The 288,358-nt window shown below is 39.8% G+C and overlaps 2 protein-coding genes across 8 annotated transcripts; both read left to right on the top strand.

The window, feature by feature from the left end:
- Nucleotides 1–70,002: 70,002 nt before the first annotated feature.
- Nucleotides 70,003–222,047, top strand: TP73 (tumor protein p73). Of its 3 annotated transcripts, XM_051988738.1 has the most exons (13): nucleotides 70,003–70,151; nucleotides 71,835–71,958; nucleotides 132,802–133,047; nucleotides 193,850–194,036; nucleotides 196,303–196,418; nucleotides 200,424–200,533; nucleotides 202,516–202,658; nucleotides 205,815–205,903; nucleotides 209,251–209,375; nucleotides 211,099–211,247; nucleotides 213,586–213,724; nucleotides 215,190–215,283; nucleotides 217,965–222,047. In XM_051988738.1, the coding sequence occupies exons 1-13, from the start codon at nucleotides 70,033–70,035 to the stop codon at nucleotides 218,283–218,285; spliced, it is 1,962 nt and encodes a 653-aa protein (XP_051844698.1). In that variant the 5' UTR covers nucleotides 70,003–70,032; the 3' UTR covers nucleotides 218,286–222,047. The 3 variants fall into 3 exon arrangements, with proteins under 3 accessions (XP_051844698.1, XP_051844697.1, XP_051844696.1); XM_051988737.1 differs by lacking the exon at nucleotides 70,003–70,151 and having other exon boundaries at nucleotides 71,732–71,958; XM_051988736.1 differs by lacking the exons at nucleotides 70,003–70,151; nucleotides 215,190–215,283 and having other exon boundaries at nucleotides 71,844–71,958; nucleotides 217,965–218,073.
- Nucleotides 222,048–230,937: 8,890 nt separating this feature from the next.
- CCDC27 (coiled-coil domain containing 27) lies at nucleotides 230,938–273,078 on the top strand. Of its 5 annotated transcripts, none has more exons than XM_051988731.1 (15): nucleotides 230,938–231,081; nucleotides 233,110–233,290; nucleotides 242,418–242,598; nucleotides 249,994–250,192; nucleotides 251,495–251,617; nucleotides 254,550–254,689; nucleotides 255,178–255,351; nucleotides 255,518–255,574; nucleotides 257,938–258,165; nucleotides 260,149–260,265; nucleotides 261,655–262,107; nucleotides 262,281–262,358; nucleotides 263,084–263,296; nucleotides 270,676–270,780; nucleotides 272,860–273,078. In XM_051988731.1, the coding sequence occupies exons 3-15, from the start codon at nucleotides 242,425–242,427 to the stop codon at nucleotides 272,971–272,973; spliced, it is 2,175 nt and encodes a 724-aa protein (XP_051844691.1). In that variant the 5' UTR covers nucleotides 230,938–231,081; nucleotides 233,110–233,290; nucleotides 242,418–242,424; the 3' UTR covers nucleotides 272,974–273,078. The 5 variants fall into 5 exon arrangements, 4 of the variants coding, with proteins under 4 accessions (XP_051844691.1, XP_051844693.1, XP_051844694.1 ...); XM_051988733.1 differs by having other exon boundaries at nucleotides 260,149–260,392; nucleotides 261,977–262,107; XM_051988734.1 differs by lacking the exon at nucleotides 242,418–242,598.
- Nucleotides 273,079–288,358: the final 15,280 nt, after the last annotated feature.

The raw sequence follows: 288,358 nt of genomic DNA, 5'->3' as shown, positions 1-288,358 counted from the left end.
TTATTTTCAAAACATATGCACGGATAATTTGACAACATTGACCCTTGCATAGCCTTGTGTTTCAGATTTTCTCCTCCTTCCCCCCTCCCCTAGATGGCAAGCAATTCAATATAAGTTAAATATGTTAAAATATAAGTTAAATCCAATATGTATAAACATTTATATAATATTCTTGCTGCAGAAAATAAATCAAATTAAAAAAAAGTCAATGAGTAGTAAAACAAAATGCAATCGAACAACTAAAAGTGAGAATTCTATGTTGTGATGCACACTCAGTTCTCACATTCCCATATCTGGATGTAGATGGCTCTCTTCATCACAAGATCATTGGAACTGGCATCAATCATCTCATTATTGGAAAGAGTCACGTTCAACAGAATTGATCTTATAATATTGATGTTGTATGTACAATGATCTCCTGATTCTGCTCATTTCACTCAGCATCAGTTCATGTAAGTCTCTCCAGGACTTTCTAAAATCAAAGGATTCGATTTCTAACAGTATGAGAACTTGTAGATTTCCAAATCTGGGAGCCACCCTGAGTACTAACTTAAAAGAGACTGCCTTACTAGGCAAAGAAGATCTGAGCAAAGTGGAAAGGCTGGCTTAAACCCAGCCAAGTGCTATTTGTAGGTTTCAGACTTCTATGAAAACTATTTCTTAGAAAACCCATCTTCTAGAGAGCCGGTGAAGGTGGTTCCAAGCCCTCCTCCTTACTGAGGCTGGGGGGTTGGATTGCAGGCAAGAGTCGGGGCACAAAGGACCAAAGCTGAGGTTCTGAGAAACGTAGAAAGCTCTGGGTTCGCAGAAAGCTCCAGGCAGGGGAATTCCTTTCCCCGATCGTTTCATAGAGAAGGAAACTCCGTGTGCTTTCTCCAGCCCAGCTGGGTCGCTAAAGCAGGTCTAAAGCGCACCTGTGAGGGTGCCTTGGGCAATCCGGATGTTCTGGGTACTATCCCTGACCCAAACAACTCGGGACCGAGAGAAATAGGCAATGTCCCTCCTCCAAGAATAGCCCTGGGCAGCGTCAGTCCTTTCGTTCCATTCAGGATCCCGGAAGTTTCTATTTCACTTTTTTTTTTTTGGTCTTTGGAAACCCAGTGCAGTAGTCACTATTCAAAAAGGTGCTTAATAAAAGCATATCTTCTACTTAATAGGTGCTTTATAAATGCTTGTTGATTGGTCAATTGATATCGTGTTATAGCTGTAATGGACTGGATTTGGAGAAGATCTGGGTTCAAATAATCGATAAACTCTTGAAGGACTTGTGACGAAAAATGCTATCCTACTTAGAGAGAGAACAGATTGTGTCTTAATACAGATCGAAACGTACTTTTAAAAGTTTTATTTTTAGGGGGAGAAGCTATTTTTTCTTTTTCCAGCAACATACTTTTATACAAATGTGCCTTCTCATGGAGAGGGCAGGAAGGGAGGAAATGTCTGAATACAGATTGAAAAATACTTTTTAAAAATTTATTTTTGGGGGAGAATCTGTATTTTTATTTTTCCAGCAATATACTTTTATACAATTTTTTGCATAATTTCACATGTGCTTTCTCATGAAGGGAGCAGGAAGGGAGGAAATGTCTGAATACAGATTGAAAAAATACTTTTAAAAATGTATTTTTTGGGGGGGGAGAATCTATATTTTTCTTTTTCCAGCAACATACTTTTATACAAATTTTTGCATAATTTCACATGCGCCTTCTCATGGAGGGGGCAGGGAGGAAATGTCTGAATACAGATTGAAACATACTTTTTTATATAGCTTTTTATTTACAAGATATATGCATGGGTAATTTTTCAGCATTGACAAATGCAAAACCTTTTGTTCCAATTTTTTCCCTTCTTCCCCCCCCCATCCCCTCACCCAGATGGCAGGTTGACTAATACATGAAACATACTTTTTAAAAATTTATTTTTAGGGGGAGAATCTATATTTTTCATTTTCCAGTAATATACTTTTGTACAAATTTTTGTATAACTTCACATGTGCCATTTCATGGAGGAGACTGGAAGGGAGGAAGTGTCTGAATCAGATTGAAACATACTTTTTAAAAATTTATTTTTGGGGGAAGAATCTATTATTTTTCTTTTTCCAACAACATACTTTTATACAAATTTTTGCATAATTTCACATGTGCCTTCTCATGGAGGGGGCAGGAAGAGAGGAAATGTCTGAATACAGATTGAAACATACTTTTTTAATATAGCTTTTTATTTACAAGATATATGCATGGGCAATTTTTCAGCACTGACAAATGCAAAACCTTTTGTTCCAATTTTTTCTCTCCTTCCCCTCATCCCCTCCACCAAATGGCAGGTTGACCAACACATGAAACATACTTTTAAAAAATTTATTTTTAGGGGGAAAATCTATATTTTTCTTTTTCCAGCAACATACTTTTGTACAAATTTTTGTATAACTTCACATGTGCCATTTCATGGAGGGAGCTGGAAGGGAGGAAGTGTCTGAATACAGATTGAAAAATACTTTTTAAAAATGTATTTTTTGGGGAAGAATCTATATTTTTCTTTTTCCAGCAACATACTTTTATACAAATGTTTGCATAATTTCACATGTGCCTTCTCATGGAGGGGGCAGGAAGGGAGGAAATGTCTGAATACAGATTGAAAAAAATACTTTTAAAAATGTATTTTTGGGGGAGAATCTATATTTTTCTTTTTCCAGCAATATACTTTTATACACATTTTTGCATAATTTCACATGTGCCTTCTCATGGAGGGGGCAGGAAGGGAGGAAGTGTCTGAATACAGATTGAAACATACTTTTTTATATAGCTTTTTATTTACAAGATATATGCATGGGTAATTTTTCAGCATTGACAAATGCAAAACCTTTTGTTCCAATTTTTTCCCTTCTTCCCCCCCTCCCATCCCCTCACCCAGATGGCAGGTTGACTAATACATGAAACATACTTTTTAAAAATTTATTTTTAGGGGGAGAATCTATATTTTTCTTTTTCCAGCAACAAACTTTTGTATAAATTTTTGTATAACTTCACATGTGCCATTTCATGGAGGGGGCTGGAAGGGAGGAAGTGTCTGAATACAGATTGAAAAATACTTTTTAAAAATGTATTTTTTGGGGAAGAATCTATATTTTTCTTTTTCCAGCAACATACTTTTATACAAATGTTTGCATAATTTCACATGTGCCTTCTCATGGAGGGGGCAGGAAGGGAGGAAATGTCTGAATACAGATTGAAAAAAATACTTTTAAAAATGTATTTTTGGGGGAGAATCTATATTTTTCTTTTTCCAGCAATATACTTTTATACACATTTTTGCATAATTTCACATGTGCCTTCTCATGGAGGGGGCAGGAAGGGAGGAAGTGTCTGAATACAGATTGAAACATACTTTTTTATATAGCTTTTTATTTACAAGATATATGCATGGGTAATTTTTCAGCATTGACAAATGCAAAACCTTTTGTTCCAATTTTTTCCCTTCTTCCCCCCCTCCCATCCCCTCACCCAGATGGCAGGTTGACTAATACATGAAACATACTTTTTAAAAATTTATTTTTAGGGGGAGAATCTATATTTTTCTTTTTCCAGCAACATACTTTTGTATAAATGTTTGTATAACTTCACATGTGCCATTTCATGGAGGGGGCTGGAAGGGAGGAAGAGTCTGAATACAGATTGAAACATACTTTTTAAAAATTTATTTTTCGGGGGAGAATCTGTATTTTTCTTTTTCCAGCAACATACTTTTATACAAATTTCTATATAACTTCACATGTGCCATTTCATGGAGGAGGCTGGAAGGGAGGAAGTGTCTGAATACAGATTGAAAAATACTTTTAAAAGATTTATTTTTGGGGTGGAGAAGCTGCAGTTTTCTTTTTCCAGCAACATACTTTTATACAAATTTTTGTATAACTTCACATGTACCATTTCATGAAGAGGGCTGGAAGGGAGGAAGTGTCTGAATACAGATTGAAACATACTTTTTAAAAATTTATATTTTTTGGGGGGGGAGAAGCTATATTTTTCTTTTTCCAGCAACATACTTTTATACAAATTTCTATATAACTTCACATGTGCCATTTCATGGAGGAGGCTGGAAGGGAGGAAGTGTCTGAATACAGATTGAAAAATACTTTTAAAAGATTTATTTTTGGGGGGAGAGAAGCTGCAGTTTTCTTTTTCCAGCAACATACTTTTATACAAATTTTTGTATAACTTCACATGTGCCATTTCATGAAGAGGGCTGGAAGGAAGGAAGTGTCTGAATACAGATTGAAACATACTTTTTAAAAATTTATATTTTTTTGGGGGGAGAAGCTATATTTTTCTTTTTCCAGCAACATACTTTTATACAAATGTTTACATTACTTCACATGTGCCTTTTCATGGAGGGGGCAAGAAGGGAGAAAATGTCTGAATACAGATTGAAACATACTTTTTTATATAGCTTTTTATTTACAAGATATATGCTTGGGTAATTTTTCATCATTGACAAATGTAAAACCTTTTTTTCCAATTTTTTCCCTCCTTCCCCCCATCCCCTCCCCCAGATGGCAAATCGATCAAAACATGAAACATACTTTTTAAAAACATATTTTTTGGGGGAGAATCTATATTTTTCTTTTTCCAGCAACATACTTTTATACAAATATTTGCATAACTTCACATGTGCCTTCTCATGAAAGGGGCTGGAAGGGAGAAAGTGTCTGAATACAGATTGAAACATACTTTTTAAAAATTTATTTTGGGGGAATCTACATTTTTCTTTTTCCAGCAACATACTTTTATAAAGATTTTTGCATAACTTCACAAGTGCCTTTTCATAGAGAGGGGAGGAAGGGAGGGCGTGGGTGACTACAGATTGAAATATACTTTGTAAAAAAATTATTTGGGGGATCTATATTTTTCTTTTCCCAGTAAATTATAAAAATGTTTGCATAACTTCACATGTATCTTCACATTGGATGAAGGGGACAGGAAGAGAAGAAGTGTTTGAATACAAATTGAAACAAACTTTGAAATTTTTTTTTATTTTAGGGGATCTATAATTTTCTTTTCTCAGTAACATACTTTTATTAAAAAAAAATTTTTTTTTGGTGTAACTTTGAATGAGCTTTCTCATGGAGGGGAGAGGGAGAGAATCTAGAACTCAAAATTTTAAAAATAAATACACAAAAAAGCTACATATAACTGGGAAAATTTATATATAGATATATGTGTATGTATATGTGTCTGTAAAATGAGTTGGGTTCCTTTTCTGAATTTTTGCCATATTATGACCCTCAATCTATAATTGTTTACATGTGTGAGAAATTGAAAGAGAGAGATTGAGGAGAATCAGAGGTTCAGAGAAGAGGGTCTGCATGTAAAATCTTTTACAACCTGACTCCAATGTATATTAAGAAGTTTATTGTACATTATACGACTTCATGCATTCCTAGGCTAGCTAAACTAAACTTTTGCTGATTTTTATACTTGATGTCCGTCTCCTCCCTGCCTCCCCGTGGAATGTGCACTCCACCCTATTTCTGGTTTTGACAGTCTTTAGTTTCTTTTAAGTCTCATCTCAAGTACTATGTTCCACACAAGGCATATCCTAATCTCTGTTGTTCCTCCTCCATCCCCTTGTAACCAACCTCACAAAATCATCTTTTTTGTATATATTTTGTATATACTTATAGTTGTACACAGTATCTTCCCATATGGAATGGATTGAAATGTCTTTGAAGACAGCTTCATTTGTGCCTTTGTTCAACAGTACTGAATCAAATACTTGTTAAGTTCTCCCTCCCTTTCTCTACTTCTCTTCCTCCTTTTTGTCCTTTTTCACTCTCCTTTTTCCTTCTTTTTTACCTTCTTCCTCCCTCTCTTCTTCTCTCCTTTCTCTTTCCTTCTTTATTCCTTCTCTTCTTATCTTTTTTCTGTCTCACACACACCTGAGTATGTGTATGCATAAGTGTGTAACCTATCTGAACTGTCAAAGGGTAGAGTATGAGGCAATAAGGAAGAAGAATATTCAGTGGGGAAAAAAGAAAATCTGAGGACATGGGCTCTAATCACAACCCTGCTATTTGCCACTGTGCAGCCTTTAGAAAGAATTAGTTTTCATCTTTGGGCCTCAGTTTCCCTGTCCATAAAATGAAGGTTGGACTATATGTCATCTGAAATGCTTCCAGCTCCAAACCTAATACAACCTGACATTTATATGGGGTTTTATTGTTTGCAGATCAATTCGCATACATGATAGATTTCATGTGAGCCTCATAACCAATAGGAGGGGGAGGCTTAAGGGTTATTTTTATTTTATTTTGCAGATGAAGAAATTGAGAATTATCAAGATTAGGTGACTTGCCCAGGGTGGAACAGCTAATAAATAAAGGAGCAAAGATTTTAAATCAGGTCTTCCTGGCTCCAGGTCCAGCAGTGGAGACTGGCTAGCCAGTTGGAGGCCTAGAGAAGATATGGACTAATTCTGCATTTTGAATATCAATTTGTAGAACCCTAAGAAATGGACAGGAGTGGAGTGGGGAGAGGGAAGGGAGAGAAAAATCACTCTCCTTAGATAGTTGGGAAAGGTTTCAAATCTAAGCCCCTCAGGAAAATTTGAGATCTGTAATCCTATATGCCCTCACCTCACTCCCCTCTCCTTTCCAGGAAACTGAAATAATAACTCAATTTTATATTTCTTTGCTCACAACCAAGTTAGAAAGTAGTGCAAAAAATAGTTAACTACACAAATGAGCATTTTAGGAAAAAAATATAAAATCAATAACTTCTGCTATTTAGTTGGCTTTGTGTACATAGTAATCATTACTATGTATAATGTAATGTATAATTACATTAACAAAACTGTCTTAACTAGCTGTGTGACCCTGGACAAGTCACCTCACCATTTGCCTCAGTTTCCTCACCTATACAATGTTCTGAAGAAGGAAATGCCACTATTTCAGTATCTTTGAAAAAAAAAAAAAGGCTAAAAAGCTTAATAAAGGTTCAAGAGTCAGATACAATAGAAAAACGGGGCTAGACAACTTTCTCTTTGGCTCCACCTCAGCACTCCAATCCCAACCCAGTTTTCCAAAGCTATATATTTTACTCCAGGCGTCACTCCCCTAAATGTGTGTTCTCTCCCAATTAGAATGTAAATTACTTAAGACTCCAGTCTTTTGGGTTTGGATCTCCAGCATTTAGTTTAGTGCTTGGTACACAGCAAGTGCTTAATAAATACTTTTTCCATTCACTTATTCTTTCTCCCCTCCGTCACCTTCAGTGTAATATCCCAATCCTTCGGAGACAGTTTTATTTCATAGCTGAGAAGGCTGGTATTTTTCAAGTAACTGGACTCAGCCGGTTGTTTTTCAGAGAACAATCGGGCTCAGAGAAATTAAGCAAGATATCCCAAGATTCGAATCCCGTCTAAGAACCAAACTAGTGGTGATCATGAAGTCACCTAACATGTCTCAATTTATTAATGATACTCAATCTCCTTCCCTCTAAAATAAAGAAAATAACAGAACCTTTCTCCTATGATTTCACGAGACTAAAACGAGATAATGATGAATACAAAATGCTTTACAATACCTAACAACTTCAAACAAAAATATTTGCCTTAAAAAAAAAAAGAAAGAAAAACATTTATTTCATAGTTTCGAAGAAATCTTCCCTCAAAGATGCGAACAGCAGCCTTTCTCACAACTTGTGTAGATTGTAAGGGGCATGAGGGTATATTTGTCCAGGGCCTTTACCAAAGGTCTGAGGCAGAACTCGAATCCCGCTCTTTCTTACTCGTTAATGGATTCTATTTGTCTTTCGTCTCGGTTTTGTTATATCGACCGCTGACTTTGCGACCAGAACCGAAACTAGAGCTCAGGGCTCTAGACCGAGGTACAGCGAACTATTGCGAGGTTCGCACTACTTTAAGGACGGCCTGTGTTCCTCCGCCCACTCACTAGCCCGGGGCTGTAAGCTCAGGAACTCTTTTAAGGGCCAATTTGCGGCAGCTTGGACGCGATTTGAGGCCGGAAGGGGCCTCAAATTTGTAGCTAAAAAGTAGCTAGGGGATCCTTCACTCTTTCCTACAGAAGAGAAAACTGAGACATTTCCTTCCCTCCCCCAAAGCGGGATATTTGCTCAAGGCCACACTATAGTTCCAAGCAGCCGGTCGCGTGGGTCTCTTCATTCATTCATTCAATCCTTTACCCTCCTCCACCCACACTTCCCCCATCACTGGGACTACTAGAAGTGGGGTGGGGCACCAATCACCTAGTTCCCCAAGAAAGTAGACTCTGGGGAGGAGGGCGCTCTTCTAGCTAAAACGGAGCCATTTCTAGACACCCGTAGCCGGTAGCCCCAGATCGGGGCTGGGCCCGCTGCGTAGAGAAGTACGGAGGAACGCTGGGTGCGGCGACCGGCAAGTCCTAGATCCTTATTCCCTTCCCAGACCCATAAGAAAACCCACAGAACTAAACTAATCTCTTTCCCCCAAGACTCTCGCCCCATAAAAATATAATAAATAAAGGCAGCCTGATACAATGTCTAGGGAGACATCAGGAAAACCAGTATTCGAGTCCCATCCCTGACATCTACTGGTTACATCAATGTGATCCAGGCCAGTCACTTCTTCCGGTTCTAGTTTGCTCCAGTAAATGCCCATCTCCTGAGGTCAGTAAGTCAGCTAACACTTATTAAATATTTATGTACTTATCCCCAAAACTGGGGTCTTTGGGAAAATAAATAAATAAACAAACAAATAAATATTTACGTACCAGGAACTGAGGTAAGCACTAGGGACACAAAGAAAGGCCTTTAGATATAGATATGTGTAACATTCATATATAATATAACAATACTTATATAAAAAATACCCCCTATCCTGAAGAAGTTTACACTCGCCGTTACAATCGTCTCCAAGCAGTGGCGAATTGGCCCTTAAAAGAGTTCCTAAGCTTACAGCCCCGGGCTACGTGGGAGATCAGAGGAACGCAGGCGATCCTTAAAAAGGGCGTAATCTCGCAAAAGTTTGCAGTACCTCGGTCTAAAGTCCTGACGAAATGTTTTTTATATGACATGATAAAATAATTTTATTATTTAATATAACATGTCATAAATTTATAATTTCATATAATGACAAAATAATTACTTAAATTTGATTTTTAAAAAAGCATAAGGGATCACACATAAGAACCACCAGGACGTGCTTTAGCCCCCACTTCAGACAAGTTACTTAGTTATGTAACCTTGGCTAATTAATTTTTCTGTGCCTTAACGTCCCCGTTTGAACAAGACAGGTTTTTAATACAATGGCCTTTTTTAAGATAGATCCCTTCCGGTTCTAAATCTATATAGTCTTTAAAAAACAAAAAACAAACCGCAATCTGTGTTTCTGCAATCGGGAGTCCCCTCGGTCTACACCGAAGAAGGAACTCCTGGATCCTTGTTAACATAATTGTAATAAAAGCTTCCTGTGTAGAACTCTCTTAAAGCCGAATTGCTGTTGTTTCCCTTTAGAAAGCGCTTTAGTCTAGTTCCGCACCTGTTCCCGCACCAAGGAAACCCTTCCCCCCCCCCCCGGGCATGACTTAGTTTCTATATTATTCCCACATCGTTTCTCCGCCTGTCACACAAAGGGAAACTAGCCATCGAGATACCCAACATTTACAACAAACGTGCAAAATAAGCCACAATCTAAAATTTGAAACAACACTCTCACTCGGCCCCAACACGCGCGCCCCCGGAAGCGTTCTCCAAAGTTGAAGTGATGACTAGATGCGAAAGAACAAAACGAGACCCAAAGAGATTTGGTACTCTCGACCTCCGTAAGAGGGACTCCCATTCGAGCGACGCGCCGAACTCCACGCCCAGCCAACCCCTTCCTCTCCCCCCCCCCACCTCCCCAGTGGGACGTCTAGCCCACTTGGCCACAAATGCCAATTGGAAATTGATTTCAGTTCTTTTGTTAGTCGATCTCTCAACCAATATAGGTACATTTACATACAAAAAGACCCCTCGGGTTAAGAGGCTTACTTTGTCCTTCTCCGGAGCTCCAGCGGAGCGGGAATTCCCCCCAATCATAACTATTTGTTGTGCTGAATGAAAACATTTATTTTCCGAGGTCTGTTCCGGGTTCACCTCCTCCCTGAGGGTCTTATTGTAAATGTTGGGTATATCCTCGATTTACCTCAAAGCTCTTTCCCCCTGTTAGAATGCCAGCTGCGGGAGGACAAGCACTTTTTGATTTTTTTTTTTTCTTTGCATCCCCGTAACGTCGCTAAGCGTCCGGCCTCCGCAGGCCTTCAATCAGTGTTTGCTGACTGAAAGTACAATGGGCTGTCGCGTTAGGTAGTGAGATCCTTGTCAGTAGGTATCCACCAGGAAAGGCTGGACTGCTTATTCTATCCGGGATGTTTTCCAGGGGACGCTGCCCACCAGTTTTTCTCGTGATCTGATTGGGGGTAGGAACCGTTTCGCTTTTGTCTCTGTCTCTAAGGGCCTAGTCCAGATCCGGGCATCTAGTAGGAACAAAATAATTGCCGGTGGAATTAGAATCGAACTGAATGAACCGCCTGCCGTGCCAGGCACGGGCATCGCCGCCTGTTCCCAGGGGCAAGATCCTCAGGGACTGGGAGGGAACTCACCGTAGCCTGAGTTGGGCTGGGCAGGGCTGGGTAAGGTGAGGTCAGGGGAAAGCGGCAGCTCCCGAGCTCCCCGAGGGCACTGGTGGGGGCTTGGGGCCGAGGGCTGGCAACTTCTGGCCACCCTCTGACTCGCGCGCCGCCGCCGCTGCCGCCTCCTCGGGCCGCCCGGGGCGCGCAAAGCGATCCCGCGCTAGCAGCCCGCCAGGCTAGAAAAGGCGGCTAATGCCTGCTGCGGCGGCAGCGGACGCTTCCCTCCCCCTTCCTCCTCCCTTTCCTTCCTCCCCCTTCCCCCTCCTCTTCCCTCTCCAGTACCCCACGCCGGCAGCCCCTTATAACCAGCCTCGCCGCTCCGACCCTCCTGTCTGCCCTTCGACCACTGCCCCCCAGTCCTACCCGGGTCTCCCCAGCCCCACTGCCTAACTAGGACTCTTCCCCCCTCTGCCGCGCCGGCAGCCAAAGGGTTAACCTCCGGCAAATCCCCGGGCCCTCTTGGGGTAAGGGAGGGCACGAGTGGGGTGGGGTCCCGCCAGTGCAGCCAGTCCCGGGGGCGAGTTGAGCGCGTCCGGCTCGGGTCATCTATGCCAGACAGGCAGCTAGGCACCTACCGGCAGCCTATTCGACAGCACCAGGTAGGGCCAAGACCGGGAAGGGAGGGAGGGAAGGAGGGAAGGGAAAGGAAACCCATGCCGGATCAAGGTTCGGATTCTGTATCCGTCCGGGGTCGCCGGTGGACTTAGAAGTCTGGGGATCTGCCCAGGTTGCGCGCTGCATTTGGTACCCGGGTTCCGGCGCTCTGCCACTCACTGTGACCTTGAGCTCTCAATCGCTCAAAGCATTTTTAAAAAGCATACGCTGTCCAAAACGTGCATCGACCTGGGGATCCAAATACAAAAGTGAAACAACTCCTGTCCGCGGAGATCTTTCATTCTACTGAGCAAATCGACTTACGTGAGCCTCAGTTTCCTTTTCTGGAAAATGAAGGGATTGGGCCCTTGGAAGGGACTAAAAGGCCTTTTCCAGCTGGAAATCTAGGCTGAGTGTAACTACTCCCAAAGCTCAGTTCATGTTTGGACCACAAGCAGGGCTCGTGGGGAGCAAAGATGCCACGAGGTAACCAACTGCTCCGTCTCCTTCTGTGGGTCGCGAGGGGGAGGGAGAGGAGGAAATCTGAATAGCGCTGCTTTTCTACGTTTGAATAGGCCATTTTTTGGTGTTTGTGAGTGAGGCCTTTGAACTGGAGGATCGGGTTTGTCCAAGGATGGGGGACTTCGGGGCAAAGGTGGGGGGCGGGTCGCGAGCCCTAAGGGTCCTTCTTGCGGTGGGACAGGAGAGAAAGGTTGAGGGTATTGGGGTGTGAATGGGGAACTACTTTTGTCGGACCTTTGGACGTCGGAATCCGTCCAAACAGCTGGAATGGGGGGTGGGGGATGGGGATGGAGTAAAACCTGAGTCAGGGGAAAAAAAAAAAAAGACTCAACTTTGCTGCTCTCCGTGAGATTACATTCTGCAGGGCCAGCACAAAATGTAGACAGAGAACAAAGAAAACTGACCTCCGAAGGTGCGGGGACAACTCTGGGGAAGAGAATCAGAGAAAGCTTTATGTAGGAGTGGAATGTATGTAACCTTAAAGAAAAAAAATAATATTCTAGGAGTGCATTCTAGGGATTATTCTGACGGCTCTGATCATAATATTAATATTTATATAGCCTTTACCATGACCCTTTACAGAAGGTACTTCTGTTTTTATTTTACAGATTGGGAAACTGAGATCTAGGGAAATTAGGCCTCAGTTTCCCAACCTGTAAAATGAGAATAACAGAAGGAAAGGGAAGTTTAAGTGACTTGCACTGGTGACCAAATTCAGGTTGGCAATCACAATCCCAGGTTGAGCTGGCCTGAGTTACTCCCTTCTCTCCACTACAAACCCCAGGAAGAAAGAAAAAGGAATAGGGGTTTTAAAAACACAGGAGCTGCATGTGGAGATAATAGTTATATATATATATATATATATATCTATGTATATGTATGTATGTATTCATTTGGGAGTGCTTTAACATATTAGATTGAGTGTTAGACAGTATTAGGAAGACCTGGCTTCAAATTCTATCTCATACACTATATGTGTGACCACAGGACAAGTCACTTCCTTACCACCTGTGAGCCTCAGTTTCCTCATCTATGAAATGAAAATAATACACTCTCCTTATAATGCTGTTGTGAGGCTCCAGCAAAATAATATATGCACTCTTTACATATATGTTAGTTATTATTAATTCATTTTTACCTCAAGTCTATGAGGTAGGTAGTTGTGACTCCATTTAAGGTTTTCTTGGCAGAGATACTGGTATGGTTTGCCATTCCTTTCTCCAGCTCATTTTGACAGGTGAGGAAACTGAGGCAAATAGGTTGAAATGACTTGCTTAGAGTCACACAGCTAATAAGTATTTGAGTCAAATAGACCAGGCATTATACTAATCACTTACCTATTTCAGAGGTAGGTCTCGGATACTACAAGTAGAATTAGTACTCTTTTACAAGTGAAGAAACTGAGTCAGCTAAAAGAGTTGAAATGATTAAGTACTAAGTCTGAAATCTCAAAAGCAAGGCTTCTTGATCAAAATCCAAGACTTTCTCTTTGCTCCCTATAATGAAACTTGCAGTGTCTAACGGACTTAGAGAGGAGAGATCCTTTGGGCAAACTTTCAAGTTTAGGGATCCTTGTCTTAAGGAATAAGAATGGCTTTGCAATTGGGACTAGTGGAGATGGTTGCTATGGTAGCAGAGTCCAGTATCCCCCAGGTGAGAGGTTAGGGCTTGTCTGAAGCTGGATTTGAATCTGATCTTCCAGACTAGAGCTCTTGCCACTAAATCGTGAAGTAACCCCTGTCCAGTAACCCTCTTTTCCTGATCGAAAGAAACGCATCAGGTCATTGGGGATTCTTATTCAGATGATCCTCAGTGGGCTGATGTTCTGGAAACGTCATAGTAAGATATTATCCTCTGCCACTGGAGGCAGCATGGAAAAGGGGATAAAGGGGCAAAATGGAGTCAGCTTCAGAGTTAAAATACTTAATCTCCACTTCTCTCTCTGATATCTCCTGGTTGTGTGACATCACTTCTGGTTGGCAGCTCTCTTGGAGATTATATAGGTTGCAGAAAAGTTGATGATCTACATCAGTGGATTTAATGGGAGTCGTCCTGCCACTGGCTTCAAAGATCTACAGATGAGAAGAAAGGGAAAAAAAAAAAAAATCATTGTCTTTCTACCTCCTCCTACTCCACCATTTCCTATTCAGTGGCTACACTTAATTGGAGAGGTTATTGCTTTCCTGCTTAATTTAAATTTCTTATCTCTCTCTCTATAATAATAAATTAAAAATTGACAAAGCACATTTCCTTCCAACAATGAAGTGAGATATCTAGGAAGATGATTGTTCCTCTCCATCCCCAGTTGCCTTTTCTTTATTTTTTTTAAACCAAATGAGAATGACAACTTACATGACTGGTCCTCCTTGGACAGATAGTTACATGATAGCAATTAAGTGCCTGACTGATTCTAATCTCTTTCCCACCTGTCTCCAAGCTCAGTCTTTTTTTTCACTGTTTAAACCTCTGAATATATGCTTAGGATCCATGATTTCATCAGAAGAATTCTGTTTTTTTTGGAGGGGTGCTCCCACCAGTTTTCTAGGACTTAATAAGTCTTGATGGGCAAATTATTTATTTGAGGCATATAAGTCATTGATTCATTGTCATAAACAGAGCTCCAATTTGCCTCCAAAGGTAGTCTAATGCTTAGCCCTGAGCCATGTTATCCCTAGCTCTCTTTTTTTTTGGAGGGGAATTGAATGCTCTTTTATCATTGTGCCCTAGTCTTAAATCTCAGAAGGTAAGCAAAACTGACCAAACAAGAAATATATAAATATATTATGTGTATAGTTATATATAATTGTTCTTTATATCCCTAGCATCTAGCACATAATTGGTGCCTAATAAAGGTCAGAAAGGAAAGATACATAAAATGTGTCCCAAATGCATGCACATATATGCATATAATATGTGATTGTATATACAGATTTTCACACATATAAGTGTGTTTCAAGTAAATGTATACTATATATTGATACATATTCCTGTGTCTCTTTCCCCTCCCCCTAACAGAGACCTAAATGAAACCATTCCTGCCCTCTGTAAGCTTACATACTACTAGATAGTCACAAGATAAAAGAAAAACAAGATACTAAGTAACCACATGTATTTACGTTGATATATACACATATAATCATATATCTTAAGGAACAAGCATTTATTAAGCATCTACTGTGTGCCAGACAGTGTGCTAAGGACTTCACACAAATTTGATCTAGGGTGGAAGTGACCTCAGAGGAGGTCAACTAGTCCAATTTAAAAAAAAAAATAAGGATTTTTTTTTTTTTACTGAATAGGTATATATATTTTTTCTCCATCACTATTGAAAAAAATAAAGTTAAAAAACATTTGTAACATGCATATTCAAGTAAAACATTTTACAGCTGGTACAGTTAGGTCATGTAAGTTAAGCAAATTCACAGATACAGGTTTATATACATATGTAAATAAGTATGTGATTATGGATTTGTGCGTGTCTGTATGTGCACACATACAATTAAGGGATTATGAGCTCCTTATGGAACTTTTTCTTTTCTATTCTCAGTGCTAAGCACAATACATGGCATACAGTAATTATTTAATAAATGTTACCTCCTAACTATGTGTATGACTGTGTTCTTTACACAGAAATTAATCTAATGAGATACACACACACACAAAAAAAATAGGACATTGCTAGCTCTGGACTGTGTGGGTACAATTTATTTCAAATATAATCAGGAAAAGGAATAAACGTTTATATAGCACCCATAATGTGTCAGACAATTGAGTTAAAGGCTTTGCAGTTATCTCATTTGATTCTCACAACAACTTTGCTGTTATTATCCGTATTTTACAATTGGGGAAACTGAGGAAAAGAGAAGTGATAATCAGTATCTGAGATCCAGATTTGAATTCAGGGCTTCCTAACTCCAGATCCAGAGCTCTATGCATTGTGCTACCTAGGTGACTAACCAATATATTCTATGGAACTCTCAACTCCCATTAGAAGTTATTAGAATATTTAAAAAAACCAAACAACTTTAATGGTAAATGTGGGGGTGGGGGAACTATAAGCAAGGTTTGTTACCATTTTTTATGTGCTAAGGGCACCAATTATTCAATTATTTCCATCTTGGATATTTTTTCCTACTGGTGCAACCCTTCTGAACTTTAATAAAAAAGTCTTCTGAATGTTCCTAATGGCTAACCTTCTAGGGAGGCAGCTTTCTTTTAAAACTAATAACTCCCATTCACCAGGCAAACAGGGCAAGTGACTTTTCCAGGGTCATACAGCTAGTGTCTAAGACCAGATTTGAACTCTGGAAAATTAAATCTTCCTTATTCCATGATTAGTGCTGTATATACTATGATACCCACCTAGCATCCTGTCAGAAGAGAATTGTGTAAGATAATTATATTAATGCTTTTAGGATAAAAGCTATAAATAATTAATCCACCATATACTGAGGATTATATTAATTGTATTTCATTAACCAAAATAGATTACTACTCTTAGATCTGTACATAAGAATGTGATTGTTCTACTCTCCCTTCCCCCAGCTTGCCATTCCTAGTATTTCAAATAAGCATCTCTTGTCTCTGCATCCTTATGAATCATAACCACCCACTTTCTAGGGACTTTTCCTTCAAAACCACAATTTCCGCACTCCCTAACAAACAGCTGACCAAATACTTTTAGAAAAAGCATGGGTTCTTTAGCCAGGAGACCTGGATTCAATTTTACTTGTTCAAGCAAGGCATTCAGCCTCTCTAGTCCTCAATTTATTCTTCTGTAAAATCAGCAGGATGGACAAGATAAGGTCTTTTCCAGTTCTAGGTACTGGAAGTACTTGGCATACAGTAAGCACTTAATACTGGTTTGTTAACTGACTGTGGACTATGCAATCTCACAGTTGGGTACATCTTTTTTTATTTCAATAATTTATTTTTCTAATTACATGTAAAGATACTTTGCCACATTTCATTTTTTTCTCCCTGCCTCTTTTACCTCTCCCCTTCCCAAGAAAGCAAGCAGTCTGAAATGGGTTATACAATTAAAATCATTTTAAATATATTTCCATGTAAATCAGTACATACAGTTGAAAGGTCATTAGATCCTATTGAGTCATTCCACTTGAGGAAACTATGCCCCAGAAGAGGGAAGTGACATGCTTAAATTCCCAAGGGTCATTTTTATCATAATTAAAATTGCAATCCAGATCCTCACAATTTTAATTCAATTTTCTTTTTGCAATACCACAATGTAAAAAAAATTAATTTCAATAATCTAGAATCAATAAACACTTATTAAACACCTACTGTGCACTAGGCATTGTGCTAAGCTCTGGGGATACGAAAAAGAGGAAGACAGGCTCCCTGTCCTCAGAAGGCTTACAATCTAATGGGAGACAAGCAAACAAATATATACAGAGAAGCTATATATTTGATGAGAGGGAAGGGACTAGAATTAAGGGGGATGGACAAGGTGAAGTTTAGAATTGGGACTTAAAGTCAGGGATATCAGTGGGCAGAGTTGAGCAGAGAAATTGAGAGCATTCTGGGAATGAAGAATGGCCAGAGCCAAGAGATGGACTGTACTATTCTTGGAGAAGCCAGGGACACTGGATAGAGAGTAATGTAGAAGAATACTGGAAGGAGATAGGGTTGAGTCATGAAGGTTTTGCTCTTGGAGACAATAGGGAGTCCCTAGAATATATTAAATAGGGGAGTGCCATGTTGAGACTTAGATTTTAGGGAAAACATTCCCTTGGTGATTAAGTGGAGTGGTAAAAGACTTGAGGCAAGCAGACCTTCCTCCCCCAGCAGCCATTGCTAAGATCCAGCTGGGAGGCAAGAAGAGTCTGTGTTTTGTGTTACATCAGAGAGCATAGATGTGTAAGTCAGAGCATAGCAGATTTTGTATTTTATTATTGTGAGGCAGTCAGGGTTAAATGACTTGCCCAGGGTCATTCAGCTAAGAAGTATTACGTGTCTGAGGACAGATTTGAACTCAGGTCATCTTACCCTGCAGATTTTTTTAAAAGATAGAATTTTCTGATAATTATAACCATTGAGCAGTGTGATTGTAGTTTCATGAGGGAACAAGTTCTGTATCACTAAAGATGTTTAGTCTCCTTTTTTAAAAATAGTATTTCATTTTTTTCAAAAACATGCAAAAAATAGTTTTCAACATTCACCTTTGCAAAACTTTGTGTTCCATATTTTTCTTCCTCTCTCCCCTAAACAGCAAGCAATCTGACAGAGGCTAAACATGTGCAATTCTTCTAAACATTTCCATTTCATAATGCTGTGCAAGAAAAATCAGATCAAAGGAGGGAAAAAGGAAAAAAAAACAAGCAAGCAAACAACAAAAGGTGAAAATAACATGCTTTGATCCACATTCATTCTCCATGGTTTTCTCTCCGGATGTGATTGGCTCTTTCCATCACAAATCTATTAGAACTGCTAGGCAGTCTTGATGGGGCTCTTTGGTAGGGTTCTTTGAATTGTTGTTTGAGGTTGGACTAGATATTTGGGTCCTGATTGATTCAGATTGAATGTAAATAGCCAACTATTTATGCTAGAAAATCTGAGGGTCTTCTCACAAATTTATTTAGATTTTTTTTTGAATAGGTGAAAGAGGAGATTCTTTGCTTCAATCGTTACCTAACTTTAATTTCTGAATGGACACAGCATCAATCAAACTGAGACCTGTTGAAGATCTTAGCTTAAAAAGGCCCAGGTCTCCCATTGCATACAGGGCCATCTCCATTCAACTTGCTCTATGGCCGCAGATAGCTCTGGAGGGTAAAGTGAGGCAGCTCACCTTGCACAACCCTCTCTCACTTAAATCCAACTCACTCGCATGCTATGTCATCACCTCCTGATGTCATGATCCTCTTGGAGAACAGAAGACAAAAAAACAACCCGATGTCAAGTGAAGATCTCTTCCATCTTTGAGATCATATGAGTTCTTTGTAGCAAAACCATCCTTACTTGAGCCAGCTGTGAGGAGCTGTTTAGCCATTTTCAGTCACGTCAGGCTTTTGGGGATGCTTTTGGGGGATTTTCTTAGCAAAGATATTGGAGCGCTTTATTTTCTTCTCCAGATAATAGGTCAAATGACTTGCCTTGAGTCACACAACCAGTAAGTGCCTGAAGCAAGATTGAAACTCAAGAAGATGAATTTTCCTAAGTCCAGGTCTGACGCTTTATTCACTGTACTATGCAGTTAGCCACCTGGTCCATAGTAGGTGCTTAATAAATGCTTCTTGTTGATTTTTAAGATGTTTAATTAATTCAGAGAGCTTCAGGGTTCTTAGATGATAAGATGATGGTGTAGATGGTTTCTTAGGAAGAGTTCCCTAGTTATCAGGAGCAAGTAAAATGCTATTACTTATTCAGTCAACAAGCATTTAGTGACCATTTACTGTGTGCCAAGGCAATGTGCTAAGTACTGGGGTCACAAGGAAAGACAAAAGTAGATCCTGCTTTCAAAGAGCTCACATTTTAATGGGACAGATGATATATAAATAGGTAGGAACACACAAGATATCTACATCTATTCCTATCTTTTTTTCTCTCTCTCCCTTCCTTCTTCCCTCCCTTCCTTCCTTCTTCTCTCCCTCCCTTCCTCCCTCCCTTCCTTCCTTCCTCCATCCCTCCCTCCTTCCCTCCCTCTCTCCTTTTCTTCCTCCCCCCTTCCTTCCTTCCTTCCTTCCTTCCTTCCTATCTATCTACTCAACTGGGAGTCTGTGTATCTATCTATCTAGTTGGTGGAAGATAACACAAGAGGGGGAATCAGAAGCTGGAGAAACTAGGAAGTTGAGATTTGGGTTGAGTTCTTGAAGGATTTAGAATGCCGAATAGAGATAGGATAGCTTCTAGATATAGAGGCAAGGCAAAATCACAGGGATTAGAGTTTAATGTTGAGGGGGATCAAATGAGAAGACCTGGAAGGTTTGAAAGAAGCTAGATTATGAAGAGATTTACATGCCAGTTTGAGGAAGGGGTGGGATAATAGTCATAATTTCACAGAGAGGCAGGGTGGTATAGTAGATAGAAAGGGAATCTTAGGCTCTCAAATGGTGTATCTGGAACAGTCTATGTTACCCTGGACTAACCATCTATGAATTTTTCAGGCAGCTTCTTCATGCGATAAATTTCAGAAAGCGTACAGAACTCTTGCCAATAAAGGAAGTCCTTCTTTGGGAGCTCCTTATGTTCGTTGAAATCAAGAGTGTGTTTGTTTAAAAAAAAAATATCTCTTTAGGACTTTAAAGTTTTACAAAGTACTTTATCAACAACCCTGTTGAATCAAAGAACAGAACGTATTAGCCCTTTTATGAATCCAGTAGCTGGGATGGAGAAAGGCCATAGAATTTAGATCTGGAAAGAATTGTAGAGCTCACTGGATCCAACTTCCTTGAATTACAGATGAGGAAACTGACTCATAAAGGGAAAATGACTTGCCAGGATAAAATAGCTAATGCCTGAGGCAAACTTTGAATTCAGCTTTGTTTGTTTTTTTTACTCCCAAGACCAGTGTTCTTTCTAGAGCAACATATAGACATTTTTGCTTCTACTAAATGTCTATGGATTTGACCATCTTGTTATCTCTAGCAACTGATTTTAGGTTGAACATCATAAGGGATCTTTGAGGTCAGCTTGTGTAACCCACCTTAATCAGCAGATGAGGAAACTGAGGCAGAGGGGCACTACGTCTGCCTCTTTTGCATCTTTTTAGAGATGAAAAAACTTAGTGATCATTGAGTCCAATTCCACTTGTTTTTACAAATGAGGAAACTGAAGCACAGAGGCAATGTGATTTAAAATTTTTGATTTAGAAGTGGAAGCAAATGGTGATCATTGACAACAGCCTCATTTATTTTACAGATGATGAAGAAAGTGAGGCACAGAGAGATGGTATGAGAGTTCTAGAATTAGAGGTGGAAGGAAATTTAGTGACTATTGAGTCCAGCCTCACTTATTTTAAGGATGAGGAAACTGAGGCACAGAGATATGATGTGATTTAAAATTCTAGATCTAGAGACGGAAAAAAAATTAATGATCATTAAGTCCAGCCCCACTTACTTATTTTACAGATGAAGAAACTGGTAAAAATGACTTAGCTAGAAAGAACCCTAGAAGCCATCAATCAAGTTAGCAAGCATTTATTATTCATCATTCACTGTACCAAGTGTTGGGAATAGAAATAAGCAGATTCCTGCACTCAAGAAGCTTACATTTTAATGGGAAAAGACAATACATAAAATGGAGCTGAACATCAGTAGGGGTTGGGGGGAAAGTAGTCAAACAGAGGGGTATGGTTGAGAAAATCTAGAGAGTCTTAAAGGGAAATAAAGACATGGCTGGTCTGGGTACTTTGCTTAAAATGGTGGTTCTGAGGGAACCATCCAATCAGAGAAAGAGATTGTGGGGAGGAGTATTAAGAAGTCCAAGAGTGGACTCCCAGACTTAAGTGACTTGATAAAGAAAGTCAGTTAAATCAGGAAGGAGACTGAGAATGGTATTGTGGTGGCTGGTATCTCCTTAGGGTTCTCTGATTACACTTGGCTTAGAGCTCCAAGTTCCTGACTTCTGCTGGAGTCTATTTATAAATGAGGAAACTGAGGCACAAAGGAAATCTAAGCGATTTGTCCAGTTTCACACAGCTGGCTGGTAAGGATGAGAGACAGGATTGGAACTTGGGCTCTCTGTCCCCAAATCCAAGATGCTTCCTACACCAAAGATGTCGGTGCCTTAAAATAGACAGGTTTTTAGGGTAAGCTGGTCACCTGTACAGCATCTGGAAACAACAGGTCTACAGTTCTGTACCAGCTGGAGAATCAATTCATTTTCTTGCTCTGAGGGGTGGAGTTGAGACTTTAATTGTTCACAAACTACTTCTCCCTGGTAGGTGCCTTCTCTGGGGAGCCCTGACTTGGGAAACTCCTAGGTTAATTGGGCACATGTGTTCCTTCATGGAGCATTTCTACCTGTGTGGGGATGGAGACTGGGGGCAGGGTGGAGAGAACAGTTAGATCTCCAAGGGGATAACAACAACTGACATTTACACATCAAAGCCACAAAAAGTCTTGCCTCACAGCAACCCGGGAGACTCCCGAAGAGCATATATTTGTCCCCATTTCAGAGATGAGAAAACCAAGACTAAATGACTTTTAGTGAAAATATCTAGGGAATTGAAATGAAGATAAAAGAAGTGATTCTGACTGTGAGAAACCATTTGTCAAATTTTCATGTTCACTGCATCCTAGAAGCCAACATTATCTTCTACACTGACATCATTCTCATTAACCACCACTCAATTCAAGCTTCTCTCTCTTTTCCTCCGTCCCTCCTTCTTTCCTTCTTTCTCTCTCCCTCCCTGTCTCTCAGCCGCAGTCTCTCTTTTAGATACACACACACACACACACACACACAGTTTTCATTTGTTAGTAAAAGTATAAATTATTGGTTGTAAGGTTGTAGGATTTGTAAAGTTGTAAGATTCTGAGAATCTTTCCTGCCTAAGCCTATGACCTCTGTCCCTTATTTTTTTCTGGACCAAATTTCCTTCTTTGATCCAGAAGTGGCCAGATCTTACCCTTCTCTAGCCCCTTACTTTACTCTGAACCCTAAACCTATAAGCCTGCCTGTGGCTTTCTTCCCTAGAGAAAGGACTCTTCTCTCCTTGAACAACTCACAGAATCTCACCTCAGAATGGATTTTGGGATGAAAAGCTGGACTCAAGCTTAAAATCCTAATTCTGTCTTCTGTTGCCTATGTGATGTCAGCCAAGTCATTTCACAGTTCCAGACCTGTTTCCTAGTGCATTGGGTGGCCCTTCTATCCCTTTATATATGATCCCTCCAGCCCAACCTATGCCAGAACATAAAAGCAGGATTGAGTCACTTGGTGTCCATTCTATCTGTGTGTCCATGTTGGGACTTCTTTGTGTGTGGGGCTGGGGGGAGGGGGAGGAAAGAAGGGGGGATAATATCATATATTGGTTCAAGTGAAAAGAAGAAAATTAGCCTAGGTAAAATTGTTCATGAGGACCTTGAATTGGAAGAATGTTCTGAAACATTTGGAAAATTTTGGAAGAATGGTCACAATAGGTAAATAGAGGACAGTATGGTATAAAGGAAAGAGCTTTGCCTCCCAGTCCAAAGAATTGGACTCAAATCCTAGCTCTGCCACTTACCATCTATGTGATTTTAGTAAAGTCATTTTAGTCTCCAGCTTCAGTTTCTTCATCTGTAAAATGAAAGAGTAGGATAGAAGACTTCTAAATTACCTTCTGGTTATAAATCTTGAAGCCTTTGTTATCACTTTAGAGTATTGCTGCAAAGTAGAGCCTTCCAAAACCTTCAAGAATTGATTAAGCACCTACTTAATATGAAAAGCCAACTGATGAATGAAATGGATAGAATATTTGCTTACTCTTTGGCTCAGTTTCCTCTACTGTAAAATGGAGATAACAGCCTCTACCTCCTAGGGTTGTTTTGAGGATCAAATGAGATCAAACTCTTAGCATAGTGGCTGGCACACAGTGGACCCTCTGTAAATACTATGTAAATACATCATTGTCCCTTCCCATGTTTCTTTTGAAAAAGATGGAGAGAAGGGGACTAGATAACCTTACCATTAGTAGTCCTTAATAGCTGCATGTTGACTTGGAAGGAAGTCTCTAGTGGAGTGCTCCAGGGATCTATGTTAGTCTCTCTGCTTGTCAGTGGCTTAGATAAAGCTCATTCAATTTGGAAATGACAGAGTTAGTGGTTAGCTTCTTTTATATAAAATACATGATTTGGTAGAAACAGGCTTCAAAAATTTCTTGTCAAGAATCCATCTCTTATCTAAAGCTCTGAGAAGGTAGATAATCTGATTCTCTGCTTAATTTTTTTCTTTTGTTATGATTTGATCTTTAATCTTAAGGTCCTTAGAATTACTTTGAATTTATTGAGAAATATGGTATAAAATATTCATCTGTGCTGAACTTTTGCATACTGCTTTCCAGATTTCTCAACAGTTCTTATAAAATAGGGAGTTCTTTCCTAAGTAATTTTGTTTTCAGATTTATTGAGTCCTGGGTTATTAAATTCCATTATTTCCAATTCTCTCACATCTATTCCATTCCATTGATCTACTTTTTGTTTTTGTTTTTGTTTTTTTATTAACCAGGACCAAATGCTGCTCTATACTATAGTTTGTAGTCTGGGAGTACTATTTTCCCTTTATTCCTATCCTTTTTTTTTCTCAATGTAGCTTCTGCTCTTCCAAAACAATTTTGTTATATTTTATCTAACTGTAAAGTGTCTTTTTGATAGATTGTTCTGACATTAAATCTGAAAATTGACTCTGATAACATTTTCAAGACCAGTCAGCAGTACTGAATATTCTGCTAGCTCTTTGGTTGTGTTTTATTTTTGTTAGGGAAATTTTGTATTTGAATCTATTCAAGGGTTTAATATGTTTTGATAGGTTAATTCCTACATAATTTATGCATTTTATGATTATTTTCAGATTTCCCTTTCTAATGTTGCCTCTTAAATTTTGTTGTCATAAATAAATTTCATTTATTTTTGTGGGTTTATATGTAACTTGTGACTTTGCTATTGATATTTCTCAGTTTGTTTCATTGCTTTTCCAAGCAAACCATCATATCATCAATAAATACAACAAATTCCTCTTTGTCTGACTTTGTGCCTTTAATTTCTTTCTCTTTTTTTCCTAGCATTGCTAGAACTATAGAAAATAATATTGAAAGAAGAGACATCCTTGCTTTACTCCTGTTATTGAGAAGTTTCTAGTGTATCGTCACTGACTGTGATACTTGCTCTTGAATTTGATAAGATACTTTTTAGCATATTAAAATGTACTTTGTCTTTTCTGATTTTAGATATCAGAAATACATTTTTTGTCACAAAAGGAGTTTGGTAGAATGTTTTCTTTTTCAATTTTTTAAAGAATAATTTCTGTAATGTTAAAAATTAATAGAATTTTCCCATAAATCTTTTAGAACCAGAAGTTTTTTCTTTGATAATTTTTGGTTTGATAATGTTTAAAACAGTGTAAATGAAAAGACTAAGCACAAAACAGTGGAAAATGAATGTTTTGACATTGCAAAGAAACAAGCTTGGCCCTAAGAAGAGTCAAGAGAACATTATTTTCTTTGTAGAAAACAACTTTTGCTCCTTTGCAGAATCGCAGGGTTCACAGACAAGAAACATCACACTCTCTTTCTCTCTCTCTTTCTCTCTCTTTCTCTCTCTGGCTTTTTCTATATAAATCAATTTTTTTAGTTTTTCTTATCTTCTTTCTCTTTTCTTTTTCAAAAAACTGTTATAAAGGATGAGTCTTACTTTAACATTTTTAACATGTACAAGACTACCTGCCATCTAGGGGAAGGCAGTGGAGGGAAGGAAGGGAAAAGTTGAAACAAGTTTTTGCAAGGTGCAATGGTGAAAAATTACCCATGCATATGTTTTGTATATAAAAAGCTATAATAAAAAAATAAAGGATGACTCTTTGGGAGAAGGTGGAAAATGGATAGAAGGGGATAAAAAGGTAATACAAAGAGATAATAGCAAAAAAAAATCTATTTAAATATATATCTTGAAAGACTAGGACATTGGACTGAAACTAATAAGATAAAAGTGTAAAGGGTAAGTAAACTTTTAAATACAGGATTAAAAAAGCAGCTTTGTAAATGTAAAGTAGGAAATTTACGGTTAGACATCAGTTTGTTTCTGGGTGTGAGAAAGAGCTAAGGTGTTATTTCAAATTTTAAAAATTGAATCAACACAATGATATGGGGATCAAGAAAACATATGGTATCTTGGTCTACATTAAGGGAAAAGGTGACTTTCAATTCCACGTAAGTGCTATAGCTTTATCTCCTTCTGCCCTGGTCTGGTCACATGTGGAATATTTATGTTTAGTTTTGAGAAGCTGTTGACAATCTGGAGGGTATTAGAAGAGAATGGTTGGCTTGAGTTCATGAGGTAGGAGAACCAATTGAAGGAACTGAAGATTCTTTGCATGGAGAAGAAAAAACCTCAGGGAGAACATAAAAAGAGAAATCTGTAAGTATTTGAAAGGCTGATGAGTGGAAGAATTAGCTCTGTTCTGGTTGGGTCTTAGAAGACAGAACCAAGTAATTGGGTTGAAGTTTCAAAGCTATGAATTCAGGCTTCACACTGGAGAAAGTTGACAAAATAAGAATTTTCCAAAAGTGGAAATGAATGCATTGGGAGATAATGGGTTTCACTCAGTGGGGGACTTTGGAAGAGGGGATCCCTTTTGGGGGATTTATTGACCACTGAGGTCTCTTCCATCACTGAGATACTGAAAAATCAGAGAGAAAAGTTCTCATTTTCATCCCCAAACTCATTTGAGGTTCATCACCATCAATCTGGGCTCCATTAGCCAAATTGTTCATAATTTACACTCCACAAAATGTCTTATCTGAAAGCTACTCATCATTAAGGTTGGCCGGAGGAATTCTGCTCTTCCCCAAGCCCCCAATTATAAAAGAAAATCCAATCCATCTAATCATTATTATGTAAATGAGAGACGCCAACACCTTGGCATTTAATAATAAAATGTGATAAGCCACACAACTGTAGTGTGTGTGTCTCTGTCTTTTCTTACTTTCTTTTTCTTTGCTTCCTCTGGTCCCAGGAGTCCCCTGGGCTGTCAACAAAGCTCCCTCATAATTAGAAGAGTCTCCTGTCACTTCTTTTTGGAGAGGAGAGAGCAAGCTTCAACTTGCTCCCGGCTTCTTAATTCCCCATCATGGGCAGCTTCTCCACTAATTATTTGGTAGTAATGAGGGAGGAGAAAATCAACTCGTGAAAGTTTCCCTGAGATTTTAGAACAAGGCTGCAAATTAAATGTGAGATATTGGTAAACAAGGAGCTAATTGGATTGATAGGGAAATAATGAATTTGGATCAAAACGCAAGAATGGGCCATGGAAGTTCATAGCTCTGCTAGCAAGATTGCCTAATACATTAATGTATTAAAAAATCAAAACGATGGTGTACTGAGATGCTAAGAGAATCTAATCTCACCCTTCTGCGTCAGGAAGTAGCTAAAATGATTTGTGTGTGTCATAGTTTCTGAAAATGCAAAGTCACTGAAGTGATATTTTTCATGATATCGTCCTCCTTCCTTTCTTCGTGGTAAACGGCTTTTTTATATCACCCAAGGCAGCTTGCATCAGTAGAGAGAATGCCATATAGAAGTCAGGAAGACCTGCGTTCAAGCACATTGACACTAACTGGACAGATCCTTTTCCCTCTTTATGCCTCTGTGTCCCCATCTGGCAAATGGGGTGATAATGCTCTAAAGTACAGAGAGAACAGGCTCTAGTGTTGTGCTTAGAATTAGAAAGGCCAGATTTCGGATGCTTCCCTTGAAACTTAGCTGTGATCCATAGGAAAAGCTACTCCCTAGAAATCATATTCTGTCATCCATGCATTGGGATCTGGGTTCTACAACCTCCTCCACTGTGTCCCTTAGAATCCTTAGCTTTCTTCAAGGCTCAATTCGGTAACACCTTGTCTGTGACAACTTTATTCTTCCCTTCACCCCATCCCCACAAAATGGACTCATCTGTGTGTGACTTAACTCTCCTATGGATATAGAATATAAGTTCCCTGAGGAATAATTCCTTTTTTTTTTTTTTTTTGTGCTTGTGTTCCCAGGACCCAGGCTGGGACCTGTGGCTGGAACGTGAAAAAGTGCTTATTTAATGCTTATTGGTAGAGGAAAATATCATGCCAGAGATATATAAAGAGAGGGTGTGAGAGACACACAGTAAGGGGAAAAGATAGAAAGTGAGAAAGAGACAGATGAGATTCTGAAATAACAAGAAGTGAGAGACAGAGAGACAAAAACACAGAGAGATGCTCACTGGGTAATATTTTAATACCTCAAGTGCCAACTACAAAGGTTTGTTGTGAGCATAAAGGGGAGATAATGAACCAGAAGCGCTCTCTAAATAGAAAAGTAAGATATCATTTTTGGGAGCGGGGGATGAGTTGAGCTTCAAATGGAGTCCCGATGGCACCATGTTTTTCAAAGCCTGTATTGAAACCATTTGGGAGCCATTGATTTGCATATCTTTTTGAAACCTTGGTGAAGAAAATTTCCTGACCTCACTTGGGGACTGGTGTTATTATTTACCTAACTGCCACTATAAAGGGGAAATTCTTCTGGCTTGGAAACTTGAGAGAAGTTATTGGAGGAGGGGGGAGAGAGAGGATGGAGGAAGAAGGCAGATAGAAAGAGAGAGATGAGAAGGGAGAAACTGAGAGAAAGAAAGAGAGATGGAGAGAGAATGTGAGAGAGACAGAAGGGAAGAGATAGAAAGTGAAAAAGAAACAGGAGGGAGGGAGGAAAAGGAGAGGAGAGAAATAAACAGATAAAGAGACAGGGAGACAAGCAGAGAGGGGGGAGAGATAGATGAGGAGGGAGAAACTGAAAGAGTGATAGATTGGAGTAGAAAGGGAGGGAGGGAAGGAGGAAGAAAGAGGAAAGGAGGAAGGGGAGGGAAGAAGAGGGGGGAGAGCTAGACAGAGGCAGATGGGGAGAGACAGACAGTGAGAGATAAAGACCGTGAATGAGGGAAAGGGATAGACAGAGAAGAGGGCTAGAGATAGAGCTGAGGGAGAAAAAGAGTGAGAGACTTGAGACAGAGATATAGAGAGAGGATGTGAAAGACAGCGAGGGGAAGAGATAGAAAGTGAGAGACCGATGACATTCAGAGATACAGCAAAAGGAAGTGAAAGAAACAGGGGGGGAAGAGGAGAATAAAAAAAGAAGAGGGAAAGAGGAAGAGGAAAAGAAGTAGAGGAACAGGGAATTGGAGAAAGATAGGAGAAGGAAGAGGAGAGGAGACAGGAGGGGGAATGGAGGAGGGAGGGAAAGAGACAAGAGGCTGGAGGAAAGGAAGGGAGGGGGAGAGAAAAAAAGAGGGAGAAGGAGAAGGCTAACTTTGCTTTAAATCTGCTCCTAAATTGCCTTGCTATTACTTAACCTCCCTCTCCCTTGTCTTCTCCCACCCTTTGCTTCCCCTCCCACTCATTCTTCCCCAATTATTTTGATACAGATTTTGGAGGGTGTTATACCCTTTATGGTTTATATGTAACAATATTGCCTATTGAACCCATTTCCGATGTGAATAAGTTTTCAAAACCACGGGACTTCCTCCCCCTGCTTTCCCCATGCCTGTGTGTCTATTCTAATTCTGCACTGCATTTGTATAACATATTTATTTTGAGCTTAACACTACTCCAGTCTTTCTTTTGAGCTATCCTATTGCCAATGTCAGTCTTAAACATATGGTATACATTTCCATGTTAAAAAAAAAAAAAAAAAAAAAACCACAAACACTTTGTCCACGTTAAGTTCCTTGAAACTGATCTTTGACATTGGCTCTCTTATATGTTCAATTTTCTATTAATTTTGGGTTTGATAGAAAGTCCTAAAAATCTGCAAGTTCATTGAGTGACCATTTTTTTTCTTATTTGATATTATGGATAATTTTTTTGGATATATTTTTGGCCACAGGCCTAGCTCTGCAAGTTCATTGAGTGACCATTTTTTTTCCTATCCAATATAATGGATGATTTTGTTAGATATGATATTTTTGGCCACAGACCTAGCTCTTTTGATTGTCAGTAGATATGATTCTAGGACCTGCCATCTTTTATTGTGGCTGCTAAGTCCTTATAGCTCCCCTTGTAACTCTGGCATATTTGACTTGTTTTTCTCTTGTTTTCCTGCGAAATTTTCTCTTTGATCTGGGGATTTCAAAATTTGCCAATAACATTCCTATATGTTTTTCACAAAGGATCTCTTTGCAGTGGTGATCAGTGGATTTTTCTATTTCTGGTTTCCAATCAGATTTTTTCACTTCAGGAAAATTTTCTTGAATTATTCCTTGCATTATTGTGTCAAGGTTCTTTTTTAGTCACGGTTTCAGCTAATCCAATCATTGTTATTTTTTCTCCTCTTGATCTATTCTTTAGATCTGTTGTTTTTCTTATAAGATGTTTCACTTTCTGTTCTATTTTTCATTTTTTATATTTTGTTTTGTTATCTCTTGGTCTCTTATAGCATCACTGGCTTTCCCTTGCCTAATTCTAATTTTCAGAGAGTTATTTTCATCTTTGAGATTCTATCTCTTTTTTTAATTGGTTAATTCTTTTGATGATCTTTTTCTTGGATGGCTTTTTATTCATTCATTTATTTATTTTAGTTTTTCCTCATTGTCTCTCATTTGATTTTTAAATTCTTTTTTGACTTCTTCTATAAATTCTATCTGGGCAGGGAATCATTTCTCATTACTCTTTGGGATAGAAGTTTGCTTTTTGGTTTTGTGTGTGGGGGTGGGTTTTTTTTTTTTTTTTTTTTGCTAAAGTGTCCTCTGAAGATGAATCCTGGCCTTCCTTGTTCCCATAGTAAGTTTCTGTGAGTGGATTCTTTCTTCATTTTTTCTTAAAAATGAGAAGTATTAATGTAAGCTCTTCTAATTGTGGGGTGGAGTGGATGATGCCTCTAAATTCACTTTAGCTCTCCCCTCTGACCCCAAACCAAGAGCTTCCTTCCTTCTGTAAATGCCCACAGCCAGGAACATCCCTGCCCAGCTGCTTCTGCATTCCCAGTGTGCTGGTTCCTTCTCTCCCAGGATCAGTAGCAAGCTGGACCTCGCATTCCCTCAGTCTTCTGGGATTCAGACCCCCTTGCTGTTTAGGAGATGAAAGTTCCTGTACTTTCTGCTGAGGCTCCAGCCAGACAAGCCAACCTGCTAACCCACCCCACTTGAAGTTTCTACAGAGCTATCCCAGAGGTGCTTGTATTTCACACAGGTCAATCCCCTCTGTTCTGCCCCAAGTCTTCTGGATTTTTCACCAATCTATGTTTTTCCTGAGGTACAAATTTATTCTATTTGTGGGGGAAATCTGGAGTGCTTGAAATTTACCAACTTTCTCTGCCATTTCCCCAGCATCCTGCCCAGGATAATGTTTTTAAAGGCATACAATAAAATACAGAGAAGTATCCAGGGGAAACAAATATATGGAAATGAGGATTTAGTTTTTTTCCCTTTCAAGTTCATAGATTCCCTTAAAATCTATGTTCCTGGACATCTTGGACTAGATGACTTGTGAAATTTCTTCCAGCATAAATCACAAGCTTTAAATTATTATGTGATACAAAGACGTCAGGATTTGGAGTAAATGATCTGAGTCACAAGCTGGAAGGGATCTTATTGGCCATCTTGTCCAACTCATTGCTGAATAAGCATTCCTACTATAACACATTTGGCAAAGGGTCATTAAGCTTTTCAGCTTGAATATCTGAGGGAATGGGGAGTTCACTGCCCCACAAAGTTCACCCCGGGATTCTACTCTGGGCAGCTTTCTCCTTACAGTTAGATAAGCTGTTAGATAAGAACAAAGCTTCTTCCTTTGTTCCTAGTACTGCCTTCTGGGGCCAGGCAGAGAAAACATTAACACTCAAGAAGTCACCCTACAGGAAGAAGTTAGATTAAATGACTCTTGACATCTCTTCCAACTTCCCAAGATTCCCTGCGTTTACATTCCAGCTGGACAATGATAGTCCTCAGGAGCCATGGCAAGTCACTTGACTACTCTGGGCATCAGTTTCCTCATCTGTTAAATGCAAGGGATTGAAGGAATCTAGATGATCTGTGATATCACGTGCAGCTTCATTTCAATGACTTTATTTACATTTTTGAAGGTATATATTAACAAGGTAATAGTAAAGACATCTGCTTGTGTTTCTGTGTCATCCTTTTCTCTCTATTTTTTGAGTATTAAAAAAAATTATGTTAATCAGATGGTTCAATACGTAGAGCACCTCCCTCTTTCCCAAGTCAGGAAGACTTGGATTCTAAACTCACCTTACCACTTACTAGCTGTGTGACCCTGAACAAGTCACTTGATTTCTTCTTTTGGGGGAGAGGGGACAGTGCACTTGGGGTTAAATGGCTTGCCCAGGGTCACACAACTAATAAGTGTTAGTTGTCTGAGGAAAAATTTGAACTAGGTTGCCCTGACTTCAGAGCTGAAGCCCTAACCATTATATCATCTAGCTGCCTCTACTTCATCTCCTTTTGCCTGTGTTTCCTGAACTATCAAATGGGGATAATCATAGCACCCCCTTCCCAGGGTGGTTGTGAAGCTCAAGTGAGATTTTTTGTTAAATGTTTGGCACATTTGTTAAATGTTTTGCCATATGGTAAACTATATAAATGCTAGTTATTATAATTGTTCACATTGAACAGGTCACCAGAGTCTCAGCACCCCAAACAACTCCCTTTAAGTCTATAAATTGCAGAGCAGTTACAATGATTTCAGTGGAGGGGGGTTTCCCAATCAACTGACTCACTCAAATGTTACTCCCCAAATTACAAGGTTTATATCTAGTTCCGATTCCGCTTTCTTTACCTTCCCCTCCAAGATGATCTTGTTTTATTTCATTTGTCTATATCTGTTTTTCTGTCGGTGTATCTATCCGTCTTGTATCTCTTTCTAGCTATATCTGTGTTTGTCTTATCTCTGGATTTATCTGTCTATCATCTCTTTCCTGTCTTTCTGGATCTACCTATCATCTATTTCTCCTTCTATTATCTCTCTATCCTGTCTATCTTTCCATCATCTCTATCTGTCCTATTCTATCTTGTCTGTATCTGTCATGTGTCTTTCCTATCTTTCTATCATCAATCTCTTTCTGTCATCTATGTCTATCCTGTTTGTCTCTCCTGTATACGTGCCTATATTTATCTGCTTATCATCTTTTTTTGTATATATGTCCATACATATCTATCTAAATTGTTCTAAAAGTCCTAATACAGCTTAAAAATTTTGCATTAAGACTTTTGAGATTAATAAAAAAAAAAAAGACTTGAGATCCCTCCTATAGGCACATGTCTTTTCCCTTTACTATGTAAGCTCTTTGTGGACAGGGACTATTTCAATTCTGTCCTTGTACCCTAGAAGGAAATATAGTGCATGGTACTATCTATTTATCATCTATCTATATCATTTATCTATCCATCTATCATTTATATCTATCTATCCATCTATATCATCTGTTTGTCATATATGTGCTTAATAAATTCATGATGATTAAGAGGCAGTAAAAGCAACTCTCATCTCATCAGCAATCAATTTTTTTAATTCTTTAACAGCAAATACAACTGAAAAAAATATTTTAAAAAAATCTTATAAAATGATCCAGGAACTCATCTTTTTGGCAGGTAGTTTTGGCAAAACTCCCAGTTCTTCCTCTGCCATCTGGGGGAGAGCAGGTTCTGTTAGCTCATCGCTGGGATTGGGCCTCTCCTCCCACCTCCCCCTCCCAGGTGGTCATTTTGCCATTGTTTCCACTGCTGGAGAAGCTTCTATGAAGTAAAGAAGTTAATTATCAGAACTCCTATCTCTCACCCCATGGGAGCCCCAGAAAAAATGAAAGCTGTCTGGGATTGGGCAGCTGGTTCTCCAGGAAAGCAGCCTCTCTCAGGAACCCCAGGGGATCGGGGTGACATTAAGCCCTATCTTAGCAGGAAGGTGGATTTATCGGAGTCACTTGCCAGATGGAGCTGGGAGGAAGCAGCTTGAGACTCCAGGGCTTTGAGGTTTGGGTGTTTCATTTCCTGGGCCCATTCAATGAGAGGTAGAAGAGAAGCCTTGAGCCCTTGTCAGAAATAGACTGGAGGTCCCCACGTGCCCTGCCCTCCTCCCCTTAGAACCTCTCTTGTCCAGCAGTTTCTGTCTGTCAAATGCTCTGGCTGTCTTGGGGATGAGCCCAGGCATCTGAACTAGTCAGAGCCTCTCCTTTCAGAGCTCTAGTGATATTTGAAATCAATTTAACAAGTGATTATTTATTAATATCTTTGGTTTATACATCATATACATTTTTTACTTACCTCTTCCCCTTTCCTAGGAGACTCCCCTTATGATAATAATACAAAATAATAGGAAGGAGAAATTTTAAAAAGTTAAACAAAATAAGTGACATACGTGAAGAGTCTGACAATCTATGTGATATTCTAAACCTGTGGTCTCTCACCTCTGCAATTTGCTTATATTTCATCAGGTCATGAACAAGAGCTTATGGAGTACCTACTGTGTGCCATATGCTTTATAAGATACTAGATACAAAGGGAGAAGGAGATGAATACAGAGGCTTCATTATCCTCTCAGAAATAATGTGTTATTTTGGGTATATTTGGTATCTATTTCTACATGTAGATACATTATTTCTCTCAATAGATAGAATGTAAGTGCCTTGAGGGTAAGGACTGGTTCATTTGTGTCTTTGTATCTCCAAGGCTTTTAACAGTGCTTGGCACATAGTAGGTACTTTAAAATTTTCATATATATTATATAAAATTATATATAGAACAATATATTATATGATATAATATATACTATATAAATTATATAATATAATATGTACTATATAAAATAATACAATGTACAATACAATATATACTATATAAATTATATATTATACAACATACCACGTACTATGTAAAATAATACATTGTACAATATATGTACTATATAAAATAATACATTGTAAAATTAATATATAAAATAATACATTGTATAATATATACACTGCATAAAATGATACATAGTACAATAATATATACTATGTAAAATAATACATTGTACAATGTAACACACCTTATGTAAAATAATACATTGTACAATGTAACACACCTTATGTAAAATAATACATTGTACAATGTAACACACCTTATGTAAAATAATACATTGTACATTGTAACACACCTTATGTAAAATAATACATTGTACAATGTAACACATCTTATGTAAAATAATACATTGTACATAACACACCTTATGTAAAATAATACATTGTACAATGTAACATACCTTATGTAAAATAATACACTGTACAATGTAATATACACTATACACTATATAAAATAATACACTGTACAATATATGTACCATATAGAATAATACATTGTAAAATTAATATATAAAATAATACATTGTATAATATATACACTGCATAAAATGATACATAGTACAATAATATATACTATGTAAAATAATACATTGTACAATGTAACACACCTTATGTAAAATAATACATTGTACAATGTAACACACCTTATGTAAAATAATACATTGTACAATGTAACACACCTTATGTAAAATAATACATTGTACATTGTAACACACCTTATGTAAAATAATACATTGTACAATGTAACACATCTTATGTAAAATAATACATTGTACATTGTAACACACCTTATGTAAAATAATACATTGTACAATGTAACATACCTTATGTAAAATAATACACTGTACAATGTAATATACACTATATAAAATAATACATTGTACAATGTAATATACACTATATAAAATAATACACTGTATAATATATGTACCATATAGAATAATACACTGTACAATGTAATATATACTATATAAAGTAATATATTATGCCATATAATATATGAAGTAATTTATTGTACATTATAATGTATTTTAAAACAAATGCAAAATAAGAAAAAAGAAAAAGAAAAAATAACATTATTATGTGACCAATAGAACATCAGGGAAGATTCAAAATATATAACAATAAGTTTCCATTTCAAAAAAGCATGTATAACAACAGAGGACATTGTATTCTTTACTATAGTAGGTGCTTTATAAATGCTTGTGGAGTGATTGGTTGGTTTCATTTCCACCAATAAGAACCCTGCCTACTGTTTTCAAATCCCGGCTATGATCTCACCTTCTTCAAGAAGTCTTTACTGATTCCTCTTAATGCTAGGGCTTTCCATAAGTAATTGTTTTTCTAATTCATCCCATATAAAACTTGTTAGTATAGAACCATGCTGTCTCTCCCATTGGATTGTGGGCTCTTTGAGAGCAGGGATCAGCTTTTATCTTTTGGTAGCCAAAGCTTAGTATGGTGATCGGTACAAGGTAGGTGTTTAATAAATGTTCATTATTGGCTGACTGACTTTAGTCCAGGTATGTGGTAGAAAATAGCATTTGTGGGGGCTTGGAGTAGGACAGTGCCAAGGGTGGGGTCAGTGGGATGCGCTAAAGAGAGAATATGGCTCAGCTTGGGCTTAGAAGCTTTTAAAACATGGCACTTAGTTCTCCTAAGCCCCCAGCTGCTCAATCAGAAGTATTTTAAGATGTCCTCAGCTCCTGGAATGGGATGGGGCTAATTCATAGAATCTTGGAGCTGGTAGGGACCATCCTGTCCAACGCCCTCTTTTGACAGATGAGGAAGCAATCGGCCTCATGCCTACATTGCTGGATTCTAAATTTGAACCAGACATTCTTAGCTAAAAGTAACATTGCCTAGCGTGCTGGATGGAGCTCAGGAATCTGCTCAGGGTGCTGACCCAGGAATTCCTCCTGGAAAATGGTGTCGGAACCCGTGGAAAAGACCTGCTTTACTTCAGTTTTTATCCTGGATTCTCCTGGCCGCTCCAAGGATCTGGTGGACGAGATGCCAATTCAGCTTAATCGAAAGAGTATTGATTAAGTGACTCCAAGGCACACAAGAAATTGATGGCACTGTGTCAAGTTCTGGGATGACAAAGACAAAAAGTGAACATTTTCCGACTTCGAGGAGTTTATAAGAAAATCTAGGTATGTACACAGAGGGGCGAAAGCAGAATTTGAGGAGGAAGGGATTAGTAGCCACTGAGGGAATCAGAGGAAAAAACTTCACTTGAGTTGAATTAAGTTATAAAAGAAGCTACAAAATAAGCTATAAAAGATTCTAAGAATCTGTGGTAAAGAGAAGGGACATACTAGACCTGAGGACAGTCATGCAAATGAATGGAGAAGAGAAATGGAATGTGGAATTCTGGGAAGAGGAATGGAACACTGTGGAATTTGTGCTCAATTTGGAATCTGAGGACTAGGAAATAAATCCTAGCTCTTCCACTTAGTCCTGGTGTGACCTTGGGTAAAACATTTGACCCCTCTTTTACCTCCAGTTTTTTCCCTCAGATTATCTCAGTTGACTCAGAACATATCTTGTATGTGAATTGTTTACATATCGGATCTTCTATTAGGAGGTGAACTCCTTGAAGGAAGGAATTGTTTACTCCCACTTCCTAGAATATGGCATGGGGTAAGCACTTTATAAAGTCATGTTGACTAATTGAGTAAGTGACCTCAGTTTGCTTCTTTGCAGAAAGAGAGGTTTGGTTGTAATGATCTCTTTGGTCACTTCTAGCTTTATTTTTTTGTTTGTTTCTTTTTGGAGGTAATTGGAGTTAAATGATTTGCCAGGGGTCACACAGCTAGAAAGTGTTAAATATCAAACTGTATTTGAATTCATATCTTCCTGACTCAAGGACCTGTGCTCTATCCTCCACTTCTAGCTTTAAATCTTGATTTGAGCATTTATGAAAAACCCAGATCTCCTCCCCAGCCTGACACACCAATATTGGATTTGGTGCTATTCCTCTCTCCCTTAGGTATTACTTCTCTTTTAGTCTTAGGTATAACCACCAGCAAAGGATAACCCTCCTTCAAAGCAGGGGAAGGTGGGAAAAGGCTTCCTTATTCAGAAATTTTTGTGGAAGCAAGTCTGCTGTTCATACTCTCTCCTCATTCCTATATTTCCTCCCTTCCAGAGCAGTACCTAGGTGTCTGCCTACCCCATCCCTTCCTAAGCCCAGTCCTGGCTTTTGGCTTTGAGATCATGTGTTCTTGGGCTGTACCTAGGTATCTGCCTACCTCACCCCTTCTTAGGCCCAATCCTGGCTTCTGGCTTTGAGATCATGTGTTTTGGGGCTGTACCTAGGCGTCTGCCCACCCCATCCAGTACTGGCTTCTAGCTTCTGGCTTTGATATCATACATTCTTGAGCATGCTGTAAAAGAAAACTCTAGAGATTTATTAGAGTCAGGGAACCTGGGTCCCAGAAGCCAGCTTTGCCATTTCCAACTTTATGTGAAAGCCAAATACTGAAGCTGAAGGCTAATACTTTGGCCACATAATGGGAAGATGGGATTCACTGGGAAAGACCCTGATGTTGAGAAAGACTGAAGGTGAAAGGAGAAGGGAACAGCAGAAGATGAGATAGTGTTGTGGAAGCAATGAATGTAAGTTTGAAAGAAAACAGCCTTTAGGCATAAGGACTTGGGTGCGAATCCTGCCTTTGCGGTTCATTTCCTGTATGCCAAGTTATTAATCCTAAACCTCTCTGGGCCATGGTTTTCATATCTACAAGTGAGAATTAAAGTGTAGATGATCTTCTAAGGCCATCTTCAGCTCTAAAACTGTGATACTTCCTTTTGTTCCAGTGTTAGATGTTATAGTTTGTAGAGTGCTAAAACTGTTCTCAGGAAGACCTGAGTTCAAATCTAATTTTACTAACTGTGTGACTCTGGGAAAATCACTTCATCTTTGTCTGCCTCAGTTTCCTCTTTTCTAAAAGAAGCATGATAGTAACACCTGCTTTCCAGCATTGCTATGTTAATAAAATGAGATTTTGCAAATTTTAAAGATACATATATATGTGTGTGTATATGTCTATCTATAGATTTATATGTATCTATCTAGTTGTTATTAAGCTTCAGTCGTGTCTGACTCTTCATGACCCCTTTGGATATTTTGTTGGCAAACATCCTGGATTACTATGGTCTTAGAATGTTGCATATCTTATTGTTTGGGACAAAAAGACCTACCCAAATTGACTATCACAGAGATCACTCATAGAAAGCAGAATTATTTATTAGAATCTCGAGAAGGGCACCCCATCCTGGTCTGCTAGCAAAATTTCACAGCAATATAGGGCCAGAGCCTTGAAAATGCTTACAGCTTTTATACATTTCAGACAAAGAACCTCCAAAATCCCACCCTCTATATATTGTGATTGGTCACATAAATCTACTGTTCCCCTAGTTGGTCAGTGGAATGTGATATACAAGGTGATATACAGCTTCTTCGGCCACATAGTCCAGGCCTTATCTAAAATCGTGTGACTCCGGAGAAGCCGAAACTGAAGCCTAAAAGACTTGATCTACTTTAGAATCTGTAAGTTCTTCACCTTTTCCCACACATTATCAAATATGGTGACCGAGTTGGTTATTTTTGACTTAACTGCTGTTCTTTGAACAATCCCAGGAGGCAATATTTATAAATAATAGTAATTAAAACAGAGAAGGCTGTCGGGAACACAATATGTAACTTTGCTTTACCTCTGGTAGACCTTTTCTTCTCTTCTTGTGAGAGGATGATGGTGATTCAAGGAGACCTAGAGACAGTTGCTGTTCTCTGACCTCCCCACTGAGAGGCCATTGCTTTGTCTGACCTCCCTCCTCTTCCCTCTGCCTCCAATTTATTTCATTCCCAGTCCACAAGCAACACTTGTGTCAGTAAAGGCTCCTTTGCAACTTCTTCAGATGTTCACAGCTGTGGAGGCTCACGGAGAATTGACCTACACCTTATAGTCCACTTAGGCATAGTCCTTAATAGAAGGCATAGATAAAACTTTTTAAAAAATTATCAGGTCATACTAGAGTCTAGTTTTTACTGGATTTCTTAAGGTCTTACTCAGTTCTAGCTCTCATGCTCTTTCCCTCTTTTTAAGGTTCTTATTGATAACTTTTGTTTTTTACATCATCATTATTTTGTCCAGTATTCCACCCTTGCTTCTCAGAAAACCACTCTATAGGAAAAATAGTATTTTTTAGAGACAAAAAAAGGAGGGGAAAATATCAGCACAGTCAATCAATCAGTACATTGAAAAACTCTGAAAACATGTTCAATGTACTACAATTGTGGATCTCTCACTTCCGCAAAGTGTCGGATGGGAATGTCCTCTCATCTTTTAATTTGTATTCTGCTTAATCTTTACACTTTTAAATTCCCTTTTGATATTGTGTAGGAATAGTTTTTTCCACTCACACTGTTGTCGTTATTGTATATATTGTTTTCTTAGCTTTGCTTAGTCCGCTCTGTATCTTTCAGGAAGTCTTTTTATATTTCTTTGAATTTGCCATTTCTTAGTGGAGAGTAATATCCTTTTTATTCATGTACCACACTTTGCTTAGTCATTCTCCTACTCATTGGGCATTTACTTTGTTTTTCAATTCTTTGTTTTGTTCAGAAAGTCTTTGATGTGTATGAGGAGTTTGTATTAAGAGCTTCCTTGGATGTATAAGGCTAGTAAGGGAGATGCTTGATAGTCCCATAATGGATAGGATGCCCAGCCTGGAGTCAGAACGGCTCAGCTTCCCGAGTTCAAATCTGGATTAAGAGTCTTACTAGCAGTGTGACCTTGGCAACATCAACAAAGTGAGGACTTTTTAGACACTTTATTTGCATGATTCTTTCATGTGTTTGTGAATACTCTGCAGATCTTCTGAGGGACTGTTTGTTCATATTGTTTGACCACTTGCCATGATCCCTTTCTTAGGACTTTGTGTGTGAATAGGTGATGTCCTGACTGCTTAGTTTAAGGCTTAATTTGTAAGTAAGATTTGTGAGTTAAGTCTGATATTACGCAATGTGAAGTTGGAACTGGGCAGCTTTCTGGTAGCCACTTCTATCTCAGACTTACGCAGAGTGAAGCAATAAAGGTAAATATTGGACGTCAGTTGAGAATTACAGTGCAGTTTCTAACTGTATGACTTCTTTTTTCCTCCTGAAACAATTGGGGTTAAGTGACTTGCCCAGAGTCACACAGCCAGAAAGGCTGACCTCCCCACTGAGAGACCGTTGTGTTGTCTGACCTTCCTCCTCTTCCCTCTGCCTTCAATTTATTTCATTCCCAGATTTGAACTCAAGTCCTTCAGGGCTGGTGCTCTATTCACTACACCAATTAGCTGCCCCTCCTATGGCATTTTAAAAATAATAGCTCTGCTGTTCTTTTGGCAGATGTAGTTTTGAATAAACTTGGAGATGTAGGCTTAGTTAACTTCTCCAAGTAAAAGTGTCCCTCTTCCCTTTCCAACCCAACAGATGTTCACACATTCAATTTTTATCTTATATCACAGAAAAGTCTTCTAACCCAGTTTTTTTCCCTCAGTATTTTATTTTTCCAAATACAAGTAAAGGTAATTTTCAACATTCATTTTGTAAGACTTTGCATTCTAAAGTTTTCTCCCTTCTCTCTCCCCTCTTCAATATCAATCTGATATAGGTTAAATACATATAATCCTTTTAGACATAATTTCACATTTGCCATTTTGTACAAGAAAAATCAGACCAAAGGGGGGAAAACACAAGAAAGAAAAAAAACAGAAACAAAAATGTGAAAATGCCATGCTTCAATCCACATTCAGTCTCCATATTTCTCTCTCTGGATGAGGATGACATTTTCCATCCTGAATTTATTGGAACTACCATTGCTGAGAAGAATCAAGTTCATCACAATTAATCATCACATGATTTTGTTGTTACTGTATACAATTTTCTGCTAACCCAGGTTTTAAAGCAGAGAAAATGACATTGGTGTGATCAGATAGCTGCCTACTTTTTTTGTAAACAATATTTTATTTTTTCCAATTACACATAAAGACAGTTTTCAACATTCATTTTTAAAAAGATTTTTGACTCCAGAGTTTTTTCCCTTCCTCTTTTTTCACCTTCCCAAGACAGAAAGCAATCCAATATAAGTTATACATGTGCAATCATATTAATCATACTTCCATACTAATACAAGTACTTTTAAATTACATTTTATTTTTTGCTTTTACTTTTATTTTATTTTTTAACGATCAAACATTTATTTCTTCTTTCTCCCAAGTCCTTTCCCTCTCCATAAATAAAAAGACCCTTGTAACAAGTAAGCATAGGTGATAGCTATATGGTGTGATGGATAAAGCCTGAGTTCAAATCTGGTTTTTGATATTTACTTTCTGTGTGAAGCTGAGCAAGTCTTTTTACCTCAAATTTCTCATTTTATAAAATGGAGTATAAATAATACCTCCCAGGATCAAGGGAAATGGTATCTGCAAAATATCTGACATATAGCAGGCATTTCATAAATGCTCCCCCCCCAAAAAAACCCAATGTTTTCCCTTTATTATTAAATATAAGTATATATGCACAACCTATCTTATAGTCACTCCTCTGTCCTTGGAGATGTAGGTGGGATTGTGTTTTTAATAAGAGGGAGAAGAGAAGACAAGAAGAGGAAGGGAGAGGAAGAGAAATAGAAGGAAAAAGGGAAAGAAAAGAGAATAGGGAAATGGGAGAGGGAGGGAAGGAGGAAGGGAGGGAGAAGAAAAGAGGTAGGGAAAGGAAGAAAGATAGAAGGAAAAAAGAAAAGAAAAGAGAACACGGGAATGGAAGAGAGGGGCAACATGGGGGAAACAAAGGGAAAAGAAAGAAGAGGAAGGAGGTGATAATAGAGGAAGGGAGATGAAAGTGATAGGAACAGGGAAGAAGGGAGAGATAGGGGAAGGAGGGAAAAAAGGAGAAAGAGAGGACAGGGAATGGGAGAGAGGAGGAAAGAAGAGGAAGGGATAAAGGAGAGAAAGAGGAACAGAGAGACAGAAGGGGATGAAGAGAGGAATGGAGGAGGGAGGGGAAGAGAAACAGGGTGGAAGAAAGGAAAGGGGAGAGAAAAGAGGGAGGAGGAAAGAATAAAGGAAGAGGAGGAAAGAAGCAGAAAGGAAGGGGGAGACTAGAGAAGGAGAAAGAAGATGAAGAATGGGGAGAGAGGAAGAGAAAGAGGGAGAAGGAGAGAGGGAGGAAGAGAGAATAAAAGAGGGGGAGGAAGAAGGGTAGAGGAGCAGGGAGGAAAGAGATAGGAAGAAGGAGAGGAATTTAATACTCATCTATAAACAGAAACAGTTCTGTATACGAAAAACAAGAAAAAGAATTGTACGTGAAACTATCAGTGCTTTTTTTTTTTTTTAAAGTTATGCATATTTAAATTAACCAACGGGGGAAAAGTTGCACATAAAATGTAACAAGATACTAGGAGAATTGCTCGTGTCTACTTTAATATTATTTTTGTTTTAGTCAATGTAATTTTAAAAGTATTTCATAAAAGAACCTGTGTCAGTGATTTTAGCTTGTATTTTATTCAGGTAAAATTAAAAATGGATTATAGACTTTATAACCACAGAAACTCTTTTAAAACATTGTAGAGTAGAGAATATCGTTTTTTTAAAAAAAAATCTCTGTACTGCCTTTAGCGCCCTAGAATTCTGGCTTTCAAGCTGGAAGCAATTTTCTAGGTCATCTGGTCCTCTCCTCTCGTTTTTATTGTCAGGGAAATGAGTCTGGAGGTGACAGTGGGGGATTGTGGGCATGGGGTGGAAAGGGACCTTACCAGGGTAAAGTAAGGCTGGCCTTTCCCTTGGATTTTCCGTCTGGGATTTATTTATCCTCAGAAACATACTAGGTAAAGAGATAACAACGGTGGTGGACTTCTTGCTTGCCCTCCACTTTTAAAGGTCTTTGGAGCATTAAGTATCTAGGACTAGGGGTGAACCAGGCAGCTAATGGGAATTCTGACTCCACACCTTTAGGATCTTCGGCTCCCTAACAGGTGGGCAGGTTGATGGAGGGGCAAACGGGAGAGATGGAAAAGCTAGATTAGGGGCCTCCTAGAGGGTGGCAATCTGGCAACTTTACCGTGGAGAGTACTTGCATCTTCAAGGGACAACACGGACCTCTGGCTCCACCTAAGGCAGGGCAAAAAGGTTTTGGGCCCCAGCTCTGTATCAGAGTGGGGCATCTTACGAATACGTGGCCCTTTTCTTTAAGACCATTACCCAATTCCGTTGAAGTGGGGAAACGGAAATGGGTACCTAAGTGATAGAGCCTCCTCCGGACCAATCGCCCCTATTAAGAACATCTGCCTATTTTATGACTTTATATCCTCGCACATAGTAGGCACTTAATAAATTATTTATCTGTAGCTTTGCAACTCGAGCGGGTCAGATAGTGCCTGACAATTCCCGGGAGCACGCGTGTATTTATTAATCGCCTACTGCGCGCCCCTATTCTTTGGCTAGAAGTAGTCCCTTCCCATAGGCTTTGCTTATTGATCGAGGAAGGATCAGCACCCCGCTGGTTACCAACAACAGCATTCTCTGCTCCCCCCCTTCAGTCCTGCCCTTGCACCCCACCTCCTCCTCTCGGCCCACCCCAGTTGAAGTTAATTTCCTCGGCAGTTTCATTTTCGTTGATTGATTCAAATTTTTTTCTTGGGGGAAAAAAAAAAAACCGGCCGTACTTCACGCTAGAATTGTTGCCCAAAATAAAAATAACCACGGCCCGGACTTTTCTGTCTCCCCTTCCCCACCCCCCTCCGGGCGATATGGCAAAGTAATACTGAAAATCTGCCGCAGTTTTAAATTTAATTTCAGGTGCTTCAGGCTCTAAATGGCCGTTTATTGGGGACATTTCGTATTACGAAGTAGGGACCTCAGGGACCCGCTATTGCGCTGGGCAGGAAACGGAGTAGGTGGTTAAGCGATGCTAGTAAACCCCAGGGGCAGGATTTGAACTCTCCTTCTCCCACACCTCTTCCTTCTGAGCCGGGAGGATGGTCAGAGGTCAAGCCTCTCTTTTTTAGGCGGGAACCGGAGCCTCTCCCCTTCCCCACCTCCCCTATCCCCTCCCAGGGCTAGCGGCCCCTCCCTGCCTCCAGGCCGGGCTGTTCCGGGAAACCCAGCGGCCACAGTTGCCAGTCATTCACATATCTTTGAGCAGCTACAATGTCATCTCCTAGGCAACACAGACGCTGCCCGCTGGGGGAGCAGTAAATGTCTCTCGTTCTCCGGCCTCCAGTTTCAGCCAACGGGCCTCTGGGGACTGCGCTGGCCACTGAGGCACACCGAAGGTAGGAAAAGCTGATGGGGATTCTGTTCTTGGCTTTCCCCTCCCACCCTTCAACCAAAGCGACGTGCAAAACTCTGGGCACTTCCCCCCCCCCCCCTCTGGCCCCGTGGGAGAATGCCTTTAGAGTTGCTCTGCCCCAGTTCCAGAAGGGACAGAAATGGGGATCACAGCTACCTGCCCCTCTCTGCTCTGGACTTTTGGGGCAGAGAGTGGGCACCAGAATCTGCCACAGCTTTGGCTGGGACCTGGCTAAACTGGCGCTTGATGCCCAGCAGAGATTGGCAGGGCACTGGCTGGGGGCTTTCCCCCCCAGAGCATACAGCCCGGTTCAATGGATTCAAAACAGTGCACATTTATTAAGTGCTTACTGTATGCTGCTGTCAGGCACTTCAACCTAGTGCACACTTATTAAATGCTCACTGCATGCTACTGTCAGGCACTTCAACACGGTGCAAGTTTATTAAATGCCTACTGCATGCTGCTGTCAGGCACTTCGAATACAAACAGGGAAATAGTTCCAGCCCTCAAAGAGCTTGGATTCCATTGGGGGAAGCAAAGTTCACTGTTCTACCGGCTTTTAAATCTTTGCTTTATTGACCAGCAAGGCAATTTAATTGATATCTCCTCTTCCCCTGCAGTCTCTCTCCTCCCTAGAATTTCTAGTGACAGGGCACTCACTACCTCTTGGGGTGGTCCATTTTGGATCTATCAGTCAAGCAAAACATCTTCTATAGACTAGGCACTGTGTTAAGTTGCTGGTTGATATAAAATTAAAAATGTAAATCTGTGCCCTCAAGGAGATTATAATAAATCGAGGAAATAAGAAGGAAACAATTTAAATCCCAGGGGATAAATGCAAAATATCTTCAAAATAATTGGGGGGGAGGATCACTAGTGAGAGGGGGAATCAAGAAGGCTTTCCATTTTTATGTATTCATTTATCTCCAGTCATGTCCCACTCTTCAGGACTTCTTCTTCTTCTTCTTTTTTTTTTTTTTTTTTTGGAAGGATTTTCTTGGCAAAGATACTGGAATGGTTTGCCATTTCTTTCATCAACTTATTTTACAGAAGGGGAAACTGAGGCAAACAAGGTGAAGTGACTTGCTCAGGATCACAGGGCAAATAAATATCTGAGGTCAGATTTGAATTCAGTAAGGTGAGCCTTCCTCACTTCGGGACTGGCATTTTATCCCACGTCACCTAGCTGATCTATCAAGTAAAGAATGACATTTATAAAATACTTTAATATTGGAAGGACTTCATGCTATCAAATTTGATCCTTAGGACAGTCTTTGAGATAAACATTATTATCATTCCCATTTTACAATTAAGGAAAGTGAAGGGAAGTGACTTGCCCACAGTCACAGCACTGATAATGTAGGGTTAGAATTTAGATGTTCCTGAGTTCTGTCCCAATGTTCTATCTACTTTATCAGCTCAATAAAAGTGTGGGAAATCAAAGAGCCTTAATAAAAGAAGTATTCCAAAACATAGAAGGCAGACAGCCTGTGTATAAGCAGAACTGGAATACAGATTGCATGAGAGGACAGTAATATGAAACTGGGCTAGAGGCAGATTGTGAATGGTTTTTAATTAGCCAATAAAAGGTTTCTTATTTTATCCTGGAGGCAAAGGGAGCTACTGAAGCTTCTTGAGGGAAAGAGTGAGGAAGTCAGAACTTTGCCTTAGGATGGTTCTTTTGGTTCCTGTGGAAGGAATGGATTAGGTAGTCAGAAGTAAACATCATCCCGCCCATGATATCAGCCTCCTTGGTCCTGGGCTAAAATCCTGTCCTGTCCTCTCTTCCGTCTGTTCAGAAGTTGCCAGTTTGGGTAGCCTACCCATTTTCAGACTATTTGGTTTTTAGACTCTTTTATACTCTTAAAATAAAGAATTTGAATGGAAAATGTTTGTTTCTTTAGATTTCTATCTACCAGTATTTACTATATTTGAAATTAAAGAAGGCAGAGTATTATCAGGAGAATCCTTTTGGCTTTTAAAAGGGTCTTGAGATCAAAGCAACAGCTGATCATTACATAGCTATGTAAAGTTTACAGGACTTTATCAACAGGATAAAATCCTTAGATTTTCTCAAGAACCACCACTACCTGATGAAGTCAGAAAATGAGGAAACAGCTTCAGCTAAGTTAAATAACATGTCCATATTTGGTCCTAAAACCAGGATGTGACATTCAAAGTCAGATCCTCTTTTCCTATTCAATAGCTAGCCTCTTTCTTTTAAAAAAAAAAAAATCCCATTTTATTGATTTTTCAATTCATATCTTTTATTTCTTATTTTTATTGATCTAATTCACTGTTCTCTTTATGGATAAATGTTTTGCATGTGTTTAAGTGCTTACTAAATTGTATTCATTCACTAGTTCCTAACATCTTATTAACATCTTATTTTTACATATGCTTTACATATAAGATTTTACTCTTTTTAGTTATTTATTCATGTCTTTTATATCTTGTTCTCATTGATATCCTTTTTATTTTTCACTTCAGAATCTATTTTGAATATAATAAGTGCTCGATAATTTCATTCATATCTGTTATTTTTTATTAATATCTTGGGTTTTTAACCTTCGTTTTTGAAACTCTCTCTCTCTTCCCCCTTTTCCTCTGGCCAGTAGGTTTTCCCTTTTTGAAAAGATTAAAAAAAGAAAAAGAAATCAAGTATATTTGTCTTTGAGCAAAACCAACTAAGACAGTATCCACTTCTGACAGTATTGGCAATATTCTGTATGCCCATGATCTCTACCTCTGCAGAGTCGGGGCGAAAGATGTATTTTCTCAACTCTTCTCTGGGATCAAACTGACTTTTTAAATAACATCAATGAGTCAGTTAAAATATATTAAGCAGCTATTTTGTTTTAGATACTCTGCTATGCACTGTACTACGCCCTAGAAATAGAAAAGGAAGCAAAAGTCCTCAGGGAGATCACTATCTAATGGAAAGAAAGTATGTGCAAACAAATATGTTACAAACAAGCTGTATACCTCATAAATAGGAAGGAATTAAGAGAAGGAAGATCCTGGAATAAAGAGGTAGTAGGAATAACTTCCTGTACTCATGGGATTTTACTTGAAGCTTAAAAGAAGCCAGGGAAAGCATGGGCAGAATTGAGGGCAGTGAGCCTTCTAGGTATAGGAGATAGCCAGAGAAAATGGCGGGAGCCAAGAAACATTTAAACTGCTCCTTGTGATTTTTTTTTTTTTTTTTGGAGATTTTTCTCAGATTTTCTTGGGGTCTTTTAAGGTCTCCTGTTGGCTTTTCAATTCCCCAGCTTCAACCTAGCTTCAGAAACTAGAGTCCCAGGAAAATCAACCTAGCTTTTAAAATTTGTGGACTTTGTTTGGGCTTCAGAAAATGATCTAATTTAAGGGCTGGACCAAAGCAAGCCTGCCCATGCCCTACTGCATCACCATTTTGGCTTTCTAGGTCATCTGAGCAGGAGCTTTTCTAAGCCCTGTGGGTAATAGATTAATCACTACAGAGTACATGAGGCAGATTTATTCTCTCCCCGGGTGATGTGTCCAGGGTGGAGCTAACAGTGAGATATGACCCAAAGTTTGGAGTTGGATCGTGGCCAAAGGTACAGAGAGCATCTGCTTTGGACGCAGTCATGGTTGGAGAAGCAAGGTTCTAAGGAGGGTATCAAATACATCAAAGACATCAAATAAGGGGACTGGAGATGAGGAGAAAAGGGGGGGGGTAATGGCGTGTAGTCTGAACATGCCTTTTTTGGTAGGCAGCATACGGGAGGTGGCAAATTCCTTTGCACTAAAGGCCTTGAAACAAAAACTAGATGTCCACTTGCGAGGACTGCTGCAGAGGGCACTTATGGTTAACTTAGACTCAGTGATCCTTGAAGATCTTCCCTGCTCTGATAGGCTGTGACCACTCTTAGGCAACTCTGACATGACCTAGGAGGAAAGAAAAGACTAGACCTTGGGTTCACTGGTCTATGATTTCCTTGATGGGGAAATCCCTCCCAACCAGTGCAGGTGTACTGTAGCACTTAGAATGTTAAGAGACTGGCCCAGGATCACACAGCAATTATGAGTCAGAGGCAGTACTTAGCCTGTCATAAATCCCCTGGAAAAGAGATAGAAACAGAGACAGACGCACACACACACACACACACACACACACACACACACACACACACACAGAGGGAGAGAGAGAGAGAGAGAGAGAGAGAGAGAGAGAGATCATTCCAAAATTGTTGGTCTCAATTTTCCTTAAAAATCATTGGGTACCCCCTTTCAAAAAACTTGTTTTTGTGAATTGCAACTATTGTTAGTTACTATATTAGAAACTTGTGTTTAATATATGTCCTTCTTAGACTCACTGAGCAAACTAATTAATGGAGGTGTTGGGGGCAGGGATGGGCAGGGAGGAAGGAGAAATTAAGCAATCACGTATCTATAAAGGAAGACGCTATCTGTATCCGGAGGAGGAACTGAAAAATAGAAGTATATAGAGTTTGATTTTACATCCATTCATACATATATGTATAAAATATATATACACATACATATTTGTATCTAATTGTAAACATCTTTATGGTGGGTAAGGAAGGGAAAAAGTTACATGCTAATTTTATTATGTATTTAATATAATAGAGCATATAATAGAGCTATAGTTTCATGTCCAGGTCTATTTTTTATATTTTGTTATGGAAGTGTTTGTTTTATTCAGAATTCTTTTTAAAAATTCTGAATAAAACAAACTGCAGTTTCTGGTTAAGGCTTGAAATCCTATATGGGCTCCTTGAAAACAGAGATTGTTTTATTCTTTATATTTGTATTCCCAGGGCCAACAGAATGCAATGCTAGTCTCTCTCCCTGTCTGTCTGTCTCTCTGTGTCTTTCTCTGTGTCTGTGTCTGTCTCTTTCTGTGTGTCTGTCTCTCTGTGTCTGTCTTTCTCATCTCTGTCTTTCTCTGTCTCTGTGTCTCTGTCTTTGTCTCTGTGTTTCTCTGTCTCATTTCTCTATCTCATCTTTCTGTCTTTCTATTTCTCTTTGTCTCTCTATCTGTGTGTGTGTGTGTGTGTGTGTGTGTCTGCCTGTCTGTCTGTCTGTCTCTCTCTCTAAGTGAGTTCATCCTTTATGACAGGACACCAACATGGATAACCCTCTAGTTTGGGGGGAAAGAAAGGGAAAATAGACTGTGGTCAAAGGAGAAACAAGCTCCATTGTACTTCTACTTTAACTCCTAGACGTCTATCATCTTCTGTCTTCCATAGTGGTTTTGGCACAATGCTTTCAGTGTTATAATTGCTTAATAAATGTTGCTATCACTAATAAAAAAGAAATATGAGCATTTCAGTATTATTATGAAAATCTTTTTGATCTCACAGCCTTCTTGAAAGGATCTCAGGGATTCTCTGAAACATTTTGCAAACTGGTGCTCTAGATACATTTATATAGACATATCTGGACATGTACATATGTATTTGTGCATGTTTATATTATCATATATGTATAATTATGTGTGTACATATTTCTATAATTCAATTAGCAAGCATTTATTAAGCACCTGCTATACACAGACATAAAGCTACACATTGGAGATGTAAAAATATTGAAAAATACTCCCTCAAAGAACTTACATTCTATTGGTAATGAGACAACACATATGCCAGAAATTTTAGTGGTTGTTCAGTCCCTTTTGGGAGTATTGGCAGAGGTGCTAGAGTGATTGCTTATTTCTTTCTCCAGCTCCTTTTACAAATAAGAAAACTGAGGCAAAGAGGGTTAGGTCATATGCCCAGGGTCACACAATTAGGAAGTATCTCAGGTTCAATTTGAATTTAGGTATTTCTGTCTTCAGGCCTGGTTCTCTATCCCCTGGGTTGACCAGCTCTCCTCTCGCCAAAAAGTAAATACAAAATATATGTGAAATTAATGTACATTAACTTACTGTGTCCAATTCTGGGTGCCCCATTGGGTATTCCCCAAGAAGAGAACAATCGGGAAGGTCAAAGGTTTGAGAGCTTATATTGTATGAAAATTGGTTGAAGGGAAGAAGGATGGTTAACCATCAGAAGAAAAGACTCAGGGGGACAAGCATCTTGTCTTTTAAGTATTTAAAGGGAAGTTAATTAGAAGAAGTATTAACCTTGTTATGCTTGGCCTTGGGGAGCAGGACCAGGAGCAGGGAGAGTAAGTTGCAGACAGATGAATTCAGTATAGATATCAGGAAAAGCGTCCCAACAATTTGAGCTATTGAAAAGTGCTCTTGCTGGAGATCATTAAGAAGAGATGGAAGCATTGGCTGTTGAATGTCTTCAGGTATCTGGTCCACATGGTCTCCCAAGATTCTTCTGACACTGAGATTCTGCAATTCAGTGAATATTGGGAACAAAAAGAGATACTTCCAAGTTGCAGGCCCTTGGGATCTGGAGGCTAGGGGTTTCACCAAGTGGAAAGGGAAACTAATATCCCCATGGAGATTGGGGAAGGGAGATCAGAAATGATGGGAAATGCACACACAAATGGAGATGCAATAGGCACAACAGATAGGATATGTAGATAGAGAACTAGATAGGATGGTTGTAATTTTGTTCATCCAACCTGTATGCTGCTAGGATATCCTGCCCATTTCAGTTAACCCACTTGGAAAGGCAGGCCGGTGCAATGGAACGTGCCCATTAGGAGTCAGTCACTAAATAACTTTTCGGGCCACTGTTTCTTCTTCGGTAAAATTAAGTAAGAATGAGGTAATTCAGATATATTCCAATAGACTTGTGATGGAGAGAGCCATCTGCACTCAGAGAAAATGCTGGGGATTGAATGAGCATCACAACATAGTCTTTTTTTGTTGTTTGCTCATTTTTTGTTCTTTCTCATTTTTTCCCTTTTTGATCTGAATTTTCTTGTACTTCATGATAAATGTGAAAATATGTATAGAAGAATTGCACATGTTTAACATATATTGGATTATATATCCTCTAACCTCTGGGGAAGGGATGGGAGAAAAATTTGGAACACAAAGTTGTGCAAGAGTGGTTGTTGAAAACTATTTTTGTGAGTATTTTAAAAATAGACTGCCTCTAAGGTCTTCTTTTTAAAAAATTCATTGATCCCACTTGTGACTCATTTTACCTGACTAAAGTTATCTTCACCAAAGACATCTTTGATGTCTGGAAATACCTGGTATCAATTCAGGTGTCAGTGTCAATGAATACCTTCTATATAAAGTGAGTGAATGGCATTCCATATTACTGGACCCCTGATTCCTTGCACCCTCACTTATAATCATTATGATGACTTTTTCAGGACATTGTGCTGTTCATGATATTGTCACAGCTTTTTTAGATCCCATGTTATACTGATGATTCATTGACCTTCTGGAGCTTTTTTACACCAGTCTTTTTATCTTGATCTTTTATATTCCAGACAAAGAAGAAATGAGGAAAGGAAAAAGAGAGGAAGTTAGAAAGTGACATGGAACAGAGAGAAAAGCTTGAAATAGGAAAGAGAGAGGAAAGAAACAGCAAATGAAGAAAGACAGAAAGAATGAGAGAGAGAGAGAGAAAACCCTGACAAACAATGTATTTGATGCCCTAGTGTCCCTTATTCTGAGCGCCGGACAAGTCTCTTCATTAGACTTCAACCTACTTTATTTGTAAAATAGCTAGTTAGATGGATGGATACTTCTCTAGACAGAAAAATTGGAGAAAGTGGGTAGATAGATTCAATAAATTGGATGAATAGATAAAAATAGATGGATGGACATGTCATACTAGAGAAACTGAGGCAAGACAGAGATTGGTTTTTAATCTTTAATGTGGAGAGTTTTAGGCTAATTCATAGACAAAGTGAAATATATTACATACAGAGTAACAGCAATGTTCTGTGGTGACCAGCTGTAAATGATTTTGCTATTCTCAGTAGTTTAATCATCCACAACTACTCTGAAGGACTTATGATGAACAGATGGATGTATGGATGGATAGGATGGAATGATTAAATAGAAAACTGGATAGATAGATGAATAAATTAGATCAATTGGATGGCTAGGGAGCATAGATCAATGGATTGACACAATCTAATAACAAGTAGGATATGTAGATAGTGAGATGAATAAATAGATTAGTCTTTTTAATAATTAGATGGATAGATGTACAACAGATGGGGATAGATGAGGTAGAACAGACACATGGCAAGATACAAATCTATAGATGAACACTTAGGAAATTCTTACTATGTACCAAATAATCACTGGGGACTCAAACAGAAGAAAGCAGGACAGTGAAAGGAAAATGGAGGGGGAAGACCAGGGTGGGAAAAGGGTTCACGTGGCATTATACTTCCACATGGAGGTAACTGGGAAATGGTGCAATGTCTCAATTCCAGGAAATAGGGCAAAATTTCATCATCAGAACCTGGAGGTCATGTGGAAAATCTGGTCAACTTTGTCCCAGCAGTCAGAATTATAGTAGGAGCAAAGGAGAAATTGAAGAGAGGCAGGTTTTGACTTGAAGTGAGAAAACATTTCCTAACAATTACAGCTGTCCTGAGATGAAATGGGTTTCCCTCAAGAGAGTGTCTATCTTACTAGATTTCAAAGGCTTGACATTCCATCATCAGGGACATTGTGGACAAGATGTCATATATATAAGACTAGAGCGTCTCTATAATTCTGTGACATGGATTTCTGGGACATTTTCCCTCATGCTGGGATGGACAACTTTTAAAATCAAGTCATATATGGCCTTTGTAGGTCACTGGCTGGCATGGTAGAAAGAATCCTTCATGTGGACTCAGTATAATCTAAATTCAAGCACTTTTTAGCAGTGTGACCCTGGACATCTATCTGAACCCAGGCTTATTGAGAACCAAAAAACAAAAAAAATCTTATAAATTGCTTTACCAATCTTCAAGAACTCTATAAATGCTGGCTATATTGTAGTTTTATTTTGGTTGTTGGTGGTATAGAACAGTAGTGTTCATGTGGATAGGTGGACAGTTGCATCTTCCCTTTGTTTCCTTTCACTGTATCATATGGTATTAGAATCACAGCTAAAATATCTTCCTAGGTTGCACGTCTGGGAGGCTTGTGCTTAAAATTCAGAGTACAGAATTTTCTTTCCGTGTCTTCTTTGTTGTATGTCTGGTTAGGTGGATTTATGGATTATATTTAAGGCAACAAATACTTACAAAGTCCCTAAGCTCAGGGGGTTGCAATAAAAGGAAAAACCAGTTCCTACCCTCAATGAGCTTACTGCCTAGCAGAGAGACTATCGCAATGGCTATATGCACACAAGATTATAGAAAAGATAAAGTGGAGAAATTTGACTGAAGAATTAAGGGCCAAGAAGAGAACTGGGACAGGTTTCCTGTAAAAGGTAGAATTTTAGCTGAGATTTGAAGGAAGCCAGAGGAGGAAGATATAGAGAGAGGGGAACATTTTGGGGATGAGTAATAGGCAATGGAACTCCAGAGTATTTTTGTTTAAGGAATAATACATATTGTATAATCTAATTTTAAAGTAACCCTTGGAAGGAGGCAAAATGCTTTGAAAAGATTCTGGTAAGGAGACAATGAAATGAAAATAATTCTAATAAGTACCAGCAAACAATAGAGAAAATGGCCGAATTGATGCTCGAGATCTTTCTTGGCCATCTTCCAGATAAACAACAGTCATCAGAGAATCATGGGAGCCATGTTTTGGAGGCTAATTCTCCAAAACATAATCTAAAGGAATTCCCCCTACAATTTAACTAAAAAGCAGGGAGATGCATCATGAAACCAGAATTCTGAAGGAAACAATTAGAAAAGGAGAAGCAGCTATGAGAGAATGATAGACTAATGATTCTGACATAGGAAGAAAGATGAGAACAAAACTCCTAATAATGAAAGATGATGTAAGATATCTGTGTAACCGTTTACTTTAATTGTATGGAATTCTTACATCTGACAGCAAAACCAACTGACTAACCAGGAAGCAGCTCATGGAGAGAGAATTTAACAGTCATCGTACTCCCTCTCTGAAAACCATGATTCAAAACAAAATAAACAACAACTACAACTACAACAAAAAAACAGGGTCGCTCTATTTCAAAGCATCATAAACGAAGAATTTCTCATTTATTAGTACTAAAGATAGAGAAGATAGCCACTAATTATTTACTGAAAGGAGCATCCTCCAAAGGAAAAAACCCAGGCTTTTAAAAATTATTATTATTCCTTTTGGTTTTTAGGGGGTGAAGAGATGGTGTGTATGGAAGGAGAGGGGAAGGTTGGCAAGTAAAATACAGAATAGGGTGGGGAAAGGGTGGTTTGCACAGAAAAAAAAAAACTAGAAGAAAATTCAGACGGAAGCACAAACTAGCAAGATCATTTAGAAACTAATGTATAATTTTTATTATGTACTTTTTTAAAAAAGGAAACAGATTGGTGGTTTCATATAGAATTTGTGTTTTATGTTCTGGTGTGTATGTAAAAATGTTCTTTTTATGTTTAAGTTCAGATTTATAAAAATTACTACCCCCCAAAAAAAATAGGTTTATGTTGGCAAAAGTATTTAAATATATCACCAATAAAAATGTTCCTATCTTCACATTTAAAATGGACTGAAAGTTTTTTCATCTGTTAAAAAATCTAAATTGAGAGTTTTGGTGAGTCTTGAACCCAATAAAATATAAAAATGTGACATTATTTGATTACTGTGAGGTTCCCCTGTAGCTCTGCATCAGTATTCTTAGGTGCCTGTGAACTTTGGTGGTTTCTGGGGTCTCTTCTGGCTCGGGGTGGGGGGGTCTGATCCTCTGACCTTTGCTAGACATCAAACTCCAGCCCTGACATCTGTAACAAAAAAGGCCCTGCCCAGGAAAGGGTGCTACCAGCAGGAGCTGGGTCACGTTTCATAGCTCATCTTCCTTCTGAAAACGGAGAAGAGGGGCACTACTGGGAGCTGGGGAGTTCCTACCTGCCCACTAGAGTGGGTGCTCAGTCCGCTGGCAGTGACCTGGCCACCTTGAACATCCGGCCCGGGGTTCCATGGAGATGAGGTGATCCACTTCCTGTTGGGGGATTTCTCTCTGTGCCCTTGCCCTAGACAGGGTCGAAGGCCTTTTAAGGATGGGGCTGGGCTGGGCTGGGCTCTGGGGAATTCCACAGGGACTCTCTCGAAATTCTGACAGCTATTCCTTCTCTTCTTTGCACCCCGATCCCTCCCCATCTCTTCTACGACTTGAGATTTTGTTCAGGGAGAACCAGAGAACAGTTCACATGGGCAACCCCGGCTAGTTTTAGTTTTCCTATCGTTTTCAATGCAGAGGCGGGAGGAAGAGAAGGTGGTTAATTTTACTTTTTACTCCTCTGCCTTCTGCTTTCCTCAGTAGAGTCTAGGGACAGTTGGTGAGGGCAATTTGAATAATGTCTTATCTGGTGGTTTGGTTTTCGGACATATGGACTCTTGCTCTTTGCCTATCGGCTTCAGTGGTGATTTTCTAGCAGGAAGTCTGTAGTTATTATGGCCTTTTCATCTTAAACTATGTGAAAATTATATAGGAAAGTCAAGGGGTAGGGAGGAGATAAATCCCTCTCCCCAACTCTACCCCACCCCGTCTCCATCCCTGGATCCCATCAAGCCTCAGGAGGCAGCAGAGCTCCCAAATTTTGCCCCATGTCCGCAAAATATAAGTAGCAGCAGAAGTGAAGATGACTGCTTCCTGAAGCTCTGGAAGCGAGTCCTCTCATCACCGGCCTGCTTGCTCTCCCCACACAAAGCTGAATCTCTTTTATTTTCAACAGGAGGCAGAGGCTGAGAAATGTTTTGGGGGTAGATTTAAGGGCAGTTTGTGGGGATGTGGGTGGAGGGCTCCTGTTCCCTTGAAGGGAAGGCTGTGACTGGAACATAACCAAGACCCACCAAATTAGGGAGGGGCCCGCCATTTTAAGGAGTGGCTCTGATCTCTCTGCTGACCCAAGTCTGCTGTCCTTCGGACATCATGAACCCAGGGACGGGGGTCTTCAGGGCATCCCACAGGTAGGAATTTAAGTTTTAAAGGGTTAAATTTATCATTGCCTGTTACCTCTGACCTCAAGACCAAGAGGTAGGGACATTTAATATGTTCTAAGAGGATACTCGTGGTTTGGCCCGTGAGCTGTTCCTATTTTCTCATCACAAAAAAATTGACTAATTTTACCAGTTTCTTTGTTATGCAGGGTTTGGTATTAAACATAAAAATTATAGTTATAATAATTATTTAGCTAGGAAAAAAGCATTGTGAGATTTGTGAATGAATTTGTAAGAAAGGAATGGAAGAGTTGGGCATAGGAAGGGTACTAGTTTTTTATTGCCCCTACCCCTCCCCAAAAGGGTTTCTGAAAAAGTTAAAACTGTTTTGGTTAAAAGTGGAGGAAGAGGCTTGAAGAGTAAAAGATGGGAAAGGGGTTTCAGATATTGATGAATCTTTTGTATCTGGTCCCATTCATACTTAAAAGTTCAGACTTAACAGCCTTTGGTTTCCTAGAATTTAGAACTCAAAAGAGATTTCGGGAGTCATATCTCTTATTTTATTATTACACAATAGTTCAACAGTTCCCACTTTTTTCACGCCATGAGTTAGAAACAAGTCTGATGAGTAGCCTGGTGGATGATGCGTATAAGTCATAAAATAATAGCATTGAGAGCCAGAAAAAACCTTCAGGATTTAGTCCAATGAAACAACTGAGACCTAGCAAGGGTCAATTGGTTTGTTCAGGATCACATAAATAGATTCAGTCCTCTGTCTTATGATTAATCCATCCAGTAAAAAAATCATTTTCCCCTAACCTTCCCATTTTATACAAATCTATTTAAATTTTCTAGTAATGATGAGGTCCTGAGTAATTAGGTTTTTTAATTATCTTTTTTTTCCCCTGTAGCAATTGGAGTTAAGTGACTCGTCCATGGAAACCAGTTAGGAAGTATTAAGTGTCTGAGGCCATATTTGAATTCAGGTCCTCCTGACTTCAGGGCTGATACTCTATCCACTGCACTACCTAGCTTCCCCCTGAATAATTGGTAAGGTTGTCAGAGAAAGACTAAAATTACTCAGGCAAGCAGATCCGGTCAATCTTGCTGTGTCCATTCAGAAATCCAAGTCATGTCAAATCCCTGAAGTTCCCTATAAATCTGTTAGAGCCTACGCCATCTTTGCTGAATTCCTTTTGAGTTAGTCTGCCATGGCTGTGTTCTGCCTCGTGGTATTTCCTCACCCTTCATCCCCTTTTTCCTTCCTCAATTTCATATTTACTATTTCTAGTGCCTATTTTTCCTCTTTGTTTTGTCTGTACCCTCATCCCTTAAATAAATCCAACCCTTTTACCAAAGACAGTGGCCATTGTGAATTCTTCACATGATCAAATGCCACTATTATTTCATACAATAGTTCACCGGTTCCCAAGCCCACTTTTCACACCATTTGGTACTGAACTCCAAACACATCAGTGAGTAATAAATCCTTTAAAAATCTGCTTTAGGAGGAGTAGGATGAGAGTGGGGATTATCATCATTTAATTTCTACAAGTAGGTGACTAGTGGGAATCATTTGGAGATGAAATAAAATTAGGAGCTCAGAGATCTCGTTTAACTGGCTTATTTTATCTTCAAAATTTTATTGATGACTTGATTTTTATACCACAATTATTTGCAACTATGGTGCTCCTACTCCCAGGTACAAACTAAAAAAAAAAAAAAAAGCCAGCTCAGAAAAACCAACCGAGTCAGTTTTTCCAACATACTCTATCCCATAGACCTCCTCATCCTTATCAAGAAGAAGCAAGTTTGTTGAAGTTCTATTTTCTGGGGCTAAGATTGGTCATGACACTTAAATGTGGAGCTACCTTCTACCTTCGCTGATTCACTTAATTCTAATGCCTTCCCTCCATTGTTTTATCTTTAATTTATCCTGTATGTATCTTGTTTATACAGGCTATATTGATATTAAACTTTAAAAATTATAATTATAATAATTATTTTTAAAATTATAGTTATACTATAAAATTATAGTATGTAATAATATATAATATAGTTACAATAATTTTGTTATTATAACTATATAATAAGTCTTATTATAGGTTTTTTTTTTCATGTTTTCTCTTTAGACAGTGAGCTCCTTGGGAGTAGGGGTTGATTTTACCCTTCTTTGCATTTCTACTGCTTAGGATAATGCCAGTAGCAGAGAGGCTTTTAATAAATGCATATCTCTTGTCATCCCATGCAAACCTGAGTTAATCATAAATGAAAAAAGATGAACAATCAAAAAAAAATTCGCTGCCTTCTAATGAGTTTTTCTTCCCATTTACATTGTAATTTTCATGTTGAGCATTCTCCTGATTCTGCTTCCTTTTTCTTCCTTAATTCACATGTCTGAATTTTCGATTTTTCTCTGAATTCCTCCTATGTGTTGATCCTTTCTGTGTAATAAATACATTCAAGTCCATGAATGTAATAAAATGCACTAGGTCCTATAGATATTATCCTCAACCCCATTTCACAAATGAACAAACTGAGTCCTAGCAAGGCTCCCATTTTCCTACAGTTCCTTTGTGAACTGTACCAAAATTCTGGGAGTTTGTTGTGGTTTTCCTTCTCCCCATTTAAACACTGTCATGCAGCAAGTTCTGAGTGATAGTCTTTCTTTAAATTAGGAATAAGAACTGGATCTGTGATTTTACTAGTTTAAGGACCTAGAGATGAGCAAACTCCCTCTACCAAACAAACACAGGTTGGTGGTGTTTGGTTCCGTAGATAGTTACCTAGAACCTCGAGAACTTAAGCAACAGGTACAAATAGGGTCACACAGCCAGCGCCCTTCAGAAATGGGATCTCAAACTCAGAGCTTCCTGGCTCAGAAAACAACTCACTTGCCTCTGCCAAGGGCCATTTGGATATTGATAACTTCCTTCATAGGCCATAGAAAATTAGCAATTTCTAGAACTCAAACAGTGGGAAGTGGTTGTGCTTAACTTTCAGTTCATCATTTCTTGTGGTCATCTTAGCAAATGATTTTGCGCGCCTTTTACAGCCCATGTTGGACATTCCCCACCTCTGCTACTACCCAGAGTCGCAATCTCATTTAGAATGGCACAACTATATCTATATTTCCATGTGTATCTCTCTATATCATCTAGATCTGTCTCTAGATCTAATTATATATAAACACATAAGTAATGTATATAATTATATATGTAAAATTACATATATAATACTGTAATTTTGTAAATAATTTATATGTAATTGTGTATACATAATTATATATGTAAAATTACATAAATAGTCTGTGATTATGCATATAATTTCTATATAATACATACACATGCAATTTTATATCTAAGTAGGTATTATATATGTAATTATGTATAAATATATACACATGTATGTAATTATATATAAATGTTTAAAGTTGTAAATATATGTCTTTATTTTAAAAGATATGGAAAATTACTTTCCTTCTACAACTTTCCAGAGATGTCAATTTTCTTTTTAAAAGGGAGTTAATTGGAAAATAATTTCTAATTATGTGAGAAAGACAATGAAACTGTCCTTATCCTTTGACACAGCAATCTTACATCTTGGCATATATACCCTAAGGAGGGCAAAGGCAGATTAAATGCCTACTATGTGCCAGACCTAGGACTAAATTTAGGCTGAGTAGACAAAGCGAAAGCAGAAGTAGGTTATGCCTTTAAGGAGCCTGTGTTCTCATTGGAAGCAAAATGGATCCCCATTCATTGGGAAATGGCTGAACTTATTATGACATAGATATGTATATACATAGATAAATGTATGTATACATACAAACATACATTGTTGTGGCTGGATGTAAGGAATTTAAAGAAAAATGGAAAGATTTGTAAGAGCTCATGCTGGTTAAAGTAGATAGGCTAAGGAGAAAAAGAAATATGATCGTGTTTATATGAATGGAAATGACACCAGAAAGAATATGAACTCTGAGTAATTGTAAAAGCCATTCTTGGTTTTCGAGAAGAGGAAATGACAAAGTTCTCTCCCTTCTCTTGGAGGAGCGGTTGTGATCTGTTGCTCTGAGGCACAGTCACTAACTTACTTGATTTTGCTTAGTTAACTGTTAATCTCCCTTACAAAAAAGGGTTCAGGAATAGGAGTACAGGAAAATAAGAGTGACCTACTTCTATTTCCTTGTTTTTTGAGGCAGTTGGGCGTAAGTGACTTTTCCAGAGTCACAAAGCAAGTAACTATTAAGAACTCAGGACTGGTGCTCTATTGATTGTGTTATCTAGCTGTCCCCTGGGTGACCTATTTCTAGAAAAGACTGGTATGTCAAAATTAAAAAGTATCAACAAAAAGCAAGAAAACAAAACTGAAAAAGGAAATGAGGTAAAAGGAACTTATATATTTGAAATATCTTTGTTGAGGGATGGGGAGGTATTAATTATTTTTATTGCATTTAAAATAGATTTTTTATTGATTTATTTTTATATCATCTAATTTTTCTCCTGTTTTCTTCTCATTCCCCTTCTCAGAATCCCTTGTAACAAATTTTTTTTAAATCCCAAAAAGTGATCCACATATACAAAAACTTTGTTATATTAGATGATCTTTATATAGGGGGTAACTTATTATCATTATTAGTGATTATTATTGTTCTAAAGCTGGAAAGGTTTTTGGAGTCCTTGAGTCCCCAGTTCTGTCATTTTACAGAAAAGGAGAGAACAAGGTCACACACATTGAGACCCTGCTGGTCCCGTTGGAGAGGGTTTGAAGATTGTACAAGCTGTCTGCTGAGATTCATCTCTTCCAGATTTAAGGAGTCAGTGCCTTGCCCCGGATTTCTCAGGGAATCGGGATGAGATTTGGGATCTGCAGTGCTAGGATCACAGCACCGACTAGCTCAGAATTGGGCTCCTCAGGTGTGAGGGAGAAGCTCCTGCTGGTGGCAGCAAAGGATTGCAGATGTTACATTCGGGACCATGTAGGAGTGGGGACTCAGTTTGGATTCCCTCTGCCTCTCTCCCGGCCTCCAGCAGGAGTCTGCTGGAGAGCTGCTCTTGGGAGCCAGAGCTAGGGAAGGCTGCCCATTGGCTCCCCCCACCAAGCTCCGTGGTCTTCTTAACCCTCCTCCTGGGCCTTCGGGAGAAATGTATCTTTGAGCGCTTTTACAGGAAAAGGAGAGATTTGAAAAGTTCTATGGGAAAAGTTTTCTTTTATAGCAACTGAGAATTATAGGATTCTTAAGATGGAGACAGATGATGAACAGAGACTGTCAGAGCCGGGAGAGATTTAGAACAGAGAATAACAGCCTTAGAAAATGGACTGTTAGACCCAGGACAGAGCTTCGAACAGAGAACAAAAGATGCTAGATTATAGAATACAGAATTCTAGGTCTTGGGTTTTTAGAGTCACTTGGTCTGACCTTTACCATTTTGCTGATTTGTAAAGTTAGGCACAGGAAAGAGGAATGAGCTTATTATTATTGACAAAATGAAGAATTCTCTCTGTTTCTATCTCCTCCCCTTTCTTTCTCCCTTCTCTTTCCATCTGTTTTTCTTTCTTTTTCTTTCTCTCTGTCTCTGTCTCCCTCCTTTCTCCCCTCTTTCTCTCCTTATCCATTCATATCTCTTTCTATGTCTATTTCTGTATTCCTGTCTCTATCTCTCTGTCCCTGACTTCTCTTTCCCTCCCTCTATTTCTCCTCCTTCCCATCCATCTATCCTCTGTCTCTCCATTTGTCTCTTTCTCTACTTCCATCCCTTCCAATCTATCTATCTATCTCTGTCTCTGTCTCTCCATTCCTATCTTCCTATTTTCCTGTCTCTCTCTTTCTCACTTCTTTTATTTCCATCCCTTCCCATCTATCTCCCTGTCTCTCCATTCCTGTCTTCCTATCTTTCTGCCTCCCTCTTTCTCTCTTCTTTTATTTCCATCCTTTCCTATTTATCTCTGTCTGCCCATTCCTATCTTTTTCTATCTCCTTTTCTCTCTTCTTCTACTTCCATTCCTTCCCATCTATCTCTGTTTCAGTCTCTCTATTTCTATCTTTGTCTCCCTGTTCCTCTCTTCCATCCCTCCACTTATCTATCCATCTATCTCTCTGTCTCTCCATTCCTATCTGTCTATCTCCCTCTTTCTCATTTCTTGTACTTCCATCCCTTCTCATCTATCTCTGTTTTTGTCTCTCCATTCCTATCTTTGTCTCCCTCTTTCTCTCTTCTCCACCTTCCCATCTCTCCACCCATCAATTCATTCATCTCTGTCTCTGTCTCTCCATCTCAATCTTTCTTTTCTCTGTCTCTGTTTCTCTCTCTCCCTACCTTCACCCACATAACCACACCATCATCTCTTTTTGTCATGTATTTTCTTGGTGACATCCTTTTCCCCTGTTCTCCACATTCCTACTTGGTTATATGTTGCCGCCTACAAGCAAGGATGTGCTTGAAGCTGACTTGTTATTTAATTAGGATCACTTATACCTTGGAAATCAGAACATGCTACAGATCAGGGCTTGATTTACAATTCTATTGATTGTTCTTAAGAAAGTGATGGAGAAAATTTTCAGAGTCAGCCTAAGTGTGTCACACGTGGCAATCCCAGAACTGACTGTTAACCATTTCCCAGCACACTCCTTCCTGTGGCATCCTTTGATTGTATAGCAGTCGGCCTTCGCAGCCGATATGGGGGTTTGTGCACCGGTTCGCCCCGCCGCCTGCTTCTTAGAACTTGGCAGGCTGCCCCAGGATCTGGAAGCTGAGAAGCGGGTGTGTGTGGGGACGTTGCCTTGCTGAGGGGGCTGTCTGAAGCTTTGGCATGTACGCATGCTGAGACAGTTAAGTCTTGTATTGTGCAAACACTACCGGCAGCTAGAAGTCCTCTAATTAATTGTTCACTGTAAAAGAAAAAAAAAAGAAAGAAAGAAAGAAGGAATGAATGTGCGATTGTGTGAAGGCAGCTGTCAGAAGTGTTCAGCCTCAGTGCCCCAGAGTACCCACCCGAGATACTCTTGCCCAATTCTATTCTCTCCAGTTCATTCATGTCTCCTTTATTTGGAGGCTTTCCAGCGGAGGCTGCCGGACGGCCGAATGGCGGGGATGCTGTAGAGGGGCATTTTCACCGGGTTTGGGTTAAGCTCCACGGCCTCTGATGTCCTGCCAGCTCGGGGATTCTGAAAGCCGGCCTGCATTGGAGCTCCTTCTGGACTTCGCATGCCCTGTTGGTGACATTCTGTCTTTCCTGAGCCCCCAAACCTGGGATGGTCTACCTCATTCCCTCTGCTTCTTTGGATCCCTTGTTCCCTTTCCTCTGAGATCATTTCCACTGTAGCTTTTATAGAGCTTGTTTTTTTGTGTAGTTATTTCTGTGGGGTCTCTCCTCCCCATTCATATTGGAATATAAACTTCTCTAGGCAGCTAAGTGGTGCAATGGATAGAGCACTAGTCCTCAAATCAGGAGGACCTGAGTTCAAATCTGGCCTCAAGATACTTTATGCTTCCTAGCTGTATGAAGGCAAGTCACTTAACCCCAATTCCCTCAAGGGGAAAAAAGAATATAAACTTCTCAAAGATAGTGATGATTTTGTCTTTTTTTTTTAAATGTAAATAGTAATTTATTCTTCCAATTACATGTATAGACAGATTTTTTTTTAATTTTCAGTATAGTGCCTCGCATACAGTAGGCATTTAATAAACTCTCTTTGACTTCAAGACTTTGCACAAATGCAACCCATTATAACCGGTCTTTCCCAGCTTTCCCAGTTGGTAATATGCACTCCTTTATTTTGTATTTATCGGTAGACATATTATTTCTCCCTCTTTAGAACATAAGCTTCTTGAGGGCAGGAACTTTCATTTCTATCTTTGCATTCTCCCTGCCCAACACGTTGGTTGAATGTTCTTTGAGTACAGGGGCTGTTTTTGCCTTTTCTTTTTTCTAGTACTTAGTATAGTGACTGGCACATAGTAGATACTTAGTTCGTGAGTGTTTACTGACTATTTGTTGGACTGGATTGAATTGAACTACCTTATATTATTTCCAGACTTTTCCCTTGCTTATTTCCTAGTACCTTTGTGAAAGTTCGGGCTGATTTTGGGGGATGGTGGAAAGACAACTGGTTCAGAAAGTAAAAGGACATGAGTTCAAAAAACCCCTGGTGCTTACTGTATGACCATAGGTAAGTCATTATCTTCCCTAGGTTTCAGTTTTTCCATCTGTAGAAGAAAAGGGTTGGATTGAATGGTTGAGGCCCCTTCTAGTTCTAGTTCTATGAATGCAGTAGGTTATTATTGAACAATAAGTGCTATAGATAGTACCTTCCTTATTCTCTACCTCCCTCCCTTTTTTCTTCCTTTCTTTCTCCTTCCCTCCCTTCTTTTCTTCTTCCCTCCTTCTCCCCTTTCTCCCTCCTTCCTTCCTCCTTTTCTTCCTCCCTCGCTTTCTTCCTCTCTTCCTTTCTTCCTTTCTCCCTCCTTCCTTTCTTCCTCCCTTTTCCCCCTCCCTCCCTCCTTCCTTCCTTCTCTCTCACCTTTTCTCCCTCTTTTCCTCCTTCTCTCCCTCTCTCCTTTGCTATCTCTCTCTCTTTTTTTGTATATGGAACTCCCAGGTAGAAAAAGTTTCCTTTTCTATCAATCCATCAATAAACATTTATTAATCATGAATCATGTGTCAGGGACCGTGCTAAAGCTCGGCAAATACAAAAAAGAGACAACAGATTGTCCCTGTCCTCAAGAAGCTTACCATCTAGATGCCTGTCAGCGCCATCTGTCAATTATAGTCTTAGAAGTTGGCTTAAATTGTTGAGAGATTAGGTTTGGCAAAAGCCACACAATATAAGTCAGAGGAAGGACTGGAACTCAAGTTTTCTTGGTTGTGAGCCATAGTATATCTCATGATGTTTGTTGTTAAGCCAGTTTTCAATTGTGTCCGATTCTTTGCCCCCTTTTGGGATTTTCTTGGCAAAGATACTGGAGTGGTTTTGCCATTTCCTTCTCCAGCTCATTTTACAAATAAGGAAACTGAGGCAAACAGAATAAAGTGACTTGTTCAGGGTCACAGATGACCAAAAATGAGAAGAACAGCAAGGAAAGATTTATATGAGCTGATGCAGAATGGAGCAAACCGGGCTAGAAGAACTGCCTTCCATTGTACAGATGATTGGACACTAAGAGGGGGCCACCACTCCCTCTGGGTCTCAGATCTCCTATGGGTAAAATGGGGGTTTGGCCCCAGACAGTAGAGTTGAGAGTAATAGCTAAAGGTTGTTGAGGGGCAGGTTTAGACTTGAGGTAATGAAAAACTTCCTAACAATTAGAACTATCTTCCAGTGGAATGTGATGTCTGGAGAGGCAGTGACTGGAATCCCCCTCAAAGGAGTTCTTTAAGTAAAGGCTGGATGTCTCAGAGGTTGGCTGGAGAGCTGACTCAAGTGCGACTTGGATCGGGTGACCTTGGAGGTCTCTCCCAATTCCAAGATGCCGGGAAATCATATTCAGAGTAATGGCAATAACCTATCTTGTCCTGGAGGCAGAGAGTGAACAACATCTTCCTTCTGGCCTTTGAACCCAAGGGCTTGAGTTCTGTACTTGGGTGACTATTGGGCAAAGTTTTTTACCCTTCTGAGTTACCTGAAAAATGAGCAGTTTAAATCATTTATATAGTCCCAGCCCTCCCAACTCTGACATCCTTTGTTCTAAATTCTCTCCCCAGTTCTGATATCCCCTGTTCTAAGGGCCCTCCCAGATCTAACATCATCTGTTCTAAGAGTCCTCCCAAGCTCTGACATTCATTAGGACCCTCCCAGCTCTGGCATCCTGGGTTCTAAGGGCCCTCCCAGCTCTGACCTCCTGGGTTCTAAGGGCCCTCCAGCTCTGGCATCCTGGGCACTACGGGCCCTCCCAGCTCTGACATTCTGTGTTCTAAGGGCCCTCCCAGCTCTGACATCCTGGGTTCTAAGGGCCCTCCCAGCTCTGACCTCCTGGGTTCTAAGAGAATTCCCAGCTTTGTTAGTCCGTATTCTAAGCATCCTTCTGGATAAGTCCTTACTAGTGCTTTGTTGGAAGCTCTGTCTCAAGTCTTACATCCTGTGAACTCTCCTGGAGGGGCTTCTCCTCATTCCCTTTTTTTTAAAAACCAAAATTCTACCCATCCTTTGAAGTATTACTATTTTAGTAGAAAAGAAACTAGACGTTGTGGAGGACCCAGTCTAGAGTCAGGAAGACCCCTCTTTGTGAGTTCAAACACAACCTCAGACACTTCCTAGTTGTGTAATCCTGGGCAGGTTCCTTCTCCCTGTCTGCCTCGGTTTCTTCATTTGTAAAATGAACTGGAGAAGGAAATGGTCAACCACTCCAGTATCTCTGCCAAGAAAACCTCAAATGGGGCCAAAAAGTCAGAAACAACTAAGGCAAAATGAAGAACCAGAACATCTCAGGAAAACTTATTCTAAATTCTCCACTCTTCTCTGAATTCACATCCAATGCACTTGATGCTGTAAAATTCAGTCCACAATTACCCCAGAGAAACAGGATGGAAGAAACAGTGGGTAGGGCAGTGGGCTCCTAAAGTCCAAGAGTGGAATTCAAATCCTGCCTTGAATACTTAGTAATTTCACTTGGAATACTTTGAGGAACAAGGTGATGATAATGACTATTATGTCTGACTCTTCGTGACCTCCTTTGGAGTTTTCTTGGCAAAGATACTGGAACGGTTTGCCATTTCATTCTCTATTCATTTTACCAAAGGGGAAACTGAGGCAGAAAGGGTCAAGTGGCTTGCCCAGGATCACCAAATAGTGGAATGTATTTTAAATAACAAAGGTTTCGGACCCCTGACCTAATGCAACGTCATTTTACAGAGAAGTATCAGAGAAGTTCGGTGGTTTACCCATCTTGCCACGGTATCAGAGCCAGAATTTGATTCCAGGAACTAATGTTCTTTGCACTCTACTACCTTAACTGTCTTATCTCGGTCCAACTATATTCTAATATCTTGGAAAGCAAGGACTACAACGAATTCTGTTCTATATTTTATCAGTAAATAGAATCCTGTGTGGATAGTTATAGGAATTAGACCAATGATTTCACTGGTGTAGAGAACTCTCAGATGGGAAAATTCTCTCCATCAATACTGGTTAGCACCTTCTGGAGGGCTCCTAAAGAGCGACCTGCCGAGGGCCACACAGTCGGTGTATGTCAGGAACACCGTGGAATCCAAGTTGAATTCAGGCTTCAAGGCTTGCCTTGTAAACAATTGCTGAACGGATGAGTGAGAATACACGAAGAAAGAAACACATGCTTCCAGAAGGGTTTCTCAACACCAAGATTGTCTCCCTGCCCTGCTGCCCAGCCCCGGGTCTCTTTCTGTTTAAACCTAGCTCTCGCCTCGTGTGCCACGTTCTCCAGGGTGAGCCTGGTCCACGGGGGAGTGCAGCCCTTCGGGGCTCCATTCTCATAGAAAGTCAGAACGGGGCAGATTGTATGTTCCTGCTGTGACCCACACTGGGCAGGCTCGGGCTTGCCCGGCTTGGCAGGGCCATGTGGCGTGGTGGGTGGGGCAGGGCCCGGGCGCAGCGCCTTCTGACTCTCACACACTGAGGACCTCTAGGGGCTCTGGTGGCCAGATCAGTTTGTGATTTGATTACAGTCTTGCTAAGCACAGGAAGTGGCGGGAGCTCATCTCTGTGAGTAAGCTCAGCAATGACCGGTTCCAGGAAGAAGGTGGGTGGGCCTTTGGGCAGTGTCAGCTTGACCTCCATGCTCACCACGCTCCTTCCGCCTCAGTTTCCTCATCTGGGAAATGACAAGATTGGCTGTTTTCTCCAGAGGGATAATTCCTTCAAATTCGCGTTCTAGACCTATGAGCTTATTCTAGGTATAGACTGGTTAAGAATGAGGAGAAATCTGTAACGTTGCGCTGGGATGATACAAAAAGAAGAGCTTTGCGCCAGTAATGGAAGCTTCCTTGCCCCTTTCTGTGCCCACATTTCACAATCTGACTCTAACGTACCTGCCCCTCCCCATCATGTACCCTACATCCTAGCCAAACAAACCTTATTGTTATTTCTGGGACAAGATTTTTCCTGCCTTTGTTCAGACTGTCCCCCATGCTTGGAATGTGCTCTCTCCTTCACCTCTGCCTCTTGGAATAGCTAATTTATTTCAAAGTTGCGCTCAAACACCGGCTCCTCAGGGACGATCCTTCTTAAGGCCCTGGTAGTTTTTCTCTTTGGGCTTCTCCCCCTGTTAATTCACATTTGATATCTTATTTATTTCCGTCCCCCTCTTTCTGGCGTTACTTTCTCAACTCACGCTTGAATTGATTTCCAGGGTTCCAAGGGCTGAGTTTCTGGGACTCGTACTCATAAGCAATCACTGGTGTGCGTCTATTAATAACAATCAGCTAGACTTCAGTTAACTTTTTTATGGGGGAAAGGATTCAAGAGACCTCATTTCCAGGCAAGTTCCTCATTTATATTAATGATGTCAGCATGTTTACTACTTGAAAAGATGGTCATTTTAGCCCTCCCTATCTTAGACCAAAGACATTCATAGGGGCTGACTCATGGCTCATATGTCCTTGGAAGAGAGGCGATCCTGAAGGTAGCAATCAACTCTGATTGGCTCGCAGCTAATGAGAGGTGGACTTTACAAAGAAAAGTGTGTTTGCCATAATGAGGAGCTGAGAATTACATCACGTTACTCTTGGTCAGAGAGATTATCGCTACACTCAGATCACCCCAACTTTGGGCACTTTAGACAAAGACCCTGCTTCTCCCAGCCAAGCCTGAGCTAGTTGGATAATAATGGCAATCCTATTTTCCATCAGCCCTGTCCTGGAGAGATTAGATAAGGAAACAGGAAGGGGTGGGGAGAGAAAGCTAAAGATTCCACAATTAGAATCATTAATATGAGAGAGAAATAATCATTTCTCTCAACACATAGAAATAAATAATAGTATTGGGGCAGCTCGGTGGAGCAGTGGATAGAGCACCAGCACTGAAGTCAGGAGGACCTGATACTTACCACTTCCTAGCTGTGTGATCCTGGGCAAGTCACTTAACCCCAATTGCCTCAGCAAAAATAATAATTATTATAATAAAGAATAATTAGTATCAAGTTCAGCACTGGGGTGGAGGGGAAGCACATGTTTTATTTGCACATAGTGTATCCTGGACCGAGTGATGTTGAGGTAAAATGGTATGGTGGAAGAGAAAATAAGGCTTCAGGATTGAGACAATCTCAGTCTTCTCATCTGTAATATGAGGAGGTGGGACTCCATTGTCCCTGCATTTCTTTCTAGTCCCAAATCTGTGATCCTCTTATTCTAGCCTTGTCAGCCTTGGAGGGTGGTATCTAGAAGCAGATGCAAGAGTGAATTTGAAAAGAAAAGAAATGATGATGTTGGAAAGATAATTCTTGTTTACATGGGTATGTTCTTTCTTCCCAGAGTGCTTTGTCCTTGGTTCGATTCCTCCTCCATGAAGATGTCCCAGTCTTCCTCTACAGATGAAGGAACCACGTTTGAACACCTCTGGAGTACTCTGTGAGTTTCCTTCAGAGTCTGTATCCTGGGGAGATGAAGTAGAAGTCTAGGGACATGTTTCCTCAGCTCAGACTAGGCTCAGCATCTCATGAGGTTTGGTGTCCAGTTCTAGGCAGATAGGCACATGGGCAGGAACTGCAGCCAAATGGGTCACCAACGCCATGAGCTTTCCTTAGGATGCATCATATAAAATGAGGTACTTCCTAGTAGTTTGCAGAGCAGACTGATTCCTCTCCTGAGGGTCTTTGGTGTTGTAGGAAAGAACCTGAGACCAGGGAACAGGTGAGGTGGAAAGGTGGAGTTCCACGAGGTTATTTGGAACATTGTTAGGAGGGGTGACTTGGAGTAAAGGGCAGGGGTCATCTTGTTCTGCTTGGCTCTAGAGGGCAGGACTGGGAATAATGAGGGGAATTACAGAGGGACCAAATTTGTCTTCAGAGGAGGAAAAACCTACCAATGAGAACTGCCCGCAAAGAGAATGGCTTGGAGAGGTGGTTAACTGCCCATACGAGAGGTCTTCAAGGGCAAAAGGGATGCTCTCTTGTCTGGGGAGGGATTCCTATTCGGGTAAGGGTTGGATCAGATGATCTCTATCACTAACTTAGATTCTTCAGTTTGAGGAGAGAAGAAGCCATGCTAAGAGAAGAAGGGAGAGAGGATAAAAGAGAGGAGAAGGAAGGTAGAAGGCTAGAGAGAAAAAGAATGAAGAGGAGAAGGGAAAAAGGAGATTCGAGGAGATGACCAGAAAGGATGGAGAATAAAGGAGGAGAGGAGATGATAGGAGAAGAAAGGAAGAGGAAAGAGAAAAAAAGAGAAGAGAAGAAAGGAAAAGGAAAGAGAGCAGAGAGGAAAGGAGGGGATAGGACTGAAGAGAGGAATACTGAAGAGGAGAAGGAAGAAAGGAAACTTGAGGAGAGGACCAGAAGGGATGGAGAGAAAAAGAGAGGACAGGAGATGATAGGAAAAAAGAGAGTTATAAAGAGAAAGGATAAAAAAGAGAAGAGGGGAAAGGAAAGAGACAAGAAGAGAGGGACAGAAAGGAAAAGGAAAGAGACAAGAAGAGAAAGAAAGAGGGAAGAAAGGAGAGGAAAGGAAAGCGATAACAAGAGAGGGAAGCAAAGAAAGGATAGGAGAGGAGAGAGCAAAGGAAAAAAGAGGAGAAAGGGAGAGTAAGGAAAGAAAAAAGAAGAGAGGAGAGAGAAGGAAAGAAAAAGGAAAGGAGAGAATAAAGGGAATTAAAGGAAAGAGAAAAAGAGAGAAGAAAAGAAAGAATAGGAAAGAGGAGAGAAAAGAGGAAAGGAAAGAAAGAGGAGAAAAGAAAAGAGGAAAGGAAAGTGAAGAAAAGAAGGGAAAGAAAAAAGAAAGGAAAGAAAGAGGAAAAAGGAAGAGGAAAGAAGAAAAGAGAAGAAGGAAAGAAACTGAGAAGAGGACTAGAAGGAGAGGAGATGAAAAGTTGGTAGGGGTAGTCTAGAAGAACATAGGAGGAAACGTAAACGGATAAAAGTATGAAGCCAGGATTCTCTCAAGTCCTTCCCAGTGACAAAGTAAATTTCTTTTCCCCTGCCCCTCATAACCCCTAACAAAAAAGCACCCTGCCTCCTTTCCTCTTCAAATTAACACTACCCTTGGGCAGGTCAGTGAGGGTGTTCAAGTAGGACTAAAGGCTTTCTCATCTTTTCTCAGGGAGCCAGACAGCACATATTTTGATCTCCCCCAGTCCAGTCAAGGGGGCAGTGAAGTAGTGGCTGGCGGGACTGTGGTCAGCATGGACGACTTCCATATGCAGAGCATGAATGAGTCTGTCATGGTAAGTGAGGTTTCTTGACTCCTGCAGGGGAGAAACCATACTGATAACAGAGTTGATTTTCCCTTGGAAGGGAGTGACACAACTGAGCTAATAAAAGGGGATGGGGTCCCCTTTGCCTCTAATTCCCTACTCTAAAAAAGTGTCAAGATGTGGGATGTCTCAACTCACACTCTCATTATTCCCTTTCCTCCTGACCACTCTTGTGTCTGAGCCATAAATTGATTGGTTTTCTATTGGCAAGCGTGATTCTAGTTTTGGGCTTGCAGGACAAAAGGGTATGTAGGCTCATAAATTGATCAAGTCAGGAAAACTAGTATCTTTCTTCCTTCCATGGAGTCACACTTCCCCGCTTCTGCCTCTTGTTCCTCCCATCCAAAACATTAGTTTCATTCTGAGCTCCTAGATAGAGTGTTAAATTACGGTTAATAATGTTATTCCTCCCATGAGATATTTGCATTTCAATAGAGCCATGGAAAAGCTTTCCAAATGGAAAAAGCTTCTTAATGGCGGACTATCTGCCACCATCTAAACCATTCCAATAAACACTTATTAAGTTTTTATGATTTATAACACAAAGCCCTCGGGCTACAAAAACAAAACCAAATAAATCATTCCTGCCCTTAAAGGATCTTATTTTTTACTGATTGGATGGTTAGTATACGCTATGGATAGAGTTAAGTAAATCTGAGATAATTGGGGGAGAGAAAGTGGGCATATTTAGCGAGAATCAGATACATCTTCCTATGGGAGATAATCCCTTTGCTGAACTTGAAAGGATCTAGGAGCCAGATGTGGTGGCTTGTACCTCTCATCCCTGCTACCAGGAAGGCTGAGGCTGTTGCCTCTATTGAGCCTAGAAATTCTGTGCTTTAGTGGGTTAAGATAATGAGGTATCCATGCTAAGATCAGAATCAATATGGTGATGGGTGGAGGGATGAACAGGTTGCCTAAGGAAGAGCAAACTGTCCCAGGCTGGAAATGTAAGAGGTTCAAGTTCTCATGCTGATCAGTAGTGAGATCCTGACCACGAGTGTTCACTGTACTTTCAGCCTGGGTAGGATAGGGCGACCTGGCTTTTGAAAGGAAGAGGAAGAACATAGAAGCTAGAGATTCTCAAAAGTGTACGAGAAATGCTGGTGGCAGCCTGTGCATCCGTGGAGACGTGAGATGGGATTGTGACTGTGATAGGATTTTATTAAAAATATCTCTGAAAAGGTAGGGCTGTCAATATCGGGCTGAGGCATTCAAAGGCTGTATTTTATCCTAAAGAAAATAGGGAGCCTATGAAGATTTTTGAACTTAGGGAATGGCACGATCTTAGGTGTGTCGCAGGAACGTAAATTTGATATCCATGTGAAGGATGTGCTAGAGAGAAGAGAACGTAGAAGGAAGACACCCAATTAGGAAACTAATAAAATAGACTAGGTGAGAGGAAAGGTGATGAAATTGTGAAGGACGGTCCCAAGAGGTCTTAAGAAGCTGTAATTGAAAAAGCTCAACACCCAATTGGGGCGGGGTAGAAGGAGAAGGAAGTGTCAAAGATGGTTTCAAGGTTGTGAGCCCACTGGGCAATTGGAAATAGAAAAACTGGAGATGAGATATATTTAGGGAGAAAGATGGTGAATCTTATTTTGAACACGTTGAATCCAAGTTATACCAAGAGGTAATTTTATTTCATTTTCAGTATTGTTTTATTTTCCAAATACACGTAAAGATAGTTTTCAATATTCATTTTTGTAAGATTTTGGGTTCTAGATTTTTCTCCCTTTCTCTTTTACCTCCTCCGTTCCCAAGACAGTAAGCAATCTGATACAGGTTAAATATGTGCAGACCTTGTAAACATCTTTTCATATTTGTCATATTATGTAAGAAAAGTCAGACAAAAAGAAGAAAAAAACACAAGAAAGAAAGAAAGAAACAGACCAAAAATGGTGAAAATATTAGGCTTTGATCTACATTCAGTTTCCATAGTTCTCTGGATGTGAATGACATTTTCTATCCTGAGGTTATTGTAATTGCCCAAGAAATAATTGTAGAAAAAGAGGGCTTGCCATATGACCTTAGTTTCCTCCTTTGTAAAATGAGGATATATTGGATTAGATGGATTTTGGGGCCTCTTTCAGTTTTTTATCTGTGATCCATATTCTTGTCTTCTTTAAGGACTGAAGACCTTACATTAGCGCAACTCATCACTCATAGAATCATGGGGTTGGAGCAACCCTAGAGTTTATGTAGCACTTCCTCTCACTCCAGATAATACAATACAAAACAATATTTATTCCCATTTACGCACTATAAAAATCTGTTCTGTAGAGCTGCTGGACAGATGATCAAATGCTTCTGTTTTTGGATACTCAGTAGTTGGGATCATTATCTGTGCCATTGCTGGACAGTTCAGATTTGTTAGTAAGTCTTTTGTTACCCTGAGCTTCAATCTGCCTCCTTTTGACTCATTAGAAATCTTAGGAGGAAAAAGTAGGAAGGGCATGGAACCATGGAAAACCATTTCTGGTTCTATCACAGAACCATGGAACACCATCTCTGGGTCTGTCACAGAACCATAGAACACCATTGCTGGGTCTATCATGGCACCATAGAATATCATCTCTGGTCTGTCATGGAACCATAGAACACCATTTCTGGGTCTATCACAGAACCATAGAACACCATCTCTGGGTCTATCACAGAACCATAGAACACCATCTCTGGGTCTATCACAGAACCATAGAACACCATCTCTGGTCTATCACGGAACCATAGAATACCATCTCTAGTCTATCACGGAACCATAGAACACCATTTCTGGGTCTATCACAGAACCATAGAACACCATCTCTGGTCTGTCACGGAACCATAGAATACCATCTCTGGGTCTATCACAGAACCATAGAACACCATCTCTGGTCTGTCACGGAACCATAGAACACCATCTCTGGTCTATCACGGAACCATAGAATACCATCTCTAGTCTATCACGGAACCATAGAACACCATTTCTGGGTCTATCACAGAACCATAAAACCATCTCTGGGTCTATCATGGAACCATAGAACACCATCTCTGGACCTATCACGGAACCATGGAATACCATCTCTGCGTCTGTCATGGAGCCATAGAATACCATCTCAGAGTCTATCACAGACCCATAGAACACCTATCGGGGGCACAGTCACTGTTCAGCTACTTGACTGGAGCCTTGGAAGCAATGAAGGTCTCGTTGGGTGCCAGGAGAATTCAAACCTTGCCGTGGGGATGGGGGGGAATGAAGACTCTTATTTCCGTCCGGGGCGGTGTGTGCTCTCCCCCCCCCCCCCCCATCCCGACCCCAGCTGGAGTGGAAGGAATCCGAAAGCCGCATCTCTGTTCTTAGCCTGGTGAGTCAGGTTCAGGCCAGGATACGAAGAGCACTCTCTTGCCTGCTCGGGCATGTAGCTTGCTGGGCCCCACGCTGTAATGAAGGTGGAGTCCTACACCTTTCCAAACAAAAATAGAGTATAATTTGTTCAGGTATAAACATGCCTCATAGTAAAAAGCCATTTATGAGATATTTACATGCATAGCACACTTAATGGCAGTGGGAATTCCCGGCATAAATTGCTGGCTCAAACTTGGGGGTTTGGGAGGGGGTGAGGGAAGGAAGGCCGAGCCAAGCTGGGTCTGGGGAACATCCTGATCCCGGGCTTGGGGAAAGGGTTAGCTTGGGGATAACGGGCCAGAGCAAAGGGCAAAGTCAAGGGGGGAGGGCAGAAAGGGAGGTGAGAAGGAGGGAATGGCCATGAGACCCCCAAAGGGGCTCCCACTGGAGATTTCCACAAGGAATCAGAAAGGAAGAGAAAGGAGTTTGGGATGGGGAGATGAAGGAAAAGGAGGGGATGGTGGATGATAAATGTCGGACCCTTGGAAAGTGTGGCTGGTCTGTTATAGTCACGGCATGGAGTAATACACATAGAGACTGTGATTCCAAGTCACTCAGCCTCCCCTGAGTCTCAGTTGCTCATCTGTGAAATGAGAGGGTTGGGTCAGATGGCTTCTAAGCTCTGTGCTATTCTCGAGCTGAGCTCTTGTGATAATCCCTCACATTGTGAAGAAGGACTTCCATTAGTTACATGTCCATAGAATCATCCCCCAAGAGCCAGGGGGACCTCCTCCCTTCTCATTTTACAGACACTGAAATCCAGAGGGGCTAAATGATGTCACACAGACAGTAGATGGTAGAGCTGGGATTTGAATCCAGGCTACCACACTACAGAGACAATGCTGGGGTATGGAGGTGACTTGAGGCTCTCAAAAACTAGGCCTGATTTTGGGAAGGCCTCCTCAGTTGGAAAGGATTTGACTAGGGATACTGCAGTCGATCGTGCCCCTAGCAAGGGTATGTCGGAAACTCCTGAAACCTAACTGATTGTCAAATTTTCGCCGTGGACACTTACTCAGAAATCATCAGTCTGATTTGTTGTTTTGTGATTGTCTAGATTTAAGAATCTGATGGAGACAAATAATAATAAAGAGTAAATTTTAAAGTGTGGACATATTCAGAGTTGATAGTTAAGCATCTGCCAGCACATCCCTGACTCTGGCGAAGAGTAAAAAATCTTTACCCAGAATTAAGTATATGGAAGCCACCAGTGATCAAAAGCCTGACGTTCCTACCATATGAGGATCAGGTGAAGAAACAGAGGATATTTAGTCACTAAGAGAAGTCTCCGCTAGGTCTGATTGGAAGCTGCCTCCAAGTAGTGGAAAGAAAGGGATCCTTGAATTAAAGGCTCACATCCCCCTCTGATACTCCCTAGCCTGGGTGGTCCTGAGCAAGTCTTTGACACACATTTCAGGGCAGTATTCGGAACTTAACAAATACCCAGTAAAATGAGCATTTCCATATATGTTGTGCAACAGAAAGAGAGATTGTAATTGAAACTGTAGATCTCTGTTAGGGACAGCTGGCTTGTCTTTTAAAAATATAAGATTCTACACAGAATTTTCAAAGCTGTCCTAATTGTCTACAATTCTTTCTGGTCTTCCTTCTGTTTTCTTCTGCTCAGTTCCTTCTTCTCTCTTTTCTTCCCTCTTTCCTTCTCTCCCTTCCTCTCTCCTTCCTTCTCTCCCTCCCTTCCTTCCTTCTTCCCTCCCTTTCTTCCTCTCTTCTTTCCTTCCTCTCATCTTTCTTCCCTTTCTCCCTCCCTCCTTCCCAAATCCTTCCTTCTTCCTTCCCTCAATTCCTCTCTTCCTCCCTTTTTCCTTCTTTCCTTCCTCCTTCCCTCTATCCTTTTATTTCTTCCTTCCTTTCTCCCATATTTTATTTCTTCTCTCCTTTAACTTAACCTGACCACATATGCGTGTGTGTATATCTGTCTTTTTCTCTGTCTCTGTCTCTCTCTGTTTGTCTGATTCTCACCCTCTTTTCTACCCCACCTCCCTCTCCCTAACCACTTCGCTGTCCCATGGCCCTCTGGTAGGGAGCACATCATTAGGTCTCCTATGATCTCTCCTTGTCTTGTCACAGTTAGGCTCTTCATGATGGTGACTTTGGATATATTCATTGTCACTGGATTTGGTGGGAAGTGGCTTTGAAGGGAGTTAAATCTGTATATTTATGATTGATTAAAAAGCACTTCATTTTCTAAAAGATCCCTTCCCCAGCAAGACTTGTTAAAGATCTTGGAAACTAGAGATAAAAAAATAGCCCACTATGGAAAGAGAATGATCTTAGGGCTTGTTATTAATCATTATTGATTACATAAAATCTTCTTTATTCGAAATGAGATCCTCTATCTATTAGAGCTAGAATACTAAGCTATATGACCTATCCCCAAGATAAAATTAGTCTCCCCTTTTGGAAGGAATACTCTTTGGAAGTTTGAAAAGTAAGGAAGGGAATAAGCATTTATAAAGCACCTACTGTGTGCCAGATACTATGCTGAGATCATCTCAGCACCCATGTGACATAGGTGCTCTTATTATCTCCATTTTACAGATGAGGAAACTGAGGCAGACAGAAGCAAAGTGAGTGTCCGAGAGCAGATTGGAGCTCCCTGCCTCAAGGTCCAGCACTCTGCTCACTGCACTTCTTAACTTCATCTTCTGAGCTAGCAATCTAGCACTAGGTGAGGGCATTTCAGATGAGATTTTAGGAGTTCGGATAACTCTCCCTCAGTTACAGGTCTCAGAACTGCCGTATCCCCGCCTTAAATCTTACTCACCCAGAGGCCCAACCTTTGGCCATCATGTCTGGTGGAGGATTTGAACTGATGACTTTCCCAACTTATCTCCAGCAAAGAAGGAAGCATTATGCTGGATTCATTCATTTTACTCTCAATAGACAATTATAATGTTCACCATTGACTTTTAGGTAGCACTTGAGAACTTGTAAAATACTTTTCACATATTGTTTCATTATGAGAATAGGGACTGTCTTTTGCTTCCTTTTGTTATCACTCAGCGGTATTTAGAACCCATGTTTAATAGCAGTAGCGCTTAATAAATATTGGTTGATTTCAGACTCATAAAGCTTGGTGAGAAGTATCATCTCCATTTTGCAGTGCGATTGAGGGATCTGTCTGGGATCACACGGCTAGTTTGTGTCCGGTAGGAGATTTGAACCGATGGCTTTCCCATCTCATCTCCACTTCCTATTTAAGAGGCCCTGGGATCCAAGTCCTTTGCAGATAAGGACACTGAAACAGCTACCCAAGGACACCCAAGCACCAGGTGCTAGAGAGGATTTGAATCTGATCTGTCTCAGTCTCTCACCACTGCTCTATCATACTCCCTCTATTGTCTTCAGGCTAAGAAGTGTGAGTTCTTAAAGTCTCAATTTAAGCGACTTTTGCAAAAATTATTTCCCAGGCTTCCTTAGTCTTAGTGTCTTCCCTCCAGTGATTTTTTCCAATTTATCCTATCTGTGTTTTATTTATTCATAGATATTTCACAGGCTTCCCTATTGTACTTTAAGCTTCCCTCTATTGTTTGCCTTTGTATCCTCAGTGCTTTGCACGATGCCTGACGTGGAGGAGATGCTTAATAAATGCTTGTTGACTGACTCTCTTGAGGAGTTTCCAGTCTCCTGGCTAGGGAAAGTGGTTACAACATATACATGTATATTAGTAAATACAAATACAAAATATACACACAGGAGATTTTTTTTTTTTGTCTATACCTATGATTTGAGTCAGCTTGGGTACTTCCTAGTTAGGAGATTGCCCCTTCTGTACCTGAGTACGTTTTCTGGGTTTCTTGGCAAAGATACTGGAATGGTTTGCCACTTCTTTCTTCAGCTCATTTTACATTGGAGAAGGAAGCTCCAATCTGGTCTCAGGAAACCGAGACCGACAAGGTAAAGTAATGTGCCTGGGATCGCACGGCTAGTGAGTGTTCGAGGCCAGATTTGAACTCAGGAAGGATGGTTCTTCCTGACTCCAGGTCGGGTATTCTGGGTACTACCTCATCTTTTAGGTCACTACCTGGAACTTAGAGACCTGCTCGCCTGTGCTACTGAGAGTTAAGTTACTGGGTGAGCATTTCATAGTCTGATTGTGTCCAGTCATCTCAGCTCGAAAGGCAACTCTACCCACTAAGTAACACTGCCTCTCCAACAAATCAGAGCTCAGTAAATGTTGAATGAGCAAATGAAAGAACTTATACAGTTCTTAGCCTGAAGACAATAGAGGGAGTATGGTACAAAGAGCTGTGGTGGTGGACTGAGACAGACCAGATTCTAGTACTCTCTAACACTCGGTGCTTGGGTGTCCTTGGGTAGCTGCTTCAGTGTCCTTATCTGCAAAGAACTTGGATTCCATATTATTGTTCTGTAAGGAATGACCAGCAGGATGATTTCAGAGAGGTTTGGAGAGACTTACGTGAACTGATGCTAAGTGAAATGAGCAGAACCAGGACATCATTATATACCTCAACAACGATACTGTATGAGGATGTATTCTGATGGAAGTGGATTTCTTTGACAAAGAGACCTAACTCAGTTTCAATTGATCAATGATGGACAGAAGCAGCTAAATCCAAAGAAAGAACACTAAGAAATGAATGTGAACCATTTGCATTTATGTTTTTCTTCCCGGGTTATTTATACTTTCTGAATGCAATTCTCCCTGTGCAACAAGAGAACTGTTCGGTTCTGCATACATATATTGTATTTAGGATATACTGCAACATATTTAACATATAAAGGGTTATAATTATTTAAAAAAAAAAAAACTTGGATTCCAGAGCCACTGAAATCCCCTCCAGGTCTCTATGTGTATTGTGATTACAGGTTGAAGAAAAAGTGCTAATCTGTATAGGTAAGAGGTTCCTTCTAGGAGTCCCTTACTCTACTGGTATGGCCCTTTCCCTCATAATGGTCATAGTGACAGTGCAGTCAGGGATGATGGAGAGAGCCCTCAGTTGGAATCCAAAGCCTTGGGGTCCATGCCTGACCTCCTCCACTAATTCTCTAAGTGATTGATAAAATCCTTCTCTCTCTCAGCCTTGGTTCTCCTGAGAGCTTTGGATCTAGCTCTAAGATTGTGAACGATGGAAGAAAAGGCCACGGGGAGAGAGACTCAGAGAGGGATAAAGGAATGGGGGTCACAGTGAAGTCAATTAGATGTTATGGGGAAGGAGTGGGGGGAGAGAGGAGAGAAATCGAGACAGATTCAGACAAAGAGATAGAAAGACAGGGGGGAGAAAGAGGGGAAGGAGAGACAGAGATGGGGAGAAAGAGAGAGGGAGAGACAGGGGGAGAAAAAAGAGGGAGAGGAAGGGAGGGATAGGAGGTATAGAGAGAAAGGAGAAAGACAGAAAAACAAGGACAGAGTTAGAGACAGACAGATAGAAGAATGGGAGGGAGAGACACAGGGAGAAGTAGAGAGGGGTGGAGAAATAGATTCAAGAGAGACAAATGAGAGATATAGAAAGACAGAAAGACAAAGAATGACAGAGTTAGAGATGAGAAGGATGGATGGAGACAGAAGTAGAGAGAGGAGAAATAGAAAGACAAAGGAGGACAGACAGAGATACACAGAGATGGAGACACACAGAGAAGGAGAGATAAGCAGACACAGACAGACAGCTGCTATTGGGTTGGGCCATTTTCAGAATTCAACATGAGCTAGATCTTTTAGACTTTGAAGCTTTCTGCCTTCCTTGAGGGGAGGTCCACCTCCTCTAAATCATTTTATCTGATTCTTCTGTGTCCTGGGTCTGTCTACTTTTCTGTCAGTGTCCTCTCTTGAAGTCCACTATGGTACTTTCATTTCTATGTTCAGTCTGGTGGAGATTTCCTCTCTCTAAAGTATAAACACATTGAAGTCCCGTGCTTGAGTCATCTGCCCGCAGTAGTTCCTTTGCTGTTCCGTTTTTTCCCTTCCTTGACCTCCCCTTCCTCTGCTTTCCCTTCCCTTCCCTTCCTCTTCCTTGTCTTCTTTTGCTTTCCCACCCCTTCTCTTCCTTTGCCATCCCTTCTTTTCTCTCTCCTTCACTCCCCTTGTCTCCCCTATGTAATTCCCTCCCCTCGCTCTTTCTTCCCTCCTCCCTAGCCTCCTTTTCCCGCCTCTCCTCCCGCTTTGTCTGATAAACAGCTGTGGCTGAAAACCAGCAGAAGGCCCAGGTCAGGGCTCCCCCTCACCAAGCCAGCCCCTGATGGCAGCTGCTGCTCCTCGGCACATTGTCTCTGCTGAAACAGAAGCCCCTGCCAGCTGGGCATCCTGGAGCTTCCAGGGCCCTCTGGCCTCCGGTCTCTCCAGCAAGAATAGCTGGTGGGTAGGAGCAGGGAGATGGAGACTGTGCACCGAGCTGGCAGCCTCTCTTGTCAGAGCCTGGCAAGGGTATGGGAGAATCCCAGCCAAAGATCCCCCTTCGGATGGTTAGTCACACAGGTCAGCCTTGCCTCTTGTGACTGGTCACACACAGCAGGTTATCTCAGCTAGAGGAAGCACTGCTTTTAGGTGTGAGATTCTAACCATGATGTTATCCAGTGTACACACACACACACACACACACACATTATATAAATTATCACCCTCAAATTAAGGTGATATGTGGGCTTTCCCTATAAAGGAACAGATTCACTACCAGCAAGGGAAGGATTTTATTCAATTCAAGACCAACAGCCAAGCAGGAAATAAAGTTGATTCATAGGATTATGGATCCAGAGATACCTCAGGGATCATCAAGTTCAGGTCTCTCCTTTCAAAAGTGAGACTGAAGTGTGATGTGGGGAAAAGGGTTTGGGGGAGCAGGAAGGGTTGGGCGGGAAGCACTTCGTCCAAGGTCACCCCAGTAGGAAAGGGTAGAGCCAGAGTAAAACTAGGTCTCACGACTCCATACATTAGCTGTGTAGTTCTGGATGGTGTTCCCTGGCAAATTTTTTACAATTCCAAATTGCAGGGAAGGAAGGAGTTCCATAGACTAATGAAATCCCAGACCCAGATCCTATCCTTGTTTCTTCTTAACTCCAAACTTTCTCCAGAGTTGCATGGTGGGTAGTATTACAGTTTGTGACTTTTGAGGTCTTCCTTTAATCCTGTTCTGATTAGTCCTATGTCCTCAGACCAGTATTTTCACTACTACTATCATCATTCATTCATTCATTCTCTTGTTCTGAGTTGTCAACAAGCATTTATTGAGCACCTACTGTGTTTCAGGCACCATACTAAACATGGATACAAAGAAACAGCAGCAGCCCTCCCCATCATGGAACTCACCGTTTAATGCAGTGGTTTTCAAAGGGCGGTCGAGGCAATCCTAGGGGTCTCTGAAACCCTTTCCAAGGGTCTACAAATTAAAATTTGGTTTTTAGGGCAAGTAGGTGGCTCAGTGGATAGAGCACCAGCTTTGAAGTCAGGAGGACCTGAGTTCAAATCTAACCTCAGACACTTAGCACTTCCTAGCTGTGTGACCCTAAGCAAATCACTTAACTTCAATTGCCTCAGCAATAATAATAATAATAAATTAGTTTTTATTGCTAATATAATAAATATCTATAAATAGAACCCACATAGACAAAAACTGGACAGATCTTCTGTAATTTCAATCATCTAGAGATACTAAGAACAAAAGTTGTAGATACACCATTCTAATGGTGGTTCTCTAATGGTCTGTTCAATCTAAGGGAGATACAACATGCAAAGAATTGTGTACAAAGAAACTACAGGCAGAATAGATCGGAGGGGGAAGAAACAAGGAGAAATTCCTCTTGTGGTGAATTTATCCTTTCCTCTCTCCCTTGAGGCAATTAGGGTTAAGTGACTTGTCCAGGGTCACAGAGATAGAAAGGGTTAAGTGTCTGAGGCCAGATTTGTACTTAGATTCCCCTGACTCCAGGGTTGATGTTCTATCCACTGCGCTACCTAGCTGCCCTATTTTATTTTTTTTTAAGACGTTATTCTTGAAAGCATAAAACAGTACAGTGTTCAATAGGGTATAAACACCATCAAAAGATGTTGATAAGAAAATATATTTGCTATCTGTTATCTATGCCAGACAACCCATCCTAAGGTATATATCTATTTCTTACTCTAAGATTCATCTTTCAACATCCTGAAAACTTCATCAAAATTTCCTTCTCTTTCAGTATTAAATGTCCTCCACTAACATTTCTTTACCAAAATTTCTCTTTTATGCCATATATATGCATATCATTTATATATACACATGATTTTTATTTAAATTTTAGTTTATGGAGTAAAACAAGCACTCATAACAGTGTAATTTTAAAAAGACAATTAATTGTATGTGACTGCAAATCCATTATGTACAATTTACTATTTCTCTTAAACAAATAACAAAGATTTATAATATAGATATTTCTTAACCTTTACATATGTATATATTTCTCATTATTCATTTTCCTTTTATGTGTGTATTTGTCTCCATGCTATTCTCTTGTTCATTTTCTTCTTTTTGCTCTTCCCCCACCCTTTATACTTCCACTTATTGAGCTGTATATCTACACATCCATCCACTTACCCATTTATCTATCTATCCATCCATCATCTATCTGGTCATCCATCTCTCTAGCTATCTGTTTATGTATCTATCTGTTTGCTTTTAGCCTTTCTGCATTATGTCCTTTCCAGACATAAGGTCTCTTTTGTTTATGTCTAATTCTTCCTGGACTTTTCTCTATTTCTTATGCTCCCCCTTTTTTCTCTTCCCATTTTTTTCCTGTATCTTTGTTGATTTGAATGTCATCATCACACACGTACACCCTTTTTCATGAGCACCTATGTGTGCAAGGAACTGGAAACAATTATTCCTTCTTCATTCATCCATCCATCCATCCATCCTCCCATCCATTCATTTACCCAATAAGCATTTATCAAAGGCAGTAATGTGTGCAAAGCATATGTTGGGCATTATGGGGCATAACTGCTACCTCAAAAAATTTGCATAAAACTAAGTAAAACATTCATTCCAAAATTGTGTTCCATGCCTTCTCTAAAAAGAGCCAGGAGGCTTGTTTCACCTTTATTTGTCTAAAGCACCAACTGGTCATAGCATCAATCATAATTTCAAAGTCTTTTAAATAATTCTTTTTAAATTCCATGTGTATTTTATTTTCAGATCCACATTTCTTCCCTCCCACGTGCCCCCTATATCCTTTGAGAAAGCAAGAAAAATAAAATTGGTTATGGATATATTTATTCAAGCAAACAAATTTCTTGATTGGCCAAATCCAAAGAGAGAGAAACAGACAGATAGACAGAGACAGACACACGGAGAGGAAGAAAGAGAGAGCAATTCTTTATCATGAGTCTTCTGCAGTTTGATGGGGCATTGGTTTGATAAGAATACCCAAGTCTCATTGAGCTGTCTTTTTTTTTTACACCATTGTTATATTGTATAAATTGCTTCTTAATTTTGTTCATTTAACTCACTATCAGTTCAAACAAATATTCCTGGATTTCTCTGAAACTATCTCTTTTAATCATTTCTCCCAGTACAATATAATCTCATAGTCCTCTACCATAATTTATTCAATAGTTGCCTACTTGAGGGATATCCCCTTTTTTCCATTTTTGTTTTATCATAAAAATAAGTTCTAAATATTTTTGTATGAGGGGTTTCCCCTCTTATTCTTTGATCTTTTTTGAATAAGAATCTGGTAGCAGTATGACTAGGTCAAAGTTTCATTCGGTTTACTAGCTCTCCATAATGGCTCCACAGAGTCACAATTCTCAAGTTATTTCAAATATTGTTTCCTATTACATTCTTGGTCATTGTAGAAATTGTTCTAATTCTGCTTGACTTGCTTTACATCGCTCCGTTCATACATGCCTTCCCCAGTGTTTTTGAATTCTTCATTCCCACTATTTTTATGCAATTGTAATAATAATAATAATAATCCACTTCATGGTTTTGCCACAATTTGTCCAACCACTCTCTAATAATAAGCACTCATTTTGTTTCAGGTTTTTGCTGTAGTAAAAAGTACTATAAATATTTTTATATAAATGGGATCTCTTTCTCTGATTTAATTCCTTTGGCAAATATACCTAGTAATATTATTAGGTCAAAGGGTATGTAGAGTTAGTGACTTTTCTGTAGTGATTTTTCTCAATGATTGAAGTAATTCTCACCTCCATTGACAGTGCATTAGCATGCCTGTCTTGCTACAGTCCCTCGGACATTTTTAATTTTTGTCTTTAGTCATCTTTACTGTGGATGTGAGGTGAAACTCAGTACTAGGTTTTTTCCATTCAAGAAGCATTTTGTGAAGCAGTTATTATGGGTAAAGCATAATGATATGAAGTATCTTTATATAGTCCCAATAATCTCCTCATTCATTCAGTTATTTATCCATTCTTCTACCCACCTGTCTATATGTAGCATTTATACATATACACATATACTGATCATGCATATATTCTTTGCCTTTTTTTCCCCTTCCTCTCTCTTGCTTTCTTTTCTTTTCCTTTCCCTTCCCTTGCTTTTCCTTAGCCTTTTTCCTTACCTTCACTTATCCATCCCTCCATCCATTCTTATATCTATTCATTTGTCCATGTCTTCATCCATTCATTTATTCCTTTCTCTATCCATCTATTCTTCCCTCCATCCACAAATGCATATAACATGTTTATGCACGGAGATTTTTGCAAATCAGCCTACATAGTTTTCTATCATTTATTATTCTGTCACCTCTGACTGATAGATAATGAGTAGAACGACTTTTGATGAGCTCCTAATGGGGGCTTAATTTTACTTTTTACTTTTTATTCGGTCCAACTCAGGGCATTTCACAGAATTACAAAACCTCATGAGTTAGAAGGAATCTCTGGTGCCATCTAATCTAATGTGTATTTGAAGCAAAATTTCTTTTATGGCATCTCTTACAAGGGATCATCTGATCTCAGCTTAAATCCCTCTTCCTCCTGAGGCAGCCCAGCCTGCTTGGGGATAGCTTTAATTGTGAAGAATTTTTTTCCATATCCTGAAATCTTTTCTCTAACTTTTCTGCCACCGTTCTTCTCTCAGCTTTTTGGGACCTTTCTATCCACTGTGCCATCTAACTGCCCTTACAATACTTATTCAGCATTCAGCATAAATAAGGCACTATACTTGATGCTAGGTATACAAAAACAAAGGACATTTAGGCCATGCCCTTTGTCTTGTATAGGAGATGAGGAGCTCACAGCATAAGGGAGGAGGATCTGGCCAGCTACACAAATAAGGAGGTTATAGGGGAGAGAGTAGGAAATACAGATAAGTAATTTTGAGAAATGGTAGGAGGAAGAGATTACTGTCGTTTGGGACAGTCAAGAAAGGCGTACTCTGTTGAAACTTTTAGAAAGAAAAAGTAATAATAGCTAGAATCATATATATAATACTTTAATATTTTCTTTTTTTATTTAATGATTACTTTATAATGATAACATTATTCCTTGCACTTGTTTCTTTTAATATTTTCAAAACACTTTCATTTCTATCAATCTATTTCTCTATCCATTCATTCAACCATCTTTCTCTGTCCATTCATCTGTATTCATCTATCTATTTATTCATCCATCCACTTATTCATCTATCTATCCATCCATTTATGTATCCATTCATTCAATCATCTAGATCTGTCCATTCATCTATCTATCCATCCATCCATTCACTTATTCATCTGTATATCTATACTTCCATCCACTTATCCATTCATCTATCCATCCATCATCTATCTAGTCACCCATCTATCTAGCTGTGTGTTTATGTATCTATTTCTCTGTCTGTCCATCCATCCATCTACTTCTCCATCTTTCTATTCATCATTCATCTCTCTTTTCTCCTCTCCCTTCCTGCTTCCTCACTCTTTTTCTTTCCCCTTCTCCCTCCTTTCCCCCCTTCTCCATTTCTAAATTTCTTTGCCAACCAGATTACTTGGAGTTGCCCAAATCTAAGGTCTTGAGGGCATAGTTTATAATCATCTAAGGTCAATCCCATATCATAATGATGTATTGGTATAAGACTCTAATAGACTAATGTTTAGAAAGGGAAGAAAATGCCCCATGGGATCAGGTTAGGTGGGGCTCTTTTACACCATGTATCCAATTACCTTACAGAAGAAGTAGCCATTTTACCTTTCGTCAAGAGGCCTGGCATTGTAACTAAAGAAAACCTCAGGCCCACAGAGGAGGGACATGGACTCTCTGAATGCCTGCCTCTGCTCATTCATTTCTAGGCAACCTTGAAGTGTGAAGGGGCTGGAAAATCAACCAAGGAATTATCTTCTTTGGACAAACCCTCTGGTAACAACTTCCCAAAGCTCCAGGCAGTCACTGTTCCAAGCCACAGCTGTTTGAGGCTCTCAGGGGATCCAGTGATGAGAAGGCAGTAATGGGCAGTGATCTGGAAAGAAAAGAAAAAGAATCCAGAGAGACTTTTGTGACCTTTCTCTGCCATCTCCTGGAGTTTTCAACCTTGCAACCTTCCTATTAGAGAAAACTTAATGTTAGGAGTGTGTTGGAGTTAGGAGTGTCCATATAACATTCTAGAGCAGGGATCCTCAAACTTTTTAAATAGGGGGCAGTTCACTGTCCCTCAGACTGTTGGAGGGCTGGACTATAGTAAAAACAAACACTTTGTTTTGTGGGCCTTTAAATCAAGAACCTTCATAGCGCTGGGTGAGAGGGTTAATTGTCATCAGTTGCCACATCTGGCCCATGGGCGAGTCATAGAATGTGAGAGCTGGGGAGGGGTCTTAGAGCAGAGAATTACATAGGATATTGAGATGGAAGGGAACTTAGAATGTAGGATATTTAAAATAAAAAGGGCATCAGAGCTTGACATGTTAGAGGTGGAAGGGACCTTAGAACATAGGATGTTGGAGATGGAGGTATCTTAGAGCTTGGGATGTTGGAGACAGAAGGATTGTTCAAGGTAGAAGAAGCTCTGGCATAGCGTTAAAGCTGTAAGTCACTTTAGAAAATAGTGTTTGCCCGGGAGAGGACCTTTGAGCAGAGATTGATAGTTGTGGAAGAGACTTTAGAACATAGAATGTCAGTTCCAGAGGGAAATTTAGAACAGAAAATCTCAAAAGCAGAAGGAGTTTTAGGACATTGAATTCTATAAATATAAGAGATTCTTAGAACATAGAATACTACAACTGAAAGAACCTTAGGCCATAGAACACATAGTATAAAATATGGAAGGACTCCCACTGCATAGAGTATCAAAACATAGAAAAACAGAGAAACCACCTAGTTGGACTCCTTAGTTTTTCTTCACAAACAGGGCCTGAACAAGTTAAATAAACTGCCCACAGTCATTCAACCAATCCATAGCAGAGATTGGTCTCTAGATTTCCAACTATCAGCACTGTCCATTCTCCCCAGTGACAGATGCTGTTTAGATTATTGTATATGTGTTGTGTGTGTGTATACATAATACATGTACATATATACATTCACCTATACATACACAATGCACATATGTACAATACATATATACATGTACACGCATGCATATATACTTAGATAAATATTATACATGTATCTATATACACATACATATACAAATGTATATATTCACATAAATATATACACATATATAATACACTTATATGTATATATACACATACATATTTCACAATCACACAATGCATATATACATGCTACATATAGGTGTGTATATTCGTGTACATACATGTACATGTGTGTGTATTTTAGATGGAGATTTGGTTTCTAATACTTCTTGGTTCTCTAAGTATTGTATGTCAGTAATTCTTGAAGTTCTGGTGTCAGTATCTTTATACTATTAAAATCATTGAGCATCTTTCCAAAGCTTTTGTTTATGTAGATTATATTTATTGATATTTACTGTGCAAAAAATAAAAGCTAATTCTGAACTTGTAGATCCTCTGAAAGGGTTTCAGAGACCTACCCACCCCTCCATAGGATTCTCTGTAACACACTTAGAGAACCATTGTTTTACAGCTCAGAACAGTGGTTCTCCAAGTTCCGTTCCTAGCCTAGGCAGTTTTAACTCTGTCTCTTCTGGATCTGCTTCCTCTTTGCTGGAAGAGTGAGCCAGAGAAGGGAAGACTGTCCCAGGAGACCTAAACTTTGAACTTCCCTTCATTAGGAGCTTTGGGATCCTGGTCTCTGGGGCTCTCGATCTCACACACCATTTTACAGTAGCCATTGAAAAAGCGGCTACTCCCTTGGAGTGCTCATTTCCCCTTCATCAAATTTCCTCGTGGGGTCTAGTGATTTCCAGAGGCGTGGGATGGTCTTTGTTTTTTCTTTGCTGCAGATGGTGCCCATGGTGGGCTTTGGGAAAGCCCTGCTTTCATTGGGCGTCTCTTAGCTTTGATCCTTAGCGTTGATTCAACAGGGTCATCACTGCTCTTCGTCAAGATGGGATCGGCGGGCTCGTAACGATGTTCTCCGTGCAGGTGGCCAGTTTGAAGGTGCTCCCCCCATTGCTCATGAGGGCCCTCTAGGGTTGGTATCGGAACAGTGATCAGACTGTCCACTTTTGGCTTGTTAGAATTAGCCAGGTTATGGTTTGTTATACCGTCCCTCTCCCTTACCTTAGCCACTCCCCATCCCCCCCTCCACAGCCTGCTTGGTGCAGTCCAGTACATCATCGGGCAAGTTGAAACCTGCCCTGTGCTTTAATGAACAGTCATGAGGAATAAAGGGGGTGGGCCGTGGGGTTTGTTGCTAGATGCAGCCAGTTGACAGAACTAAGGAAGATGAAAAAAGGGAAAATGCCAACAAACCCAACCTATGTACCGAGCATCCTCCGCACCTGCTTCCCTAGCCACGGGCTAGGTGATCTCTAGGCGGCATCCACACTTTGCCTTCATCCTCAATCACTGACCATCCTCCCTGACCCCATGCCTCCTCTTGGAGCTGGAAAGCTCTCAGTTGTGTTTAGTTTCCGGGAAGGCTAAAATGCTGTACATTAGTGACCCAATGCAGCATTTCACCACAGTAAGTATTCTTTATTTTAATCCTGTTTTTTAATAGGAAAAAAATGTGGGCTTTCCTTCCTTCCGATTGAGCTTTCCGCAGGTTCTTTGAAAGGTGCTAGGTTCAGCTAGATTATTCTTCCTTGGGGGGCAGATACGTGTTCTTTGGTGGGATACTTTGATCTTAACTAGGACTTGGGATCCAGATTGGGTCTTTGGATTGGGATGGTCAGCTACGAAGAGGACTGGAGCCAGTGTGAAGAGAGTGGATTCTGAGGTACAGACGGAGAGCAAAGTGTAGGGATACCAGGTCTTTTCTTTGAGTAGTTCAGGGGGATGGAGGAAAGCTGAACGAGAGGTGGAACAATTTGGATGGCTGCTAACAGGTTATTCCCTTCAGATTTACAGTTTGCCCTATAACTTTCATGGTGACCTCTGCAGTTCTGTGAGCTCAGTGGTCTACATACTGCCCCTTGATACCCTTATCTTGAGGCTGCTCCTATTCCCAACCCTCAGACAGAGGACACCTCCAAGCCAGGGGACCCCCGAAGATCACCCTTGCTCGGTTGACTTGTGCTGTTGAGCAGCAGCCGCTCCCAAGCCGAGAAGCATCCTCAGTGGGGAATTTGCTCATTTAGTACCAGCGGCAGGAGACATTTGCTTGTCTCTCCTTGAATTTCCGTCACAATACTCTTTCATGGAGAATTTTTCAGTTTGCAATGACTTTATTGGTCACAGGATCATAGATTTGGCGTTAGAAAGACATTCAGAGGCTATCTAGTCCAACCCTCATTTTCTAGATGAGAAAAGAATCTCAGGGAAGTTAAATGACTCATTTTTGGTTAAATAGCAGAAGAACTGGGATTTGAACTTGGTTCCTGACTTTTTACCGTCCATCTACTACACCACCATCCATGTTATCCAGACCCCTCTGAGACTAAATTTTTTCCTTCAATATTATTTCATTTTATTTATCTTTTAAATATTATATTTTTCCAAATATGTGTAAGAATAGTTTTTGACATTTTTTGTAAGACTTTATATTCCTTTTTTTCCAAAATCTTCCATTTTTTTTCCTCTTTCCCTCCCTTGGCTTTCCTTTTTGAAGACAGCAAGCCATCTAATATAGATTATACATGTACCATCCTTTAAAACATATTTCCATTTTTGTGAGACTCAAATTTAAATGAAGAGCTTGAAAATATATCTGGATGGTTTTCCTAATATTTTTCATTGTTAATAATGATAACAGCTATGATGTATAACAATTTAAGACTTATAAAATACTTTACACAAGTTATCTCATTTGTTCTTCACAAATACTCTGTCAAGGAAGTGTTATTATTGTACCCTTTTTTTCAGTTGAGGAAAATAAAACTGGTAGAGGTGAAGGTACATATTCAGTGTCACACATCTAGTTAGTATCTGAGGAAGCATTTGAAATCAAGTCCCCAGGACATCCTCATTTTGGGGTCTTCATGAATTCTTCTGGTAGTATGTGGAAACCTATGAACCCCTTCTGAGAATAAGATTTTTAAATGCATGAAATAAGATACAAAGGACTAAATACCTGAAATACTGTATCAAAATATATTTTTATAAAAGTTCTTGGACCCCAGGTTAAGAATTCCTCTGACAGTACCATTTTTCAGAGGAATTGAATGGAGATAGTCTTTTCAAAAGTGATTTTTGATATAAAAACATAAAGAAAACAATTTTTAAAACTCAAAAAGTGACGTCACCTTCCTAGCTAGTGTCTTCCCCTCCCCTCTTAGCCAGCACATAAGGAAGTTTTCTGGGCATTTGGAATAATCGGGCTAGAGGATGCTGTCTTTTCTTTCTGCTTGTTTCCCCAGCCCCAGAGGCAGCTGGGGTTCCACTCCCAAGGCTTGCCAGGAGCCCCGCAATGGGGCCTGTGGTGGCTGTGCCTATTTGTGGAACAGGCTGTGGTGGTGGCAGCTAGTTCCCCATGGAATTCTTTGTTTCTGCAGGTGTTTAGTTCGAATGAGAGCTGCCAGGAGGGTGGGAGATGGGGTGGTGGGTGACGCCCATGGACAAACAGTTGAGTTCCCAGCTACCTCAGGGTTGCATTTTGGGGCTGTGTGACCTTTGGTGTGGCTTTGGATGATTCCCCATCCATTTGAATGCAGTTCTCTCATTCTGATAAAACAGAAGTTTCCTTGTGGGGAAAAAAGAAAATTATCTCAGTGAAGTAGCCGAGAGATAGAGATCCGTTCTTGACATCCAGAGACTGGCGTTTCCAAATGACAGCTGAGTTCGGCCCTATATGTTCCCGGAACGGTGGGCTTTTCCCCTGTATAATGAAAGGGTGAATATCAAATAACTCACATCTCTGCATCACAGGCTTCTAAAACAACAGCTGTGCTGGGGAGATTCCTTTTGGTCTGGACCTGGGATTTCTTCCATATAGGGAACTTCCAGTGTTGAAACTCCCTCCATTAAATCCGATTAGCAGCTTACCTAGAATTTATAATGCTAAATATTTTGCTCAGGTTACTGAAAAATTAAGTGACTGGTCCATAATGAACTGTTAGTGTCAGGGACTGATCCCTAACCCAGATCTTTTTTCCCCCAGCACTCTGGATATAACTGAAAAGGTATCTGATAGGGAAAAAGCAATAACCCCCAAGCCTTATTTTAGCCAATGTAAAGGATCTGCATAGAGGCTGTATGATCATACTGCCCAGGACGGTGCGTTAGTTCTGGGTGTAGACTTGGAGGCAGCAGACCTGGGTAGATTGTGTAATATGAATGCTTGTTTCCATCTTGCCCATGTAGTCTCATGAGAGTGAATTATTACTATCTCCATTTTACAGATGAGGTAACTGAAGTATTAGTAGAATATTGGACTTGTTCCTAATTAAGACAGCCTGGAATCGAACCCAGGTGTTCTGACCAAGGGCGGCATTCTAGCCATTACCCCGGGTTGCCATTCAATGGGTATAACTGTTGGAGTGTTGTGGAAAGGCTCTATTTAGGTTATTTTTTTAGGCTAACCAAATGCCTGATTTTGCTTCAGAGACAAAAGGGATATAGTAAAAATATTTAAAGTTTGTTTAAAAACTAAGATGGATAAAACCTTTGACATTCCTTATCCTATTTGACTCCTACCTGGTGAAGAAGGCCTTGCTGTTCCCCATTTTATGGATGAGAAAACAGATTCTGTCTTATGGACTGACTTATAGTCACATAGCTAGTAAGTGTCTGAAGTAGGTATCTGAAGTTCTACCTGTGTTTCTGGCACCAAGTACAATTCATCACTCTATCCTCTACCAGGGGTCCTCAAACTTTTTAAACAGGGGGCCAGTTCACTGTCCCTCAGACTGTTGGAGGGCCGGACTATAGTAAAAACAAAAACTTTGTTTTGTGGGCCTTTAAATAAAGAAACTTCATAGCCCTGGGTGAGGGGGATAATAGTCCTCAGCTGCCGCATCTGGCCCGCAGGCCATAGTTTGAGGACCCTTGCTCTAGACCATGGAGCCTTGGAATTGGAGTCAGGATGTCCTGAGTTCACATTTTGCTTCATATACTGTGGGACCCTGGACTAGCCATGTAACTTCTCTTAGCTTCTGTTTTCTCAGCTGTAAAAAGAGGATAATAATAATAGGACGTACTTTCCCAAACTGTTGGGGATATCAAGTGTGAGATAATATTTAGAAATGTCTTAACATAATGCCTGGCACAGAACAAGTGTTTTAAATGCTTTTGTCTTTCTCTTCTTTTCTTATATCTAGAAGAAGGAAGGAAGGCAGGGAGAAAGGGAAAGAAGGAAGAAAAAAGAAAGAAAAGTTTGGAGGAAGAAAGACTGGGAAGAAAAAAGAAAGAAAGGAAGCAAGAAAGAGAAAGGAAGGAAGGTGAGGAGGAAGAAAAAAAGAAAGGGTAGAAGGAATGAAGGCAGGGAGGAAGGAAGGTTTGGAGAAAGGAAGAAAGAAAGAGAAAAAAGGAAGGAAGAAAAAGAAAGCAAGGACAGAAGAGAGAAAAAAAGTGAAAGAAAAAAGAGAAAAGGTCTCAAGTAGGTGTGCTTTACACCTTATTGGCTGGTCCATCTATTGTTTCTGTCGCATCCCAAGATATAGCCGAGGTGTCACAGCATGGCCCCCAGGGAGTTGAGTTCCTGGAGTTTAAATCCAGGGAGCTGGACTTAATCAGGAGGCCTGAATCTAAGGCTTGCCTGGGACACATCTGAGCTGAGTGATGGTAGATAAGTTACTTAAACTCTCAGTAGTCTGGGCAGCTCTCTAAGACTATCCGCTGATAGGAAGGTGCCAGTTAGTACAGTTGATCGAAGGAGTTACAGAAAGAGTACAGCCTGTATTGGTGGAGAGAGTTTCCTTAGCGAGGAGCTTCCTTTTCATGTGAAATCACCGCTCTGTCTCTTGTCAAGGTATATGAAGCGGTGTGCTAGGTTTTTGCAGAAAATGGGTGTTTTTTTTTTAATGGGGCACTCATCCTTGGCAGGTTTCAAAGCACCCCAGAATAGGAGTTGAGAATCAGTAAGGTTCTTTTATTTGATTAGATTCTCTATGGGTACTTTCTAAACATGCATTCTTCTTGGAGAGATGAAAGGGCTTCTCTCCTCTGTAAACCCCAGAGTAGTCCCCGTGAAGTGATCCCCAGGGAGGGAGAGCCCTCATAACACCCTCAATATTCATTCCTATTTCAGGGACAGCACCTTTTCTCCCACTCATTCTTGCTATAGCACTGACTGAAACCACTAACAGAATAGTGGTTGCCATATTTTCCTCTACACCTTTTGAATTTGAATTATAAATTTGCTTACTGGTAAAATTCTTCCCCTCTATGGTTGAAGAAGCGTTCTGGAAAGGTAACATTTTACAGATGGTTGGGTGAAGTTTATTTATACCCACTTACTTATTCTTCTCTTGAGAACATGGCTAGAAAGAGAAAAGGGGCCTGAGAGAAACCCCAACTCTTCTTCCATTTTATAGATCAGACTGGAGAGCCAACCAAGCCCTTCTCTGTTACAGAAAAGTGCCTTTGGCCACTTTAGGTGGCAAAAGTTGAAATATCCAGGGCCCCACGCTCCAGGTTTTTTTTTTTTTTTTTTGAGTGTGGTTGACTTATAATTGCAGCTAGCACTTAAATAGCTAGCAGCAATAAGCAACTCATACTCAAAAGATTTGCAAAACACTTTGCAAAAGTTGATTCTCACAACAGACCTCTGCTTTTTATTACCCCTGTTTTATTATCCTTGTTTATGATCTGGGCAGCTTTTATTATCCCCATTTTGCAGGTGAGGAAACTGAGTCAGAGATGAAGTGATTTGCCCAAAGTGGTAAAACCAAGGAGTTGCTGAGGCTGGATTTAAATTCTCTCTAAAGGCAGCACCTTTCTTTGTAGCTGAAGCAATCAGCAAAGTGCTGACTATGCGCCAGGAACCACGGGGCACTGGACTGGACACTGGGGAAGCAAAGGAAAAAGTGAAACAGCTTAGACACATAAAAGTCCGGGGCAAGCAGATAACAAGGGAAAGACAACTACATTTCAGGGGGAGAGCAGGAAGGAGCCGGTCTACAAGGTTGGCGATTTAAACGATTACTCTGACCTTTCCTATGCCCTCTATTGTAGGGAGGAAACGAGTTAGGTAGAGACTGCTGACATAATGCTTTTATTTTATAGTGAATGTTTGTGCTTGTTCTCTGTGTATGTGTGTTTCTGTCTCTGTCTTTCTCTTACTCTCTATGTCTGTGTTTCTCTCTCTTTCTCTCTCTCTCTCTCTCTCTCTCTCTCTCTCCTTTGCTGTCTTTCTATGTGTCTCTCTTCCACCCTTCCCCTTCCTTCTCTCCCTTCTTCTTCCCTTTCTTACTTTCTTCTTCCATTTCTCTCTGGCTCTGGCTATTTCTCTCTTTTACTCTATCTTCCCTCTCTGTCTCTCTCTCTATATTTCTCTCTCTCCCCTTTCTCTCTCTCTCTCTGTCTGTCTCTCTTATTTCTCTCTGTCTGTTTCTCTCTCTCCCCCTCTTCCTCCCTCCTCCCTCTCTTTCCGTCTCTTTGTCTTTCTCTTATGTCTGTAGGTGTGTGTCTCGGTTTTTGTCTATCTCTCTCATCATTCTCTCTGTCTCTGTATATCTCACTTCCTCCTTTCCTCCCCCTGCATCCCTATCTTTTTTCCTTCCTACTATTCTCCCTTTCTTCAGCCACTTCTTTCTATCTCTGGCTCTTTCTTTGTCTCTTTCTCTATCTCACTGTCTCTCTGTCTCTGCTCTCTTGGTCTCTTTCTCTGTCTTTTCTGTCTTTCTTCTCTCTCTTTCCTTCCCTCCCTCATTTCCTCCCTTCTTTCCCTTCTCTCTTGCTCCTTTCCTCCTTTCCTCCTTTCTTCCTTCCTTCCTCTCTTCCTTCCTTCCTTCCTCTCTTCCTTCCTTACTTCTTCCTTCCTTCCTCCCTTCTTTCCTTTCTCTTTGCCTCTCTTCCTCCATCCTTTTCTCCCTCCCTCCATCCCCTCCTTTCCTTTCCCTCTCTCCCTTCCTTCCTTCCTTCTTCTTTCCCTCCCTTTCTTCCTTCCTTTCTCTCTCCATCCCTTCCTCCCTCCTTTCCTTTTTTCTCCTTCCTTGCTTCCTTTCTTCCTTCCTTCCAAATATAAGAAAAGGAGGAAAGCAACAAGCATTTATTAAACACTTGCTCTGTGCCAGGCACTGTGCTAAGTGCCTTACAAATATTATCTCATTTGATAGCTCAACAAACCTGGGAGGCAAGTCTACTTTTATCACCCCCCTTTTACAGTTGACAAAACTGAGCCCGAGAGAGATTAGATGACTTGCCCAGTTCCCCATAGTATCTGGGGCAGTATTTGAACTCAGATCATCCTGAGTTCCATGTCCAATGCTCCATTTACCACCTTACCTAGCTTTCTCTCCTCATTGGAGGTTCTTGAGAGGATGATAAATGGCCATTAGTTCAAGGCCTCACCTCCTACCTAGACTATTGCAGTAACCTCCTAATTGTTCACCAGCCTTAAGTCTTTCTCCTCTCCAATTTGTTTCTTACCCAGCTTCCAGGGATTTTTTTCAAAAATTAGTATTTTTTTCATCTTCATTTCCTAATATATTCCTTTCCTGTTACTTGAAGATCCACCCCTTCTAACAAATAATTAAAAAAAAAAGAGCAAAAATTAAATTCAACAAAATTACCCAACACATCATCTATCTGATAGTATATGCAGCATCTCACACCCAGAGTCCCCTCTCTCGAAAAGAAGTGAAGGAGGTTCCATCTCATATCTTCTCTTTGGAGCAGTCATTCTAATTGTACCGCATTCAATTTTGATGTATTGTTACTCTTTCCATTTACATTGTTGCGCAGTCATTGTACATATTGTTTTCCTGGTTCTGCTATGTTCACTTTGGATCAGTTCACAAACATCTTCCCCTAATTCTCTATTCCTCTTACTCATTGTATCTCGTAGGGCAGTAACATTTTGTTACATTTGTATACCTCAACTTAATTTGACTTTTACCCAGACATTGATCTCCTACTGTGTTTCCAGGTCTTTGCTATCACAAACAGTAATCCTAGGAATATTTTGGTCTTATAGGACCTTTCTTTCCCTCTTTGATCACCTTGAGGTAAATGCCTTGCCCTGAAATCTCTCAGGCAAAGGCTGTGGAAATTTTTTGTTTCTTTCTTAGCATATATCTGAGAATACTTAAAAACAAAAGTAATTTGATTAAATGATTTCTAGTTATTTGAAACAAGCTTATAGAGTCATCTAACAGAGGTCAACTGACAGAGTGCTCATTCTGCTTTAATAAACATCTTTGTTTCAAGTTGTTTGGGGAAAGAAAGTGTTTTTTCTTCTCTTTTGTGATTCAAATATAATATACTCTTGCTTAGAAATATTTCATTTTCAGATAAAGTAAAAACTATCTTCCAACTCAGACTGAATTAGCAGACTCAAATTTAGTAATATTACAATACAATACAAAATGGTTAATATGGGGTGACATGGGTGGAGTTCTAGCCTCATCTTCGTGAGTTCAAGTAAACACTAGCTGTGTGACCTTGGGCGAGTCACTTAACACTATTTGCCTCAGTTTCTTCATCTGTCAGACGAGTTGGAGAAAAAAATGGCAAACTATTCCAGTATCTTTGCCAAGAAAACCTCCAAAGGGGTTACAAAAACTCAAACACAGCTGAAATGACTGAACTAAAAATTATTAATCATAATAATAACAGAATTTATAAATGCTTATTCACTCTTCTTCCTTCTTTTCCTAAAACTTAGATGCCAGTAGCCTGGCACAGAGCAGGTGTTTCCTAAAACTTAGATTATTAATCCCATTTTATATATAAGGAAACTGAGGCTGAAAGGTTAAATGACTTACTTAGGATCACACAATTAAGGTGTGAGTCAGGATTTAAACTCAAGTTTTTCTGACTTCAAGGCCAATGTCCACTGGATCATCTAACCACCTGTAAGAAGTGATTTGATTACATCATGACTAATGGATAGGTGTTCTGGGAGTTTACCATGGTAGTTGGAATCAACTGAACCCATTTATAGAGAAGTCCATCTTGAATCTTGGAGTAAAGGGCTACTAGCTTGGATCAGAGGACATCTAATCTAATCCTAATCTAATCTCTACTTGAATAAGAGTCTTCCTTCACTATTTCCAGTGAAGATTCAATCTAGTCTTTGCTAGAAAACTTCCAAAGGAGGATAACCTATCACCTCCTGGGATAACCTGTTCCACTCTGGTATAGCTCTAATTATTAAGAATTTTTTCTCATATCAAGGTTAAATTTGCCTGTTTGCAACTTCCACCCATCATTCCTTAGTGTTTCTCCCCTTCTCTCGCCAAGAAGAACAATGTTAATCAGTCTTTTATATGAGAACTATCATGTTTCCCCTCTACCCTGACCTTTTTTCTTCTCTAAGTTAAGCATTTCCATGTTCCTTCAATGGATATTCATATAGAGTGAATTAGACGGCTCTTCATCATCCTGGTTCTCTTTTTAAGCTTCCCTACCCAGTGTCCTCCTTAAACTGTAATGCTTCATTGTGTTCTGGGACAATTTTGATTTGATTACAGACATTTCAAATGTGGGTCGCTTGTTTTTCAGGATGGTTGGAGAACAATGCATTCTGGTTAACTAAACCTTTCGGTTAATATCTAGCTAGCCCATGGATTGACACTTCTCAGAGTCTTAGAATGGACTTCTTCCTTCCCTTCCTCTTTTCTCTTCCCTTCCTTTGCCTTCATTTTGCTCTCCCTCTCATTATACTTGACATGCAGAAAATATCTTTTGCCAATATCAAAGCACCCCACCCTTCCTTTAGATCGACAGCACCGTGTCCATTGCTGTACGCCTTTATTCAAGACAAGACAAGTTAAAAAAAAAAAATAGATGGGATAGGGGCAGAAGGTAAGATGTTAGATGTCATGTAGAAGAACCCAAATTTTTGTACTTTTTGCCAGGACAACCAAGCTAGGATTCGGAAGCCGGCCAGCTCCCCACCCTTGGTCCCGTTGCAGATGCTGCAGCTGTAGCCTAATCTATACCCCTCTCTCATCACCTAAACACAGGCGCTTTGTGCAAGCTGAGGGGGAATGAGCTGGCGGCAGAGTTTGCCTGCCCGGGGTCCTGCAGACACACGTCTCGTCTCTGTCTTTCCGAACAGAGTATTGCTGCTCCTGCCGCCGCTGCTGCTGGGGGCACCTTTCTTCAGCTTCCAGTGTCGAATGATGGTGGAAAGTTCCACTCGCTCTTGGTGTCTATTGGGCAAACTCTTAACTCAGTCATGGGACCGGAGGAAAGGTTTCACATGCATATTTTCAGGAGAAGAGTGATACATTTCTTCCCCCCCTTTCAACACAAGTCCAATCTTGTTCAGATTTCCATGAGTTTAATCACAGAATACTGGTGATATTGTGGGAAACAAGCAAGAGGAGATGGAGGTCTCTCTTTGAGTGGGATGGGTTATCTTAAAAATAAAACCATGACTACTTGTTAGTAACTTACCTCTGGGTGAGGTTAGAGCCCCAAGTTTGAACATGCCCAAGAGTTTGAAACATTTCATAATCTTTCTTTAAAAAAGGAAAATAAGGGCCATATCTTCATAGGTCTTGCAAGCACAAGACTTTCTCTCAGACTCTTTCTCAGACTGTTTGGGTACTAGCCAATTCTTGGCCAGAGAAGTGGAGATTATAGAGCCGCAGAAGGGTTATTCCATAAAGGGAGGGCCGAAGACAATGAATAGAAAGATTGAAGTAGGATCATTTCCACCAGAAAATGTACGGCTAATTCTCATGCGATCAGACCCAATTGCCCCTTTCAAAGTTAAATCTATGGACTGACCTGTGTTGTTTTGTCTACTCTTGGAAAAAAAAAGTCAAAATTTAATGACTCCTTGAGTAAATATTTAGCGAATGATAATGATAGGTCTAGTATTGTACTAAGTACTATCTAAGATATAGACATATTCAGCAATGTGCCCTCATGAAACAATTGGCCAGATTGAGTTCTTGCCTTTGTCTAGGAGAAGGGAAGCAAGAGCCCTGCTATTATTACTGAGCAATTTTTAAGATATAGACACATAGAGTAATGTGCCCTCAAGTCAAGTGCTTGAATACTTGTCTGTGTCCCAGGAAAAGACAGGTAAGGATTGTGTTCTTATCTGCCATATCTAGGATATACTGTAACCTATTTAACATGTAAGGGACAGCTTGCCATCTCAGAGAGGGGGTGGAGGGAGGGAGGGGAAAAATCGGAACAGAAGCGAGTGCAAGGGATAATGCTGTAAAAAATTACCCTGGAATGGGTTCTGTCAATAAAAAGTTATTTAAGATCATTTGAAGGAAGTGAGGGTGAAGAGACTCCTGGGATGCGGAGAGTAGAGAAGAAGTTAATAGTTTCTTCAGATATCTGAAGGATTGTTATATGGAGAAAAGTGGATGAAAGTTACTAAAGGCCACGTTTGGGTTTAGTATCAGGAATTTTTTTTTTTAGTAATTAGTCGTTCAAAGAAATCATGATGATTATTAAGCTTCCCCGAGAGGTAGTGAGTTCCCTTCATTGGTGGAAGTCTTGCAAGTTAAGGCTAAGGATTTTTCATCTGTGGTTTGACCTAGATTGCTCCTGAGGTCCCTTCCAATTCTTGACATTCTATGATTCTGCCCTTATAGGTAGTAACTTTTTTTTCCACCCTGAAAGTCTCCGTAAAAAGCTTGGGAAGTACTAAAGAAGATTTCTTTTCAATTGTGAATTAGACTAGAAGGCCACTAAAGTTCCTTCCAATCCTGACATTCTGTGATTTTTGTGGGTGGCAATGACTAAGGGGATAATAGCAATGGGGAGATGAGAGAGTTCTGTGTAGGGTGGAGCAGACAAAGCAGGGTTGGTTCATGGATGAGGTGGGATATGAAATGAGCAAAGAAGGTTGTAAAAGTCCTGGATGGCCTGAAGTGAAATGTGTTGTTTTGTGAGCTAACAGGCTTCTCCTCAATCAAAAATCTTCAGGAAGAGCTTGAATGGCCACTTACTGGATATTTGGTAAAAGATTTTTTGTTCAGGTTGGCAACAAACTTGTATTCTACTGGTTCCTTCCAGTGCTCATATTCTGTGATGGAAATAATAAGAGAAAAGAATGAACATTTATTAACACTTTCTACAAATATTATTTCATTTGATCCTTCCAATAATCTCTGGGTGCAGGTGTTTATTTCCCATTTTAGAACCGAAGAGAATGAGAGATTACGTGATTTACCCAGGATTACCCAGCTAGTAAATATCTGAGGCTGAATTTGAATTAAGGTCTTTCTTTTTTAAGAGTCAGCACTTTTCCCACTGTTTCACCTAGCTGTCTCTATAGATATGGAAGATGCGGAATAACAAAGTGTTGTGGAAGGCAATTTTAAGAAGGAGTGAATGGACAACAATGTCAGATTCTACAGAGAGGTCAAGCAAGAGCAGATTGGAGAAAAGGCCTTTGGAAGCACCCAACAGTGGTATTATCATTCCATAGGGAAATGAGGAAAAAGCATGATATCCCTTTGAAGGAGTCCCCACCTCCCTTTGGTGTCTAGACACTGTCCACATAATCTTCTCAGCATCCAGGTCAAGTGAGCAATGTTCCTAACTCATCTCTATTCGGGGTCTGTTAGGAATTAGACCCTGATTGGCATGGAAGTTGTGTTCCCGAGCTTAGTATTGAACTAGCTGAATATACTGTAGAATATTGAAAGCTATCTGGGCTCTGAGTCAGATTCGAATCCTGAATCTTTTCATTGCTAGGTAGAGTCTTGAACAAGTCTTGTCTCTTCACCACCCTGAGGCCTCATGTTTATTATCATTGTTCTTATTATTATTGAGGCAACTAGGCATAAGTGACTTGCCTGGGAAAGGGTTAAGCGTCTGAGACCAGATTTGATGTCAGGACCTTCTGACTTCAGGACCAGTGCTCTATCCACTGCACCATCAAGCTGCCCCCTTAGGCTCAGTTTTTATGCAAAATAACGGCATGGGCTCAGAAAAGCCTTCAGATGCTTTCTCATATAATTTGAGTCTCTCCACCTTCAGTAGAAGTCAGTTTTAAATGTCAGGCTCCTGGTGGCCCTGGATGGTCCTGTCTGGGTGGCAGCTATCCAGCCACCAACATTATCTTGAGGGAGAAATCACCCTTCCACTCTGTGGACCACATCTTCTATCTTCTTAAGCAATGGCACAAAGCTTCAGGTCTCATGGAATTCACTAACCTGTGACTGAACAGATCCATGTGGCCAAGTTGACTGGCTTGGGTGCTAGAAGCTGTCACAGGAATCTTGGGAGCAGATACTGGCATTGCCATTTGCTCATAGTCTTCAAACTTAGAAGGGACAGCAGGGAAAGAATAGGGAATTATTCATAATTATATTATAGTCACATCATATTTTTTTTAGTTATATCTTTTCTCTTTCTATATAATAGTTTTTTTGTTCAAATACATGCAAAGATGGTTTTCCACATTCGCCCTTGCAAAATCTTGTGTTGGATTTTTCTTTCTCCCTCCCTCTTTTTCCCCCTCCCACTTCCTTCCCCTAGACTCCCCTAGAAAGCAAGCAAACCAATATAGATTAAACATGTGTGAGTCTTCTAAACACATTTCTATATTCATCATGTTGCACATGGAAAAATTAGATCAAAAGGGGAAAAATGAGAAAGAAAAAAATAAGTAAACAACAACCACCAAGGTGAAAATTCTGTGCTGTCATCCACCTTCAGGATTCATAGTCCGTTCTCTAGATTCAAATGGCTCTTTCCATCACAATCTATTGGAATTGTATCGAGTCACTTCATTGTTGAAAAGAGCTAAGTCCATTACAGTTGCATATCATATTTTAATGTTTACAAAATACTTTAACATCCATCCCTTTTCTGTCCTTAAAGTAACTTGGAAAAAGGGGAAGTGTGGATTATTTTTCTCAGTTATAGGAAAACTCATATTCAGATATGTTAAATGTATACAGTACATGATTGCTTACCATTAAGGTAATTATACTGAAAGACTGAGGGGTCACATTAATTGCATGAACTTCAGCAAGTTATCTTCTACTTTCTGTACCTCAGTTTCTTCCTTTGCCAAATGGAGCAGTTTTAGCATTGATCTTGAAGATTCTTTCTCTTTATACATCAAAGCCTCACATCCCGCTCCATTGTGGTGTCTTCAGGTAGGATTCTAGGTTCATAGATTGAGCATTTGTAGCTAAGTGACACACTGAGTCTGGAAGTAGGAAAATCTTTGCTCAGACCTGATCTCAGATAACTTCCTGGCTTTGTGAATCTGGGCCAGTCATTTAACTTCTGTCTGTCTCAATTATCTCATCTGTAAAATGAGGATAATAACAGCACCTGCTTCACAGAGTTGTTATGAGAACCAAATGAAATAATAATTGAAAGGCAAAAGGCTGAGGGAAGACAACATGTAAACAACTATGTCCAAATGATACCTATTTAACTGTCTTTGTCTCTTTCTCTATTTTTATCTGTATCTATCTCTATCTTTCTAACTCTATCGCTATATTTCTCTCTATTACTATGTTATCTATGGCTCTAGCTCTAGATGTCTATATTGATTTCTCATATCTCCAACCGTCTTTTGTCTACCTATATTCTCTCTCTGTGTGTGTATGTATATGTATATATGTAATATAACCATCTATTCCTATCTCTTATTATCTATTTAGCTCTAATTCTAGCTAGCTATCTCTATATTTCTATCTCTAGCTATCTAGTTCTCTCTAGCCATTCCTATCTCTCTAGCTAGCTAGCTAGCTTTATCCACCTCTTTCTTTAGCTAGCAATCTATATTTATCACTATTTTTAGATAATCTATTTATATGTATCTATATGTCTACATCCATCCATCCATTTCTTTATGTATAGTTATATCTATGTCTGGCTACTTATTCTATCTGTGTCTATCCCTAGCCATCCATCTTGATCTATAATTATATCTATTCCCATTCATCCATTTATTTCTCTTATCTATAGTTACATTTATCCTTCTCTATCTCCAGCTACCTATACTGTCATCTATATTTATATCCATTTTCATCTATCTCTAGCTATGTACACATATTATCTGTTTTTTTTCTGTCTGTCTCTCTATCCCAGATGAATTGGAGATAATTCAATAGATTATTATGATTAGAGCTAAAATAGACCTTGAAGATTATCAAATCCTTCTCATTTTATAAAACTGAAACCCAGAGCTGATTGTTTAAATTCCGGCTGGTTGTGTGTTCATTTTGTAGCACAATTATTAGAAGCAGATTTGTGAATTCATAATGCTTAGTGCTGTGCTCATGTGAGAAGACATAGGCTTAAAATAAAGCAAGAGTGAGTGAGCTAGTAGGAAGGGATTAAGAAGTACTCCTCTCAAGGGGATGGGGTATAAGATACTTAAAAGCCTTAGAGGGCAACAAATATGGAAACACTTTTCCAAGAGAATATTATGGAAAGGGCAATATTTCAGAATTATTAAACCTAATCATATCACCTTTCTATTCATTAATTTTTAGTTGACTAATGTTTTGAAAATAAATATAATATCCTCTTCTGACACTTCAAAATCCTTTATAATCTGGCTCTGCCTGCTTTTCAGGCCTTATTTCACATTATTCCCCTTCTTCTCCTTTCCACTTCATCAGTCATTTTCTGTAATTATCCCTGTCACATCACAACTTTTCCCATCAATATATCACTCTTTGGCATAAGAAATTAAATGAGAATTTTAGAGAAGCCGCAGACCAAATGAGAAGGACCAAATTGTATTCCCAGACAATACAAAAAAAAAAAAAAGCTTAGACACTCAGAAATGCACCAAAAATATGTATCTTATGAACACATTTTATCTTTTAGTACCATAATAATTCAGACTTCTCTGATACAAGGAGAGGGCCAAAAACTTTTGCATAGATTTTCCAGATTGTAGGATTCAGGCTTAATCCCTGAAATGTGGAATAGCTAGTTGTATATGACATTCACTGCCGCCTCTGGCCCTGTGTCTGGATTGCACTCCTTCCTGGATGGTCTTCTCCAAAGCTCAACTCAGGTACCACTCCCTCCTTGTGGACTGTTCTGATCTCCATAGTTATCAGGGTTCTCTTTAATCTGAAATCAACTTGTATTTGTTTGTTCCTGGCTTTGTGTTCATTTATCTGGGTACCTATTGTATCTTCCCTGGAGAATAGAAACTCCCTTAGTTCAGAAAGTTTTGGTTTTGCCTTTGGCTTTGTTGGCAACTAGATTAGTGCCTTGCCTTTTTCTGTGTGGTAAGAAGTGGGGTGGGGGGGGGAGGGGAGAAGGGAGTAAAGTGAAAGGTCTGGATTTTCAGTTTCCCTGTGCTTAGCCCAGAGTCTGGTGCATAGTAGGCCCTTTTTGAATGCTGCTTGAGTAAGTGGAAATTCCCTCTCCAAATATATATCAGCAAGTCATTTATTAAATACACTCTTAGATCATTTGCTGAGCTCTGAAAAGTTAAAGTGTTTTCATAAGGTCAGAGAGCTTATTAGTGTCGAGAAAGGACTTGAATCCAACCAACCTTCAAGCCACTGTTCTATGTTGCCTTCTCCCACTATCCATATTAGGTACTCAATAAATGTTGGTTTTATTTAATTGAATTCCTCCAATGGCTTTGAAGAGATGCTTTCTAGACTCAAGGAGATGGGCAACAATGACCTTTTGAGGTTTCCAAAGCCAAAGACTATTGGGATTTCAGATTTTATATATTTCCTACGTGGACTTTTGTTTCTTAGAAATCCTAATAGTTTGACTACACCCCTCCGGGTCCCAGACAACACACACCCATAAACATCTACCAGGGCAGGATACAGCCAGCCAGAGCGAAGAAGGCAAACCTTGGGAGGGAGCTTCTTGCTTTTCAGGAATCAGGTGATTAAGTACCTTCCCAGACCACATGGGGTTTGAGCTGGCAGTAGACACTGTCATTCTGCTCCTGGCAATGAATGACAAGTTCTAAATTAACATTGGCCCATTCCATTTTCCATGAAGTGGTCTGCCTAGAACAGGAGATTGAGAAGAGCTGAGCTTGGTACTGAACACATTTCATGAAGTTCATAGACTTAAAGATGGAGGAAACCTTTGAGATCTTCTGCTTCAGTCCTTTGATTTTATACTGAAGTCTAGAGAAATTAGGTTGGCAATATATGGAAACTTCTATGGATAATAAAGGTAAAAGTGGGATTTGAACCCATGTCCTCTGAATCTCAATCCTATACCATACCAATTCCTCATTAGTCACAGGAATCCTAAGAAAGCAAGGAGGGACACTTTCTGTCCCTTAGCTATACTTAAGTAAGTTGTTAGACCCTTCATCCAATGCCCAGGGAAAGAATTTCCATTCCTAATTCTCAGGAAGACAACTCAGAAAACCTAGATATTTGAGTCTCCAAGGAGTCAGGGTGGGACTTGCCCCATAGATACCATCACTCTACAACCGTAGTCTTTAAAAATACCCAGATATTTCAAGGATGCTACACATTTGATGCATATATTTTATACATATCATTGTTCCTTCCAAAGATACAGATCATAAACTGTATTATCTGTGGCCTGCCCATTCATTGCTACTCTTGTCATTGTCCTCCCAGAATTTCATAGGCTGTTACTAACTCTGAAGCTCCCGCTGATCTAGGCAAGAGAGAAGCTGGGAGAATATTAGCTTTGTAGAATCTAAGAACTGGAAGAATTTAATGGATTCCTTTAATTCTTCCCTGAAGCATGAGTACTAGAATATTATGCTTTTTCTGCTTGGCTCTAGAGGATAAAACTAACCATAATAGAAAATAATTGTAAATTGGCAGATGTAGGTTTGATTTCAAGAAAAAAATAATTCCCAATAATGAGAGCTATCCCCTCCACCTTTTTGAGACAGTCAGAAATAAGCAACTTACCCAGAGTCACATAGCTAGTCAATGTTGGAAACCAGATTTAAACTCAAGTTCTGCTGGCTCCAGGACCAGTGCTGTTCCTAGCTGCCTTGATGTCCACCTTTCTCAAACCTGATTCCATACGGAGAACAAATCGTTCAGGGTCAATAGCCACAGTTCAGCTGATCTCTCCAGTTGAAGATGGAATTCTAGATTACTTGGAAAATCTGAAAAACTGGACTAAAACACCCTTTCTTTAGTTCGTAAAGGCACTAATTCTATTAGAACTATGGAAGATGGCTAAAATGCTTGACCTCTTGGCAGAGCTGCTCTGATTTTCAAGTGGGAAAAGCACATATCCGGTACTTTTATCATTTCATCAATTACTTCTCAGGATGTATTTTCCCAAATTCATGTTTTTGGCAAAGGAATCAGCCATCCGTGCTGATTGCAACCTTCTCCTTGTCTTCATGGAATCACAGTATCTTATAATTGGAAAGGACATTAGTGGCCACTTGGTTCAATCCATGCTTGATGAAATATCATATAATATTTTTTATCATCAGCAGAGATGATATTATATAATATTAAAATATAGATAGATATTATGTAACTAAAGAGTGGTTATCCAGCCTTTGCTGAAAGGCCACCAGTCAGGGGGAATCCATTTCCCCCTGAGGCTGACCATTTTATCCTCGAACAGCCCAAATTCTTGGGAAATTATTCTTAATATCACATCTGAATCTACCTTCTATCCATTGCTTATTTTTCTGCTCTGTGGCCAATCAGGGACAAGTCTAATACTTCAGCATTCATGTTTCTAGGAGCAGTTGGATGAGATGATCTCTGAGGTCTTCTGATGGAGAGTTCTCACACTAAAGCTCCCTTTTATGCACATCATGAAGAGCTTCAAGATACTATATTGGTGTTAATAGCACAGGCTTTTTTGGCTGTGAAGTCAACCTTAGGCAAGTCACTTAACCTTAATTGCCTCAGCCAAAAAAAAAAGTTAGAGGGATTCTGTGATATCTCCCTCAAAAGTAGTCGTGAAGATAGGCAAACATAGTCAGAGATCTATTAATATTCAGCTAGCAGTAGTCAACCTGTCCCTTATGGGAACTGGGCAGTGGGGCAAGGAAGAGTTCAAGCTACCCTCAGTAGAAGTAGAATGTTGCTGACCTCTCTTCCTTTACCCTATTAGTGGTTGGGGTGACCAACTAGAAGAAACTTGGAGACTAGGATAAGTTTAGAATTAGGATCTTTAGGATAGACTAGGTTAGTTTTAGAACTAGAAGTTATTTAGTTCAATCCTCTCATTTTACAGAGAAGGAAACTGAACCCCAGATAGATAAAGTCATTTAGGATTTTAGTTCTGTAAATGGAAGAGACCTCAATGGCCATATAATCCAGCCCAACTTTTGGAGGAAGAGATTACAGAGGCATCAATAGAAAGAGGTAAAAAAGAATGAAAAGAAAGATCAAAAAAAAGGAAGAAAGAGAGAAAAAGAAGGAGGAGGTGAAGAAAGGCCAAAAGGGTAGGGAGAGAGAGAGAAAGAAGGAGGGAAGGAGGGGAAGAGAGAAAAAGAGAGAGGGAGAAACAGACACAGAGAAAAAGACATACAGAGAGATGGAGACTCAGACAATGCTTAGCAAAACAAAACACAGTAACTCTTGTCTTAACAATGTGTGCAATTTTTTACACCCATATTCTGCAACTTCTGTAAAGAAGGGAGAGGAAGGTGCTTTTTCTCAACTCTCCTCTGAGACCAAGCTTGGTTATTATAGTATATAATAACTATACTAGAGTTATTCTAGTATTCAGTTTCATTATTATTGTTATTTCCATTTGTGTTGTGGCTATCTGGTTCTGATTCATGTCAATAAGCACTTAGCACTTACTATGTGTCAGGCATTGTGCCACAGGACAGGGTTACAAAGAAAGGCTAACACTGTCCCATCCACTGACAAGTTCACATTTTATTGAAGAAGAGAACATCTAAATAACTAGGTACTTTCAAGATCTATAGATTTATGCAGAGGTAATCTGAGGGAAAGCATTAGCCATGATGAGGGGGAAAAGATACAAAGACTGAAGGGGAAAAAAAACAGTCCCATCCTTGCAGGGTTCATTCTATTAACAGAGACAACATGTTCATGAATAAGGTGATTCAAATAAATATTAAAAAGTGAAATAATTTGGGATGTGGGCATAAAAGGAGCACCAAGCACCCTTGTATTTTGTAATAGAAAAACAAGCTTATTTTACAATTTGTAACCTTGAGATTGTCAAATATGTGGCTGTGAATAATAGGAAATAAGCCTAGAAAGACAAATTGGAATTACTGTAAAAAAGCTTTCATGCCAGGCAGGGAAATCTGTAGTTTATCTTAGAGGCAGCTTCTTAGAAGAAAGTATCCTAGTCAGTCTTGGGATTTAGGAATATCTCCTTTGTAACTCTGTGGAATATGGATTGGTGAGAAGAGATGTTGGAGGGGAAAGGAGAGTAAAATAGTGTTTCAATAGCCATGAACTTGAACTAGGGCAATGGGTATAAGTAGAGATTGGTTTCCAGGAATCAAATTTTCCAGCCATGATCATATACTATGTCCTAAATGAACTTAGATCTGGGTCACTGGAGAATTTTCACATAGCAGTGCCATTATTGATCTTTGCAACATTGAAGAAATGTTGATGTCTTAGCCATACTCTTGAATTTCATGATGTTGGAGATCATGTCTTAGCTAAATCTTATACTATCCCCTCTGCCATACACAATGTTAGTCATAGCGGGCAATTAATAATAATCAATTAATCAACAAGCATTCATTAAGTGCCTATTATGTTCCAGACGTAGTACCAAGTGCTAGGGATGCAAAAAAGACAGATAGTCTGCTCTCAAGGAGCTCACAGTCCAAAAGGGAGAAAATATGCAAACAACTATAAACAAGATAGAGAAATGATGAATTGAAGACAGTCCACAGAGGAAAGACACTTTATGAATATTATTTGTATTCGCCTGACCTTAGACAAATCATTTCTCTATAAATAATGATTTTCCCAAGTTTGCTGAAATGTAACATATTTGGCATCTCCACCCAGATACTAGTGTCCTTCCCTCCAAGGGTATATTCATTTGCTTTGTATGTGTTTTTCAATACAAGTATTAATCATTAATTATTTAGCTATTAATAATTAATCCAAATAAATACATTTATTTACATATTGTTTCTCTCATTTGAATGACAGCTCCCTGGGGGCAGGAAGATTTCTTTGTATCCCTGGCACAACACAAAACTCTAGGGATTCAAAGAAAAAGCAAATACTTGGTATACAGCAAGCACTTAATAAATGCTTGTTGGTTAATGATTGAGAGATAGTCCCTGAAGTCTCTTCCAGTTCTGAGATTCTGTGATTCCAGATCTAATTTTTTCTTTCCCACGAGGAGGCAACGCTAGATTATTGCCAAGGGCCCTTCCAGTCCTGATGTCAAGATTACCCCAAAGCTCCCACTTCCCAGGGATCCTTCTCTTGCTGTGAGTATTCCCTAGTTTGATCCTTCAGCCTGGGGGTTAGTGCCTGGTAGGGAAGATGGACAGTTCCCTGCTGACCTGACAGTCCCAGGCTTTACAGACAGAGGGTGCTCCAGGGACTCAAATGAGCAGCTGGTCTTAGTCCCATCATCAGCTGCCCAGCATCTGGGTTTTGCATGAGAAGACACCTACCCTGCTCTCCTTGGCCAGTACAGCCAGGAAGCACTGTGGGTGTATGGCCATGCACTTCCTGTCTGGACACTTATAATTATTGCCCATCCAGCGGTTTGCACTCATTTTTTTCTCTGTGTTTCTTCCCATTTTATTTTTTAAAAGGTGTTTCTAGGGGTTCACTTTGTTCTATGAGACCCCAGAAGGCAGAACTGAAAGCATTGTGGGAAAGGATGTAAGAAGGCAATTTTCCAACTTAAGAATCTCAAATGAGGATAAGATATGTAAACTGCTTTATAAACTTTAACACTATTTAATACTCTCAATTATTTTTATTACTATTATTAGGAATGAAAGTTATCTGACAATGGAATTAGAAATGTAGCTGGAGTTAGGAAAGGCTCGGTTCAAATCCTCCTCCCATCACTTTCTACTTGTGAGACCACAGGCCAGATGCTTTAATCTCTCTGAACCTCAGTTTCTTCATCTGTAAAGTGAACCTAGTAAGTCCTAGAGTCCCCATCTCTCATTGAATTATTGTGAAGATCAAATGAGATGATGTTTGTAAACTTGGAAGTGTAAACAAAAGTATTAGCCATGATGACAGTGAGTTCCCCATGGTGGGAAGAGTTCAAGCAGAAGCTGAGTGACCCATCTGCCATGAATATTGTAGAAGGGATCCGTGCACAAGTGAAGGCTGCTGTATGAACGAGGGCTCCTTATGACAAGACTGTGCTGGGGCACTCACTGACTTCTCCCTGTAGGGTTCTATTAGGGGACAGACAGGGTGAAGGTGCCAGATCTCACTGGGCAGACAGACTGGCCTTTTGTCTGCGTGGCTGTCAGTCCTACTGCACTTTGAGTGTATCTGTGTGATTGGATGTAGTTTTGCATGTGTGTTTGTATGTGCATGTGTCTATGAGCATTAATATATAGGGTTCTGAGTGTCTGTAGATCTGTGTGGGTCTATGTCTGTATATTTCTATTCAGCTCTATTCATACTTTTGTCTGTGCATTATGTTTGTGCGTGTCTATCTGTGTCTATTTCTGCCTGAATATTGATATATGTTTTTGTACTTCTATGTGTGTCTGTCTACACACACACACCCCCCCACACACACACACAGAGAAATGTAGAGGTATATGCAAATGTGCATGCATGTATATATGTATATATGACGAGTAGAAGCACATTCAGATGTATTTATAAATACATATTTCTATTTCTATACATATATAAAATATATTTATACAACTAAATGTGCTGTTGTTTAACATATACATATGTGTAAATATATTTTATATATAAATACATATATTTCCACATAAATATATATATTTCTACATCTGAGTGTGCCTCTACGTGTCTAATATATATACACATATAAATATATATATGTTTATACATAAATATATATATTTCTATATCTGAGTGTGCTTCTACATGGTAAATACATATACATGAATATAATTATATTTACACATGAATACATATATATTTCTACAATTTAATTGCCTCTATATTTCTAATACATATAAATACATAAAATATTGATTTATATATAAATATACATATATTTATGTATTAATATACATAATTAGATATAGTAATTAGATATGTAAAGGCATACTCAGGGGTAGAAATATACATGTTCTACTCCTGAGTATGCCTTTACATATCTAATTATATACACATATAAATATATTGATGCATAAATACATATTCTATATTTCTACATTAGAGTATACCTCGACATATCTGAATATTTCTGCTTCAAATATTTTGGTAAGTCTGTGGATATATCTGGTTGTTGGTGTGTATATTGCTGTCTGTGTTCGTTCGTATCTTCACATATGGATGTGTGTACCTCTGTCTCGGTGTGCAGCAATTTGTCTGTGAATGTATGTGTCTGTGCCACGTTTCTTTGTATTTCTTCCCATATAAGTGTTAATGCCTTTGACTGTGTGTCTGTATGTGTGAATGCTGTATATTTCTGCCTCGATGGAGGGCATGTTTTTGTATGTATCCAAGGCTGTATATTTCTGTGTACATACGGATTTCTGCCTATGTTCATCCATATATTTATATAGCTTTCTACATCTGTCTGGTATGCTGTATCTATCTCTACATGTCTGTGCACGTCAGTCTGTGTCTATAGGTATTTCTATGTGCATTATTTTCTTTCTAGGTCTGCATGTCTTTGTGTAATTGTCTCTGTATGTGGTTCTACCTGTCTGGGTCTGTGTCTGTATGTCTGTTTCTGTCTTTCTGTGTGGCTGTACATGTGTGCCTGAGTTCGGGCTGTGTATACATGCATGTAGGTTGTTATATCTGTACGTCATTGAATGTATAAGAAGAACAGCTTACAAATACATAAATAGCTCCTCGTGGAGTCTCTTCTACCCGAAGTGAGAATGGGCAGAGGTCAAAGAATATGTCAACCTATAGGAAGAGCTGAGTCCCTGCTCTTGCACATGACCTAGAGAACAACTCTGTCCAAACAAGCTGTGTCCTTGGTCCTGATAACCTCCAGTGATAGGATGGACAGTAGGTTCCCATCAAGTTAATGAATAAGGAACGTGCTGTCCTTGGCTTGAAGGCTCAAAAACAAGATAGAGGAATCGATCCTCCACACACCTTTCCCAATCTTCCTTTCTCTTTACAAACCCAACAAGCCAAACAGTGGATTTCTCCTTTATTTCTTTCAAGAGAAGTGTCCCCTGACTGTGTAATGCAAAAATCAGTGGTTCTAAAGTTAGAGGCTTTGGGTACAAATTCTATGACTTTAAACAATAAATATCCTCTCTGTAAGCCTTGGTTTCCCTATATAAGGTGATTAATTTGCTACTGGTCAAATTCTTTTTTCTCCCCTGTAATTTGATTAATTTGTTAATAAGATTAGCACATTATTAATAAAAAGATGGTCATTTGAGCATCTCTCTTAATCCAAAAACAATCATGGTAGCCATGCTCATAGTTTATATACCCTTCAAAGAGTAGGTTTTCCTAAGGGGCTAAGGATGACATTATGTCATCCTTGGACAATGAAGCTATCTCTCTACTCAAACCATCCCCAGTCTTAAATGACAAAAGGATCTTTTATCACTGAGCTTGAGTAAAACCCAATGGGCTTTCTCATCTTAGTTCAAATTCCTTGTAAGGTTGAATGGATCTACTGGTCAAATTCTTAATTAGTACAGATCCAGGGATGGAAATTAGGCCAATTCCATTACACTTTCTATTCTATGACATGATATGACCTCGAAGGTCCCTTTCAGCTCTTTAGAAAGGAAATGAGTATTTATTACTCACCTACTATGTACTAAGTCTTTTACAAATATTATTTCATTTGAACTTTCCAACATTCCTGGATGTAGGACTATTGTTATCTCTGTTTTACAGTTGAGGAAACTAAGGCAGGCAGAGGTGAAGTGGATTCCACACGATCATACACCTACGAAGCATTTGAGCTCAAATTTGAACTCAGATATTCTCTCTCCAAATGATGTCTGGGATAATGCATCCGGGATGCATGAGGGCATGGGTAAATCAAGTTATGAAGACTTGAGAGAATTTTCTTTAGCTTGAACAGACAGCTAGGTAGTGCAGTAGGTAGAATGCCAGATCTGGAGTCAGAAGGACCTGAATTCAAATTTGACCTTAGGCACTGTGAGACTCTGTGGAATTAATCACTTCACTTGTTTGCCTCAGTGCCCCCATCTGTAAAATGAGCTGGGAAAGGAAGTGGCGATCACTTTAGTATTTTTACCCAGAAAATCCCAAATGGGATCATGAAGAGTTGGAAATGATTGAACAAGGACTTCCTGACTCCAGACCCAGAACTCGATCCTCTGTACCCCCTAGCTATCTTTTCAAGCAAAGAAGACTCAATAATTTTCCAATCCCCAGTTCCCCCTAGTCATAATTTGTTGGCCAACTCTCAGGGTTTGGAGATCAACTTCTCCATGCCTAAAAGATAGACAAACCCTCGGGTAAAGACACAAGTTATTGATTGAACCTGTGTATCCAGCCTTTTCAGGTTGGTAGAAATTGCCTGAGCTTCTGATCTGTGGACTACTACGTAGCTTTTAGTAATAGTTTAATGGATTTGTGGCTGGAAGGGATCTTATAGGGCTCTGAATCAAAACTTTCCATTTGATAGATAAGGAAACTGAAGTCCAGAGAAAGGATATGATTTATTTAAGGTCATACAGTTCATATGTGTCCCAAGTAGGATTTGAATTCAAATCTTCTACTTCCAAATCCAGCATCCTTTCTATTACATGATTGCACAAATCTTAGACATTTCTCGGGATATTAATGTTTATCTTCCTAGAAGTTCTAGCTTCTTTCAAGACTAAGTTTAGAAGCCGTCATTGGCAGGAGCTCGTTCCTGATCTTTGATGGGGAGGAACTGAGTAGTTCTCCAGTTGAAGTCCATCCTGCTCCTCTCTTTCTATGAAATTGTGGACTAATTGTCTGTTTTCATGGCTATTGGTATAGAGCAACAGTTCTCAAATTCTCTCCTACCCCTTCATACTCTTAAAATTATTGAAGACACCCCTCTCCCCAAAAGAATTTTTGTTTATGTGGGCCACAGCTACCAAAATTAATTATATCAGGAATCAAAACATCTTAGGATTAATTTTTTATTTAAGATTTTTTTCTCTTTTTAATAGCATTTATTTTTCCAAATACTACATGCAAAGATAGTTTTCCAAAAATTTTTTTAAACTTTGTGTTTCAAATTTTTTCTTTCTCTCTCCTTTAAGACAGGTATGCCTTAGAATTATTATGAAAATAGTCTTGGCCCTGGGGGCAGTGAGGTAGTGCTATGGATAGAGCATCAGCCCTGAAGTCAGGAAGACCTGAGTTCTAATCTGGTTTCAGACATTTAACACTTCCTAGCTGTGTGACCTTGGGCAAGTCACTTAACCCCAATTGCCTCAGCCCCCCCCCAAAAAAGGAAGAAAATAATTTGACACCCCCCCTCCAGATCCTCCTGAAATAGGCTCTGGGACCCCCAAAGGACCACACTTTGAGAATAACTCCCATACAGAACTACTTATAAGAAAAGTCTCTCCATCAGTGAGATTGGCAGCTGTCCAGAATACTAGTGGGTTGATTTATGTATGGCCACATAATCCCTATGTGTGAGGCAGAAACTTGACCCCAAGTCCTTATGACTTCAAGACTGGCTCTCTTTTCACCATACCACTTAGACTTTCCAGAATCATCATTACTTGCCAGGAGAAGCTAAGGGTTATTGAAAATGCAATGTAATCCTCCAGTTACAAACCATCCTGTTCTTATCTTACTATATGTCCTGAGCCTGACTTGCTGTCCTTCCTCATTTCAATTCATGATATACGTAGTGTATGTATTTTGATGGTCAAGCTCTATGGATTTTCTATCCAATTATACATGGTGACATGAACAATAACTCCATAGGGTTTCCGCCATTCATCCGCCTGGTTTTTCCTGTGTGGATTGTTAGATTTACTCAAAAGAAAGCAGTCTAGCAATTGACAAATGAGGAAATTTTAATTGAATACAGTGTCATCCCCAAACAGGAACTTATAGGGGACCTCGCTACCAATGAGTAGTACCTCTTAGATTTAGAATCTGTGATGAGACTCTTCCATGAACTTGCTAGACATGTTCCCAGTTTTGTGCCTTGCTTGATATTAATTGTCAGACTCTCGCCAATGATGTTTTGTATCTTTCAAAGAATTCTCCATACTAATTAACTTATATAGCAGACACCTTGGAGGAAAGCATTGAAGGTACAATTTCTTCTCCACCACATCTATCACTGTTTCTAAACCAGTTATTTCTTCCATCAATCCCAGTAGAGTTTCCGCATTTAGTCCTAATTTGCTCCGGTGGCATAAGGAAGTTAGAATGATGATGATGATGATGATGATGATGATGATGATGATGATGACGACGACGACGACGACGACGACGACGACGACGACCACCACCACCACCACCACAACGACTAGGATCTATATAATATCTCTACTTTGGACTGGGGCACTATGCCGAGCACTTTGCAAATAGTGCTAACAGACACAAGATGAGAAACAACAGTTGGACCAGATCATATATTCTCAGAGAAATTCTGTGCTGGGGAAGGAAAGGACAATTTTGAGGATATTGGGGTAGGCGATTTTCAAGATATCTCAAAAAGGGAAGGGCATCTAAGACTTGGAAAAAAAAATCTCAAACTGTCAATAACTACCAAGCTATGACCCTTTTTCCCCTGTAAAAAAAATCTTTGTAAGAATAATTTACACCTGAGGGCATCTTTGATGAAAATTCAAGAAGGCAATAGGCAGGTTTGCACAAATGATTTTCTACAGCAGACATCAATTTTTACAGTCACACAATTGAGTGAAAGGTGCAGAGACCACAAGATCCCCTAGTGTTTATTTTGGGTCGAATACTTTTTAAAAAATTGTTTTTATTAACTTCAAGGTGTTTTTCAAGCACCGTCTTCTATGTGAACCTTTTCCTGATTCCCCTTAATTCCTAGTGCCTTTCTCTGCTGTTCTTTTTCCCTCATGGTTTTATTTTTATTTTCTTTATGTTTATTCAGTGATTTCCTTATGTATACATGTTTTCTTCCTTATTGTTGTGCAAGTTCCTTGAGAGCAAGATTCTTTTGTACTTCTTTCTCTAGTTTACCACAGGATATGAAACATAGTTGGTGATTTGTTGTTGGGTTGATTAACTTGATTCTTATCAAAAAAATATGAATTTAACAAAAAGGGGTTAGAATGGCCAAGATATTTGGACCAGGTAGAAGATGGTTCCTTTAATGTTGTTTCTAGTATATAAGGCCCTCTCCCCTGTACTATTTTCCTGAATGATGTGTACCATTCCCTGGTCTAGATTTGAACTCATATTAACCAAGGCAAGTTGCCCCATCATTGTCTTTTGATTTCAAAGTGGAATAGGGAGAGGATTCTGGGAAGATGACAGAGTAGGTTGATTTAGGGATGGAATGAAAATCTCAACTTTGAATGTAGCATAGCAGGTCACTGCGTTAAAACTATCCTGATGAAGTTCAGGTATTTGTTTGGGTTTTTAAAAGGAGACAGATGAATAGTATTGAGAAGCTTCCAGTATTGATCTTAGAACAGTCATATTATTCCCAAGCTCCTTTTCTGTGGGCCATGGAGTATCATTTGAGGTATTGCCTAGGCTTTTACTCTGCACCTGGGAGGGGGAGTTTGTATTAGTAGTATCTAAATTTAGACCCACAAAAGAGAGGTATCCTGATCTGAACCACCATCTTTCTTAGACTGCAGGAGAAAAATAAAAGAGGATGCCTAGGGAAAAGGTGGGGAAAAATAATCTTCAGAATTACCAGCATTCATTCCCAGAGCCCAAGATCTAGCTCAAAGTCTCAGGAAGGATTGCAAAGTTCGAAAAGGAGAACAAGGGACAGCACTAAGCCCAAACTGGGCCCCTGTGGGTATCCATACCTGGTCTACCCCAGTTGTTCAGGAACACAGGAGGGAGAGTAAGAGACAGGAGTGATGGGGGTCAGTCTGGACCCATCCTGGAGAAATGCCCCCGTCAGAAGGTATGATGGCTCCTTCTTTCAGGAGACTGGCCAAGTTTTGAGAATTCCCATAGAAAGGGAGCAGAAGGAATAACCTCCATTTCTACTGCTCGAGTTCTTACAATTAAAACTTGGATTTGGGGTTCAAATTTGGGGTAATGTTTTATGATCCAAGAGACAAGATTTGGCTTTACAGCCTGAATGGGAACTTTATTGTCTTTGTATCATTAATGCCTAACACATAGTAGGCATTTTATCTGTGCTGAATGAATGAATAACTGTCTAGTTTTTAGAAGGCAAAGAACACAAATAAGTACAAACAGTCAGCAAAGACTATTGACTTTTGGGGCATGTGTGCCTTATGTTGCAAGAACCTCACACATTGCTCTGGATTCTTTAGAAGAGTTCTGGAAAATATATTTGGGAAGAACAAAGCATCTGCTATACTAGGTCAAAAGCTACCTTTCTAACCCCCTCAGATCCCCAGAGAGAATTGGAGCCACAGGCCAGGGCAGCAGTAAGCACATTGGTGCAATTGCAGGAACTGAAAATTTTTTTCACTTGGGGGAGATAGTGTGCTGCCCCAGCATTCCTCATGTTACCAAGTAAGCCCCTGCCTCCTCCTTCAGGAGACTCTTAAATTCCTTGGACAAGTAAGAATCTCATTCTGGCCCATTTGGGCCAGAACCTGAAACAAGGTACTAAGTAGGACTAATTGATACAATGCTTGGTTCCAAGAGCTTCTGGCCCATAACATCTCCTTGTAGAATCAGATCAATCATACTGAACCATGCTAAATTAGATAATTATTATCTCTATCAATTCTAATGACTTAACAGTTTGTAAAGATTCCAACAGTACCATAGACAAGGATGGGGTCCCTTGCAGTGCTGAGCCTTTTTCCGTTTCTGAGGGCCTCTCTCTTCCTTCTCTCCTCTCTTACTTTCTTTCCAGGAGGTTAAATTCACTATTTGGGTTGAATTTTTCCTTTCTCATCTGTCACCTAGATATATGTGGTCCTTTTCCTTGGGTCCAAGTGCACCCAGAAATGGGTCTGTGCTTCCTCCTTCAGACAGATCTCAGTGCTAATGTTGCAGTTCAACTCTTAGTTATTCACTTCCTAGTTCTAGGAAGCTTCTTTCTTTCTCTCTTAGGGTTTTCTTTCACTGAGTTCATCACATTCTGAGCTTTAAAAGTCAGCCTTTGGCCTTATCTTGCATTATCTCCAGGTTTCCAATTTACTTCCTGGCTTATCTCTTTCCCTTTATCCCTCTTACCTCACCCTGACTCCACTTTCTACCTCTCTTTTAAATGTAATCTTCCTATATTAGAATCTAAGCTCCATAAGGGACTGTCTTTTTTGTTTGATTTCTGTTTTTAGTGTTTAACAAAATGTTTAATAAATGCTCTCTGTATCATCTATCTCTTTTTAATCTATTTCTTTTTTTGCGTTTATCTATATCTTATGTGTAACCTATGTCTACATATCTGTTTTATATATATATTGCAACGCACATAACTTATCTCTGCATCATCTAATTGTTGATTTATCTATTTATCTACCTGTCATCTATCTATCCATCCATGCATCTATCATCTATCTATCTATCCATCGATCTATCTTTTGTTCTAGCTAGCTAACTACCTATCTGTATATCTATCCATTCATCATTTATCTCTGTCTCTATATATATATATGCATTTCTGCCCACACATCTATTCACTTATCTAATTATAGACCTGTATGTTGTATGTGCTTTATCTACCCATCCATCATCTATCTAGCTCTTAATCTATCTGTATATACATATCTCTCCATATATCTATTTATCTGTCTATATGCAGATCTCTTCATCTATCTATTCATCCATATGCCTGAATGTTGTATGTCTCTCCATTATCTCTCTATTTGTATGTATGCATATATCTTCATATCTTTATCGCCTACCTACCTCTTTGTCCGTATGTTATGTCTATATATCATCTGCTATGTATCTCTATCTGTATTTATGTTGATCTCTCCATTTCTCCACACATTTATCTATTTATCTGTCTGTCTGTCTACCTATCCACCCACCCATCCATCCATCTATCTATTTATCTATCTATTTGTCTGACTTTCTATCTATCTATCCGTCTGTTTCTATCTATTGAAGGACTTGTCTATGGCTTCCTCTTCCCCAAAATGACCTCTCCTTCCCTCTGCATCAAAACACTCTGCTCCCTTACTTCACACTCACCATGTTTTCCACCTGAATCTGTGGTCCTTGAAGCCTCATATTGCCAAGGTTTTCACTTCCTGAAATTCATGAGAAGGGATTAAATTTGAAGGCAGGAAGTGAAAGTTGTAGGGGAATTACTGGAAATTGATCCACTGGCTGCCCTCCCCAGGTAACAGACCCCCTGGTATCTAGTCCAGTCTTTACCTGCATAAGAATCCCCATTCTGATATAGTAGTTAACCTGTCTCTATCTGAAGACCAGTGGAATGGAAGCCCCCACTTCCCATAATACCGCATTCCCCTTTTGGACTGCTTTTGTTGTTAGGAAGTTTTTTCTATAGCTAAATTCCTCCTTTCTACACATTTCCACATTAGTTCTCCCCTCTGCAGCCTTTTCTACTATACTACCCATCAAATAATTAATGACAGATATCTCATCCTCCTTATTCAATTCAACAAGTATTTATTAAGCACCAATTGTATGCAGGATTCTATCCCAGCTAGGCAAGATACTGAGTTTAGATAATACAGTCCTTATCTCATGAAGCTCACAGTTCAAAGGCAAGGCAAAAACACAGGTAACCATTATATCTAATCAGTCAGTCAATAAGCATTTATTAAAATGCTTTCTATTTGCCAGATCTTGTGTTAGGCAAAGGGGAAATGATTTTACCTAAATGGAAGGAATACTAGATATAGTGTTAAAAAGATATGAACTCTATTCCTGGTTTTGATACTACTTCTATGACATTGGGCAGGTCACTTTATTCCATCGGACCTCATTTTCCTCCATTTGTAAAAATGAATGGATTGGACTAGAGCACCTGGCTCTCGAGTGAGAGTCACGGATTTCAGACTTTCCCTCTCATGTTTGCTCCCAGTGTGATCTTGAACAATTTTGTTCAAAACTTCAGTTTACTCATTTGCAATCCTAAGGAGCTAACCTTTGCAGACCTTTCCAGCTTTGAATCCCCAGAATGTCCATGGAAAAAAAAAAAGGCAAACCTTGTTTTAATTTTCATTTTTGTATTTAGCCCCAGTGTTGAGAATAGCATCTTAAATATAGCCAGGGCTTAATTCATGCTTTTGATTAATGAGAACATTAGAGAGATACCTTCCAAAAGTGCTTTGTGTGAGATCTGAGGAGGAACAGTTATCTACAGTGGGGACAGCTCCATGTTAATTATGGTAAAACATAGTTGTTTGCCTATTGTCTTCCCCATTAGAGTGTGAATTTGTGGAAGGCAAGGGCTGTGTTTTTGCCTAATGATGAACACTTACTTTATAGGAAGCATTTACTGAATACATGTTGACTGACTGACTATCCAGAAAAATCTGGAAGGCTTCATGGGAAAGTTGATAATTTGCATGATACGTGACAGCTTTTAGACAGAAAAGGGTCCTTTCTGATAGCAAAAGAAGCCCACTGCACTTTTTTTCTCAGTATGCCCTATTCAAATTCAAAGGCAAAAGGCTAGTTCTGGGCCTGAGGAGAAGGACCTTGACTCAGAGCACTTCAAAGCCCAGTGACCTTCAGCTAGGAGGCTAGACCTTTCTGTGTAATGGGATGAGGCCGCTAAACAGTGTTTGCTTGGGCTGAGCCCAGGAAATGTATTTTTCTGCATGTAGGCACATGTGCACTGCCTGCTGCAGGGCATGTCCTAATTAGCCCACTATCTTTAGGCTAAAGAAAATACTGTTTTCTCTGGAATTATTCTCGGCTGCTAAGCGATCTCCCCCATTGCTTTGGGGGAACCTGTTGCACATTCGGGAGTCCCTTTCCCCGTTATCGCCCGGGATGGCCCAAGCATTCACAGTGTCCTCTCTGCCTGCATCTCTTGGCTCCATCATCTGAACGGTTTTTCCTCTCTGGATTCTGGCCTTTTCATTTTGTCAGCTTTCTCTGTGATGGGAGCCTGAGTCCGGGGTGAGCTCCAGGAGTCTGGACAATGTATTACGTGAAGAAAAAGGTGAGAGAGAGAGAGAGAGAGACTTGGAGGTAATGGGAGGAAATTACAGTCTAACCCACAGAGTGCTAGGAAAAATCAAGGCCAGGAAAATGAGAAGGATGAGAAAGGAAGGGGTTGGAATGAATGGGAAAAAATGGAAGATGAAGCAAGAGAAGGGAAATAAAAAGAAAGTGGGGGAAGGGAAAGAAAGAGAAGGCAAGAAGAGAGAAACAGAGAATTGAAAGAAGTGTAATTCTTAGAAGCCAACTGGGGCTTTGTAATTCAAAACTTTCAAGTTTACTAATCAATGAAATTTGCAATTACAACTGAAGTATGTGTGTATAAACTAAAGTGGTGGATCCTTGTATATATTTATGGCTATATCTGTATGTGTAGATATGTAAAACCTTAGAGAAAATAAACAAAGCGAAGAGAAACTTGGGATGTCTTAAAGAGTTGTCACATTAGTCAGGGGTGAAAAAAACACTGGTGAGGTAGAATGCAATGTGTGGAATCTCCTTTCATTCTCTTATGAAAATTGGGCCGGCAGCACAGAGTTAGGGAGATGCTAGCGTGTCCTCAGTCACCTAAGAAGGAAGTGTCAGAGGAATGTTTTGCCCGACACCCTCCAGTGATTTGTCCCCAAAGAACTCTGAACACTCAGAGACATAGCCAGATAGGGTTGCAGTCCTGGGGGAGGGAGGCAGACAATGTATTCCGTGAAGAAAGAGGAGAGAGACAGAGGGGGAGACAGACAGACAGATAGACAGAGGGAGACTTGGAGGCAGTGAAAGAGAACTGTATTCTTATCCACAGAGTGCTAGAGAAAATTAAGACCCTGTCAAATCCAGGAAGGGAGAAGACCTGGTTTTAAGTGCTGCCTTTGCCACCAAACTGCCTGAATCATCTTGAGGAAGTCACTTTCTTAATTTTATATTTTTTTAAATGTAGGGAACTATAATGGTAGGAGAAATTCTGTTGCCTTCCTGAAGTTTCCAATTTGCATCATTGCAGAGGATTCTGGGTGTTTTTCCATGTCCAAATGCTATGACTTCCCTTTTCTGGACCTGTTTTCCTCCTCTTTTAATTGAAATAAATTGGACTAATTGACTTGAATGTCCCTTATTTTTATGATTTTCTCCATTGTGTCTCAGTTTCTTCTTCTATAAATAGACTGGACAATTCCTAAAGTTTCCACTTGGCTCTAACCAGTTTGCGTTCTAGAATTCTAAAATCAGAAATTAGGAAGAAATTTTGCTATTTAAGATACTCCTCAGATCCTAAAGACCATATTCCTGAGCTCCACTACAGTCCGGGCTGTTAGAGGCAGAGTCAGGGTTTCCTTGAAAGGCTTTCTGCAAAAGTTCCATTTCTTCCAGTTTCATGAAAACACCACAGAGATGTCTCTTTCTGACATTTCTGTCTTGTTTTGTTTCAGCATTTGGGCGCTCAGATTCCTATCACTCTTTCTCCCTTGGGTTCTAATGACTAATCGTCTGAACACTCGCCAAGGAGTTTGAAAATGTAGACAAGTTAAAATGTGAATGCCTTCTCCTGGAGCTGCAGGCCCCCCCCCCCCACTTTCTAAACTGAGGGTACTCAGGTCAGGTTATTGCTGCATGATTGGGCTGCGATATCTGTCAGGAAATGAGGCTCATCTGGAGCTTCCCCTAATCTGACTTTCTGACAACAGAGTAAAGGATAAGAAGAACAAAGTGCTGAGAACTGACCATGGGAAGCTTATAGGCATTCAGATACTTACCCCAGTGGAGTCAGAAAGATCTCTGGATTCTAAATAGCACTTTTCAGTGGAACATTAGATCAGAATTCCCATAACTCGGTGTGACTTAGACCAAGGGGATATTTTAACTCAGTTTTCTTCTTCCATCCTTCCTTCGTTCCTTCCTTCCTTCCTTTTTTCCTTCCTTCCTTCCTTCCTTTCTTGCTTTCTTTCTTCCTACTTCTTCCTTCCTTCCTTTCTTCCTTTCTGTCTTCTCACTTCTTCCTTCCTTGCTTCCTTGCTTCCTTCCTGAATTATTACACATCTTAAACTGGGATATAATGACAAAAATACAACAGATCATCCCCTCAGATTGCTTACAGTTTAGGGGGCAATGAGAACTACCTAATATATACAAAGCAAGGATGGATAAGAAGGTCATATGTAGAAAACAACACAAGTTGAACCTCAGAGGAACCCCGGGACCCTAAGAGACCAAGATTAAGGAATATATTCCAGAAATGGGGGACAGCCTGTACAAATACATGGAGATGAAAGAAAGAATATGAGATCTGGGGCCTGCCAGAAGGAAAAGCTGTCTTAGCTGTCAGGTATTGAACTGTATCCATTTCTGGGTGTCATATATTAGGAAGGATGTTGACAAGCTGCAGAACATCCACAGGAAGGACGTCAGCATGCTAGGACCGTTGAGCCTGTGCCATGGGACATTGGGTGGTTGAAGGAACTCGAGATATTTAACCTGGAGAAGAAAAGACTTAGTGGGAGCTGTGATATCTGTCTTTGAGTGTTTGAAGAGCTGTCATGTGTAAGAGAGATTACTCTGCTTGGCCCCAGGGAGCAGAACCAGAAGCTGTGGGTGGAAGTTGCAAAAAGGCAGATTTAGACTTGATGGAAGAGGGGAAAAACAAATAACATCCTGCCAGTGGAAGCTGCCTTCAAGTGGGATGAGTTGCCTTGGAAGGGAGGCGATCTCCCCTTATTGGGGATCTCTAAGAAATGACTTGGAGATGACCATTTGATGGGTATGTTTTGGAGAAGATTCCTATTCAGAAGTGGATTGCACTGGATGGCCTCTAACATCTTTTCCAATTCTAAAGTTCTGTGACTGTGGATCGAATTTGGGCATCAGAAATGTCTTCTTAGACAAGAAGGGCTCCTTTTAAAAAGGTCTAATTTTGACTCTAAAGACATGGAGTGATATCATGTGGGAAATAAAAATGTTTTTTTTTCCCAGTCACTGATTGGACATGGGAAGAAAGAGGGCTGTTGAAGTGTAGAGACAGAGATAGTAAATGTCCCAAAAGGGCTGATGTTTCTGCAAGATTGGCTTGGAAACAAAATGATATAGGGACCCCTAAATTTAAGAATACACTCTTGGCCTTGCTACTTATTTCTCATATGATCTGGGTAAGTCACTTAATTTCTTAGGGCCATAGTTCTTTAGGATCTTAAATACAGGACTGGAAGAAACTTCACAGATCATTAAATTCAAATCTTCATTTTAGTCAAGGGGAAACTAAATCTCAAAGAGATTAAGAGACTTTCAAGGCATACAGTTAAGTATCTTAGACAGGATTTGAACTCAGTTCTTCCTGGCAGCAATTCCTATGGTCTTTTTATGATAAGATGCTGCCAATCAAATGAAGATGTTGGACTAGCTCTCTAAAGTCCTTCCTATTTCTAGGCTCCTAAAACTTCAAAAGTGGTTCCCCTTTTCTCAGAGCTTCTCTATTTTGTTCCAATTTTGGCTTGGAGATTGGAGAATCATAAAATGTTAGAACTGCAAGGGATTTTGCATGTGCCATCTAGTTCAATGCCCCCATTTTCCAGATGAAAAAAAGAAGCAAAGACAAGGGGAAATGAACTCCCAGGAGTTCCATAGAAAGATTGTTCCAGATCCTGGTTTCCAAACCTATCCTTTTCAAGACTCTTTTTAGTCTGGTTGAAAACTGAGGATTTGGGGAAGTGGCAAAGGTCACAGAAGTCCCCAGCTTGTTCTGAAAAGGGATTGCACAAAGGGAAAGATAAGGAGAAGAAGAATGAAGGGAAAGACAGAGCACATGCTCTCCACTTCGGCTTTAGGACTGTGACTCCTGACCCTCTTGTACTTAGACTAACCCGTGTGAAATGTAAAAGGCTGCCGAGTTGGGGGGGCAGTGGGAGGGTGAGGCCGATGAAGAGACCAACACAGCCTGAGGAATGTGTGAATGTTTGTGTGTGCAGGAGGGAAAGGGCTGGTGGGGAGGGGTCTGTGTGTGTTTGGGAAGGGGGTGCTTCTTCCTGAGCACGGCCAGCTCTGTAACAGGAAAGGAATCATTGGCAAAATTGCCTGACCAGTGATCTGTTCCTTCGGCTTAGGCAGCTCTTCCCTCCCATTTACATGAAACGGGAGCAAGGACCAGGCTGACAGGGTAGAAATGTGGGGTTCTGCCCTTCTCCTTGGAGCTTCTAGTTCAGATCATTCTCGATAGAAATCACATTACTAGCTAGAGAAATCACATGAAACCCCAGATAGTTTCAATACTGGGTGGATATGATATGTGTTCATCTTGGAAGGTCTGTTGTATGGAAGAAGAATTAGATGTGTTCTTGTTTCCAAAGGGTAAAACCAAAAACCATGGGTCCCTGTTGAGAGAAAATCTTCGGAATGGTCTGAGCTGACCAGAATCTGAGCACTCTGACTAAGCAGGACATCGGATGGAGAGCCATCTCATAGTGAGGCTCAGAGAGGGAGTCTCCTCTCAATGTTCGTCTTCAAGCAAAGGGCTTGACTTGAGCAGATTTCTTTCATGGATAATCGAGGTCATTTCAACTTTCAAATTTTGTGACTGAATTAGTTAATAAAGTCTTCTAGTTTGATGAAGCTTTAGGTGGGAGCAGCTTAGTTGCAAAATAATTCATAGGAAAGAGATTTCATCTTGGAATTAAGAAAACTGAGAGAGTCCCAGCTCTGATATTAGCATGTGATCCTAAGCAAGCTTCTGTCCCCAGTTCACTCATCTGTAAAATGTGTCTTCCATCTTGACTGGTGATTGTGAGTACATTGGCGTGCTCCAGGAGAAGAAAAAAGATGAAGGAAAACATTTAAATGCCTACTGTGTGCCAAGCACTTTACAAATATTATCTTATTTGATCTTCACAGCAATCCTGGGAGGGAAGGTCTCATTTTACAGATGAGGAAACGGAGGCAGGCAGATGAAGGGATTCATCGAGGGTCACACAACTAGGAAGTGTCTGATTCTGGACCACTAGGGTCTTCTGTAGGGAGCTTTTGTTCTGTTTGCAAATTCAGAGTTCTATTCAGTTGATCTTCCTGCCCTAACTCAGAAAGTAAATATTTGAGTCAATACCAGAAGGCAGGCCCATACAAATGATCGACCAGAAGCCTGGACTAAGTAAATTTCACATGGCTTAGTTTAAATTCAAACTTTAAAGCTGAGATTTGGAGAAAAGATTTCAGCAGATAACGATATCTGGATTGGGTTTAGAGCAGATCAGGTACTGGGGCCTTTGGGGAATTCAGCCCTGCCAAGCATTTGGTGGTCAAGCAAAGAGATGAACATGGTTCAGAAATGCACCAGTCAACTCAGGCTTCCCTGGAAAGATCACCAGTGAGATTTCCAGCAAAGGAATATATCTTCCAGCAAAGGAGTATAGCTTTATCTCAAGATTTAGTGAGTATATTCCAAGCATGGGCAAAAGTCAGGGCGAGCAGTGACCTGGGAAGCATATCCTGGCTACACCTGGGTGCGCTGGAAAGCTTGAAGAGAGAATGGCAACTGTATTGTCTTGAATAAGGAAATCTTGCAGATCATTGGATGTCAAAGCTGGAAAGGTCTTTAGAACACAAAATGTCAGTGCTAAAAGAGAGCCTAGAACATAAAATCTCAGCACTAGAGAGAGATAGGAGGACCTGAATTCAAATGTTTGTTTTACTGCTTATTTGGGGCAGCTAGGTGACCCCATAGTGGATAGAATGCCAGGATTGGAGTTAGGAAGATTTCTCTTCCTGAATTCAAATCCAGCTTCATTACTTACTAGCTGTGGGAGCCTGGGCCAGTCATTCGATCTCACTTGCCTCAGTTTCCTCATCTGTAAAATGAGCTGGAGAAGGAAATGGCCAACTGTTCTTGAGTCTGGAGAGTTGGACGTGACTGAAACAACGGAATCGCAGCAACAAACTGATTACTGGTCCCTTAACCAATCTAGGTATCTCTAAAATGAGGGAGGAAGAGTTGGACTTAGTGGTCAATTAGGTCCTTTCCAGTTCCAAATTCCTGTTTTATATCTATTTTTAATACAAGTACCTGCTGATCTCAAGGGCAAAGGCAAGATTTGGGAAGTCTTAATTTATAAACACATATATGTATGTATGTATGTATGTATGTCTATAGAATGTATATACGTGTGTATGTAAAATAAAATAGGCAATATAGAAAATTTATTATAATCTATAACATAATAATGTGTATATACACAAGTATATGTCTCACTTTTTCCTCCTACTCCAGAAATTTGTCCATTGACAGATTCATTTCTCTGGTTATAGTGATATAGGGCCAATGCTCCAGTTGCTGGATTATTCATGAATCTCTCTCCAGAAACTAAGCTTTCCAGGTGTAGGAAGGAAGGAAATAAGCTATTATGAAGCACCTACTGTGTGCCAAACATTTTACAAACGTTATCTCATTTGCTCCTCACAACAGTCCCAGGAGGTAGATGCTATTATTATTCCCATTTTACAGATGAGGAAGCTGAGGCAAACCAAGATGAAGAGACTTACCTAAGTTACGCAGCTACTTAGTGTCTGAAGCTAGATTTGAACTCAAGTTTTCCTGGCTCTAGGCCTAGTGCTCTATCCAGTGCATCATCTAGTTGTCTATTCTGGTGGAGTATGGATCCATAGCTCTCCAGGAGTCATCTTCCTCACTGTGTGTCACTCAGATACATCTCTAGGTACAGCTTCCAGTTGTAGCCAGCTAGACTCAGATCTCCAGCTACAAAATTCTCCAGGTATCCCTCTCCAGATGTCGAGAGCTCAGCTCTTGAGGTCTCGTTCTCATGGTCTAGCTCTCTGGGTGCTAAGCCCCCCAAGTGTCACCTTTCAGTTTCTAGGCTATCCATGTATCACTCTACAGATAGAGATTGTAGTGAAGCTTTATAGGGACTGTGTTCTCCAGGTGCAAGATTCCAGGTATGGCTCTCCAGGTATCACTCAGGTACATCTCTTTAGTTATACTCTCTAGGCTTCGGGTGCTGAGTCCAGACAGGAGTTCTAGGTGAAGCTTTCAAGGTTCTAAGATCCCTTCCCAGATGCTAATCTTATTAGGAGCCACTTTCCAGATCCTACGTTCTCCAGCTGTCACTCTCCAGAGAAAACTTTCTAGGCGAATTTCCCCGGGTGCTAGGTTCTCTCCAGGCCCAGTTCTCCAAGTGTAGCTGTTAGATTTAATGGACTTTTCTCTTCCTTGTTGAGATTCTTGTTGTTAATGATCTGAGCGTGAACTTCTCTTTTACAGTCATGGGTTTATATTGGTGGGGCTGAGAGCATTATTTATCCTTGCCCCTCAGGCCTCTCTGACTAAGGACCTGAAATCCCCGAGTCCATATGGCTTGGTCAGCCCTTCTGGGCCTAAGGCATGGGAATGAGGAAGAGGATTAAAGGTAGCCCCTAAGGTTGGCCAGCACAGGATGGCCAATTTGGCAGAGGCTCAGAGAAACATTGGATTGGATGCGTGCTGGTGGACAGGGTATATGTGATCTGGTGGGGACTGAGTGGGCGACCTGGAGAGGTTTGGGAAGAGGTCCCTTTCTCTCATCTCCACTGAAAACTCAGTCAGTGAATGTTTGGCTTAGATTATGGCACTTGTCCATTGAATCCCTTAACCCATCGCATCCAAGTCTTGCCAATTCTTCCCCCAATCAATCAGTCTACAAGCACTCATCACATGCCAGCCATGTTCAAAGCCCTGTGTTGGATTCTGGGAAATGGAAAGACAATAGAAAAATTAGTTCCTCCACTCAGGGAACTTGCATTCTCCAGAAATAAGTACAAGAAAAATAAGTAGAAAGTTAATTGTCAACGACATTATCAGCCTGGGGGAGTTGGGGAAGGCAGTGGGTAGAAGGGGGCACTTGAACTGAGCCTTAGGGATTCTCTGAGGGGTGGAAGGATGGATCGGAGAGGGGAGACAAAGTGATGATCTCTGCTCCATCTCTCTCCCTTGTCCCCTTCTCTCAACCTGTACAGTCACTACAGAAGTAATTGTACTGCAGGTTTCTCTATGAGCTGGAACCAATAACCATATTTTTCTATTATTATGACTTTCACGAGTACTAGTTTAACTCTCTGTGACCACAGGATTTATTATTGAAACTACTGGAGCTCTGAGTGTATTCTAAATGCTCTCACCACCTTTCATCTGGATTCTTGCAAGAGCATCCCACCTTCTAGTCTCTCTCTTTCCTCTCCATTCCATCCCTCATTCAGCTGCCAAGATAATCTTCTTAAAATACTTTTCTGACCTCGCCACTCCTTAGCTCAAGAAGCTTCAGTGGCTCCCTACTGTCTCTAGAATAAGTATGAAGTCTCTCATCTGGAATTTAAACCCTTTACCATCTGGCTTCTCCTTTTCTAGACATTTCACATGAGACTTTTCTGGAGGCAACTAGGTGGCTGAACTTAGAGTCAGGAACACTCAAATCCAGATGAAATCTCAGACGCTTTCTAGTTGTGTGGGCAAGTTCCTTTACTCTGCCTGTTTCATTAAAATGGGAATAGGAGTGATACCTACCCCCACAAATTGTTAAGTGTCGGATGAGGCAATATTTGTAAAAAGCTTTTAGCACAATGATTGGTATACAGTAGACACTAGATAAATGCTTATTCACTCCTTTTCCCTTAGATGCATGAGCATTCAGTTCCTGATGCTTTTGAGAATTTGGGGCACCTTAAAGGAAAAAAATAAGGGAGTTTGAAGAATGATGTTCCAATTCTCCTTTGAGGTATCCTTCCTGTGTGATATTGTGCAATGTCATCATTGCACATTTTTCATATATCTATATATAATTATTTATTTTTATTTTTTAAATGAGGGGGTTGAACCAGATGGCTTCTGAGGTCCCTGGTTAGTGCTTCTCATGGGTCTTGGTCAAAATACCTGGGGTCTGATCCACAGGTTCTGCCATTGGCTAGCTGGACAGCCTCAGGCAAGCTTCTCTGAACACTTTTTCCTCACAATCTGTCAAATGGGTATGATAATGTATCCTACTCGGTACCCACCCCCCAGCTGACCAGGGTCCACCCAGACAGCGCTTTCCTAGAGCTTTAGGTTTCTTGGAGAGAGGGACAGTGTCAGGAGGGGGAGGAAGCGGAAGCTCCAGGCCTCTGATACCTAGCCTCTGGCAGGTCTGGAGAAGAGCGGAGATAACGGAGAAGAGGACGGGATGTTTTGCTTACCAGACAATTCCCCTCAAAGCCAGCGAAGGATTTGCCCTTTTTTTGTTTTTTTTTTTTCTTTTTGTCTCCTCTCTTCCACCCCGTTAAACGCTTGGTTAGATTTCCCGAAAACTTGGCACCTGGGAAGGCTGATAGAGTGGGTGAGGTGAACATGTCAGTTTATCCCTCCGTGCAAGTAGTGACCTGTCGGATGGGGAGGGGGGAGGGTTCGGGAGGTGGGGAGAGACCCAAGGAAATATTTGGGATGACTTGAGGTTGGCTGGCCCTTTAAGAAGTCTGTAACAGGACACCCCTGGTGCCGAAGAAGGGTAGCTGATGTTTCCATTTCTCCTAAACTGACTGTGTGTGTTTTTTTCACCCCCCCTTCCCTCCTCCCCCTTTTTCCTTCTCCAGTCCCAGTTTAATCTGCTCACCAACACCATGGATCAGAACAGCAGCAGCCGAGCGGCCTCTACCAGTCCCTACAACCCAGAGCACTCTGCCAGCGTCCCGACACACTCTCCCTACTCCCAGCCCAGCTCGACGTTTGACACCATGTCCCCCGCGCCTGTCATTCCTTCCAACACGGACTACCCCGGCCCCCATCACTTTGAGGTCACTTTCCAGCAGTCCAGCACCGCCAAATCGGCCACTTGGACAGTGAGTTGATTCCTCCCTCCCCTGCGTCTCCCGCTTTTTGATCCCTCCCTCTGCATCCCCTCCCTTCCACCGGTGCTTCTCTGGGGCATCCCTGGACAAGGAGGAGGGGTCAGGATGGAGTCGGGAGCTTTAGCATCGTCTGAGTGAGTGAGACGGCATCAGATCTCAGCCGCGAACCTGTCTGCCGGACGGCTGAGCTTCGAGTCAGTCCTGATGCCTCAGCAGCTCTTGGGGCAGGGGGGTGGGGGAGAGAGGGGGAAGGTCCTGTCCCGGTCCTGTCCCGGTCCCCCGGCTGAGAAGACTGCCGCGGGGAGTTTACGATGAGAATGGTTCGCAGGGACAGCCGTTCCCTCTCCCTCAAAGTTGCCAACCCCAAAGGAATTCATTGAGAGGTGGGAAGAATTAAGAGGAACAGATTCCTAATTAGTAGAACTGTTTGACGGCCACTGGGCAAGTCACTGAACTCCTGTCTGCCTCAGTTTCCTCACCTGTAAAACAGGGATAATAATAATAATACCTATCTCCCAGGCTTGTCATAATGATTGAATGAGATAAAATGTGTAGGAAGTGTTCTTATTAATAGGCTGCCTGAGGAACTGAAGGATTTCTTTTTCACTGAAGGGCTTCAAGAAACGGCTCGATGCCCACCTGTCAGATCTATTGCAGTAAAGATATCTTTGGGGGGGGGGTCTAGATTGATGAGATGACCTTTCAACTCTGACCTTCTGAGATTCTGTTTGATTTTCTAAGCTTTCACTGGAGGTCTTCCAGAAGAGGCTGAGGGACCACTCAGTGAGGAGGATGTGAAAAGGAATCTTGTTAAATTACCTAGTTCACTAAGGTTTCTGAGGTTCCCATAGTCTGCAGTCTCTTGGTGCTTGTTAGTACAGGGAGGTGGAATGAGTGATGGCTTTGGAGTTCAGATCTTGCTTCTGTCACATATTTAGTGATATATTTGCCTATATGGACAACTCACTTTTCCTCTGTGTGCCTCAGTTTCCTTATCTGGAAAGTGGGTGAGAGGCCCCTTCAGCTCTAAAATATGAAGTCCTCTGATTCTAATTTGCTTTGTCTTGCGGAGCCTCAGTTGTCCCATGTGTCTGAGGGCATTGGATTCTAGCTCTGTGATTCCATAAAGGTTTTAGTCCCTCTTGATAAATGAAGGAAGGACGTTTCCTGTGATGTTGGGGCTCTGGAGAGAGCTCTAGATTAGAACCTGATAAAGACAGCTTGATGATCTCATGGGATCCAGAGTCGGGAAAGTGTTTGGGGAGAAACCAGCAGCCCCCATCCCCTTTGCGGGATCCCAGATCTTGCTTTTTGCCTACTTTCCTGTGCAAATGACGGACAGAGGCTGCTCGGCGCCGAGGAACGGGTCCCTCCTCTGCCCCTCTAGCCCTTTATCTTGTTTTATAATTCCGTCCACTGGGGTTCTGGGCAGACGATGAGTTCTCAGAGGGGACGGGATCGGGAGCAGGGGCAGAGGTAAGCGGGGAAGGGAGGGAGGGAGGGAGACGGCAGGGAAGGCTGCCAGAGGAATTCAGCGCCGGGTAGCTTTTTCTTCCAAGGAGCCCGCAGAGTGTCATGTTGCTCCCAGCGCTCTGCTCGGCAGTGTCTCGGGGCTGTCTGGGTCGGGAGAGCCAGGTCCTGAGAGCTGTGTTTTCCCCCGCTGCTGCCAGAGGAGGCGGCCAGTCAAATGCAGACATATCAGAGAGCTCTGAACTCAATTACTCGCCTTGTCATTATTGATGGGTCCCTCAGGACGGCCTTGGCAGCGGTCTGGGATTTGCCCACAAGTGTTCCAACTGAAAAGGGCTGGCGACGTTCTGAGTTGCGTGGTGTGTGTGTTTGTGTGCGTGCGTGTGTGCTTATATCTGGGGGGATCAGACTTTGCTCAAGGGCCCTTTTCCCTCAGGAACAGAATCAACCAGCAGCCATTCAGTACCTACTATGTGCCTGGGCTAGGACTGGGGCATTCAGAAATAAGAGCAAAAACTGTTGGGGAAAGACAATCTGCATGTACAGAAATCTATACAAAATAAACACAATTAACAAGTCTTTATTTAGTGTCTGCTGTGGGCCAGAGACACTGCACTGAGGGCAGGGACAAAAAACAAAAATCCCTGGGCTCAAGAAGCTTACCTTCTGGAATAAGCATCAATTCCGGAGCCGTCTCCCATTGTTCTGATCCACAGCTTGCTGCTAGACCCAGGAAGGATGGTGACTTTGCACAGCCCTGTTTCCCCCAAGTCCAGTTCTTTTGCATGTAGCTCCTCCGGATAGGCACGGAGTCATGAAGGACAACCAAACAACACAAGGGCATGAATGGAGCAAGACCAGTACGGAGCTCCTTGGGGGAGACCCAACAAATGCTGGAAAAATAGACCAAATATGATCATCTGAGCTATAAAGAGAAAGCTTGGCGAAGGACTTAGGAAGATCTGGTTTCAAATCCTGCCTCAGGCTTGGCTATAGGACCCAGTTCAAGTGATTTCAGCTTCACCAGGGAATCTCTAGCTAGGGTTAGAGCAGGTAGGTGCTCATTAGCACTGGTGGAGGGAATTTCCATCCTGGGAATTCTCTATGATGAAATCACAGTTCTGGCAACCTCTTTCCCGCCCAGTACCAATAATTAATAATTAGAGGTGAAATGTGTATCGTATTTCTATGTCTATGTATAATTTAAAGCAGCTGGATAGCTCAACAGTTGGAGCACTGGACCTTGAGTCTGGAATATCTGGCTTCAAATTCAGGCTAAGACTTTTATAGGATGTGTGATCCTGTGCAAGTTGCTTTACCTCTGTTGTCTCAGTTTCCTCAACTGTAAAATGGGAATAATATAACTGATCCACCTAGCTACCAAGGCTGTGGTAAGAATCAAATCAGAAAATATTCTAAAGCATTTAGCACAGTGTCTGGCTCATTTTCAATCCTGTCGTACTCTTTATGGGCCCATTTAGAGCTTTCTTGGCAAAGATATTGGAGGGATTTGCCATTTCCTTATATCGCTAATTTTTTTTTCTGTTTTCTTTTTTTCTTTTTAATTAAATCTGTTTATTATGAGAACATATGCAGGGATAATTTTTCAACATCTACCCTTGCAAAACCTTGTGTTCCAAATTTCTCCCCTTTCCCCCATCCTTTCCATTAGATGGTAAATAATTTAATATATATTAAATATATATATGTCCAATCCAATATATGCAAACATATTTATACAATTCTCTTGCTGCACAAGAAAATTCAGATCAAAAATGGAAAAAAGTGAGGACAAAAACAAAATGTAACCAAACAACAACAAAAAGAGTGAAAATGCTATGGTGTGATCCACACTCAGTTCCCACAGTCCTCTCTCTGGGTGTAGATGGCAGTTTTTATCACCAAATCATTGGAATTAGTCTCAATCATCCCACTCCTGAAAGATCCACATCCATCAGAATTGATCATCATATAATCTTGCTGTTACCATATACAGTGACCTCTTGGTTCTGCTCATTTCACTGAGCATCAGATCCTGTAAGTCTCTCCAGATCTCTCTGAAATCATCCTCCTGATCATTTCTTACAGAATGATAATTTCCATAACATTCATATACCATAACTTATTCACCATTCTCCAAATGATGGATATCCACCCAATTTCTAGTTTCTTGCCACTACCAAAAGCGCTGCCACAAACCTTTTTTGCACATGCAGGTTCCTTTCCCTCCTTTAGCTCTCTTTGGGATACAAGCCCAGTAGAAACACAGTCTCCAGTTAATTTTTATAGATGAAGAAACTGAGACAAACCAGGTTAAATGACTTGCTCAGGATCACACAGCTGGTAAATGCCTGACACACAGTAGGTGCTTTATAAATGCTTAATCCCTCCCCTTTTCCTCCTTAAGGCTTATGAAATATATTGAGTCCATTATTTTGTCTGAGACTCAATAAAATCTGTGAGGTAGGTCCTATTTTCCCCATTATATAAATTAGGAAATTGAGGCAAGCAAAAGTTAAGTGGCTTACAGTTAGTAAATGTCAAGGGCACAGTGGCTCCCTTATTCCCAAACCAATGTGGCTCCCACTGCACCATTCCTCACTTGATCATTCTTTTTCATCAAGCATTTGAGTATGTGTCATGTACCCTGCACTGTACTAATAGACAAAAGGGCGTCTCTGTACATTAGGTACAGAGAGAAATAGAGAATACACACATATATTTAAGGAAGGGGGAAGAAAGGAAGGAAGAAAATGAAAGAAAGAGAGAAAAAGAGACAAAAAAGGGAAGAAAGACAATTGGAGGGTGAGGTGGACCCTAGCAATTGGGGTTACCTTTCTTGGGGGCAGCTGTGCTTAAGCTGAGCTTTGAAAGAAGCTTGAGATTCTAAGGGGAAAGTAAAAAGGGGAGTCTTCTATTCCATCCTGTGCAAGGGAATAGATCCTCATAACTAATTAGTCATTAGATCTTACCATTTCTGCCCCCTCCAACATTGCTCATAACCATCTCCTTCTTCTCTTTCTTCATTTCCCTCATTCACCACCTCTTCTTCGATTATTCTGAAAGTTTCCTCACTATTAGCTTTTGCTCATATCTGTCCCAATCCATCATCCACTCAGGGATCGAAGTGATCACTTTTAATTCCCTACTCAAGAAACTTCAATGGCTCCCATCACCTCTTGAATCAAATATTATCACACTTCTTAAAATCCCTAGTCTCCTTTAACTCTCAGATGTCATCTTTCCCATGACTCCTTATTTTCCCCATTGCTAGTCCTGATGGCCATCATCTTACATTTATGTTGAATATTTAAACCATTTTGTTCAAGGATAGGAATTGGGGGAGGAAGAAGACTTTTCCACTACTGTTCAGAACCCAGCCCTTTATTCACCCACTTGTTTGCCAAGTAAGTGAGGAAAATTCCCCATCTGCTTTAGGGATGATTTCTCTGTTTATATTTTTATGCCCCATCTGGGTGTGCGACTCTACTGGTCATGTGCTCAAAGCTGGTGATATAGCTCTCTCCCAAAGGAGCCATGAAATCTCCCTCTGCCATCTCTTTCCCCAGTTCCTTGTTTCTGCCATTATAGGAAGGTATTATAGTTCAATGGTTATCAGCTGGTGTGGCTCCAATTCAACTGAAAGAAGGCTGAAAGAAGGTTTTCAGCATCCCCCCTCCCCATCGTGGGGGAAAAAACTCTTCCTCTTTATGTCTAACATCCTTTCTGCCCTGGAACTTTCTCTCAAATGCTTTCAGTAAACCTATAAAAAAACTCTATAAAAAATACAAAAATCAGTCAACAATCTAATATTTTTATTGCAAATAAGAAGCAGTTAATTTATTTACTACTGATTTTATGAATTTATATTCATAATGTGAATAAAATTATCACTGAATTTATATCATCACTGAGAGGTAGAATGTGATCAAAAATGGCAGGAGAGCTACTTGTCCCTGGATCTTTGGCATCTCAATAGTATTGAAAAGATGAAAACATGGGCAGCTAGTTGGTATAAGTGGATAGAGCACCAGCCCCGAAGTCAGGAGGACCTGAGTTCAAATCTGGTCAGAGACATTTAACACTTTCTAGCTGTGTGACCCTGGGCAAATCATTTAACCCCAGTTGCCTCAGCAAAAATGAATAAATAAATAAAAATAAGAAAAGATGAAAACTTTCATTTTATCACATTCATGGGAATCATCATAGCACATATTTACATTCCATTCTAAGGTTTTTAGGTAACTTATCTAGACTACCTTATTTTATTCTCAAGGGAACCCTGTGAGATAAGAGCTACATCATTCCCATTTTATTGACAAGAAAACTGGGGCTCACTCAGGGAGTGTGTGATATGCCTGTGATCAAACTACTAGTTTTGATGAAAAGTAATATTTAGATCATCTTTCTCGATGGAAAAAGCCTAGACTAAGCAGGGAACTGGATTCTAAGTCTTTTCTCTGGTGAGAATTAGTAATGTGGCTACATGAAGGTCATTTACTTCTTTTCTTTAGACCTCAGTTTCCTGATCCCTAAAATGGTACAAGATGATCTTTAAGCTCTGATATTCTATAAGAAAGCATGGCAGAACATAAAGATAAATGAATTTGGAGTTTAAATGGTTGGATTCAAATCCAAGCTATGTCAATTAGCATGTCTGTTACTTGCAGACATCCACTTTCTGGGTCTCACATTGTCCATAGGTATGGTAAGCAAATTGGACAATTGACCTCCCGTCCAACTGTTTTCGCTGAGTCCCATGATCTATTCAGCCAATCAATAAACATTCAGTAAATGCCTAGGATACCGGGTACTATTCTAGACACTGGGGATACACAGAAAGATAAAGGACAGTCCCTATCCTCATAGAGCTTACAATCTAATGGGAAGATAATATTCAAAAAAACTCTATAGAAATAAGATGTAGAAAATAATCTAGAGAGAGAAAGCAGGCTTTTTAAAAATCCAAATTCTATTAGGTTCAGCCTAGCCAGTGTGGACTGTGAGAATTTGGATTTGAGTCCAGACTTTAGCCAAATATGTTAGGCACAAAAACTTGAAAAAAATCACTTAATAGCTTTGTGCCTCAGTTTCTTCACCTGTAAAATGAAGGAATCACAAAGGTTTATTTATTCCAATAAATTTTTTCCAATAGACTTGTGATGGGAAGAGCCATTCACATTGAGAGAGAGAAATATGGAGACTGAATGTTGATCAAAGCATAGCATTTTCATGTTTTTGAGTTGTTGTTTGCTTGTTTTTTTCTTTCTCGTATTTTATTTTTTCCTTTTTGAACTGATTTTTCTTGTGCCGCGTGATGAATATTGAAATATGTTTAGAAGAATCGCACATATTTAACCTATATCGGATTGTTTTGTACCTTGGGGAGAAAGGAGGAAAAGGGGGAGAGGGAAAATTTTGGAACCCAAGGTTTTGCAGAAGTGAATGTTGAAAAACTATCTTTGTATGCATTTGGAAAAACAAGAAGCTATTATAAAATGTTTTGTAAAAAAAAAAATTAGAGAATCAATCAACCACCATTGATTAACTTCCTATTATGTACTTGGTGACACAGACAGGAAAGCAGTAATTCCTAAGATTAAGGAAAATTATGGGAGTTGTTCTCCAATATCAGGCACCAACCTTGTGGTGAGGTTTTTTAAATCTTTTTTTTAACCAAGTTTGTAATTATTGGAAAATTAATTTGAACCCAGATTCTCTAGTGTCTAGTCCAACCCTCCCTCTCTCTCTCTCTTTCTCTCTCTCTCTCTCTCTCTCTCTCTCTCTCTCTCTCTCTCTCTGTGTGTGTGTGTATATATATATATCATATAACATGATACAATATATATCATACAATATATGTGTGTGTATATATAAATGTATATATGGCATACTATATGTGTGTTTACATAGCATACTATATATGTGTCTATATATAGCATACTAGATGTGCGTATATATAAAGGTTTATATAGCATACTATATATATGTGTTTGTATATATAAATGTATATATGGCATAGTATATGTGTGTATATATAAATTTATATATAGCATACTATATATGTGTCTGTATACATAGCATACTATATGTGTGTGTATATATGTATACTTAGCATACTATATGTGTGTGTTTGTGTATATATGTATATGTGTGTATACACACACACACACACACACACTATGCCTTTCTCTTTCGAAGACTTCAGTACCAGAGGACACAAGCATGTCAATGAGAATTATCCTCCGGCATAGGGATAATGTTGCCCCACTCCTGGGCTGTGCCAGGAGCTGGCCTTCTCGTGCCTCTGGCAAGTTTCAGAAAAATTCTTGGCCACAAACCAAGTAGGGTGATTCTGTTGGAAGGCAGAGAATCAATCCCTCAAGGACCTCTGGACAGTGTCCCAGCCCTTTCTCATGCTAGTTGGACTTATTGCTCACGACATAAGAGAAGCATCTGTGCCAGACCTTCAGAAGGGAAGTCTCCCTTCCTGCAAAGGAGAGCGTGACATTAATGATATCCATTTCTCTACACCCCCCACCCCCAGCTCATTGCCAAACTACTTGTTAGATTAGTGACTTTCTTTCTCAATGTTCACAATCTAACAGAGCTCTTAAGTCTACTCCCTCTGCATGCATGCGCACACATACACACACACACAGAGAGAGAGAGAGAGAGATACAAAGAGAGAAGGTTTGGGGGTTATTGGGAAATGTTCCTGATATGGAAAAAAACAGTAAATCAGAGAGAGAGAAACCCAAGTCAAGCTTGTCTCCCATTGCTTTTTCCAGACAAAGTTTCTTAAACTGAGCTAGGTAATAAGAATATTCCAGTCCATGATCTCCACCATAGGCTTCTTTAGCCTCTTATAGATACAGGGGGTGGAGGTGGGACAAACATTGGAAATGAGATTTTTTGCACCTAGGTTGGCTGTGAGAAGACCCCCTGCCAAGCTTTTTTTCTTTAAGGGGGAGGCGAGGGGGACGTGGAAACATCACGACCGTGCAAGATGGGGCATGCAGGGAGCTTGCCTGCTTGTTTGAAGCTATCAGGGCCCTCAGTTAGCCGGAGCTGCCCGTACATGCTGGGGATGGCAGGCGGCCTCCGCTCCTTCCCTGCATTCAGCTCCTCACCACGCCAGCCAGCTGGTAACTGATAGATAATTAGTATTTTTCTCAAGTACAATTCCAAATTGAGTGCAGTTTTTTCATGTCTCTCTCAGGAAAGAGGAAAACATCCCCCTTCCAACCTGAGCTTCCCCCTCTGTGGTTGGTAGAAGTGTTGGGAGCTGTTAATAGGGTCTTTGGCCCCAAGCTAGCTGCAGGCTCGCCTCCTGCAAAGTGTCCTGAAGTATCCAGGTGGTCTCTTCCCTCTCTGGGCTGGAGGAAACCTTGCGCCGGGAACCACATCTTCCCTTGGAAGTGTCCAGGCTTCTATGACCTCCTGCAGCCTGTCATTGTGAAGACGGCTCTGGGCCTTCCCATAATATATATATATATATATACACATATACACAAGTGGACAGATGCATCTACATAGGGACATATATTACCAAGACTTGCATCCCACCCAGCTGTGAGGAACACTGTGCAATGCCTGAGAGCTGTCCAAGGTCCTGATGGCGAGTTCTCTCTTCAGAACTTCAACATGGATGATTGGTTTGCTGGAGCCCACAAAGCACAGTTCCGTTTCTGTTGGTTCAGGGCCAGGGGAAGACTTAAAATATCAGCCAGATCCTAGGGACCAGGAAGGACTTTTTCCCAGTCAGCCATTTTTAGACCCTGGATTAGGTGGATAATCAGGACAAGGGGAAAATACCCCATTTCCCTGGTGTTTTCTGCAGGGAATTTGTGGGAAGAAGAGAGGGAGAAATATTTTGAAGGGGAAAAATTTTGAAGAAGACATAAAAGAAATGTAATTATTAAAGGGATTGAAAGTGAAGAGTGATAGGAGATAGAAAGATATTGAAAGGGAGAGACAGAGCAATTGAAAAAGAGGAAAAGAAGAGGAAGACTGATATAGAGATAGTGATCCAAGGGCATATTGAGGGGCAGAGGGGCATGGATACAGAGGGAAATATTGATATAGAAATGTTAACATGGGGAGATGTTGAGGGAGAGAAGGGGGAGAGAGAGAGACACAGAGAGAGAATATGAGAATAACTTGATACTGTGCCCTAGTTATACAAAGAATGAAATAGTCTTTCCCTCAGTGAGCTGGGAGAAACTCTTTCTCCCAACTTCTGCAAAGTTGCAAAAGTGTCCACAGATAAACAAATAGAAAATAATTTCAGGTATGGTCACAGTTTGCCCAAGGGGATGCAAGGGAGGGATAGGGAAAAAACCTTTTATAAGGACTTGGGCTGAGCCCCAGATGAACTAGGGGTTCTGAGAGAGAAAAGTAAGGAGATAGAAAATGCCTGACATTGAGACCACCTCCCCTGCAAAGACATGGATATACTCAATCAAATGCCGTAGAAAGGGAACATAAAGATAGGCTTAGATACAGTGCTGAATGAGGAATGAGAAGCTTCATAGAAACTGAGCCTGCGATTCCAATTTGATCCAAACTCTTTTTCAGAACTACATAGGGAGCATCACCCTAGACCATCTTATCCACTTCCCTTGTCCCTTCCCTATCCCCTACTGTAAAAGTTATGGGGTAAGTATTAAGGCTGAAATATACACAATATACATGTGTATACATACATTACATCTGTTTGTTTAGAAGGTTTGCAAGTGTCAGGGTAACGATAAACTGGACTGGCCACTATAGGGATGGGAATGGATATAGAAACTAAGAATAGTGGGGGAAAAGGATTCTAACTAGATTCAAGTTTGTCCTATGTCAAGATGGGCTTTCTATTTGGGGGAAAATCTATAACCCCTGGAAGCTAATAGATCCAGTTTGGAGAAATGTGTTATAGAGAGATCTTGGAAACTGAGTGTACCCTCGGCAATAAGGTGTAACTGAGCATTGATTTGAAAAGTTAGAAAACTTGGATTGGAATCCTGCTACATATTAACTGTACAGTCTTGAGTAAATCACTCCCTTTCTTAGAGTTCCAGTTTAAGAAAAACAACAACAATAATAATGAGGCAATGCGCTGGCTGGTCAGGAAGTTTTATCTTCCTGAGTTCAAATCTAGCCTCAGACACCTTCTAGCTGTGTGACCTTGGCTGAATCACTTTACAATGTTTGCCTCAGTTCCCCCTATGTAAAATGATCATGAGAGGGAAAAGATCAACCACTCCAATGTCGCTGCCAGGAAAACCCTATGATGGGTTCACTAAGAATTCTTGTTGTTTGTCCTTTTTTTCCCTTTTTTCTTTTGTCTTTCATTCCTGAAGAGGATCAAGATACCAGGGAGGTAATTCTATGACATGTAAGTGAACTGAATTTAAATGAGGAAGGACTGTGCAAAGTCACCTGCCAACCTTTCTGCTCCAGAGCCATCTGGGTCCAGTGGTCAGCTATAGATCAAGATGAATAGATATGGTCCCAGATGTAGTAGTAGACCTTGGCTTTTTTAAGTTAAGGTCTTTTTCAGGTCTCACTTTGACAGAAATAATGCCTAACCAGTGATTATGGAAAGGTAAGAAATGAGAGAGAGAATGGCTTCTTTTACCTAATCAAAAAAAATTCTATCAGTTTTTCGGGATTTCTGGCCAAAATAGGGACAATTGCTATTTACAGTCACTCTGAGTCAATCAGGGCCCAAATAAAGACTAATTGAGCTTGGCCTGTTGTCAATTAAGAAAGCCAGAGTGATTTAGATTTAAGGCATGGTCCAAGCCTATAAAACCCAAGATCTCTTACAAGATTTCAGAGATCAAATTTTGTATGCCTTTGGGCACAGCATCCACAGTAAAGGTGTGATATCCTATGTGGACAAAGGGTAGGGAAAGAAAAAAAAGAAAGAAAAGAGAGAGGAATAAGGGGAAGGGAAGATATGGAACAGGAAACAAGGATGGAACAGGAAACAAGGGAATGTAAGGAGGAGGGGAAGAAGGATGAAGAAAAAAATAAAGAAGAGGAAAAGAAGGAGGGAAAGAAGTAAAGGAATGGAGGGGAAGAGGATGAGGAGAGAGAGAGAGGTGAAAGGTGGCAAATAAGAGGAAAAGAAGGAAGAATACAAGGGGAAAAAGAGGGATGGGTGAGTACCATCCCACTTCCTCTTGATTGCCATCCTCAGCAAGAGTAGAATATGACTGAAAATTGACTAAACAACAATCACCTTTATTTTGTGCTTTTAGCTTTGCAAAGCACTTCACAATTGTCTCATTTGGTCCTCATAATAACCCTAGGAGGTAGATGCCTATTATAACCTCCAGTTAACAGATGGGAAAACAAGTTAAGAGATGTTAAGTCACAGTTATTAACTGTCTGAGGTAGGATTTGAATCCAGGTTTTCCCAACTCCAGGGCTAGCACTCTTTCTATTGGGCCACCTAGTGGCCATATGTAAAGTAAACTGGATAATGATGTCAAACTCGTGGCCTACGGTCCACATTGGCTCCTGGGACTTCTGCTGAACCAGATTAAAATGCAAGTCGGATATATTTGACAAAATAAGGAAAATATGCTAGAACATAAGTAAGGTTAATATATGGTTTTCTATTCACTATGTAGCCACGGGAATCCCTATAAGTTGTTTCATTATGTTGTTAGTGAACAGATGTTCCCTAAAGTCTTTCTGGCATAGGCAAACAGTTTTCTAAAATAATGTTCTGTGTTCTAAGCTCCCCTCTAGTTCTTATCATCTATGATTAAAGGAATCATCAAACTATGTAATTCTGTTTCAAGTTCTCTCAGAATTGTGTGTTCTAAGTTCCTGTCCCTGTCCTAAGAACTCTTCCAGTACATGATCCCAAATCCCTCCCAGCTCTAACATTTTACATACTAAAGTCCCTCCCACCTCTGACATTCTCTGTTCTAAGGAACTTTCCATTTTGGATATTCTGGATTCTAAGAATCCAAATGCTATTTTCAGTGAGGAATCTGAGTTTTATTTCATTCATCTTCCCAGGAAACTTCCCCTATATTCCTTACCATCTGGAGTCACTCTGTTGAATCAACCTTTTAATTGTAACAGAGATGCTGAGAAAAATGACTGACTTCCTCAGAATTGAAGGAGTGACTTCAATGAGTCACTCAATGAACATTTATTAAGTACCTACTGTGTGCTAAGAATACAAAGACAGGTAAAAGGGAGCTCACAGTGTAGTGGAGCAAAGTTATAGATGGAGTAAATTGGAGATAATAGTCAGGAAAGGCGTCTTGCAGAAGATAAGGTATTGACTGAGACTTGAAGGAAGCCAGAGGAATTAAGTGATGGAAATGAGGTGGGAGGAATTCTAGGCAAAGGAAAATGTCCAGAATCAGGAGATGGGAGATCTAGTCTGAGGGTTGGGTCTTACAATGGAGAGCAGAAACTTTCCTTATGACAGTATTAAGTCTTCTTAGAGGAGTTCTTTCCCCCTCCCTGTGGTCACTCTGCGATAAGCCTTCCTCTTCTCTGCCTTGAAAGAAGTTGCGAAGTTTTAGCAAAGAACAGGAAGTGTCTGGGATTCTTTTCATCACCAAAGGATTCTGAAGGGAGCAGCACGGCTTGGTAGCATGCACATAACTCAGTCTTTTGGCCCAATGGCCACTTCCTCGTGGGAAATGAGAGATTTACTAAGGATTAGTCTATGTTCTCTACTCTTCTTGGGGGGGAAGGTAGTTCTGCTCTGTTAAAGGCCCAGCTTTGCCACAGATCAATAGTATGACTACAGACACATCCTCTTTCCTTTTCAAGTTTCATTTTCACAAAAGCTCAAAGTTGAAGTGGGTCTCAGTGGCCAACCAAGGGAATTTGGTATCTGCCCATGAACCCCTTCTATAATATCTCAGACCTTTGTCTAAAGAATTCCAGAGAGGAATTAAAAAATTCTTTTTTTAAGGAAACCCACACTTTTGGAGGGTTCTCATAATCGGGCATTTTCCCTTTTCCTCAAATTCAAATTTGCCTCTGAAATCTTCCCTCATGCTTTTAGTAGTTTGGCCTTTGGAGACCAAGCAGGACAATTTTCTTCTCTCTTACATGTAACAGACCTTCAAGTTCTTGGAGACTGCTCTTGTGTCTCTCCAGTCTCTCACCCTGCAAGATAAACATTTCTTGGGCCTTTGACCTGTCACTATCATGATTCAAATAGCTCTTTTTGTCATCTGCCTTAGAACTACATCCTCTTCTTAAATATTCCGGCAACTGAATATGATCCTCCACATGTAGTTTGACTGAGGTAGAATATAGTGGAATTATCATTTCTCTAATCCTAATTCCTGTGGCTTTATTACCATAGTTCAGTATTACACTAGCTTTCTTAATTGCTATTGTCTACTGATCACTTATATTCATCTTGCTATCCTCTGACAACTGAGATTTTTTTCGGATAAATTACTATTTCTTTTTATTGCTAATAATTACATCATATTAACATGGACTTTTTTTGCTTATAAAACATTTATATTCTTTTTTTAATTATAGCTTTTTATTTACAAGATATATACATGGGTAATTTTTCAGCATTGACAATTGTAAAACCTTTTGTTCCAACTTTTCCCCTTCTTCCCCCCACCCCTTCCCCCAGATGGCAGGTTGACCAATACATTAACATGAACTTCTAATAGCCATATATTGATAACTAAAGTTATTAACAACTAATATGTTATTATCTATTTATAGTTGTATATTAACATTATGATTGTTAATAAGCAGAATTATTCATATATCATTAGCTATATATTAATATTGATAATATATTGTGTGTAATATATAATATATAATGGAATAATGTAATAACTATATATTAACATTAATAAATAGAATTAGCATTAATAATTCTAAAGTTGTATATTACTGAACCATTCTGATTGCTACTAAACCGAATTATTCATAACAATTATATGATTAGTTACATATAGCTATTATAATAACTATTAATAGTTAGCATGAGTAATTATAAAGTTGGATATTAATAACCATTATGCCTGTTAATAAGCAAAATTATTCAAAATAATTATAGTTAGCTATATATTAACTGTTGTGATGACCATTAATAGAGTTAGCATGAGTAATTATAAAGTTATATATTAATAACCATTATTACTGTTAATATATAGAATTGAGTTTCATAACAATTATATAGTTAACTATGTATTATTATAACAACTATTAATAACTAGAGTTGGTATTAATTGTAGTTATAAATTAACAGCTATTATGATCATTAATAAGTAGACTTATTAATAAATAGTAAGTCATTTATATCAAATATAATTTACATAGTAATGTTGTTATTAATAATAATCCTGGTAGCTCCCATTCATGTAAATATCATAATAATGTGGAGTAGATACTGTTTTAATGTCCATTTGTACAGAAGGGAAGACTGTAAACAAGTGACTTAAATGTATGAAGCAGACTTCAAACTTGGCTTTTCTAACCACAAGTCTAAGACAAGACACTTGTGCACTGTTGCCTCCCTATTTATTCCTGCCTCTTCCTCGTGTCTTGTACTTATGAAGTTGATTTTTTTAGACCCAAGTGGAAGAGTCTCCATTTATTCCTCTTCTATTTTGTCTTACTCGATTCCCCTAATTGCTCTAGCTTGCCAAGATGTTTTGAATTCTGACTGCTGCCGTCTAGTGTGCTAGTGATCCATCTGAGTTCTTAGCATGCCATGGAGAGTCAGCATGGTGTCACTGACGGAACTCTCCCCATGGACACAGCAGGGTCAGGGGCTATATCTTGCCTTTGATGCTAACTTGCTAAATGACTGTGGGTAAATCATTTACTCTTTCTGAGCCTCAGTTTCCTTCTTGGTGTAATATGGCTAATGATGCTGCCATTTCCTATCTCAAATAAGAGATTGTATGCAAAAGGGCATTGACAATTTTAAAGCACTATCTATATAAATGCAATGTAAATTTATCTGAATAAATAAATGGGGTGGCCTGAAATCAGGAAGACCTGAGTTCAAATTCAGCCTTGGATACTTAGTACCTATGTGACTCTGGGCAAATCACTTCATCTTGTTTGTCTCAGTTTCCTCATTTGTAAAATACAGGCTAGAAAAACTGCCTCTGTGCAAGGAGATAACTAGATCATATATCTTCAAAGATCTTCCAAACCAATGTATAGTTTTGTAAAGTAAACAGTCCTTTGGGACACTGGATGCTAAGATGTTTCCTTTTGGTCATTAATTTTTTTTAAATCCCCTCCTGATGCCTTGTTAACATGGGGTTAACATATAGAAGGCTTTGAATATGGGCCAAATCCCAGATCCCCAGGATAGTAGACTTAAAGCTGGGAGAAATCTTAGAAATTATCTACTGTAACCCTCTCATTTTATGAATAAGGAAACTAAGTCACAGAGGAATGAAGAGATGGCCCACTTTCACTGAGATCATAGATGAATACATTCAAATACAGGACCTCTAATCATAGAATACTACTTAACCATGAGTTGAGGGAATGGGTTTCTCCCCTTGGACCAGTCTAAGTATTAACTGAGGGCTGATCACCACACACTGATTATTTTTTTTGAGAACCAGACGTTTGTGATCGTAACTGTTTTTGCTTAATAAGTACTTAATAAGTGTTTCTTGAGTTTGAGAGAGAGAAAGAGAGACAGACACACAAAGAGAGAGAGAGAGATTTAAAAAAAGATGAGAACTATTGAAGGGATAGGAAAATTAAGGAAGGTATAGATAAAAGGAAGAGTAATAATGTAGAAATATTGATTCAGGGAAAAGTTGGTTGGGGGAGTGGGTGGGAGAAGTTGCTGCACCAGTGGAGGGACAATCCATACCTGTGAGCTCACAAATAACCAAAGTATTTATTAAGTCAGAAGAATGATCCGACAGAGCCCAGTGGGGTGCTCCCCAATGAATCAGGAAGCATTCAAAACCATATTGAGATTATAAGACTCTTATCTAGGTCTAAAGAAACAAGGATGAAACACATTGTTCAGTGATCAGTGACTGCAATATCATCGAGTTGAGAGAGGAAGGGATAGTATGCTCCAACTGGCTTCAAATGTCATCATGTGTCTGTGAATGGGCGAGACCCTGCATCCCATGACTGAACTTCCAAATTCTTCAGGGCAGACTGAATGGCTGTCCTTTCTAGTTTGCAGAATGATTACACAGCCAATTGAAAGTTCAAGGAAATCCAGAGAGAATTCCTTAAAAACAAGTTTTATTACTGCTAAAAAAAAAAAAAAAATCCTCGATTTTCTAATTACTCAGTTTTAATCCCAGCCCTATCTCAGGCCCAACTAGAAAAGGACCTCATAAGAAAGTAGATCCAAGCAAAATAAATCAGCACCGTGCCTCACTCAGAACCCAGAATCCTCCACCTCTTCATATTGCGTCGTCAGTCTGAAGTCAGAATTGGTCGTGGTCGTGATCTGAATCTTGATACCTTTTAATATTGTTTTCCTTTGCTTTATTGTGGTAACCCTGTAAATTGTTGTCCTGGATCAAGATCTCTGCATCAGATCAGACAAGTTGTACCAAGTTTCCCTGAATTCTTCATATTCATCATTCCTTATGGTGCAATAATATTCCATCCCCATCATGCACGCGGAACGTTGGTTTACCCATTTCTCCAGTCAGCGGGAACTCCCTCTTTGCTACAACAAAAAAAGATGCTTCTATGAATGTTTTTGTTTATACGGGACGTTTCCCGGAGAGAATTCCTCCAGCTAAGGAGGCCGGGACCAGTACTCAATCGCTCTATGAGCATTTAAAAGTGACTACCAGGTCAGACTTCAGTTCTGGTCTTCATTTAAAGATATGTGTTCAAATGTCACTTAGGATACTCTGAAGTGTTTAGAGGCAACAGGAAAAGGCACTGGTATAAGAAAAGTTCAGATTTCACTTAAGCAAGTACCTCAGTTTTCTCATCTGCAAAATGGCATTTCAGGTTGCTTCCAATCTTAAATCTAAGATCTTTGTGCCAGGTATTATACTAAGCATTGGAAATACAAAGAAATCTCCCTCACCCTCAGTGAGATCCTAGAAAGCAGAGACTGAATTTTTGCTTTTCTTTGTATCCCTAGTGCTTGCTTAGCATAGTACATAGCACACAGTAGATACTCAATAAGTGCTTATTGAGTGACATTCTATCTGGGGAGACAATATGTACCAATATGAATATATACAAAGTAAAGTTATAAATACAAAATATTTTTGTGGGAAGAGACATTAGCTCTTGGAAGGGGAGTGAGGTCAAACAGAAAGCTGATGATTAAGAGACATTTGAACTGAACTTCAAAGAAAAGTAAGGATTCTTAGAGGTAGAGATGCAGAGAGAGGGCATTCTGGGCATGGGAGAGAGCCAGGGTGAGATAGGAGGCAAATTTCCATTCACTGCTCTTCCTTGCAGAGATGGTGTAAATAATGGGCACTCACATAGGGATACCTGTTTATGTTTGGTTCTGGGTGGAAGGCAGATAGTGTTCTCTTCAAAAGAGCCCCATCTGGGAAGAACAACACAAGTGGGAGGCCTTGGAATGCCAGTCCTGGAATCCCAGCGCCTTCTCACATGAATCCAACATCTAATGGAATTGAGTCAGGGTTAATGAATTTGGGAAAGAGTCTTCCAGCAGCCATGGAGGTATTCGAGCAGGAGTGTAATAGCTTCGATGTTCCAACATGACTCCGGTATCAATTGCGTTATCCTAAAAGTTTATGGAATGCCCAAGTGGAATTAATACTTTTTACTGAAACCAGAAGTAATTATGTGCACTTAGCATTAAGGGAAGAGGTCTAACGATGCTTATTGTGAAGATGAAATGGGGATAATTAAGGGGAAACAAGAACACTTACGGGGAAATTTGGAACAATTGTTCTTCTCACTGGGTAGCACGTGGACTTGGAAACACCCAGAGGAAGGGTGGTGGAGAAAGATGGCCCTACTGGGGCATCCAGCCAGGGAAGGGGCTCCATGCACTGGAATTCAGCCCAGGAACTCTCCATGCCAGCCCCCAGAGACATACGCAGGGTTCTGAGGGATAGATGTGGAGGATGCAGTTGTCATGAGTTCTTGAGTGTTAGTTCATACCCTGATGTCTTACTATGCTATAGTTGGTCAAGGAAGGTTGTCTCACCCTCAGGAAACCTGATGGACCTTGGAAGTCAGTCTACACCAAAGCTCTGTGTAAGAATATGGGTTTTCTCTCCATGATTCAGATGTAGTTTGTCCATGTCTTGGAATTTCTTAACAGAGCTTTGGTTTGTTTTTCAAAATACATTTTGATAATTATATCTCATTATAGTTGCCATCCTACGTATTTTATTCTATATTTAAAAAAAAAAACTATTCTGAGAAGGGCTCCATGGACACTCCCCCACAAATGTCAAAGGGTCCAGGACATTAAAATATGTGAAGAACCTTTGCCTTAGAAGTTAGCTTTCTGAGAATAAAAGATTTAAAGATGGAAGAAATTTTAGAGATCATTTAAGAGCAGTGTTGGCTAGTGGGCAGTGCTCTTACTCCAGAATTACCTTGGTTCGAATACTGCCTTGCTGTATTCTCTCTCTTATTCTCTCTGAGCCTCAGTGCCTTCATCCATAAAATAAACCTAATTATGGAGGCTCAAATGAGATAACTGATGGAGAGTGAGTGGCAAAGTGCTATAGTAACATGGGTTGCAATTTTTATTAATGTCCTTAATTTAAAGATAAGAAAACTAAGTTCTGGGCAGCTAAGTGATGCAGTGGATAGAGCGCCAGCCCTGAAATTGGAAGGACCCAAGTTCAAATGTGGTCTCAGACACTTAACACTTCCTGGCTGTGTGACCCTGGGCAAGTCACTTAATCCCAATTACCTCAGCAAAAAAGAAAGGAAGAAGGAAAGAAAGAAAGAAAACAAGAAATCTAAGTTCCAGAGAGGTTGATCATTTGATCCAGGATCACATAAATAGTATCTAGTTCCTCTCGCTGGAGACCCAAAACTCCTTCTTGTTGATTTCTGCTGAAATAACCTTTTATAAATTTGGGATTATCTTGATTGTATAATGAGTCATTGGTATAAGACTTTGATGGAGATCTGGTTAATAAAAATGATCATATTAATCCATATTTTACTAGTCCTTGAAGGGTTTATTCACAGATTATTTTGCAACAACCTTCTGAAGAAGGGTAGTGTATGTTTATATAAATTTATATATTCCTATCTCAGTCCTTATTTTTCTAAAGAAGTGGGGGACCTGCAGTGTAGAAACTCTCCTCCACTTGTGTAGATTGGAGACGGCTTTATGATCATAAATCACTTAGATATCACTGAGACTGAGATAAATTCAATGATCATTGTTATCATCCTCCTCATCCTCATCCTCAGGTATACTTTTCTCCTCAGAATAGTGATGTTACTGGCCTGAGGAGCTCTTACTCAGACTCCTTCCAGTGCACATTATCAGCTGCTCTTAAACATGGCCATAGAGATTTGTCTTGGATATTGAGAGATTTAGAATTACCCAGATTCTAGTGCAAGGATGGACGTCATCCCCATGTCGTTTCTATTATTCTTAGAAAAGGATTTTAATCTAGTTCTTTTCATTTCAGGCCTCATGTTGGGACTGAAAGGCTAGACAAGACTTATTGATCCCCCAGCCTCTTCAACTGCTACATATAGGAGCCCATGAGGTCTCATCCAGCTCTGATATCCTTGACTCCATGATTGGACCCCTCCCTTAGCAGTTTATGGGGTTCTCCTCCTAATGAGAGGGGGAAAATGCTAGCTTCTGCCTTCTCCATGCTTCCGCCAAAACTCCTGGCCCTGTGGACTTTTATCACACATGAAGGTTCTTGAAGAATCCTCTTTAATTATAGGGAAGAGAGAAGATCCCTTAGGGCTACATTTGCCATTGTTAGGATTAATGAGATTTTAAAACCAAGGGAAGTTCTTGGCTGGCACTTAGCACAGTGTCTAGCACATAGTAGGTGCTTAATAAATGTATATTGAATTGAACTGGTTTAAGTTCTGTGTTGACCCAGAGTAAGACATATCCTGGAGGCTTTCACTTTTCCTTTTTTCCACACAAAGGCATGGCTTAATTGGCCCTCCTAGTTCTGCTACTAAATGGCATCAGCCCCATTTAAGAAACAGAGGCAGGAAAGTGCACTTATTTGTCCCAAATCCTAGTCTAGGCTCAGTGTCAGGACAGCTGAGACCCCCAAGATTCTGGGTGCTCATGGGAGTCCTTGGATTTCCAGAGTGTGCTGACACCCATCAGCTGAGCAGGGAGCTCTAGACAAAAACCATCTTCAGACTTGGGGTTTCCCTGTTTCCTTTGCCACATGGGAGGTCTCTTGTGAAATAACTCAGGAGTTTCCCCAGTCCTATATCACACATGAATCCTTGAGCTCCCAGAATGTGCTTTTACCAAGAATTTCTCCTGGGTCCCAGACAATTACAATGGGGGAGAACTTAGGTCATTAAATCCTAACATCCCATCTTCACGGAACTAGGACCCTCACTCTGATGTATTCCACAATCATTGAATCCTTGGTTTGTAAGGGACCTCAGAAGCTACCCAGTCCAACCCATCCCAGAACTAAAATCGTCCCTATAACAAGTGAGGCACTCCAGTGTCAAATTGGAGACATCCAAGGACAGGGAATCCCCTAATTTCTGAGGCTCCCATTCCCCTTTGGGAAATTTTGGACTGTTATGTTTTATCTGACATCAAACCTAGGTTTTCCTTTCTAAACATTCCACCTATTGTTCCCATTTCTGCCCTCTGGGGTCAGGGAGAATACGCCTTTTTTTTCCTGACTCATGTGCCTTCCCTGTAAATATTTAAAAAGATCCTTCTCATGCATCCCTGGAATCTTCTTTTGTCCAGGCCATATACCTTTATATCCTTCAGCCAAATGTCACATGGATCACACCATTGGGGCTGATGGCATGACTTCAAAGGTGCCCATCATTGTGGCTGATAGTGTGATCTCAAGCACACCTACCATTGGGGCTGATGGTGTGACCTCAAGGGCGCCCACCTTTGTGGCTCACAGTGTGACCTTATGGATGCCCACCATTGTGGCTGATGGCGTAATCTTATAGATGTTCATCGTTGTGGCTGATGGCGTGATCTCAAAGGTGCCCATCAATTGTGACTGTCTTCAGCAAAATCTTCAGCTTACCTGTGTCCTTCTTAGGCTTTGGCCCCTGGAGTTGAATACAACCATCCAGATATGAGTAGACCAGGGTACGGCTTCAACGAGTAATCAGAATAGTCTCTCTTTTGTTAAAACTCATGTTCTCACAACAAAGAGATTCTAAAGATAAGAGAATGTCAGAACTAGAAGGGAGTTTGACATAGCCAGTCACACAACTAGTAAGAGTCAGTATGGGTTTGAACTCAGATGTTGCTCCCCCTAAACTCAGTGCTATTTCTGCTACATCACCTAGTTGCCTCTAGGTCAAGAGCTTAAGGGAAAAAATTAAGAGCCCCCAATCTAGTCTAGCCCCATCATTTTATATATAGAGAAAATGAAGTCCAAAAAGAGAAGCTCTTTTTGTTTAATCCTATCAGACTCTTCATGACAGAATTTGAGTTTTCTTGACAGAGATATCGGAGTGGTCTGCCATTTCCTTCTCCAGTTCAATTGACAAATGAGGAAACTGAGGCAAACAGGGTGAAGTGATTTCCCTCTGGTCACACAGCTACTTAGTGTTTGAGGCCAGATTTGAATTCAGTTCTTCTTGACTCCAGACACAATACTCTAATCACCTAGCTGCTCCTGCTTTGAAGGTTTGCATCTTGCCTTGTTTCTTGAACACATTTTAAAAATATAGATTTCCTGTTTGTTCAGATAAATTAAATTATTTAATGAATCATATGTGATGGCTTCCTCAGGAATAAAACATAGTTCATTTAGAGCAGATTTTTTAAAAGTATATTTCATTTGTGTCTCATAAAATGATAGATTTGGGGCTAGGATGAGTCCTTCATTTTGTAGAGGATGAAGCTATAGAGGGTGGTAGAATGTGAGTCATGGGAATTCAGCCTGCAAAGAGAGGTGGAAATCAGATTGTGAAGGACTTTGAATGTTAAATCGAGGTGATTTTATTTTATCTGAGAAGCAATAGGAAGACACAGAAATTTCTTAAGCAGGGGAAATGACCTGTATTATAGGAACATCAAAGCCTGATGTTGTACCGGATAGAAAATGGAAAGAAGAAAACTTATAAGGAAAGATATCTAAGGTGTATAAAGTAAAAGAAAGAAACAGAGGCACCATTTTATTTATATATATATATATATATATATATATATATGTGTGTGTGTGTGTGTATATAATATGTAAAAAATATTATATATAATAATATATGATAATATATAAAATACATTATATATATATAATTTTGTGAAATATTTCCCATTTATGTCTTAATCTGCTTGAGAGCAGTGGATGTAGAGGGTTGATTTGGTTGCCTTATTGTCAAGCAAAAGTCAAATCAAATGTGATATTTAGAGACAAAAACATAAAAGTCAGCCGCAAATGCCCTTCAGGAGATCCTCCTGTTCTCAGAGAGGCAGATTTGACTGGAAAGAAGGAAGGTGGTAAGATGGAGATCCAGGATAATTCATCTTAGTACAAGCTGTAGGGTCTATTTCCCTTCCCTCTCTTCTCACTACATCCCCAGGGGAATGGGGTTGCAAGATGGGGAATCCTGAACTTCCAGAGAAAAGATCCTTAAGCTACAGTTTCATTCTGAGAAGCCAGAACTTTGGGACCTTGAGAAACAGTCCCTGACTACAACAATCAGTCGTGAACTTGTGAGGTGTGTTCTGGCTGTAGAATCGAAATTCAGGTTGTGTGTAGGAAAGCCATCTTTCTGCCCAGTGCTGTCCAATCATCCGGCCTTGAGGGAAGGTGTGAAGGCTGCTTCAGACTGAGATTTAGTAGGTAAGACAGTGGGTTTTAACAAAGCCTGAATTTCCCTTTAAGATCACAGTGTTTGGGGCTAGAAGATTCCTTCTTGTTGGGGTTATTGAATGGTTACTGTTCATAATTACATTTGAAGTTTTCCTATCAAAGATACTGGAGTGGTTTGCCATTTTCTTCTGCAACTCATTTTACAGATGCGGAAACTGAGGCAAACTGTTCAGGGTCACAGAGCTAGAAAGTGTCAAAGGCTGAGTCTTCCTGATTACAGGTCTAGCTCTCTATCCACTATACCACCTAGAAATCATTCAAATGAAAGGCTCTTAGATCTAAAGCTGAAAGAGATCTTAGCGGCTAGCTAATCCAACCTCCTTTATTTTATTTTATTTTTTTAATTATAGCTTTTTATTTACAAGTTATATGCATGGTTAATTTTATAGCATTGACAATTGCCAAACCTTTTGTTCCAATTTTCCCCTCTCCTTTATTTTAGATAAGGAAATTGAAGCCCAGAAACTTGGTCCAGATCACAAAGACCCAGCAGTATCAGTATTATATCATAATGCTTTTAATTACTAATTAGTAATTACTACCATACAAAAGAGCGTCTTTGGGGAAGTAAGGGAGGGAAAAGTGTCTGATAGAACAATAAAGACAGGAGAAGTGGGAGCTACTGTTGATACTAGTATCAAGGCAGTGTATAGTGTAGAATATTGCTCAGAATTAGGAGCTTGGGCTAAATACTGGTTCTGTTATTACTATGATGCTAAGAAATTACTTCTTCTCTGTGACTCTCAGGTTTTCCTATTTTATTTGATAGCTGTGTGGTGCGATGGATAATCAGCAAGATTTGGAGTAAGGAAGATCTAAGTTGAAATCTAGTCTCAGTCACTCACTAGCTTTGTGACTCTAGGCAATTCACTTAACCCCAATTGCCTCACAGACAAAAAGAAGAAAAAAAATAAAGTTAGATTCTACAAATCTATACATTCTAAGATTCTTGTTCTTTATTCTAAGAGTTTTATCTCTGATGTAGACTTCCTGGGCTATCCCTCAGGGATATATTTGGGGGAAATAGCAATAGTTAAATGGTTTGCAGAGAGCCAACATAGATTATTTCATTTGGTCCTGTGAGATAAATGCTGTAATTATCTTCATTTTAAACATAAACAAACTCAGACTTAGAGTGGATAATTGACTTGTTCAGGGTCACCTGGATAGTAAGTATCTGAGTCATGATTCAGATAATGATGATGATGATGATGAGACTCCTAATAATAATATAGCTAACATTTGTTCCACACTCTGAGGTTTACCAAAGGCTTTTCACAAATTACGACTATTATTAACCTCATTTTACAGATAGAGAAAGTAAAGGTCAGGGAGGGAGGTTGGTGATTTAGAGCTGATGAGTGTCAGAGGTGAGATTCCTGCCACTCTTGAGGGATTTCCTGCTGTGCAGAGTGTATGATCGTGATGGTAGGTCAAATAGCTTGACTTGAAATAGAATACAGGAAATCTCATCTCTGAACGTAATGGCTTTATGGCCCTAGAAAAGTCATATAATGGCCTCAGTTTATTTATCTAGAAAACAGGAGAGTGAGAAATAGATGTATTATGTTTGATTGGCTTACTTTGGGATTATTCAAGCCAGGGCTGGTACAAGCTTCCCTTCCCTTTCTAGCATACTTACCTTGCCCTTATCAGTCATGTCTAACTCTTTGTGACCCCATTTTAGGGTTTTCTTGACAAAGATACTGAAGTGTTTTGCTATTTCCTTCTCCAGTTCATTTTATAGATTAGGAAAGCGAGGCAAATAGGGTGAATTGCCATACCCAGAGTCACACAGCTAGAAGATGTCTGAGATCAGCTCCTCAGCTCCATCCCCCTGAGAAAGTGTTCCTAAACAAGCTGCTGAAAGGAGGAATTCATTAATCAGTTTGTTAGTCATGAATCCATCCAAAATTTATCTTGTATTTCCCATGAGAGAATGTGGTAGAATGGGAAGAGCATTGACTTGGAAGTCAGTAAAATGGATGCAAAGCTTGAAAGCTCTTCAAAACTGTTCGCTATAATTATGACAGCTTCAGTCTGGCCCCTGTCTGGGGGATACAGATAGATGAGAGACTGGGATGTTGAGGACCAAGGAGGGGGGGTGGCGTAGTAAGCAAGGATCCCAAGATTGGCTGGGATCTTCCTCATACCAACCATAAGTAAAGGAATCATTCTACGCTCCTGATCTTCAGATCTTCTTCTGTTAAAGATAAGGAGATGACACTAGATATTCCAGAAAGTTTCTTCCCATCTTAAAATTCTAAGATTCTCCTGGCTTGGCAATAGACCATCAATAACATGGACCATACATAGATAACCAACTTGACTCAATTTAGAGGGCATCAGTGACAATGCCTGTTACAAGAGGTGTTTTAATTCAGTAATTTAGTAATAAGGAACCACATCAAAATCAGGAAGACCTGAATTAGTCCCACTTATTCTAGGCAATTGATCCTGTCGAGTTGCTTAACCTCTCACCGCCCCAGGGAGCTCTCTAAGCCTAAAAGTGGGGAACAGATACTGATGAACATTAGCACATAGAATTTCCTCCCTTGGGTGTTCTCAAGACTAAAAAAAAAAATCACATCAAGTTCCTATTCTACTAGATTATTTATAGTTACTTCCTTTCCTTGGGCCTCAGTTTCATTACCTGTTAGATGAAAGATAGCAATCTGGGGCTCTCAGATGATAAAGGGAGGTAAATTACAGGATGTCCTAAAAGTCTTTGTATACTTTTAAGTCATTAAAGCTTAAGATTGGGGAATGCTTTCTATATACCATATATATGTTAGCCATTAGTAGTTTGGGGTTTGTTGTTTTTATTATCTCCAAGGACCCTTAGAAGGATTATTTCCTTTGTGACCATCAGCAAATCACTATTATCATTTGCCTTCAGTTTCATTCCCTGTAAAATGGGGAAAATAATGCTTGTATAACACCTTTATGAAGCTTATATAAGACACTTTGAAAACATTACATATATATATTTATGTATATATAAGCCCCACACATTTTATATGTATATATATATAATATATTTGTATATGTAATGACTAACACGGTAATGTATTTTGCATGATTGAGAATGCATAACCTATATCAAAATGTTTACTCTCTCAGAGTGAAAGGTTAGAAAGAACGAGAAAATTTAGCACTAAAAAAAATCTAAATGAATATTAAAAATTATCTTTACATGTAACTGGGGAAAATAAAATATTATTTTAAAATAATGAATATATATATAAAATAAACATATATGAGCCATATGTATATGTGTATATGAGAACTTATAAGAAACAGTTCACACACATATAGATATATACACATATAGATGTGACTATATACATACATATGTATAATATAAAAAATATACATATAAAGAGTGGTTCTTAGAAGAACGGTTCTCTTGGTCATAGGTTTGGAATGCCTTGAGTTTGTTGTGCATTTCAGGGAGCGGCAGATGGGTGAATCACACATGGTTGGCGTACTTTGTGTCTGTCCCAGCCACTGCTAGGACCAACTTCCCTTCACCTTCCTACCATATTTAGCTTGCCTCACATTGGGTTGACATTTTATCTATCCAGACACCTTTTTGAGCTCTATCCTCCTGAGGAAATTTTCCTGAGCAGGCAGGAAAGACTGCTGGAAGGAGGAATCCATTAATCAATTTGTTATTCATTCATCAATCTAAATTTTGTATGTTTTCTCATAATAGCAGTGTGGTAAAATGGATAGAACATTGATTTTGAAGTCAGGAAGACTTGGATTGGAATCATCCTTTAGCTACTTCGTAGCTCTGTCACTCTGGACAAGGTATTACCTTTGTTTGCCTTGGTTTCCTCACCTGTAAAATGGGGATATTTATAGTACCTACTTGCACATAATTGCTGTGAGGAATAAATGAGCTAACTGAATGCAAAGTGTTTTACAAACCTCAATGTGCTTAATAAAGCAAAGAATAGCTCTTTTCCTGTCCTCCAACTTCTAGTAGCACTATTTCTATGCTTTTCATTTTTAGTATTAATGAGTCAGTCTGTTAGTATGTACTTATTAAGCTTTCATTATGTGCCGGTCAATGTGCTGAACCATGGAAAGACAAAAAACAACTCCTTAGTATAGTGACAATCCCTTGTCCCTTGCCAAGGTCAGAGCACAGCAAGAGTATTAAGTTTATTTCACGTATTTGGAAATCAAACTCTTTCCTCCCGATGCACAGGGGAACAAGGTAACTGACTTATAACTGACTTAATCCTGCATCTTGCAAAGGCAGAGCCAGAAATCTTTTTGAAAAGAAAGCTGCCCGAGATAATTATATAAATATGTATGCATATATTGGATTTAACAGAGGTTTTAATATAGATTTGATATAAATATGTATGCATATATTGGATTTAACATATTTTAATATGTTAAACATAAATTAAATATAAATATGTATACATTTATTGGATTTAATATATATTTCATGTGTTAATATGTTAAACATAGATTAGTTATAAAGATGTGTGCATATATTGGATTTAACATATTTTAACACATTTAACATATATTGGACTATTTGCCATCTAGGGGAGGGGATAGGGGAAAGGGAGAGAGAATTTGGAACAGAGGGTTTTATAAAGGTCAATGTTGAAAAATTATCCATGCATATGTTTTGAAAAATAAAAAGTTTTAATAACAAAATAGACTTAATTGACCAAAAAAAGGCTGCCCTGATGCTGCATATAGCCAGTATTTTAGGAAGGATATTGATTAGCTGGAGAGCAGTTAAAGGAGGGTTACTGGCATGGAAGGGAAGTCTTGTGAGGAACAATTAAGGGAATAGGAGTTTATCTTGAAGAAAAGAGACCACTTATGAGCTGTGTGATCATGGGTAAGTCACTTAACCCTGATTGCTTCACAGAGAGGGAGACAGATAGGCACGAGACAGAAAGAGACATTTGTGGGGAATAGACGAGTAATATAACAGTTGTCTTCAAGTGTGTGAGGGGCTCCCATTTGTTCAGCATGGCCCCACAGGGCAGAACAGAGAGTTGGGTTGGGGGAGGAGGGAGGTTATAATTGGGCACCATGAGCTGTCCAACATGAAATGCATTGTGCCGCAGGCTGGGGAGTGGGGAGCTACTCTCCCTGGGCTAATCACCAGGGATGCAGAAAGGGGGATTCCTGTTCAGGTATGGGTTGAACTTGATGTCATTAGACAGCCCTTTCCATCCCCAAGCTTCTTGGTCAAGTGCTTTATGGACCTATCAGTAGGTGCTTTATGTAACCACTTGTGATATCTCACTTGGCTCTCAGGGCAACCCCAGGGAATGGGTAGCAAGTTCCCATCATTGCCCCATTTTACAGATCAGGAAATTGAGATATATAGAGTTGAAATAATGATAGGGATAATAACAGCCAGTATGTTCAAAGTGTTTTCTATGTGCCCGGCACTGTGCTAAGAACTTCTCAAACTTACCCGAGGTCAATCGGCTAATCTCTGTCAGCCGGGAGTCTAACCCAGGCTTTCTGATACCAGATTAAGTGTTCTCTCCTTTCCCCCTTTTTGGTGAAGTCTTCATGTGAGAGCTGGCATTTCTACTGAGCCTTGAAGAATGAAGAGGTCGTGAACATTCCAGACAGGAGGTCACCAGAACCAGGGTGTGAGAGCAGGGAAATAGGTGTGTTTGTGGACCATGAGCTGTCCAGGACGTGGGAAGGTGAGGGGTGGGGGTGGGAAAGAGGCAGAAAGGCAGGCTGGGGCAGAATCAGAGGGATGCCATGGATGCCAGGGGACAGACGGGAAGAGCCAGGAAGAGAGAGGGATCACTGATTCTAGAATCCTCTCGGCTTTCCTAGTCTTCATTGACTGACTATGTTCACATCCACACCAGATAAACCTAAGAGTTAAAAATGGAGCTGACCATATGGGATTGCTTGAGGAGGAGGGGGCAGTGGGAGAAAAATTTAGAACACAGGGTTTTGTGAAAGCAAATGTTGAAAACTGTCTTTGCATGGATTTGGAAAAATAAAATAGTATTTTTTTTAAATGAAGTTGAAGTGAGTAGAGTGGAGAGAGGATTAGAGGGGCTAGGTAGCATCATCTGTTCAGTGAGGGGGTTGGATTACACCAAGGGTTTTTGATCTTTTTTTCTTTCATGGGTGCCCCCTTTGACGATCTGATTTTAAATGCATAAAATAAAATGCATAGGATTGCAAAGAAACCAAACTGAAATTGTTCTCCAAATATTTTTATTTTAATTTTTAAATCTAATTGGATTTAAATACAAACTGATAAAAGGAGGAAAAATTTAGTAGCCACGTTCACCCCTGGACTAGAGAGTGTCTAGTATTCCTCCGACCTCTTATTTCTTATGGTCCAAGGCCTTTCCTTGCTCTGATACTTTCTGTTTTCTAAGTTCTTTTTTAGCTCAGACAGTCTTGGTACTAATGCCCTTCTCAGCCCCTATGTCCCTGTCAGCTCTGACTGTGTTCTGTGTCCCACATTTCTTCGAGTTCTAACACTTTTGTGATTTCACATATATGGTTTCTTTAGTATATTGATTCACACACACACACATACACTCTCAGAGTCTCCTCATTCATCCAATTTGACCCACAGTGTTGCTGGTTTGCATTGATTTCACAGTCTGGGGCATAATCTCCTTAAAGGCTGGGCCCTCCCTGCCTGACATTGATTTTGCTTCCTGTGAGTAATTCCTGTCCCCAGTGCTTCCCGGCTTCTGGGTCCACATCCAGGTGACACAGGGTGGACGTTGCTGAACAGTTTTTAAGGGATGGAGAGAAGGGAGTTAAGAGAAGTAAGCAGCTTTCCTGGCTTTGGGGGCCAGGATCAGGACCCTCCCTTACCTTGAAGAAAAAAAGGAGCTTTCACAGCTCATGTTCCATATGAACACATGTACAATCACACACACATGCATACACACTCATACACATACATGTGCATGCAATCCACCCTGAAAATGGTCCTTAAAAATCATTTTTAAAAAACCCCAACAACAACAACAACAACAGAACCCTCTCCCAATACAGCCCACATGTCTTGCAGAATTTGTTGCAACAGATTCACCCAAGCTGGTTAACGGTATTTGCGGTTTGCAAGATGCTACATGTCCAAGAAAAATGACAGACAAGTTATTATCACCTCTCCACTGCTTGCCTGTCCCAACCTGCGCTGCGACAGGGCACCGCAGCTGCCTCTTAGGGAGTATAAGAAAATTAACAGCCCGGGGCCCCCCATCCTCCTTCCCTCCTCCCTCCTCTCTCCCCCATTCCTTCTCCCTTCCCCCCTCCCCACGTACCCTCTGGGTCTCTTTCCGCCTCTCGGAATCTGTCTCTTTCCCCCTTGATCTCTTACCAGGCTGGTGGCTGTATTGAGTCGTGTTGGTTGCTGCAGAGAACACATCTTGGGAAAGATGGTGGAAGGGGCCGAGGGGATAGCACTGGTGGGGAAAGAGGGAGAGGAGGGGGCGGAGGAACAAAAGTAATTGTTTGGGCAAATCATTTCCTTCAAGTTCGAATAAAAACTTGGAGATACACGATCCTGTAGCAGACAAGTCTAGACGATTCTGTGTCAACAGTTGAAGATAAATCAGATTTTATCAGCTGGGAATCTGTTGAAACACATCCATGTAGCGGTTCTAGTAGAGGAAGGGAGAGAGAGATTATGAGGAAGGGGAGAGACAGACAAAGAGAGACAAGAAGAGACAGAGAAAGCTCGGGAGAGAGGAGACAAATTATGGGTGAGACAGGAAGGGGGAAAGAAACAGAAAAAATAGAGGGAATGGGAGAGGAGGAAGAGACAGAGGGAGAGGTTGTGAGAGTGTGATTATGAGGGAAACAGAACTAGAGATAAAGAGAATATTTGAAAGAAGGAGACATGAGAGAAAGAAACAGCTGTTATGTGAGAGAATGAGAGTAAGAAATTCAGATTATTATAGGGTGATGGAAAAGAAGGGAAAAAGATACTGGATTGGGGGAAGATTATGAGAGAGGCAGTGAGAAACAGAGAGAAAGAGATCAATTAGTTAACCAATAAGCATTTATTGTGTGCCTACTGCATACTGGGAACTATACCAGATGTTGGAGATACAAATTCAGTGAATGAAATGCTTGCCGTCAAACAGGAGAGTTAAAAGGAATATATATGAAAATAAAGAAAAGAAGAAATAGGAGAGTAGAATGAGAGAATAAAAAGGAGGAAGGGGAAAAAGGGAAAAGAGAGAGAGAGAGATATAAACCAGAAATTAAGAAGGGGAGAGAGAGAAGCAGAATCAGAAAGGAGGAGTAGAGAAAGAAAAAGAAAAATATCACTAGAAAGAGAGAAGAGGGACAGAAGAAGACACAGAAAGGCAGAAATGAGCTTTTCTTGGCTTTTCCCACTAAAGCTCGAGACAGATTTTCATTCCTAAAATCTCTGACTAATGTACAATAACCTAATCCCTCACCATCCTCTTCATGGTCCTTCCTTTAGGGGGCTTATAAAGGGGCTGGCTCCAGAAAGCCCACTCACTGTAGCTTTCCCTGGTGGCTTCTCAAGGATTAGTCTGGCAGATACAGAACCTGGGATCCTGCTTTTGCTGAGCAGAGCTTGCTGGAAGGAATCTGGCCGGGGGTGCCTGAATCAGCCTGCCACTGGTATTTGGAATTTCCATGCTTTGCAGAAAGAGCTCATCTTTATTTTCCTTGGGCCTGGGTTCAAAGAGGAACTGCCAAAGCTCTCTCCAGAAACAGCTGCAGCACAGTTCCTACGTGGCTCCTGAATAGCATCTCTCTTGAGTGATGGGCCCCCTGCCCCACCTTCTGCCACCCACCCAGCAAAACTCGAAACCTGGCTGCTGCATGACCATTTAGAGCAAGAGATCGGATTCACTGAGCTCCTATGATGAGCCAGCACTACTCGTGCTAGATGGTGGTGTCACAAATGCAAAAACCAAACAACACTGGCCCTTTCAGGGTCCCATTATATTCTAATGGAGAATCTTTGATCTAAAAGTCTCCCTAGTCTTTGGGACTTTGTTGTAGGAGTTGGGAGTGAGCTGCTGTGTGTCTCTTGTAGTTTTCCATTTTCCTGAATGAGGGTAGGAGTGCTCCAGGGGGGCGGGAATTGGATTTTAAGGTGGTGACTCAAGTCATAGTTGAAAATCAAGGTCTCTATTACATCCAGTCTCTTTCACATAGTTGCCAAACTGAATTTGAGTTCTTTGGAATTGTCTTGGATCATTGTATTGCTGAGAAGAGGTAACTCATTCATAGATGGTTGTTGTGCAATGTTGCCGTTACTGTATATGTTTTCCTGGTTCTGCTCAGTTTGCTTTGAATCAGTTTGTGTAAGTCTTCCCGGGTTTTTCTGAAATCAAAGGAGCTTACATTGTAATGAAGACAACACAGAAAGAAGTGGCAGGAAACCAGGGGTTTATGGGTACCCACAAGGCAGCCCAGGGTGGAGGTAAAGTAGAATGAAGATGGGGAAATGAACAGTGTGCCCGAGACTTCTGGTGATAATGGTGGCTCTCAGCTGATTTTTCTTTCAAATGCAGAGACTTGTGTAGACCAAACCAAAGCTAGAAATGTAAATTATGGAATTAATTGATCATAACCATTTGGCTTAGAAACTTGCAGAATAATCAGTGCTGTTTAACCTCATGCTTTCTTGACTCTGGAAGGTTTAGGATTGTAGAAATTGGAACTGGAAGAGAGATAACAGAGTTTCTAATTCAACCCCTCTATTTTACAGAAGAGGAAACCAAGGCTCAGAAGGGAAGGTGGAAAGTGATTCAAATTCAGGCCTTCTCCCCAAATTCAGTACTCTTTTCACAGTATCTTGCTTGCCTTTGCTTAGCATGTGGTGGGGCAGTGGCTAACAAATAGAACTCTTTAAGTATCCACCAGATGCTTTTGTAGATCTTGGGGATTTGGGACCCATCTGCAGACAAGGGAATATTTAGGGATTGGACTGGAGCCAACTACAAGATGATAAAATAACTCTACTCTTGGCCAGGTCAAGTGGGACTCATGCTTTTTGCATTCTATAACCGAAGAGATGTGACTCTTGCCTAAGGAAATCTTTGTTAGACTTCTTGGAACCAGGGGAGGTGAGATAACTCATGAACTGAGTGATCCATGAGGCAACAATCAGCATTCTGATTCTTATTCTACCACAAGGCCAAGTTAACTTGTTCTGTCAGAAGCCAGAAGGAAGGAAGCTCCTTGAGGGAAGAGGCAATATCTCTTTTGTGTTTGTATTTCTAATTCCTTGCACAGTGCCTAGTATGTGTTAGACAATAAATGCTTATTGAGTGATTCATCAGTGTCCCCAATCCACCTTACGTAGGGTTCTCCTACCTCCTGCAAGTACCAAGGACAGCTCCCTTGGACAGTGGCCAAGAGTTTGGGTTTTTTTGTTTTTTTTTTTTTTTTAATCATTGTAGCTGTTTAGTACTTCCTTTGGACTGAGCTCCAGAATTACAAAATGTCATTATAGAAAGGGACTTTCGAGATCAAGCAGTTCAGAGCCTCTTGTCACGGGTGTTGTTCCAGAGCCATGATGTGAAGGAAAAGAAAATACGGGAAAGCAGTCTTTCTACTGAGACAACATATCTTAATGAATATAAACACTTCGCAAACCTTAGAGAACTATGTAAATACTATTATTATGAAGCCAATATGGACACACATAAACACAGATTCTGGCTCATAATAATAGCTAATTAATGCAGTAGCACTTTATGGTTTCATGCCCTTTTATTACGGTATTTTATTTGCAACTCACATCCAGCCTGTGAGGGAAATGGTGCGATCATTTTTCGCCCTATTTTAAGAGGTGAGGAAACTGAGGTGGAGTATAGGGAAAGACTGTGCCGCAAATTCATATTATTAATAAGTTTCCATCAGAATGTGAACCCCAGTGTCTTACCTCTAGGTCAAGTCTCTTATTTCCAGGCTCTTTTTATGATGCCATATAGCCAATTTCTATATGCACATTTATTTTTCTCTCCTTCCCTCATCTTTTCTCTTCTCTTTTTCCATTGTTCCTCTCCTTTCTGCTCCTCTTCCCTTTTCCCTTTATTCCTTGCCTCTTCCCCTCCTCTTCTTTCCTTTCCTCCTTTCCTTTCCCCTGATTTTTCCTTTCTTCCTCTCCTTTCCTCTTCTTTCTTTTCCATTCCCTCCCCTTTTCTTCTCTTCCCTTCTAAGCTAAACAAGTCCAATTTAAACTAAACAATGACTTTTCCCCCATCTAGATTCTTAGAAATCCTTCTCCATTTGGCAGCCACTTAAATAGAACAATAGCCAAAAAAGAAACAGGAGAAAGATTACACCTATCGTCCAGCCCAGTACTGAGGCTCTGCTTTCAATGAAATTCATTTTTCTTTGTTGTTATTGTTGTCCAGTTATTTCAGGACAACAAGTTTATGAAATGGGTATGTTGGCTGGGGATGAGTCTTCAGTGAAGATCTACAGATTTTACTTTATTGATGCTTGGAAACCCTTATGCCAATATGGGCATAGACCCTCTTGAAGGCAGTGAAAGATATTATGGTATCACACAGAGAGATTTGAAATCAAGAGAAGGATCCTGAGTTCAAATCTCAATTCTGTATGGTGTTGGGGAAACTCTTACTTTCTTCTTCTATGAAACAGAATTGTTAGAGGAGACAGTTCTTAATTCTATGCTCCTGCAAACCCCTTTTTTAGATGACTAAATCAGTATTCAGGGAAAGGAAATTACTCAGGGTCATGCAGTTTGTAAATGATTGATTTGGATAAAAACAATTTTTTTAATGACCTTACTTTTTCAATTTAAAGAAGTATATTTTCTCTCTCTCTTACTTCCTGTCCCCAATTTTCTTTCCATTGCAAAATGATTTTTAGAGCCATGGAACTATGGGAAGAGAGCTGGTTTGGGGCCAAAACAAATCTGATTGCAGCCTTGCCTTTCCTGCATTCCGGCTGTGTGATCCTGGACAAGCCCTTTAACCTCTCAGGTTCTCGGTCACTAGTGTCAAACTCAAGTAGAAATAGGCCCCACTGCAAAACTCATCCATAAGGCTATCACTTAGCTGCATAATGCTTAGGAAATTATCTGCATTCTATTGTATGCTTATTTTATTAAATATTTCCCAATTACATTTTCATCTGATTTGGGCTGTTCTGGGAGTATTACAGCCCATGGGCTGGGTGGTGGATATTTCTTCCCTAAGCAACTCTATAAAACAATATGTATGCAGATATGTGTCTGTGTGTATACATGTGCATGTGTTATATGTATATATGTGTATATAATGGACATGTGTATCCATGCACATAGCATGACTTTGTGAGCCTTAATATGAGTGCATATGTACATACGTAATATATTCATATATACACACCTATGTGCATACATAATGAAGCAGCTAAGGGTGCCATAGTGCACGGAACACCAAGCCTGCAGTCAGAAAAACTCATCTTCCTGAGTTCGAATCCATCCTCAGACACTCACTAGCTGTGTGACTCTGGGCAGGTCACTTCATTTTTTTGCCTCAGTTTCCTCATCTGTAGATGGAGAAGGAGATGACAGACCACTTCAGTGTCTTTGCCGAGAAAACCCCAAATGGGATCATGAAGAGTCAAACATGATTGAAATGACTGGATAACAATAACAACGACTATTTGTGTGTTTTCATGCATATGTGTGTATAAATATGCATTAAAAAGTGTTGTTCATCTTTTTTCAGTTGTTTCTCACTTTCTCTGATCTCATTTGGGGTTTTCTTGGCAGATATTGAGTAGTTTTCCATTTCCTTCTCCAGCTCATTTTACAGATGAAGAAACTGAGGCAGACAGAGGAAGTGACTTACCCAGGGTCACACAGCCAATACATGTCTGAGGCTGGATTTGAACTCAAGTCCTCCTGACTCCAGGGCCTAGCACTCTATCTACTATACCACAGCTGCTGGATATATAGTTACACAACTCTGTAAATGATATTTGCATATATAGTCAACTATATAAAATTTTAAGTTGCAGAGAGGATGGTGACCTGTATTGATAGATGGAGCTTCCTTGTCTGGAGCCTTCCTGTCTTGGTGAAATCATAGTATTACTTGACTATTCTGACAGAAATGACCAGCTCTTGTGTCAGAAAACAGAAGAAAGGGTGATAAAGTCAAGACCTTCTTGTCTCCATTGGAGACCGTCTAGAAGCTAGGGAGAGGTAGGGAGAGAGAAGACGAATGTCCAGCTACGGAGGAGAGACCAGGCCAGGGGGGCACGTGGGAGTAATGACTGTAGTTGGGGTCATGACAGTCGAGGAAGAAGAACGTGACTTGGCTCGTGCCCCCTGGCCCTGGGAGCCCCCCACCCCACCCTCAGGTTGCCCGGGCACCCCAGCAGAATGGATGCTCTCGATAGGGGATCTTTGAAGATGATCCCGGCATTGTTGAGACATGATAAGGTGATGGAGAGAGGCAAGTCTGTGCGGGACGGCGGCGTTTCTCCCTGCAGGGCAATCCTGCTGCTATTTAACAGAGACTTAGCCATGTCATAACACGGCATAATGAGGGAATTTGTTACCAAAGGACTCACCACAATGGCCTCCTCTTCCAGGGCCGTTTTATTTCCCAGGCATGTTGGGGGCTGCCCGGGAATGTGGACATGAAAGGCTCCTCAGACAGGAGCTGTCAGCATGTTAACACCTGGCCCAAACATCACCCCCCTCCCATCCCCTGAATAACCGATAATGGGCTTTGCCCTGATGCCCCATAGGAGGGGAGCCATTACGACAGCGAGCCAGGCTGAGATCACTGGTCCCTGAAGTCCACAGCCTGGACCACTTACTGTCCTCTCAGGGCTTCCTCAATCCCCGAGTGACTCTTTAGGCAAGACCCTCTTCCCGCTCTGGACCTCGATTTCCTCATCTGTTTAAAATGAGGAAGATGGACTAGATTGTCTCTGTAAGCCCTATTCCTAGGGTTCTAGAGTCAGATGAAGAGGATTTCAGAGGAAATCTAGCTGAAATCCCTTCATTTTACAAACCATAGTTTAGATTTAGATGTAGAACAGAAAAAGTCCTCAGAAGACACTTTACCCAGCCTCCTCCTTTCACTGAGGTCTAGAAAAGGAAATGATTTGTTCAAAGTCACTCCATTCATCAGAAGGCAAGCACAGTTAGGACTGGATATCCTGACTCCCAGCCTGGTGCTGATTCCAACACAACATATTACTGAGTTTTTGTTTTATTTGATTATTTTTTAATCAGATCTATTATTTCTTTAATATAAGAAACTTCCTCTGCCAACCCAGATAGAGGACAAATGCTCTACATTTATCTTGTTTCTTCCTTTCTTTTTTCTTTCCTTTCTTTCCTTCCTCCTTCCCTTCCTTCCTTCCTTCTTTCTTCCCTTCCTCCTTTTCTTCCTTCTTTCCTTCTTTCCTTATCCTCTTCCTTCCTTCTTTCCTTCCTTTCTTTTGTCCTTCTTATTTCTTTGTTCTTCCTCTTTCTCTTTCTTTTTTCTTGCTTCCTTTCTTCTTTCTTAAATCTTTTTTCTTCCTTCTTTCCTTCTTTCTTTTTTGTTTCTTTTTTCCTTCTTTCTTAATTTTTTTCTTCTCCTTTCTTTCTCTTTCTTTTTTCTTCTTTCCTTCCTTCCTTCCTTCCTTTCTTCTTTTTTAATTCTTTTTCTTCTTTCTTTTTTCCTTCTTTCCTTCCTTTTTTCTTTTCTCTCTCTCCCTCCCTTCTTTCCTTTTTTTCTTCCTTCTTTCCTTCATTCCTTATTTTCTCCTTCAGGTAATGAGGGTTAAGTAACTCACCCAGAGACATACAGTCAGTAAGAGTCAACTGTCTGAAGCTGATTTGAACTTGAGGCCCCTGACTTCAGTACCAGTGCTCTATCCTTGGAACACCAAGAATTTAAATGACTTGCTCAGCATCACCCTGCAGAGATAGATCAAAGGTTGGATCATAGAATCTAGACTCAGAGCTAAAAAACAAACAACAACAACAAAAAAACACCCAAGGATCATTGAGTCAAATTTAATTCAAAAGTAAAGAGACTGCGGTTGACATTACATAGCATTTCCAATCCCTCTATTTTTGTCCACCTGCATTTTTGATTTCTTTCACAGGTTAATTATACACTATTTCAAAGTCCGATTCTTCTTGTGCAGCAAAATAACTGTATGGACATGTATACATGTATTGTATTTAACTTATACTTTAACATATTTACCATATATGGGACTACCTGCCTTCTGGGCGGGGGGGTAGGGAGGGGAGGGGAAGGAGGGGAAAAGTTGGACAAAAGATTTTGCAATTGTCAATGCTGAAAAATTATCCCTGCATATATCTTGTAAATAAAAAACTATAATAATGAAAAAAAGAAAAAAACTGTGGTTGAGATAGATTTAGTGATTTTTTTCCAGATCACACAGCTAAGAAGTGACAGAGGTAGGATTTGTGTGATATCCCATACTGTGCTCTCATTATGCACTATTGCCTTTCCTTTGTTATTAGAAACCTGCCTTTTCCCCCCATCTTTTTGTTGTTATTGTTCAGTTTCAGTAATATCCAACTCTCCATGACGCCATTTGGGGTTTTTGCCAAGAAATGAAGTGGTTTAGCCTTTGTTTCTCCTGCTCATTTTACAGATAAGGAAACTGAGGCAGACAGGATGAAGTGACTTACTCAGCATTACACAGCTAGAAAGTGTCTGAGACTGGATTTGAATTGAGAAGATGAGACTCCCAAAGATCAGCTCCAGCACTCTATCTGCTACACATTTGCCATGTCTCTTTCCCCATATTAGACTTAAAACTCCTGGAGGGTCGATGGTTTTATTAATCCTTCCTTCCCCTTCTAGGGGAGATGACCCTCTGCATGCCTTCTCCCCACCACCACCACCTTCTGCCCACAGTAGATATCTCCTGAAGGCCCTTTACCAGCTTCCTTTTTAAGCCAGAGACAGGCTTTGGAACAGGAGGGGCTGTTGCTGTTGACTTTGCAGTGGAGGTGACCCAGAGGCGGGTTTACTTCCTGTGGAGCCCCTCCCTGGTTTAACCCCCATTCCCTCTTGAAACTTATTCCCATAAATCATCACCCTTTGTTATCATTTATCCCATATCTCCTGAGCATGGATTGTGTGAGGTCCTGGATTCTAAGCTGGGAGATATAAGGTAGGTTTTGAAATGAGGAGATTTCCTAGCTCTGCTGCTAACTCTCTGTATGATTTTTATTTCACGTTATCTTTGCTATGATATTTATTTGTTATAATATTTATTGTTATGTTTATTTCTTCTTATCATTGATGCATGCTAACTCCCTATATGACTTTTATTTCATGTTATCTTTGCTATAGTATTTACTTACTATATTAATTGTTATGTTTATTTCTTGTTATTGCTGATTCTTATGTTCATTTTGGGGAGGCAAGGGTTAAGTGACTTGCCCAGGATCACGCAGCTAAAATTGTCAGGCTAGATTTGAACTCACTGTCTCCTATCTTCACAGTTGGTGCTCTATCCACTGCACTACCTCCCTGCTCATCACTAGGGAGTTAATTTCTTTTTTTGAGGGGGTGGGAGGGGAAGAATCTCTTCTTCAATTCAGAATTTATTTTATCTTTCTTTTACTTTCTCCCCCCACACCATTGTCAAGAAAACAACAACAACAAACCCTTGTGACAAATGTCATGCAATACTACCCTTTTCCCTTCCTTCACCACTGACCCAAAGGTGTCTTTCCCTCCCCTACCTAGAGAATCAAGTTGGAGGAATGGACAGAGGGCTGGACCAGGAGACAGGAAGATTTCAGAGGTCAAATCCTGCCCCTGATATTTACTAATTCTGTGACCTTTAACTTCATCATACCTCATTTTCCTCACTGGAAAACAAAGTATTAACATTAGTACCTGTTTCAGAGAGTTGTTAGAAAATAAGGTGAGATAATATGTATAAGATTTTGTAAATCTTAAGTACATTTTAGTCATGTTGTTACTCAGAGAGGCAAAAAAGCAACTTCATAGAACCAACCAACATTTTAAAGTGTCTGACAGTATACCCAGTATCCTGGGTCCTCCCACTTCTGTAAGTGTACCCAGAGTCCTCCACTTCTGTAAAGAAGGAAAGGGAGGTGCCTTTTCCCAGTTCCTTTCCGGTGCCAAATGTGGTCATTATAATTACTGGGTGACCTCTAGCAGATCGCTCTTCCCTCCCCGCTCTGACACTCAGCTAGAAAAACTTCTAAGATCAGATTCATCTGTGAAATTTCACAATTCCAACATTTCATGAGGATGAAAACTCCTTACAAACAGGAACTATTTCATTTGTCCTTATATTCCCTTTGCTAAGCACAACACCTGGAATATAGTAAGTGCCTAATAAATGCTTTCTGATTGATTGGCTTGTTGAGTGAGGGTTTTTTTTTTTTTTACGGTTGAAAAATAACTTTCTTTATCATGAGGTAGTTAGTGCAAGGATTGTACCTTTTATTTCCATTTTACAGATGGGAAAACTGAGGCACAGATGAAATGATTTTGCTGGATCACACAGTTGATTGATGTTGATGTAAAATAATCCTTTGACAAGAGCTTTTAACACCTGTTTCCAAATCCTGAAATAACGCAGTCACATATTTAACATGTATATGACTGCTTGCCATCTGGGGGTGGGGGTGGAGGGAGGGAGGGGAAAAGTCGGAACAGAAGTGAGTGCAAGGGATAATGTTGTAAAAAATTACCCAGGTATCTGTTTTGTCAATAGAAAGTTATAATTATTAAAAATAATTATAATAACTCAAATCACTTTTTTGGTCTTAGCTTCCTGATTTTATTTCCAGTACTTACGTAGCCCCCGTTTCCTTCTCTGTAAAATTAGGGAGGGGAATTAGACCCCTTCCAGCTATTAGCACAGCCCTAAAGACCACAGTTTGAGTGATGAATTCTTATCTGTTCTTATCCACATTTCTAGATATGCTTTTTTATTTTTTGTGACCTTGTCACTGGTCATTTCCTCCAGCCTCAGGAAAAGCGCTTAATTGTCCTGGGCCTCAGTCCCTGCATTTACAGAATGGGAGAGACGATCGGGCCAAAAGGCCTCTTAGGATGAAACATACAGCATCTCCTCAAAATACAAATTCTCCGTTCGATTGAATTCAGCCAACATTTATGAGGTGTGGTGGAATATAAGCTTTTTGATGATAGGGGCTAATTTAGATTTCTGTAATCTAGTACAGTGGATGGCCCTCATTATTTTCCACTTCTGAGCTAAGTCCTGGGAGGGCATTGACAGATGGGAAACTCTCCCTGCCTTTATGGAGTTTACATTGGAGGGGAGGAGTCTGGAGGGAAGGGGGAGGGAGACAGGGATCAGTTATGTACAGAGCTCTACAAAGATGAGGCTGTTTGTCATAAACAGAGCTGTCCCTGAGAAGATTTCCCAGCTAGAATAAGCCTCTGAAGAGAATTTTAATGGTTCTAATAGGAGAAGGAGTGAGTCAATCCCAGATTGGGGGCAGTGAGAGTGGAGATAGACAATACAAAATCTTGGAGGCATTATTATCAAATAATTATATTATCCGTCTTATTAAATTCAGTGAGCAAGAAATAAATCCTTTAGACGAGAATCTAGAGGGTATGGAGGGGAATCATGTAAAAAACAGATTCAGATTGGGAACGGTCCTATGGTTTCCTTGCTGACAAAATCAACACGTGGGAGGGAGGGCAATGATGGTGAAAGTGGAACATCTTCTTCAGGCTCTGGAAGAGTTAGGACAAAGATCTCACTGTCTGTGGATGGGAATGCCCTAGAGGGACTTTGCCTAATTAGTCATTCAATCAATCCAGAAGCATTTACTAAGCATTTAGGAAACAGCTGGCTGGTGTGCTAGCAAATAAAATTATAGATCTTCCTTCCTCACAGGGAACTTCCATTCTAATAGGAAGGTAGCAGATGCATGTAAGACATATAGGGAGTTTTGATCTGATTTTTCTTGAGCAGCATGATGAATATAGAAATAGATTTAGAAGAATTGCACATGTTTAATTTTAATAATTGCTGCTTGGGGAGAGGGGAGAGAAGGAGAAAAATTTGGAACACGTTTTGTAAAGATGAATGTTGAAAACTATCTTTACATGTATTTGGAAAAATAAACCGCTATTTTATTTTATTTTTTAATGTAGCTTTTTATTTACAAGTTATATGCATGGGTAATTTTTCAGCATTGACAGTTACCAAACCTTTTGTTCCAATTTTTCCCCTCCTTCCCCCCCACCCTTTCCCTCAGATGGCAGGTTGACCAATACATGTTAAGTATGTTAAAAGTATAAATTAAATACAATATTAGTATACCTGTCCAAACCGTTATTTTGCTGTACAAAAAGAACCGGACTCTGAAATAGTGTACTATTAGCCTGTGAAGGAAATCAAAAATGCAGGCGGGCAAAAATAGAGGGATTGGGCATTCTATGCTCATGGTCATCTCCCAGAGTTCTTTCCCTGGGTGTAGCTGGTTCAGTTCATTCCTGCTCTATTGGAATTGATTTGGTTCATCTCATTGCTGGAGAGAGCCACATCCATCAGAGTTGATCAGCATATAATCTTGCTGTTGCCATGTATAATGTTCTCCTAGTTCTGCTCACTTCATTCAGCTTCAGTTCACGTAAGTCTCTCCAGGCCTCTCTGAGATCATCCTGCTGGTCATTTCTTACTGAACAATAATATTCCATAACATTCATATACCACAATTTATTCAACTGGTTCTCCAACTGATAGGCAGCCCCTCAGTTTCCAGTTCCTTGTCACAAACATTCTTGCACATACTGATCCCTCTCTCTCCTTTAAGATCTCTTTGGGGTATAAGCCCAGTAGAAACACTGCTGGATCAAAGGGTATGCACAGTTTGATAACTTTTTGAGCATAATAAACTACTATTTTAAAAACAAAATATGAGTGTTATAAAGGCAGTCTTTGAGGGAAAGCGATGGATTGGCAGGGAGGATACTGAGACTCCTTTAAGAGGTGACATTTGAGCAGAATCTTGAAGGATTCAAAAAAGGTTCAAAATAAGTCCACAGGTTTAGGAGGCTAGGGAGAGGAAAGGATGTTCCAGGCATGGAGATGGAAGATGTATGAAAATCAAGTGAAGGTTGGCCAGATCATGGAGTGAGTATATACAGGGGAATACGGTAAAATAAGCCAGAAAAGCAGAAATGGGAGCAAGTCATAAAAGACTTTAAATGCTCAAGAGATTCATTTGTACTGATCCTAGAAGCAGTGGAAACCTTTGGAGTTTACTATGCAGGGAGAAACCCTATGAGACAAGCTGTGCTTAAGGAAGTCACATTGTTTTATCTTTTTTTTTTCCCCTGAAGCAAATGGGGTTTAGTGACTTCCCCAGGATCACCCAGCTAGGAACTGTTAAGTGTCCCAGTTAAGATTGGAACTCAGGTGTTCTTGACTTCAGGACCGTTGCCCTATCCTTTGCATCACCTCGCTGCCCAAGGAAATCATTAGTTGGGAGTAGAGAGAGCTTTGGGATGGTGTAGAATTAATTACATGGGATGAACTCTTCTCCCAGATTCACAGACTCTTTTTTTTTTTTTGAATAGCTTTTTATTGATAGAACATATGCATGGGTAATTTTTCAACACTGACCCTTGCAAACACTTCTGTTGCAACTTTTCCCTTCCTTCCCTCCACCCCCTCTCCTAGATGGCAGGCAGTCCCATACATGTTAAAGTATATCTTAAATACAATATATGTGTACATATTTATACAGTTCTCTTATTGCACAAGAAAAATCGGATTTAGAAAGATAAAAATATCCTGGAAAGAAAAGCAAAAATGCAAGCAATCCACACTCGTTTTCCAGTGTTCCTTCACTGGATGTAGCTGGTTCTGTTCATCACTAATCAATTGGAACCGAATTGGATCCTCTCATTGCTGCAGAGAGCCACTTCCATCAGTGGAATGTCACTGAGGGACATTCTTCCCAACTCCCATTTGGGCAGCAATCCCCACTTCACCAATACTGGACAAGGAGTCATCCAACCTTTGAAGGCCTTTCATGATTCAAAACCCCTTCCCTCTGGGGAGGGCCTTGGCGGGGAAGGTTACCCCTTCCACATGTGGAAGTTTTTCTTTATTCATATACTCCATTTCATGGACTTGGCCACTCCCATCAGCAATGCTCTTGTCCATGTCTTCTCCTAAGTAATCCTAGGGACTCCATCTAAGGTTCTGGGAGCCTTCATCGATCTCTGACACCAGAATTACTCCCCAAGCTCATCACTATCTTTTCCTCTCACCATTAGACAAACCTACAGTGACTTCTTTGTTCCTTCCAACAACTAGCTCCCAGCTTCGCTTCATGAGCATCAAGCAGAATTATTCAAAATCCTTCCTACAATGTTAGGCCATGTTTTACTCTCAGAGATCCTGAATTCAAATCCTGCCTCTTTCATTTACTCCCTCTGGTTCTTACTTTCTACCTCCTCTCTAAAATTAGGGAAATTAGACTAACTTACCACTGAAGTCTCTTTTTTCACTGGATCTGTGAAATACATGAAGATAGCCTAGAATAGAGGAAGCAGTTCTGGCATCAGGAGGACCTGAGTTCAAATCCAGCCTCAGAATTAATGCTTACCAGCTGTGTGATTTTCAGCAAGTCATTGAATCCTATTGCTTTGCCCCTTCCCTCCAAAAAAAGACAGCTAGAATCCCACCCTCTCTCCTCTCTTACCCCATTACTTCCACCAGTTATCCCATCTGCAGTTCTCAAATCTATAGTTTCTGCCCCTAGTCCTTGTATGGTAGGAGCTTGAGGCCTGATTGCCATCCTGTGCACACTCTGGCTTAATACTGACCTTAAGTTAAACCTGTAGTCAGGAAAACCTGAGTTCAAATCCTTCCTCAATCACTTAGTAGCTGTGTGATCCCAATAGCATCGACCTCCAGAGTTGTTATAAAGCTCTAATAGGATAATATTAGACAATGCTTTGCAAACCTTAAAGCTCCATCTAAATTCAAGTCATTATTATTCCTTAAAACTGAACCAAATCTAGAGTAGTGTACCCAAGGTCTAAATTATTACCATAGAGAGGGCCACAGGCCTTTGTGTTTGTTGTGGCTTCTGCACAAAGATTTGGATAGAGCGAAAAGGAAAATTAGAGATAATCTAGTCCAATTTCCTCACTTTACAGATAAGTAAACTGAGGCCCAGAGAGATCCAGTAATTTCTCGGGATCAGAAAGGAAGCTAAAAAGCAGAGCTGAGATTTGAATTTTTCCCCCATACAGAATTCTTTCCATTCTGCTCCTCGGTGCTAACAATGAACTTGTCCTTTCTTCCATTTTTGAATCTCTAAAAACTTGGAGAAAGGGGCACCGGCAGTAGTGCATCCAGGGACTTGGAAAAGCCTGAAAAGAATAAGATGATGCAGGAAGTACAGAAGCTACTCAAAGAGCGTGTGGGGGTGGAAGGGAGAAAGAGCAGACAGGCCGAGATCAGTGCTGACAGAGTGTTGACAGAGGCACCGAGGAGCCAAGCTCACCTGTGGCCTCCTCAGCTGCCAAACTGAAAAACTCAGGCCTCTTTTTTTTTCTTGGAACTCTCCAGGATTTTCAGAATCTTGCCAAGTGACTCACAGTAGGCTATGCCTTTGGCCAAAGAGTTGGCCAAGTCAAGCTCCTTGTACTGCCCACCACTCGTCTTGGGGTATGGCCCAAATGGAAGTCCTCTATGGAACCCAAGCCAGGGACTGAAAGTTCTATTCAATTCACCAAAGCTCCAACTCGTCCTCTACACAACTGCCAAACTGATATCATAAAAGCATGGGCCCAATCGGATCACTCCCTGCTCCAAAAGCTGCACTGGCTCCAGAATAAAACATAAAATATTGTTTTGGACATTTAAAGCTTTCCGTGGTCTAAATCCATCCTACTCTTTAAGGTTTATTGCATATGATTCGATTTAACCCCACTATTTTACCCCATTAGATTGTAGGGTCCTTGTAGGCAGGAACTGACTTTTGCCTATTCCTTTTCTTTCTTTTTTCTTTCTTTTTTCTTTCTTTTTTTCTGTCTCTCTCTCTCTCTTCCCCCTCCCTTTCTTTTTTCTGTCTGTCTCTGTGTCTTTCCTTTCTTAGTACACAATATAGCTGGCACATAGTGGGCACTTAATGAATGTTTGATTGGTGTATTTTCCCTTATATTCAACCCACCATCTCTCACTTCCACAGCTGTTTCCCAAAGCTAAAATTCATTTTTTAGAATTTTGAAATTTCTCATGTTGATTAGATATCTACTATGTTCAAAGCACTGAGATTATAGAGTTACAACCCAGACCTTGATCTCAAGGAGCTAGAATCTAAGCAAGGGTCCTCAAACTACTGCCACGGGCCAGATGCAGCAGCTGAGGATGTTTATCCTCCTCACCCAGGGCTATGAAGTTTCTTTATTTAAAGGCCCACAAAGCAGAGTTTTTGTTTTTACTATAGTCTGGCCCTCCAACAGTCTGAGGGATAGTAAACTGGCCCCCGATTTAAAAAGTTTGAGGACCCCTGATAATGGATGATGGCGGTTTTCCTACCTTGGAGAGGAGAGCACAGGATAACTTGTCTCACATAACCATGATTCAATGGAGAGAGGGTAGTATAGAATGAGAGAAGAGCAAAAGAAGGCACTTTTAAAGACCATCTAATCCATTCCCAGACTCTGCTTTCAAGGAGCCTAGGATCTCTTAATGGATGGTGGGGGTTGCCTACCCTTCAAGAGGAGAGCACATGGTAATGTATCAAATAATCAGAGCACCTAGTATAGAATGAGAGAGGAGCAAAGGAAAGAACCTTAAAGGCCATCGTCTCCATTCCCATAATTTCTAATTTAGAAATATTTCCATTGATGCTTTTTACAGTTTATACTAGTCACTTCCTAAAGACATCTCCCTGCCTTATGAGAGAGAAAATGAATTAAATGAAACCAAGCCAGATAGACTAATGGTGTACACAGCACTCTGCACCCATAGCTACCCAGCTCTACTGAGAGGACAGTGTGCTTCATCATCCATAATCTGCAACTTAAATTAGTTATTATGTTTAATGTAAACACAAATCCATTGAGTACGTGCTATGAGCCAAGAACTCTGCTGGTGCTGAGAACACCGAGACAAAAATCAAAACAGCCCCTAGCCTCAAGAAGCTTATATTTTATTAAAGGAAACAATACAAACATATGTAAAGTAAATACAAAAAAAAAACATATCTACCTTCTGAAAGACACTAGTAGTTAGATGGGTGGCTCAAGTTCAGTTGAGCTTCGATAGAAGGTACTTCAAAAAGGAGGTTATTCCTAGCATGGGTCACAGCCTATATAAAGACATGGAGACCAGAAATGAAATTTATTTATAAGGAATAGTAAGAAGGCCATTTAGGCTGGACTGTAGAGTGCATGGAAGGGCTTTAAAAGCCAAATACAGGGACAGCTAGATGGAACCCTGGGGACCTGAGTTCAAATCTGGCCTCCTACACTTACTAGGTGTGTGACCCTAGGAAGTCATCTCATGCATCCAAACCTCCCATCAAAAAAAAGGCCAAACACAAATTTGTGTTTTGTTCTAAAGATAAAGAGGAGCAATGGAATCTTTTAAAGCAGATGGTCAGATCCACAGCTTAGCAGTATCACTTGGTGGCTGTGTGGATTGGAGAAGAGGTAGAATGGAGGCAGGAACAATAGTTAGGAGGCTACTTTTCTACATAGTTCATAGTTCAGGTGAGAAGTGATGAGAGAGGCAGCCATGTCATTGTAAATATCAGTAAATAAAAAATGGTTTTCCTTTCTTTCTCTGCATCATTTAATAGAGATTTTCCCACATGACTCTGAATTCCTCATTTTCTTTGCTTCTTATAATGCTTTTACATATGTGTGTGTGTATATATATATTTTATATATATATATATATTTCTTATAATATGATTCCATTGTATCCCTATGCATAATCTCTTCAGTCATTTCATAATAGGGTAACAGGTCATAAGTGGGAAAGTAGCTTTCCCATGGTCACAGAGGAAGTTTACTGGCAGAGTTGAGACTACAAGTAATGTGTCTTGACTTGTTGAATTGTTTCAATCGTGTCTGACTCCTCATGACCCCATTTGAGGTTTTCTTGGCGAAAGTACCAGAGTGACTTGTCATTTCCTTCTCCAGCTCATTTTACAGATGAGGAAACTGAGGCAAACAGGGTAAAGTGACTTGCCCAGAGTCACATAGGTAGTAAGTGTCTGAGGCCAGAGGAACTCCAGATCCAATGCTCTATCCACGGAGCCAAAAACACCCTACGCCTTTGCCCATGATTGGCATTTTTTATGACTTATGGCAAAAGTCTTCACATTGGTTATACTTTAGGGAAAGGAGAATGTAGAGGGCCGGACATTACAGGAGCGGTAAGTGTTACTGGAAGGAGAGAGGAGCTATTTGTTTGACGACTTAGCTCCTCCAACATGAATTTTGGGACCAGGAAATTGCTGCTGCTGCTTCTTTTTTTAAATTAAAGCCAGGTCAGTTCAGTCCTATTCACTATTTATAAAGCACTTGCTCTGTAGGGTCCCGTGCTTGCTTATGACGGCTGTGTAGGCAGAAGGAGAGGACAACCATCCTGTCCTCAGAAGCTTAGTAGAGTAATGGGCATTCACACTCCAAAAAACAATCATTCTAATTTGATTCAATGCATGGGACTGATCAAACACAGTGACCTGAGAGTGGGAAAGTCATAACTGTTCCAGAGCCAGACGGGCCTGAGAGAGGGCTTAATCCAAATACACAAATTAAAGTTGAAGAAATGAAACCCCAAGGTCCTTTGGCTTGTCAGTGGCAGATCCAGGATTTGGAGCCAGAAGCTCAGATGTCAGAGACCTTTTTAGCACACTTTCACCTAGAGGGCAATTAACACACTTTTTGTTAAATGTCTACTGTGTGTTAAGTACTGGGGGCTCTGGGAAGTCTACTCAAAGGGGTTGGGGTTTGATAGGCCTTGAGGGAAGAAAAGGATTTCAAAAGGCAGGATTTATTTTTTATTTTATAATTTATAATTATAATATAATCATTATATACGTAATTATTAAGCACTTACTCTGTGCCAAGAGGGCCATCTCCTGATCTAGGTCTGCTCACTGAACCCAGATGCCTCCGGGAGAGAAAGTGAGACTTTGGAGACTTTGCACAACACTCCCTCATTTCAATTCACTTGCATGTCATGGCATCACGGTCATCTTTGAGTACAGAAGAAAAATAACAACAAAGGGGTGTCTGTTTCACAATATGTTGGATTTGGTATTCCCAGTACCTAGGACAGTGCCAGATATATTTTATGATTTTGAGGGGGTTGAGCCATTTCAGTTATATCTGTGACCCTGAAGTTTTCTTTGAAGTTCTCTTGGGAAAGTTACTAGAATGGTCTGCCATTTCCTGCTCCAGCTCATTTTACAAATTAGGAAACTGAAGCAAACAAGGTTAAGTGATTTGCCCAAAGTTACACAGCTACTAAGTATCTGAGATCAGATTTGAACTCTGAAAGATGAATTCTCTGATGAGACGTGAGCCCTAGTGGTCTGGTCTTGCCCATAGTGTGCCTTAGAGCAGGGGTCTATGACCCATTTTCTCCTGAGAGATTTTTACATGATCCTGGGTATATAGGTATATTAACACCTGTAATAAATCATCATTTTGTAACCACCATGTTCAGTTAGGAAATCGTGTTTGGAGTTGCAAATCGCAGTTTAAGAAACTGGGTCTTAAATGAATTTAGGACTGAAAGATGTTAGTTTTCATCTCTCCCCAGCTCCAACAATTAGAGAATAAGGAAATTGAGACCTATTGTGTTTAAGTGGCTTAGGATCCTAGGCATTATTTAGTCCAAACTCCACCATCCATTTTACAATGAATAAACTGAGGTCTAATAGGATTGAATGACAAAATGATGATGTGACATATTTGAACTCGGGATCATTAACTCCAAAACTAGATGCTCTCTGTATATCTCTCTGTGTCTGTCTCTGTCTCTCTATCTCTCTTTCTCCCTCCTTCTCTCCCTTCCTCTATCTGGCTCTGTCTCTTCTCTGTCTCTCTGGACTGTCTGTCTGTCTCTCTTGTCTTTTTCTTTCTCTGTCTGTCTTTCTCTTTCACACTGTGTGTGTGTGTGTGTGTGTGTGTGTGTGTGTGTGTGTGTGTGTGTCTGTTTCTCTTTCTCTCTCTCTCTCTCTCTCTCTCTCTGTCTTCTCTCTCTCTCTCTGTCTTTTCTCTCCCTTTCTCTCTCTCCCTCCCTTCCTCTTTTCCTGTTTGTCTGTCTGTCTCTCTCTCTTCCTCTCTCTCTCTCTCTCTCTCTCCCCTCCACCCCCCCCTTGTCAATTTCTCTGTCTCTCTCTATTTCTCGTCTCTGTCTCTGGGTCTCTCTCCCCCTCTCCCTCCCCACTGTACCATCTCCAAAGCCAGGGTCTTGTATTATCTTTTGTTCTCCTGCCTCCTCTCGAACCCCATCCAGGGAAATTCTCCCTGGGCAGTTTTATGGTCATTAACTGTCCTTTCCTCCTGCCTACTGATCACCAAAGAGCAGCCTCCAATAGGAAAGTTCTCCTGGGTTTTCCAGCCTCCCCTCGGTGCCTCCCTCTTACCTTCCCCTTTCACACACTCTCCTGGGCTGTGTTTCTGGAGCATTCCTGTGTTTACCCTAAGTGTAAATCATGTTTCCGGTTCTTTCTTCAGCAAACGGCTCTCTGAGACATCATGAAATGGAAGCTCTTCGGAGAGATAGCAGCCACTCCTGTTTGATTACAAACAAAACTCCAGGCTAGTTTCAGAATCTTCCAGAAAAGGATTAGATGCTGTCGCAAGGGTTCCATGGTCTGGGATCATGCTCCCCTGAGAGAGTTCCCTTAGGAAGTCTTCCCGGATTAGCTGAGATCCGGATCATTACTGGGCATTCACTAAAAGTTTGACTCCTGTCAAAAGGGCCAAGCTTTGAGACAACTCAGTATGTAGAGCTAGGAAGATATAACGATTATAATAAAAACAATACCTTAAAAATAAGAAACTCTTTGTATATGTAGGGGTGGGGGGAGGAGGGAGGGATGGGACCCTACCTGCATCTCCACAAAGGTGTCAGACATCAATCCTGAGGCTATGTGTTCCAGCCAAACCATATTCAAGTGTAATTGGGAAATATTCAGTGAAATAAAAACGCAATGTTGCATTTTAAAATTAAGCCAGTCTGTAGCCTCCGGGGATATTTATAGTGGCCTCTGTGGCTACTTGAGTTGGACCTCACTGGTATCTGTGCAACTTTGGTCTCTCAGGGCCTCAGTTTCCCTGTCTCTCAAATGAGGGGAAGGGGTGGACTTGCTATTCTCTGTGATGTCTTCTACTTCTAAATCTCCAACCCTGTGGTATTATTTTGTGACACTGAGTGGATCATGTCTCTGCTCGTACCTCAGTTTCCCCATCTGCAAAATGAGATGAGGTAAAGCCTGTATTTTCCAGGTTTAATTTCTCTGCTCCTCTGCCTTTTTCCAGTGGGCGGAAGGGCTTCTTTCCGTAATTTAGGCCTCTCTTAAAAACAGCACTCTAGTCATGCATCCTTCATGTTCATGCAGCTTTTTCTGGATGTGGCTATGGCCAGGGCCACCACACCTTTCCCCAGGGCTTTGTGGGTACTCTGCTGAGGGTCTGAGAGGAAGGGAGGCTGCAAACCACAGCCTTGTGCTGGGACCCCAGCAGTCCATTCAGTGCCCTTCCTGAGGACAATGGCTGTCTGGTGCAATGAGGATGGTTCTAGACTCAAGTCAGGAATACCTGCCACAGGATAGTCGTGTCAACCTGAGCAAGTCACTCACCCCCCCTCCCATGTTTCACAGAGGCCTTGGAGATTTCTTCTAGATCTAGGGAGCTCTGATCTCTCACCAGTTTGCGTCTCTGACCAATCACATCCATGTGCTGGCACGGACATAGCAGTGCAGGGAGGAAACAAAATGGGGACAATGGCTTTTCTTGGCAGATGTGCTCACTCTGTGGCCAGGAGATACCCAGTGCTGTCTTGGGAGTCCTCAGTGATCTGCTGGAGAGAAAGGAGGAAAGAAACAGAGACTGGGAGGAAGAGGAGAGGAGAGTGGGTAGGGAAGGAGGAGGGAGAGAGATACAGAGACAGAGACAGAGATAGAGAAATGGGGGTGGAAAGAGAGGGGGAGGAAGAAGAAAGGACAGAGAGAGGGAGAGAAAGAAACAAAAAGAGTGCAACAGAGAGAGAGAGAGAAACAGAGAGTGCAATAGAGAAAGAGAGACAGAGAAACACAGAGACAGAGAGAGAGAGAGAGAGAGAAACAGAGTGCAGTAGAGAGAGAGAAAGAGAGAGACAGCAACAGAGAGAGAGAGAAAGAGAAACAGTGCAAGAGAGAGAGAGAGAGAGCAACAGAGAGAGAGACACAGAGAGAGAAACAGTGCAGTAGACAGACAGAGAGAGAGAGAAACAGAGTGCAGTAGAGAGAGAGAGAGAGAGAGAGAGAGAGAGAGAGAGAGAGAGAGAGAAACACAGAGAAACAGAGAGAAAGAGAGACAGCAACAGAGAGAGAAACAGTGCAGTAGAGAGACAGAGAGAGAGAGAAACAGTGCAGTAGAGAGAGAGAGAGAGAAACACAGAGAAACAGAGAGAAAGAGGGACAGCAACAGAGAGAGAGAGAAACAGTGCAGTAGAGAGACAGAGAGAGAGAAACACACAGAGAGAGACAGCAACAGAGAGAGAGAGAGAGAGCAACAGAGAGAGAGAAACAGAGAGAAAAGCAGACAGAGAAAGAAATACAGAGAAACAGAGAGAAATTGGTTCTCACATCTATCCACTAGAGCAGCTGCCCTGGAGAGAGGCTGATGAGCATTGTTCTCCCCATAGAGAGCAATTATAGAATTTTTTTAACTGGATACAGGGCACAGTGTTTGTACATGGGAAGTTCAGGATACACCAAGCAACAAAATACTAGTTTTATTCATGTCATGTTCATAAAAACAGGTGAATCTTAAGTATTTTGCTGCTAATTTCAAGGATGGCTTTCTGCTTCTTTCTCCTTTGTTTTTGCTACTCCCTTGCTTATAGACCTTGTCTAAGTCACTTCTTTCCTCAGAAAACAGGTTCTCTAGAATTTAGAGCTACTAATTCATGAGATGATCACAATCTTCACTAGTACAAGGACGTTCCAATGCCAGGAGTTATGTATACTGATCTTTTGCAAAATCACTCTTCTTTTTCCATTTTCCTTCCTTCCTTTTCTCCCCCCCTCTTTCTTTCCTTCTTCCTTCCTCTCTCCCTCACTCCTGTCCTCCCTTCTTTCTTTACTCCCTTCCTTCTTTTTTTCCATCTTCTTTCTTTTCTTTCCTCTCTTTTCCTTTTTGTCTTTTTTATTTCCTTCTTTTTGCTTTTCTTTCACTTTTTCTTTTTTATTTGCCTTTCTTTCCCTTTCCTTCTCTCCATCTTTGTTTTTTCTCTCTTCTCCTTTTTTCCTTTCTGCATTCTTTTTTTACCTTTACCTTCCTTCCAATTTCCTTTCTTTCTCTTTTTCCTTCCTTCCTTCCTTCCTTCCTTCCTTCCTTCTCAAAAGATTGACTTCTATTTTCTTTTTTGTTTTTACAGATTAATACAAATTAATTGTAACTTTAAACTCCCTCCCTTTTTTTTAGTAAATTTATTTATTTCCATTGCACATTATTTTATGAATCATGTTGAGAGAGAAAAATCAGAGCAAAAGGGAAGAACCGTGCGAGAGATTAAAAAAAAAAAAACAGAAAAAAGAAGTGAACATAGCATTCAGTCTCCTTAGATCTTTTTCTGGATGCAGATGGCATTTTCTGTCCAAGGTTTATTGGGATTGCCTTGGATTACTGAATCTCTGAGAAGAACCAAGTCTGTCATAGTTGATCACTGCACATTGTGTACAAAATATTCTTGGTTCTGCTCATTGTGCTCAGCATCAGTTCATGTAAATCATTCATATCTTTCTCTAATCAGCTTGTTCATCATGTTTTATAGACCAAGAATATTCCATTACTTTCATATACCATAGTTTGTTCAGCCATTTCCCAATTGATGGACATCTACTCATTTTCCAATTCTTTGCTACCATAAAAAGAGCTGCTGCAAACATTTTAGCACATGTGGGTTCTACTTTCCAATAGAAAGAGTATTACAGATGTAGTCAGCGGATGGGTTTCATGATCATCTCTACTCCTTCCTCCGGCTCATGAAGTTCACTGAGCTTCAATCTCCTTAGTTTATAAAATGAAGGGCCCAGATTAGAACAATGTTCTTAGTTTTTTTCACGTATACCATGAACATCATTGGCACTCTGGTGAGCCTTTGGATGCCTTTCCCACAATAAGGTTTTATTAACTGTATTCATAATTATTAAGGGGAAAGCAAAATTTCAGTTAGAAATGAGTGGAAATGATGATGTAATTTTCCCCATCTAAAATTATGATCCTCTTGAAATCTATTAAGAATCAGGGAAAAAAAAAAACTTTTGGACTCAATGATCTCCATTTTCCTTCCTGATCTAACCTTTTTGCACTTCTGGACACAATTTAATTTTTATTTTAAATTCTTGATTTATTATTCTATTTAATATAATGTTTAATTAATTTAATAAAACATTTAATATTATATTATTATTCTATGACCACATCCAAGGTCCTGCACTTGTTTTGGTTTGACTGTGCTCAAGTGTAACTTATGGTTTTCAAATAAACTAGACCACAGTAGTACTCAAACAGATTTGAACTCTGCTCCATTCACAAAAATAACCAATCTCTATAGTGTTTTTATAATCATTTCATGTTGGAATTATTCCCTGTGCCATCACTAATAACATCAAAGTGTTCTAAGAAGTCCAAATGTGCAGCCAAGAAATAAATGACATCCTATAACTTTGTAAGCTTGGATAGGATGACTGACAATTTCTTGATACTTTTCTGCTTTGGACACAATTTTCCCAAAAGGTTTTGATCACTCCAAAAAATAAAAAGAGGATTTCAATGAAGTTCCTTCCAATGTATTCAGCTTGTCTTCAAAATGTTCATCTCTCATCATTTCTTTATTTGAGAGACACAAATAGCTCCTACATTGATTTTAGCTATATTAACTGATGGACGTTTCTTTTTTGAATAAAGATAACGTGTATCATCTATCACCTTGAAAATGTTCTTGTTATGAATTTTTAAGAGTTTGAAAGAGGATCTTAGAATCTATTGGGTCCATCCTCCTTATTTAATAGAGAAGGAAAATCTCAGAGGGATAAAGTCACTTGCCAGTAGTCTCATAGCTAGAAGGATCAGATGCAGAATTTGAACTCAGATCTTCTAGATTACAGTTCAGTCTCGTATCTATTGTCTTTCTAGCTAAGATGAAGGAGCGGGTATCTTTTTTCAAGACTAACCAGTAGTTAGCTTACCATATTTTTCTTTCCTCTGATGCCAGCTTTTTTTTTAACCCCATAAAATGGTTTTTCCCCCCATCCATGCTAATTCATTTTTAAATAAAACACTAGTATTTAATACACAGATTGTAATATGAATGACCATTTTTGGATTCTCACAAATAATCCAAAAATATTTTTCACTCACTGCTCTTCTCAAGAAAAGTTTCAAGTTTTTAATATTTTGTTCCTCTTTTACAGAAGAGTCTGTCCTTTCAGTCCAGAAGCTAAAAGATTTCTTTGGTTTTAGGGATAAGCTAATTTCACAGACAATGTCATTTGAGTCTGTTCAGCTTAAGTAAGGCTCTGTTTTTGTTTTAACTTAATTTTCCAGGCTCCTGACACAGTACATACTTAATAAGAGCTGATTGGTTGATTGAACTGAATGTGGAGAAATGGCTCTTCCTAAATATCTCCTCCCTTCTCTTACTGACTTTCTCATTACAAGATGAAAAATTCCACCTTACTCCCCTATGGTGTTCTCTTCATTCCAGTAATACTGACTTCGTTGCTCTCTTCTCACAAAACACTCCACCTCTTAACCTTTGGCATTTTCTCTAGCTGTTTCCTAAGCCTGGAATGCTCTCCCTCTTCCTTTATCTTTGCCTCCCAGCTTCCTTCAAGTCTCAAAAGGTTTTTACATGTTGCTTTTCCTAATCCTCCTTAATCTTACTGCCTTTCCTGTGAGTTTTATCTCCAGTTTATCCATTCTTTATCTTGTTTACACATTATTGTTATTGTTCTATAATGTCCAACTCTCCATGATCCTATTTGGCGTTTTCTTGACAAAGGTATTGGAAAGGTTGGCCATTTCCTTCTCCAGTTCATTTTATAGATGGGGAAACCGAGGGAAATAGGGTTAAGTGCCCTTGCCCAAGTGTCTGAAGTCAGATTTGAAGTCATGAAGATTCAAATTCCTGATTCCAAGCCCAATATTCTGTACATTATGGTACTCCCGGTTGACCTATTTGTGTACTAATTTAAATATTGCGTATTAGAATTTGAGCTTCTTGAGAGCAGGGACTATTTTTTCCTTCTCTATATCCCCAGTGCTAACACAGTACTTGGCACATTGTAGGTACTTAATAAAGCTTGGTGCTTGTTGATTAATCCATCTTCATCCATATCGCATGTCTCTGGTGCTTTGCATGTAGGTGGTTGTCTCTGTGGAACAGATCTTCTAGCTCATGGTAAATCTGACATTTCACCAGTATGTTAAGACTAATCGGTACATCCCTGATGTATATGTTGAGTAAAAATTGGCCCCTACTGAATGGTCTTTTTGTTCTTTCCAAGTCATAGGAGCCACAAATGCCACATGATGAATAATAAGTAAAGCCAAATACCTCAGAGAAGGCTCCTGATCACTTTTTTCATAACCAAAATACTCTTTTTTAATCATAGAAGTGAACTTCCATTTCTGAGGTTTAAAAGTTAGCTTATCACGTATAATAACATAGACTCTTTGGATGATGGACACAACTTGGAAGAATTTAAGTAACACACACCAGTGCCTGCAAAGTAGAAAATAGGATTAAAAATGAGAGGAATGTTTACCAGATGACACCTGGCATACGATTGGGAGACCAGACTTCTCCACAAGGAAAGTTCTATTGCATGATTGAACACAAATGAGCGTGTCTCAGCCTGCTCTCCCATAAGGTACCTAAGCCGGGATGTCACAGAGCATTCGGGTACAAGTCGTGGAATATTTCCCCTTTGTCCCCCTCTAACTAAACCGCATTTCATTACCTCATAAGTTGTATCAAAATGTATGTTAATAATATGAAGTGATGATAAAATTCTGAATATTAAATTTAGAAGTATTCCGAAAACCAAAAAGTATGTATAAAAACTGAGAAATTTTCACATGATAAAAATGGGATAGAAAAAGTAACCTTAGAGTGACATTGGAATAACTCCTACTAACTGCCTCCCCAAGACTGGATTTGATGTTTACTGACTCCAAAACTTCTTAGGTACTTACTGATATTCATTTTCTCAGTTGTGACAAAAGCTTTTGGCCCTTTTTTATGCCAGCCTCCATAATTTCATTTATTATAACAAAATTTCCAGCCTCACTCTACATGGTTTTACATAAACTGTCGATGCTGACCTCCAACACACCATTTAACATGGTGGGAATGATAAAAAAAACTTTGCCATTTGATATTTTTGTAGTCTTGCACAAGTCCCTTACCATCTCTGAAATTTCATTTCTCTCCACTCCCTGTAAAAATTAGAGATTAAATGTTCCAGCGTTATAGATTGGACAGTCTGTGTTTCTATGAATCTGTGAGTCAGCCCTCTGCTTTGGGCCCAGGCGATTCCACTGAGCTGGGATAAAGGGTAGGGACTGAATCCAGGTGGCGGAGTATAAGTTAATAGTACCTGCACCCTATGCATACCACACCCCTCTGAAGGCTCCCTAGTGTTGTGCTGGGATAGCGGGACAACTTCCAAAGCCTTTAGGAAATGTTACCAGTCACCACAGGTTCTCCTGGCAATGTTTGTTGGGTGGGTGGGATGGATAGAGAGATAGATGGATAGATGAATTATTTTTCAGAGTTAATGGGAAGAAAAGGGCAAAAGGGAAGGATAACTTTTAAGAGAAAAATCTCTTTGCACTCTATGTTGCTGGGTCTTTTTAAAGTGGGGTTCATCTGAGCCCTGGAAAAAAGGTCTTCTCACTGTTCATTCTTAGGCACTTCAGCCCGACTTGTCTCAGCAAATCCATTGGAGGGGCCAACTGGAACGGAACAGCTCCCGGCATTCCGGGTGAATATTTGGGATCCCTCAGAAAAGGCTGCCTGTTTGAGCATGTTGGGGACAACCCTTCTTCCCCCCCAAAAAGCACCCAGTCCCTTGACTCAGAAGAGCTTGAAAGGCTTAGTGGGCAGAGCTTTAAAGTATCTCATCACAAATGATACAGATGAGATATTCCAACTGCTTCAGGAAGCTAGAGGAGTAAGCGGAGAGGAATTGGGGAACAAAAGTCCGAGAAGAAGAACTTTAGAGATGATGTATGTTCCCCCAAGTTAGATTATGTGTCTTGGATTCTATTCCTGGAAAGCAAAGACTGAACTGGGTTTGTGCAGTTGGCATTATGACTGTTTTTAAGTATCTAAAGGTTTATCATGTGAAAAAGGGATTAGAGGTAATTGAGCCCTAGAAGAAAGGACCAGGAGCAGTATGGGAAGTTATAAGAGACATTTTGACTTCTGGTAAAGAAAAATTCCCTATTCTCGGAGCTGTCCACAAGCCCAGCCGGCTGCCTTAGAAGTTGGGTTCGCCATCACCGAAGGTCTTTAGGCCCTGGCAGGGATGGCTACTTGCTACTGTTGAGCTACTGTTGAGGGGATTTTTATTTCTGTGAAGACTGGGCTAGACATCTATGAGGTTCCTCCCATCTCTGAGGCTCTATGACTCATTTTTGATTCACTTTAGATCATCAGGTCATGAAACAGGGAGAGAGAGAGAGAGAGATGAACCCTTTTAGCAAAGCCAATGGACCTTTTTTCAGAATAATATCTTTATGCATACAAAGGAAAATACATAGGATTACAAATTATATTGAGATCCAATTATCTCTATATACACATATATCACATATATAATTTCCTGGCTTCTCTCTAATCAAATTTGCCTATTAGCTATTCCGGGATATAATATTCTCCCTCCCCCCTCCAAACCTTTGCAAAGGCTGTTCTCCATGTCTGCGATCCACCCCTAACCTTTGGATTTCCTAGATTTCCTCAGAGCACAGCTATATCTTCTCTAAGATTAAGGTACCCTTCTCCTTCTCTGTGTCTATGGATTGACATGCAAAACTAAGCCAAGTAACTTCCAGTCATGGGTAAGAGAATCACACAAGAGAGGCAGGTCTGGATGGATTAAGTGCTATATCATTACGATTCAGTGAATCGAGTGTGGGGATTCAGGTCTAGAAGACTTGAGTTCAAGACCAGCCTCAGATACTTACTATCTGTATGACTTGAGTCAATCACTTAAGCTCTTAAGTTTCCTCATCTGTAAAACGGGGATAATAACAACATCTTCTTAGAGTTGTTGTGAAGATCAAATGAAATAATAATTGGAAAGTGCTTATCATCGTGCCTGACATATAGTAGTTGCCATGTAAATGTATATTGTTGTTATTAGGTAATTAGATAATCATTGCTGAGATCATATATCCATTGGATTATTTCGAGTAACTTTGTTTCTACTTGTCTATGGAGATAGTATTTCTATCCTGTGCCATCCCCAGTAGAATACAGCCTCTTTGAGGGCAGACGCCATTGTGTTTTTGTATTTGTAGTGCTGGGCACTTAGTAGGCTTTTAATAAAAACTTGTGAGATTAATCATGAAAGATTTCCTGGAGAAATGGATCTTGAAGGAAGTGGTTTTTTTTCTTCTTAGACTTGTTGCCTCCCAATTAATCAATAAACAAGCATTTATTAATGTATCCTGCACTGGAATACAAAGATGAAATAGTCTCTGCCCTCAAAGAGCTTACATTTTACTAGGGGTGACCACACAAATATGGCATTGGATGACCTTTGCGAGTTTATTATTTGATACCTCTCCAACACAATTCCGCTAACTTGGTGATGATTTCTTGTCTATAGTACTGAAAGCCTGTGAGCAACCTAAGTCCCCTCTAAGTCCTGTGTCTGGGACAAAGCCCTAGCTCCAGCTCTGCCTCCCCTTCTCCTCCCTCTCCTTCCAAGACCCTTCACCTCAGCTCCCTAGCTCCAGCCCTGACTCCCCTTCTCCTTCCAAGGCCTTCTATCTCTAGCTCCCTTCTGCTTCCAAGACCCTCCACCTCAGCTCTAACTTCCTTCTCTCCAACAGTACTCGCCACTGCTGAAGAAACTCTACTGCCAGATCGCCAAGACGTGCCCCATCCAGATCAAGGTGTCGACGCCCCCTCCACCTGGCACCGTCATCCGGGCAATGCCCGTCTACAAGAAAGCAGAGCACGTGACCGAAGTGGTGAAGCGCTGTCCCAACCACGAGCTGGGCAGAGACTTCAATGAAGGTGGGAGGTGGTGGGAAGAGGAGCCCCTGCTCACAGCCAGGGAGAACCCAAAGATGGACACCCATTTGGCTGCCTGTTTACTAAAACTTCATGCTTACTGTTGGGATGCAGATAGCCACATATCTGGCTTGTCCTTAAGGGGATTTAAGTCAAGGAATATCACAGCTCAGTTGATAGAGGGCTGGACCTGGAGACAGGAAAAACTTGAATTCTAACTTGTTGTGTCAACCCAAGCAAGTCACCTCACTTCTGTCTGCCTGAATTTCTTCATCTATAAAATAGGGGTGATCATAGCACATCCCTCCCAGAATTGTGGGGCTCAAAAGGGCAGCATTTAAGTAGTGTGTTTCTGACCAAGAAGGACCAGTCAGTAATGCTAAGATATCATTAATAATAATAACAATAGTTAACATTTAAATAGCACTCATTTGGTGCATACTTTTTCATCTTGTTTGATCCTCGTAACAATCCTGGGAGATAGGTGCTCCTATTTTCCCCATTTTATAGATAAGGAAACTGAGGCAAACATTAAGAGACATACGGCTAGTAAGTTTCAGAAGCCATGTTTGAAATCGGGTTTTCCTGACTCCAAGCCCAGTGCGCTGTCCACTGCGCCAGCTAGAAATCTATAAATTCAAATCAGCAAATATTCCCTGAGTCTTTGACTCCATCTAAAAAGATTGTTGTTGTTATGTCATTTTTCAGTCATGTCCTACTCTTCATGAATCCATTTGGGGTTTCTTAGCAGAAATGTTGGAGTGGTTGGCCATTTCCTTCTCCAGCTCATCTTACAGATAGGGAAACTGAGGCAAACAGGGTTGTGTTCCTTGCTCAGGGTCACACAGCTAGTGTCTAAGGCCAAGTTTGAACTTAGGAAGCTGAGTCTTTCTGACATCGGGCACAGCACTCTATCCATTATAGCATCAAAGGAATATAAGGATGTATAATTCAATTCATCAGACAGTTCTCTGGTTCATATCAGTCAACCAACAAGCATTTATTAAAGTTTACAGTGTGCTAGACATGGTCCCAAATTCTGGAATACAAAGAAAAAGGGAGGAAAAAACTGACTTCCCTCAAGGAGCTTACATTCTAATGGGGCCGACCACATATGCATACAAGGTACATGCAGAGTTTCTAGGGTAGTGATCTTCAAAGGGAATACACTAGCACTTGAGAGGACTCCTATGGAAGGTGACTTGGGAGCAAAATCTTGAAGGACGCCAATGATTCTAAAAGGCAGAGATGGGTAGGAGACTCTCTGCTCCATGTCGAGACTGGAGACAAAGGCATGGGTCCTGTTCTCCTGGAGCTTACAGTCTCACAGGAAAAAAAGACACAGAAATCAGCCTCCATAGCACAAGATATTGTAATAAGTGCTACAGGTCCAAAGGCAAATAAGGAAACTGGAGCTGTACGGCAAGCAGAGGCTTCCTAAGTTATACACTTAGTTAATATTAATAGCAGGACTAATAATAATACTTGATAATAACTTGAACTAATAATAATACTTAACTTCACCTTGAAAATATCTGGAGTAGTATTTTCTCAAGATCTGAACAGTTAACGAGGGGAAATACCATTTCTAGTAGACGTGACCCTAGAAGGGATCATGGAGAAGGTAGCATTTGATCTGGGCCTTGAAGGACAAGTATAATTTTCCTGGAGGTGGAGATGACACTGGGGGGATTCATTGGGCATTGTAGGTATACAGGATAGTTGAAGCCCATTCTGGGAATGACAAGACGATCAGATTGGTTGGAAATGTGTCCTGTGGCACACTCCATTGCCCATCCCTGCATTGCCACTCACTTATCTTGGCAGCTCACTAGATTTCTCTGGACTTTCGCTTTGTCATCTGTCAAATGAGGGACATGGTCCTGCTTCTAAACCTATGATTTTATAACCCGACGGGTAAACAGACAAATTCTAGAAAGAAAAGTTTGGTTCACATTGTGAAGGGCCTTGGGACTCTAGGCTAAAAAGGCTGAAGTTTCTTCAGTGGACACTTAAAAACTTGCAAAATTTTCAACAGGAAGAATGACTTGATCAGAGCTAGGAATGAAAGAAATTAATTCGTCCGAGGATTAGACAGATGAGCTGTTTCTGTTGTGATGGCCCAGCACAGAATAATACCTCTCGGGGTTCATTGTAACCTGGTCTCTCTGAGCCCAGCTTTGGAAAGAGAATAGGGCCGGGAGACAGAATGCATGCTGGTGGGTCCAGGTTTGGATGCTTCTGCTGACTCTGAGCTCTGTCCCGGCAGGACAGTCAGCCCCGGCGAGCCACCTCATCCGGGTGGAAGGCAGCAACCTCTCTCAGTATGTGGACGATCCCGTCACCGGGCGACAGAGTGTGATGGTGCCATATGAGCCACCTCAGGTAAACCTTCACTTCCCTGAAGCCCTCAAAAGTTAGAGAGTTTACCTTAGCCACCCAATCTTTCATGGCCATCTATCTTGATGAGAAAGAAGGTCTTGCTTGCTTAAACCTCATTGCAGCATCTCTGGGCCCAGCCAAGTCAGCCCTTATGGCCTTCCCTTCCAAGACAAACTCTGCTTCCTCTAGCTTGCTGTCCTCCTGGACCCGTTTTCTCATCCTTCCTTATTTCTCCCTTCTGGAGACACTGCATTCAGTTCTGGGGACCAAATTTTAGGAAAACATCCACAGGAAAACTAATTGTGATGTTCATGGACCTGGAATTGATAATACTGGGGAAAGCGGGCAAGAGAAGAGACATTATATGGTTCCTACCCTATGCCAGGCACTGTGCTGAGTGCTTTCACAAATATCCTCTCATTTGATCCTCACAACAACTCTGAGAAATGAGTGTGATCCCCATTTACAGCTGAGCAAAGTAAGACAAACCGAGGTAACGTGTCTGAGGCTTTTGTAAATGAATGTGTATTTTCTGTTCACCTTTGTCCAGCTTCAGTTCCACATCTCCTTTTGTAGAATATTGGTTCTTTTGGTTGATCCAGGGCCCTGTTCCTCAAGGTTACTCCCCTCAGGGACAAAATGCATCTCCCAGTTTCTATCCCAGTAAAAGGATCAGTGGGTATGGAACCGGGGGTAGAGAAGATGGGAATGAAGGGGAAATCGTGGACAAGACCTGGGTTCAAGTATCAACTCCTAATTAGCTCTGCAAGCACGGACGGGTCTTTTTTCCACATTTTTGACTTCAGTTTTCTGCTCTGAATCAAGGGCACTGGATTAAAAGGGCCCTTTACTACTACAAGCTTGTAAATTTTACAAGTTTACAAGTAAGACTTAGCTCTCCCTCTAGTGGCATCGAGTGGCGTAGCACACTTAGGACTGTGCTGCTTTCCAACCAACTGCCCAGTGTGGGGGAGCAAGGATAGTTGTTATTGTTTGTCTTTCATTGTCGAGGAGGACCATGACATGAGGAAGGGGATGCTGGGACATGCAAGTGAATTGCATTTAAATGAGGGAAGGATGTGCAAAGTCACCTTGCCTCAGTTTCTCCTCCAAAGCCGTGGCCAGATGTAGATCAGGATAACTGGAGATGGCTCTGGATGCAATGGGAGACCTTGGGCTTTTAAAGTTAAGGTCTTCAAAAGCTCTGGAACCCAATAATCAACTTACCAGGCGACTTTACAAAGCACTTTACGATTCGTATTTTATGTGGATCCTCACATGTGGGATATCACAATATCCCCATTATATATAATGAGGAAACTGAGATTAAGTGATTTTTCCCTTGGTGATACAGCTAGGAATAGGTGCTAGGTCAGAACCCAGTTCTTCCTGGTCTCAGAAATGTTCCCCCAAAGTCCAAATGTCTGACCCAGAGAACCCAGAGTCCTAGAGCTTAGTCTTGGTTCTGACTAACTCATTATTTGGTTAAATTTCCTTTTGCTTTCTCCATCTTTGAAGTTCCTGGGAAGCAGGGTTCGTTGTGGCTGATGATAAAAGTAAAGGTTCTGTCTGGTAATCAGTGCCCTTATATCCTCTCTCTCATTCTCCCTGTAACCCATATTTGTTGCCAAGTCTGTCAAACTGACCCTCCCAGCATCTCTTGTCCTTGTCCCCCCCCCATCTCACCACCCAAACAGCTATCCCACCCCCAGTTCTCCTCACCCTTTGCCTAGATTATTGCAACACCTTCTAATTGGTCCTCCTCTCACCCCAGCCATCTCCCCCTCCTCCTGCTAAGTGTTCTTCCTGAGGGACAGCTCTGACCACATCATATCTCTTCCTGACTCGGTCTGCTCTCGGCTCTCCCCATTACCTCCATTCTTTAAAAAAAAAAAAAAGTCCTTTTCCTAACCTGCTCCCTTCCTTCTCTCTTTATTTTCTCAAATTCTATGATCCAGCAGCATTAGCTTATTAGATATTGTTCGCACAAGATACTCCATCCCTCATCTCCTATGCCCAGGCTATGCCATAAGTCTGGAATTTTTTTAACCTCACATCACCTAGAATCCCTTCCTTTCTTCAAGACTTAAATTCAGATCTTCCCTTCTTCTGGAAGTTTTTCCTGGTTCCCCTGGCCACTTGAACCTTTTCCTTCAACTTCCTTTTTTTCTTCTCTTCTGCTTCCCATTTATTTACATGTTCCTATTTATTTATTTATATATTCATTCATTCATTTTTGTTTGCTTATTTATTTGATTTAATTAGTGGCTTCCACTAAAAAGTGATCTTGAGAGTAGAGACTGTTTTTTTTTCTTCCATTTTTGTATCCCCAATGCTTAGCAATGAGGAAGAACTTGATAAATCCTTGTCGCTCAATTTGTTGACGTCCTGTTTCCTAACATAGGTCCCTTATCACTCTGACAATCTCTGTTCTAAGGGACCTCCTGTTTTGACTTTCTTTATTCCACTTTCCCTTCCCTTCTCTGCCATCTTATGGATCCATGATTTGGCTAACTCATTATTTGGTTAAATCAGGCATCTTGTGGCCAGGATTTGGGTTTCTAATACTATATAAGTTTCTGCAGAGACAGAGTGAGATTTGGGACCTGGTCTCATACATGTATTTTAATATACACACTTATATAGCAATTTAAGACCTCAAAGCATTTCACAAATATTGTCTCATTTTATGCCTTGAAGTTATACTGAGCCCTTTTTACAGCCAAGAAAATTGAGGCAGACAAAGATTAAGTGACTTCCTCACTAGTAAGTGGTATAAACTTGCAGTAAAATATTCCTGAAATCACGATTGACTGTTCTATCCACTGTCTTGTCTTCTCAGATGTACAAAGACACCCATGTAACCCAGTAGATCCATATATTTATATATGGACCATGTAAATGATGGAACAAAATAAACTAAGTCACTCCTTTCCCCCCTACATTTTCCTCTTTTTTCTTAATTACTGAGTTACTCTTTCTTGTGTTCTAGGAAATCTAGGAGTTTTTTACTATTAGAAACACAAGCGTGTTAATTTTTCAAGTAATGACTCATACTGATTCTTCTTCACAGTCCACAAGATGGTTGATTGACTTCATATGAATTCCCACTTTCAGGGGCAGTCTAGTGGTTTATATGCCTTTCAAAGGAGCTAATAGAGAATTCTAACCAGTTAGCCACATTATAGTTAAGACTCCAGAACAGTCTTTTACCTAACAGACAAGCAGGCAACCAGTATTTATTAAGCACCTACTAAGTGCCAGGAATTTTGCCAAGAAAATAAAATCTTGTCCCTGTCCTATGGGGACAGGACTGCAGCAAGGAGGAAGAGTGAAGGGGGAAAACAAGTAAAAAATACAGTTGTCTCATTAAATCCTGACAAATCAGTAGCACAGGGCTTCAAGGACTTGAGGATGCAAACCCCCAAGAGCCAAAGAACTAGAATAAGTATTAGAAAAGTTCCATTTCTGTAATACTAATGGAATATTTTCATATATTGTCATCATATGGCATGTGGCCAATTAATTTTGATGCTATAACTAGCAGTTATTCTTTCATCTTCCTCTTCCTCCTTCCCACCTGTCATTCTTTTATACATTTACAAATATTCCCAATTTCTCTTTAAAAAACCCCAAAACACTTTTCATTAGATCCCACTATGTATGTGTATGCAGAGAGAGACAGATGGATGAATGGTCCAGTTATTTCATCTCTACCATCAAAGTTTTTTTTAGCACAAACACAAAAACCTTTCCCAATAAAAAGATATGATACTTGCAAATGAGTTTATTGGAAACTTTTTAGTGGTAACTGAGTCCCTCCCTCCAAATTTATCCAAAGCCAGAGCTGAGTTTGTCTGGGGATGAATGGGATTGTCTTAGGCATCCCTTACACCTGCATCTAGGCCCTCAGTCTCCTAAATTACTCAGTAGGTACTTTATGTTTTGTTTTTTTTAATTACTCCATTTGTATTCTATCCCTTCTTTTCTCACTTCTCTTGAGATCAGGTGGGGACGGAATTTACCACCATCCTGTACAACTTCATGTGCAACAGCAGCTGTGTGGGAGGCATGAACCGGAGGCCCATTCTCATCATCATCACCTTGGAGACTAGAGAGTGAGTCAGATGGGAAACTTGAATGGGTTGAAGTCAGATGGGATGGGATGGGATGAGGTGGGATGGGATAAAATGAGGTGAATTAAGAAGAAATGGAATAAAGGGGGATAAAAGATAACATGGGATGAGCTAAAGTAAAGTAAGACATAAGGTGGGGTGAGAAGAGATGGGATGGGAGGGGATGAGGCGGGATAAGAATAGATGAAAGGGATAAGATGAGATTAGATGGGATGGGACTGCTAAGGATTTATCTTGGAACCTGAAGCCATTCAGTTGAGATATGACTCCATGACCCAAGGAGGTTTCAAATCAAGGTTCTCTAGTGAATTTGGGAAAAGGACTCCTTCCAACCTATTGTCCCTCTACATATAATTTGCCATACTCCATGGGAAGGGAAGCACCCAGGAGCTACTTTGACAATGATAATAGTAATAATAAAAATTCATATTTATATAGTAGCTAACCTTGAAACTAAGAAAATCTCTGATACATTTCAAATCTCTGAACTCTGGAGTCACTTAATTCTTCTTAGAAAGTGAAACAAGCACAAGATTATAAATTGCAAAGAGAGTGCAGGCAGGGATTGGAAGAGGACAGGGGAGTTCCCTGCAGAGATGTCAAACCCAGAGCCAGAGAAGCCCTCCCCACAAAATTCCTCTGGCTTACTGGTCCCTTCCCCACTTGAAAATCCCATAGTTTTTTGCTTTATTAGGTGAAGCTCATTTTTCTTTAAAAAAAATTTTAACAATAGCTTTTTATTTTCAAAATATATGCAAAGATAGCTTTTATCATTCATCCCTGCAAAATCTTGTGTTCCAAATTTTTCTTCCTCTCTTACTCCCAACCCCTCCCCTAGATATCAAATAATCCAATATAAGTTAAACATATGCAATTCTTCTAAACATTTCCATATTCATTGGGCTGCATAAGAAAAATCAGATCAAAATGAGGGGAGGAGAAGGGAGAGGGAGAAAAACAAGCAAACAACAACCACAAAGGTGAAAATACAATATTGTGATCCCCATTCAGTCCCTATAGTCCTCTCTCTGGATGCAGCTGGCTCTCTCTATCACAAGTTTATTGGAATTGTCCTGAATCACAGTAAAAAGAGCCAATGTCCATTAGAATTGATCATCACATAATCTTGTTGCTGTGACCAGTGTTCTCTGAGTTCTGTTCACTTAACTTAGCATCAGTTCATGGAAGTCTCTCCAGGCCTCTCTGAAATCACCCCGCTGGTTGTTTCTTATAGAACAATAATATTATATATGATAACTTATTCAGCCATTCCCCAACTGTTGGGCGGATGCTCATTTTTCAATTCCTCAAAGCCCATTTTTCTTATCTCCAAAATGAAGAATTTGGATTAATTTTCCAGAATGTCCCTTCCAGCTCTTATAAACTAATAACTTTATTTACTTGATTTCTCTTTTTCCCAGAATGGAAAACAATTTTGTAATTGCAGACCTGTTTTAATGCCTTCCAAGTATTTGCAGCCACTAGGGTGATAGCCTTCCCAGGGACAGCTCCTAAGCACTGGAACATATTGGAGAGAGGAAGGGAGGACAGATGACAACCAGAGTTCAATTTTCTGCTCAGCTCCCTATTATTTGTGTTACTTTTGCTCAGTCTGTTCACCTTTCTTGGTCTCAGTTTCTTCTTCAGTAAAAATGAGGAATTGGAGGTCTTGGGCCTCTGAGGTCTTGTCCTGGGGTCCTAGTAGATTCATTAGATGAGGGTTTGAATCAGTTATTTCACTATTTCAAAGCCGAATGCCCTTATGTCCATTTCTACTCCTTCCCTGTCTCTGTCTCTCTAAAAAAATCAGGAGGGAAAGGACGAAAAAAGTGATGTTGCCATGGCTGCTTCTGACGCGTGATCTGCCAGGGGGTGGGGGGAGTGGGTAGGATGTGGAGACTCTTGGTATTGTTCATGCCCCAGAGATGCTCAGGAATGAGTCCCTGCTTCTCTTTGCCTGACAGTGGGCAGGTTCTGGGCCGGAGATCCTTCGAGGGGCGGATCTGTGCCTGTCCTGGCAGAGACCGAAAAGCAGACGAAGATCATTACCGGGAACAGCAGGCTCTGAACGAGAACGCAGCCAAGAATGGTAACGCTACCAAGCGCAGTAAGTCTCGCCTCTTGGTGGGAAGTTTTAATTCAATGATTCGATCCAATGAGCCTTTATTAAGTGTCTGCCTCATGGTGGGCACTGGGGATACAAAGCCAAAATTAATCAGAACATGGAGACAAGCTCAAGAAAACGGAGGGTTGTCCAAGATGACTTGGGGTGTCATCTGCAGAGAATTAATGTTGAATCCTTAGGAGTGGATGAATTGAAATAATTTGAATAGAAACTTCTGGTGGTAAATAAATTTCTGCTTTTCAGGCTCTTTGAAAGCCATAGTTGAATTAGACTGAGAATAAATTGGCCAAGAAAGAGTAGTAGGAGTGGGGCACAGGACCACCAGCCTTGAAGTACAACCATACTAACAGAATTGGATATGGTGGTGATCCAATAACAGAGGGTGAAGAGATGCCAGACAAATTAGAGGGAAAGACAAGAGAAAGAGATTCCGAAGAGGAAAGAATATCAAAAATATAGGGATAGTCAGCAATGGCATATTTATAGAGAAGTCAAGAGGTCTGAGAAAAGTCCTTGAGAGCTTGATCCAAAGATCACTTGTGAGAAGACAGTTTCATTTGACTGTTGGAGTGGAAAGCCAAAATGTAAAGGGATTGAGAAGTGAATAGGAAGGAAATGGAGGCAGAGTATAAGCAGTTTTCTCAAGGAGTTCGACTGTGACAGAGAAGGGAGCAAGAGAATGATACTCACAGGAATAGTGGAATCTAAAGTTTGTGGGTGTTTTTTAAAAGAGGAGAAGTTCAGAATATTTATAACTTTATAGAAGAAGGAAAGATGGGAGGGAGGAAGAGGAGAATGAAAGAAAAAAGGGAGGAAGAGGAAGAGAGGGGGAAGAAAGGAAGAACATTCTCTATGTATATAGTACATATTTGTGGAGGTGAGTATGTGTATGCAGAGAAAAAGAGACAGATGGATGAATGGACGTTCTGCATAGGTAGAAGGTGTTTCTTCCCTTGAGAATTCCTTATCATAGTTTGAAACCAAATATAATTTATGTAATAATACTGACCCCTCATTAGATTACCTATGAAGAAAAACCACTTGTTACATAATATATGATATTCAGAGATATATATTTTATACCACATCACTCTCTCACACACACACACACACACACACCCCTGGAGCTTACTGTGGCAGCTCTGTGGAAGAATAGTGGATGGGGGAAGATCTAAGGCATGAGACCCTGTTAGAAGCCCCTTCTAGCTGATGGTGGTGGCTACACCCATCGTTCCTGCTCCTGGGGAAGCTGAAATGGGTAGATTGCTTGAAAATGGGATCTCTAAGCAGTAGGAGACTAAGTCCTTGGTGCATCACACTGCATCTGACACCAGTATATTGAGCCTCGGGCATCGAGGGGGCCCCCAGGGGACAGGACAAGTCACAGCTCCCATGATGGTCAGTAATGGGATCTGCCACCAGAACGGCTACTGCATTTGCAGCCCCAGCAATCACTCTCAAAAAGAGAAGCTGATTACACTAGTCTAGGTGAGAGCCTGTGTGGGAAAGTTAAGTACGTGAATGGAGAGGGGACTAGGTAAACAGTGCTGAAGATGAATAGGATTGGGAAGACTTGGCAACTGCAAGTTGCATAGATAGTTGTATATATTATAATATATATAGTTGCACACATTATACAGTTGCATATATATAGTTGCATATATTATAAATATAGCTGTGTATATTATATATGGTTGTGTATATTATGTAGCTGCACATATATAATATGTGCACACATTGTCTATAGTTGCATATACATAGTTGCACATATATAACATGTACACACACATATACATGCATATATTATATATAGCTGTGTATATTAGTTGCGTATATTATATGTATATGTTGTTGCACGTATAATATGTGCCCATATATAGTTGTGTATATTATGTTGTTGCACATATATATATGGGCACATATTATATGTTTATAGTTGCATGTATTATATAGTTTCATATACATAGTTGCACACATATAACATGTACATATTATATTTATATAGTAGCACATATTATATATATAGCTACATATATTACATATATAATTGTATATATTATAGATATGGGGAATAAGGGAGAGAGGAGTTGGGATGATTCTGAGGCTGCAAAACTGGGCAACTGGAAGGATAGTGGTAGCCTTGACAGAAGGGAAGTGCCACAGTCCTAACAAAGACAGCTGGGGGCCTAGTGGGTAGAGTATTGGCCCTGGAGTCAGGAAGAAATGCTTCCTTTGATATTTATTACTTATGTGGCTTCAGACTTCGCTTACTTCTCTGAGCCTCAGACAGCGTTCTGAACCTAGAATTTGGGAGAAGTGATACATTAGGGGCTTGATATTAATTAACTTATTAGTTAACTGAGTTTCCACATAATGGGTTTTCTTTATGATTGATGTATTTTATTTGATGCATTTAAACATATGATGATGATGATAAAGAGGAGGAGGAGAGGGGCCCACAGCCTTCCCCAGACTGCCCCCCAAGAGGTCCATGATGCAGAAAAGGCTCAGAACCTCCAGTCCTCGGCCTTGTCTGCTGAGTCACAGCCGACTTGTGCTCTTTGTCAGTGGAGGGAGTCCCCACAGCAGGAGGCCCCGAGTTAATGCAATAATAGATCCTTTGTCTCTTGGAGAATTAGTTTGATAGGACTGTCCAGTGCTGCAGCTGGGTTTTGTGAATGCCCCCAAACTTGGGGCAAGCCCCTTACCCAGTTCCTGAAGAGGCTCTAGGCTGGCTCATTGAAAGTTGTTTACATGACCGTCAGACACGTGGATGGTTGGATGCGTGGGTGCACTTTCTTTCCTGGGTGCATTTGTCTCTGTATAAGCTCAAGCATCTGGCCATCCGTGCATGGGCCAAAGCTTTCATATTTATCCTTGCCTTGCCTCTGAAATAACTTAATGAGCTTAACATTTTTTGGAGGATTAAAATCATGACTCGGCCTTACCCCCAGTGAGGATGTTTGCAGAAATGTCCACATTTTTGAGAATTGAATGGCGAGCCCCTTTCCCACCAGGATGTTACCAGATTTCTGTCCTGCAGTGCCTGAGATCCCCTTCCCCTTCTCTTTTTCCCCTTCCCCTCCCAAACCCCTCTGCTGTCCATGCTAATGAATGATCTTTCCTGTCTCACTTCAGCATTCAAGCAAAGCCCACCTGCCATCCCTGCCCTGGTGGCCAATGTGAAAAAGAGGAGACATGGGGATGAGGAGATTTACTACATGCCCGTGAGTAACCCCCTGATAGCACCAGTGTACCAGTAACTATAATAATAACTTTTATATAGAACCTACTATGTCCCAGGTTGGGAATGATGAAAGATTCCTGGTCAAGAAGAATTATGGGTTTGAGATTAAGACCAGAGATAATCTGGAAAGGCAATTTAATAAATTCAACGAACATATATTGTATACCTACTATGTACCAGGCACTTTAATAATAACTAACTTTGATATAGCACTCACTCGACACAAACAATTATAATAATAACTTATATAACTTATTATATCCTAGGAGCTATAGTAATAACTATTACATAATATCTACTGTGTTCTAGGAACTAGTATAATAACTTTTATATAGTGTCTGCTAAATGCTAGTAACTATAATAACTTTGATATAGCACCTGCTATGTGCCAGGTATTATAATAATAACTGTTATATAATATCTGCTATGTGCCAATAACTACAGTAATAATTATTTATAATTATAAAAATAAACAGTAATAATATAGTACCTACTTTGTCCCAGGCACTATAATAACTATTATATAGCACCTTCTATGAACCAGTGACTATAATAACTTTTCTATAATACCTACTATATCCCAGGAATTATAACTATTATATAGTACCTACTATGTGCCAGGAACTATCATAATAATTATTAGATAACATCTACTATGTGCAAGAAACTATAATAACTTTTAGGTAGCACCTACTATGTCCCAGGAACTATAATAACTATTACATAGCATCTACTATGTGCCAGGAACTATAATAATAACTTTTATATAGTACCTACTACGTTCCAGGAACTATAATAACTATTTGATAATATCTACTATGTGCCAGGAACTTAACCATAACTTTCATGTAGCACCTATTCTGCAGGTGTACTCAGGAATTATAATACTATTATATATTATTATACTATATAATATATTATAATTACCCAGGAATTATAATACTAATATATAACATCTACTATATACCAGTAACTGTAATAATAACTTTTATATAGTACTTACTATATCCCAGGAACTATAATTATAGCTAACTTTTATGTAGCACCTCCTATGTGCCAGGAACTGGGTTAACCATTTTACAATTTCACTCTTACAACAACCCTAGGGTATAGGATGCTGTTTTTATACCCATTTTATAGATAAAGAGACTAAGGGAAACAGGGTCACACAGATAGTATCTGAATCTAGATTTGAACTCAGGTCTTCCTGGCTCTGGGCCCAGTGCTTTGTATACTATGGTACCCCGTAACTGCTCCAGCTATGCTAGATCCTGGGGGGTCTGAAGATAGAAATAATTGGCTTTAAGGAGCTTATATTCTGTTCCAAGAGAATTGATTGACTGAACCAACTTTTAGTCAAAGAGGAATTTTAGGCAATATAAAAACAAAAGGTATCAATAAAATAAATAAAATAAAAATGATTTTTTAAAAAGCAAAGCAAAGCATATAGTTAAATACTTTCCATGTGCTATGTACTGTACTAGATGCTTCAGAGGCAAAACTGGACAGTCCTTGCCCTCATAGAACTTACACTCTATTGGGGGAGACAATTCCTGCAAGATAAGAAGATACAAAATGTGTATCGAGTAAACAGAGAGCAGGAGCAGGAGGAAGGCTTCAGGAGAAGGTGGTAGAGCTCAGTTTGGAAGAAAGCTAGGAATTCCTGTTGGTTGATATGAAGAGGAAATATATTCTAGGTGTGGGGTATAGCTTGGCCAAAGACATGGTGATGGGAGATACAGGTGAAGAACATAAAATCTTGGGGTAATTAAGGAAAAATGAAAGATACAGAAAAAGTAGGAATATTTGAGGAAGGCAAGACCTCCAGTTATGGAGTCTTTGGAATTGATGGCATCTGAGTTGAGTAGAGTCTTGAATTCGAAAGATCCAGATGAGAAGAGGGTGTATCTCGGGCCTAGGAGAAGGCCTCTGTGGGCACTAAGGCAGGAGGGAACATGGCTGGATTGGAGAAAGTGTGAAAGGCAATAACTGATATAAGTTAAAGTAGGAATGGTAGGTTGGCACCATATTGAAAAAGACCTTAGACCCCAGGCTAAAAAGTTTATCTTATAAACAACAGGGAGCCACTGGAGACTTTTGAGTCTCCATTGTCCTAGTAAGACCTCCACCTTAGGAAGATGGGGAGGATGACTGTGCAGGATGAATGGGATTAGGGAAAGCAGCTAGGATGCTAACATGTAAGCAAGATGGATGAGGTCTACACAAGTGAACAAATAATAATTAAGCATCTCGATGTGTTGATTGCATATGTATAATCTCTATCAGATTGCTTGCTTTTTTAGCAAAGGGGAAAGGAAGAGGAGATGCAGAAAAATTTGCAACTCATAAAAAGAAAATTAAAAACTATCTTCGCATGTAATTGGGAAAAAATTAATGTTAAGTGGAAAAAAGAAAAGGGGAAAAAATAAGCATTTCTGTGTGTCTAGCACTGAACTATCTGTTATAGGGGATAGGAAAAAACACATGGACTCTACTTTAAAGGCATCTACAATCTAACTGAGGAAATAAAATCCACGTGCCCCAAACATACTGGAGAACAGTATCCCACAAGGTGGGATAAAAATATATAATTTAGTGATTCAGCTAATAGAAGTTCTGAGGTGACACAGCAGAAAGGAGAAATTGTTTTGGGGTCAGGGAGTCAGGATTCATTGAGTAGATCTTGGGAAGATGAGTAGGTCTTGGAAGTGAGGAACAGAGGAGATAGAATGCTGGGTAGTGGAAAGTGTCATCCAAGAACATGACATGTCCAAAAGCCATGGAAGATAACAAACTAGAGGGAGGGATAATCAATAGATCCCCCTCCCTAGAGAGCAGGAAGGAAGAAGGACTAAAGTTGACCTTTTTCCAACAGAGCAGGAATGTTTAGGGCAACAGACCAGGGGTTGAAGTCAGGGGGCACTGAGGGAATTTGTCATTGTTCAGTGGCTTCAGCTGTGTCTTGACTCTTCATGATTCCATTAGGAATTTTCTTAGCAGAGATACTGGAAAGGTTCACCATTTCCTTCTCCAGCTCATTTTACAGATAAGGAAACTGAGGCAAACAGGGTAAAGTGATTAACTGTGTCTAGTGAGTGTCTGAGACCATACTTGAACTCAGGTCTTCCTGCTTTTTGGACCTGCCTTTCCTTCCCAACTCAACCATCGTGGAAACCCATCTACAGGTTCAAGTCATCCCAGCCCTCTCTTTTTTTGAGAGGTATCCTAAGTCTTAGACCTTAGATTGAATCTAGTCCCATGCATGAGAACAAAGGATAGCCCATTCACATATAAGGGTGCTTATATCCTGATTTGCTTCCAATTCAGGTGCGTGGCCGAGAGAACTTTGAAATACTGATGAAAATCAAGGAGAGCCTGGAACTCATGGAGCTGGTACCTCAGCAACTGGTCGATTCCTATCGGCAGCAGCAGCAGCAGCTCCTCCAAAGGCCGTGAGTACTAGTTATTCCTCCTCTTTCACCTCTGATCCTTTTCTCATTCACTTCTCCATCCACAGGTCCACATGACTATCCACCAATGCATCCATCTATCCACCATTCTGTATATCCATCCATCCATCCATTCATTCATCTTCTTGTTTCTTCATCCATCCATTCACTCACTCATCCTACCTCTCCAACTATCTCTCCATTCATCTTCCTTTCTATCCATCTTTCCATCCATTCATTTATCCCTCCTATTTCTTCATCCATCTGTTCAGTCATCCCATCTTTCCATCCATCTCTCCATCTGCATATCCATTCATTGTCCTATCTCTCCATCTAATTCATCCTCTTCTCTCTTCATCCATTCTCCCCTCTGTACATCTATTTATCTATTCTCTCATACGCATATCCATCCTCCACTCCACCCATCCATTCTCTTGAAGGCTCTAGTTCTTTAACTAGTAAAAGGTAACATTATGAATATACTTTTTCAGTCACTTAACCATTCTGAACTCTATTTCTTCATCTGTAAAATGGGTACCATAATAATTATACTGACTATCTCATAAAGTTGTGAAGGAAGCACTTGCAAACCTGTTTCCAAAAACCTAAAGACAATATCATCAGCAGCAATCACAATCACCACATCATTATAACCACCATATTTGTATAGGAAGACTCTAAGAACAGATCTAGTGATGGGCAGTGTGTTACCATCTATAGGCAATGTAGCTCAGGCTAATCACAAGCAGGTCAGCCATTAGATTATGAGTTTTCTCAGCCAGAGCAACTCACAAAAGAGTGTTACCACTTGAAATCTGTATCTAGGGAGATTATGTCCCCTGAATACTATGGAGCCTTGAATTGTTGACAGAAAATTAAAAGAAAATCAAAGACATGCAAAGAGTTTTGTAAGGTCAGAGGAATGAAAGATCATTTTATTTATTTGATCAATTCACTCAACAATTTATTTGGGAGGCGATCAGGATTAAGTGACTTGCCCAAAGTCAGGCAGCTAATTAAGGATCTGAGGCTGGATTTGAAGTGAGGTCCTCCTGACTCTAGGGCTGGTACTCTATCCTCCCTATCACAACAAGCATTTATTAAGATCTCTTGTATGTCAAATGCTGGGGTGAATACTGGAAAAATAAGGACAAAAACAAGAAAGATCCTGTCTTGCCTTCATTTTACTGGGATGATGAATGTATGTACATAGACTCTCTGTGTATATTTTTAAATGAATGAATAGATGTATGTGTGTGTATGTATGTGTATATATATATATATGTGTACATATATATACATATACATATAATTATATATTATTATGTATGTGTGTACACATATATATACATATATATACACACACACACATATACATAACAATATTGACCACAATGTCTACATCTGTTTATGTAGATATACCTATATATCCATGGTTATTGGAGATTTTGCAGAAAGAATCAAAAGAGGCTCCTTTAGGACATTACTAAAACTGACCCTTGGAGGGAACCAAAGATTAGGAAAAACAGAAGTCAGGAGGAGAGTGTTCCAAGCAAGAGACAAAGGCTCCGAGATGGGAGAAGTCGGCCAGTTTGGTAGAACGTGGAAGTGTGTGAGGGAGAGCAGGAGGAAACCTATCTAAAAAATGAGATTGAGGGTTCAAAGAAAGGTTTCCTGGGTTCACAAGTATGACAGCTTATCATTTTTCTTCCCATTTCCTTGTTAGGAGTCACTTCCAGTCTCCTTCTTATGGTCCGGTCCTCTCGCCAATGAACAAAGTCCACGGGGGGATCAACAAACTGCCTTCGGTCAACCAGCTTGTGGGGCAGCCTCAGCAACATAGCTCTGCTGGAGGGCCCAACCTGGGGCCCATGGGTAAGTCTACTTTAATGGTGATACTGTGAGGCAGGGAACTCTAACACAGGAGCAGAGGAAGAGTGGCCCTCCAAGATGGTAGGATATCCAGTCAAGAGTCAGATAAAGAATCAGGCTAATGAATGCGAATGGACGGGCTGGTGGAGACGGTCCAGAAATATAAGCATTCAAAAAATCCCTGCCCTCTTGGAGCTCACAATCTGAAGATATCCGTAGAAATAAGTATAATTCAAAGTAGAAAAGGCCAGGAGGGGGATAGGAGAGATACACTGGCACATCACCTATGAGATATTGGGACATCTTTGTTCCCTGCACTCAGGGCCCTCAACTACACCCAGTAGGGGAAAAAGAAAATGTGAGTTTGTAGTATTAGTCAAGAAAACTTCCTCTGGCTGTCTCCTTGGTGAATGAAGTCCTGTTGATTTTTTTTATTGTACTCTTATTAATACTACCTTACAAGGAGGGGTCAGATTTTTTGTCACTTCATTTCAATAAGTCTTGTCAGTTGCATGAATATTTACTATTGAAATATGAATTTCAACAATTAGGAACCAGCTGTTGTGTGTAAGATATTAGAGATGCAAAGATGAAAAATATCAGTTTTTATCTTTAAGGAATTTATTTGCCTTTTTAGGGGTGGGGGAGGTGAGAATGTGACTTGTACTTAGGTAAACTATGGGGTAGAGTAAGAAGAGGAGAAGGAAAAGTCAAGTCACTTCATTTCTTGAGGATCTGTTTTTTACTGCAGAAATTTGTTTATATCCACAATACAAATAAATTTTTTTAAGAAACTACTTTATTGAGGCAGCTAGGTAGCGCAGTGGATAGAGCACCAGCCCTGAAGTCAGGAGGACCTGAGTTCAAATGTGACCTCAGACATTTAACACTCTCCTAACTGTGTGATCCCGGGCAAGTCACTTAACCTCAGTTGCCTCGGCAACAAAAAAAAGAAGAAGAAACTATTCTAGGTCAAGCCCTGTGGGAGGCACAGGGGCCAAAAATGAGACTGGATAATAGATAATCCTCAAGAAGATAATAATCTGCACTGTTCAGATAAAATACCTAACAAATATTGCAGAAAGAAGAGGAATCTTCTTAAATCATGGCAGATTGAAGGAGCCAGTTCCTACAGATGGAATGAGAAAGAACTGAGCTCAGGCTTGGGAGGTGATCCATATGGATAAACCAAGATAGGAGAGTACAGAACAATATCAGAAATGGCCAGTAATCTTGTATATATTTTCAAGGGAGACACCATCAGTTCAGTGGAACTCAGTCTAATTAATGTAAAAGACAGAATGGCATTATGAATAGAGAATAGGTGTTAAAGTCCAAAAGATCTGATTTTAATTCTTGCCTCAGATGCTTATTAATTGTATAAATGAATAAGTCATCTTCAGCTCTTAGCAATCCAGGGAAATCTCCAAGACTTAAGTTATAGAACCATTGCTTATTGGTGGGGGGAATTTTCATACTGGGATTTCTATGAAATCAAAGATCCAGACCAAAAATAATCCTTGCTCTTTTGTAGCTCACAATCTAGGACATCCATAGAAATAACTATAATTCGAAGTAGAAAAGGCTGGGTGGGTAGGAGAAATAGAAGCAAATGGTCTTTTTAGAAACTATATACATGACTTCTTGGCCCCAAGAGGGCCCGTGTACCTAGATTAAGAGGTGAAAGGCAACTTTCTTCTGGTTTTTTGTTGGTTGTTTTGTTTTGATACTCCAGAAGGATTGGGATGAGGAAATAGTCAGTTCACTATAACTCAAAGTAGAGAAGGCTAGTGGGTAGGAGAAATAGAAGCAAATGGACTTTTTAGAAGGTTATATACATGCCTTCTGGGCCCTAAGGGAGCCTATGTACCTAGAAGAAGAAGTGAAAGGCAACTTTCTTCTGTTTTTTTTGTTTTGTTTTGTTTCAATTCTCCAGAAGGATTGGGGATAAGGAAATATTCAATCCACTTTCCATTTTGATTTGAGGATCCACCATTTCCATAAACATTTATTAAGAGCTAAACTCTAAAAATAGAGTGAAATTTCTTGACTTAGAGAAGTTTGCAGTCTGAAAAGGGAACCAATCTATACACATACAAGTAGATGGAGAACACTAATAAAATGAATATAAGGTCCTTTGGGAAGAGTGTGTTGGAGAGACTAGGATCCTGGAAGAGATCAGCATGCTTTGAAAGAAAGGAGGGACACAAAGGAGCTAGTAGATGATCTATAATGAACATCAGGAGGATCTCCTCTCCCTATTTCCCCAGTCTCTCCCAGTAAAGCAAGGAGGTTTCCTCCCCTCTTTGCCAATAAATAGGTTTTGCTTTTCTATCCACAGGTCCTGGAATGCTGAACAGCCACAATCACCCCATGCAGTCCAATGGTGAAATGAATGGTGGCCACACCTCTCAGTCCATGGTCTCAGGGTCACACTGCACCCCTCCTCCCCCGTACAATGCTGACCCCAGCCTCGTCAGGTACACCTTTCTCTGGGCCCCTCCCGTGTGGCATGTGGACTGTGTGATAGCTTTTCTTTCTGGCTCTATCCCCCTCCACCCCAGCTTGGCTCATCTGCTAACCTTAGAACCTGTCTGCCACTACATCTCCACTAACTGGTCACCAGGTCCAACTGAGAAATCACTGCACATCCATCGCTGCCCAAGTCATTCTTTCCCTGGGTCTGAGGAGAATTCTAACTGTTGCCTGGCTATGCCGGCTTCAGTTCACTTTGAACATTAAGAAACTTCCCTTTTCCCGTTATTAAAAATGCATCCTCCTGTTGAAATTGGGAGAACGGGACAGCAGCTGCTTCCTTTTGCCTTAGTTCTCAACAGCCAAGCTCACTCCCTTCCTCCCAAGCAAACCAAGGGGACTGTGGAGATTTCAGGCCAATTTTTTTGAAAGACTTGTAAAAGTGAGACCCAACCCACAAACTTTTCTCTGGATGACAGGGATCAAAACTGTGACTCAAGGGAGGATGTGTTGAGCACATTAACAGACCATTTCAAGAGTGTTGAGTAGTTCAACTTGCCCAAAGACTTTTGGGATACATAGTACAGAGCAGTCAATAAATAGTTTCACTGATTCACAAGTGTTTGCTGTGGATGGAGTCCTTTATTCAGCAGGAGTAGGGAACTGAAGAGTAGGATGGGAAGTATAAGAAAGAGAAGACATTATACTCATATTCCAAGAGATTCCTGTCTAGTTGGGCTCCAAGGAAGTCTTGCATGTCAGATTTTTAATTGATCTGGAGGAGGATAAAACCTGGAAAAAAGATAAAAGACTCTGGACCCCAGGCAGTGACCATTGTATAGAAAAGTGCCCTGGATATTCAGAATTCTTCAGAATTTCTGTCTTTGTACCAAAAATGTGGGGCTGGTCTGTGGGCTGGGTTAGCTACAGCAGCAGTCCCAATAGGGAATTTAAGTGGGTAGATAGCTAGTGATGAAACTTAGCTTAGGCAAAACAGCCCATATGGTAGGGGCTGTTTTTTCCCTATATCATCCACAGACTAATAGTGGAATCTGAAAAGAGAAGATAATTCCAAATGTTGGAAGAGACTGACAAAGAGCTTGAATTTAGCTTATTCTTATTTATCTTTGTGAAAGAGAGAGAGTCTAAGTTCAAATCGTCATTCTTCCATTCACTACTTATGTGACCTTTATGGCTGAGGAAGAGGGAGGGTATAAAGAGCTGAGCATGGACTTAATGCCATTGCTATTTCTCCATATTTAAATTTATCCAAAGTTTGATGTGTCACTAGTCCTGAGCCTTGGAGATTGTGCTAAATGAGGAAGCCCAAGGAGAAATCCCAATGCCTATCACTGATAAGAGCCAGCCCGTTCCCTAAGGGTTTGCAGGTCCCATCCTGGTGATGTATGAAGTCAGGGCTTTGTACCTAAAAAGTTAACATCACTTTATTTTCCCAACCTCTTTCTTCAGTTTTTTAACAGGACTGGGGTGTCCAAACTGCATCGAGTATTTCACATCCCAAGGGCTGCAGAACATTTACCACCTGCAGAATCTAACTATAGAGGTAAATGCCTTGGGCATCTCTTCTTTCCATTGGATTTATCGGGTCTAAATTCCCAATACCTAGGAAAGAAAAGCAAAAACAAAGATGGGAAGAGACAGTCATGAAAAGGAAAAGAGCATCTTCCTTCCTTCCCATCTAATGATGAGGGAAAGATCTTCCTTTTTCCATAATCCTGATTCCTATTTGAGCTTCCAATTCCTTTCTTTTAAAAAAAAAAAAAAAAGACTTGGGTCTTCCATTCCCCTAAACTTGGCTATGATTTAGACTTCAAACACCAACAAATTTTGGTCCAAATAGATTGATTTGAATAAGAAAACTATGTGTAGTGAAGGAAAACTGATTACATTTTGAGGTGCAACATGGCACTTCTCAATGTTTTGGGACGCCATAGGATTTATCCGCTGAGTTGCTGATGACATCACTGACCCTTCCCATCTTCGTGGTGTAGCCTTGAGACCACATCTGGTGCAAGCTTGCAAAAAACTAGAATTTCTACTTTATTATTTTATATTCATCTCAAGAGGGCAATTCTTGGAACATATGTGATCTAATAGAAAGAACACTGAGAAATTAGCCTCTGGACACAGGTTGGATCCTGGCCTGGGCTACTCACTTACCTGTGTGACCTCAGGCCAACTGTTGACATCAGTTTTCTCATCTGTCAAATGGAAATGCCACTATCAGCTCTGTCCATTTCACAGTGGTGCTGGGATGCTTAGGTGAGAGAGTGTCTACAGATTGCTGTGGAAATCTAAAGAATTAAATAAGTCAATAGTACTAACTGTTATTGTGGTTAATGATATCATAGAGAATCTGAACAAGTCAGAACTGGGAGGAACCTTAGAACACAGAAACAGAAAGTCAGAACTAGGGAAAACTTAGAACATAGAACATCCAAGATGAGCAGAAACTTAAAATATGAATGGCAATAGCTGAAAAGGACCCTAGAGCTGGGAAAGATGACAGAGATCATGTAATTCAATGTTCTCATCATCCAGAGCACTTTTATAAGTCTTAAACCATTATATAATGTGAGTTCTTAGAATGATGCATAAATTGGGACCCAAGGGTTAGGTTTTCCTTCAAGTTACATCACTATTAGAATGCCACCAATTTACTATCATAGAACTGAGGGAGCTCTGGGATTGTGATTAAAACAAAGTGACACTACTCTTAATCTAAATGATTAAAGACCATTTGAAGGCTAATTAATTGGAATATAATTCTGTTGAGTTTTCAGTGCACACACACACACACACACACACACATTGTTATTAAAGCTTTATCATCATTCCCTTGTTATAGCTAGGAAAATTTAGCCCATATAGCCCAGATAGGTATAGGGCTTTAAGACTGACAAAGCACATTCCTATTAGTGGCCTATTATATGTTATTATCCCCATTTTAAAGATGAGAAAGTGAAAGGCAGATTAAGTGGCTTGTCTTAGGTCACATTCAATCATTAGACCTCTATTTGAACTCATGTTTTCAAATTTCTGCAAATTCACATCACAACCTTGGGACTCCATAAGCGTCTGCCAACTTAGTTATTTGGACACCCTCCCCATTCCTTTGGGCTTACTTTCCCCCAGGTTCTCCTAGAGCCATTGGCAAAGGAGAGACAGTGGTTTGTCATTGGTAGCCGGGGCCAGTTACATAGGCTCAGCCTTCAGATAACTATCATCACTAACCCCATCAGGAAGGTAATCTGTGTGTCCAGTAACAAACTACTGCCTCCCGGCCTCCATTCTGGTGGCCCAATTCAGAAGCCTTCCAGTTGCCAAATTGTGTCTGAATGAAAGTTTTAACTCCCATCTCACCAAGTGTGATGCCTGTATTTCTAACATCAGTGTTGGGAATGGATTTGTAATTATATTCACTTCCCAAAGTTGGCCTTGAATCTATGGATTCAGTCTGTCTCCTCCTCCCCTCTATCTTTTCTTTTTTAAGGGAGTAGTTTTGTGATGTCTGTAAATTACTGATTTATCACCCTTCTTGTTTTCTCTCCTCCAGTAACATCCCAGGCCAGTGATGTCCACTGGGCCGCTAGTCCTAGTCAACTTTTTCTTATGTCTCTATTCAATTAGCTCTTCCTATTGGCAGCTGCTACCTGAAATTTCATTTCTATACCTGAGTTCTATTTCAATTGACGGTCCCAAATCAGATGGTATGTGGTGGTCTCTGTAAATTAGGAAAAAAAAAAAAGTCTTTGCCTTCTCATGCAAATGCCCTTCCTGGCTTCCTAGGGCATCTTTAGAGACACACACATTTGGTTTGTTCAAGAGAGCAGATGTCTATACTTAGAGCAGAGTTTTATTGTGAAGACTTTGTGCATGGAATCAGTCAGTTAATGTTGATTGCTTGATTGATTGATGTCTGTACCAGGAGTTCTGGCATAGCTATTTGCTCTCTTGAATAATTCACATTAGTGGCGAACTCATAGGACTTTCCCACTTAACTCCTGGCATTTCTGTGCCAACATGAAGTACTTTGTAAGCTTTCCATGGTCCAGCATGACTACATAACTACCCATGTCTGGCTTTGCTCAAGAGTGGAGATTTCACTTCCTATCACTAAAGACAGAAAGATACTACTCCTCTGTCCCCAGTAGAATGAGAGGGGATGGTCTCCCTATTCCATCTCCTTCTAACCTTGATGTATTTGCTCTGTGGATCTTGCAGGATCTTGGGGCCCTGAAGATTCCTGATCAATACAGAATGACCATCTGGAGGGGTCTTCAGGAGCTGAAGCAGAGCCATGACTATGGGGCCCAGCAGCTTATCCGCTCTAGTAGTAATGCTTCGACCATCTCCATTGGGAGCTCAGGAGAACTTCAGCGCCAGCGCGTGATGGAGGCTGTGCATTTCCGAGTCCGCCATACAATCACCATCCCCAACCGCAGTGGGGCGGACGAATGGGCAGACTTTGGCTTCGACCTCCCAGATTGCAAATCCCGCAAACAGTCCATTAAGGAGGAGTTTACAGATGGCGAGATCAATTGAGAATGAGGAAGGGAAGGCTGGGAGAAATCCAGGAGGGGATTGTGAGGTTCCCCCCAAACCAGACTGTCTTCCAAAGGAAAAACTCAAAAAAAAAAAAAGGAAAAAAAAACTCCAGGTATGGGAGATGGTGAAGAGTTTACAGCCTTAAAACCCCTGGCGAAGGTTTGGCTTTTTTTCCTTGCATTTTATGTACCCAAGACTGGAGTTTTGAGCTCTAAGCAGTTCAGGGCCAGTGAGGGTGGTCTGTCTATCTGTTGGGCCCCTCTTCCAGGAAAACATTTCTGATGTCCTTCACTTTGGGAGAGGTGCGAGGGAAAGTATGGAAGTTCCTCTAAGTAGCCCCATTCAGGATAGGCAGCCTGAATATTGTAGATATTTTGTAGTCCTTCCCGGACTTATTTTGTGCATCCGAGTAATTATACAGTCCACATGACGTTTCATGGCAAGATTGATCATTTTAAAATGAGGGACAGCATCTTTCCTTGTCCTCCCCCCTCCTTCCTTCCACTCAGAAATATCTGAATGGAGAAGACCAGTGTCATCATGAAAACCTTTTTCCCTGTCAGCTTCTGTAGGGATTCTGCCAGGTTTCTGACCCTAGGTAACAAAGGGAATCTGCCTTCCTGATGGACTGCCAAAAAAAAAAAAGAAAAAAAAAGTATTTTTCAACTTCCTTGAGTTATCCACAAAGAAACTTGATTATGTCATTGTATTTCAAATGCTGTCTGTGTACATGTGAGCTCACCCCTGCATCTGCTCTAAAAAGGAAATAATTGCTCTTTTCAAGCCCATTTTCAAAGTGGCTGATTCATGCCATCCTAATGAGACGTAATGAAAGTTACTTTCTAAGCTAGTTTGAGGGTAAACAAGATCCATCCAGAAGCTGTCAGTTTGATCAAGAATCATTTAATCTTTTTAGAATTTGCTCCTTTCCTCTTATATTCTGGCTTCCTTCTTTTCTATTCTCCCTCCCCCCAAGATATTGTTTCTATTTGGAATCTGAATTCAGTGGGGAAAGATGGATTGCTGAAGTACTCGGTCTTTTCTGGGAAACTGACCACCATTTTGGAAATGCTGTGGCCCCAAACTTTGACACTCAGGTGACCCCTGCTCAGCACAAAGGCGGACAGTGTATTTCTCACACTATTGGTATTTGATAAAGTGAAACATTTTTCTACATTAAAGTTCAGGATTTGTTTGTTTCTTCAATGTTTCATTCTCAACATGTGGAGACGGCCTCGTGCCCAGCTTTTCAGCACATTTTCAGCCAACAAAATGAGCTGAAGAAAGATTGAGAGCAAAATCTTTTTACTAGCTTTTTATTTTCAAAATACATGCAAAGATAGTTTTCAACATTTGACCTTGCAAAACCTTGTATTCCAAATTTTTCTCCCTCCATTCCCCCCACCCTTCCTCTAGACAGCAAATAATTCAATATATACATATTTCCACATTTATCATGCTGCACAAGAAAAATTAGATCAAAAAAGGAAAAAAAATGAGAAAGAAAAAAAAGCAAACAACAAAAAAGTTGAAAATCCTATGTTGTGCTCCACATTCAGTCCCCACAATGTTTTTTCTGGGTGCAGTTGGCTCTTTCCATCACAAGTCTATTGGAAATGGCCTGAATCACCTCACTGTTGAAAAGAGCCATGTCCTTGATGATAAAATCCATTTAAACATACCACCAATTTATAGGGTCTTTCGGAAGATCTGAACATACAGTCTTGATTCCAAGTATCACAAGTCATTTGTAGGAAACGCAATTACATGTTTGCAACTTAGGGGTCCAGTTTGAGCTTTCTTTTCCATATATGACCCTGAATAAATAACTTAACTTCTCAATGCTCTTGGCAATTCTCTAAAATTATAAATTGGAAAAAAAAAAGTTGCCAATCTGCATTGCGGGAGGAAATATCCTCATCTGGGAGTTCTCCTTACCAACGAACTCACTGGCCTGTTTTCTATCCCTATTTTCTTCTGTGGGAATAGCTTTACTGTATCATCTGTTGCCATTTGACTTGGTATGTGGAAGAAAAGTTGGGATGGGACGTGTGTGGAAAGATGGCATCCAAAATCAGAGAAGAAACAAAAGTTAGATGTGATATTCCAAGGGATATTTTACACTCACCAAGGTACTGATCCAAATATTCAGACCCAAGAAGTCTTCCCAGGACAATTCATTCTGTCTGTAGTAAACACTTATTAGAGCTCTAAGTTGTGTGAATAACAAACTGTTCCTTCGAAGTGCAACATTCTATCCGGGAGGAAAAACAACCTGTTTGCAGAAAAGTAACGATTCCGATAGTCTAATTCCTAGCTTAACCAGTTTTTTGCTAAGCAGTTTTAAAAAAAATTCTTGTCCTTTTTCTGATCATGCAGTCCTTGGGCAGTGTAGTGAAACTATGGACCCCTTCCTCAGATTTGTGTTTTTAATTGCATATAATAAAATCCATAAGATTACAAAGAAAATATGTGAAATAAAAGTTATTGAAAGATTTTTAAAAGCACAAATCCACAGAGGCCAAGTTAAGAATTTTGGGACAAAGTTTAGCTGACTAAATGGATCATCTGAATTTCAGAAAATTCGTCAGACTGATTTCTTAAAACAGATTTTTCTCCCAGTGGCTCCATATGTATGGGAAAGGCAGAAGCAGGGTTTAATTAGAGCTCCTGATAGTGTATTTGGGCTTGATCAAATTATTAGAGGCTAGGGTGAGAGGAAAAAGTCCCATAAGAAAGGCCAAGTTCAAGCAAAACACACAGTTCCATCCAATGAAAAGTCTTAGCAAATTTGCTTTCCTGGCCCTTGAATTCAGATAATTCAAAAAATCAAAACGAGGCTGCTCCTTCATCACCAGAGGCAGCCCTTGTGTCCGAGTGTCAAACCACAGTACAAAACAAACTCTTCCATGAGCTCAAACCAACATTTTCCTCAAAATCTACATTTTGGCTCTGTAATTCCAAAGGCTATCTATCACGTTTAGATACTTGTTAAATAAAACAATGAACGAAGAGGGGGGAAAAATCTTGGGGACCCAGAAAAAAGGGAGAAATAAACACCCTGTTCTGGACATAAGGCAGAAAGAATGAGGTTAGTTTGCTTTAGAAAAGGAGATAGTAAAAGCTGAAATTCTCCATAGTTCACCACGGCTCCTCAAATAGAAGAGGTAAGGAGCATTTATTAATTGTTTACTACGTACCAGGCACTGTCTTGGTCTAGGCACTAGCTCCAAGTCCATTCCTTAAGAGTCTCAGTAGGTACTATAGTTCACTGATCTCTGATTATAAAAGCTTCCCCTAAAGCCACTGAGTCATCTTTACTTTCAGTAAGAAACAGTCCTGAATTGGGCATATGTGGTGGTCTTAACATAGATCACATGATCTTCCTCTCCTGAGAAAAAGGTCATTTCGATGCGATTTTCCTATCAGGTACCCAGTGATGTCACCTTTAGGAACTGAACCAGAACCAGCCATGGGTACTTCTGTAGTCTGGGGGATTAGAACTCTCCAGTGTTTTGGATACACAGACACACGCTTCTATGTTAGTAGCAAATTAAAGCACTTTAAATGCTTTAAGATTAAAAAAAAAAAAAGTTCATGTTTTCAATGTTATATAATGCTTCTTCAAACAGTATTACTGGGATTTATTCCAACAATATTGTTAACTTTTTTTGGGTAATGTTATCTTGGGAAAATGTGTTATTTTTTTAGCTGTGTTTTTGTGGGTTTGTAACAATAAAGCACATGTTGAAATGGAAAGGCCTCTTGTGGTTAAATGGTTATAATCTTCAAATAAGGCCACTAAATGGGCCTGAAGAAGTGTAAATAATAATAATGATGATAATCACAGCTGGCATTTATATAATACTTTATGGATTTCAAGATGCATTACAATTTATTCTCATAACCATCCTAGAAAAGAGGTAAAAGCTATTATTCCCATTTTATAGGTGAGGAAACTGAGGCAGAAAACAGGTTGGTTTAATATTATCAACATTTATTCTGACTTGTTTGCTCTTCAGGATTTACAGAAAATAAGGCTACTTTCAATAATGGGGGGGGGGGGGGAGGGTGAGGGACCGTGTTTGCAGGCAAGCTAATAGCTCTGGACACTGACAAGGGTTGTGTTTGCTAATCCAAGATTTTGAGGATAATTCACTCCAAAATTTGACTGCATACAAAACTTTTGGATCCAATTTAAGAAGTGAAGAGAGAGCCCGTCTTGGAGTCAAGAAGACCTGAATTCAAATCTTGCCTCTGCTACAGACTGGTTGCATTGCTGTAGGCAACTCTAAGACTGAGGTCCCTGATCTCTATCAGGTCATGGGATTCCTTTGGCAATCTGGTGAAATCTATGGACCCTTTCTCAGAATTATTGTGATAAATAAAATGCATAACTTTACAAAGGAAATTAATTATATTGAAATGTAGCTATCAAAATATTAGAAGAAAAAGTTTAACATCCCAAATGAAGAACCCCTGTCCTAAGACTATGAAGTTACAGATAGATTGCAGCTCTGCATCAGTGAAAGGAACTTCTATGATGAAAGTTCCCCAGACTGATGAAATCACTGATCTATATCTATAAAAATTAATAATAATAAAATAATATTAATTTTGAAGGTCCTCTTACACAGGACTTAACAATGATCTCTACATGACTCAAAACAGAAATACTCCAATCATTGACTTGACTGTGATTGGCTTTGGAGAAAGCCTTAGGTCTTCCCTGAGCATTTTGGGTTGGAAGAGTGAGCCATCCTTGACCTCCAGAAGTTACCTGATGGCTTGTTTCACATGGGACTGGGCCTAGGATTTTCTTAGTGGAGAGAGCTTCCTGGTGGGGAAAATCCCTCTATCAATGTGCCTCCAGGGTTGCCCAGACCAATGCTTCTCATTGTTCCAGGGTCTCACAGCTGGGATAAGCTAGAACTCTAACCCAGAATTTTCTGACTTTGAAGGTGAATTGTTCTCCACTACTCTATCCTGCCTCTTCCCCCACTTGGGGGGTGGGAGGATGGAGGGGAGAAAAGAGAAAGCAATAGAGTGAATTGTGATTCTGATAGATGCCTGTCTTGCCACGAGTTATAAGCGCTGGTGTTCAGTTTGAAACCTGGGTGTATGCTATAGACCAGTCATGTGTAGGAGGGACACTATAGATGATTGATCAGGTGAGCAAGATCATTGGGATCAGAGCTTTAGACCTCAGTTTAGCTCAAACAATACCTGTTACATCAGGAAGAGACTGAATCAGACTCCACACCCACGTGTCTGTGCTGAAGAGAAAGCCTCCAGCCCTGCAGGACTTTAGATGAGAGTTGCCTTTGGGCTCCTGGAAGCTACTTTTTGTTCATTAACCAACTTTATCTAGAAGTCACCAGGAAATGACCTATGGAGATGACTGTCACTCTGGAGGCTGTGTGACACGTTCTAAAAACATGGCTTTCTAAGGCCTTGGTGATTTGAGTGAAAAATGAGACCCACAAGCCACTCTGTATGGATTTAGTAATACTTTTGTCAAATAGATATTTTTAAAAGTACTTTAAAATAGTCTTCCAAGGAGAAAAAAATGGCTGGACATTCAACAGAAGAATGATATTTTAATTTCTTTGTTAAGAAATTTGCTTTTACTTGAAAAATAGAACAAGAGAAATTACAGAGAAGAAGTTTCAAATATATAAAAACATCTGCAGGAAGTCTGCTAAGAAAATTTTTTAAATATCCCCAAATGTGACATAGAGCAGAATGGCCCATTTGGAAAGTGACTCTTTTCTATAACATTTACACAGGATCTCATCTAGACTTGATTGTTTGAGAGGGAAAAGAGCCTTGTCTTAAATCACTGTCCTACCCTTTCTCAAAGGAAAAAGGGTTATCTGCTCCCTCACCAATTTCCCCAGAACAGACCATATATCCAAGCCGAGGCAACAAAACTACTTTCACATAATAGTGTTTTGTTGCCATGAGGTGGAAAGTAAATGGCTGGGATGTTTCTCAGGATGAATAATACATGTGTAATGACAGATTCTTTAAAAACAAAATGTCAAACTTTCTCACCTAAATGCCTCCTTCAGACACAAAAGAAAAATACACACTGACAGAATGTTGCCCTCAAAACTTCATTTCTGGCCTAACATAATACCCTAAGAAAATTGCTACGCCATTACTGAATACACATGTTTTCCCAAAGTTCTCAGTTCATGGTTTCCAGGGAAAATGAAGTCCCAAAAGATTCTGCAATTATTATTATTTTTAATTAGTGGGAATAGAAATATGTAAAAGGCCACCTTCAATAAAACTTGAATAAGTCTCCCTTCTTGCAGTATTTTTGTCGTGATACCCAACACTATCTTTGCATCTCTCCCTTCATTGCTGAGATTTACAGCTGACCCATTCCATCAGAACTGCTCAGCTGCTGCAGTCACCTAAATGGTCCTGGCTGTGTGACCCTGGGCAAGTCACTTAACCCCAATTGCCTCAGCAAAAAAAAAAAAAAAAAGAAGAAGAAGAAGAAGAGATGAGACAGATATTTTTGCCCACAAAAATTTAGGACGCCATCTATAACGGCATGTAGCCAGTGAAACCAAAGATTTCCTGGGGAAAAACAAAGGTTGTGTTGTCAGTATTCCTTGGTTACAAAAGGACAATGTTTCCAATAAGGGATTCAGAAGGAACCCTCAAAGTCCAAGAGAAGTACGTGACCATTTTCTGATACAGTCACCTCCCATTTTAGTTCCAAGCCAAGCCCAGAATCTCTCCCCTTTCTTCTACCCATTCCAATGCAGCATCTAATGCACTCTGTGGATGTGTGCCCACTATCAAAAATACCATCCACATGTAAGAAGACTAGCAAAATCTGATCCATCTATTTAGGAACATATTGACTCACCCTTTAAACTGCTATTTCATTTAAGGGAATTAATTTAATTCTTGCAGCATGAGAAAATAGGATCTTCGTTCAAGGAAGATCTTTAGTTTTAGCCAACAGGAAAGTGTCATCCTCTCTTAAAAGCCATTTTCAATGAGCCCCACAGCTGATGGGGCACTCACATCAATACCGGAAGATTGCTCACAGTGCTGTGTCCAAGAGCCTAAAATGCTGGAGAGGGCAGAGACAGTGTTGGTTCAGACTGAACACCTGGTCTAAATTCTAGGTCTGTCATTGCCCTACTGTGTGACTGGAATAAGTTATTTCTCTGAGATTCAGCTTCCTCAGAGTTGTTATGAGCCTGAAATGAGATGATGATGATGGGTACTTTTGAAAGCTCTGTATAAACACCAGCTATTAGTATTATCAGCCCTCAAAACAAATCCCAACTAAGGAAAAAGCTACAATGAGCAAAAATTCTGAAGGTGGCTGGCAAAGAGCTCTGAATTCACGAATAAAGGCTCTATATTGGGAATGGATTGAAAGGGATGATTTTGGTTGAAAGCAAAGTATTTTCAAATGCCTTGCTATTAATCATGAAGTTCTCCACTTTAAAGGGTTCTGAAAAAATGCTGGAAGAATCCACTATGTGCTTCTTGGTACCAGTCAACATGTGTGCAAATAAGTAGACACAGAGATTTCATGCTAGGTAATCCCTAAGAGACTCTGATTATCAATCATAATGTTCCTTGAGAACAATGTTATCTACGGGAAATATGTTTAAGAAACAAAATGTTAGAATTCATCACGACTGAATAGGGCAGGGGATTGTTTTGCTGTAGATGATATTTAGTGAGATTGAGTCCTGTTAAAGAGGACTCAAAGAGATAAAAAACAAAAAACAAAAAAATGAAAAAAACTAGGTTATTTTTGCTAGTTTTTTAAAAACTGGTTTAGAGTGGATACAAAAAAATGTAATTATTTCAGTGGGATACAATGAGTACAGGAACATAGTGACTCCGGTTTGATTGCAACAAGTGTTCATGAGTGGATACTGCTGCCCCTTGCCTCAAGGCTGCTACCCAATGGGATTTTCCTTCCATCCTCCCTCTCTTTTCTCCTTTCACTCAAAATCATCTCTTTCTGTAGGCCACCTTTTCACTGCCTTTCCTGTTCTCACCTCGCCCCAGTACTGTTAATGGAAAACCTTAGACAGCCAGACTGTTGATTTTGAAATGTTGACAAGCTAGATTTCAGTCCTTCTTGTATAAAGGTCCATTAGTATTTGTGTATAATCTGAGATTTGTATGTGGAAGTGGAAGTGACAGAAGTGAAAAAACAAAAGAGACAATGTAAGTTTTAATTTCCTGTCTATATTGTCTCTTTCCCTCCTTTCTCATTCTCTATCCTTCTTCATCTATCTTCTTATTCCTTCTTCATCTAGCTTTCTTTCTATATCCATCTCTCTCTCTTCCCGTCCCTCTGCTCTCTTCCTTCTCATTCTATCCCTCTCTTTCTTTTTCCATCCATCTTTCTTCTTCCTGTCTATCTTTTCTCTCTCTTCCTCCTTTTCTCTCTCTTCTCATTCCCTCCATCCATCTCTTTATCTCTCTTATTGAAGATGAAGAGAGCTCCCAATACAGAGACTCTCCATCCAAGGCAGTTAACCCTTTTAGAGAGCTGTCCAGGGGAATAAGGGATGCAGTGCGTTGCCCAAGGTTATCCAACCAGCATGGGTCAGGGATTGGGGTGGAAGGCCAGCTCTTGATCCATAAAATCATGCTGCTTTACTCCTCTCTGTCATTCAAAGCAACAACCTTATGAAACCTTAAAAGGACCATCCTATTCTACAATGGGCCAGCTTGGTCAGAAACAACATGGAGTAGCAACAGAAACTAAGCTCTGGGATCTGGATGCTTTGCTGCAGTAGTTATTAAGCACCAAAAATGAAATGAAAAGACAGGGGTGGGAGTGAGGGGGCGAACAGGAAGTCAAAAGGTCTAGGACTGTGCAGAGGCTCACGCCAGGTCTTGGGTCCTGGACCCCTGAACCTTGGGCCCTATTGCTCACACTCACTTTCTTCCCCCCATTCTCTCAACCAGAGGTAGGGGAAGGGGGAAAGATGAAGTTTTCAATGATTTCCTGATCCTAGGGGAACGACAAAAGACATGATCCTTCTCAATGTGATGTCCTCAGAATGCCTGCTCCGGGTCTCAGAGAAGAGGGAGACATGTCTCTTACCTGCACTGCAAAAGGAGCACAGGTGGGGAACACAGACCACGTGGGGTAGACCAACAAGAGGGCTGTTCAGCTTCCTCCCCACCTTGGTCAGCTTTCAACCTTTGTCACAAGGGATGGCGATGGCACCCTGGGTGGGGGATCAGGGAGGAATATTCAGAATGAGTGGAAGCTTAAATGGCATTAATAAAAATAACATGAAAATTAAGAATAGAAGCATTTCTGGTCAAATCCCCTGGCAGTTGCCCTCTGACCTGGCACTGCCCCCCATGTGTTGTCCTCCTTATTAGAATGTGAGTGCTTGACGACAGAGACCGTCTCATGTTTCCATCTGTGTCCCAAGTGCTTAGTGCAGAGTATACTTAATAAATGCCTTATTGTCCCCATGTTTGGGAATCACAGAAATAGCAGAATGGGACACTATCCCTGCCCTCAGCAAGCCTTGAGCCTGGTTCAAAAGGGCAAGACCACCGTGAATGAAATAATCGTATATTCTTTTGGTGGTAATGGTCCAAGATTCAATTAACAACTGAAATCCTGAGGCTATCAAAAGCTTGGGATCTAGACTCCCAGGTCTAGAGTACCTACTGTGGAGGCCATTGGCAGATAATGGGCAGTGGAAAGTGGGAAAGGAACTGAAGTTTAGTTCAAGCATTTATCCCTGCGTTAGCTAGAGGCCAGAATTTTCCTTCTGATTAAGCAATCTGTAAATCCACGGGGATGGAACAGAATGGAAGCCATTCAGGGTATTTATTAATAATCACCTTGTCCTTACAATTCCTTAGCTGGATAGGGAATCCCTGGGATAGATGGTTCTCCTGGGTACCTTCAGGACTGATTAGCCTTGAATGAAGAGTCCAACTGGGCTGAGATAATAGAGCTGGGAGGCTGAGAGGCCAAAGGCAGCATGGCTTTAGGAAGTGGTTTGGGGAGCACCCACTGTGGGAGCAGCCCAGCTGCAAAGCACTAGGCTCCATGAGTTCTCCACCTGGAGTCAGAAGTAGAAGAAGGACTCAAGACCAGGCTTTGACTCTTGCAACTTGGGCAGCTCTGGACAAGGCTCATCTCTTCAGACCTGTGTGTCCTCCCTGTGAAAGGCGGAGCTGGACGGGGTGACTTCCAAAGGTCAACTTTGTGCAAAAAGATTTCCTCATGGCTTCTCTGGTTCCAACGACTCTAACCTTGATCACCTGGTTAGAACAGAAACTCCCTGGGGCAGGGATTGTCTAGATCTTGTACCCAAGCTTGGCTCAATAAATACTTTTCCATTCATTTGCTGGGACCCCCACTTTTCAGTAACTCCAGTTAGGTCAGGCCAAACTATGGCTCTTACCTGAGCAGAACACATGCCCCAAGGAAAGATGGGGTCACTTTCTCCCAACAGGAGACAGGTAATGTCCACATCATGTAGAGCAGTGTTGTAAAAGATGCTACCTTGAAACAAGCAAAGTCACTGCTGAGAGTTTTGTTTTTTATTTCATGTGTTTATTTTTTTTTTTAACACACATTGTTTTATGAATCATGTTGGGAAAGAAAAATCAGAGCAAAAGGGAAAAATCATGGGAGGAATTAAAAAAAAAAAAAAAAAAAAAGAAGTAAACATAGATGTCTTGATTTACAGTCAGTCTCCTTACTTCTTTTTCTGGATGCAGATGGCATTTTGTGTCCAAAGTCTAGTGGGATTGCTTTGAATCACTGAACCACTGAGAAGAACCAAATCTTTTGCCATTGATTATTACACGTTCTTTCTGTTACTGGTACAATGTATTCCTCGTTTTGCTTGTCACTCATCTGATGTTACTCTCCCTTTTTTTTTTCCTTTTCTGGATGCAGATGGCGCTTTCCATCAAAATTTATGGAGATTGCCTTGGATCACTGAACCACTGAGAAGAATAAGTCTTTCATACTTGATCATCGCACCTTCTTGCTGTTATTATGTACAATGTATTCCTGGTTCTTCTTGTTTCATTCATCATCAGTTCATATAAATCTTTTCAGGCCTTTCTAAAATCAGCTTATTCATCATTAATGTTATTATTATGTATAATAATATAAATATTAACAATATTAATTCTACTATCTTCATGTACCACAACTTGTTCAATCATTCCCCAATTGATGGGCATTTACTCATTTTCCAATTCTTTGCTACCACAAAAGAGCTGCTGCAAACATTTTTACTGCTGATAGTTTCAATCCAGGCAGAAGCCCCCCACAAAGCCACAAGAGTCTAACAGGCCTTGTAGCCCTGAGGAAAGCCTCAAGGTATGCCCCTTTTACCTGACCTAGACATAACAGAACTGACTTCCATAGAAGTGAGTCTTTCACACCTGATTTCCTTAGTGACCTGAGGGAAGCTGCCAGATAGAGGCTGCTAACAACAGCTATTGGATTTATCCACCCTAGCTGGGGACTCCCATAAAATTTCTGGTACAAGAATTGCAAAGCTGGATCAAAATGCTTGGAGAAGGACGCACGAACCAGGAAGTGGGAACTCAGGTCATCCACAACCTGATAGGTAGAGAAGGAACAACCCATGAGCTACCCAGAAATCTCTGTGTGACTTTTAGCAAAAATGTCTAGTCAGGGAAAATAAAAGGTAAGAAAATCTCGCTCCTTAGGAGAACCATTTAATTAGCTAATAGAAAAGTTCCAGGGGTCGGGGAAGAAGGGGGCAGCTAAGTGGTACAGTGGATAGACCCCCAGCCCTGAAGTCAGGAGGACCTGAGCTGAAATCTGACCTCAGACACAACACTTCCTAGCTGTGTGACTCTGAGTAAGTCACTTAATCCCAATTGTCTCAGCCAAAAACAAAAAAGAAAGAGAAAGTTTCCGGAAAGTTGATTTTTAGACACAAATGTGAATAAAGATCCACACCCAAAAATTTTGGTCTTACTTGTAGAATCCACAGATTAATGATCTCCCACATCTGTTCACTTCATCAAAACACATCTCAGCAATCAGTCTATTTCAAACACAGAGTTTCTTACAAAAAACACCTTTGCCTAAAAGTAGGCAAAAATGAGATCAAAAATGAGATCAAAATGTAGTCAAAATCATAATCTATTGTGGGACATAATTAAAGCATAATGTGGAAAAGACTCTGGACACTTGTGTTTTTGTGGGGTGCTTCTGCCTGGATTGAAACTCTGGCCCTCTGAGCCTGGCCTTTTGACCAGACTCAGCTTCATCAGGACCACAGGACCCTCCTTCCCATGTGTCTCCTTCTTACAGAGCAAGAACTGTCCCATTTTTCCACTTGTATACCTAGAATTTGGTAAAGTTATTGGCTCATGGTAAGCACTTAATACCCTCTCATCTATTCATCATTTTAAAAATGGGGGAAATATTGCTCAAACTGCCTGCCTTGTGGAGTGAGGTGAGGAAAGCATTGCTGACCTTACAGTTACATCCATGAACTATTAAGTCTCTCCGCTCTCTCACAAATGCATGTCCTTCGTCACAAAGAGAATCAGATGGGGAAAGATCTACTTCCTTGTTAATCTTCTCTTGGCAACAGCAGTTGCCCATTCTACCCAAGAATTCTTCAGAAGGAAAGGCCTCCCTTCTGCTGTGGCCATGAAGTCTCCTCCCCTTCTCAAACATCACCTGCTTTAAGATGCCACAGGTTCCCCTAGAATTCAGGAGCAAGTTCAAACAGAAATGGTTATTGCTCCCCCCGGAAAGGTAAGTGAAGATGTCTGGCTGACCCATTATTGCCAGAATCACTGGACCGTTGACTGGACATCAACTGTAAGAAGGGAAAGAGGGAGGATAAAAGCAATTGGGAAAGTCACTACAGATCCATCATTGTTAGCTAGAAAATTGGAACCTGTGGAAGATGGGCCAATAATTTTAAAGATTTGTAGATTTAGAGCTGAAAGAACCTATGGGTCATCTAACTGAACCCCCTCGTTTTATAAACGAATGAAAAAGGATCAGTTAAATGATTACCAGGTGATGAACGATAAAATAAATTCTAAGGACGTCAATACAAAAGTGAAGTCCGTTCCTGCTCTCAGAGCTTCCAGAAGACCGCATGCACATGGGGCAGGAGCCAGAGAAGTGATTCAGGTTGGAAAGGTTGCGGTGATGGGGGGCAGAGACTGCCAGGGGAATAGCTTTGATGATGGCTCCAGAAGTGGAAAGGGGGAAAGTGGGTTAGCGGATTGAAGGCCCAAGGCCACAGGGTTCAGAGGTTCCTTCAGTCTCCAGCGTGACCTTTTTAGACTTTAGTTTCCTCATTTGTCAAGTGACACATGAATTGGAGCCTAGGAAGTCTCATTTGCTCTAACTCTATGATGCTGTCTCACTTGACTGGAGGTCAAATTCTCATTTTCAGTGGCACAGTAGGTCAAGTGTTGGCTCAGAGTTAGAGATCTGAATTCAAATTTCGCGTCAGACACTAGCAGTATGATGCTGGAGTCTTTAAACTTTCCTCTGCTCAATTTTCTCATCTGAAAATTAGGGATAACAATAAGGGCTTTCCAGGGTTGCTGTAAGGATCAAATGAGATGATATTTGTAAAGTTCTCTGAAACCTTACAATGCTATATAAATGCCAGCTTCTATTTATAACCACTTTTCTTCTATCATCCTGGACCAGTCTGAGGCATGAAGCCTTAGTTTCCATAATTATAAAAATGGGAGAGGATAGGACCAGATTCTCTCAAAGGTCTTTCTGACTCTATGTCCTACGAGTCCATGAAAGTCCAATTCTACAATGCAGTCTTGCCACGTGCCATCCATGTAGCCATCTGGAAGGTCTCCAACTTTATGAGTGGGTTCAAGAAAATTTTTTTTTTTTTGCTAAGGCAATTGGGGTTAAGTGACTTGCCCAAGGTCACACAGCTAGGAAGGGTTAAGTATCTGAGGCTAGATTTGAACTCAAGTCCTCCTGGCTTCAGGGCTGGCGCTCAATCCACTGGACCACCTAGCTGCCCCTGGTTCAAAAATTTTTAATCTGCAAAAAAAAATCACTGACGCAGAGCTCCAAACCAATAATCATTTAATAAAGGGACCTGATCACTTGGATCCGAGATGTCCTCTTCCCCAGTGTCTTACTCAGAAGAGGCAAAGTAAAATACAGTTTTGTTGGACAATAGACCCTTCAAAAGGACTCAAAATGACACATCAGCATAGGTGGTCAGAGAATGGGCAAGGCAAGGGTTTTTTCAACTAAGTGGTCATGAGATGGTGCCCCTCTCTTATTGGGCAAGGACCATGAGGTACCAAAATAAATTGGGAGTCTTTCTATATCATGTCAAGACATCCCACTCATGTTGGGTTTGGTCATCAATATTCTTGTGATTAGGCGAGTGAACTTGCTAACTAATAGCCTGGGACTTAAGACTAATCTTTTTGAATGATTTTTATATGTAATATATATAAGATATATATTAACACTTGTATTTCCTATACTCAGGTTAATTGACTAGACTGACTTAATATATGTTACTAAATGTATGTCACTCATAACTGCTAAAAATCATTCCCCTGTGTAAATGATTAATTCCAACTAGAGGAAAATAGGGGTCTAATTAAAATCATCTTTGTCAATTTTCAGTTGTATTTTAACGTTTTTCTGTGGACTGCCCAACACGAGGCAGACGGAATTTCTCAAACAAGAGATACATGATCCCACTGGAAAATACAAGCAAGGTTCTTTTTAGGTAGTTTGCCTTACCTGCTCTCAATGTATCCATCTCTATTTCAGAAGCTGATTCAGGGGATGAACAGATACCACCAGAGATACCACCACAAGGAAGAGAGAGCACATCAGAGAAGTCATTCAACTTACATAGACTCACTGTGGTCATATTTCAAAGAAGAAAGCTAATACTCAACTGATAACTCCTTTGGAAAAAGAAAACTTAGGGAGGAGACTTCTAAGGGAGGTAGGAAAATAGGAAATATTTCAATAGATAAAAGTTGGGATTTATTTCTAAACTAGAATTTGTTTTTCATTCAGATTGAGGTTGATATTTGGTATATATTGCAGAATTATGTATTGTTTTGGGGTTGGAGATTTTTATTGGGGATAAAGACATAGTTTATATCCTTTTTTCTGTTAAGTGGCCTTATTCAAGACTCTTAAAAAACACAATAAAGTCAGGTCTCAAATAAAGTGAAAAAGAAAATGAGTGACATTTCTCAACGACATTTCTGATAAAAATGAAGAACAGAAAATAATCCTCTCTCTAAATTTAAAATAAGATTTAAAATTTTGATGGAAATTGCCTAATCAAGTCATATAGAAGCTTCTGAATTCTATTATTCAAATTATGAGTATTAAGATTTGTCAGAATATTATCTAATGCGAGAGAAAAACTTTCCTAGTGTTTGTCCCTTTTGGTCCTGTACTGCTAAGCATATATCACAAGAAGATGGATGATAGAGAGCTATCATATATCATAGCAACATTGTCTGAGATTTCCAGAAACTGGAAGTCAAATGGGTATCACTGGAAAATGACTGAACAAGATATGGTGTAGCACTATTATAGAACATTAGGTATTATTTCAGGAAGATTGGATCTAATTGGTTTAGGGAACTTCCAATGAGGAAAATTCCTCTAGCAATGCCTATCGAGGGGCTATCTGGTACCAAGGATAGAACATCTCCCAGCCTGGATTCAGAAAGACTCATCTTCCTGAGTTCAAATCTGGCTGGATGACCCTGGAAAAGTCATGTGAGTCTGTTTACCTCAGTTTTCTCATTTGTAAAATGAGCAGAAAGAAATAGCAAACCATTCCACCAGTATCTTTACTAAGAAAATCCCAAATGGAATCATTGACTCAGACATGGCAGAAAACAAATGAACAACAATGTCCATGAGCAATAGCTCTGCAAGTGATATTATTAGGAAGTTCCCTAGGACACCAAAAGGCTTAGTAACATTCCCAGATCAAGGCAGTCCTTGAACCTAACTTGGAGGCCTCCTATCTATGCACTACAACATGGCTCTGTGCCAATGAAACACCAAATAGGAAGAATTCAAAGAAACATGGAAAGCTTGATAGGAAAAGAGAAAAGAGTTTACCCAATGACTCTAGAAGGACTCCAGAGAGCTTTCATCACTGAACAATTGGAACTAGTTTGAATCATCTCATTGTTGATGAGAGACATGTCCATCAGAAGTAATCCTTGTATAGTCTTGTTGTTGCCATGTCTAATGATCTGGTTTTGCTCATTTCACTCAGCTTCATTTCATGTAGGTCTCTCCAGGACTCTCAAAACCATTCTGCTGGTCGTTTCTTACAGAACAATAATATTCCATAACATTCATATACAACAATTTACCCAGCCATTCTCCAATTGATGGGCATCCTTTCATTTTCCAGCTTCTAGCCACTACAAACAAAGCTGCCACAAACATTTTGGCACATACAGGTCCCTTTCCCTTCTTTAGTATCTCTTTGGGGTATAAGCCCAGTAGAAACACTGCTGGATCAAAGGGTATGCACAGTTTGATAACTTTTTTAGCTTAGTTCCAAATTGTTCTCCAGAATGGCTGGATCCATTCACAACTCTCACTCTCCCCCGCACTCCTCCCCTCTCTTTCCCACTCTCCTGCTCTCTCCTCTTTCTTTCCCACTCTCTCACACTCTCTTCCTCACTCTCCCGCGCTCACCTCCCTTCTCTTTATCCCACTCTCCCGTTCTCCTCCTCTCTTCCTCACCCTCCCACTCTCCTCCCTTCTTTCTCACTCTCCCGCACTCTCCTCCCCTCTCTCTTTCACTCTCCCGCGCACTTCTCCCTTCTCTCTATCCCACTCTCCCCCACGCTCCTCCCCTCTCTTCCCACTCTTCTGCTCTCTCCTCTCTTTTCTTTTCCACTCTCCCGGGCTCACCTTCTTTCTCTCTATCCCACTCTCCCGTTCTCCTCCCCTCTCTTCCTCACTCTCCCGCTCTCCTCCCTTCTTTCTCACTCTCCCGCGCTCTCCTCCCTTTTCTCTTTCACTCTCCCGCGCACTTCTCCCTTCTCTCTATCCCACTCTCCCGCGCTCACCTCCCTTCTCTTTATCCCACTCTCCCGCGCTCTCCTCCCCTTTCTTTCCCACTCTCTCGCACATTCTTCCTCACTCTCCCGCGCTCACCTTCTTTCTCTCTATCCCACTCCCCCGTTCTCCTCCCCTCTCTTCCTCACTCTCCCGCTCTCCTCCCTTCTTTCTCACTCTCCCGCGCTCTCCTCCCCTTTCTCTTTCACTCTCCCGCGCACTTCTCCCTTCTCTCTATCCCACTCTCCCCCGCGCTCCTCCCCTCTCTTTCCCACTGTCCTGCTCTCTCCTCCCCTTTCTTTCCCACTCTCTCGCACATTCTTCCTCACTCTCCCGCGCTCACCTTCTTTCTCTCTATCCCACTCCCCCGTTCTCCTCCCCTCTCTTCCTCACTCTCCCGCTCTCCTCCCTTCTTTCTCACTCTCCCGCGCTCTCCTCCCCTTTCTCTTTCACTCTCCCGCGCACTTCTCCCTTCTCTCTATCCCACTCTCCCCCGCGCTCCTCCCCTCTCTTTCCCACTCTCCTGCTCTCTCCTCCCCTTTCTTTCCCACTCTCTCGCACATTCTTCCTCACTCTCCCGCGCTCACCTCCCTTCTCTCTATCCCACTCTCCCGTTCTCCTCCCCTCTCTTCCTCACCCTCCCGCTCTCCTCCCTTCTTTCTCACTCTCCCGCGCTCTCCTCCCTTTTCTCTTTCACTCTCCCGCGCACTTCTCCCTTTTCTCTTTCCCACTCTCCCGCGCCCTGGTTCGCACTCCCTTCCCCGGGGCTCTGCTCTCCCATTCCCTAGATCTCCTACACTTCACACACTCTCCCTCCCCTTATTGAAGCCCTGTGTGCGTTGAAGTGCGCCTCTCCTCTCTCCTCTGAGAGTAACCAGGCTTCCAGACTATTTACAGTAATTCTGGCTCTTTGCTTCAAAGGGTTGAGAGAATCACGGGAGACCCAGAACTGGAATCCACACCAGAGTTAGGCACAGCCCTTGACTTACCTGGCCAAGCGGTGACCTGGAAAGTGCCATCCTTGGTCAGAAAAGAAACAACCCTCACCCACTAGCCAGACCACATTCAGAAGTGACCCTTAAATTTGAGCCCACTCTCCCCAAGAACCCAAGTGGTACTGAGGAAAAGTGCATCCTTGTTCTGAAAACTGTATTTAGAATTCTTGTTCCCATCTTCCACAAACATTTTCCTCTGTTGGCTATCATGACATGATCTGATCACACCAGGCTCCTCGGTTTTATCATTAACATTTTCAAGTTTAACTGACCAATTATCAAAACAAACAAAAGTCACATATATTAACAAGGAATAAAGTTGTCCTATGTATTCAATGAACATTTTGTTCTGTTTAATGTTTTCTCTGCTAATGTTGCTGTTGTGTGTCTATGGGACTTCTTAGTTACTCTTCTCATCCATTCCACATTTTTTGGACTTCTCGTATTCATTCTTTCTTATAGCATAATGATATTCCATTACATTCACAGAACACAATTTATCCAACTATTCTTCAATTGCGGGGCACAGTTTGTTTCCGGTTTGTGTGGGAATTTGTGTGTTTAACTGGGACAAACAGACTATACTGTATAACATTGGTTATACATATACATATTACACATATACAATATAACATATTATTGGTATAATTGGGAGTTCCAGTAAGGAAATGGTCTTTCATATGCTCTCCAATTCTATTTCATATTTAGAATTCCTGGGGTCTATTGTATCTCTTCATTAGTCTGTAACCTCTTCTCCTAAATAAACCTACCTTTGCCGAAGAGAATGACCATTATGAGTTATTACCAAACCCCAACATTTGGTGCTTCTCCTAAAGTACAACACCTGGTGCCACGTCATTTTCTCGATTAGCTGCATCAACTATATTAGTTTCGAGTTTCGGGATGTCTGTGGTTGATCAAACTAATATGAGCTTGAAAGGCTCTATCATAGGTCATATGAGCTTGAAAGGCTCTATCATAGGTCAGACACAAATAGTCCCTATGAACATTTGGGATAGTTTCTCTAGTTTTGCACATCTCACATTTCTTTTGGGCTAATTCAATTCTCCTTTGCTTATAGAGCACATCACCTTTGCTGGGCGGTCCCGTGCTAGTGTCTCCATGTCATACAATCAGTTCTAAAGTTAAGGGAGATCTTGAATGTGTCCTTGTATCGCTTTTTCTGACCACCTTGTGAGCACTTGCCCTGTTCTCCATAAAATAGCCTTTTTGGCAAGCAAAACTCCAGCTTTCAGATAATGTGGCCAGCCCAACAGAGTGCTCTCTCTTCAGTAGCATTAGAATGCTTGGCAGTTCAGCTCGAGAAAAATCCTTATCTGTTAGGCGATTTTCAGAATCTTCCTAAGACAATGGAAGTGATTCAGTTTTCTGGCATGGGACTGGTGTACTGGCCAGATTTCATTATGTATGCTATTATATAATAATAATATATATTTTATCCACCAAAGTCTTTTTTCCCCAATAAACAATTTCCATCAGGTACAAACAGAGGCGTAGGACCTCTAGCTTAAAGGGTATAAGGATTTTTTTATGTCATGTTGCCCCATATTGCTTTCCAAAAAAAGTGACTCAACTTACAGCTACAACTACATTAGATTAGTGTCTCTTTTGTCACAGTCATGTCAGCGTTGAATTTCATCTCTTATTATCTTTATTATTGTTGAGTTATTTTAGTCATTTCTGATTCGTCATGACCCCATTTAGGTGTTTTCTTGGCAAAGCCACTAGAGTGATTTGCCATTTTCTTCTCCAACTTGTTTTACAGATGAGGAATTGAGCAAACAAGGTAAAGTGACTTCATCCAGGGTCACACAATTAATAAGTGCTTGAGACAGGATTTAAACACAGGAAAATGAGTCTTCCTGACTCTAGGCCTGGTACTCTGTTCACTCCATCATCTAGCTGTTCCTTTTTATCTTTCCTTTCTTGTCCTCAAAGCAACTATGACTAAAAAGGATGGACTGACCATGCAGAGAGAATGAAGGGATAACTGAACCATGAGGAGAGAGTGAGGAGATAATTGAACCATGTAGAGAGAGTAAGGGGATAATTGATGGCCAGCTGGCTAGCCTATGCGCCCCATTGGTATACTTATAGTTTCCAGAGAATCTCAGCATTCTGAGTAAACTTTCTGTGATAAAATTATAGGAGGATAGAATGGGCTAGGATGGATGGGCTATAGTCTACCTCACTGAGGGCAATACCAACACTGATATGTATCATCACAGATCCATTGTAATATTATAGATATACCCAGCTTTGCCAATTTTATGGGTATAAGAAAATTATCTTAGAGCTTTAATTTACATTGCCTCGATTATTAGTGATTTTCAACACTTATAATTGATTGCTGGTGTTTGTATTTCTTCCTAAGATCACCAGATTAGAAATCGGGAGAACCGGAAGTTCTATCCTGCTTTGGATAGCTGCCTATTCCCTCATCTGGGAAATGAGCATAAAAATACCTGAATTGTTAAGTAGATCAAACAAGATGATTATTGCCAACCTAAAAGTACAATAAAATAGTCCAATTATTACTATCATAAAAACTATTTTATTACATCCTCTTAAATCTCACCCTATCATTCTCATATCAGAGAATGGTGTGTTTAATAATTGCAAACAAACTGTGTGCCCAGCAAACACAGAATAGCTAAATGTGATAAGATATTACTAAACCATAGAGAAAAATCAAAGGAAGAATTCAAAGAAATACGGAGAAAATTTTAAAGTGCTTCAGGGAGAACAAAGTAGGACCAGAGGCATAGACAATCGCTGCAATTAGGTATGTGCAGACTGTTTTTAAATGGTAATAAAATTAACATCAAAAACATCAACCATGGGGCAGCTGGGTGGTGCAGTGGACAGAGCACCAACCCTGAAGTCAGGAGAACCTGAGTTCAAATCTACCTTCAGACACTTAACACTTTCTAGCTTTGTGACCCTGGGCAAGTTACTTTGCCTCAGCAAAACAACAACAATAGGAAAAAAACCCCACCAACTATATTCAATTATTCTGTGACTGTTTCTGGTCTACATTTGAATACTAGGTCCACATGACTATCACCCTTGATGTTTTAAAACTTTGTGCAGGGTTGGAGATTATTCTGTTAGATCCCATTTGTCATGTTCCCTTTTGTTTACTACCAGATAATTAGATTTTAGAAAGTTATTTAAAAACATTAACCCAAATGTCTGGGACATGTTATGCCACAAGTATACACAGATTCCAAAAAAAAAAATGGACTCCAGCTTAGAAAATAAAGACCTTTTTAACCTTTAGATAAAATTCTTTTTTTGGTATGTGTCCTAAATGTTAGGACCCTTTCAGAATCCTAAAACTCTGTCCAGACATTATATTTTTGGCCTTCCGAAAGAGATCATCATACTTCTTGAAGGTGTTTTTCCTCTTTTATCTCTTTAATCCTGTCAGTGCAAAGCTGGGTGTTTTATTTGTTATTATTCTGTCATTTCAGAAGACTTAGTCAGTGGGGGAAAAATGTGATACTCCTTTCCCCTCCCTTAGAGATAAGTGAATGGTTTTTCAAAGTACTTCTAAAACTTAATTCTCCAAGTAGGTGCTAGAAATTCTCTGGTATGTGTAAGCCCAAAGGTATGTCCAGTTCTTTCAGCCACTCCCAATGCAATCTTACCATTTCATTTTACTCCCTTCACTCTTTCCCAATTTGACCAAGTTGTTGGAATCTAGTTTTTGAATTTGATTATTCTATAACTTAATCAAATTTACATTACTTTGGGCAGAGAAGGGAAAGGAAGGAAGAAAGAAAAGGAAAAGAAAGGAAAGGAAAGAGGAAGGAGGAAGGAAGGAAGGAAGGAAGGAAGGAAGGAAGGAAGGAAGGAAGGAAGGAAGGAAGGAAGGAAGGAAGGAAAAGAAAGAAGAAAGGAAGGAAGGGAGGGAAGGAGGAAAGAAGTGTTGGGATTCAAAGGGAACTGCCAAAATGTTGGAATTTCAGACCAGTGTCAACAGCATCTCAAAAGAATTTTCTTACTCATCTTCAAGTCAAGAGGCAAAGTTTATTATAATTATAATACCAATTAAAGTAGGTTCAATTCCAAAAGAAGTTATCAAAGAACCAGAAGTAGGAAGGTAAATTTATAGGGAAAAGTTAGAGAACAGGTTCTTTATGTCACTGATACGCTGCTAATTTTATGGTTTGGAAAGTGAAGTAGAGGAGTGGTCTGGTTGTGACTTTGTGCGCAAGTGTATAGTGCCCCATAGTTTTCAGGGCAGAGTTGGCAGATGGGCAGGGTGGACAGGAGCATGGACTATTCTGGAGGTGTGTTGTCACTAGGTCAAATAGTGAACACTCAGTTTTGTTCTGTGCCTGCTTTTTAAAAATATAATAATAGCTTTTCACTTTTCAAAATACATTCAAAGATAGTTTTCAACTGTCTTTCACCTTCACCCCTGCAAAATCTTGTTTTCCAAATTGTTCTCCCTTCTTTCCCCCACCCTTCCCTAGATAGCAAGTAATCCAATATATGTTAAATATGTGCAATTCTTCTAAACACATTTCCACATTTATCATGCTGCACAAGAAAAGTCAGATCAAAAAGGAAGAAAATGAGAAAGAAAAAACCAAGCAAACAACAATAGATAGAAATACTATACTTCAGTCCACAGTCAATCTCCACAGTCCTCTCTCTGGTTACGGATGACTCTTTCCATCATAAGTCTATTGGAATTGTCTTGAATCACCTTGTTGAAAAGAGCCAAGTCCATCACAGTTGATCATCACATAATCTTCTCGTTGCTGTGTATAGTGTTCTCTTGGTTCTGCTCACTTCACTCAATATCAGTTCATGTAAATCTTTCCAGGCTTTTCTGAAATCACCTGCTCATTGGGGTTCTTATAGAAAAATAATATTCTACAACATTCATATTCTATAACTTATTTAGATAGGTTAGATTTCTTAAGGACCATATCTTAAACCTAAATCACTCTGCCTCTCATGGATTGGTCAACAAAAGGTCCCAGGCCAAGTTCTGTTTGCCTTAGAGTGAATATAAATAGCCTTCCCCCAGATTGATTTTTTTTTAACTAGGTAAAAAAGGCCTTATTTGTTCTTGTTTCTTTCTTAGCTAGCCTTAATCACTGAATAGGTAGTTGCTTCATCAAACTCAGACCTGTTAAAGGATGTAGCAAGGTTTAAGAGATGTACCCAAAAAATCAGACCAAAAGATGGAAAAATGAGGGAAAAAAAGAAAAAAGTAAGCAAACGAACAACAACAAAAGGTGAAAATACTATGCTGTAATCCACATTCAGTATCCTGCATATTAAAGGCACAAAAGTCCCCTGCTGAAACTTAACAGGGATGAATGTAAAATTGTACAACTGGACTCAAAAATTCATTTATGCAAATACAAGACAAGGAAAACAGGAAAGATAGTTTTCCCCCCCACTATTGTAATTAATCTGCTTTCTCAAATACTCAAAAGGCAGCTATCACTTATTACAGAATTTCAAAGCCACAGAATGTAAAGGGGGACCTTAGAAATAATCTAATCCAAACTGATCTTACAGCAGAAAATGAAGCTCAGAGGGGCTTGCCCAAAGTCCCGCAGCAAGTACATAGTCATGAAGCCAGTAATAAGGTCTTTTAGATCCTATCCCTTTTCAGTGAATTACAATTTTTATCCTAGACTGCATAAAATCTTCATAATGGTGAGGCTGGCCTTGCCCAGGGTTGCTATGGAAACCACTGTGATGGCATCTCTCTAGCTCCTCTTAAGATCCAACAAAAGAGGCTGTCTCACTGCTTCTACTTAAACACAAAGAGATTTGGAAGCTGGCCCTCCTAACTTAGCAAGATTAAAAAGAAAACCCAGGCCAATACCAGAAGCCATGCCAAGCCACTCGAGCATTTCAATCTTGAAACACTAAGTACCATTTTTTTTTTCCCGTGGGGAGACAGAAAAAGCCAAGGACTATCTACCCCCTGTGAAAGAGGGTCTCTCGGTGACGAACTTCAGGCTGTTCCTCTAGGTTTCAGATGAATCCTGCAAAAGTTAAAGATGGGCCGAAGAAACAGGACAGGAGCTCCACTGCTGTGGCGAAGGGCTTCCACAACCTCTGGGACGTCTCTAGCCGGAACATAAAGACCTCCTCCACTATTACAAGTTCATTCCTGCTCTCCAAAGACAGTTCCAGCTATTCCAGGATGAAGGTATTGGGATAAAACTGAATTTTCATAGGTAGAATCTGTAGTCACACATCCACTCTACAACTCATTCACTCACTCATTCATTCACTCATCCATTCAACAAGTATCTATTAAATTCCTACTAAGTGACAGACTTATTATGAGTTTGGAAGGGAAATGGGGGGAAAATCCCAAACTGTGTAAAATGTTCTCCTGGTTCTGCTCACTTCACTCAGCATCAGTTCATGTAAAACTTTCTAGGCTTTTCTGAAATCATCTTGCTCATCATTTGTTATAGAACAATAGTATTCCATTACATTCATATACCACATCTTGTTCAGTAGATGGGCATCTACTCAATTTCAATTCCTTGCCCACTACAAACATTTTTGGCACACGTGGATCCTTTTCCTTCTTTTATGATTTCTTTGGTTTACAGACCCAATAGTTAGTCTGCTAGATCAAAGGGCACACACAGTTTCATAGCCCTTTGGGCAAAGGTCCAAATTGCTCTCCAGAGTGATTGGATCAGTTCACAACAATGGCACACCAGTGTCTCAGGAAGCATTTAGAATTCTACTGGCTGTGGAGAAATCCTTTGTCCAAATGGCCTTTTTAAAATAGAAATGATAAAAGTTTCATTTATCTAGTGCTGATTGGAAAATCAGGCTAAATATTTTCAGAGGAATCTATATTTCAGTTATTGCTGAAAAACTCCATTTGTTTTCCCCCAAAGTTATCTTTGATCATTTGGAAGTCAGCCACATGGAAGAGACATAGTTTGGGATGAACAAATGAATTAAAAAGCATTTAGAGAAACACTTAATATGTGTCAAGCATTGTGCTAAGTGAAAATACAGAGAAAATAAGTGACACAATATTAAGATGCTCACACTCTAATTAGTGGGGAGGACAAACAGAGAAGAAAGTTTAGTTGCAGGATAGGACATAGCTAAAGGTGGATGGCAAGGATCAGAGGTCCTTAGGGTTGTATCAAATCATTTTAATAGTACCAGGGCTCTAGAGGTTGTAGAGAAGTCAGATGGCAAGGCTTGGAGGGTCTGTGACAAGGTTGGTCATCAGGTGTGGTTCTTAAGAATTGCAACCTCAAGTCTGCTTAGGAACTCAGCGAATGAATCCATTGTTCTGAATGTAGAAAATCTAAATTTTTAATTCTCAGATTGGGAAACTATTGGGCCAGGATGGTCTTTCTCCCTTTTCTTCCTTCTTCCTCTCTCCCTATCTCTCTTCCTCCCTCCCTCCCTGCCTCTTTCCCTTCTTTTCTTCCCTCCATTCCTTCCTTACTTCCTTCTTTCTTTCCTTCCTCTCTCCCTCCCTCCCTCACTCCCTCTTTCTCTTCCTTTCTTCTCTCCATTCCTTCCTTTCTTCTTCCCTTCCTTCCTCCTTCTCGTCCTTCCTCCCTTCCTCTGATCCATATTCAGTCTCCATAATTATCTCTTTGGTTGAAGATGGTATTTTCCATCCCAAGTCTATTGGCATTGCGGCAGGTAGATGATGCAGTGGATAGAGTACCAGTCCTGGAGTCAGGAAAACCTGAGTATAAATCCATCTTCAGACACTTAATACTAACTAGCTGTGTACAATGTTGTCCTGGTTCTGCTCACTTAACTCAGCATGTAGGGTTTTCCATGCTTTTCTGAAATCAACTGCTAATTATTTCTAATAGAACAAAAATATTCCTTTACATTCATATGCCATAATTTATTCAGCCATTTCTCTAACTGAGAGGCTCAGTTTCCAATTCCTTGCCACCACAAAAAAGAATTGTTGCAAATATTTTTTGCACATGTGGGTCTTTTCCCTGTATTATGAACTCTTAGGATACAGAACCAGTAGAGACATTACTGGATCAAAGGGTATGTACAGTTTGATAATCCTTTGGGCATAGTTTCAAAAACTCCTCTCTCTCTCTCTTTCTCTCTCTCATAATATTTTCTTTTTTTTCTGAATTACATATAAATTTTTTTTTCTAACACTTTTTTAAAAACTTGAGATCCAAATTCTCTCCCTCCCTCTCCCCTTCCCTCCCTGGGATAGTAAGCAATTTGATATAGGTTATATGTGTGTAATGCAAAACATATAGGAAAAACTTCTTAATGAAATCAGTCCAAAAATGGAATGGACCATCTCAAGAGGTCAAATAGGTTTTCCCGCAAATAAAGAATAATGGGGATGGATATTTATTCAGGGTCTGAGTTGGATTCCATGCTATCCGAGATGGCTTCCAACTAAGAGATTCTCTAATTCCAAAACTTGAGTTGTGAGGAGCTTAAACTAAGAGTTTTGCCTTCAAGGAATTAAGATCAGTCACAATTTTTGTTGTTCAATATTTCACTTGGTTAAACTTTTCATGACTCTAAGGGTTTTCTGGCAAAGATACCGGAGTGATTTGCCATTTTCTTTTCCAGAGCCCTTTAATAGATGAGAAAACCAAGGCAAACAAGATCACTCAGCTAGTAAGTGTCTGAGGCCAGATTTGAACTCAGGAAGATTGAGTCTCCCTCACTCCAGACCCAGAGCTTTATCCAATACTACCGAGTTGCTTTTAATTTAGCCTCAATTTACCATGGAAGATTAAGAAACTCAACTTTAAGCCTGCTTAGGAGCTCAATAAATGGATTCATTGTTCTGAATTTAGAAAATCTTAATCTTCAAATTCCTGGATCAAGAAAATGTAGGACCTACACTTTTTTTTCTTATTTAGCACAGAATCAGAGAATCTGAGAGAATCTGAGAATCTCAGAAGTCATCTGGTCCTTCCCAACTCTGAGAAGGAATCAACCCTCGACAATTTCCTTGACAAGGAGCCATCCAATCTCTGTCTGAAGGCTTCCAGAAGCAATATCAGATGATCATAGATTTATATTTGGAAAGGGATCTCAAGTACCAAGAGAATTTATTCAAGCCCAAGGAAATTTATTCAGTTTTGGAATAACTCTAGTTGTTGTTAAGAAGTGTTGCTTTATATTCAATCCAAATCAAAGTGTGCCTCTCTGCTATTCCCATCCACTGGGGATAAAAGATATGCTATTGGTTGGTTGTTGTCCTTCCTTCTTAAAGAGGACCAAAACGACATCAGTATGATAGAGAGAGCCATCTACATCCAGAGAAAGGACTGTGGGGACTGAATGTGGAGTACAACATAGCTTTTTCATCTTTTCTGTTATTTGCTTGCTTTTTGTTTTCTTTCTAAGTTTTTTTCCTTTTTGATCTGATTTTTTTTTTTTTGTGCAACATGATAATTGTGGAAAGATGTATGGAAGAACTGAACATGTTTAACATGTATTGGATGACTTGCTGTCTAAGGGAGAGGATGGTAGAAGAGAGGAAGAAAAAAATTTGAATACATGGTTTTGCAAGGGTGAATGTTGAAAACTGCCTATGCATATATTTTGAAAATAAAAATCTTAATTTTTTTAAAATGACATCACTATGTTAGAGTTTGAGTTTTGAGTTACAGTGGGTAATCAGACCAATATGAGCTCAGACTGACAAAAATAGTCTATATGAACATTTGGGGTAGCTTCTCTAATTTTGTGCATCTCGTGTTTGGGGTGGGGTTAATTCAAATGTATGTTTGCAAAAAAAATTATTTTATGGAGAATACACATAGGGCAAGCCCTCAAAAGTGGTCAGAAAAAAGCAATACAAGGGCACTCTCAAGGTGTCTCAAGAACTTTAGAATTGATTGTATGACATGGGAGACACTGGTACAGGACTGCCCAGCATGGCGTGCCCTCATCAGAGAAAGTTGTGCTCTATGAACAAAGCAGAATCGAAGAGAATGGTGTAAGCAACAGATGGAAGAAATAGTGTTGAATTTGGACTCAAGGAAAAACTTAGTTGAATTCTGCCATCGGGTACTTATTATGTAAAGCAACAAGTTACTTAATATTTCTAAGGTCAGTTTCTTCATCTATAATAATAATTCTATCTCACATGAGAAATGAGAAAAAATATATGTAATATCCAGTCTGGGTTCATCCACCAACTTACATATATATCCTTTGGGATTCCTAGAGAATGCGTCTCCTGACTACTACTTTCCTCAGACTTGTTAGGGAAAGTCTATGTGTTTGGGGTTTCTAACACTGTAGTGGCTGAGCTCCCGTTTGTGTGCTTCCCATTATTAATCAACTAATTGAGCTCTATTAGTTTTTAGAAAAGAGATTTACTAAGAAGATGTGATACAAATAATTGCTACAGCAGCAGATTCTCTCCTTGGATACGGTACAAGGTTCAAGCTCCAAGTACAATGTGTAGAGAATACATGTACCTCATGGTTCCTAACCCTGGGAGTCCTTTTTTCCTTTTAGTGAAGGTCTCCCCTTAAGTAGAGCTCTCTGTTGGCAAATATCTAGAACTGGACCAATATGCTCTACGGCTGGGTTGGAACATTGCTCTGTTGAGCTGGGATTCTTCACTGCTTCTGGGGCTGAATAGTGAAGTCAGAAAAATCCCAATGTGGTACAACCAGATGAGAAATGAAAGCTGTCTAAGCTGTCTAAATATCCCTCCTTAAATGGATGTTTCAGAGCTCACTCTCCCAAATCATTGAATTCTCTGAAAACTATTATTTAAGAAAAATCCTGGATTTCAAAAAACCACAAATGAAAACTTCTCACATTTATTAGAATCAAAGGGCAAAAATGAAAAAAAGACTCCACTGAGTCTTTCTGAAAGGGACTGCAAAAGGAAAAATCTTGGAAATGTCAGAGCCAAAATCTAAAACCCTCATGTCAAAGAAAAAATACCATAAACACTGAGAAAAAAAGCAAATTCAAGTGACAAGAATTATACTCAAGATCATCATACAAGACCAGGCAAAATCTACAAAAATGAAAGGAGACTTGGGAATACAGTATTGGAAAAGACAAATATTGGGCTTACAAAACTCTGAATATAAGACTAGAGCAGGGAAAAGGCACTTAAGGAGAAAAGAGAACTTTCAAATATTTCTGATGAGAAGAGCAGAGCTGAGGAGGAACTTTGAAAACACACACACACACACACACACACACACACACACACACACACAGAGATAAATGTATTTGAGCAATTGGAAGAAATTGAATCATGATGCAATATATGCAAATATAAGGGCAGCTGGGTAGGTACAGCATTTAAACTGCAGAGTTTGGAAATAGGCAGACTCATCTTCCTGAGTTCAAATCTTGTCTTAGACACTTACTAGTTGTGTGATCTTGGACAAGTCATGAAACCCTATTTGCCTCATTTTTATCATCTGTAAAATGAGCTGGAGAAGGAAATGACAAAGCACTCCTATATCTTTGCCAAGAAAACCCCAAGTGGAATTACTAAGAGTTGGACCCAATAAAGAGGAATGAACAACAATAATGGCAATATGTGCTAATAATCTGGAAGAGGCAGAAGAAACAATTATACCTGCAGAACCTTGGTATGTTTGAAGGGTATTAAGAGAGTTAAATAAGAAAAAAAAAATGCATGTGGGAGGTGCAAGAATAGGGGGAAAGACAACTCAGGGTTTGAATGGGGGAAGAAAATGGGAGTTAATAGTAGGAGGAATATTTGTACTTTTACAGACATATATACATCAGTGTAGAAGGGAAAGAGTTATAATTGCTACTTCTCATAATGAAAATGTGGGAAGAATACACATGTAAATTTAGAACCCCAAGTAAATGGGTTCTCACTTGTGCTAAAACTGTTCATTGTATATATCAAAGGGAGGCAGAATAAATATCACTAGTCTCTTTTCCTCCTCCCTTCTCCAAGAAGGAAAATGGCTTTCTGATCAAAGTCAATCATGTCACCAAAGTACCTCTGATAAAGGTACTTATCCTCCAGAGAGAGATTACAAAGTGTATTTTGGGTGTGGATACTGTATGAATTTGGCTTTGCCTGACTATGTTCCCTAATGTTTGTTAAATGGAATCGATAACAGTGCCAAAGAAGATAGTAGAATGGATTAGAAACCAGAATCCCAAGATACTATATTTATAAGAAACACTTGAAATGGAAAGGCACACATAGAATTAAAATGAGGCACTGGAGTAGAATTTATCAGCTGAGGCGAAAAAACAATAGTCAGGATCTCAAACAAAGCAAAAAATAAAAGGAAACAAAAGGAAACTACACTTTTCTAAAAGATATCAGATAATAAAGTAATACAGTATTAAAAATAAATATATTTTTTTAAAAACCAGTAATGCCCCTCCCCCAAATGGAATCATTTTGACATTTTTTTTTAAATGCAAAGAGAAATAACTTCAGAAGGAAGCACAAATGGGACATATTTGAAAATAACATGTAGAGTTTTAATATACACATTTTACAATAGTGTGAAATGGAAATTGATATTTCATATGAAATTTTTTGTGTTTTTTTTCAGTGTATATGAAAATATTCTTTTGGAGTATTTTAAGTTCATGATTTTAAAATTAAATATAAAAAAGAGAGAAAATGCCAGGGTTGGCAACAGATTAAAAAAAATTTTTTTGAGAGTCAGTGATGTGATATGGTCATCAAGAAATCAAATGGCATCTTAGCCTGCCATTTAATTAACATATGCATAGAGTCCAGAATTAGGGAAATGATACTTTCATTGTATTTCACTCTGCTCTAAAAACATATGGGGTATTGCATTGTATTCTGGGCACTATTTTTAGGAAAGACATTCATAAGTTATGGCTTATTGGGAGAAGGGCATACAAGATAGTAATAGGCTTAATTAAGATCATTAACTCAATTTAATTAACATGAATCAAGGGTCTCCTCTTTGCAAAACATTATGGCAGATGTCAAAGATACAAAGCTAAGAAACAGTCCTTTATCCCTAAAAGGTTTACATCCTTTTAGGAGAAAGGGAGAGAGGAATACATGCAAAGAATTAAGTCTATATAAAATATATAAACAATGATGCCGAAAATTTTCATGAGGGATGGGAGACATTGTTAATAACAGATGGAATCAGAAAGAATTCTCTTATAGGAACTTCATACAAAAGGAAATTTTTGGCATGTTTAATAGGAGAGAAAACTTGAGGGAAGACATGATTAGTTGTTTTCAAATATTTGAAAGACTAATGGAAAAGAGGGAATTTTTTTTTTTTGGCTCGATTATAGACAAAACTCAGAAGCAATGAGTAAAAGATGGCAGTAGGAGAGACATATTTAAACTTCACGAAGGAAAAATCTTCACAAACAATTCTAATTATCATCAAATGGGATGAGTTGTCTTGGGAAGGTAGTAAGTTCACCATCAGTGGAGATTTTCAAGTGAAGGCTGGAAAACCATTTATTGAGAGATGTAGAGAGACAGTTTGGACAAGGTGGCTTTTGGGTCCCTGCCAGCTCTGAGATTCTGTGATTTTTATGGTTTGCTTTCAATGACTGTCTTAAATATTCCATCTTTCAGGAGGAAATTAGCAAGGACAGTCCCTCTGGCAACATTTACAGCAAAACCAGTGTTGAAAAGGACAATACTGGAACTGAAAGCAATGTCATCACCTGTGGGACTGGCTACCTTCCACTAATGCAGGAGCTGCAAAGGGCCTTTCTCATGCGTGCCGAATGTCCTAGGTTTAGCAACAGGTCAACTTCAACAACACAGTGGGGTAAGAGCTGTGATTAAAGGCAGCTGGGTAGAAATGTGTGTCTAGCTCTGCCAAACTAGCCATCGTCCTTGTTTTCTCTTGAGAGTAGCTTTGAGGTCAGAGTTAAGTACACTGAATGATTGTAGGCTCCTTTGAGGAGCTGCTTTCAACAGAAACAGAGTTGAGTAAATAAGATGGAAGGAAAGGGAAGGAAAAAAAGGAAGGAGGGTGGGAGGGAAGGCAGAAAAGGAAGGGAGAGAGAAAGAAAGGAAGAGAAAGGAGGGAAAAGGAGGAGAGAGGGAAGAAAGGAAAGAAGAAAGGGTGTGAAAGGAAGACAGAAAGGGAGGAAAAAAAGGAAAGAAGGAAGCAAGTAAAGGAAGAAGGAGAAGGAAGGAAAGAAGGAAGGAAGGAAGAAAAAAGGAGAGAGAAAGAAAGAGAGAGGGGAAAGAAGGAGAGGAAAGAAGAGAAAGAAAAAAGGAAGAGATTGAAAGGAAGACAGAAAAAAGGGAGAAAAATGAAAGAAGGAAGCAAAGGGAAGAAGGGAGGGAAAGAGGGAAGGAGGAAGGGAAGAAGGAAAGAAGGAAAGAAAAGGAAGGAAAGGAAGAAAGGAAAGAAAGGAAGCAAGGAAGGAAAGAAGGAAGGATGGAAGGAAGGAAGAAGGGGGAGGGAGATTGGAAGGGAGGGAGGAAAAACCAGAGCACCAGTGCTGCTTTGTGGAAGAAATCATTTGGGTCACTAAGGGCTTAAAAAGAAAAAAAAAAATTAAAATAAAAACAAGAGTCCCTACCCTCAGGGAGTTTACTTTCTATTTTCTTTCTATAGCTACATAGATACAAAGTATACACTTTTGTATTTCAAGGAGAGAGCTCTGAAAACTGGAGAAGAACAGGAAAAGCCTCCTGTAGAAGGTGGCACTATAAATGTCCTTTGAAGGAAGTTAAGGTTTATTTTGTAGTTATCAGTCCTTGTTGTTTTCTTCCAGTAGACTGTGAGATCCTTAAAAATATATGGTTCTCTCTCCACCTATGGAGACACCCATGTAGAAATATAGAAATACATGCAGTTGTTTTCTCTATTAAAAAAAAATCTATTACTAGTTTGCTCAAAGGAATGAAAAAAATCAGTTTTAAAATGTTTGTTAAATTTAAATTTTCAGGAAAGTAAACTAAGTTTTAAAGATTATAACAACCCAGCATATCATAGGTGTTTAATAAATGTTTGTTTGATTATTTAATTGACTGACTAGAAATCAGCATATAGAATAGGCACTTTATCAAAAGGTATCGAACTGAAATTAATCAGAAATCTTCTAAAACTTCTCAGGGCCAGGTTTGGTTTCTATATCTGACCTTCCCAGTGGCACGTACTTCAAAAATGTCAACTATGAGAACTGGAAAATGACAGATGATACATCATTCTCAGACATCTTAAAATCAATGCAAAAAGGTAAGAGGTTGAATCAGCTAATGACAGGGTTTGTCCTTGGTATTTTTCTATTGTTCTCTTTTGCTCCCTCTGTACAATCCAGAGTCCTCCATACCTACAAGTTTGCATCTGGGGATCCCTTTCCCAATTCAGTGAGCTTGGCTAAGTTTTCAGATGATTTTGCTTAAAAGGTACTTGAAATTTAATTGGATTCTTTTTTCTGTAACCATTGCTCATCTCCTCCCTCACAGATGTAACAGACTGACATGTCATGTATGGGCCATTGATCAAACCATAGTTGAAGATGTTGTCAGCTGGTGGAGGATGGTCAGGGTTCTCTGTGCATATTGGGGATTGTACAGCTTGCTTATCCAAGAATGATCTGTGAATGTGACATATATTGTATTATTTTGGAATAAGCTAGGGCGATACTGTAACAAGAAGATTTCCAGAGAATTTGGCTTACAAAGATTCCTGTTTTATATATTTCCTAATAAGAAGAATATGCCTAAATATTGCTCCAGAGAATAAAAGGTGGAAAGTGTGCTAGTTGGGTGTATCACTCAGGAGCACGGTTCTCTATACCTACTTGTAGTCTCTGCTCTGTCTGTGACGTGATAAAAATGATTGCTTTATTTCAGCCAGGAGGTCTCCAAACACTATAGCTGTGTCTTCCCTTTTTGCAGCTGGCTATTCAATCACTTATAAGAAGAGTAAATTTATTTATGTTGGGCTATATACTGTGCATCCATCTTATGTTGCTAGGGAGAACACAGAGCCATGCTCTGTTGCCTTATGTCCCCAAGACTCACAGAAAAATCCCCATTTGATGAAGAATTCATCTTTGCAAATGGATATATATATATATATATATATATATATATAAATAATCATCTGTAAAGATGAATTCTTTATATATATATTTATATATATTATATTTATATATATAATTTTTATTATATTTATATTTTATTTATATACATTATATATTATATTATATTATTTATTTATATTATATTTATATATTTTATATTATTTTAAAATATTTATTTATTTTATTTATATTTATATTTCCTTTTATATTATATTATATATAATTTATATTTTATATATATATATGCATATATATATAAGCTTTTCTTTTGGGGGGAAAATGAAGACAACATAATTCCAATATGTTTCCCATTTTTGTCTGGTTTCTAAGCCAAACTCTGCCAGATACTTGGTGACATCTACTGCTTCTGCTCACCAGCCTGAGCTACTTACCAACTCTCTTAATTCACGTGAAATGTATTTTGTATTCATATAGTTCCTGAGTTTGTCTTGACAGGTAGATTCTCATATTTTCTATCAGATACAGTTATTTTCAACAGAATTTTTCTTTCTCTCATTTACTGTTGTGTTTTGTTGGTTTTATATATGTGTCATATATATATATGACTCTTACTTGCTATTGATAATCATCATAGAAATTTCAAGATTCCTAATAAGGGTAACAACTATTGAGCTTGTGATTAGATTTATGACATACTAGGTATAATAGTTGTATAAACAATACGATTCTGTAATGTCTTATATACATATATTATTATAAATATACACACATATGCAATATGTGATTGTATAAAACTTCTATTTTTCTTTGCTTAATGCCATTCATTGTTGTTTTTAAAATGTGTGATTTTTTAAAATTGTTCATAACGTTGCCATACGTGCTTTTATGTAATGTTCTTCACATATTGGTTATATGTGTAACGTATGTTATTGCTGTATGGACACATGCATGATTTCACAAATATGGTCTCAAACACAAGTTGTGTAATCCTGGGCAAGGGACTTAATTTTTTTTAAATTTTATTTTATAATAACTTTTTATTGACAGAACCCATGCCAGGGTAATTTTTTACAGCATTAAAGGGACTTAATTTCTATCTGCCTCAGTTTCCTCGTTTGTTAAATGAGGAATAATGGGGATGATAAAATGGGGATAATGATAACATCTACCTTCAAGATTTGTTGAGAATCAAATGAGATTATAATTGTAAATTATTTGGCACAGTACTTGCACATGGTAAGTACTATATAAATGTTAGATATTCTTTATTATTATTGGGTCTCTTTAGAGAATAGTCTGCAACACATATCACTGGCCGGGCTAAATCATTTCTCTGCTAGCTGTCCCTTCTGACTCTCCTGCTGAGCAAAACCATTTCTTTGATATTCTTGGGCCACTGAAACAGTGAGAAACTCATTCATTACCCAGGCACCCTGGTAGGATACTGAAAAGTGTTACATTCTTTAAATGATAAGCAGTTTCCATAAGCAAGAGAAATGCCAACTTCTTCAGATCTGTTCTGGGGTTTGTGGTACTTTCTCTTTCTCTCGGTCTATATAAAGTGGCTCATAAACTTCACCAAATTGCCGAAGGGGAAACACAAAAGAGATTATTACAAACTCCAGCCTAATGCTGTATACACAGCCCCTTCATCAGTAGTGACCCTCATTAATGTGATGAGAAGTGTGCAACCATTCCTATACCTGTATAATTTTCCCACAGTTCCCAAAGAGATGTCTGTGTTTTGGTTTTTTTTAATTCTAGTTTCTCAGTTTTCTAACCTTTAAAACTGAAAACAGTTCCATGCAAATAAACTGATGGAATACAAAACTCTGTAGCAACCTTATCTCCCCCATTGCTTTTGCCTTAGAACGGATCCTCTCATTACCTTCATCAGAGGGGCAATTTCTCTTATCTTAGAGAATATTTTTTCAAGCTGATTTTCTAAAAATTAATACTCCTTATACAAATATAGATTTGTTTTCCTCTTGCACTCCGTCCAACCTCCAGAATATTCCCCATGCAAAAAGGGGCAGTACTTTATAGGATCTGGTGTCTTAAAAAAACTTTAATCATTTGGACAAAATAGGAATAACTCTCTCTTTTTTTATTTTTTAGAGAGGAAACTGCCATATAGCAAGAGTGCCTACGAATTCCAAGCCCCCAGACAAAGCGAGGAAAGCCCCAGTTTGGAGACCGTGATGAAGAGCTCCCAAACCCGGAAGATGCCTTGGTATGCTACTGTGATTCAGGAGAAGGTGAGCCAGTTCAGAGCCCTGATTTTCATGGAGTATTCTGCATGGAGCAGGGCTTATACCCCAGGGCCCTGGGGAGGAAAGATCGGTGTAAAACTCTAACGGGATATAAATACAGGAGCCATTATCACTGCAAACTGTAAAGTGCTATAGTTATGGAGGCCATTTGATGGCAGTTAGAAAAATGGTACTCAAGCTCAAAAGAGACTGGGCTTTGCTCTGTTTGGACCAATGAACCGAAGCTGTAATGCTGTCAGGAATGAACTTCACACAGTAAGAGCTGTCCCAAGTACAAGGATCTATTTGAGAGGTGTTGGATGTCCCCTCCTTGAAGGACTTTCAGGAGAGGCTGGATGACCCCATGGCAGCAAGTTTGCTGTGGAGTTGGTTGTGTCTGCCCCGGTGTGAAGGTGTTCAGTGGCCACTGAGGTCCTTTTGGGGGATTTTGTGAAAAGTACCATTCACCAAGGACAGCCCGATTCTCTTCCCAGGATCGGCACTTGCTCATGATGAAAGATGAGATCAGTCGGCTTACAGCCTTGGAGGATGCTTGCCTGAAGAAGGACGATGAACTTTCCCAGCTTAAAAAGGAGGTGAAGGAACTACAGAAACAGCTGCAAATCCTGAGTGAAGCCCAGAAAATAGATATTCACCTCAAGAAAGAGGTGAGCAGCTGCCAGGAGGAGGATGGCCCATACTGGGAGGGGAGGGGAGAAAAAATCGCAGGGCTGCATGATCTTTGCAGCAAATAGCTTTTTCTTTGTGTTAAGGACTCCACAGCCCCTCTTGACCTTCTGAAGCTGACCCTTTCTCCCTTTTTGCTTCTCTTAGCCCTCAGGTGAGATCAAAGACATCTATGATGACCTGGAACAAAAGGAAGACTTAGAGGTAGGTGATAAGCAGTTACAGCCTCCCTCTCACCCTATTCATGTTATCTTGGCCCTTATCTTTTGTCATCTAAGCAAGTCACTTAATTTCTGAGGATTCTCAGTTAACTATCTTGACTGAAGAGATTTTTCTTGCTGAGACCTCACAGGAAAGCTCCTGACTCCCCTTAACCTCTTATCAATCAATTAATAACTAGCTATTAAGTACCTACTATGTGCTAGGCACTGTGCTGAGTGCCAGAGACACAAAAAGAGGCAAAAGACCGTGTCTGCCCTCAGAGAGCAACCGCACCCCCAAATTTGGAGTTGCGGTGAGTCAAGCACTTTGTAAGCCTTGAGTGCTATTATGAGCCCTAATGAGGGACAACATGGCATGATGTGGGTAGAGAAAGTCCTGGGTTCAAACCCTGGGCTGCCTTCTTAGTAGCATCATGACAATGTGGAAGGTCCTCTACCATCTCTTCACTTCAAGCAATTGCCTTGATATCTGTCTTCTAACTTCTAAAAGGGTTGTAATCTACCCTTTGCGATTTCCCATAATTGTCCATTCTGAAATATTACAAATCCTTCCAATGGTTGCATTTTCTCTTGTGGAAATTAACATGAACATTAATGGCCGTAATGTATATAATCTTTGCAATATATTGTTGCAATCTAGTCTTTATTTAGAAATTTTGGAAACATGTTCATTTCCATGTCCATTAATGAAATCATTCTATAATTTTCTTTGTTTTTATTCTTTCTGGTTTGAGTATCGGTATTATATTTGTTTTATAAAAGGCGTTTGATAGGACCCCTTCTTTACTTATCATTCCAAATAATTTATTTAATTTTAGAATTAGTTGGTCTCCAAATGTTTGATAGAAATCACTTATAAATCTGTCTGGTGCTATTGCTTTTATTTTTCTTTAGGAAGATAATTTATGGCTTGTTCAATTTCTTTTTTTCTAAAGTAAGTCTATTTAGATATTCTATTTCCTCTTCTGCTAATCTAGGCAGTTTATTTTTTCTAAATATTCTTCCATTTCACTTAAATTTTTAAATTAGTACATAATTGGGCAAATAGCTCCTCATAATTGTTTTGATTTCATCTTGGTTAGTGATAATACTAACCTTTTTCATTTTTAATACTAGTGATTTAATTTTCTTCTCACTTTAAAATCCTATTAACCTATGAGTACATGAATGCCAAGATAGGAGCTGAAAAGTTTGTGATGTAGGACAAAATCAGTAGAAGAGGTAGGAGGCAATATGATAGGTAGAAGGTTGGACTCAAGACAGATAGATTGTAGGGTTGGAGGCTTTAAGGATAAATCCCTTCTTTTTGCCTTTGTAAAATGAAGGGATTGAATTAGGTAATTTCTGAAATGTGTATAACATCCCATTATCTTCTAAATCAGCTTTCATTACCCAATATACTGGTTCGCAAAATATCTCCCAGACCTTCATCTATCTCCTTGGAAAAATAGAATTAGAATCACAGGTCAGAGTGGGAGGATACCAAAGGAAAGCATTGTGCTGAAGTCCAATCCCAAGACTAGAAAAGGATCCCTTTAGACCAGCCCTTTTTACCCCATACCTTGTTGCTTCTGAAGCAGATGAGATTGACTCATAGATATTTGCGATTTCTTCAACATGATCTCCTTTCTACTCATGGACTTTTAAGTCTTACATTCAGGGTAGACCCCAGGCAAATGAGGAATAGCTCAAAACCATGTTTTCCATCAATCTATGGGGCAGCCAAGAAGCAACACCTGAAATGTGTTTAATTTCCTTGCCCACCATTGGGACTGATAGGTGCGAAATGTCAAGACATTCTGGGTAATAACATGCAAAAATAAGCAAGTCCAGTGTGAGTCCCCCTTAGTTCACCAAATGAGTATGCTCATTACCACAGGGCCCCTTGCTGTGACAGATAGGATGAGAGGACCCCAGGGGCCTGCCCCCCATGCTGGGCCTGCCTCATTTGTATGTCATTTCTCCAACCTGGGCTTTCTGACACTTATTTGGAAGCACATCTTTCTGGAGTGTGAGCCGGGATAGGAGCTGAAAAGTTTACGATGTAGGTTAAGACTGACCCCTGTATGAGTCCCCCTACTCCTGAAGTTCTTAAACTGGGATCCACGAACTTTTAAAAAATATTTTTCCATAATTAGATTTCAATATAATCATAATCTTACCTATTTTATTTTCTACATTAAAAAAAAAATTTTTTTTCCTGAGACAGTGTCCTTAGTTTTTACTAGATTTCCAAGGAGAACCAGGACACAGAAAAGAACGAAGAGGTTCTGCCTTGGAGAAAAATCATCTGCCTGTCACCCTTACCCACTTTTCACTTTGAACCCAACTGACTTCATTCCATAGCCACAAGAAGATACTGAGATGGCTCCAGAGACCAAGCCAAGAAAGGAAGCTAAAACTCACAGAGGGGAGAAAATGCAACAAAGAAGCTTCCCGGAAGAGTCAAAGGAGGGAGGTTCTAAAATGTGTATAGAATCCTTACCAAGCCTTCTATCCGGTGAATTAAATCAAGTCAGTGTCTCAGAGAGTTTTACAAGAGAAGAAGAAGATACACAAAAATCTACACAAGAGGTGAGATGGGGCAAGACGATGGCGAGTGAATGGGGTTTTTTGCTGGGGTGCCAAATATTAATCTAGATATTATTGTATTGTTACCATTTTACAGATGAGGAAACTGAGGCAAAAAAAGAGGTTCAGGGATTTTTTTCCACTTAGGGCTTGTAAGTGTCTAAGGCTGGACTTGAACTCAGGTTTTTTTTCTGCTGAGCAGCCTCCCATGTCATCTCTATGATTTTTCATTGCTGTAGGCTGCCTCTTTGTTTCTGGCCACAAATCATATAGATTTGTGTCTTGGAAGCGTGGATGGGCTCAGTAAACCCAACCTGGACAAGAGAGAAGGGAAAAACACAGCTGATAAAGCACGTCTTTCTGGGGTTGGGTCTGTAGCACCATCTTCCAAAAAGAATATGCATGTTACTATGCTCATTAAGAAATTATTTTTTTACGCCTACTGCCAAGTGTTGTCAAGAAATTCAAGTGAGATAATGCCTGGAAAATACTTTGCAATAACATAGAAATGTTATTGTTATTTTTTATTTTTATTTATTATTTATAATTCATAATAATATATTATGCATAATATATAATTAAAATATTATTTATTATTATTATATTGTCACTCTTTGGGAGCTGGGGGTGTGTGTGGTAGTTTCCTAGACTTCTATTTGTAACATTTTTTTTTCCCTGAAACAATAAAAAGAATTACACCTCATAAGGAGCTCTCTAAAGCATTTCATGCTTAGGTCAGCTCAATCCACAGGAGGTCTTATTAAAACCATTCTATTCTGAGTATTTAGAGTGGCAAGTATACGGCCTGAGTATATATGTTCTGAGCCATTGTAATCTGAATAAAAATCAGCTTCCTCCTTCCTAAGGCTTCACAATAGAGTCACAAAAGATTTCTACCTCACTGACAGAGTCCTCATTCAGTTCATCCATCCATCTAATCCGTCCACAAACATTTATCCAACATTTCTTTCATGCTTAGACATGGCTGAGCTTGGTTCTGTTTGAGTTTATAAAACATGTTGCCTCTCTTTCATGGATCTCACTGACACCAAGAAAAAAATAATGAGATAAAATAATACTTATAGAGGTACAGACACATAATAAGTGCTTAAGAAATGGATGCTAAATTATAGGGCAAAACAAAATGAAGTGTTATTACATTTGCTTTGGACACCATATTTTTGGAAAACCTGGACAAGATGGAAAACATCTAGAAATAGTCAACTCAGGGAAATTTCTCAAGTTCAGACCATAGAAGGCTTGATAAAAGGAACAGGGGATGTTTAGCTTAGAGACATGAAGATTGAGGATGGGACCTGATAGCCATCTTCAAATTTTTGAAGGACTGTCTTGTAAAAGAATGATTACTGTTGTTTGACTTGACATCAGAGAAGGGAACTAGGAAAGTGTGGGACTTGAAAAAAAGGCTAATTTAATTGTGGGAGTCTGGAAAAACTTTCTCACAATAAAAGATTCCCAAATAGGAATGGGTTGATTTGAAAGGTATTCCTATTTCAAGATGGAAATGATTGCCCATCAGAGATGCCATTAGGAGAGAATTCTTGTGTGGGTTTTTGCAGTTGGGTTTCCTGGAAATCCACTTGTCTTTATAAAGACAGGATAGTTCCTGAAAGAGTAAAGGGAAAAGAGGGGAGAAAAGAAAGAGTAGCTAGAAGGAGAAAAAAAAAGAGTAGTAAGGAGAGAACAAGGGAAAGAAAATAAAGAAGAGGATAAAGATGAGACAAGGGAAGAGGGATAAAAGAGGAAGGAAAGATGAAAAGGAAAGCAGAAACAGGGAAAAGAGGAAGGGAGACACTCAATTGATTTTGAGACCCCTTTCCACTCCTAAAATTCTGTGTGATACTCTATGGCAAAGTCATTCCCAACTCTTTGGCCTCCAAGAGGATCAAAAACATGAAGAAATAATGACAGCTGAAACTCTTATACTAGTTCTCCCTTTCTCTGTCCCCACATCTTTTTTTCCAGGATTCTGTGATTGCAGAAAAAGTTCGAAAGTCACCTCATTTCCCTGATGAAGGCAGCGTCGAAGCAGAAATCAAAATTGCCGAAGAAGAGGAGAAAATCTCAGAAGAGGAAGCAGAAGTAATCGACTATATAGACAGGGAATTAGAGGAAGTGCTCATGGCCAAGATCAATGAGTATGAGCAGGTCAATGAAGAGCTCCAAGCTGAGCTGGAACTCACAAGAAATGAATATTCAATCATCGCAGGTACGAAGCCGTGTTGTGTTGCTGAGCCTAAATGGGCAAGAGATTCCCTCTGAGTGTTCTGGGAGGTGGGGTACAGAGGGTGAAGGGGGGGCTTCCAGTCACTTTCTGGACACCCTCTTGCTCACAGAGCCAGGAGAATGGAAGCAACTGGCAAATGTGTGTAGAAGCGGGGAGGAAGGGAGGAAGGATGAGCATACCAACGGTTGGGTTTGCTTTCCAAGAGACACGTCTAGAATTTGTTCAGGACTTCCTAAAGGAAAATAGCTATGGAGAAGTGATATGAAGAGAGAGAAAAGAAACTGGTCCCAGCTCGGAAGTATGGAATCTTGTTGGGCAAGGGCAGGCCAGCTGGCATTGGGGTCTTGGAGAGCAGACAATGAACCTTTCTGCTCCTTGCCTTTCTTCTTCCTCCTTCTGTTCTTCTTCTCTTCCTCTCTCTCTGTCTTTTGTTTTTTCTTTTTTTTTTCCTTGTCTTTTTCTCTTCCTCTTTTTCTTTGATTTTCCTTCTCTTTTTCTCCCTCTTCTTCTTTATTCTGCTTTTTTCTTTTTCTCTATTTTCTCCTCGGTAATCTTTCTTTTCCTTTTTTCTTTTCTTTTCATTTTCTCTTTCTCACAATTTTTTTCTCTTTGTTCTCATCTCCTTCTTCCTCCTTTTCATTCTCTCCTTCTTGCTAATTTTTCTTCTCTTTCTCCTCTCCCTACTAATCCTCATTTTCTCTTCTTTTCTCATTTTCTTTCTTTCTTGTCCTATTTTTTCCTTTCCTTCTCCTTTCTCTTTTTCTCCCTTCCTTTTTACTTTTTCCTCTTACCTCTTCCTCTTTTCCTTCTTTCTCTTTTCCTCGTCTCCTTGCCCCTCTTTTTTATTTTTCACTATTCTTTCTCATTTTTCTTTTTCTTTCTTCTTCCTCCTCTCCATTTTCTTCCTCCTGTTAATCTTTCTTTTCTCTTTCCATTCTCTCCTAATGCTTTTTCTCTTCCTCCTTTTTTCCTTTTATTGTCTTCTTTTTTTCTCTTCCCTTTCCCTCTTTTCCTCTCCATTGTCTCTTGCTTGCTCCTTTTTTTTCTCTTTCCTTTTCTTTCTAACCATTTTCCTTCTTCAATTTTTTATTTTTGTTCTTTTTTCTCTTTCTTCTTTTTTCTTTCCCTCTCCTTTCTCTTTTTCTCCCTCTTCTCTCTTTTCATTTCTTCTCTTCCTTCTCCCTTTTGTCCTCTTCCTTTTTTTCTTATTTTCTCCCTTTCTTCTATTCTTTTCCTATTGTCAGTTGCTCTTTCTTCTCTCTCTCATTTCCCTCCCAAATCTCTTCTTCTTTTTCCCTCCTTATCTTTTTTCTTATTCTCTTTTTTCTTCTTTCTGTCCCTCTATTCATTTCCCCCTTCTCTTCTCTTTTTTCTTCTTCTACTCTCTCTTCCTCTTTTCCCTGTTTCTGCTTTCCTTTTCATCTTTCCTTCCTCTTTTATTCCTCTTCCCTTCTCATCCTTATCCTCTTCTTTATTTTCTTTCCCTTGTTCTCTCCTTACTACTCTTTTTTTTCCCCTTCTGGCTACTCTTTCTTTTCTCCCCTCTTTTTCCCTTTACTCTTTCAGGAACTATCCTGTCTTTACAAAGACAAGTGGATTTCCAGGAATCCCAACTGCAAAAAACCACACTGGAAAAAGAAAACCTGCAGAAGGAACTCCGAGAAAGGAAAACTCAGCTTCAAGCCATGTCAGACAAGGTTCTAGTCCCCTCCAGACCAGTATTTCTCTCAATCATGGGGTCCATGAAACTACTTCTATTTATTCTATCGAGCTTCCACTGGGTTCAGCCCTGCATCAGGCGTGCTCCTGGGTCTTGGGTTGCCAGGGAAATAGCCACCACATTGAACAGCCTCCTTCTCTTGTCTTTTAGTTTGCTAGCCTCCGAGAAGAACGAAAACGTGAAGAAATGATGGGCATCATTGAGAAAGACAATCTTAACCTCCGACAGGTCCGAGTATTGTTAGATTAAAGATAACATTGTCATTCTTATTATAGACCAAATCCTATTACAACTAACATCATTGAAGGATGAAAATCTCTCTATGACAAAATAATTCCCAAGCACCAATTATTGGTGAACTTCTTTTAAGTTATTGTAGCTGACATTTCTATAGTGCTTTATAGCTTGGAAAGTGCTTTATGTACATCTTTCATTTGCCCTCACAAAAGTTCTGGGATATAGATATTACAGGTTTCATTACTCCCATTTTAAAGATGAGGAAATTGAGGTACAAAGCAATTAAGTGATTTGCCCAGGATCATGGTATATACATAGATGTGTATTATTTATATATATTCCATGTATGTATTATACATGTATATGTTATATAAGTATATATTACACATATATGAGTATCAGAGATGAAATTTGAACCCAGGCCTTCTAGATTCCAAATCTGGCATTTTATCCACCAGGTGATTCCTTATCACAAAACTCTGGCACAATTTAAAAAAAAAATGAGAATACAAACAGTCTCTTGGAATTTATGTAATAGGATTTGGCTGGTAGCCAAAACATGAAAATGCTAGTGGGGACTGGCCAGCCACATGGGGACATTGAATCTGATCAATTTTGAGCTATATAGACTTGACTTTATTCCCTCAGCTTGTCTTTAGACTGGGGAGGGGGGGAGCTGGTCTATCCTCCATTTTATCTCCTAGTTCTTCCCCTAGCATGTATCTGAGCTGGAATTTGAACTGAGGAAGAGGGAAGACGTCATCTCGGAGTACGACAACAAGATCAATAAGCTTCAGGCTCAGGTGAATTCAAATGAGAACCAAATGAAACGTCAGGAGAAGCTCTATGAGGAACTGCAGAGCCGTTATGAGGAAATGCAGCTTTCAGAGCAGCAGTTCCGGGTGCTTCTGGAGACTTCCCAAGTCAGGGTAAAAGTTATTTTGTCTTCCCTAGCACCTTCCTTACACATGGGGGAGATATGGGCATGGGGATGGGGAAGAGAGAGGGGGGCTTCCTGGAACTCCTTGTATGCTACACTGCAAGCAAAACCAGATGATTGTGAGAAGCAGTGAGCCTGTCAATCAAGGAACATTGATTAAGCACCCACTATGTGCCAAGCACTGAGCTAAGTGCTTCAAAACACAAAAACAGACAACAGGCCGTCTCTGATCTCAAGGATCTCATATTTGAATGGGGGAGGCAACAAAATATGCAAAAACAAACAAAATGCATACAGGAGAAATGCAAGATAATTAGTATTAACATGATGGAAGATTGAGAAAGATTTCTTGAAGAAGTTTTAGATGGGTCTTGAGGAAGCCAGGAAAACTATGGCATAGAGATGAGGTAGGAGAGAATTTATGGTATGGAAATAACCAATGAAAATGCCCAGAGTCAGAAGATAGAGGGAGGGAGAAAGGTGTAAGAAGACTGAAAAGGCTTTCAAAGAAAAGATTTTATGTTTGGTCTTGGAGGTCATAGGGAGCACTGGCAGTGACATGCTCAGCCTTGTGCTATAGGAAGATCAGTTTGACAGCTGAGTGCATCAGATGGAAGTAGGGAGAGACTTGAAGCAGAGGGACCAAATATGAGGGGAGTGCAATGTACTAAGCATAAAGATGGTTGGGTCACAGGAGTGATAGAAGCCCATTAAGATTGTGCGTGTAAAGATTTAATAACAGAATTGTAGGATTTCAGAGCTGATTGAGGGAATATTGGAGTCCAGTTGATCCATTTTCATTTTTACATTGAAAGGGGACTGATGCCCAGAGAAATTAAGTGATTTGCACAAGACCACACAGTTAGCATCACATCAGGAATTCCAGTCCAGGTTTTTCAACTCCAAATCCATCACCCATTACACCCCCACAGGGGTCCTCAAACTTTTTAAATAGGGGGCCAGTTCACTGTCCCTCAGACTGCTGGAGGGCCGGACTAGAGTAAAAACAAAACCTTTGTTTTGTGGGCCTTTAAATAAAGAAACTTCATAGCCCTGGGTGAGGGGGATAATCGTCCTCAGCTGCTGTATCTGGCCCTCAGGCCGTAGTTTGAGGACCCCTGTAAGAATTACACGCTCAGATTCTGTGATACTGAACCTCATTGCACATGGAAGTAAATAAGATCCTTCCCCAGCCCCCATTTACCATTCTCTTTTCTCTACTTCTATCTCTCTCTCTCCTCTTAGCCTTTCCCAAATCTTCCTTTGTGCTCCCTATACTCCCTGTTCCACAATTAACATATGTCTTTATTTTAGACTTTCTTTTTTTCATGTTCCATTTATCTTCTGGCTGTCACAGAGCTCAGACACACGAGGGAGAGTCAGGATCCCATTTGCTATCCAATGTCACTTTATCATTCTTTTCTTGCTCCTATCCTTCAAAAATCTCTTTTCTTCTGGTGTTCATTCTATCTAAATCTATCACCCAATTCCAAATCAGGGGTGATAAAATGCTGAGGTTCTGTCCTCCAGGTCATTCGCTTGTCTCATAAAGGGAATTCAGTCCCTCTCCTGTCTACACTTATGCTGACTTCAATGTGCATATTTATTTTTCCTCAAGTTCCTTGGCCTCCTAGTTCCTCAATCTCTTCAGCTCCCATGAATGATCCATTGTTCTACCTTACTTCAGTCTAATAGAGGCCCAGTCAGAAAAACCTGTTCTTAGCATCACCCTCAAGAGTATGATTCCACAATTAAGAACTTTGCAATTCCTTTAAGTGATTATAACCTCCAATCACTTTATTGCTTCTTATGCCTCATTATCTCTAAACCTATTTTTCTTTTTTGTTTTGTTTTTTTATTAAAGCTTTTTACTTTCAATATATATAGATAATTTTCAACATTCACCCTTGCAAAACCTTGTGTTCCAAAATTTGTTCTCTTTCTCTTCCCCCATCCCTTCCCCTAGAGGCAAATAATCCAACATATTGTTATGCCACAGTTCTCTTTAACTGTCCTGACTCAGTTTCCCTGTCTCAGTTTCCTTAACTGTTCTGTCTCTGACCCAGTAAAACTAAGGATTATTCGCTCTCGGGTTATAAATTAGCAAGATAAAAGAGTAGATCTCCTGATTCTTTTATGGATTTACAATATTCCTTTAGAATATTCCAAGATTAACCCATGATATCTTTACTTCTTTGTCTCTGGAATTTTTAGGTTTTATGGCTTCCCCTCCCTGATAAAAACTTTCCCTCCCTTTCTCTTCTTTGTCTCCAAAAAGGTATTTAAGAAGTTGGGGTTCCTCCATTCATTGCTGGAGTATGGCGGCTGGCAGTTGTATGCCGGACTCCTCCAGCCCTGGGACCAATATGGATTCCTTGGTCCCAGTAGACTTATCTCTGTCTGACTGGATAATCTGAGACGACAGTCCTGTCCAGTCAATCTTACTCTCCCATTAATAAAATATTAAAAACTCTCTAATCTCTCTCCTGCCTCAGTTTCTCCGGCATTACAGTGGAAATATGTATAGAAGAATTGCACAAGTTTAACATATTGTAATGGAAATATGTATAGAAGAATAGAAGAATTGCACAAGTTTAACATATTGTAATGGAAATATGTATAGAAGAATAGAAGAATTGCACAAGTTTAACATATTGTAATGACTGTCATCTCAGATTATCCAGTCAGACAGAGATAAGTCTACTGGGACCAAGGAATCCATATTGGTCCCAGGGCTGGAGGAGTCCGGCATACAACTGCCAGCCGCCATACTCCAGCAATGAATGGAGGAACCCCAACTTCTTAAACACCTTTTTGGAGACAAAGAAGAGAAAGGGAGGGAAAGTTTTTATCAGGGAGGGGAAGCCATAAAACTCTAAAAAATCCAGAGACAAAGAAGTAAAGATATCATGGGTTAATCTTGGAATATTCTAAAGGAATATTGTAAATCCTTGAGGACACAAAACAGTCAGGAATCTACTCTCTTATCTTGCTAATTTATAAGAGATTGAGACAGAACAGTTGGAAACTGAGACAGGGAAACTGAGTCAGGATAGTTAAAGAGAACCGTGGCATAACACCACAACTATCACTCTGCACAAGAAAAATCAGATCAAAGAGGGGGAAAAATGAGAAAGAAAACAAAATGCAAGCAAACAACAACAAAAAGAGGGAAAATACTCTGTGATCCACACTCAGTTCCCACGATCCTCTCTCTGGATTCTCTCTCCATCATAAGAGCATTGGAACTGGCCTGAGTCACCTCATTGTTGAAGAGAGCTACATCCCTCTAAACCTATTTTTCATACTCCCTAGGACCTCCGGCCCCTTGATCTGTAGTGCTTTCCCAGAATGCTTACTCCCTGCTCCAATCTCACTTTTGTGTCTTTCCAGTCTTAACCAGTTCAATATTACCTGGTCCTCTACTCTAGAGTCCTTTGACTCTTGTGCAATTGCTGCTTATTATGCCCAATCTAACTCAGTCATGGATTTCTCTTGTAATCTGCTCCCTCTCTTCCTATTCACGAGCTTCTGAACAAAACCAGAGGAAGTCGTGCAATGGGATTGCCCAGTGCCATTATAAATATATGCCATTAGATTTCCATTGGTCTTCACTACAGCAAAGCAAAGTTCTAACATTTCCCTAATTTCTTCTTTATGCCCCTCCCTACAGTAGATGTTCCATTTTTCAATTGAAACCTCCCACATAGTCCCTACTCCCTTTTCCCTGCTGAAGTCTTTACCTCTTATTTTCCAGAGAAAATAGAAGCCATTCTATATATTCTTCCTTCTCCCCTTTCTTTATATTTCAAAACTCTTTGACCTCATCCCCTTCTTATCTCTCTCTCTACCCTAGTTTTTAAATGAGCCTTCTCTCTAAGACCAATCCCCACAACTTCCCATGTTCTCCAGGTAATCAGCCCCACAACCAACACATGCAACCGATCTCCTACTGTCTTCCTCTTTAATGCTCAGTTTTCCCCTATCAATTCCTTCCCTATTTTCCTATAAGCAAGCCTTCTAGAAGTCTTCTCGAGCCTTAAAAAAAACCCTCACCTGACCCTATCATTTCTTCAGACTGTCATCCTATAGCTCATTTCCCTCTCACAGCTAAACTCTTGGAAAGTGCTATCTCCTCTCCTGGCCCCCAATTCCTTTCTTCTCACTTATTTCCCAATCTTTTACAAAATCTTGTTTCACTTGTCTGAAGCATCTCTCTGCAAAGTCCCCAATGATCTATCTCTTAATTGCCAAATCCAATGGCTCTTTCTCAATTCTCATCATTTGATATAGTTGACTTCCCTCTCCTCCATGATAGTCACAGTTTTTGGGTTCCTGGTCTCTTGATTCTCTTCTTGACTGACTGATGGTTCCAAATTAGCATCTTTTGCTGCTTTATCATGCATGTCATGCTAACTAACTGAGAAGGTGCCCCATGTCTCTTTCCTGGAACCATTTCTCTTCTCCCTTGTCCACCTCATAAACTCTCATGAGTTTGTCATCTCAATGAAAATGGCTTTCATATATCCAGCCTTCCTCTCTCTCCTGAGCTCCCGTGATGGGGCGTATCAAATTAATTATTCTGGAAGTATTTCAAACTTAACATATTAATAGCAAAACTCATTATCTTATTTCTCCAAACCTACCTCTCTTTGGAACATTTATATTTCTGTCCAGGTGCCTAATATACAACCTTTTAGTCACTTACATTTGCAATCTCAGAATTGTAATCAAATCTTCATTCATTCAGATGTGTAATCATCTTCTAACTGATCTGCCTGCCTTAAGTCACTCTTCAATACATTTAAAGTGTTTTTTCCTGAAGTCTGGATTTGACTAATTCATTCACTCAATAAACTCTTGTAGCTCCCTATCACCACTAGAATCAAGGGCAAATTCCTTTGTTTTCAAGTAATTCCCTCATTTGAAACTCCTATGGTTCCCTATTATCACCAGAATCAAGGGCAAATTCCTTTGTTTCTAAGTCATTCACTCACTCAATAAATTCCTATGGCTCCCTATTACCACCAGAATCAAAGACAAATTCCTTTCTTTGACATTTAAAACTCTTCTGACCCTGCTTTTCCAGTCTTATCACCTCGCATTTCTCTCATGGTGCACAACAATCTAGCCAAATCATCCTTCTTAGTGTTCCTCATATACTTCACTTTTTACCCCTGTGTTGTTGACTCTCTATCCCCTCTGCCCAGAATTCACTCTATTTTCACCTTTACTACTTACATTAGTTTCCTTCAAAGTCTCCTCTCAAGCATCACTTTGTAAATGAAGATTTACTTTCCTGATTCCCCATCCCTAACCCCAGCTGCTGGTGCCCCTCCAATTATCTTGTTTTTATTTATATATATATCATCATGCACAAATTGTCTCTTATCAAAATTATATTACAGACACTTTGTGTATGTTTGTAAATATGTGTGTATTGTTTTTTCTTGATGGAATATAAGCTCCTTGAGAGCAAGGACCAGTTCATTTTTGTTTTTTTTTATCCCCAAGATTCTTGTGCATAAGAGGTGCATAAAAATGCTTATATAAATTAATTGAATGGGGAATGGCTGTAGGAAGAAGGGCATAAAATAAGGGGGATCCTTAACTTGAAAATGATGGGCAAGGGATAAGTAGGTGGTCCAGTGGATAGAGCACCAGCCCTGAAGAATATATATGTACGAGAAGGAAGGAAAGAAGCAGTTTTAAGTATCTACTCTATGCCAGGAACCCTGTTAAGCACTATATTTTATTTCATTTAATTATTACTTTATTTAATATTACCTTATTTGATCCTCACAACAATTCCTGGGAAGTAAGTGCTATTATTGTCTTCATTTTTCAATTGAGGAAACTGAGGCAGACAGGGATTAAGTGATTTAACTATGGTTACACACTCAGTTAAGTCTCTGAGGTCACATTTGAACTTCATTATGCCATCTAGTTGTCTCTAGACTAGATGTAGGTTTGATGTAGAGCATCCTTTCCAACTCTGAGATTTCTATGGTTTAATGAATCTACATGTTTGCCAATACACATAAAATGATCTATTTTATTATAAATATAATAACTCAAAAAATGCTCCAATGATCTCATTCATGGGGAGATGCCTTCTGACAAAGCAGATCACAGTTCATCCATCTTTCCACACTCAATCAATACACAAGGAAACAAACCATAAAATCAGAGCCATCTGCATTTGAATTTTTGAAAAGAAGGAAAATAGAAAAAATAAATTTTACCGACATAAGAGCAATAATCATTTTTATGTGCCTCTCTGTTATCAAGTTTTCTTGATATTTAAAAAAAATTTTTTTAATAACACAAGTGCTGATAATCCCTTTAATTTGGCCCTTTTTCCTCTGTATCTTTCCATATTTATTCACCTTCTTCGAAATAAAAAATGCATTTTAAAAATCCATTTTGGTCCAAACCTATCATTTTGTTAATGCAGAAAATTCCTGCTGGAGAAAGTTCCCTCACCAGCATCCAGCTCAATTTAAAGTCTTCGATCATTGTCTGGGAAACAGAGTTTAGATAAATTGGCTAGGACCACACAGCATTATGTGTCAGAAGCAGGATTTGACCATGGAGCTTCCTAATTCCCAGGCTAGCTCTTATGTCACATGCCATGCATTCTCATACTCTTCCACTGGCTTCTTTTCATCATTACTTCAGCTGGAAGTGAATTCTTTTCTTTTCTTTTTTTAAATAACTTTTTATTGACAGAACCCATGCCAGGGTAATTTTTTACAACATTATCCCTTGCATTCATTTCTGTTCCGATTTTTCCCCTCCCTCCCTCCCTCCACCCCCTCCCCGAGATGGCAAGCAGTCCTATACATGTTAAATAAGTTACAGTATATCTAGATACAATATATGTGTGCAGAACCGAACAGTTTTCTTGTTGCACAGGGAGAACTGGATTCAGAAGGTAAAAATAACCCGGGAAGAAAAACAAAAATGCAAGCAGTTCACACTCATTTCCCAGTGTTCTTTCTTTGGGTGTAGCTGCTTCTGTTCATCCTTGATCAATTGAAATTGAATTAGCTCTCTTTATATCGAAGAGATCCATGGAAGTGAATTCTTTTCAAATTGACTTTGATTTTAGAATGTGATCGTGAATTGAAGCCATCAGTTAGCCTGTTCCTTAGGGATGACATAAAAGCCCTTGAGTTTGTGTTTTTAATTCAAAGGGACCTCTTATTGGATGGAGCAAAAACTCCCGTGATGGCTAAACATTTTTGGAAAGGTTTTTTAGGTGTGGGTTTGCTTTAGGGCACAACACGCAGTATAGCCTTCTCCATTCACAAACGTTTTCTACTGCCCTTTAACCTTTGATTTTGGGGCCCTTTTTGTCCACAGCTTGAAAGGTTAAGAAGTAAAGTCATGCAGGCTGCATTTAGTGCAACAGGAATCAAGTCTCCTGCTACAGAAATAACAGACAGTGACATCCTGGAGGCCTTGCAGGTATGTTCCTGACTTCTCACCTTGCTTTCTTGCTTACAGGTACAACTTCTCCCTATACTGTAACTAAGAGATTTTTGCTCTTGAGGGAAAAGATGAAAAGTATAATTTTAGTTGAGGGAGTGAGATGGGATGTTGGGAAACAGAGACTCCAGCTCATCATTGACTTGTAATAGGGAAAAGGAGGATGAAGTGGGAGAAAATAACCTAGGAAGACGCTTATTGGGGGTAATTTCCTATTTTAACTAATTATTCTTGTTAACTAAGCTGCTATCAGCACCACTAAAATTCTGCACCCCAGAGAAAGCTCTACCTGCCTGACCCTAGTTACCTGGTTTTCTGTCACAAAACAGGCTAGACTAGCTTGAAGACAATTGATTCCTAAGGGCATCATCAGCTCTAATGCCACCTCCATGAGGGTATTGCCTGTTCTAGAGAGGTGCCAAATTTAGCAGGCTGCACTAGACAGTAAATACCTTGAGGGTATCAAATAAAAATGAGAAATCCTGTTCATCAAGTTCTTTGTCATCATCCCCATATGGAAACTATGATAATCTGGAGGAAAAAAGCTATAGGTAATGATGACTAGATATGGGAAGGCATTCTTAACCGGAGATAAACCCCTTGTTTGCAATCCTCAGGGACAGAGCAAGGGAAAGCAGATTTGCACTGGTATGGAATAGATTTAGTTTAGTTATATTACATTATATTTTATATGATATATTTATATATTATATAACATAAAATGTATATAATAGAATATATGTTATATGACATATAATATTATATTTAGTTTAGACTAAACTAAAATTTAGACTTTAAGACTTCTCAGAGTTGAAGGATCATGGGAAACCTAAGGGCATCATGAGCTCTAAAGCCACCTCCATGAGGGTATTACCTGTTCTAGAGAGGTGCCAAATTTATCAGGCTGCACTAGACAGTAAATACCTTGAGGGTATAACCAGGGTGGTGTGATCATAACTTTGTACTAGGGCAACAAATTTTAGAGGCTACTTAAAGTGCTTACAATCCTTCAGTAACATAAAAAGAATTGAGTGAGCAAGAATGCCAATGAGCTGTCAACTAGTTAGCAAGGATCAAGAGTTAAAATGGGAAGTTCCCAAATGGAAGGCTTTCTCCCTCCTTTGCCCCTCTCTCCGCTGTGATTGCAGCCCAATTGGGACTTAGCCTTCTGGGCCCTGCCCTATTTCCCAAAGAAATCTTCCCCATCAGTGGCTTTGTGGTATCCTATCTCCCTGCCAGCCCTCTTGCATATAAATTTGTCTTTAAGAATCTATCTCATGATACTGACCCCAGATAGTATAACTGCTACTTACAACTCTAACTAGAAAAGAGGAAGCTTGGGAGGAACCAGGACTTTAGTTCCTGATAATTCTTCCCTTTAAGGAACTCCTAGTGGGGAATTTCCCAAAGGATTTGGACAGCTATTAGAAGAAAAAGGAATTCAGATTTCCTTTGCTTAGCCCAGAGGTCAGAAGTAGGGAAAAATGGGAGGGGGTTACAGGGAGAGAGCTTTCAGATAATATCAGAAAAAAACTGACTTATCCCACAGTGGAAAAACCTGCTTCAGGAAATAATGACTTCTCCCTCTTCATGGAGAAGGTGGCTGGCTATTCCTCAGAAATATCGTAGAAAGGATTCCTGCACAGGAACAGGCTGGTCTAGGATATCTAGATGGTCTCAGGTATCTCATCCAACTAGATCGTCTTGGATGTGTCTTCCAGTTCTGAGATTCTGGGTGAAATGCTGGACTAATTCAAAGAGAGGTGGCCATATTCCTTCTCTGGATATTTCAGAGGAAAAAGAACTGGGTCCCATCTGGCTGATATTATGTAGGGGGAGTCCTTTGTAAAGAGGAAGGGAAAAAAGTGGAGACTGTGAACTCCTTGAGACCAGGAACTACCTTTTTATTATTATTATTATTATTCTTATTCTTTTTGTAGCCCTAGCCCTTAGCACCATGCCTGAGACACAGTAGTCTTTTAATCAATGTCTTTTGATTGATTATTGATTGAGAAGCTTGGAAAGTCATTTTCCTCTTTGGATGTGTTTCATTTATAGAGAATCATTAATGAACGACTGGATTTTTATCAGCAGTTGAAACAGAAAGGGGTGAAAGTCCCTCCTCTCCACCAGAGTGAAGTAGTGTCTTCTTTGAAGGGCAAGAAGAAATAACATCCATTCTGAGAAAAACTCTTAAGATTTGTTCAGCCACGCTGAGACACAAAAGCTACTTTCTAGAAATATATACTGTCCTAGTGTCTACGTTTTCTACTGGAATGGACCCAGAAGGACCCTGGGATGTTCAAACTTTATTCCTCATGCAACAGCATTATTAAGACCGCACCTCCCCCCAGCTTCTTCCAGGGATGCAGGATGCTCTTGGCAGATAACTAGTCATGTTTCCTTCTCTCTCCCCCCATCCCTTGCTCCTTTCTTCCCCCACGCTGGTTTTTCTGGATTCTTTTCAGTCCCAGATTTTTGCTTTTCTCCTTTCTCTTTCCATATTAATGATTACCCAATTCAAACTAACCCCCCTGTCCTCCTATTTCTCCTCTGACTCTGACCCTAGAGTCATATATAACATAGAGCTGTTATTATTCCTAACAGAAACCCTAGAAAGTAGATCGCCAAAAGGTTATTCTTTAGCCAATATGTTCCTCTTACATCATATTGCTGGTCAAGGTGAAGGGGGATGTAGGATTTCTATTAGGAATATAACAAGTCGCATGTTAAAGCTTAAAAGTAGTTTACAATTGCTTTCTCACAATAATCTTCTGAGATCAGTATTTTTATTATCCAGAAACTGGGGCTAGAGTTCTCCCTCTTCATGGAGAAGGTAGTTGGCTACTTCTCAGAGACATCTTGTCTTAGTGAAGATTCCTGCTCAGGCTCAGGCAGGTCTAGGATATCTAGAATGGTCTCCGGTATCTCTTCCAACTAGATGGTCTTGGATATGTTTTGAAATCTCAGAGTTCAATTCTGGACCAGTTCACCAAGAGAGGTGGCCACATTCTTTCTCTGGATATTACAGAAAACAAGGAACTAATTCCACCTGAATAATATCATGTAAGAAGAGTCTTTTGCAAAAGAGGACGGGAAAAGATTGAGATCGTGAGCTCCTTGAGGCTCAAAACACATGGCTAAGAAATTATCTGAGGCAATATTTGACTCAAGGCTTCCTGCCACCAAGTTCTGCACTCTATCCACGGTGGAATCCAGATGCCTAAGGGAAGAATTATGTAAATTTAAAGAGCTATAGAAACTTTAATTGGGATGAGACTAAACAACTATGAAGGAATGCTATAGTTTGATAGGATTTTAATTGGGGAGCCACTCAAGAGTTCACCGTGACTGAGTCAATTGCAACATTTTGTTAACCAAGAATTATATAAAAATAGCAGTGTCAAGGATGACATAAGGAAGGTAGATTGGATATGTGGTAAGAATGAGGGATAGCTGACAGACCATACAATGTCAAGGAATCCAAAGACTAGGCTCCAAAAAGTGGATATAAGGGAAGACACGATCATAAAATAACATAGATTATGATTCATATCATTGAGTGGTACATTAATATTGAATACATCAGAATCACCAAAATAAGGAGAGAAGTATAAATGTCATGAGCTATTCAAACGATTTCTCTTTCTGAAAACCTTGTAAAGATTATTGCTTGTTATTCAATTTAAAAAATTTATTATTATCTTTTCCTCTTATATTGCTTTCATTTCTAAATTTATTCTTCCTCTTGACCCTTTCCAGAGAATCATTAGTACTCTCTTGGCTTTCTGGAAGAAGAGGACATAGCAATAGACCTGTTGGCTTCAGGAAATCTAGGGTTTCCACCTCCCCCACCTAGGAGCTCTTAGCTCTGAAGTCAATCCTGCAGAAAGCCTATCCTCTAAATTAGGGGGTAGGACTTTTTCTCAAATTCTCTCTTATTATGTCCCAAACCTGGAATGTTGGGGGAAATCACTTAATGCTTAAGCTTGGCTCATTTCATGGTCCTCCATGAACTGAACATGAAATGAACTGAAGGGAACTGAAAGGTTCTCCATGTGCAATATAGATCCAGTATAGGACAGCTACTTATTTCTCCCACCATAAAAAAAAAAAAAAAAAAAAAAAAAAAGAAATTCTTAGATCACAAAAGATATTATCAGTACACCCTAACAAAGACTTAGAATGTATGAAACATTTACCTATCATTCTTATTAATACTCTTTGAGGAAGTTGAAACTTAAAATATTAAAATACAAGACACTCAGTGATTATTGAACAATCATTTCTCCTTTCATCTTGATTCTGTTCTATATAAGCAAATCCCTCAAGGTCCATGGCAGCTGTAGTAGCTGCAGGATATACCTCTTTCCGGATAGCTAATACCAAATGATCCAGGAGCTCTTCATCTCTTGACCTCACAAGGTTGCCACCTAGGATGGAATTTTCTCTCACTTTAAAACTATCCTTTGCTCAACGTTAGTTGTCTGACAGAAACAACTCCTGTCTCCTTCCTGCTTAACCAGAAGTGACTGAGGGGGCCCATCTCAGTTCTACATATGCTCCAAGGAGGTGTGCTCTAGCCAGAGAAGAAAGGGGTGTTGAATCATGGAAGATGCCAGTGTAGGACTAACAGTATGTTGGGCCTGTATTAAAAAGGCTCTCTGCTCTCTGTAATTTTTGTAATTTTCTAAATTACAAATGTAAATTGGTAAATTTTGTAAATTACAAATATAAATTGGTAAATTTTGTAAATTACAAGATTTAAAAGTACAAACTCATTTATTTATTTATTTATTTTTAAAATTTTATTTAATAATAACTTTATATTGACAGAACCCATGCCAGGGTAATTTTTTTTACAACATTATCCCTTGCACTCATTTCTGTTCTGATCTTTCCCCTCCCTCCCTCCATCCCCTCCCCTAGATGGCAAGCAGTCCTATATATGTTAGATATGTTACGGTATATCCTAGATACAATATGTGTTTGCAGAACTGAACAGTTCTCTTGTTGCACAGGGAGAATTGGATTCAGAAGGTAAAAATAACCTGGGAAGAAAAACAAAGATGCAGATAGTTCACATTCGTTTCCCAGTGTTCTTTCTTTGGGTGTAGCTGCTTCTGTCCATTTATCAATTGAAACTCAGTTACGTCTCTTTGTCAGAGAAATCCACTTCCATCAGAATATGTCCTCATACAATATCATTGTCGAAGTATATAATGATCTCTTGGTTCTGCTCATTTTCCTCAGCATCAGTTCATGTAAGTCTCTCCAAGCCTCTCTGTATTCATCCTGCTGGTCATTTCTTACAGAACAATAATATTCCATAACGTTCACATACCACAATTTACCCAGCCATTCTCCAATTGATGGGCATCCATTCATTTTCCAGTTTCTAGCCACTACAAACAGGGCTGCTACAAACATTTTGGCACATACAGGTCCCTTTCCCTTCTTTAGTATTTCTTTGGGATATAAGCCCCATAGAAACACTGTTGGATCAAAGGGTATGCACAGTTTGATAACTAAAAGTACAAATTTAGAGCCATTTTCATTCCACATGTTCATATGGACTATTTGTACCTGACCTGTGGTAGAGTCTTCTGGCTCATATTGGTCTGATTGGCCACTGTCGGACAACCCTGTATCTTGACCTGGACACAGTGATAACATTTTGGCCCTCTTGAGAACAAAAGATAAGAATGGCTAAGATAGGGGTATGTATGATTCACCTCATTACTCTAGGAATTTTTAAAAGGAAGTTCAGTAAAACTAACAGACATATATCAACTGAGACTGACAGTGCATGAAATGTTCCTGTAGTCCTTTCAGAGTGGAATTTTTTCTTATCTCTGGGGACTAGTTTGGGCTTCCTAAATATACAATGTTGGTTGTATAAATTTTTGTTGTTCCTTTCCCTTTATGTCGTTTTAGTATTATCTTGATTGTTTTTCTGGTTCTATAATCCCCTCACTACCAATTCCTATATCTTCCTAGGATTTGTTGAGTTCTTCAAGTTCATAATTTATTATAGCACAGCAGCATTCCATTATGTCCATGTACATTTGTTTAGCTATTGTCCATTAATTATTTCTTTGCTACTATAAAAAGTGCTGCTATAAACGGTTTAGTATATAAAGGAACATTATTAGTCTTTTTGACCTGTTGGGATATGTGCCTAATAGTTGGGTTTCTTAATCAAAGAGGATAGTCACTTTAATCATTTTCTTAATCACATTCTTTTCAGAATGGTCCAGTTCTACCCCCTCTTAATGTGCCTGCCATAACAATCCCCTCTGATAGTGACAATTTCTATTTTTTGCCATCTTTGTCAATGTGCTGGGGAGTAGTAGTGGTAAAGGGGATGGGGACATGAAATTTCAGAGTTAACTTGATTTGTATTTCTCTTATTATTAGTGATCTGGAGAAATCTCAGATATACCTGCCAATAATTTATAATTCTTTGGGAGAAACTATTTATATACAATCCATTGTTTTCCTAAAAATTTTACCCAAACAACAGTAATGTGAAAAATTTCCTGATTTCTCCCAGCCCTCTACTCCTTGTCAAAATTACCTTATCTTTATTATATGTTTTGTATGTGCCTATTTATAGACATGATGTTTCTTTCAATAGAATGTAAGCTTCTTGAGGGCAGGGACATTTTCATTTTTGTCATGGTATACATAGTGTCTAACACATAACAGATGTTTAATAAATGTTTCTCGAATGGCTGATTAATGATCTCCTTTGATCCCTTTTCTCAGGATCTAATATTTTTAAAGTTCTTCTTTATTCTACAGAAAAAGACACTCTGAAAGGAATAGTTGAATATTGGAACTGAGGCCATCTTAAAAATTCTCTGATTCAATTCCATCACTTTGAAAATGCAAAGAAGGCATGAGATTCCCCCATCATCTTTATTTATCCAGTCAAACTAGCCTTGTTCATGTTTTTTATTCGTGACATTCCATCTTCTGCTTTCCTTCGTGCCATTCTTTGCACATTCCTGGAATGCACTCTTCTCACTTCCCCTCCTCATCCCTAACTTCCCTTAAAGTCTCATTCAAGTCCCATCTCCTAGAAGAGTCCTTTTCTGATTCCTCTTGTTTTTAATGTTCTCCACATTATCCACAAAAAAATATTTTATTTAACTTCTAAATGTTTTATTACTTTTCCATGTGCAGCTTGTGTTTGACTTCCCTCCCTATCTTTTTCCCCTCACCACCTCCTTGAATGTAAGTTGCAGAGAATCAAGGACCGTTTCAGTTTTGTCTTCATATCTTTAGGTGCCTAACACATAGTAGTTGCTTAATAAATACTCATTGAAATGAATTGCCTTTATTCTATCCAGATCCCAATTTTGTATCTGAGAACAGGTGATTTATTAGGAATCATGCATTTTCTGCTCTTCTGGTCAATTTGGCTAGGGACGACTCCCACCTCCACTGATTCTCCCCTTCTAATTACCACACTGCTTTATACCATGGTTGTAGACTGTTCCTCCAAAATCAGCCAGCTGTTTCACAGATGTGCCCTTCAGGTCACGAGAAAGCTCAGAAAAGAGAATATCCAAGACTCGATAGCACATTCCCACTAAAGCGAAAACAATTGACATGCCGGTTGGTTCAATCATTCATCCATTCATTCATTTGTTTGATAAACTTCTCAAGTACCTATTATATTAAATAACAACACACTTCTTTAGTAAGCACTCTAAGGTTGACTTCCAATATATCTGTCATTTAGTTTCTTTGACTTCCTTCAAGATAGCTCCAATCCTTCGGCACCTTCTGCACCTCCACCTTCTTCAGGTTGTTGTTCTACTTGTCACCCTCCTCCCCACTTCCCCACCTCCCCACCTGCCATTTACTCTGGATGTACCTGTTATGTGCCTAATTATTTACTTATTGTCTTTCCCCATTAGATTGTAAGCTTCTTGAGCATCTAATAGTGAGCACAGTGGCTGACATATAATAATTTACAAATGTTTGCTAACTTACAGGTTTATAGGACAGGCTGTAAAAATATCATTATCCCTATTTTTATCCCTAACCTCAGAGAGATTAGACAATTTGCTCAAAGTCACACAACTAGTATGTGTAAGGCACTTGTATGTATCTACCTGCCCTCTCTATAGTAGACACCTACCTAACTGGTTTATCCATAACTCAGACTATGGAAACAGCTTTGCTATTCTCTGGGAGGAGGGCTTAGGTTACTTTATCTCCTACAGAAATGTTGCCATCCTTCTGGATCTGATTTTCCATAGCAACGAACATCTGTTTGTTGGAATGGATGGGATCTTTGACTAACCCATCTTAGCTTCTGTGATAAGAAAGCAGAGATTGGGTGAAAGCAGGTTTGAAAGGATTCAGAGTGGAGAGAAGTAGGATGCCATGTCCTCAGCTTCTAAGGGAAGTCAGGCCAGGAGAAATAGGAATTTTTCAAAAATGAAGTCCAAGGGATGTTGAGGGATTGTGATGAGAAGGAAGGGGGAACTGTCCAAAAAGAAAAAAAATGGAGTTGCATAAGGAACTTATCAATGTACATTTTTAAAAGATATGTATGATTAGTCAGTGTGTCAGGCAATAAAGATTTGTTAAGCACCTACTATCTGCCAAGCACTGTGGTTTTTGATACTAAAAAAATAAGAAAAAAAAAAGAAAAAGGCAATCTGAGAGGATTCTGGGAAGATGGTAAAGCAGGTCAGAAAATTCCAAGCTCTCTGGACTTCTACAAATAAGACAAAACTGCACCTCAGGGTCAACATAGAGCACTAAAAATAAGAGTTGGGGTAGAACAGCTTGTCCTCTTGAATCAGAGAAGATGCAAAGAATGATACCAGGATGGAAGTTTGACCCCTATAAAGTGTAAACACCCCCAGATTTACTGCTAAAAGAATCCAACCATAGAAAATTTACTATGGGAATAGGGAAGACTAGGGTTCATCTTCAGAGAAGGATACTGAGCCAAAAAAAAACTTTTTCCACCCAAAGAATAATGTTAAATGGTTACCTGGCCAAAAATAATTTATAGAACTCAAAAAAGACTTGAAAAATCAAATGAGAGCAATTGAGGAACCCCTCCCCCAAAAAAAGAATACAAGAAAAGCAAGATTATAAAAGTCAACCAACTAGAAAAGGAGATCCAGAATCTTAAGGAGGAAAATGACTTTTTGAAAACTATAATTGGGCAAGGAATTGCCAGCAAAGTTATGAGACCAAGAAACATTAAAACAAAATATAAAGAATGAAAAAATAGAATGTGAGACACAAGAAAACAAAAAAAATCTGGAGAACAGATCAAGAAGAGAAAACATAATTGGAGTAATTGAAAACTATGATTTAAAAAAAGCATGAAACAATACAAGAAATAAAGAAAATTGTCCTGGAAACTGAATGGATGCCCATCAGTTGGGGAATGGATGAATAAGTTATAGGATATGAATGTTATAGAATATTATTGTTGTATAAGAAATGATCGGTAGGATGGTTTCAGAAAGGTTTGGAGAGAATTACATGACCTCTGATGCCAAGGGAAGTGAGTCGAAACAAAAGAACATTGTACACAGCAAGATTATGTGATGATTCTTTCTGATGGTCTTGACTCTTTTCAACAATGAGGTGATTCTGGCCAATTCCAATAGACATGATGGAGAGAGCCATCTGCATCCAGAAAGAGGGCTATGAAGATTGAATTTGGATCACAACATAGTTTCTTCACTTTTTTTGTTGTTTGCTTACTTTTTTATTATTTTTTTTGTACAGCATAATAAATGTAGAAATATGTATAGAAGAATTATACATGTTTAACATATATTGGATTACTTGATGTCTAGGGGAGGGGAAGGGGAGAAGAGAGGGAGAAAAATTTGGAACACAAGGTTTTGCAAGGATGAATGTTGAAAACTATGTTTGCATGTATTTTGAAAATAAAAAAGATATAATTTAAAAAAAAAAGAAGATAATTGTTCTGGAATGTTAGACCAAAAGGGGAAAGTAGAAATAGAAAAACAAAACAAAACAAAACAAAAAAAAAAAACACCAATCACCAGAGGAGATCCTAAGGAAAACCTACAGGAATATCACAACTAAATTCTGAAACCCCTCAGATCAAGGAGAAAATATTATAAGCAACAAGAAAAAATAACTTAAATATGGCATAGTCATGTTATGCCACAGTTCTTTTTAACTGTCCTGACTCAGTTTCCCTGTCTCAGTTACCTTAACTGTTCTGTCTCTGACCCAGTAAAACTAAGGATTATTCGCTCTCGGGTTATGAATTAGCAAGATAAAAGAGTAGATCTCCTGACTCTTTTAGGGATTTACAATATTCCTTTAGAATATTCCAAGATTAACCCATGATATCTTTACTTCTTTGTCTCTGGAATTTTTAGGTTTTATGGCTTCCCCTCCCTGATAAAAACTTTCCCTCCCTTTCTCTTCTTTGTCTCCAAAAAGGTATTTAAGAAGTTGGGGTTCCTCCATTCATTGCTGGAGAATGGCATCTGGCAGCTGTATGCTGGACGCTGGATTCTTTGGGTCCTCCAGCCCTGGGACCAATATGGATTCCTTGGTCCCAGTATACTTATCTCTGTCTGACTGGATAATCTAAGACGAGAGTCCTGTCCAGTCAATCTTACTCTCCCATTAATAAAATATTAAAAACTCTCTAATCTCTCTCCTGCCTCAGTTTCTCCGGCATTACAGTCATAATTGGAATCATTCAAGATTTAGCAACAGCCCATTAAAGGACTGAAGGTTTTGGAATATTTTATATAGAACAGCAAAAGAAATGGAATTGTGGCCAAAAATAAAATACCCAGCAAAGTTTAGCCTAATCCTGAATGAAAAAATGGATAGTCAATGAATTGCCAGACTTTTAGGATTTTGTTGCAGAAAGGCCTGAACTTAATAGAAAATGTAATATACAAAATTTTAAAGAAATATAAGATAAACTGATCAAAGATTATTTTCAAGTGACTCAATAAGGACAAACTTTTATATTTTATATGTGAAAATGTAAACCATATATCTGATTGTCATTAATTAGGTACTTTGAAAGATTGGGGTAGATCTGAATATGATAAAATTCTAAAAAGCAAAACCATGTAGGAAAAAGTAAAAAGTAATTAGGTCATACAAATGAAGTGTGAAAATGAGAACTGATACAGAGGAATTAGATGGGAGAAGAGGGCTGGTAGTTCTGGAATCCTACTCCCAAGGAATAAGCCAGGGAATAGAAAGATATGTAAATTAATGGAAATGGGATAAAGAGAGGAGAAGATAAAGAGGATAAAGGAGGAGAGGATAAGGGAGGGATCCTTGGAGGGGAGATAGGTTAAGAGCAAAGCAAAGTAGAAGGTAGAAATAAAGCAGAGGAACCAGCAAAGATAGGAAATAAGAAAAATATAATCATCAGGAGTAGAATTTATTAGAAAAAAGTAGCTCTCAGACAAAGTTAAAGCAAAAATAAAATTAATCAAAAGAGAAAAATAGGGAAATTACACTGTCAGCCAAATTAATCAGTATTGTTTTAGACTATTTAAAATGATGTGGAGTATAAGGTTGGAATATTGCTGTGGTATAGGAAATGAGTCGGTGGATTAAAAAAGATATAGAAAGACTTGGACTTATGAAGGATAATATGTACATTTAGAGAAACAGAAGCCAAACAAGTGTAAACCTTATGTAGATGTATATAAATGAATATGTGATATAGCATATGATTATAGATGTATAATGTGTACATGTGAATGTGTATATGTATATATAATTACATCTAAATATTGTCATATATACTTATATTTAAATACATTCATGCTTACTTGTAACTTTTTTGGGGGAGGAAAAGGAAAAAAATAAAGTGCAGAGCAAAGAACAAAAGAAAACCTACAAGGAAGCAAAGAAAGACGGACTGTTATGAACACAATGTATAGTATTTATTATATGGGCTTCCTTGAAATGGAAATTTATCGTCTTATATTTTGAACATTCTCATGTTCTGCTGAGCTTTCCCCTTTTTCTACTTTGCATTTAAGTTTTAAATAAATAAATTTACCCTCCTCTCCAACAACAACAAAAGTCAGTCCCTGTCCCTAAGGAGCTCTCACAATCTAGTCCAGGAGACAACATGCGAGTTACTGTATCCAAACAAGATAAACTAGAAAATTGGTTTGGAAGATGGAAGCAAAATTGCTGTAGAAGATAGAGGATGAATAAAAATGTTTTGGCATAGTCTCTGTAACAATAATGTCAGGGAACAATAAAATTCAGAATGAACGAAGGTTGACAAAGACAAGGAAAAAGTGTTTTTAGCTCTATGGGGGGCAGGGGAGAGAGATATCAGAGAAAGTCTTGACCTAAACTAACTCTCCCCTTTTTAACTGGATTACTAACCTGGTAGATTACAAGAATACTATAGTTACAGTTTATGTAAATTTTAGCTATGTATATAATTAAGCTGGAGTCTTCTCCTGGAAAAGATTGTGACATGCAAAAAGTTTAAAAAACACAGTTTCTGAATAATCACTAACCCATGCTAGCAAATAATTTATAAAAAGACAGGTCTGATAGACATTCAGAGAGAGAACTAGGGAGACTCAATGAGTGGATCAAAGCAATGTGGATCATTTTGTTTTGCTTATGCTTTTTCTCCTTTTAATCTAATTTTTCTTGCACAGCATGATGAATATGGAAATACGTTTAGAAGTATTGAACATGTTTAACCTGTATAGGATTACTTTCTGTTTTAGGGAGGAGAAGGAGAAAAATTTGGAACACAAGGTTTTACAAAGGTGAATGCTGAAAACTATCTTTGCATATATTTTGAAAAATAAAATACTATTAAAAAATAAAAAAATAAAAATAAAAGGGATCAGTGATACTCTCAAATGCCAAAAACCTCTCATGGACCCCACTCAGTGCTTCTATGCCCTTGGAAAAGAGGGTTTTCCTGAAGGTTTCAATTGACTCTGATTAGTTAACAAATAACGACAGTATTATAATTAGAGAATTCTTGATATACAACATTTCAGAGGAATATAAGGTAAACATTAAAGACTATTTTCAAGTGACTCAATAAGGGCAAACTGTTTTATGTTTGATCCTATTCTAATGAGGAGCTAGGGTAAGTAAGTGATTATTTCACGTAAAGATAGAGAAAATCTCAAGTCAGACCATCCCCAGCCTTGAGCAATCTAGTCTCCCTGAGTGGGCAATAATAATGGGCAATGTTGTAATGCCGGAGAAACTGAGGCAGGAGAGAGATTAGAGAGTTTTTAATATTTTATTAATGGGAGAGTAAGATTGACTGGACAGGACTCTCGTCTCAGATTATCCAGTCAGACAGAGATAAGTATACTGGGACCAAGGAATCCATATTGGTCCCAGGGCTGGAGGACCCAAAGAATCCAGCGTCCAGCATACAGCTGCCAGCCGCCATTCTCCAGCAATGAATGGAGGAACCCCAACTTCTTAAATACCTTTTTGGAGACAAAGAAGAGAAAGGGAGGGAAAGTTTTTTTATCAGGGAGGGGAAGCCATAAAACCTAAAAATTCCAGAGACAAAGAAGTAAAGATATCATGGGTTGGTCTTGGAATATTCTAAAGGAATATTGTAAATCCATAAAAGAGTCAGGAGAGCTACTCTTTTATCTTGCTAATTTACAACCTGAGAGCGAATAATCCTTAGTTTTACTGGGTCAGAGACAGAACAGTTAAGGTAACTGAGACAGGGAAACTGAGTCAGGACAGTTAAAGAAAACTGTGGCATAACAATGTGAGTTCTCTTCTAGTTGGGTGCTTTAAAAACTCCATGATTTTATTTCATCGTCTATTCTGCCCTTCAGAGAACTAAGCGTTGATCTAAAATTCAAATAAATGAAGGGAAAAAATCCTGGATTTCCCAGGGTTTAAAAATTTAACAATTTTATTTAATAATCGTTTCTCCCCAAATGGAGACATGTAGGGTACATACTAGGGAGATTCATAATTGAGCGTACCTAAAGAGTATCAATTAATGGTTTAATGTCAACTCTGAAAGAGACCTAAAGTAAAATTCTCATAAATTAAGCAGCTACTCATCAGCTGGGGAATGACTAAATAAGTTATAGTATATGAATGTAAGGAAATATTATTCTATAAGAAATGATGAGCAGGCTGATTTCAGAAAAGCCTAGAAAGACTTATATGAACTGATGCTGAGTGAAGTGAGCAGAACCAAGAAAACACTATACACAGTAACAGCAAAATTATGTGATCCGTTACGATAGACTTGGCTCTTCGCAAGAAGACAATTCTAATAAACTTGGGATGGAAAATGTCATCTACATTCAGAGAGAGAATTATAAAGACTGAATATGGATCAAAGAATAATATTTTTATCTTTTTGTTTTGTTTTTCTTTTTGGTGTTTTTTCCCCTTTTGGTCTGATTTTTCTTGTCCAGACAAATGAGGAAATACATTTAAAAGGATTACACATGTTTAACTTATATCAGATTGCTTGCTGTCACGCTTTAAAGTAAGGGAGAGAAGGAGAAAAATTTGGAATACAAAGACTTACAAAAATGTTGAAATCTACATATGTATTTGGAAAAATAAAATGCTGTTAAAACTGAAAAATAAAAAAGTAAAGTTCTCCAAGAATCTTTGAAGGAGATCTCCAGTGAAATTCCCTATGGATATATATTTGGTCTGGGTGTTCATTTCACCTTTTACTCAGTGACTTGAATAAAACCATATATGGTAATGCTTATCATGCTTGCAAAATACATAAAATTCAATGGGATAGCTAGCACACTTAAATAATTAGATTTAAAAAAATCTCAACAGGATAGCCCATTGGATTGAATCATATATGAGGAACTAGAAGATTAGTGTAAAGTCACCCTCTTAGATTCAGAAAATCAATCTGATAACTATAATATGGGAGAGATATCAATTCTTCCTGTGCAACAAGAGAACTGTTCAGTTCTGCACACATCTATTGTATCTAGAATATACTATAACCTATTTAACATATATACACACATACAGATACACATGATGTAAGCATGAGATATAAATACAACATGTAAGACACCAATGTAAGGGGGAGGTAGTTTTTGACCAACTAAGACTGTCACAGAAAGCAAAAATAACAGAGCCAGTGAAATATTAAGTGTTGTCTATATCTTAAATAGATAATCTTAAATTATATTTATTCAATAATACTTATTATTAATAATTTATTAATATTTATCACTTAAATAATTTTTATCTAATTAAATTGCATTAAAGATGCTTTGATGAATAAACACAATGGTAAATGCTAGCTAGGTGCATAATCAATTGACTGTCTAGACCCAATGACTATCTACTAGAGAGGTAAAATCAGCTTTGAAAGAGGTCTCCAGTGGAGTTTCCACTTTGAAATGGAGTTAAACAGGACACTTTGGACTTGTTCTGGAACCCATTATTGGCCAATCTATAACAGTCAAATCATTCAGTGGTTTTGATTTAAGATCCTATTTGACTCAGAGTGAATGCAAAGAGCATTTCTGTTTGGTCAGAAACCTAAAGTGTTTTCCCCTCTCAGCTTTATCATCCATCTATCCATCCATCCATCCATCCATCCATCCATCCATCCATCCATCCATCCATCCATCCATCTATCTATCTATCTATCTATCTATCTATCTATCTATCTATCTATCTATCTATCTATCTATCATCTTCTTAATTGGCTGAAAGAGGCCATTCTTTCCTTCAATTTCTAGCTGGTCTTAATCAGTAATCAGTGTTGCCTCAGTCAAACTGAGACCTGTGAAAGCCCTTAACTTAAAAAGGCCAAGGTCTCCCACTGCACTCAGTGATCCTGATCTATATCTGACTACTGAACCTAGACAGTTCTGGAGGAAAAAGTAAGGCAGGTGACCCTCCCTCACTTAAATTGAATTCACTTGTATATCATGGTATCACCTCCCTGATATCATAATCTTATCAGAAAATGAAGGACAAACAGTTCAACTAGTAGGAGACACCATCCAGCAGGAAGAAGAGATACATATTCTCCAGTGATTCATGGACATAAAAGAAGATACTCAAGCAGGAAGAATTTTAAATTTCTTTTATTTTTTAAGAAAGCCTGACCTTTATAATTCAAGGCAATTTCAATAAACTTGTGATGGAAAGAGCCGTCCCCATGGAGACTGAATGTGAATCAAAGCATAGTATTTTCACTTTTTTGTTGTTTGCTTGTTTTTCTTTCTTGTGTTTTTTTCCCCCACTTTTTCTTTCTTTTTGCACTTTTCTTGTGCAGCATGATGAATATGGAAATATGTTTAGAAGAACTGCACACAACCTATCTCGGATTGTTTGCTGTCTGGGGGAGGAGATGGAAGGAGAAGGGAGGAAAATTTGGAACAGCAGGTTGTTGCAAAGACGAATGTTGAAAACTATCTTTGCATATAATTGGAAAAAATTAAAAGCTACTAAAATTTAAAAAATAAAAATTGTTATAAATATATGTGTGTGTGTGTGTGTGTGTGTGTGTGTGTGTGTGTGTGTGTGTTTAAAGGAAGCCTGAACTCTTTAACAGCAGGGAAGTGTCAATAATAGATTTCAAGAGACCACTTCGTGATGGTAGTCATGATGAGCTGGAGAGGAGCAGGCTCTGGAAACCCTGTTTCACCCAAGGATATACAAAGAAAGAAACGACACTTCTCTATCTCTGCAACCCATTCTCAGAGAGCTTTCCCACAAATTATAGCACCAAGGCTGGAAGAGATACAAAGCAAATAAAATCTATACAGAGAGGAACACAAGTACAGATAGGAAAGATGCCTAAGCCCAACACACTCGGAGACCAACACATAGCATCCGCTTAAATATAATACAAATAATAAATAGAATACAGACACAGCAAACACGCAAATGCAGACATAAATTATAGATATATATATATCTCCCTCCCTCTCTCTCTCCTTCCCTCCTCTTTGTTTCTCTCCCTCCCTCCCTCCTCTCTGTTTCTCTCTCTCCCTCTATCTCTTTGTCTCTCTCCCTCCCTCCCTCTCTCTCTCTCTCTCTCTCTCTCTCTCCCTCCTTCTCTCTATCTCTCTGTCTCTGTCTCTCTCCCTCTCTCTCTCTCTCTTCCTCCCTCCCTCCCTTTCTCTGTCTCTCTCTCTCTCCCTCCCTCCCTCCATCTCTCTGTCTCTGTCTCTGTCTCTGTCTCTCTCTCTGTCTCTCTCTCTCTCTCCCTCCTTCCCTCCATCTCTCTCTTCCTCTCTCTCTCTCTCTCTCTCTCTCCCTCTCTCTCTCTCTCTCTCTCTCTCTCCCTCCCTCCGTCTCTCTGTCTCTGTCTCTGTCTCTGTCTCTCTCCCTCTCTCTCTCCCACTCTCCACAAATCTTTCTGGCTCCTGTCCCAGCTTTGGCTCCAGGCAGTGAAGTGAGAAATTGACAACACTGATCGAGTTCAGGCAACAAGAAGTCGGAAGGTTCTTTTCCTTCCCCTGGATAAATAATCAATGACTTTTTTGAGTCATCGATGAGGAGCGCAGCTGTCAATTTCACT

This window comes from Antechinus flavipes, chromosome 3 (genome assembly GCF_016432865.1).
Source record: "Antechinus flavipes isolate AdamAnt ecotype Samford, QLD, Australia chromosome 3, AdamAnt_v2, whole genome shotgun sequence".
NCBI lineage: Eukaryota > Metazoa > Chordata > Mammalia > Dasyuromorphia > Dasyuridae > Antechinus > Antechinus flavipes.
Note: the sequence above shows the minus strand (reverse complement) of the source record. Positions and strands in the feature narration are given on the sequence as shown.

What these genes read in the sequence shown, in the direction of transcription:
- CCDC27 (XM_051988731.1), top strand. Translation starts at nt 242,425, where the DNA reads ATGAATCCTGCAAAAGTTAAAGATGGGCCGAAGAAACAGGACAGGAGC. An exon ending in ATATTCACCTCAAGAAAGAG is followed by an intron (nt 255,352 to 255,517) that starts GTGAGCAGCTGC and finishes TGCTTCTCTTAG; the next exon opens with CCCTCAGGTGAGATCAAAGA. An exon ending in CACAAAAATCTACACAAGAG is followed by an intron (nt 258,166 to 260,148) that starts GTGAGATGGGGC and finishes CTTTTTTTCCAG; the next exon opens with GATTCTGTGATTGCAGAAAA.
- TP73 (XM_051988738.1), top strand. Translation starts at nt 70,033, where the DNA reads ATGGGTATGTTCTTTCTTCCCAGAGTGCTTTGTCCTTGGTTCGATTCC. An exon ending in ATCACCTTGGAGACTAGAGA is followed by an intron (nt 200,534 to 202,515) that starts GTGAGTCAGATG and finishes TTTGCCTGACAG; the next exon opens with TGGGCAGGTTCTGGGCCGGA. An exon ending in TGCAGAATCTAACTATAGAG is followed by an intron (nt 215,284 to 217,964) that starts GTAAATGCCTTG and finishes TGGATCTTGCAG; the next exon opens with GATCTTGGGGCCCTGAAGAT.